General features: G+C 35.7%; 1 protein-coding gene and 2 pseudogenes across 5 annotated transcripts; 2 read left to right on the top strand and 1 right to left on the bottom strand.

Moving 5' to 3' along the window:
- Positions 1 to 3760: 3760 nt before the first annotated feature.
- On the bottom strand, positions 3761 to 242645 carry VPS13A (vacuolar protein sorting 13 homolog A). 3 transcript variants are annotated; one of them, XM_082843241.1, is made up of 72 exons: positions 242356 to 242645; positions 217586 to 217629; positions 215330 to 215372; positions 212060 to 212155; positions 211693 to 211794; positions 207279 to 207388; positions 206524 to 206583; positions 204311 to 204370; positions 204021 to 204101; positions 201226 to 201283; positions 196845 to 196972; positions 196540 to 196646; positions 194928 to 195099; positions 193283 to 193345; positions 192669 to 192798; positions 191734 to 191828; positions 191269 to 191411; positions 177404 to 177593; positions 177203 to 177317; positions 172729 to 172865; positions 170787 to 170919; positions 168211 to 168328; positions 153601 to 153739; positions 152945 to 153026; positions 151563 to 151717; positions 150883 to 151039; positions 138764 to 138843; positions 137702 to 137767; positions 137359 to 137512; positions 136556 to 136672; positions 136374 to 136477; positions 124623 to 124790; positions 122990 to 123294; positions 109225 to 109372; positions 105998 to 106148; positions 98856 to 98983; positions 98387 to 98556; positions 97627 to 97844; positions 96402 to 96634; positions 85721 to 85813; positions 84906 to 85262; positions 83657 to 83758; positions 82186 to 82344; positions 81755 to 82010; positions 80249 to 80409; positions 75284 to 75387; positions 71304 to 71586; positions 68930 to 69325; positions 68562 to 68666; positions 68295 to 68441; positions 63348 to 63476; positions 62610 to 62743; positions 57435 to 57564; positions 50050 to 50282; positions 46458 to 46611; positions 45799 to 45945; positions 45520 to 45601; positions 44863 to 44932; positions 43895 to 44000; positions 41454 to 41567; positions 40424 to 40569; positions 39115 to 39196; positions 38158 to 38271; positions 36950 to 37025; positions 36700 to 36863; positions 36341 to 36386; positions 36108 to 36231; positions 31639 to 31753; positions 13502 to 13587; positions 10205 to 10328; positions 7548 to 7622; positions 3761 to 5650 (listed from the first exon to the last, which is right to left on the bottom strand). In XM_082843241.1, exons 1-72 carry the CDS (start codon positions 242453 to 242455, stop codon positions 5600 to 5602), a joined length of 9525 nt encoding a protein of 3174 aa, XP_082699367.1. In that variant the 5' UTR covers positions 242456 to 242645; the 3' UTR covers positions 3761 to 5599. The 3 variants fall into 3 exon arrangements, with proteins under 3 accessions (XP_082699367.1, XP_082699368.1, XP_082699366.1); XM_082843242.1 differs by lacking the exon at positions 3761 to 5650 and having other exon boundaries at positions 7395 to 7622; positions 85074 to 85262; XM_082843240.1 differs by lacking the exon at positions 3761 to 5650 and having other exon boundaries at positions 7395 to 7622.
- Positions 130218 to 131560, top strand: LOC309964325 (transcriptional enhancer factor TEF-4-like; annotated as a pseudogene). Its single transcript has one exon. The product of its transcript is annotated as a transcriptional enhancer factor TEF-4-like (transcript).
- Positions 143550 to 143743, top strand: LOC309964333 (translation machinery-associated protein 7-like; annotated as a pseudogene). Its single transcript has one exon. The product of its transcript is annotated as a translation machinery-associated protein 7-like (transcript).
- Positions 242646 to 288358: the final 45713 nt, after the last annotated feature.

The following is a 288358-nucleotide window of genomic DNA, read 5'->3' on the forward strand; positions in this document are numbered from 1 at the left end:
ACAAGGAACCCAAAAGTGAAGGAAATATTGCACTGATGCAGAAACAGACATTTAAAGAACTGTCATCATCAACAACCATATTTTTGCTAAAGAATAAGCATTCCAAAGGAGCAGACTATTTGGTCAATAAAAAAATTAGTAAGGAAATATTTTTAAAGTGCACATTCCCTGAAGAGTTCAATTTTATATGTAATACACATATTCACATATGGAGATGATCATTTTAAAAGGTCTACAACAACCTGACCTTGCAACAAGTCCCACACACAATTTCTAATAGTCTGTGAGTGTCGGTATAAAATTACTGACATTGAGAACATTTCAATGTAGTCTACACTGTTACTTGAACATTTTTCAGCTCCCAAAGTGGAAACTTTTGGGTAGCCAATAGAACGCTGGTGGTATGATGGCATTAGAAGAAATGTTGGGGGTTTCCAACACGATCTATTTTAAGTACACTTCTGATTATTAGACTTTTTATTATATTACTCTTACAGGGTTTCTTATTACAAGGACTTCATTAGAAGGAACCCATTATTAAAGGTATCAGAGCAATACTAAATGAATGTGAATGGTATTCAGTGACAGACAGGGATTTTCAGGCTGACAGATATCACAGCAGGTGCTAAACTATAATACAAATAACTTTGGATTTGTATAAAGTAATAAAAACTTTAAAAATATACTCATATCAACCTATAAAATTTGAAGTTTCATCTCTTACATGGCTCATTGGGTAACCAGAAGTATCAGTTTTTTTGGAAATGCCATAATGCTTTTAGAAAAGAACTAATCTGTAATTGTAAAGCAAAACTTTAAAAAAAATGACATTGAACAATTTACCTTACAAAAGAGGAAATAAAGTAAAAAAAGGTTTCAATTAAAGAAACATGAAGAAGGTTTGTAAAAGAGTAGGACCCAGCATGTTCTCAGTCCTTGTGCTGGCCTTTTAGGATAGCCCTGAAACAAGTACTGCTTTACACCAACTGTGGTAGAAAGAAAAGAAGCAGGAGAAAAGGTCTGCACTGATAGCTGTTTTGGGCAATGATCAAAAATATAGATAAGAATCCTAAAATTTTTAACTGATCAGTGTTAGCTTGATTAGGTATAGCATTAGCAGTAAGGTATAATTTCAAAAGTATATTTCAAAGGATTGGGCAGGAGGGTGGATGGTCCTCGTTTAGAGTATGCAAAGGAGCTATCAGTGATACTGGGTAGCACCAAAGAAAACCAGAGTGAATAAATTTTGTATTGAATCTCGCAAAAAGAATCAGGTTATGCGTGTTTTCTACTTGAATCCTACAGAAATTAGGAAATCCAATTATTTTCAGCTAAACAGCACTGGCATTTATTTAGCACCCTCCAGAGAATAAGTATTTTGGCCCTAAAAGATTGTGACCCACGAATAAGCTCCCCATTTGCCTGTGCCACCTGTATGGTTAATCAGACAGAAGGCAGATGGAGCACACTCAATGTACTTAAAAGGAGAACTTCTGTGCCCATCTCAGTAGAATGCTTAGTGCGCAAGAGATTGAAATACATGTAGTTAAAGGATATCCTATGACCTTTTTTGGGTGCTTGCTGTTTGTGGATCTAACGTGTCTATGCTTTTTCTAGACCACTGATATCTAGTGGAACATATTACACAGGTATCTAAGGGTATCTGATACACACCAGGAAAGGGAAACATTTCTGAAACAAGAGCTATCCTGTCTTCTCACTCAAAAGAAAAAGGCAGTGCTCACAACTTGGCACAGCCCAGATTGTTTCAACAGTCACTGGATGGTGAATGCCTCCTACAGCACTGGCTTCCAAGGGTTTTCTCCCTGCCCCCCCAAATTGCAATTCCCAATAAGAGAGTACGTTTTATATTGTGACCCGGTACACACAGTATAGATTATTTAACTGAAACGATATTTCAGGAAACAATATTTAACCTTGTTACACGCAGAACTCTCTTCTTTTCTTTGCTATTCTATTTTTAAAATATGCTCATCTTGAACTGATTTTACGGCTCACTAATGGGTTAAGAACTACAGTTTGAAAAACACTGTCCTTGAGGATTTTAGCTGATCTTGAGAAAAGGTAAAAGCAATGGCCCTGGAACCCCAACAGATTTCTCTGACTTGTGTTGGCTGGGGCATGAAAACACCCATTTCCAAACAGCTACTTCTCCCTTCAGTGTATGCGGTGCACACTTTCAGTTCCTACAGGCAAACTAACCCAGTACCTTGTCCCAACCTTTTTAATACTGGGGCTTTGGCTTGGCCTGAAGTACCAACTAAAACTGGTAACTAATGACTGAATAAGGTTCATAAAATTCGGCACTGAGTAGTGTCTTTATTTTTTACCAGACAGGAATAGGATACTAATTTGTAGGCTATTTCTAAGAGATGAGCTAGGTGCGTATATATTCACTGGGATAGTATTATATTACTGCTACTACCATTGGAAAACATGAGAGAGATAATTTTATGGAAATGACAAATAAGTTTAAGAAGATTTTCCTATTTGGAGGCCACAGGATAATTTGGGGATGGATTAGGATTCTGGAGGAGAGAGGGACAGGGAAGGACTGCCTACAGCTAGTCATGATTATTTAGGAACCAGAAAATAACTCAGCTGTACTAAACTGAGCCTGGGAAAAATTCCAAGGTCTTGCTAACACCAGGGAAGAAGCAGCCAACATACATACTTTAATAGGGAAGCCACTGCAGAAGTGCACATGCTCTTTGGTTCAGAGAGTATTTTGTAAATGTGAAGAAATCACAAGCTTCTTATTGTATCAGAAATCAAAGTTGCCATGTCTAGGGACTTCCCTGGTGGAGCAGTGGTTAAGAATCCGCCTGCCAATGCAGGGGACATGGGTTCGATCCCTGGTCTGGGAAGATCCCACATGCTGCGGAGCAACTAAGCCCATGCACCACAACTACTGAGCCTGCGCTCCAGAGCCCGTGAGCCACAACTACTGAACCTGTGTGCCACAACTACTGAAGCCCATGCGCCTAGAGCCCGTGCTCCGCAACAAGAGAAGCCACCACAATGAGAAGCCTGCACACTGCAACCAAGAGTAGCCCCCGCTCGCTGCAACTAGAAAAAGCCCACACACAGCAATGAAGACCCAACACAGCCAAAAATAAATAAATAAATAAAATTGATTCTTCAAAAAAAAAAGTTGCCATGTCTAGGGATCATAGTTTTCTGGAGGAGAGTTGGCAGGGAATAGACACTCTGCCTTCAGCTTCATACAATAAGCACATATCAGGATACATGAAGGGTACAGGGCTATAGCTAACACATAATATCAATACAAAGAGATAAAGGACAGGATACTCAGGACATCTTCCATCGCAATTACCAAAAAACGAAGACAAGTTTGCAATTCTCAAGCAGACAGCCACTAAACACAGTTAAATATAATTCAGGGTAGATTATTTTTAAATACCATAAGATTATGGACTCTGTTATATTCAAGAAAAAGACTACAGAATCAAACACATAATTGTAAAATGTTATGCTAAAAAGACTGACACATCTAGTGATCTACTTATGTTCTTTGTTTAGATGAAGAAAATCTTCTAAGACAATTGATAAACTACTGCTCTTGAAATCGTGGGTCTTTCCATTCTAGAAACAGGAATTGATGGGAGGTGTTAGTGGGTAGAGAAAGAATAAGGAAAGATATTTCTAGGTTCTCATTGGTAAGGGAACAGGAAGGATAGGCACACTGGCTTTGCATATATAGTAGTTACAAGACCCACTTTGCCTGGTCTCCAGAGGATACCAGAAGAATTTCTATCCTTACTCTTTTAGACTTTTCCCTTTTACTATGGGATACCCAAAAAGTTATGGGTCTGTATTTTTCTGAGTATAAAGTCATGAAACTGGAGTAGGTAATGAGGTACTTGGCTAATGGCACTGACTAGAACTCCAGTAAAACAACATTTCAGATGAGGACAATCTGATAAAAGCTTTCTGACTACCTCTACTCTTAGGTTTAATTCTAACGTATGCAAAATTGGCAGAGCTCAGCAACAGAGAAAAAGTGCATGTTACTTTGAACAAAGGTCATCATGGGAGCATGCACTATAATGAGATTTGAAATTTGTCATCTCGTGACTAAATTTATGTTCAGCAAAGAAAAAAAATTCTGAAGGAAACTATTATTAATAAACGATGAGATTTTTAATCAGAGGAAAATCAATAATATTTAGTAGCAAGATTTCGTCAGGAAGAAATACAATTACAGTCTGGCATGCTGTTTATTTTAGCTTTTACAACAAAGCAAGGAATCTGAGGAGAATTTCACAACCATTGACTTATATAGTCTCCAATTCTAAAAACGGTTTATAGTAATTTGGCGGTACGTTCAACATGCATCAAATACTTTGTATTATTCAATAACTAAGACACTGCACCATTCTCTTCATGGTTCACAATCATATATTCATCCCCTTTCACTTGAAAAAGTCCATTAATATCAAGGTACAAGGATCTTGGACAAAAATCAAGGAAAATACCCCCCCTGACATCTTTACTAATGTGCAGCCCATGATTTTTGTTCTGACGAGTATACACTTAAGAGTAACTCTCACTTGAATAATTGTAGAGAAAGCAAACCAGAAATTCTCAAGCTATTGCCAACAGGACAGGTTACTGGGTTAGACTTTAGGGTACATACACTTACCCGACATGCGTATAGAGAGGGGCTGTCTGTTCTGAAGCATAACTCGTATTAAGATGGTGGGACTTCTGTTTATTTCATACTACCAGTGAATAGGAAGTTGGTATTGTTAAGGCCTCAGGAATTTTCCTTTAAGGTCAGCAATCTATTAAACATGACCTTGGTAAACCAAGTAGATCTCAAGGAGTTGGCTTGAGGAAGTATTTCTAAGGCTTGAAAGTTCTGAGAGGGGCCTTCCCTTTTTGGGTAGCACACTCATTTCTTCAAGCCTTTCTTAGGATGAGGCTTGAAGGGGTATTAGTCAATCTGTATTATATAAAATAAAAAAGATTGTTTTTCATAGTCACATAGTACATAGCTATGTACTTCAAATAGTAATTCAAACCTACCCTCTATTTAAAAAAAATAAGGAAAATCATACCAAAATATTTATCTGTAAAAAGAACTTCATGTTTCTAAAGAAACTACCACCAAGGTTATCTTGATACCACTAAGGCAATGTTTGATTTGATCATTTACCCATCACTCATTCAGGGACCTTGAAGCAAGCATGATAGAACTGTAAGATGTGAACTAGGAACATTACATTTAGCGCCATTAAATTTAGGCTAAATATGGGCAACTTCTCCACCATTACAGAGAATCACCTGGAGCAAATATTTAAGATTCATAAAAGAACTATTTCCTTTATAAAGTAATTAGAATTGTAACCAGATGCATGATTCAAGTTAGTAAACCAAATGGATCCCCAAAGAGTTGAAATAGTTTCATCACATAACTGTTTTACTTGATTCTGATTTTTTTTTTAAAGTACTTGAAATTACTTCTATACTGTACCCCCCAAACAGGTTTTAGAAGGTACAAGGTAGAAATTGTAATGATTTATTGCTGTGTATCTTCAGGCAGCAGTCTCTGTCAGAGGCTCGGGGAAGGTTCTCTTGCTTCTTCTAGCTTTCTGAGGATCCACTGTTGTGGGGAAATGAAGCAACATTTACTTAACTTCAATGAACTTGCAATGACAAAATATAATGAATGAAAATCTAGAAGTTGTCTTTCCAGTTTAGTTAGGAGTATACTGCTATAGCCAATAATTAAATTCTCTACGCAGGAGAGATCATTCACTGACTTAAATGGCCCAGATGACTCAGGGACAATGGTACTGGGTTTGATTTAACAGTAGTAATAATGTTTTTCTAAGGTCTTTGGACTTAGATGTTCATCTTCAGAATAAGCAAAGTAAAATGAAGCATCCTGACAGAGAAGGGTAATTTAACAGCTGGATTGAATAACTCTGGCATAGTGTGAAAATCATCTATGTAGAATTCCTTTCAACCTATGCCAATTCTGTATCACAAACCTTCACGATTCCATATATTGGATTCTACTGATTGAGTAGGAATAAGTACATATAATTCTACAGTGGGTAGCAGCATAGCAACATTCTTGAGCATATTAGGTGCTTTTATGATACATTTTTCTAATTTGAAAGGATCTGAAATCACAAAATTAAACTGCAAATGAAGTGTAAACCTTTTTGTCAATAATGTCTATTATCATTAGGCCTGCATGACAAATAAAAGCCATGGAGGTGATATTCGTGTTATCCCATTATGAAAAGCTTAAGCAAAGATATTTGTGCTTTTTTACTTAAGAAGAACCTAGTGAAAATAGCTCTGAGATAAGCAGAGAAAGAGAAATGGACTCAGTAGCCTTTTCTGGATGTTTCTGGCAGAGCAGGAGGATTAAAAAGAAACCTTCAGGGATAAAATAACACAGTGACAGAGATTAAATGGAAAACTTATTACAGAGAAACTGAAGGTAATGTCCTTCAGCAGCACAAAGAAGATGGCCTGAAAGTCATGCTGTCATCATGCTCTACTGTCTCCCTGTTCCAGGCAACATGTGTATTGAGGGTGTAGTAACTTTATCCCTCTTTCTTTGTAACTTGGCCTCCTTTCAGTTTTCTACTGTTAATATGTCAGTGTTACCTTATATCCCAATGTCTAGATAGAAAATTGCACAGCACATGCTAAATGGTCCAAGGTACATGTGTATGGGTGGGAGAGGTTTCTGGTTTGAGCTCCAGATGTGAGAAGTGAACTGGTAAATAATCATAACCAGCCAGGACCAACACAGAGAGGTCGGGAGGCCCAGGGATTCAGTAAAGAACCCATGTGTTCTTATTGTTAAGTTTCACGACAGAGTGAGTATACTTCAGTGTCAGGAACAGTGTCTTAGTTGTGACCAACGAGGTAGATAATCAATTCATAGTCTTCCTTTTCTTGACAGTGCACTTCCTTATAATTGCCATAATCCCTAAAGTATGTATAGTGCTTTTCAGTTCACATAATTCACATTTTGAGGAAGCTGAGGTTAACTGACTTCCCCAAGGTCCTACAGTCAAGAAGGAACAGAACCAGTATTTAAACCCAGATTTTCTAACCACAGGCATGGCTCTTTTTCCCTTGTGCCAGGCTACAGTAATTAAAGGAAAAAAATCCCTATAGCTATACAGTAGAGAAATAAACAATGTGGGGCTATACTTTTCCTGCTGGAGCTGGTAGATTAGCATTAGAGTGCATTAATTTCTTTCATTTATTGGCTTTTTTTGGCAAAGTATTACAGTTAGGATTTAAAATAAGAGAACAATTTGATTTCAAAGACAAGTAGGTGTGTTGAATTCAATCTAATGAAAAAATAATTTGTGGAAAATATTATCTAGTTACATATATTAAAACTGTCAAAATGCAAACATAAAATTAAAAAACAAACACAACTTATCTGCCTTAAAGAATAATGCAACTTACATGGCTTTGAAATGAGAAGCTGCTATCTGTTTAACCAAAAGATTGACTATATTTACCCTTGCATCCTCTGGAGTCTTGAAGTTAATTATTTTGCCAAACTCTTTGGCATGGAATACAGACTTCACCCGCTCCTATAAATAGAATAAGTAGCTTCATTAACATGGGAATCTAGTTGTAGAAATACCATAAAGAAATGCCACCAAAAAGAAGCCAAGAATGAGAAATCAAGAAGAATCAAACACAAATGGAAAAAAAAGACTAAATTCGAAGCCATCCGTTATCACTAAACCTAAGATAAAAAGTTTTAGGTGACATTTCAGTTGCTAAAGCCATCAAGGGTTGATGCAGGGGATGGGAAGGAGATCAATCTAGAAGCAGTACCACTGTTTTCCCTCTCCAAATAATGTCTCAGATAGTTCTTGATATCTGGCTATGGCCTCATGATAAATTCAGCTCAAAAATAATGTACACATGTATGTCTGCATACATATACACGTGTTGTATAGGTATGTATGTGTGTGTATGTATGTGTTTATATATGTAACTTCTGACATTTTAAACCAATAAGAATGCAATAAGAATGTAGCTTCAGAATCAAAGAAATCAGGGTGGGTCTTAGATTCTATACGATTGTCCTCCACTTTTTGGTTTTTTTTTTTTGCGGTACGCGGGCCTCTCACTGTTGTGGCCTCTCCCGTTGCGGAGCACAGGCTCCGGACGCGCAGGCTCAGCAGCCATGGCTCACGGGCCCAGCCGCTCCGCGGCATGTGGGATCTTCCCGGACTAGGGCACGAACCCGTGTCCCCTGCATCAGCAGGCGGACTCTCAACCAGGGAAGCCCTGTCCTCCACTTTTTAAACTCCTTTGATATTCTGTTGTGTTTGTGGGAGGAGAACTACCTAATGGTGGATATTAAGCATTAGAGGGGCAAATAGAATAGGATTATCGAGGAGGAGTGTGGTGATTACTTCTATTAACCATGGGTAAGGACACAGAAGCAGCAATATTTTACTAGTCTAACAATTTCTATAAGTAATTCAACTAACCATGCATATACAGACTCCAGAAGAAATCAGATTATTAAAAAAAAAAAAAGTATGATTGCTGATATAAGGTCGCAAGGGAAAGGTGAAAGGGGAAGAAATCAAGGAGGTAAGAAGTTTATCCTTGGAGATAAAAAAGCCAGGAAATGCAATATGGGCTACAGCAGAGCCTAACAGCTACTACTATCCATCATTTCATATATGGCCACAGGGTTATTCATTTTCTGAGTGAATCAGAGAAATTCTAATGGGTAAGTTGGTCTAAGATCCTCAAAAACTAACATCCAGTCTCCTTAAGAGCTGCCCCATGTCTTTGGAATGAATGGTAAGATTGGATAAATGGTCTTCACTAGTTAAGCACAAGGCCTAGGGACAGTTCTGTTCTATAGGCTAGTCTAGAAGAAATCTGTTGTCTCTGCCTGTCTGCATCCAATGCCCCTTCTTCCAGTAACAATTTCTTGAATCTTCTTTGGGTAATTATTTTTCACCCTCTTTCACTCCCAAAACTGCATATAGAGCTGACCCTTCCTTCTTGGTAGCACCACAATGATCCTGTGACCCTCACCTGGCCAACTGGCCCATTCCAGCCCCTGACTAAAGTGACTGGCTCAGGAACAAGGAAGTGACCAAAGGTGGCCCAGTGAGACCCAGTGAGAAGCTTTCATTCTGCTGAGCTAGTAGGATATGAGCCTGGAACTTCTGCTGGCCACAGTGTCACCAAACGATAGCCTGCTTGAGAATGAAGCCAAACTGAAGAAAGGAGAACCTAGAGATGAGGGCAGCAAAGATGGATAAAATGAAGGAGGAGAGGAAGGGTGTGAGAATAAATACTAAAGACATCATTTGAGCATAATTAAGCTACAATATATAGACTTGGATTTTTCAGTTATATGAGCCAATTAAATCCCTCAAAATCAAACCAAACAAAAATAACAGTAAACAAAACTAACTTGGGCTGAGTCACGTATTTCTGATTAATATAGCCAGTGCCAAAGCGGCCCTTTTCACATAGGTGTCTGGTCAAATACTGTGAGGCCAAATATATTATCTTTTATTTCTCTGTGTCACCTACGGTACCTAGTGCAATCATTACAACTTACAATGGATATAGAGACTCTGATGATTTACCAAATGACTAGCAATTTGCTGTATTTTATATCAACATCCAAATACCAAGTACTGTTCTAGCTGCTAGAAATCAGAGTGAGAAATGGCCTCCGCATTCAAGAAGATTATAACTGAATTAGGAAGATAATATCTATAAAAAGAGAAAGAACTACCAATAATGGGCTGTTAGAGCGAGAACTTTTCAAGTGTCCATCAGCAAGATTTTCAGGGACAAAAATTCTGTAGGCAACTGCTAGGGATTCTGAGGTGTACAAATATCTCACTTTAGTGCCTTGGATAGCAGTGGGAAAGCTGCGGTTCTGTTACTGAGTATAAAATGAGGGCCCAGTAACGTTGTGGTCCATGTAAGAGCACATAAGGTAGCACATTTTTTCTTGGCCTAGCTTTCTTTTCTTTAAGCTTGAGTAAGACAGCAGGTGTAAAGAAAAACCATACAAAGACCAAGCAACATGTAAAAAAGAGGGAGAAACATTACAAAAGTAAAGGCTATTTTAATGTGTTGTTTTCAGTTCCAAGTTTTCAAAAAAATCTATTCAACATACCTTTGCTTCAATGCGCAACCTTCTCTCATGAACAATGAATGGCTCTTTGGTAAACTCATCAAAACTATACTGCCACTCACATGTAAGCTGTCCAAATGTTCCTTTTGTTACAAACAACACACCACTCAGAAAAAGAAAGAAAGAAACCACTTTAAAAACTGAAGCACTTATATTCAATAATATAATAATAATAATAGCAGGATACACATTCTTTGCAAGGGCACATAGAACATTCACCAGAAAAGACTATATTCTGGGTCATAAAAAACATTAATGAATTTAAGAGAACTGAAATCATGCAAAGTATATTCTCAGATCATAATGAAATTAAACTAGAAAACAAGTAATGGAAAGATAACAAGAATACTTCCAAATGCTTACTTAAAAGCATACTTCTAAAAAAAAATCCACGGGTCAAAGAATCTCAAAGGAAATTAGAAAATAGTTTGAACTGAATGAGAATGAAAACATAAAATTTATGTAGCAACGTTTAGTGGGAAATGTATAGCACAACATACTTATCTTAGAAAACATAAAGTACTTATAAAGTAAAATGTATAAGGAATGTTTTTAAGAAATAGGAAAAATGTAGAGAACCAGCTACCAAGCAATATTTTGGAGAACCTTCATGTAATTAATGCTTTAGAACAAAATGCTTTTAAGGCTCCATGTAATATATTTACCAACCTGTATCAGAAAGAGGTTTTTAAAATTAATTCTTGTTTTCCCCCCATTTTGAGGAAGGAAATCAAGAGATGAAAATTCATTCTGTCTATAATAATTCTATTTAATTCTTCCTTCAAAGGTCTTTCTTCCCCAAATCTTCTTTCTGGTTGAAACATCAATTGTAGGTACAACCAGAGGTTTCTTTAAGTGACATATACTTTAAGTTAAGGGACTAAATTAAAGTAACAGCTGGCACCTGGCTAGAATGGAAAAGGAGAAAGCTAATTAAGATTTATTTCTTTCATCTCAATCTTCTGCCTCTGATCCCCTTTCACCAATCTTGGATTATAGGGGCTGCTGGAACAAACCTACTGGTCTTCCAGTACATCTTCAACCATGTGAAAAATCAAAGATAGGCTAATCTTATTTCAGGCGCCTAGTACTCCCTCTCCTGATTAAAAGATTCTTTATCTTCAAGTGCAAAATTTGGAAAGAAAGGACCTCCTAAGTATAAATATCATCTTTCAATCAACTACAACTAGCTTACTACATGTACTCTGTCAAGGTTTATGTGACCTCATTTAAAGAGGTCTACTATGTTGAGAAGAAAGTAATTTCTAAAATGTTGCAATGGACTTCCCTGGTGGCGCAGTGGTTAAGAATCCGCCTGCCAATGCAGGGGATACAGGTTCGATCCCTGGTTCGGGAAGATCCCACATGCCATGGAGCAACTAAGTCCATGCACCACAACTACTGAGCCTGTGCTCTAGAGCCCGCAAGCCACAACTACTGAAGCCCACGTGCCTAGAGCCCATGCTCCACAACAAGAGAAACCATCGCAATGAGAAGCCCGCACACCGCAATGAAGAGTAGCCCCCACCTGCCACAACTAGAGAAAGTCCACGCACAGCAACGAAAAACCATCGCAGCCAAAAGAAAAGAAAATGTTGCAAGATCTGGAAATAATAAACTTTGCAACTGACTCTTGTTTAACTCTGATGAGTCACCCTTCCCTCAGTCAATGGGGAGAAGGGTTAATAAAACATGAGTGAATGCTGCTATGAAGAAAAATGACTGTTGAAGCATTGTCTGTAAGTATAAAAGTTCAGAAACAACTTAGATGTGCATTATAGCACATACTTCTGAATGAATACCAGGCAGTCATTTACAAATTAAGAAAGATCTCCATATGCTAACATGGAATACTCTTTAAGACATAGATCTTGGGACTTCCCTGGTGGTGCAGCGGTTAAGAATCCGCCTGCCAATGCAGGGGACATGGGTTCAAGTCCTAGTCCAGGAAGATCCCACATGCCACGGAGCAACTAAGTCCGTGTGCCACAACTACTGAGCCTGCGCGCTACAACTACTGAAGCCCGCGTGCCTAGAGCTCGTGCTCTGCAACAAAGAGAAGCCAACACAATAAGAAGCCCGCGCACTGCATCGAAGAGTAGCCCCCACTCGCCGCAACTAGAGAAAGCCTGTGTGCAGCAACGAAAACCCAATGCAGCCAAAAATAAATAAATAAATAGATAAATAAATAAATAAAAAGACATAGATCTTAAGTAAAAAATTAAGGTACACAATGGTGTTAAAATAGATTCCTATTTACATTAAAATATGTATGTGTATGCCTTTATAGGCAGATGTATGCTTTGATAGCATGTTTGCTTGCATAGGCATAGAATATTTCAAAGATACAAAAGTAGTTGTCTCTAGGAAGGGGAAAAGAGGGACTGGTATCTGAGATGGAATGAATACTGGCTTTCACATCTATACCTTCTAATACTGTGTGAGTTTTCTATATTTTATGTTACTTTTTAAACAAGAAAATTAAGATAGTGCTATAAATTTGGGGCTCAGAAATTATTAGGATTAAAAACATTAAAAATGATTGCTAAGTTCAATAGTCAACTCGAACCAACAAGATGCTTATATAAGTTTACCTTTTTGGCAGTGAACAAAGCCACACAGCTTAATTAGCCACTCCTTTCTATTCAGCCATAATCTCTCCTCCTCAGCCACAGTTTCACTCTGCATCATCCAGAAATCCACCCTACTACTGCACTTGCTTATTCTTTTCCGTGGTTTCATAATAATACTTCCTGCAAACACTTGCCCCTCCGAGGCTATGCCACTGTGTATTTTTACATGTATCCGTCTACTGTCTACAGGTTTATTTGAAGATTTGGCTGTAGTTGGGAGTATCCCCCAAAAAACTAATGTCTCCAGTGGTATATCTACTTATGTGAGTGAATCTCTATATATTCTAATGATTAGATACCACCAGAAGACTACTGACTTCTGGGGCAACCTGAAATTGCATACTTTTTCAGAGAGGGGGAAGGAATGGTATTGCCTACACTTGAGAGGATAGTTTTACAGGAATTTCTCTATCCATTTAGTTGAAACAAATGCTAAAATATTTAATTTAAAATTATGTTTGTGCATGGCTATGCATTTATCTGTATGCGTACAAAGTTTTAGGCACGAGGCTTGTAGAGCAAGAGAACCATAATTAGTATGAATCAGTGTTAAATATGTGGAACAAGATGTGAATAAAAACTGCTTCACTTCATGAGTGGCTATCAGTTAACCCCTTATCAAATTATATTAGAGAAAGAAAGTTACCTTTTGGTTATCATTAACATGTCTGTTTTATTGATCATGACATGGGTAAAATATTTGTATTTTGCAAATCTTCCATTTTCCATGACCTAAAAAAAAAAAGGTGAGAGTGAGAAAATTGATAATATCCTATTCTAATACAAGTAATGCCTTACTGATCCTCTAAAAACCTTTCTCAAGGGGGCAAATCATTAGCACACTTACACAGTAAACATATTGTCAGAAAGTTGAATATTCACAAAATCACTTCTGCTTCCTTTTTAAAAGCACCTATTTGTACTGCTTTATTCAAGATTACTCAATTGCAGCTATACCAGTGTTTAATGCTAGATTTTTAGAAGATACTGTTATTTTACAAAGTTTAAGTGGAACCTACTGAAGTTACTATTAAACCATCACATTCATTTTGTCTTGGAAAACAGATTAGTATTTGATCATACCTGTACAAAAACACATGTAAACACTAACACATATTTAAACATATGCATCACATAAATTACTATTAGCTCCCACCTTGCCTCTTCCCTGGAATTTCCATTATCTGCCTTACAAACATGCTTTTCTTTGCTAATTTCACAATTCATTCAAAATTAAGGAGCAGACCGTTTCTGGACAAACAGGAAACCCCAGGACCAGCATATGCAATAGCCTTTATTTATCTTTAAGACTGCTGAAACACTATCCATGACATGATCAACAATTCTTTGTCTCAAAAAATATAAAGTTAACTACATAAGCAAAATAGGCTTTTTAAAATCTGTTCTCAATACCATTTGCTCTGAGGATGGAGTTACTCTGGCTATTTAAAATATATAGCAGGCTAGACTATTATTTTTTAAAGGCAAGCAATGTAACTGCGACTAAGATACATCAAAAATTTAGCCAAAAATGTTAGATCTCTTGAAGAAATTCCAAAAGAGAATACAAAGATTCTGGAAAATTGTGTTCCATGAGGCTATATCAAAAAACTAAAATTATGTAATTTAGAAGAAAACTAACAAGTGACTTCATAATAAGGTTGCTTTAGAAGGCTGATACAATAGACTTTTTATGGGAGACAGAAGTTAAAAAAAAAACCCAGCAGGATAAAACATACAAATTAACTGCATGGAAGAATTTTCTAACTTCAAAGATCCTAATATTGAGGAAAGAGTATCTTTACTATTTACTGTAGTGGGTGGGGCAATTAAACCCCAATTCCTGGAATTATAAATGAAAAAGGGACATAACCAGAGATTCAGAAGAAATTAATAAAAATTATTAACATATAAATTATGCAAATAAATTTGTAAAAGTAGGTAAAATGGGTCATGTTTTAAGAAATGATAAATTATTAACAGAAAGAAGCATCAAATATTGGAGAGGAAGAGTAGAAATTACTTTGACAGTATCTGGAAAACTCAAGTACACAAAATCCAGTAACTTTATTATATAAACAAAAATCAGTTTGAAAAATGGAAGGAAAACAATCCTGCTTACAAGGGTAATAAATATTTACACGTAAGTTTAACAAATAACATGCAGAATTTGTATGTTAAAAGTTGTAACAGTCTACTGAGGGGAATAACGGAAAATTTGAAAATGGAAATCCATGTCTTATTATTATTTTTTTTTTGCGGTATGCGGGCCTCTCACTGTTGTGGCCTCTCCCGTTGCAGAGCACAGGCTCCGGACGCGCAGGCTCAGCGGCCATGGCTCACGGGCCCAGCTGCTCTGCGGCATGTGGGATCTTCCCAGACCGGGGCACGAACCCGTGTCCCCTGCATTGGCAGGCGGACTCTCAACCACTGTGCCACCAGGGAAGCCCCATGTCTTATTCTTGAATATAAAAATTCATTATAATAAAGATGTTATTCCCCCACCCCATTTTTATACATACACACTCAATGTGATCCCAAAATGATGTTTGTTCATTTGTTTTGGGGAGGGGGAAAAGTGATCTGACAATATTATAATGAAATTTATCTAGAAAAAAAAGTGATATTATCCAGTAAATTATGAAAAGAGAATGAGAACTACCCTAGCAGATATTAATACAATTTATAAAGTTGCAGGCGTGAAACAGTTTGATGCTAGTGGAAATTGTATACAGACATATCAATAGAAAGAATACAGATTCCAGAAACTGACCAAAATGCAATAGAATTTTATAAAATCCTATATATCCAAACATAGGAATTTAAGAAATCAAGACAGCATTTCAAATTATTGGTCAAAAACATGCATTTTCAAGTAAATGGTGCTTCAAGCAACTTGCTGGCTAAAGCTAGATTCCTACTTCTCTCTTTTATTTTTTTCCTACTTCTCTCTTTACACCAAATTAATTCCACATGGATCACTGATTTAACTACACAAAATGAAACTACAGAAGTACTAGAATAAAATAACATTTTAATAATCAAAGTGAAGGGTTAAAAATAAAACACAGGGCTTCCCTGGTGGCGCAGGGAACTAATGAATAGCATTAGTTAAACACTAATGAATAGCAAAACAGTAAGCAAATAAACAGAAATAAAACAAAAATCAAAGAATAAATTGGGAAAATATCTGTCAATACAGTGATATATAACTAATTTCATAACACACAGAATTCTAGTAATATGAATAAACCAATAGAAGAAAAATGAGTAAAATCTATAGGAAAATGTGTACAGGATATGAACAGGTAGTCTAGCAAAACACAAAATCTGACAATTAACATATGAGAAAATGTTCAATCTAACTCAAAATCAAGAAAATTCAAGTTAAATAAATGTATCCTTTGAGCCAGCAATTCCACTGCTATGATTTATCTTATGCAAAGGTGTGAGAACACATACTTATAGGAATCTTCATGGTTATATTGTGTTAATGCAAAAAACCTAAATGTTCAGAAACAGGAGACTGTTTAATTATAGTATAGGCATACAATGGGACATTATGCATGAAAAAGAAACAATCCTGCTTACAAGGGTAATAAAAGGTAGATCTGGGACTTCCCTGGTGGCTCAGTGGTTAAGAATCCACTTGCTAATGCAAGGGACATGGGTTCTATCCCTACTCTGGGAAGATCCCACATGCTGCAGAGCAACTAAGCCCCTGTGCCACAACTACTGAGCCTGCGCTCTAGGGCCCCCGAGCCACAGCTACTGAAGCCTGTGTGCCTACAGCCTGTGCTCCGCAACAAGAGAAGCCACAGCAACGAGAAGCCCGCGCACCGCAACGAAGAGTAGCCCCCGCTCGCCGCAACTAGAGAAAGCCCGCGTGCAGCAACGAAGACCCAACGTAGCCAAAAATAAATAAATAAATTTATTTTAAAAAAAAGGTAGATCTGTGTGTACTGATACAGAAAGATGGGCAAGATATAACTGAAAATAAATTACTAAGAATGAATTACTTCTACTACCCAAAGCAATCTACAGATTCAATGCAATCTCTATGAAACTACCACTGGCATTTTTCAGAGAACTAGAACAAAAAATTTCACAATTTGTATGGAAACACAAAAGACCCCGAATAGCCAAAACAATCTTGAGAACGAAAAATGGAGCTGGAGGAATCAGGCTTCCTGACTTCAGACTATACTACAAAGCTACAGTAATCAAGACAGTATGGTACTGGCACAAAAACAGAAATATAGATCAATGGAACAGGATAGAAAGCCCAGAGATAAACCCACGCACATATGGTCACCTTATCTTTGACAAAGGAGGCAGAAATGTACAGTGGAGAAAGGACAGCCTCTTCAATAAGTGGTGCTGGGAAAACTGGACAGCTACATGTAAAAGTATGAGATTAGATCACTCCCTAACACCATACACAAAAATAAGCTCAAAATGGATTAAAGACCTAAATGTAAGGCCAGAAACTATCAAACTCTTAGAGGAAAACATAGGCAGAACACTCTATGACATAAATCACAGCAAGGTCCTTTTTGACCCACCTCCTAGGGAAATGGAAATAAAAACAAAAGTAAACAAATGGGACCTAATGAAACTTAAAAGCTTTTGCGCAGCAAAGGAAACCATAAAGAAGACAAAGAGACAACCCTCAGAATGGGAGAAAATATTTGCAAATGAAGCAACGGACAAAGGATTAATCTCCAAAATTTATAAGCAGCTCATGCAGCTTAATAACAAAAAAACAAACAACCCAATCCAAAAATGGGCAGAAGACCTAAATAGACATTTCTCCAAAGAAGATATACAGAGTGCCAACAAACACATGAAAGAATGCTCAACATCACTAATCATTAGAGAAATGCAAATCAGAACTACAATGAGATATCATCTCACACCAGTCAGGATGGCCATCATCAAAAAATCTAGAAACAATAAATGCTGGAGAGGGTGTGGAGAAAAGGGAACCCTCTTACACTGTTGGTGGGAATGTAAATTGATACAGCCACTGTGGAGAACAGTATGGAGGTTCCTTAAAAAGCTACAAATAGAACTACCATATGACCCAGCAATCCCACTACTGGGCATATACCCTGAGAAAACCATAATTCAAAAAGAGTCATGTACCAAAATGTTCATTGCAGCTCTATTTACAATAGCCCAGAGATGGAAACAACCTAAGTGTCCATCATCGGATGAATGGATAAAGAAGATGTGGCACATATATACAATGGAATATTACTCAGCCATAAAAAGAGACGAAATTGAGCTATTTGTAATGAGGTGGATGGACCTAGAGTCTGTCATACAGAGTGAAGTAAGTCAGAAAGAGAGAGACAAATACCGTATGCTAACACATATATATGGAATTTAAGAAAAAAAAATGTCGTGAAAAACCTAGGGGTGAAACAGGAATAAAGACACAGACTTACTAGAGAATGGACTTGAGGCTATGGGGAGGGGGAAGGGTAAACGGTGACAAAGCGATAAAGAGGCATGGACATATACACACTACCAAACGTAAGGTAGATAGCTAGTGGGAAGCAGCCGCATAGCACAGGGAGATCAGCTCGGTGCTTTGTGACCGCCTGGAGGGGTGGGATAGGGAGGGTGGGAGGGAGGGAGACGCAAGCGGGAAGAGATATGGGAATATATGTATATGTATAACTGATTCATTTTGTTGTGAAGCTGAAACTAGCATACCATTGTAAAGCAATTATACTCCAATAAAGATGTTAAAAAAAAATGAATTACTTACTTAATGAATAAATTACTAAGAATTTCTGGAAGGGTTGGTGGTAACACACCAAATCTGTTCACAGCATTTAACTCTGGGCTTGGGAAGGATAACGGTGGAGGTGGGGTTAGAAGTGAAGCTTTTATTTTTAACTTTACATCCTTTTGTTTCAGTTTTTTGGTACTGGAAAAGAAATTAGTTTGAAAGTATTTTCTTTTGTTCTATATGGCCAAGTTTTAAAATATAGAATACAAATGTTGATTTCCTCAAGAACATCACTACTACTAGAAGACAAGAGTCTATAAACCCCATTAATCGATTACAATCTTCAAATAACTTGAAAGCTAATGGTTCAATTCTAAGTAACTAACTTCTATTTCAATATTATGTTAAGTCTGGGTATTGCAGTTGAGTCTGCCTTTCATCACTTTCCACTTTTCAGACCCAATCTAATCCGTACATTTAAGAAATTAAACCACTTTTAATAGTCACAATAGCATCTGATATAAATAAAAGCTAAAAAAAAGTAACTCATGCAGTGCTTTCTGGAGTTCATCAAAAACCTTAAATGCAACACTTGAAACATGAATGGTCAATCTTTAAATAAACACATCAAAGATAACTCAATATACAGCAAAATTTTGCTAGTCAGTCTCCATTAAAACATGCGACTATGGAATAAGAACAGCATTAATGAGAAGAAGCTACAACTTCGAACTAAATCTCATAGAAGGATGGGAGAGAATGTGATAGCTTATCAGCCATCATCTTCCATCATGCTGTAAAGAATCTACAAATGTCATGCCTTTGGTCACAATTTCCTGCCAAATTATTTGACTCTGTAAATTCACTACATATGAAGCTTTATACTTTTCAAAACATCATTTGTATTATTTTGAAAACCTGGAATTTTAGACCTCAAGGAATATTATTGTTCATCCAAACTAATCTCTTCCTTTTACACATGAAGAAATCGAGGATCATTTAAGACATTTAAGTGTCTTTCCCATCTAATCTTCACAACAACCTTGTGTTATTAAGATTACATTTAAGTGACTTGCTTGGGGTCATATTGTCAGTTGCAAAACTGGGCTCAAAAAAGTGGTTTCTTCACTTCTAATTCCAGTGCTTTTCACTACACCATGAGAGTATCAGTCACACGTTTCCATGGTACCTCAAAAATGTCTTCAATATCCCTGGATGCTGGATGTTGCTGAGGAAGGCTGCTAAAGCTGCTCAGGCTGGCTTAACTTTTTTAGGTTAACAGTGTTCAAATAGTGTAATATTAACACCTTATCTTCCTTCACCCCAATCAGATACTAGGTATGAATGTTTCTACTAAAATAATTTGGGCTACCCTTTAAAATAAATGAAGAATTAGCAAAACCAGGGCTAGGAATCACATGTAGGCTTTGCATCAAGACCAAAGTTAGGCAGAAAAATCAATGAATTTGCCTGAAGTATCAAGTACAATAGCCAGTACTATAGACATGTTAGCCTCACTTACATGCTATAGTGTTAAAGGAAAAGCATTTTTTGCCTTATTCATTAAAAAAATATATGAATTATCCATCATCATTTAAGAACTTTAAGATATAAACAGAAGCACAAAGGAAACTACATTCATTATATATAATTGTCAGAACCTACAGGTAACAAAATGTATGGTTATTGATAAGGGTCCCTTTTGCATTAGAAAAGTTGAGTATGTAAGCCTTAGTTTACTAGATATAAATAAATCCAAACCAAATTGATTATACGTTAGAAACACACAAAAAGTAGGAACTGGAAAGACAGTTGTGTCAGCGTTATTCTCTAATAATATCCGTATTTCCTGCCAGATAAGTCCCAGTACTTTAGAAAAAGAACATACCTAACAACTATAGTAATACAGAAAACACTGCTAACACTTTCCAACCATCTAAATGCTATGAATTAGCACAGTTCTATAACAAACACAATTCTGAAAAAACAAAGCAAAATATGAAAAGATAGATATGAACAAATCACTAACATGGAAGACTTTAAATCCCAAACAATATAAGGTGCTAATATTCATTGCAAATAAATTTAAGAAAATTGGGTAAAGATAAGAATACAGTTAAGCAAAAAACAAAAACAAAATCTGATCAATATCTGTTTCTTTTGGAAGATGAGTTTCATAGAGGTGTATATATATATATATATATATATATATATATATATATTTTTAAGATAGCAGCATGAGTGATAAAAGGAAAATGAAATTCATCTAGATGAAAAAGATAAAGAACAAAATGCTATCGAGTGAGAAAATCTACTGGATAATGAATAAATGGTTCTATAGATTGGCTAATTTGAATAGTTTGGAGACAATGGGGAAAGATGAAAAGTTTATCAACAGATTATACTAAAAAATTAAGTGTACTTTTAAAAATGACAAAATTCAGGGAGGTAAACAAAACAAATTAAAATGGTAAATGCTGCCATTTCTCAATTATTTAAGAAGTAAATAAATAAATGACTTGTAATCTTCTCTTTAGAGAAAAATGTAGTCAGTAAGTATAACTTCCTTAGAGTAATATGATTAAGGCTTAGGGATAAAAAAGGTTTTATCAATTTACTTTAAATATAACAGATCTGAGAGCTATAGCCAGGAAAAACAAGGTATTCAACTAAGCTTCATGGGCAAATATAGAAATTCATTACCTGAAAGCTCAATGATTTCATATATATAGCAGAATAAATATAAACACAAATGAAGAATTGGTATTTAGCTTATTATGTGAGGCAAATTGGTTTTTTAAAAAAATTGAATCTCATTGACTGTGTCATCAAATCTGAAGAGGAATAAGGCTTTGTTTAATTCCCCCCATACCTTTGTCTCCTCCCATGCAAATAAGGTATTTTGACAGTCAGCCAAAGTATAAACTATGCTGACAGCTTACACAGGACAACTGAGCATAACACTGTGACATAAAATCAAATAAAAGAAACTATTATCTTAAGAGATGTGAATTGTCACCAACTGGTTCAACTAAAACAGTCTGGAGAAAGGACAGAATTATGCTCATGACATAATTATGTGCACTGACAACAGCAGACCATTAATTAACGTACATAATACATTCTACAAGAAGAGCCAGAGAAACTGGTCAGAAACACTGTAAGTGGATAGTTACAAAAGTCTCTCTAATGCATTTCCAGCAGAACCTCTATTGAACATTTACTGACCCATGATACTATATAAACTTGAAAAGAATAACATTTCTTTCAAAATACTGAAATAATTCAGAGCAGTCCAAATCACTGAGGTTTTATTGTTTCTATCGCTTAGCAATTAATGTGTGGAAACCGTCACAACATTCTAACTATTCTATTAACCTTAAAAGAAAAAAAAAAAACGGCAAAATTTAATGATGGCTTTTATTTTGGCAAAGAGGAGACAAATGAGGAATATAGAATAATGATGACCAGAACCAGCATACACTGGTTATTATTCATCTGGAATAATGAAAATATATTAAGTTCCTATTAGACACTGTACTAATAATCACATATATTACCTTGCTTTTTAATCCTAGCAACACCATCAAGGTACTATTATCTTGGTATTATATACCAAAGTACTGTTAGTACTACAATTATCTTCATTTTATAGTCTGGAATATGAGATCAGACTAGAATAAAAGACTATAAAGCTAGTAAAAGGAAAAGGCTAGTACTGAATTCAGGTTTACATGGTTCCAGAATCCAGGCCCTGAGCCATACGGTATTACTGCACCCCAGGTATCTTTACTGTCAAAATGAGTTAGCATAAAAGAAATACATATATTCCACTAGATGAAGTGGGATCCCATTTTAACAGCTCATTGGAATATGGATTCAGATAGTTCACAAGCTGTGTCACATCTCCTGTAATACTTCCATTTCATATAATACCCAGGGATAATTATCTCTTTGGAAGGTAGTAAGACTAATAAACAACTAACTCAGACTCAAAGTGCACAAAATGTCTAAATGTACATTTCTCCATACTGCTTCCTATAAGATTCTTTAGCGGTAAATTTTCACTGATATACAGTTCATCAGAATCATCACCAGATAGGATATCAGTTTCATTTGAATTTACAACTAAAGACTCTTAACTGGCAAAAAACTATACATGGTGTTTCCTTTTATAGATGACATTAAATTTTGTTTTTAGATGAATGAAAGCAGCCTCCAATCTATGAAGATGAACTGTTTCATTTGGCAAGACAACAGCTTTTCTCTCATAGGATATTTGGCTAATAAAGAAGACTTTTCATAATTTATAATAAAGTCTTCTAACAATATTATTGTTAGAGCACACACTAAAATAAAATATGAATCAACTTTACTAAGCTCAAGTTATGTTGAGAACCTATGTGCTGTTGAAAGTAACCAAAGGACATTGTAAGGTAGGGCTCTCATGTATCAGTAGAGAAGTCATGGGTTGAATCCCAGGTTACAATTTAGCACCTTTAGCTAAATAAAGCCTAAAGACCTTTTAAACTAAAACTTACTGCAGAATTTTAGCTCTATTTGCACATCCTCGGTAAGCAGAAAGACTCAAGTTGAACCTGTCTGAGCTTAACATTTTTATTTCTTTTAAATGTGCTACATTTTCTACTTTAATATTTATCCTTCCATAATATATTTATAAATTTATGGGATGAAATGATGACAAACTTTTGAAAAAGATTTAATAATCAAATTAGTCTCATTTCAGTTACTGGATTAAAAAATAATTTAAAAATTCATTGTACACTTTTTTGACAAAGAGAAAACTGGAACCTCCCCTAAGTGGGACCATCACCTCCAGAAAAAGACACAATTTCAAAGTCTTATTCACACAGTTATTTTTATGTAATTCTGGAAGGTTCTAAGTGGGGTGAGTTAGTCCACTGGTCCAAAATAAAGTTAGTGGGACTTACTACTAAATGTTCAAAAGTATATGCTTTCAAAAATGATGTGCCAAAAACTCTCCAAGAGAGTTCTATTAAGCTAATAAATGAGGTATGAGAATTGTATCCAAGTTGGACAGGTAATCTTTTCATGACATCTGCTTTATCTGAGATGCTAACTCTAATTTGCTTTGATAACAGAATTTGGCTCTCTTCAGTTTTCTCATCCCATTCAGAAGTATGCTTCTGGAGAGGAAGAGTTAAAAATGAAGAGTGAAATCCAATAGGCCTTTATCTCATAGTTCTTGTCCACTTACTCAAAATTTCAGATGAAGCCAGGAAGAATGTTCAGCACTACTCTGGTGATCTGACTGCCTATGATAAGCCCGTTTTTTCCCAGATCAGTTGTAATTCTCTTCCAGAAGTAAAGGGAAAGACCACATCAGCTGAAGGTAGTTATCTTCCAATTGCTATTAAGGCAGTGTTTGAAGCTAATTATAAACATTTGTAATTTCTGAAAGAAAAGAAATATACAACAAACGAAAACAGCCTCCCTTCTACAACTTATATAATGGCATCTATGATATCTTTGTAAGACATGTAAGAGATTCAAAGAAAACACAGATAAAATTTTTAAATGTCTGAAATGGCTGAAAAATACTACCCCCATGGGACAACCCAGCTGTCAATATCCGTACACAATGAAAAACACAAAGATTATACATACATGTACATACACAAATTAATTTTGAGAAGATTTATTTAAGGGGTAAATTAAAAAAAAAAAAAGGCAGAGTCAGAAGGTAAAAATATGTTCAATCAAAAAGAAAAAGCTTCTACATCAACTATAAAAACATAGAGGGCTTCCCTGGTGGCGCAGTGGTTCAGAATCTGCCTGCCAATGCAGGGGACACGGGTTCAAGCCCTGGTCTGGGAAGATCCCACATGCCGTGGAGCAACTGGGCCCATGAGCCACAATTACTGAGCCTGCGCATCTGGAGCCTGTGCTCCTCAACAACAGAGGCCGCGATAGTGAGAGGCCTGCGCACTGCGATGAAGAGTGGCCCCCGCTTGCCACAACTAGAGAAAGCCCATGCACAGAAACAAAGACCCAACACAGCCATAAATAAATAAATAAATACATTTAAAAAAGAACAAAACAAAACATAGAAAGGTCCTGCTGGTGATAATGTCTTACAGAAGTAAAGACCAGGTTTCCCACACTGGGGACCGAATGGGTCACATTTTTACTCTTTAGAAGTTAATAGTAATTCTATTTATAAAAATTTACAATAATAAAAAATATATAACAAATTTATATATTTGAATCATAATTACATGAATAAAAATTAAAAAATGAAATACACCATAATAAATGGTGGGGAGACAGGGTAAGTTTTTTCCTTTCTATTCCTATTTTTCTTTACTGAGCATATATTACTTTAACAATGTAGAAAATAATCTACTTTAATTTTTGAAAAATTTCACATCTTTTGTAAAATACTAAAACTGCAGATTGAGAATCAATGTTAGTCCAGTGATTCGCAAGAGAGCTTTACCTTTTTCCATGGAGTGCGAGTCTCTAAATTTTTTAGTTCAAAGAAACTCCAAGTTTTACTGAATACATTCAAAAAATCTTTGTAGACATAATATAGTTAACAAGCTATTCATAGATAATAATTTACAGTATAAAAACATAGCATTCCCGATTAAGAATTATATATACTATCCTGATTATCTGTTTATAAAAACACAATGACTATATTTTGAATGCTCAAATAATTAAGGATCTCTAAGAAATAGCATAATGCAAATTTAGTAGATATCTTTGTTACCATTTCGCTGCATAGGATATGTATATGCAATAAAGATGGTTACATTAAAAACCAATTTTACAAAATTATTAAATGTTTATTTTAAAGCTGATATTTGGAGGTACACTATTCCTATATACATATTGGTTGATATGAAATAATTGTTAAATAAATTTATCACACTGATTGAGAGACAATTACAGACATGAAAATAGGTCTACCACATTAAAACAAACCAAGCCATAAACTCCTACATATGACCATCATAAATTATTCTAATTAGCTCCCTAACATGGTCTGCGTTATTTGAAATCATGTGTTTCATTCTTCTTTGATTCAGGCCTTTCTGTAAGGTTTTGTATATAGTATGGCTTGTACTCACTGCACTTCATAAACTTGAATATTCATCTACTGAAATTAAAGATTACATTAACAATCTGAACATTTTTAATTGATCTCCATTTATTTCAAAGGTGTAGGGATAGGATAATAAATATAACTGACATTCTCTTTACATAACCATCATAATTATTATTTGACTTAAATGAATAATTTGTGTATCTTATTTAGACCCTATAGGACCTATAATATTTTGGACTACTACAATAAATTACAAATATGCAAGGAAACCTATAAAAGAAAAAACTGTGGCTTGAAGATACAGTAGAAAAGTACTCAGTAACAGTTGGATTGTTGTTTCTGGTCCTCCTCCCATCACTATAGGAAAAGTATAATGCAAAATTTCACCATGGGACTTAAATCAGACAAACTACTATAGCAGCTGTCACAGCAGTCATCATTCTATAGTGTATATGACCCTGGGACGTAAAATACAGCAGCACATACTTCATGTTGAACTTTGATGTCCTACTCACAGATCTAACTCCATCTGTTAATTTTCATAACATGACCTTAAAGTAAACACTCAACACTACATCAATGATATGTGTTTTGAATAATTTCAAAAGGTAAAATTTATAAAATTCTGATTATTTTAAAAACAGAAGCAAACTGAAATTTATTCCAACTTCCTTTTCAATAAGGAATATTGAAAGTCAGTAATATTACTCTGGATTTACTTTGTTATATCTATACCAATGTGAGCATCAATTAATTTCATTTATAGGCTCTTAAAAACAGATTATTTATCCATGATGATAGGTGTTCACAATTTTAGGATTTTTATAAACTCTTCTTCTTGCCAGTTTTCACTATGTTATTCAAGTGTCAAGTAGACACAAAGGAAAACAGAGAATGAGTGATTATTCCCTTAGAAAAGAAGAGAGAAGAACTCTCCATCCTTTTATCCCTTTTTCTATACATAGGCAATGACCACATAGAAATTTGGAATATAAATAAAGTTAAAGGATATGGAAAGGTGTGGTATTACATAGTCAATCTTTCAAACTCAGCTTTCTCACTAGACTTTATTAGATGGATACTCCCATTTTTAAAGTTCTAATTAATTACAGGGCCACTAATAAAGAACGGTTCATCTCATTTAAAGTCCCAAAATTGAACTAATTTTCTATATATTTGATGAGGAATAAGAAGATATTTTTGTCCAAGTCCTATTTCTCCATCAAGAAAACATAGAGCAATCCTCAGGCTTAAATTTTTCTCAAATAAAATTAACATAATAAATACATTTTTTAAACTGAAAAAATAATTAATACCTGTCAGCAGAGAAGCTTGAAAAGATTATTTCACTGGGGCAGGAAAACAGAAACAGAAAGAACAAGGCCAATTATACTGTTAAAAGAATGTATGCCACTTTTAAGGGCTAAAAACTTAAGGATGAATCCCTAAGGTCACATGAACAAAGTTTACTAGTTACTAGAATATTATTTTAAATCTTTTTTACTGTTTAAGAGATTTTAAATAAATGTAATTCTACCTCCAATTTTCTTTTCATTAAAATGGTAAGGCACTGCTAAAATATCCAGAACTTTTCCCAGATAAATTCATAAGGACCTTTGTGAAATCTGTACCATAGAATTAAGTGTCACAGACCAACCACAGGAAACTCAGTAAATTTCTTGCAAACAAGCAGTTAGCATTTTCTCCTTTAGAAAGGCCGCATGCTTAGCATAGTTGGAATCAAGAAGTCAATGAAATTACCAAACCCTTCCTTCCTCAGGCATACACAATACATAACAATAGACTATGTTCTTTTCAGCTTCCAGTAGAAGCAGCAGACTTTGCTTGATTTTGACCAAGGGTGAGAGAGCAGTAGATGCAAGACAAAGACAAATCGTCTCTGATACATACCAGCAGTGACTATTTTAATGGTCACTGTTTTAATTTATTTACTTACTCCAAAAAGATAAGAATACTATATTTTGATGAAAACAGTAATTAAATTCTTTGACATTCACATATTTCTTAGTCCTAGCATACACAACCTGGATTTCTACTTAATTTGAATCAATGCTACTAGGCAGGTAGAAATTTCAAGAGCAAAATTTTTTAGCTTCTTTTTTTGTAAGCTCAATACTAAAAATCTGAAATAGTCATTTTCTAAGAAATAATGATTTATAGAGATAAAATCTTGATAAACCTAAGAATTAGAAGAGACTCAAGTCATTGGCTGAATAAATTAAACCAAAAGCTGAACAATTAAGGCAATTATCTACTACAGTCTAATATAAGCTCATTATAAGCAAAATGCTTAACATAAATTAAGGTAAATGTTCCTTTGCTGATCCAAATGCAGAGCAGTCATAAGGGTTTAAACATCGTACTATTAACAGTCATTAACTTTTTCGAGTTTTTTTTTTTTAAGTACATCTGATATACTAGAAAAATAGAACAAAAAGTTTCATCTAAGTTTGAAATTTAAAAAAAAGCCTTCAGTATGCAAAACATAAAACAGATTTACTTATACATCTTTCAGAAACATAGATAACATTTTCCCAATATTATCTAGAAGAAATACATATAATTATGCTTACTATAACAATTCTTCTGTCCTGAATTCATAACATTTTATAATAAGGATATAGCACATGGATATGTAAGCTAATAAGTAAATATAATGATTGTAAAACCAACTTTGTTCACTGTTTCAGAAAATGTATACATAATAAAATGAAATAGAAGAACCAAAGAACATTTTTCTTCATTCTCAGACTATAAATTATTTCACTATCTAACCTTTATGACAAATCATGAATGTTTCTTATAATAGTAGTTCAACCTATATGATTTTGGAATAGAACAACAAATTCGTATTGCTTCAAGTTATATAAGTTTGTTATTATTAGAAGAAATTTGACAAAGATGCTTTTAAAATACTAAATAAATATAAAATATTGACTGGCTATTACTATTCTTTTTCTTTCTTTCTTTTTTTTTTAACTCAATTACATTATATTACAGCCCAGAAAATTTACAGAGAACATTAAAAACAGCATTTTGCTAACAAATAAACAGATAATTTAAAATGAAACTAGTGAACATTAAAAACAAAAATTGTCTAACTTTAAATCTTAAAGACAAACTGTTATTACAAAGCTATAAAACACATAAAGCAAATGCTATAATATATGGTATGCCCTACTTTGGCTATAAAATACATTTTTCCGTGCTTAAATAATGCATAAATATTTGTTTTTGAAAATACATAGAAAAACATTTTAAAAGGAAAACGTACTTTTAACTCCATATGGGCATTATGGTAGTAGTCATACAAAACATGTTAATGAAACATTCCAAATAAAATGACAAAGAACATATGAATTTGAACATTTCAGATCTGACTAATCATCGTCATCATCATTATCATCATCACTACTTCTACTGTGAGTCATAATCCACTCCCTGTAGACCTGAATTTTCTGTAAGCATGGTAAAGAAAAAAAGAAGCACAAATGTTAGTTAAGTATGGCAAATTGCTTGGAAAACATGTAAAATTATGAAATGTTCAAGAAGTCAATAATTTTGAAGAAGACTTCAGCTCTAAGTGTGGCAGTAATTATGGATATAATTTCTTAACCTAATAAGACTTAACTAAACTCCACTGGTTGGTACACTTAATGTATAGAATAGCTTGATGATACCAGTAAATTATTTTGTGACTATGTTAGAATTATTCTATTTCTCTAGTAGGTAGCTTTAATGGACTACTAGGAAGCACTATAATTATGTGCCACTTTCTAGATAGAAAGGTACACAATAAGAGAGTGTATCTCATATTTAATTATCATATATAGGCATATATAATTTAGTGAACACAGAGCACCCTTTTTAGAAAATTAGAAAACAAAAGGACGAACATTTGAAAGTATTAAATATTTTCTAAGGGCATTATTATTAAATCAGATTAAATCTAGGCAGATGAGATTTGAAATACTGTTTATATGTCATCTACTTCTTTGCCACAGCACTGGTATTTGTATATTTCAAAGTGTTTGCTAATAGTAAAGTTTTGATTCAAAAAAAGCACCATTACCACTAAAGCAACAACCCAATTCTTACACCTGTAAGAGAGTAATGCCAAACACAAACATCCTAAGGCATCTGGTGAATTCCTATAGGTATTCCGACTAATACTGTGTTTAATACTCCTGCTGAAAAATAAGCAATGGCTGACAAGGATTGTGAGATTTTAGTCATTTAAACAGCTCTTTCAGCAATTAATTCTACAACTGGCCTAATGAAAATAATAGGCATGTTTAAAAATACAGTCAATAGTCATGATCTTAAATCCCAAACTTCAGAGCTTTAGAAAACAATCAATGGAAAAAAGTGTAGAACAAATTTACTTGTTACTGAAATCAAGTTATCAGCTGTGAAAAACTTGGTATGTCATGGCTTTCCTATCATCTGTTCTCTAATAATGAGGATATATGTCTAAACTCTCCTCACTACTCATCCTTACTTCCTACTAAGTTTATAAAATAGTTTCTCAAGAAATAGTTTTGTGAAAGGTGATTTGATAACTATTCAGTTTAGTAAAATGAATTAGTAATATGTTAACTGTGTTCTAATAGGGGAAGGCACGTGCTGAGTAGATATGTATGTTTCAATTGTATAACTATAGGTGACTTCTGCAATATTTTCAAAGAATGATATACTGTCATTGTAGAGTTTGTCAACCTGCCATTTAAAACACAATCTCTCAGCAGATTGCCAGTTCTATCCCAATATGCAATTATTCTGATGCTTTAAAAACATTTTAAACACAATGTAAAACCACTTAACTAAATATCACACATTAACACAATACTTGTAGTTTATGGAAGTACATTTAATGCAGAATTATATACTGTGAACGTAAAGATATCAAGCACTAGCAATACTTTCAAGTCTGTACTATGAGTATTTTCAAATATGTACAATTTATTATCACTATGAGTATTTTCAAGCCTCCTTGTTTTCAATTAAATGATTTAATTTAGTATTTCACAACTAAACAACAGAAACGACTTTAAATTGGTATATCGTATTGTGTATGTTATCTGCAGCATAATCCAGATTTTAAAAGTCTAACTTTCAAAGTAGAAGTTATATAAACAGATAAAATATTCTATCTTCAAACTGACTATTGTTCTAAAAGCTAATTTTCCTTACTAAAAGATGTTGGTTTTCATGTAAATTGCTTATCAATTCCACAGGGTTTTAAATAGACCACACAAGCATAAAGCGGGAAGAGGGTCATGGCCATTTGAGCATCTTCGAAAGAAAAGCAGGAGAACCCAAGAATTCACAATAGCAGTGGTCATGATTTTTTTTTCCTTATGCATGCCTAACTGGACATGAGGATTATATCTGGAATAAAAGGTGTTAGTGGTTTGAAGGAAGCACCCTAAATAGAAATGGTCTAACCGGGTAAATAAGTACCATCAACTGTGAGGGCAAATAAGGCACAATGGCTTTCGACTAATCTAGTAAATCCAGTACAGAACTAAGAGTACCCTATAAAAAGGTCAGATTTGCTAAAAATCCTATACAAAAAGTTACCAATATAAAAGCTTTTCTTTGCATTCGAAATACTGAAACAGCTGTACGTAGTTTGTAAATTTTAAGACTAAAATTTACTGTTGGCTTTCACTTGCAAAGTCATGCATTAACTGTTTTCATATCAAACTTTTTGATGCCTGTAAAAAAGAAAAAAAAATTCTTACAGTAAATAAATGTACATTTAAAACCTAAGTAAATGTAAGAAACTTTAAATGGAATTAAGCAAAACATATAAAAGCCCAAATAATCTAATACATATTTAAAGCATTATATAGCTACTTTAAATAAAAAGCTGACTTGACTATATTAATCTTAATTCATAAGATATTTCTTCACCCACCTGTAACATTTGATTTCCAGTACCATCCCTCAACCTGTAAGGTCTGATAACTCCATCTTCATTAAAGAACCTAGGGGGTCGCAGACTCTCCACTTCATTAGAAGTCTCTGTAGCTCTAGAGGGAAAACATATAACTTGATTTTTTAAATTACTCAAAAACTCCTAAGTATATTTTAAAATGATACTAAAAAAACGATCTTCTTTTGGATAAAATGAGACTATTACATCACTTCTCTTTTTTAAATTTTGTCTTTTGACACAAATAATAAGTTTTCTAGACAAATGTAGAACTGTAAAGAAGTGTGATTATAGATTCTCTTGGATTTTCTTTGTAGACGATAATCAGAGAATCAGCATATGAGTACTGCTTTTTCTTTTCTGGTTTAAGACTTTTAATTTCTTTTGCTTTTCCTATTTCCTATTATATTGCATTATTAGCTCCTCCAGCACAATGCGAAATACATGAGGGGATTGCAAGCATCCTTCTCTCATTCTCAACTTTAAAGGTAAAGCTTCTAAGAGTTATTCATGAAGTACAGATATCAGCAACTTTTTTTTTTTTTAAAGGCACTGCTTGTTAAGCCAAGGAAATTCATTTCTACTCTTAGTTTGCTAACTTTTTTTTTGTCATTGTTATTGAAAATCTTGAATGAACAATGAATTTTAAATACGGAATTTTCCCCTGGTCATTGCTGTGATCCTGTGGTTTATCTCCTTCAAACTATTAATGCTTTAAGTCACATTACATGGTTTTCTAATGTTCACATACCCTCACATTCCTTCTAAGGCTTGATATGTACTGTCTGAAACACATATACACATTGCTGAATTTGGTTAATATTTTATTTAACATTTTTTGACTGTATGGACCTACACGAGAAAGACTCATTTATTGTTCATTCATTCATTCAACAAACATTCACATATTCAACAAATATTAAGAGCTTACCATGTAATGTATCCATATGTATAGACACATACATATGGATCAATTTCCAATTAAAAGCAGAAATTGGCAGAATGTATAAAAAAATGTGATCCAACTATATGCTGTCCAAAAGAGGCTCATTTTAGAGTCAAAGACACAGATAAGTTGAAAGTAAAAGGATGGAAAAAGATATACCATGTAAATAATAACCAAGAGAGCTGGAATGGCTATACTAAAATCAGAAAAAAATTACTTAAAAAAAAAATTCCTATTAGACACAAAGAAGGACATTTAATTTTTTTAATGAATTTTTATTGGAGTATAGTTGATTTACAATGTTGTTTTAGTTTCAGGTGTACAGCAAAGTCAATCAGTTATACATATACATATATCCATTCTTTTTTAGATTCCTTTCCCATACAGGCCATTAGAGTATTGAGTAGAGTTCCCTGTGCTATACGTTAGGTCCTTATTATTATCTATTTTATATATAATAGTGTATATACATTAATCCAAATCTCCCAATTTATCCCTCCCCCACCTTGCCCCTTGGCAACTGTAAGTTTGATTTCTACATCTATAACTCTATTTCTGTTTTGTAGCTAAGTTCATTTGTACCATTTTTTTAGATTCCATATATAAGCACTATCATATTTGTCTTTCTCTGTCTGACTTACTTCACTCAGTATGACAGTCTCTAGGTCCATCCATGTTGCTGTAAACGGCATTATTTCTTCTATGGCTAAGTGATATTCCTTTGTATATATGTACCACATCTTCTACATGCATTCATCTGTCGATGGACATTTAGATTGCTTCCATGTCCTGGCTATTGTAAATAGTGATGCAATGAACACTGGGGTGCATATATCTTTTCAAATTATGGTTTTCTACAGATAAATGCCCAGGAGTGGGATTGCTGGATCATATGGCAGCTCTATTCTTAGTTTTTTTAAGGAACCTCCATACTGTTCTCCATAGTGGTTATACTAATTTACATTCCCACCAACAGTGTTAGAGGGTTCCCTTTTCTCCACACCCTCTCTGGCATTTACTGTTTGTAGACTTTTTTTTTTTGTGGTATGCGGGCCTCTCACTGTCGTGGCCTCTCCCGTTGCAGAGCACAGGCTCTGGACGCGCAGGCTCAGCGGCCATGGCTCACGGGCCCAGCCACTCCATGGCATGTGGGATCTTCCCGGACTGGGGCACGAACCCGTGTCCCCTGCCTCAGCAAGCGGACTCTCAACCAATGCGCCACCAGGGAAGCCCTGTTTGTACACTTTTTGATGATGGCCATTCTGACCGGTGTGAGGTGATATGATACCTCATTGTAGTTTCGATTTGCATTTCTCTAATAATTAGTGATGCTGAGAATCTTTTCATGTGTTTTTTAGCCATCTGTATGTCTTCATTGGAGAAATGTCTATTTAGGTCTTCTGCCCATTTTTTGATTGTGTTGTTTGTTTTTTTGATACTGAGCTGCATGACCTGTTTGTATATTTTGGAAGTTAATCCCTTGTCGATTGGTTCATTTGCAAATATTTTCTCCCATTCTGAGGGTTGTCTTTTTGTTTATCATTTCTTTTGCTGTGCAAAAGTTTTTAAGCTTAATTATTTTTGTTTTTATTTTAATTTTCATTACTCTAGGAGGTGGATCGAAAAAGATCTTGCTGAGATTTACGTCAAAGAGTGTTCTGCCTATGTTTTCCTTTGCTGAGATTTATGTCAAAGAGTGTTCTGCCTATGTTTTCCTCTAAGAGTTTTATAGTATCTGGCCTTACATTTAGGTCTTTAATCCATTTTGAGTTTACTTTTGTGTATGGTGTTAGGGAGTGTTCTAATTTCATTCGTTTACCTGTAGCTGTCCAGTTTTCCCAGCACCACTGACTGAAGAGACTGTCTTTTCTCCATTGTATATTCTTGCCTCCTTTGTCATAGATTGGGTGACCATAGGTGCATGGGTTTATCTCTGGACTTTCTATACTGTTCCATCGATCTATATTTCTGTTTTTGAGCCAGTACCATACTGTTTTGATTACCGTAGCTGTGTAGTATAGACTGAACTCAGGGAGCCGGATTGCTCCAGCTCATTTTTTCTTGCTCAGGATTGCTTTGGCTACTTGTGATCTTTTGTGTTCCCATACAAATTGTAAAATATTTTGTTCTAATTCTGGGGAAAATGCCATTAGTAATTTGATAGGGATTGCACTGAATCTGTAGATTACCTTGGGTAGTACAGTCATTTTGACAATATTGATTCTTCCAGTCCAAGAACATGGTATATCTTTCCATCTGTGTCATCTTTGATTTCTTTCATCGGTGTCATGTAGCTTTCAGAGTACAGGTCGTTTGCCTCCTTAGGTAGGTTTATTCCTAGGTATTTTATTCTTTTTGATGTGTTGGCAAATGGGATAGTTTCCTTGATTTATCTTTCTGATCTTTCATTGTTAGTGTATAGGAATGCAAGAGATTTCTGTGTATTAACTTTGTATCCTGCAACTTTAACCAATTCACTGATGAGCTCTAGTAGTTTTCTGATAGCAGCTTTCGGATTTTCTATGTATAGTATCATGTCATCTGCAAACAGTGACTGTTTTACTTCTTCTTTTCCAGTGTGATTTTTTATTTCCTTTTCTTGTCTGATTGTCATGGTAAATTCCCTATGACTTATTGACTTTTGAGCTTCTCTGATGATTATGACTCAATAATTATATTTGTGAAACTAAAGTTACAGGTAGAAAAAACTGTACCCTTTTTTCCAACCTTAACTCTAAACTAAAACTGGAAACACCCCATTATGGGCATAGTATGAAATACTGACTTAAAAGGAGCAACTAATTTAATGACAATACTTATTGCAATAGAGCAGAAAGCCAGAGAAAGTACAAAGGAAAAAAGTCAGGGAGATATCCACCCACCAATTTTCTAAGTTAGGTTTCTAAGTTAAATTCATTAGTATGAATTTAATCAATTGTTTTATGTGTTACAAACTTCTAGAATAGAGGTAACAATAACACAACTACTAAATTTTAGTCTTATGCTAAATTTAATTTGGAGGAAAAGAGAACATGTTTAAAATTATTTGCACAAGTGAAGAGAAATAGAGGGAAAGGATATAATAGTTTCATAACAAAATAAGACCATAAAGGAAGGGGTGAACACAAGCTGAGTTTGAACCTGGAATGTAAAATGCCATTCTTTATTTCTCAAAAAAGGAGACAGAATATTATATTTGCTAATTTTGTAACTGATGTATAGCATTACATTCTTGTAATGTATTGCAATCAAGGAAAGTGAAAAGCTTAACTTGCCAAACCTTCCCTGCCAAGGCTGCTGGGAATGAATGACAAATGAAGTAGAACTCTATGAAGCTGAAATGATTCAATACCAACAATTTAAGAAGTATCAAAAGCAATTAGGAAGCTCATATGCAACTTGCCATTATTGCAGGTTCATAATTAAGTGCCTCAAGCCAAAGAGATTTATCTCATTTCTCTTGGTTTAAGCATTTTACTCATATTTTACATCAAAGAGAATTTACCTTTTTATTCCCTGAAATGTACTGCTAGCCATGTCTATGATGCCACCAGTTGGTCTTGTCACTGCTCCAACTAAACCTTTCCCAAAACCTTTAAAGAAACCAGCCGCTCCTTCTTTTTGAGCTCCTGGATAGAAAAAAGACAGAGTTTTAGACAATTGGATTAGGAACGAAAATGGAATCAGTTTATGAAAGCCTTGGTAATATATATCACCCAAAGGAATCACTATACTTGCCTTTGATCGGTTTTGTAACAATTCCTGTTATGCCACTTACAAAACCCTAGAGGAAAAGCACAATTGAAAATTTACAATACTTTGACATGATACCTTGAAGAACCAAGTCTGGCTTACAAAAGAAATGCAAAGATCTGCTTTCTAGATACCATAAGAATTAACATATTTCCTAAGTATTGTATTTAAACAGAATATTTCTGGAGGCTACTGACATATTTTTTATTATGTCACAACCCATTGCTCCACCAACATCCAAATAATATTTGAGTGAATGAAAGTTTTATGTCTATTTCCTTACTCACAGATCATGGCTTTAAAAGATATTCCTAAAATGTTCACAACCATGGGAAATTTCTTACAGAAACTAATCCTTTTCCTCCACGAGTGATGCCTTCTCTAAGACCAGCTGGTTGCTTGTTCATGGCTTCTCTTCTCTTCTGTTGGTAGTCTTCATCCATAGTCATAGCTGCTACCCCTTTAGCCATAGCACTGGTGATTTTGGAGGCAGCACCAGCTAATCCACCTAGCAAAATTGTAATACTTTTAGTAAAACAAAACATATCATTATTTTCTAGCATAATCATTCTTGGTAGGCATTCTGTTTCTTACCAACAGCTCCACCAACTAGTGCTTTCAGTCCCAGTGCCATTCCTTCCACAAACTCTTCAGGACCCTGGATGGCTCCCTAAAGGGTCAAAAAAGAATAACAATAAATAAAGTTACGCTTACGTTTAAAGGTAAATTTGTTTTTGGTATATACAAGAAAAGTAGTAGTGACAAAAAGAATAAAGATGTCCCAGAGAAAGTGATATCAGAAGAAAACTTCACATTAACATAATTCTCAGATATTTCATGGCATTCAAAGTATAAAAGATAAAATGTTAGAAGTTGATCCAAACTTAGAAAGGAATATGACTATTCACCAAAGTGTACAAAAGATGCTTACTCGGAGTATATGTTATATTATGAGAAGGTAACCACAAACTACTCTATATAATATTTTTAAAAAGAAATAAAAACACTTTAATTCTTAATATTTCTAATATTTTAGATTATAGTGTACAAAATAAATACTAGTTTTACTTTATTTTTCATTATCTTCTATGTTTAAAAGTGAAAGTAGGAGAGTTTTGAATGTTTTGACAGAAATTTTTAAGGGACAGAGAACAATCATAATTTTTGCCATTGATTATTAAGATTGTTTCACACAGTGTCAGTTTGCATGGTTATTTTTACTGTCCCACACCACTGTGCAAAGCAAGACTGTGTGTCCATGGGAATCTTCCTTCTACTATAGTACAAATTTTATCCATCTTTAATATTCCAACAGAACACTTAAAATTTGGTATTTCTTAGTAAAGTCTTAAGTTTAAATTCTGAAGGAAAAGGTAAATATTTCTCAAAAGACTTCTCAAAAACCTCTTACCATTGTTTGCTTCAAAATAATGTCCTTTTGTTGTGTTTCCAAAAATCCATTCACAACTACAACTCAAGTTAACTGGGGTGATTATTATTATCATTTTTAATTGAAGTACAGTTGATTTACAATGTTGTTTTAGTTACTGGTGTATAGTAAAGTGATTCAGTTATACATATATATACACAAGTGTGTGTATATATATGTATATATATACTTTTCATATTCTTTTCCATTATGGTTTATTACAGGATATTGAATATAGTTCCCTGTGCTATACAGTAGGGACCTTGTTGTTTATCTATTTTACATATGGTAATTTGTGTCTGCTAATGGGATGCACTATTTATTCAAAAATATTAGTGTGATATATTGCACAACACAAGATTAACTATTTTACCTGGTAAGGCTCATAAAAAAATGCTTCTACACCTTCAGAAAATTCTCTAATCAAGCCAAAGGGATTTCCCAAAACATCAAGTCCAAGAATGAGTACATACATCTGCTTAATGGCCTAAAAATGAAATAGAAACATTAGTCAAATCAGATTATCAGATTTAATATTTTTTTTCCTTATATTCAGTAAACACATCCAGTTTTTTTTCAGGCTAACACCCTCACCACCAATTTCAGCCTAAACCATATCACCGTATTCATCAGTAGTCTTAGTTTTAAAAAGCAATTTGGTGTTAGAGTATGAGAAATAATATGCCCTATTTACATAAAGTTTTAGAATATTCAAAATACTTTTACAACTATGTGTGACAGTTATTATTACTGCCACCATTTTATAGACTAGAGAAACATACAGGTCAAATGATGCCTGGAGCCATGGTGGGTAAACAGCAAAACTGGGATCCAAACCCAGACCTCTTAAGTCATGCTCAGTGATCTGTCCACCATACAACAGCTATCTCAATGCTCTATAAATTATACCACAAAATACAGGAGTCTTCAGAGGTGGATAAAAATCCACTAAAATAATATATCTAATTGACTAAACAACTTAATTACACTAAAAATGCCCTGTGTTCATCAGTTACTTACTGATAAATAGTTTCCCTTGACCTATTTTTTTAAGTAAGTGAGCTGAATTACTTAGCTAATTATTATTTAAAGATTTACATCTAGTCCACACTGATCCAGGAAAGATTTCTGTCAAAGGCTAAAAGTAGAAAGGCAAAAAACTGAAATGGTGGTTGGGCTCAACTTCTTTCTACAATCCTGAGGGAAAAAACCATGTTTTAAAATTTTGAAACGGCTATTCCCTTCCTGGCCGAATCATTATACCTCTATAGACACATATGGCTTCACCATTTTATCACTTTGTCCCTCTGTAAAATAATCTCAGACAAACCTGTTTTGAATAGTGTCTTATTACTTCAGACTGTAGTTCAGATGTTGTATGGAACTGATAGTTGAGTTCAAAAAATGCAAGCCTGAAAAAAAAAACCACAACAAAATGTATAAATATATAGAGAAAAGGAGATTATGTTTTTAATATTAATGAATGGTTTTATTTTCTTTAGAATTTTTCTCCAAAAAAATTCCTTTTAGTACATTTTCCCATACCAGTCAGGAAATCCACTCCTATATACATCTCTGCATATTCTGGTCAAAGAACCCTCTTAAGAATCTGATAAAAGCTATGGATCTTATCTTCAGAAAAGCCATCAATATACACATATTTTCACAGAATTCAGGCATTTTAGAGACCCTTGGGTCCCACTCCTGGACATGAACTATATTTCTCAATTCTGTCCTATCATGGCCCACACAGAAAATGCCTGACGCACTGAGATAAATGGAAGAGGCTGCTCAAGAATGGCCAGGGTTCAGCTGCTGCAGGTCCTGCCTGATCAGCTGACAGCTGAAGAATCACCATCAGTTTATTTATAACCTATTCACAGCATATACCTGGAACCACTAACTGGGAAGTTGTATGCTAAGGATAGGACAGCAGCAAGATTAGAAATCTCAAAAAAAAAAAAAAATTAGAAATCTCATCCTATTTCTGATGTCTTCAAACTTGTGTTTTTAAATTTGACTGTTTCCTAACTTTTATCTAGATTTACAGTTATGTCTTATTAGACTCACTGATTCTTACTACTGTTCTTAATAATAGCTCTAGGTGCTATCTGCAAAGGTCATGCTCATCTAAAGTCTCCACTCAGACTCTCTGTCTCTTTGGTCAGATACTCTAATAGCTTACATTATGACTCACATTAAATTCTTGACTGTAACATTTAAACTGATCCCTTCACTTCTGCTATCATGGCATTCATTTTCTTCTAGTCACATATGCTTTGAAGAGACTTGATCCCATAGGCCTTAAAGCAACATCTTTTAAGCACCACACATCACATCTTTGGGTATACACAGCTTCTTAGGAATCCTTCCCTAGGCCAAAAAGGCCTTATATAACACACAAGCTTGCATGACCTCTGTCCCTCTTTCTTAAGGAAATTATTTAATAATTATTCTGTTATTTAATAGTTAAGGGTTACCAGGCAATATGTTTCTTAAATTATATTCCATTTAACAGCAAAAAACCATATTCAACCTATGATCTGCAATGTACTTTACATACTTTTTCACTTATAAAATTTTAATGTAAATATAAAATGGACTTTTCATCAATTTATACATTTGAATATTAAACATACTTAAAAACTACATCTTGTACATCTGTAAGAGTGGCACCAATACTCTTCAGCAAAAGATTTAAAGAATGAACTGCTACCAGTCCTTCAGGTTGTTCTGAATCTTTAGCTTCTTCACCACCTGAACTCAGTGAAACACTTAAATGCAACTAAAGAGATAAAGAAAGAAATATTTAAAGCACTTCCTTCATAATGACAGTTTTAACTCTTAAAATTCAATATCATCTTAAATTCACTATACCATAAATAAGATTTCAAAGTTACCTAGATTATATCAAAATTAATAACTGGAATGTTGAAAGAATTTAAAATGTAAACAGCCCTTTAAAAAATTTAAATTCAACCATGTAATGTATGATATTTAGTTCAATCCAATTCTTTTGGTAAACCTAGGAAAATATTAATCTTCATATATTTTTTAATAACATTAACAATCTAGAAGTTGAAATTGTTGAAAATTAACTCAAATATCTCCAAAAGTGAACGTTTCAACTATTAGAATTAAGTTAGTGTGGTAAAGCTAGTTAAAAAGCACTTTTGTATTATATGTATTATATATAGTATAAGTAGTTATACAGTAATTTTCTTCAAGTATTATGTAAGTTAACTCATAGAAATTTTATGTTAAGAACTTACTTTTAGTTCCATTCAATCTTCAATTTTAAAATCAAGGTTACTTTATAAATTAATTTCAAACTTATACTAATATCATACACAAAAGTTTGAAAATTGTCACTCAACACCTTAATAGATAGCAAGTTAACATAATGTTAGGTCAAGATGTAAACATATAAACATACTGTAGGTGGTTCCACTATTATTTCCACATGATAAAAAATTATTCTAAGAATAAATATTAAAAATTTAAAAGTATCATTCCTTTGTTATTTACTTATATTTGTAATTGTGAAGTTATAGAACTTATATACTATTAAGAATATAATTTAAATGTTGTATTCCCCCAAACAGATCAAATCAATCTGCTATTACCAAGATTATCAAGGACAATAAAAATGACTTATTTTTCCCCTACCTTGATAGGAGATATATGAAAGTATTCATAGAGACTGACTTGTGATGAATCTCCTAATGAAACTATTTTATATTCTTCTTGGAAAGCTTCTGTATCTTTATGAAAAAGCTCAACCTATAAAGGAACATAAAATATTAAAAACATAAGGGATATTTCTGTATAAGTATTAAGCTAATAGCTCACACGCTGCAGAATACTTCCCCATAATATCCAGATTCAACATTGCTCATGATTGGGAACCTACTGCCTTAGAAGGGAAACTAACATCTCTACTGTTAGGAAAGTTCGGTCACTCACAAACTGATAAGCATATCTTCTATGTTTCCATCCAATACATTAAAAGACACTAAGGTTTCTTCACGTGACCATAGATTTTATTCCAAAAGGCCACTAATCCAATCCATCAACACTTTCTTAGGAATAATACAATCATAATGTACTTGCAGCTTTTTGATAAATGCATTATTGACATCTACAGAGGTCACTAATATAAATCAAAAAAGGGAAGGCACTGAAAGTAATTTTTCATGAAGTGATTAGTGCTTTCATTCTTGATAATCAACACTGTTTCTTCTGCAAATGCTCACAAATCTAGTACTTCTGTGTGCTGAGAAACGGCCCAACATTCACATTTTAACTGTTTAACAAAAACTTCAAAATGATAACCTTATTAAAAGTATATTTAGAAATTCACTTCTGGGATAATGATGTAAGGAGATCTTTAGCTCTCCAGTGAAACTGGTAAAATTTATTTAAAAAGACGAACTTTTAAAGCCTCTATACCTAAGGGTATAACCAAATAAAACATCTATTCAAGAAAATCTATAAAAATTTGGTAGGAAAAGTGACTCTGTGGTATTTGAAAAAGGACCATTCTCTCAGTTCCCCCTCCCAACTCAGTAAGCCGGAACTCCAATCTAGACTGGTGCACCCAAGAACTCAGAGCTCCTTCTCTGCCCCACCTCCAACTGGAAGACTTTCATCTTGGGAGGAACAGAGGTCAGCACTTCTCATCCTGCCCCCAGCTACTAGCTGCTGAGCCTAAACTACAGGGGAAGAAGGAGCTTCCCTCTTCTGCCCAGCCTCCACTCAGAGAACAAAGGCTCTACTTGGGTGTGACACCACTGAGAATACTGAGGTCTGATCACCCTTGGCCCACCTCTAGAGCTCCAAAGCTCTGGTCCCAAGATATTGCCTGGGGGTGGGGGTGTATGTGTGTGTGGGAGTAGACTTTAAAACAGACAGCTCCTCATCTCTTCCCAAAGAAACTGACTTCATTTACAACAAAATGTAAAGTTCAGGCCTAAGAGTGCTCTAGGAAACAGTGAATGTTGTGGTGAAAGGCAACTGGGAGGAAAATCCTTGATTCAGTGAAGATACAGGCTAAACTGTAGGCCTGTTAAGTTTTTGTGAAAGAAAGAACTGGGGAAAGAGACAGAGGTTGGAACAAATAGCAAACACTTATCTTCAGATCACTTCCTTCAAAGGAGGCCAAATTTGACTGGATTAGTCTGTAGAGCAATTTATGCCCTAAGGCATTACTGAAAAAAAACTAGAGCAATCATCCAGCAATTAGCAGTTGTGATCATGGAAAGAAATGCAAAGAGCCCTGTAAAAACCACTTTTATTCCAGGGTAACTGTGGGTGTCCCAAATCTTCACCTCCCTGAGGAGTGACATCAAAGGCTTAACAATGCAGGGAAAGGTAAGGGTGGGGGTGGGGTAGACTTCAATAAAATAATCCAGCCAGTCACTGAACTAATAAATAAACCAGTAACAATAATAAGCCTTGGAGAAAGGGGGACAAGTACCCAGCACTGTTTCAGTATACAGCTGACCCTCTGTATCCACAAGGTTCCACATCCGTGGATTCAACCAACTGTAGAATGAAAATATAAAAGAAAAAAAAAAAAATCCAGAAAGTTCCAAAAACCAAAACTTCCATTTGGCACACCCTGGCAACTACTGACATAGCATTTACATTGTACTAGGTATTATAAGTAATCTAAAGATGGTTTAAAGTACATGGAAGATGTGTGTAGGTATATGCAAGGACATCTTACCTTTTATTTGCCTTATCCCTTTTCTCATCAAATATCCTGGCATATCCAAATTTCTAAATTATTAATCAATACAAAAGTAACCCAGAAAAATAAAATAGGAAAAAAGTGATGTAAACATGACTGATTATCCTCTTCCCCTTACTACTGGCCTAAAACCTTTCCTCCTATTTTCTAAGTCATCATAAAAAGGTTATTTGTCTTGCTTCCAACTTCTATAATCTGAAAATGTGATATCTGCCAATGTAGAACCACGGCAGCATAATAAAAAAATTTTAATTTTTAAAACCATTTTAATACATTTAAGAATGTATAATGTTATAATTTTTTTAAGTCCTCCTCTTTCCCTAATTCTTCCCATCATATTATTAATAAGTCTTACCTCCGTTTTTTCAGTTACTTCAGCTGCTGTCATAAGTTCTGATATAGCATAGACAAACCCAAGATCTAACCTGAGATCCATTTCTTGGATCAACACTTTGAAATACCTATAATACAAGGTGAAAAGCATTTAAAAATCACTGATTAACTGCATTAACAAAATTATATAGGAAAACATATTAGATAAATATTAAAACATTGAAACTTAGGACTTTTTAGGTGAATGAATTAAAAAATGTCATGGCAACACTGTTCATAATGGCAACAAACTCATAATATGAAAATGCCTACAAAGAGGAAATCGGTAAGTAAACTGTGGTATATAGTCACACAAGAGAATACTACATGCTAGTGATAATAAATAAACTCTAGCTACATACAACAAAATAAATTGTAGTAAAAATCTGAATGAAAAAAGCAAGTCCCAGGAATATATTTACAGTTAAAAAATTTTTCTTTAGTTAGGAAAAATTTTGGCAAAGTAAGAAGCATAATGTTTAGGTACACATAAACAATAAAACAGTATTTTAAAAAGGGAATAAAAATAGTATTTATCTTGGTGATAGGGTGGAGGAAACAAGAAATATGGTAGTGATACATAGATGGATGTTTCTGTCAGTGTTCTATTTTTTGAACTGGGTGGTGACTGAATTGAAAATATTATTTTCTTGTTTCTAAAACAGTATGCAGTAATTATAGACAACTTAATAGAGAAAACAAATAAAAAAGAAAATAACAAAATACACACAATTCAGAAATGACTATTGTTAATACCTAGGTATAATTCATTTGGAGCTTTCTGACTCTCCCAGATTATGAAATAATTGATTTTTCCTATGACCTTTATAATTTAATATTTTACACTTAAATCTTTGACTCATCTGAAATTTATTTATTTAAGAGTACAATTAACTCATATTTAAATTAAAACATTAAATGCACACACAATAAATGTACTAAGACGCTTACTTAATACGTGATATCTGCGAATGTCCTGCAGATCTCATGACAATACTGACATCTGTAAAGGGCTTTGGTGCTGTAAAGATTAATAAATATGATTAATGATGCTTTAAACAAAAGATAAGCATTTTCTTGCAATTTAATACACATCACAGTGGACAACTAAATTATTTACTAAATCGTGAGTATCAATTAAAATTACTGATATCTGTAAGATCTATCACAACCTTAATTTCAGACTCCAGGATTGTTTTTTTAATTATCTGTATTCACTCTAAGGTTAACTGATCCTTTAAATTAGTGATTTTAAACCAGAAGTATGTATTAGAATCATTAGGAAGTCTTTGTGAAAACAGATTCAGGGTCTTATCTTTTTATTCAAAGGTTCTAGTGGCTTCTAAATTAGGGGTTTACAAATTAGTAATCTTTTTTTAAAATTAATATCTCTAAACATTATATATATATTTCTAAATAATCTTTTCTTCAGTATTCACTCAGTTTTATTGAAGTTAGTTGAGTACTTCCTGGGTTTTTTTCAAGCTAATTTTCCAATGATCCTATAGACACTAAACTTGAGAATGGTTTCACTTCATATTTTTAAAGTAAAAGAAACCAAATAGCTAATAGAACCATTTTTATGGCAATGTAAAAATACAAACAAACCTGAATCCATGGTGACCGACTTAGGAGGTTTAATGGGGTAAAACACAAATGGAAATATAGCACCATGTATCTGGTTTTGGATCTAAGAAAACAAACAACAGGTCAGTATATTAATATGTTAATTATAGAAACTGACTGGAATAACAAAATTTAAGAAGTACAAGGAATCAAAAACTCTAGTCCAACAATGAAACTTAAGTACTAGACAAAACAGACTATGCGAATACATTTATTGCCATATTCCTTTAGAATATAATTTGACTATCTTTTCAAACTCACCTGTATTCTGTAAATTTGAATTCTAAATGATGATTGATGTGCAGATGTGCTATATTCTACTTTTAATGCTGGAAGGTAATTTCTTCTTATAGCTATTACATGTGGCTGCAGAATTTTCATGTTAGTACCACTGGGTGTGAAGCGAACCTGAAAAATATGCCCATACACACACACAAACACATGGAATTTCTCTTTATTTATTAATTGATTAAAATTAGAAATCTGTATCAAAAAACTTTAAAGATAATATTAAATAGTAGGCTAAATATTTGATGAGATTTTGACTGAGATCTTTATACTCCATATCCATACAATTCACAGAAATACTCATATAATCCTTTTAACTTGGTTTTATCACTTTTTATATAACTTTACTAAAATTTATCAAAAAAATAAAGCGATAAAAGAAGAAACAGTTTTAAAAATAAAACAAAGCAACTTATTGCCTTCTTGTTAACCAAGGAGTAGATCATTAGCGGCTTAAGAAAGTCTGAATCTTGATACAGAGAACTATCCCTTTAAAATATTCTATATAAAGTATGTATAATAGGATTCATTGTATTGTAAGCAAACTAGTCTCTCCTTAAAAACTAACTTGTGATTCACCTAATTACAACAGATAAAAATTAAAACTTCATATCAGTACTTAAAAATATTACCGGAATGTTAGTGTCCAACTCAATAACCTTATCTTCTGATGGTGAAGATTCAGTATATTCCTTAAATTCTTTCTCTAACTTCTCAGTGTGCTTTACACTCATTGGCTTCCATCTTGCCTTCTTCTTGGGTTTTGTCTCCCAAACCACATCAGAACTTATATATGAAAGCAAAAATCATGGTACTAATTTATAAACATTTTCATTTTATCTGGTTTATTACATGAATTACCATTACTGAAAAACCTTCAGTAAACTTTTGCAATATCTCTAGTTGTAAGCAAGCACATTACAAGTTTAAAAACATGAATTCATTCAACCAGTACTTATTAAACTCCTATTTAGGCACTATTCTAGGTGGCAGGGAGATTATCAGTGAACATTTCTGCCATTTTGGATCTTTCTTTTACCTGAGGAGTGATAGACAAGAAATAGTAAATTAGCATCTTTTAATATATTAGGAGGTGAAAATGCTTTTGAAAGAAGAAAAAGTAGACGGGGTAAATTGGATGTGGAGTACTGGGATATGCAAAGTGGCAGCATCAGAAAAGAGTGGCCACCAGAGGTGTCATTAAGAAGGCGAGATTTCAACAGTCTTAAAGAAGATGAGGGAGTTATCCAGCACAGAAGAGAAGAACAACATTTCAGGTAGAGAGACAAGCTAGAGCAAAGACTCCAAGCAGAGCATGCCTGTAGTCGTCCAGGTAGAAGAGCAAGGAGGCTGGCATGCCTGGAACACATTAAGAGTAGAAGATGAAGGAAGACAGATAATGAGAGGCAAAATAACGTAAAGCCTTGAGGATACTGTAAAGACTCCGAGTTTTATTCTGAGATGAGGACCCACTGAAAGATTATGAGAAGATAACCAGCCACATAGTCTGACCTAAGGTTTAAGAATGTACTATGTGTCGGAGTGGGAAGAAAGGAAAAAAAGGGATGAAGACTAGAACAGGAAAACTTGTTAGGAATGTAATGTAGTAAGCCAGGAGAAAAACGGTGATGGCTCTGCCTGCGGTGGCCTAAGAGTGAGGCAGTACAAAGTGGTCAGATTCTACGTGTGTTTTGAAGCTAGATCCAAAACACTGCTTTTAGATGGATTACATGTGGGGTGTAAGATAAAGAGAGGAATCAAAGATGATTCCAAAGTTCTTGGCCTGAGCAGCTGGAAGAATGTAGTTGTCATTAACTCCAGTGGGAAAGCAGGTTTTGGTAGAAGGAGATCAGGAGTTTGGTTTTACATACTACAAAGCTTAAGAAGTCTCTTAGATACCTGAGTAAAGATTTTATGTAAGTCGTTGGATAGATAAGTCTGGAGTTCAGGACAAAAATCTGGCTGAAGATATATTTTTAGAAGTTTTTGGCATATATACGGTATTTGAAATCAAAACTGAGACACAGAAGAGGACTAAGGTCTGAGAGCCTCAAGGTACCCAATATTAAGCAGTTGAGAAAAAGACAAGCAAGCAACAAGTGAGAATAAGAAATGTTGGAACAGAAAGAAAAACCAAGGTGGTGAGATATCCTGGGTGTAACATTAAGGACACTGTATCAAGAAGGGATCTGTGTTAAATGTTATAAACATAATCAATACAAAGACCTGTAATTGTACACTGGACCTGGCAATACTTAGGTCTCTGGTGATCTTACCAAGACCAGTTTCATGGTATACTGAAAGCAAAAACCTGTTTGGAATAGTTAAAAGAAAAATGGGTAAAAAAAGAATTGGAGATAGTGAATATATCTTCTGTAATAGATTAACACTTCTAAGGGGTTTGGCTATAAAGTAAAGCAAAGAAATGTGCAGTAGGTAGCAGGAAAAGTGGGTTCAAGAGAATTTTTTTTAGTTGAAAGAAATTACATTGGTTGGAACAATTCAATAGAGAGCCAAAAATTATTGAGGTAGGAGAAAAAAAGAAGAGAATTGCTGGATCAATGTCTCAAGAGGCAAGAGTGAATGAAATATAGTGCAAAAGTAGAAACATATGTTTAAATAGGAGCACATACAATGTGTCTATGATAACTAGGAAATGTGTCACTGCAATATGTAGGTAAAAAATATTGGTGCATAGGAAGCTGAGATATTGGAAGTGGGTCTTTGGACGTTCCCTTTTGATTGTGTCAGTTTACTCGGTGAAGTAAGATGCAAGGCAGTGAGCTGAGAGAGAATGGGGGTTTAAAAAGAGATAAAGTGTGAAACAGTAATCTAGGAGATACAGTGAATGGAACAAATCTAATTTACTAAAAAATTGCTTTAAGACTTAATTGCAGAATTTAAAAATCTTTCCACATTCTAAAATTACTTCACTTGTTTTGCTTACTGAAGTATGTAAGTTATTTAATTTTATTTATTCTATTTGTTTATTCATTCTAAAATTTATGTTCACTTAATAAACAGAAAGGTAGAAACCATGTATTAATCCCCTTTGCATTCACATCATTTAGCATAGGAGATAGCACATATCAGGTTTCACAGCTTAAAATCTGTTATCTATTTGACATTTTAATTTAAGTAATAAACATACTTTTTTGAGAACAAAAAAAATTTCTAAGAAAATAGTTTTAATATGCCTTTTTATTCATTTGGCCGTGCCAAGTGGCATGCAGGATCTTAGTTCCCTCACCAGGGATTGAACCCGTGCCCCCTGCAGAGGAAGTACAGAGTCCTAACCACTGGACTGCCAGAGAATTCCCTTTAATATGACTTTTTAAATGGCATGGATAGCATTCAAGGAGAAGTCAGGGGCATTTCCAGATGAATTTACATAGAAAAACAAAGTCAAATCTGTATCATATACCTTTAATTTATATATTTATTTGAGAGTTTAACTCAAGTAAAGGATTAAAACTACATTATCCTTGTTATACAGACTGCAATATAGAAACACTCTCAAATTTGGCAGTAATATACATAAATTAATTTTAAGTGTTTATAAACAGGAATATTAAGTGCAAAAGGGAAAGAAAGAGTTTTACTGGTGATGACTTATGCGGGAAACGGTAAATACAGTATTATCTTATTAGATCTTAAAGTGCCAAGGTCAAAGTAGAAAGTGACTAGAAAGTGAAATGTACAGTGTGGGGAATATAGTCAATAATAATATAATATCTTTGTATGGTGACACATGGTAACTAGACTTATTGTGATCACTGTAATGAACAGAAATACTGAATCACTATGTTATGTACCAGGAACTAACACAGTGTTGCAGATCAAATGTACTTCAAAAACAAACTCATAGAAAAAGATTAGATTTGTGGTGTACCCTGCACTGTGGTAGGCGGTAATGAACAGTTAAACATTTCCTTATGACATATTAAAGAAAGAAAATATACCTTTGATAAGTTGAATAAATCTAATTTTTAGAGAGCTGGGAAAATCAACAACATGATGAGATAAATTTGATTTTTGGTATGTCTTTATCTCAAAAGGCAAAAAAAAGCATCAAAGCACTTTTAAATTAGCATTACCTCAGATTAGTATCAATGAATAGTCAAAACAGAAAATTTAAACTAACTCATTTTAGATTTTACAATCACCACTCTTAATGATTAAGAACTGATCACTTAAATGTATCCAAATTTTAACGCATCTAACCTTGTAATGCCAATATAGGCTACTTCTTGCTTTGTATAATTGTTGACAAGAGAAATTCCAACATCTTGTAATGCCAACACAATTTCTTGCTCTGCTAACTCTGCTTTCTCACTTTCATATGTCACTTTAAATACCCTTGGATCTTCAGTGAATAAAATAATGCGTTGTAAGCCTTCAAAGAATGAAACTAAATAAATGGTCTTTTCCCCCAGATCTATAGGTGTCATCATATCCTGAAACAAAATCATCAAAAAAATAAAAAATTAGAGTTTGGTCACATCCAACACAAAATCTAGATTCCACATTTGAAAAATGAGAATAGTAATGGCACCTCGTTCCCAGGGTTGAACAAAATAAATTAGTAATTGTATAACATTTGGAAATTTACATAATTAAAATCAGTTGATGACAGCTTCTGCCATAATCATTATGAAGTCAGGAAGACAGGTCAACTGTTCTTTTAATACCATAGTAAAATCTAATTAAATAGTCTTCCTTTCTAGGCTAATCAATAACACAAAATTTTATTTTCTCTGATTTATTATAAGACTAATCAATGTGTTATGCATTAAAAGTTGTTCAGTCAGAAATTCATATTTCCTTGTAGAGCTGAACTAAATAAGATAAAGAATATCTGACACCTCAGTTGCATGCTCTACAAAGCACAAATACTTACTACAGGGTTAATTCTGCAGGAAGCCTTTATATATAATTATTGTGCTGATATCAGGGTCTTCAGTTTCAATAATTAACTTCTAATAATTAACTGTCAGCAATGAATTTCTAGTTAAGTGAACACTCTGATTAACAGGAAATTATAATATATAGTACACATTCATGTTATAATCCACTAAAATTAAAAATGAGTTGTTACCACAGTCATGTTACTTATAACACTTTCTAAAATAAAATACATAGTACTAAAACTACATTAAGATATAAATAAACTAATTTCCAAATAATTCTGAAGTTTTTCTAATATTTACACTGGATTACAGATTTACCTTTATAAACTTGATCTATCATTTTGATATAAATATTATGCTATAAATATGCAAAAGTACTAACCAACAGGTCAAATATTTGATTTTTTTATATTAAAATGAAGTCTTTTTTCCTGAATAAATCTAATAATCATGAATTTAAAAAATAAAGTTAGGCCAATTATGGGCAGCCCTCTCAAATACATTCAAAGAACACTGGACTCCACAAGAGCAACATTGAAGAGACAAAGGAAAAATACCATCAATATGCTAAGAGAAAACAATTCAGAACCCAGAATTCCTTACTCAGCAAAAATATCCTTCAGTCAAGAAAAGTATAGGAAACAAAGATGCCTAAAGACAAATGAAAACTACTAAATATCATCATCAACAGAGTCACTCAAGGAAATTCTATAGGAGGAATTAAACACTGGCAAAAGGAAAGTGATCCAAGATGAGTGTCTGAAGCAAGAAAGGAATGTTATGTAAATAAAATAGTACTTATGTGGGAGAAAACATTTTACAAAATTCAATATCCAGGCATAATAAAAATTTTTGGCAAACAAAGACTAGATGAGAAGTTCTTTAACCTCTTATCAAACCCCCCAAACAAACACACACACCATACTTTGGCAAAGATCCCACTTAAAGGTAAATATTGAAGTTATATAACTTGAGACCAGAAATAAGGCAAAGACATGTGTTAATATCAGTTTTATTAAACAGTATATAGAGATGCTAGCCAGTCCAGTAAGGCAAAAAGAAATTAAAGATGAAAGGATTAAAAAGGAGAAAACAAAACTCTCATTATTTCTAAGTGTCATGATTGTCCATATGGAAAAATAAAAAACAAATAATCAATATTAATAAGAGAATTCAGTGAATTTTCTGGATAAAAAAAATCAACACACAAAATGCCATTACACTGCCCTATGCTAACAAGCTTAATTTTAAAAAGATACCAGGGGTTTCTGCTCTGGCAACTGATGACTAGGTGGTCCTGGACCAACACTCTTCCTAACAGCAAAAGCTGGACAAAATCTAAAAAGGAAAAATATGTGTTTGAAAAGACAGAAAAGTTACCAAGGTAGTGAGAATGGGGCCAAGATCTGAGAGAGAAAGAAAGCCAATAAAAGTGAACTTTCTATTCAGAGTTCACAAGTGCCAGTTCTAAAAGTAGAAGCAAACACTGAGAGCTTAAGAAAAACATTAAAATTGGGAGTCTCATGTTTGGAAGGACCAAAACTGGAGTGCAGGGCATACCAAAAAGAATGGTCAACAGCTTAGGCTTTTAGTTGAGTCCCCAAAGGGCGATACTTTAGGTGCCAGGGTAAACTGGAAATACACAAGTCCTCACAAGGACTGAAGACCAGGTTCAAATAATTTCAATCCCCATTAAGGTACTCTCCCCCTAGACTAGCTACCTTATTACAAAGGTAAAATCACATGTTCTTAAGAGAAAGGGAACATCATATGGAGCCTCGAATTGCCTTTAAATTTTTTCATATACTTTGTCCAGCACACAGGCAAAAATAAACATGCATAAAGTATGGATTTGAGTGAAAAACAAGAAAAAAAAGAAAACATTAAAATATCCATATGAAATCTAGATATTGAAATTGTCAGATAGGCTTCAAAGTAGTTATGATCAAAACATTCAAGAAATTATGTAACAAGACAGAGAATTTTGGAACATAAACTTCTACAATAGAAGTCTTAGAACTCATCATTTCAATAACTAAAATTAAGAACTCCATGGATGATTTTAAGAGCAGATTAGATATAGCGAGAGAAGTATAGTGAAAAATAGGTCAGAAGAAAATATCCATACTGAAGGAAGGAGAGAAAAAGATGAAACAACACATAAAAGTCATGAGACATGATGAAAAGTCTCACATTTATGTAATGGTGAATTCCAAAGATAAAGAGAAAAAAAAGAGGTGCCAACCCTGAAATTTGATATCCAGCAGAAATACTCCACTAAAAACAGGGCAAAATAAAGACATGTCCAGAATGAAACTGACAGAAAACTAATCAGCTGTAGACGCTGATAAATGGAATACTGGCTGCCATATCAGTAAACAAGGATGTTACAGTCATCAGCTATTGCAGCTACAGCCTATGGTGAGCTGGTGAGCCCTGAGGAAACTCACGAAGAATACCTGCCATCTAGCAGCCATCAGACTGCAGCCACTCCCCACGGTGAGCCCTGAGGAAACTCAGGATGTGAAAACACAGGATACTGGCCCGAGATAGCTGAGGTGCATATTAAAGGAATGATTTCAGTGAGCCCAGACTCTTGCATCTTCCTATACACAGAAAAGTGCTAAGTTCCTTAACTTGGGATATCTGGTTTTCTTTAATTAACAATAATCTTTTGATGTTCCTGACTACCTGCCCTTTGTTGTAAAACTTCTATATAACCTGGCTTCCTCCATTGCCTCCTCGGAGCTGTTCTCTCAGGGTTACTCGAGATGCTGCCTCCCGGGCTTGAAGTCCTAAAAGTTCCCGCCCAATAAAACATAACTCTCAACTTTTAGGTTGTGAATAATTTTTTAGTCAACAACTCACACTAAAAAAATAGTAAAGAGAAGAAAAATGAACCCAAACAGAAGTATGGAGATGCAGGCAGAAATGAAAAGTGGCAAAAGGAGAAATATGTGGGTTAATTTAAATGGAATACTAATTGTAGAAAGCAGTAATAATACTTCTTATGGGAGTTAACCTATTTAGAAATAAATCACACAACAATATTACATAAGACGGAAGGAGTAAATGGAGTTAAAGAGTTCTAAAGTCCTTACATTACTGGGAAAGTGGTACAAGTACTAATTTACAGCAGGTTTTAATAAGTCAAGAATGAATGCTGTAATACAGTAGGAAGCTAAAGCTTTAGGCTTCTGTTAATGTGATGATCTTTTTGTGTCCCTTGCAGAAAACCTGCAAGCTATGCTCATGGGTTGTTATAAGAGATATCTGCTACTGTGGGGTAGGGCTTCTAGGTCAAGAGGGCTCATAACACAACGAGTGAGCTTTGTTTTCCCTCACATCAAAGCTGTTGTTTGAAGTGACCAAAGAGAATACCTCCTAAACTTGTCTGATGCTTCCTGCTGGTATGCTGTGTTTCCTGGCCTGTATCCACCCAAGCAGGCAGTTGTAAACTGTGGCCTGATAGTTTTGTAAGTCTGAATGTTTAAGCCTAAAAAGATACTGTGGTGGGCACTGCAATATTACATACTGATAAAAGAATCAATTTAACAAAAAGACATAACAATTCTAAATTTGTATCTACCTAATCACATAGTTTCAAAATATAAGAGCCCAAATTAACAAAACCAAAAAAGGAATGTGTAAATCCATGATTTTAACCACCACTCTCCAAGTAACAGAACAAGCAAACAAAAAGTTTAATGAGATAGATTTAAACAATTCAACAAAACTTGAATAAATCAACATATATATGTAACAGGGACAGCCGATTTTGACTCCATGTTGGATCTCTTTCTTTGACTTTAACCTTTGCTTTTTGCTGCTTTTGTTATTATAATCATACATAATGGCATGCCTCAGGGAACCCTGCCTCTCTGCCTGAACCTTAAACTAAAGTACCTCTGTTCAGCTCACAGGGAGACAATCTGACCCTGCCCACCTGTGAATGGCTGCAGAAAAGAAGAAACTAACACATTCCCTCCCCAATAAAGGCCACTGTGAGGAGATGTTTTGCAAGATAAATGGGCTTTTTACTTTAGTTCCTAACCTCCTCCCCCTCTCTGTTCTATAAAAGAAACTGGCATCCAGACCCCAACAAGATGGTTTTTTGGGCCACTAGTCCGCCATCTTCTCAGTCTGCTGGCTTTCTGAATAAAGTCGTTATTCCTTGCCTAAACACCTCCCAGGGCTTCCCTGGTGGTGCAGTGGTTGAGAATCTGCCTGCCAATGCAGGGGACACGGGTTCAAGCCCTGGTCTGGGAAGATCCCACATGCCACGGAGCAACTAAGCCCGTGCGCCACAGCTACTGAGCCTGAGCGTCTGGAGCCTGTGCTCCGCAACAAGAGAGGCCGCGACAGTGAGAGGCCCGCGCACCGCAATGACGAGTGGCCCCCGCTCACTGCAACTAGAGAAAGCCCATGCACAGAAACGAAGAGCCAACACAGCCATAAATAAATAAATAAATAAATAAATCTATAAACACCTCCCAATTTACTGGCCTGTCGTGTGGTGAGCAGAGCGAGCTTGGACCTGGTAACACATAGAATACCGTAACCAACAACTACAGAATACATATTTTTTTCAAATACACATAAAATATTTACAAAAATTTACCACATGCTGGCCTACAAAGTCAATTTCAATAAATTCCAAAAAATTGAATCAGAGTATGTTCTCTAGTCACAGTGGGATTAAGTTAGAAATAAGCAAACAAAACTAGAAAATACTTCTGAAAAGTGATAACCTAAGTAACCATGAAGCCAAAATATAAAAATAAGTCACAATGAAATTTAGAAAATATTTTTAACTAAAAAATAAGTAACATAAAACACAGGAAAATTTGTGAGATAAAATTAATACTGTTTTTGCTAGGAAGTTCGTGACTTTAAGTGACTTGAAATAAGAAGTGAAGAAAGTCTAAAAAGCAATGATCTAGGTATCTGCTATGAACTCATTTGCCCCTCCCCCAATTCACATGCTAACGTCTCAACTTCCAATGTGACTGTGTTAGGACATAGGGCCTTTATGGAGGTTATTAAGGTTAAATGACATCCTGGGAGAGGGGGAAGGTGTAAATAGGGTTCTGATCCAACAGTATTAGTTTCCTTATAAGAGATACCAGAGGGCTCGCTCACTCTCTCTTTGCCATGTGAGGACACAGCAAGAAGGCAGTCATCTGCAACCAAGAAGAGGCCTCACCAGATTCACCAGAACCTGACCCTGCTGGCACTCTGATCTCAAGCTTCTAGCCTCCAGAACCATTAGAAGTAAATTTCCATTGTTTAAGCCATCCAGTCTAAGGTATTTTGTTATGGCACCCTGAGCAGACTAATACAATATCTATTTCAAGAGTTTAGAAGAAACTTATCAAATTAAAACAGAAGAAAGGTGAAAGAATATAGACTAGAGCAGAAACAGGTGAAAATGATAACAAATGTATAAAAGAGATCATCAAAAGAGCAAATTGATGGTTTTCTGACAGACAAAACTAAACTGAAACTAATTAAACTAATAAAATCTCAGCAAAACTTATCAGGAAAAAAGGAATGAAGGGACAAATAGTCTATGCTAGGAATGAAAAAGAGAATCATCCCCATAAATATTAAAAGATAAAAAGGTGGATATTATGAAAACATTTATATCAATATATTAGAAAACAGAGATGAAATAAAAGCATTCTTAGAAAACCTCTTACCAAAATGACACAGTAGAAATAGAAAGCTGAATTGCCCTATATTTAATAATAAAATAGCATTCATAATTTAAAACCTTCCTACAAAGACTACTGCAGGTTAAGATGGCTTGGTTTCACTGGTGAACTCTAGCAAATATTCCAAACATTCTAGAAATCATACCAATCTTACATAAGCTCTTCCAGAAAATAGGAAAATCGTAGATATTTCCCAGCATGTATTAGAATGACCTTAACATCAAAATCTGGTTAGGACATTACAAGGCAGGAAAGTTACAGGCCAACTTCTCTCATGAATACAAGCAAAAGTCTTAAAGCATTAGCAAGTCAATTCCAAAAATACAAGGTTGGTCTAATATTAAAAAACCAACCAAATAAGACAAAGCCCAGATAACATATAATCATCTCAAAAGATTACAAAAAGTCATAAAAATTAATAAAAGTTCAATACTCATTTGATAAGAGAAATAATAACTAGTGGCAAGAAAAAAGACACTGGAATAGGGAACAAATTAAGATAAATTTTGCAAGACCAATAAAACTTTAATAAAACAATTTCTGAAAGTCAATTAATATGTTACTGCAGAATGTTTATACCTAACTTTATTATTATAAAAAACAACAGTTTGCCATCCAGAGATAAATTCTTTCATTAATAGATCCCTAAATATCCTTCACAGAAGTTAAATTGACTTGGGATGACTTTCAATGCAAAGAATGTATTTATATTGGTTTATAAATTGAATGCTGAAAATACCTAAGTTTACCCTTTATAACATAATAGAATCAAATAAAAAGGCAGACAAAATAAGACTGTTTCCAGTTTTAAACATTTCTGGTTAAGTTAAAGTTTGAATACTGTTTTAAAAATCTTTCGCAGTTTTTAAGAAGTGGAAACACAAAAGAGGCCTCAAAACTAGTAAGGCTGAAAGAGAGTAACTTAAAAAATAAATAAATAAAAGACTTCTGAGAACACCATAATAATCAATCCAGTACATACATCCTTTTGTGTTACTTCACCATGGCTTTCTCCACATCTCCACTTCAGCTTTCTAGAGCCCACTGGATCAGCCCACGTATAAAGAATTGCTTTTCCAGGAGGGAGGGAATCTTCTATTTCACAGAGGGAACTGACATAAATAGTAAAAAATATGCATTAAAGTAAGTGCAAGTATACGATTATTTAAAGAATCCAAAATAATACTTCATTAATTCTGAGTCCATTAATTGAGATTTGTGATAGTTCTGATTAAGAGTAGACTGAAAATTTTCCTCAGGCTTCCCTGGTGGCGCAGTGGTTCAGAGTCTGCCTGCCGATGCAGGGGACATGGGTTTGTGCCCCGGTCTGGGAGGATCCCACATGCCGTGGAGCGGCTGGGCCCGTGAGCCATGGCCGCTGGGCCTGCGCGTCTGGAGCCTGTGCTCCGCGGTGGGAGAGGCCACAACAGTGAGAGGCCCGCGTACCGCAAAAAAAAAAAAAAGAAAAAAAAAAGAGTAGACTGAAAATTTTCCTTATACAATAAAAAAGTGGTTTTCTGAGAAAATAATGAGAATATTTCAAGGGAAATATTTGTCCTATTTAGGAAATAAATATCTCCAGGTTGCTGAAACTACTTTGTCAACTTTTGTTTTAATACAAATTAATTATAAAAGAAAATTATTCCACTTACTTTATCTTATCTATACCAAATCTAAGAGAATTTAATTGGTAACCCTTTCCAAAGTATTGTTTTTACTGTGGCAAAGACAATACAGCTCAATTATTTCTAAAAACCATAAGACATGGGATACAAATCTAAGAAACTCAGTCAACTCATGAAACGATTCCCCAAAAGAAAATGGAGAAGCTACAAACCAAAGAAATAATAAAATATAACTTTTCTGAGCTGAAGAAGCTGACTCTGCAGATTAGACTTCATTGGGTATCAGACTAAATTAATGGAAACAGAATATCATCCTAGATAGAGCTTTGTAAAATGTTCAAATTTTAAGAAAATAGAGGAAAACCTGCCTATAAACATCTAGGACAATCACAGTTACCCATGAAGAAATAAAAGTAAGACTGTTCTTACACTTTTCTGTAATACTGAATGCCAGAAAACAATGGAGCAATGGCTACACAATTTTGAGGCAAGAAGTTATGACTTAAAATTTTCTGTCAAATTGTTAATTTGCAAGAGAAAGACATTTTCAAATAAGCAATAGCATAACCTATTATCCACAAACCCTTACTTTTTCCAACCAAGCCAGAGATGACTAAAAATAAAATTTTAAGAAATAGGATGTAGAAATATTAAACAACTAAACCAGTCAAATAAATTAACTTGTTGTTAATATGCTACGAATCAATGCAAATACCTTCAAGAACATATTTTTGAAAAACTAACCATTTTATATTCATCTGGGTCAAAAATCCCAAATTATATTGATAAGAAACTGAGAATTTGAAAAGAGAAATTAAAGAAACTGTAAACTACTCCAAATTTTTCATGGATGAATTAGCAGATAACTGTTTCACTCTCAAAATTTAAAATGCATCAAAATCGGGACTTCCCTGGTGGTCCAGTGGTTAAGAATCTGCCTTCCACTGCAGGGGACATGGGTTCGATCCCTGGTCGGGCAACTAGGATCCCACATGCTGCGGGGCATCTAAGCCCACACGCCGCAACTACTGAGCCCACGCACTCTAGAGCCTGTGCATCACAACTAGAGAGCCTGTGTGCTGCAACTATTGAGACTGTGTACTCTGGAGCCGGTGTGACACTACTACAGAAAAGCCCACACGCTGCGACGAAGAGCCTGCACGCTGCAACTAAGACCTGATGCAGTAAAATAAAATAAAATAAAATAAAATAAAATAAAATAAAGTAAAATATGCATCAAAATCTCCAAGAACACAAAATAATTATCTACAAGAGAAACAAAATGTATATTTTCCAAATCATCCTTAGAAGAAAATAATCCATATTACCAAAAAGTATGGCAAGGAATTATAAATTAGTTGTTATAAGAATTACAAATGGGTTCAACTTTTTTTTGGGGGGGTTCAACATTTTTATTAAAAGACAAACAGGTTCTAACATTATAAAACTGGAAATAAATTCTCAACAACAGAAGAACATTTGATTATAGTGCATCTAAATGATGGAATATCATGCATTCATTGAAAATTGTGTTTTTGAAGCAAATTTACATGCTCACAATAGCTGTTAAAAACAAGAGATTCAGAAATATAAACAGATAGAGAGCAATAGTAAAAAGAATAACTGAATCAAAATGCTGACAGTGCTGGGATTCCAGGGATTATGTTTTTCTTTTCAGTTTTCCTACAGAATTTTAAAAAATAATGGACAGTTGTTATTTTTATATGTAGGAAACAATTAAAAACCATATTAACAACAAAAAAGCCAAGGGTAGGGAAGGCAGAGGAAACAAAAGCCCTATATTCCTTATTTTTCTATGAAAAAATATCAAATGTAACCGTGTTGATCAGATAAATTTGGTTTAAAAATATTTAGAAATGCTTTAATTCATATAAATTTTAATCTATTTAATTCACTGCAGAATATTCCTCATGAAACAATTCATCTCAAATTTATCTCAGGAGGGCTTCCCTGGTGGCGCAGTGGTTGAGAGTCCGCCTGCCGACACGGGGGACACGGGTTCGTGCCCCGGTCCGGGAAGATCCCACATGCCGCGGAGTGGCTGGGCCCGTGAGCCATGGCCGCTGAGCCTGTGCGTCCGTAGCCTGTGCTCCGCAACGGGAGAGGCCACAACAGTGAGAGGCCCGCGTACCACAAAAAAAAAAAAAAAAATTTATCTCAGGAAATTCAAAGAAAATAAAAAGTAACCAGAGTCCTCAGAATGTTAACTATATATGTGTACAAGTCTTAACCTCACAAGAAAATAACAACACAATGTGACAAACGCTTTAATCTATATATTAATTTTATAAATTTCCATTAAAACTGTAATTTTTAAGTTTCAGAATTTCTACACAGGATCACATTCTAGTTTCTCCCTTATCCCTTACTTTTACAACTGTAACAATGCAGTAGATAAAATTTCTAGACACTTTATATCTGAACTGTACTATAAAGAACAGTACAAAGTCAAGGCCAAAGAAAAGACTGAGAAGTCTCTAGTTCAGCCTCAGCCAGGCTCAACCAGATGTCAGAGAATTAAGCTACAATGCCCTACATCATCCACAGTATGTAAAGAATTAACTTAGCTCCTGTGTATCTTAGAATGTTACCAGTTATGTACTATCCTTCAGAGAATCGAGAAAATAGTCACCCAAATCATTTTTTGGAGGTCTTAATTCTGTGACAGTTTCTTTGGGAAAGGCTAGTTGAGGTACGTGAATTGAAGGACAAATAAGAAAAAACCATTTGTTTGCCTTTGTCAGTTTTAATCAACCAACTTATTATTTTTATAATATGGATAATCATAGAAAACAGGCTCTACTCTCTCTCAACATCTTCCTCAAATGAGAGAACTGAGAGGCAAGGAGGAGTTCTAGATATGTGCTAGCGCAAACTTTGGGTTCTCACTCAATCAATGCCTATTTTAGTCAATGATTCTAAGTGTACAGTTAGCAGTGGAAAAAAAGCATAAATGCACTGATAAATATGAGCCCACTGGTAAGTGACATGAAAACAAACTAAGAAAAGTAGACAAAATAAATTCAAGACAACCTGGGATACATAAGTAGAGGAACAGAAGGTTATATAAATTGTAGTGGTACTAAGAGGATAAGGTATCACAGTATATTGAAACAAATGATATAATGAGTAGTCTTGAAATATCAAGACATAAATATAGTCTTTAGAAAAGCTTAAAAATGTAGCGCTCCTTTCCTACATGCCTCAGCAAGAAAAAGGTATCTACTGTTTGAAAAAAATCTGAAGAATCAATATTTACATTATGCTCATTAAAAACAAATTTCAAAAATAGACAAAATTCTTATGATAAACCCTGATAATTTCCTCACCAGATTCCACAATGACCAAGATTTTGTCATACTTGCTTCAGTTCTTTTCGTTTTTGTTTTTGAAGCATTTAAAAGTAAATTATATCACTAATCATCAGGGAAATCAAAACCACAATAAGACATCACCTCACACCTGTTAGAATGCTTATTATCAAAAAGACAAGAAAAGAAATAAGTGTTGGCAAGGATGCTGAGAAAAAGGGAACCCTTGTATATTGTTGGTGGGAATGTAAATTGGTGCAGCCACTATGGAAAATAGTATGGAGGTTTCTCAAAAAACTAAAAACAGAACATGTGATCCAGCAGCTGGATTATCTGTTCAAAGGAAATGAAAACACTAATTCAAAAATTATATGCATGTTCACTGCAGCATTATTTATAATCACCAAGACATGGAAACAACCTAACTGTCCATTGATGAATGAATGAATATAGAAAATGTGGTATATATAAAATGAAATATTATTCAGCCATAAAGAAATCTTGCCATTTGAGACAACATGGATGGACCTTAATGGCATTATGCTAAGTGAAACAAGTTAGAGAAAGACAGATACTGTATCATCTCACTTATATGTGGAATCTAAAAAAAAACAAAAAAAGAAAAAAAACAACCAAAAAAACCAAACACACAGATACAGAGAACAGATTGGCAGTTGCTAGAGGCAGGGTTGGGGTGGATGAAATGAGTGAAGGTGGTCAAAAGGCACAAACTTCCAGTTATAAAATGTATAAATCATGGGGATGCGAGGTACAGCATGGTGACTATAGTTAATAATACTCTACTGTATGTGTGAACGTTGCTAAGAAAGTAAATCTTAAAAGTTCTCATCACAAGAAAAAAAATCTTAACTGTGTTTGGTGATGGATATTAACTAGACTTAGAGTGGTGATGATTTTACAATATATATAAATATTGAATCATTATGTTGGACACCTGAAACTCATATGTTATATGTCAATTATGTTGGAATTTTTAAAAAAGTAAATTATAGATCTCAAGTCAGTTTCAACCCTACATACTTCAGTATACTTTTTTTTTTTTTAATGAGGACATTGTTTTACATGGCCATAATGCCATTAACGGTGTTTATACTCTTAGGAAATTATCATAAAGTCAATGTCTCATCAGCTAGACTCTGCTAAAATCAGGGGATACTGTATTTGTAATAATCTTCTTACCTTTGCTTATACTGAACAATGTCATTCTTGGTGTGATTTATTAACAGGAATGGAGCTGCTCCATCACGATAATCTGAAAATGCAATAACTGTAGAATGCTCAGCCAAATTAACTTCTGCTATGATACCTCCAAGCTAGAAAAAGGGAAAGAAAATATTCTCTAATGTGATCATTTCCCAAAAAATATTAACCAATAACATTTAATAATAAAAACTATTCATAACTTAATATATTTTTTGATGATTTGGAAAGTAATTCAGGATTTTATACTGCATTTCTGGAAAACCATGACTCTCAATTATCATATACAGATGGGTCAAATTCAAGATGTGGTATATTGTAGTATTCCAGGCACTTTAACTCAGCAGTCCCCAACGGCGGCGGGGAGGGGGGAATGTTCAGACAGTAATATGAGCGATGGTTCGGTCAGTAATATGAGCCATGGGGAGCGGCACATGAAGCTTTGCTCGCTCGCCTGCCACTCACCTCCTGCTGTGCGGCCCGGTTCCTAACAGGCCAAGGGCCAGTACCAGTCCATGGCCCCTGAGTTGGGGACCCCTGCTCTAACTTTCCATATAACATTTAAATTGTTTTATGTCTCCTGCTTCCTTTTAGAACTTTTTCCCTTTGCAAAGAGAAATGTTTGTTGGTGAAACAAACAAAAAAAATCATTTAATAAAAAAAAATTAGTAAGTATATATTAGCTTCTCTAACTACACACACAAAAGAATCACTTACCTCATTATCCAGATGCAATAAAATACAACTTTCTTGCTTGTTAAAATGTATCTTTTTGGGAGAGCCTTCACTTCTTTCAACTTGAATAAGAAGTTTATTAGAAGCATCCTCAGGCCAAAAGGGGATACACTAAAACATATATTACATACATTTATTTAAGTAAAACTGACTTCACCATAAAGACCTTTATCATTTTAATAAACCCATCAGAGTAGACTTAAAATAGTCTTAAACGTCTTTCAACACTGCTCTGGTTACTGGACTGCTTAGCTATAAACTGCTGACTTCAAGATGGGGTGCCACTTGGGGGCACTTTGAACACAAGCAGTAATGGGTAGTAAGTTGAAGAGCTATTGATAGAGTGCTGTGAAGAGGCGTTAGTGTGGTCCAGATCTCGAGATGGATTGAAAAAAAGTAAGTAAACTGAGCCAAGTGATCAGTTTAAAACAGGGGAATGTTCAGTTACTAAAAGTTATAATTGGGTTGTGGGCATCACTTAGTAATTAAGCAGTAGTCAAAGTACATACAAATGTCAAGTCAGGACATATATTAAATCCAGAGTCCTGGAAGTCAAATAAGGATTAAAAAAGCAAAAACAAAAGCAAAAACCAAGAGAAGTATCTAAAGTCTAAAGTTCAGAGTAGAAAACAGGCTCAAAATCTTAAGAAACCACCTGGACATCAGTGATCTGGAAACCAGACTAACGGAATAGGAGACAGTCAATGCACCCAGAAAGAAGACCAGACAACAGGAGCTGGAAACAAAGAAAAGAGCTAAAAGAACAGGAATGGAGAGCCAGCCTTGTCTGTAAACTATTATGTAAATCAGGTCTTAGTGTGATCCGACTCTGACCAGGCTGGTAACTTCACATAATTCAATGAGACTGCTCATGTGCTCATCATGATCATCACCATATGACCTGAGGGCAATGTAGAAGCTAGATGTTAGAGTCAAGTGCCTTAGCTTGATAAAGTCAGTTTTATTCAACCATAAAAAGTAATTAATGGAACTAGACATGGGACATGGGTTAAGGCTATAACAGGCCGAGAAAATTCCCACTTGAGGCTTCTTGCAACCCAGTGGAAACTTATCTGGGAGTCAAAACAGTAGCAATACTAATCCAAGCATATTTCCCAGGAGGAACTGAGAAGACTAAAAACGATGTGCTCTCTGAAAACCCTCAAGCCTTGCTTATTTGTAAGCCTTCCTTACAAATCAACACTGCTAATAATCATAAATATGCATTTTAAGTTAAGGTTGACTACTGTAAGCCAAAATTAAAATGTGAAGATTTTAAATTAGCAAAAGAAATTTATCTTAAGAAAAGCTGAGGGACTTCCCTGGTGGTCCAGTGGGTAAGACTCTGGGCTCCCAATGCAGGGGGCCTGGGTTTGATCCCTAGTTGGGGAACTAGACCCCACATGCATGCCTCAACTAAGAAGTCTGCATGCCACAACTATAAGACCACATGCTGCAACTAAGACACGGCACAGCCAAAATAAATAAATAAATGTTAAAAAACAAAACAAAACAAAACAAAACAGAAAAGAGAAAAGCTGAAGTTGGCAACAAAAAGTAAAATAAAAAATAAGTTGTTGTGCATTTGTAATTATAATTACTGTAAATATAAACTAACTGTTGGAAGACAGAAGCTTAAATAAATGTTAAAAAAAGAGAAAAGCTGAAATTGATAACAAAAAGTAAAATAAAAAATAAGTCCTAATGCATTTGTAATTGCAATTACTGTAAATATAAACTAACTGTTGGAAGACAGAAGCTACAGATTAGGTTTTTAAAAGAGAAGACCCAATAATCTTATCTGCAATTGACATATAAGGCAAGACATAGAACTACTGTAAATAAAAGTATGGAAAAAGATATACCTAGAAAATATATAGAGTAAAACAAAGCTGCAGTTATAATTTGGCATCTAGATACATAGAGAGCTCTACATCCAACAAACCAAGAATCCACAGACTTAATGAGCACATATGAAACATGTGCCAAAGAAAATCTATACTCATTCAACAAATATTTATTGAGAGTATACTGTGTTTAATCACTGTTCACTCCAATAGCTCCAATCACTCCAATAGCTCTGTGTTTAATCACTGTGTTTAATCACTGTGTTTAATCACTGTTCACTCCAATAGCTCCAATCACTCCAATAGCTCTCTCCATTTCACTCAGAGCAAAAGTTAAAATCCTTGTAATTCACAAAGTTTTGTGTCACAAAGTTCTGCATGATTACTCTTTATCACTATTATGTCTTGTTCTCTTCTAAATACTTTTCCCTCTCCAAAAATATCGGCCCCTTTTGCTATCCCTCAACCATGCCAAATATTCTCCCATTTTAGGGCACCTACCCTGGCTGATCCTTTGTCTTTAATGCTCTTTCCCCAGATATCCACACTGCTGAGGGGTCCAGCTCCTGGCTAAAAACCTATATGCAATTTTTCAGGTCAGACCACTGGTGATTACAAAGGCTTTACCTTTATCTGGCAGGTCTCACAGGGCAAAGCTGCCCTCCCCATACCAGACTAGGTGCACAGCCAGCGCACTGCATTCTCAAGAACTCAGCCCCCACTTCTAGCCATGCCCTTACAAATATCTGCATTCCTACTACAGGCATCTTTGTCCAGAGGCCTCTTTACCAGGGCCTTTGGCAGAGGCCTTCCTCAAGAATCTCTGCAACACCTCTTTATCAAGGAGAGAGGCGGAACTTCAAGATGCTTTTTCTCTACTCTGACTTGGTGCTCAGTACTTTTCCATTCCTAGCCCTTCCCCTTTGTTTTCTGCCACCCCCAGATCCATAAAACAGTAAGAGCTATTTGTTCAGGGCTCCCCTGACAATGACACTACCCTCACTGATCCACCTCACCCCTAACTAACGTTGTTCCATAGGAAAAATGGTACAAGGGGAGGTGGTGCTCTCTTCAGTTTAGCCTCTTACTTATACTATTGCAGTAAGTAATTAAAGTCCTGAGTGTTACTTTCATTTTAGCTTGTTGTCTTTATCAGCTATTCCTGTACCTGGCATCTCAGCTCCAACTCAGCTGAACTCTTGACAAGTGTACCTCTCACATTTTCTCCAAGTTTGTTCAAATGTGACCTCAGTAAGTCCTATCCTTGACCACCTTATGTAAAATTATAGCCCACTTCTTGCTCATTAGAACTCTTAACACCTCTTAGCCTGTCTTATTTCCTTTTTCCCTATTAGACCTGTCACCTTTAAACATACTATGTATCTTACTAGTTGACTATAGTATTATCCATTTAATGATTTCCCTACACTCCCACTGAAATGTAAACTACACAAGGACAGGTACTTGTGGTTTTGTTAAAAGATGTATCACAAGGCACATAAGGAGTACACACAATAAATATTGTTGAAAGAACGAACAAACAGGCAAACATGAAAAAAGGTACACCTTCTAGAAATGAGAAATGTAATTATTCAAATAAAAAACTCAGTTGGGGCTTCCCTGGTGGCGCAGTGGTTGAGAGTCTGCCTGCCAATGCAGGGAACACGGGTTCATGCCCCAGTCCAGGAAGATCCCACATGCTGCGGAGCGGCTGCGCCCGTGAGCCATGGCTGCTGCGCCTGCGCGTCCGTAGCCTGTGCTCTGCAACAGGAGAGGCCACAACAGTGAAAGGCCCGCATACCGCAAAAAAAAAAAAACTCAGTTGAAGGCTCAAATAGCATATATATATATATATATATATATATATATATATATATATATACACACATACACATACACTGTATAATATATATAGTAAAAGTGAAAATCTATGAAAATATATATGTAGAATTTATCCAGAATGAAGCAAAGAGTTATACAGATAGAAAATATAAAAAAGATAATAGGATATATGGAAGAAAGAATATAAAGTTCTAGAACAAATCTGATTAAAGACCCAGAAAGAGGAAATGGACGAAGAGGAGAGGTAGTATTTAAAGAGACAATAGCTGCAAATTTTACAGAAGGTATGAAATATATTAATCTACAGGTCTAGGAATAAAGTATCTCAAGCAGGATATATCAAAGGAACCCACATGCAGACAAACAGTAGTATGACTGCAGAACATCAAAGACAGAGAGAAAACTGTGAAGGCAGCTAGAGAAAAAGGAAAGATAACCTCCAGAGAAATGACAGAATCACAGCAGAATTTTCAACAAAAATGGAAGCCAGAATATAATAAATGCTACAACATGTAGAAAAAAATAGAATTGATTATCAAGAAAAAGTATCATAAAAGAAAGGTGATGATTAAAACTTTTATGGATAAACACAAACTGATGGTATTTACCTCCAAATCAGCTCTAAAGGAAATGCCAAAGGATGGTACATCAAGAAGAATGATTCCAGAAAGATGGTTTCAAAGCAAAAAGGCATAATGAATAAAAATAGCAAACACTTCTCTAATAATCCTAACATACTTAAAATAAAATTTCTTCAGAAGTATTCTATTAACCTCAGGCAGTCTTTCAGAAAGCTCTTACCCAGAAACCTAATAACTACAGATAGAGTAGAATCAAAATTTCATTCCTAAGACACTACTGTCTTCCTAAAATAACTAGCTTAACCTACCCTATACAGGCATCTCTAACAGCTTCCTAAAGAGAATAAATAATTTCCTTCTCTTTGCTGCATTTATACTTTACCCAGTCTTCTACTGCCATATTTAACGACATTTGGTTAGTAATTATTAAATGTCTATTATCAAGCAACACATTCCTAGATGACAATGTTCAGATTTTAATAATTAAATTATTTACTTGGTTTATTCTGGTACAAATAAATACTCAAATGTTCATGGAACTGAAACAAAATTGGGAGGTGGGGGTGGAGAGTTAGAACATTACATAGTGATTTCATGTATCAAACTTCAAAGAAAAATGAAAATCTAAAGAGGTACCTTTTTGAAATTCATCTACCCACCTGCTCCAAATCAAGAGAGAGCCATTTATCACTTCCCTCTTCAGCCACTGATATACGATATTTACTTTTGTTTTTAAGCAAAAAAAAGGGTGTAAAGGTGACAATTCTGGTAATGTTAAAACTGCTAAGATCTATAGTGACACCAACCTACAGGAAAAAAAAATAGCAACATTTCAAAAGCTATTCCATTATCATAACATCCTGATAAAAATTAAGTACTCAGTAGAGCTTAAAAAAAATTTCCTGATGAGCATAAGATGAACTCACTTGATATTCCATTTTCAGGCCCTTACATTTAACAGCTCCGTGACTACCAACAGTATCAATTGAAAACTGATCTGACAATTCACTATCAGTTACCATAAGCTGAACCTAGAAAAAAATATTTCAAATATATTAGTATTTAGGTACCTTTAAAAATTCCTACCTAAGTTGATATATTTTTTGCTATTTAGCCTAAACTAATATTATACTGTTAACGCACTAAACCCTTCCCAAGACTAAATTTTAATCTTTTTAACCTCAAATATTTCACAAATGTTATTTCTACCTATTTCATAATATTTTATTCTTCTAAACAAACAAAAAGGAGTGATAAGTAGATAAAGAATGAAAGTCAAAAAAACTTCACATACCTTATTGTTATTAAAAAAGTGCTTTGGCTGAAAAGAAAAGAGAACTGGCTTTTTATAATTAGGTGGATGCTTTCGATGAATTCCATCTGCTTTATACTGTAACATTCGACCAGTTTTATTGACCATCCAGTAAGGACTATGAAATGCCATAACTGTCTGGCCAGTATTATAAGTCACATGGATAGCAATATCTAAATCAGTCTTTTCTATTTCTGTAACACAAGTAAAACTGATGAAACTAATATCTTGTTGATTAGGTTTTATATGATATTCACTTTTCCAATCATGATTAAGATAGTCAAGTAATTTTAAATGCAGCCTGGCTTTATCCAACTGTACAGTACAAATCTGGGCTGAATGGCCTTCATGTAGAGTAAAAACTCTATGTTCAGTGCCCTATAATAAAAAAGAAATACAGTAAATTTTTAATGTTTCAGAATAATACACCAAAATATTCTATTTAATGATTCCAAATGCTATACAAATGATTCTGAAATACCTCTGTCAGAAAAAGAAGACTTATGTTCATGTTCTAACTCTGTCAACTGTATAAATTTCTATAAATTGAGATTTGAGTTACTGTATTTGTAAAATGGTCTAAATGATCTACTTCAAAGGACTATTGTGAAAATAAAATAAAATAATATAGTGTGAAATTCTGCTGGCACTAATGAAGATTATAAAACACTATAATTAGTAAAACAAAAATCTTATCCACTAGTGATTTTAGTTGTAAAAACTACAAAATAATGAAAAATGTATGTAATCCAAAATAAGCAATCCCTACTAACTCTCATTTTTGATTTTTAACAAATTCTCATAACCCATTTCCAATCACTGTTTATACTGAATCTTACGTAGCTTTCAAAACTGTTCATTTCTCTCCACTCACACTTGCATTACCTTAGTTCATGTCACTGTAACCTCTCCCTTTAAGAGTCTCCTAACTGCTCTTATCTCCTCTAAGCCCTTTTCCACACCGCAGCTAAACTGTCTTTCTAAAAAGTGATCATATCCTTTGGAAACTAGCAAACAGAATGTGATCCCTAAAAGCATCAAGTTAAAAGTTCTATTAAAATGCAACATAGACAGACATTCCATCTGGGTATTTCACCTGTTTTTCCAGCAACTCTAATCTGGTTCCCTCCTGTTATAACATGGGAATCTCTTCACCTTAAGATTTTAAATTACTTAAAGCAAAAACAAGGTAAGCTATCAATACTTGACATGTTCCACAAAATAGAAGAGTAGTGCTGGTGGTGCTAGAGAGGTAAATAAATGGGAACCATATGCCTGTCAGGCACTGTGCTAAGTCCTTTACAAACATTATTTAATTTGATTTCACCATATCCCAATCATGAAAGTTTTATTACTATCCCCCTTTTATAGGCTTGGACAAATGATTTAGAAATTAGCTTACCTAAAGACATAGCACTAGTAAGCGATAGAGGTAGGATTCAATCTCAAATCTATCTGACAGCAAAGTGTAAATTCTTAACCACTATGTTATCTGTCAACCATATGGAAAACAGATATTCTTAAACCATAGATATGTTCACTCCCCCACTCCGAAAAAAATTTAACAGAAAAGTGTAAACAGAGTAAATCCTAATAATTAATAATTAAAAGACTGCAATAAAACAAATAATATACTACAATGAAGAACTACTTTCTTATATTTGACAAGCAATGGCAAATGGAATATTTACTTAAAATCCTAAGATGGAGAGATTCCTGTTACAGCAACAGGAAGGAATCAGATGTAATATCTTAAAACAAAGAGTATTTAAAAGAAAAAGCATCTTTATAGGGCATAAAATCCTTTTAGAAAACTAGCACAAGAATAATACAATGTAGCAAGTTTTAAGTCTAGTACTATCATTTTAATACTAATTCTCATACATGTTTGAAAAGTTAGTATCCATCTTTTAAATATACATGAAATATACATGCATGGAAAAGACTGAAAAATATATATTTTAGAAATGAAATGATAACTTCATCAGAAGTGCTACCTTCAAATAATGTGATTATAGACAATCTTAATAATCTTTATTTTCTAAAATTTTCTACAGGAATATCTATTACTTTCATAAATGATTTTTAAAATGGCATATCATATTTGTGTGTATGAATTATATTCAACTTAGTAACCAGATTCCTAAGGTAAATCAGTGGAAAAAAATTTTTTTTAATCTTCTTTCATATAACATGACTGAAACATTTCTTTTCCATTTGAAGAATATCTGTACTGTCTATTCACCAGTACTGTAATTTTTATTAGAATTTTAAAAAATTGTTTTATTGTTCATAACTTTAAATAACTAAAGCTACAAAATCAAAGACAGGAGGGCATTAAAAAATTCCAGAATACCTCTATATAATAAGCAATTTTGTAAGGAAGAAGATTTCGGAGTAGAATAGGTGGCCACAAATGCATTATATATGGTAAGTCCCAACCATCTTCTGAATACACTGACACAGATGTCAAATTATCTTTTTCTGGGACAATATTAATGATAAATGGCTTCTTGGAAGGGTTTATAGCTCTACATTGCTTCTTGAGAAAAGTGCCATCATTTTTTATAATTTCTTCAAAATCAATTCCTTCACACATTTGATAGTCCTCATCTTCTGGCTTCAGGGAAAGGAGTGATCTACATAAAAGATTAAAAAATACATTTTAAAATGCTTTAAAAGAAAATACATGTTTAATTGTTTGATTACAGCTTTAGAACAATGAAATTATCTCCCTCCATACTATTGTAATAAATTTTTATATTTTCACATTCTTCTTAGAGATAGGTAAGATAGACATACAGATACCAATTTCCATCTTAACTTTCTGGAAACCAATCAAGTTATTTGGCTTCCAAGAGAAGAATATTTTTCTTACAAACTTGCTGTCTTAGAAGTATGTTTACAAGATAATAACTGGTTTCTCACAGAAAATACGTAATCATACCCGTCATATATGCAAAACACACACATACAGCTGTGACTTAAACACTTAACTTAAAGAAGTTGGCTTTCCTGGAATATGTGGTCCCAAGTACATACCATGATTGAGTTTGTGAAGCAAAAATATATTTCTACTGAAAAATTAATCACCGGGTATTCAAGGTTAATCAAATGAAAGCTTTCAATAGATACTTAGCTTTACAGAAATGTTGAGCATAGTTGCAGAAGTGGTTGTAAGACAGTAATAAAATTATTAGGTGTCACATATGATTAATCCTTATATTTAAAAATCACATTCTTTGTTTACATTGCAAATGTACTTTGGGTTTAATAATTTTTTTAAACCTAAGGTGTGTCCAAGTATAAACACTTAAGTATTTTTATACTTGTAAAACTAATTACCTATAATTGTGACACTATCCCTTACTGTGTGACAAGTGTCAGTACTATCTCTAGCTGTGATTGTTTTCTTAAGCTCTAGTCCCCAAAATTTTAAATATCTACTACATATTTCTGTAATGATGTCGGATGGTGCCTTAAATTGCTAAATTGAACTCTGAACCCTCCACACCCACTTCTCTGTGTGTCCTTTTTTCAGGAACTTCCAGCTATTGGCACTCTGGACTATAAAATAATATTAACTCTTCCTTATTCCCCCCTTACATACATAGATATAGTTACCTGTAAAATCAGTTATCAGATTTAGCCTATTTTACTTCTACATTCTCTCTGAAATTTCATTTTTTTTCCATCAAGACATTTATTGGACTATTATTTACCAATGAGAAGGTAAAACTGAAAATGAACAAATGAGTAAGTCATTCTTTACTCTTAAGGAGATACCAATCACATGGGAAATGTACTACTGCACTGTGATAGGTACCCCCCCTCAAAAAAAACCCAGATGTATACTGAAGACTAAGGGCATGAAGAGTGTGGTTAACTCTTTCTAGACTGGCTGCAGAGTGTTTTCCAGAGGTCACAATTTTCCCCAAAAGCTTTGTTTCTGAAGGGTAGAGCTGAACTAGAGACATATGCAAGGTTAAAGGAAAGTTTAAGAAATGAGTGAAGAGAAAACATGAGAGACAGATGATCAATGGCAAGAGGTTTTGAGTGAGAAGAGCTGATGCATTAAATGGTCTTAAAACAGAAGAACACCAAATGTTCTGAGAGAGGAAGAAAGAAATAGATATTAAAGATGAAGATAAAATTTATATAAATGGGGCAAGACAATGAGCGAGCAACTATCCCAATGTGGACTTAACCTTTCAAATTTCATATTCCAACATGCACACTACATTCCAGGCAAACCCCTAGTCTTTTATAGACCTGTACAAATCCTGTGCATTCATGCCTCCTTATCTTTGTTATGCAATTCCTTCCATTTAAGATTGCCCTTCCCCACTAATCTCCACATTATTATATTTTAACTACAATTCATGTACGTCTCTCAGGAGTTAATCATTAATCCCTTCTTTCCTTTTCATAGTTTTCTGCAACTAAAACTTTTTCTGTGATTCTCAACAACCCATTGTTTTCTACTTTCTGTACCTATATATCAATCTCTCAAGCAGAATAGCCATGCCAATTCCTCTTGGCATCCTACAGTAGTGCCTTCCACACAACAAAACACTTGGTAAATACTTCTTAAATGAATTAAACTTAAGAATAAGTATACCTAAATTCTACAGAATGATATCCATTTGTTAATTTAAGACCTCACATCTTAAATATGAGTATCTATATCTAAGCATTAGATTAGAAGAATATCTAATGTGAAATCCAAGCTAGTCAGTCATTAATAATTCTAATTAAGATAGATTAACTTTCATGTAACAAATATTTAGCCTTGAACAAAAAAGTGTAAAGATACTCTAATGGCCTAACTTTTCTCTTCTATGGACAGAAACACAAAATATATAGTAATATTTACTAAAAATAAAGCAGAGTGTCATTAACTTTTATTATCCAAGGACAAAATGGATTTCCTCACAGAAACTTTTGAACATATCTTACATGCTACTTTTTAATCTACTCTTATAACCCACCCCAAATCCTCTCTAGAACAAGGTCAGATACTATAAACAACTATTTTGTGGTTGTTCTCTAGACAACATAACTCTTTCCCTCAGCAAGTCTGAACTAAGCAATAAAACTCATTAGAGTTAGAAGGTCTAGGCAATAAAACACTCATTAAGGTGAGCAGGTCTACTCTCTGAAAATATGTGCCTAAAACTGCTAGGCTGTCTTCTAAGCATTAGGGACCCAATCTTGAACTCCTACGTATGGGGCAGAATAAATAGAGGTAAGGAATATTTTAGCACTGCTTGTAATTTTGCCTCCATCCTTTTGTAGCACAGGTCTAAAGGTCCATGTCTAGAGTGTGTTGTGAAATGGTACTTAACAAACTATGATGCTTATTCTGAGGAAGTTTTTATTCTCCAAGAGAGCTTAATCTCCCTAAAAGAGATTATCTTCAATTCCAGATTAAATATCCTAAATAATAATAATACTTGTTTGTAATATTAAGCCTATGATTAAGAAACTAGCCCATCATTAGTACTGTTACAATTTTAATAGTCCTTTCTTAATACATAAAAGATTTTATATGTACTATACAGCTGACCCTTGAACAACACGGGTTTGAACTACACGGGTCCATTCATAAGCAGACATTTTTCAGCAAATAAAGTACTTGATGACTAGCAGTTGGTTGAATCCATGGATGTGGAAATAGAGGTGTGGAGGACTGACTATGGCACTTGAGCACCCAAGGATTCTGGTATCTGCAGTGGGTCCTGGAAACAATCCTCTATGGATACTGAGGGACAACTGAATGTATATTTTTGACTACATGGGCGTCAGCACCTCTAACCCACATGTTGTTGAAGGATCAACTGTCTACCTCTATTTATATTACAATTCTATCAATGAACAATTAATAGATAAATATGTAGATTAAAAGATAAAATATTTTACATTTTCTAAAGAAATTTCTTAAAAATTCTATCATAAAACCCTAGAAAAGTAAAAATCACTTCATAATAGTGTAAATAAATCTAGAAGCCACCACTCATGCTCAGTAAGAAATTTTTAAAAAATCATAAATATATACGACTATGGCCATGATAGTTATATTGCAAGCATGTAATTTATATTTACTAGTGAAAGCATAGATAATTTATAGGATATACATTATATACATTAAGTTAAATAATATTTCTTTAAAAAAATCTTCTAAGAGTGCCGAAACTTAAATAAGTTAGATGAGATATTAACAAGATAAATTTGATCATGGTTTGATAACTTAAAGATAGATATAACTACTAAATCAGAAACTAAAAAGTGTATAAGAGACCTTAGGGCAAACAAAAGGATAAAGAAAAAAATCACCGGTAAGATGCTAATGGTATGTTAAATTCACTTCCAGGTGAAGCCGTTCCCAATAAGGTGTCCCCTCCATAAACATAAAGTGGTATTGAAAAATGATTTCTAATCTGGGAAAGAAAAGTAACATTTAGTATCATTAATCTAAGAATCTAAAGACATTTAAAAAATATTCCATCTAAATATCCCAGCAAAGGAATTATCAGGCAATATTTATCTTGCTCATATAAATTAGAAAAAAAAATCCAAACATGCAATTATCCTTGCTAAAAATTACAAGGAAAGTTTCTAGTTTTAGAGAAAAAGAATCTCAAAAACAAAACTTTAAAAATCTTAGAAGAAAATAACATCTTCTTGAACTTGATATAAGGAATAACTTTTCGTTTAGACAAAAATAGTAGAAAAAATTAATAGGAAAAATATTATATCCAAGTTTTAGATGTCTATATGATAAAAGTGAAAACCAAGCCACTGGCTGGCAAATGTCTACCTTTTTACATCACTGTTGTATGCTACTCATTGAATCAAAGAGTGTGTAGGGAATAGCTCACCCACTGAGTAGCATACAACAGTGATGTAAAAGATTAACATTATTTTGATTAACACACATTATCAGATAAACCTCCGTTTATATTTAGCTTTGGGATAGACAAAAACAAACTCGTTAGTAACACCATTTTCTTGTATTCTTTCTATATCTTACTAAAATCTTTATATTTTAAAAATCATACCAAAATATAAAACATACTGAGTGCAAACTAAAAACTGATAAATATATAAACTTAACTACACTATATTTTATTTCTAGATAAACTGCTCTACCAATTTAAAAGAAGAGACATATATTTTCATTTCTATGAAAGTACCTATAAGAAATTTAACATTAATGTTTTACTATTTAATAAAATTCAAAAATAATCTACGATAATGACGCAGCCCAATTGTCATCTTTTATTTTATTTTATTTTATTTTTAGCGGTATGCAGGCCTCTCACTGTTGTGGCCTCTCCCGTTGCGGAGCACAGGCTCCGGACGCGGAGGCTCAGCGGCCATGGCTCATGAGCAGCCGCTCCGCGGCATGTGGGATCTTCCCGGACCGGGGCACGAACCCATGTCCCCTGCATCAGCAGGCGGACTCTCAACCTGTGCCACCAGGGAAGCCCTGTCATCTTTTAATACAGTTCATCATAAATCAAAAATGAAAGAGAAGGAACCTCTGTTTTCAGCCCTGATGGAAAAATAGAGACCAGATATAACTTCCCAATATAAACAACCAAAACACCAGGGAAAAAAAATACACATGAAGTAATGGACAAAAAGGTGGCACAGGAAGGAAGGAAAGGAAGGAAAGGAAAGGAGGGAGGGAGGGAGGGAAAGAAAGAAGGAAAGAAAGGGGGAGAGGAAGGGAAGAGAAGGGAAGGGAGGGAGGGCTAGAGAGAGAGAAAGAGGGAGAGAAAAGAAAGAAAGGGGGGGAGAGAGGGAGGGGGAGAGAGAAGGGGAGGGGAGAGAGAGAGAGAGAGGAAGGAAGGAAGGGAGGAAGGGAGGGAGGGAGGGAGTAAGAAAGAAAACTCCACCAAGATAAGCCCTAAGATTGTCACCTCATCTTACTACCTGGAGAGTTTCTGGATTACTGTGTGGAGAAGGAGAAGTCAAACAGAGCCCAGTCTGAGTTGAAGAGATAGATATTAGAATGTGGGAAAGCCAATGAGGCTTACTCTAACAGCACATTACATGAGAGAGAAGACAGCTGCATGGAGAGGTGAGAGTTACAGAGAGGTAACTCCTGAGACTTTAAGAGTGCCCCCTGTTCCAAAGACTTCAGTACAGTACTGTCTGGCACATGCACATCAGTACACTGTCTAAGGCTCAGTAAAGATCCATCTGAAAGCTGCAGGCAGAACAATCTCTGGTGCTGACACACAGTTCCTTTTCTAACCAACCAAAGTGGTAAAATCTTGTTTAGTACAAAGGGTATTGGTTACAGTGCTTTACTAGTGGGGCAAAATTAACCTTAGGCTACGGGCTGCTCGAGTCTCACCTAAGAAGTTTTAAAACAAGCAATGAAAGGATCACTTTCCAACTAACATAACTGCGTTGGAGAATTAAGTTCAAGAATACATAAAGGGGTACAAATACATCTAAAGCACCTGACGAGGTAAAATTCACAATTTTAAGCAACTGGTAAAAAAATTACTGGACACACAAAAAGAATTTTAAAATGACCCATTAAAAAAATGAATAAAATGAAACAAATCAGAAATGAAACACATGACAGAATTAGTAGACAAGGATATTAAAACATTTATATAACTATACTTGATATGTTCAAAAGTTAGGGGAAAGCTGAGGATATATAAAAAGACATGGAAAATGTAAATAAAAATGCAAGTTGAACTTCTAGACATAAAAATACATTGGATGAGATTAAGAACAGATTAGACATTGAAAAGTGAACTTAAAGACATAATAATAGAAACTATTGAAACAGAAACATGGGGGTCAGGGGAAACTGAAAGAAAAAGTGAACAGAGCATCAGACAGCATAAGTTTAAACACTCTAATATATACCTACCTGAAGAAGAGAAGAGAGGGGGAAGACAGAAAAAAATATTTGAAGAAACAATGGCAACATTGTTTTCTAAAGTTGATGAAAACTATAAATCCACAGATTCAAGAAGCTTAAAAGACTCAAGTACAAGAAACATGTAGGATTCATCTCAACCAAATTTCTTAAAACCAGTAATAAAGGGAAGAAACTTAAAAGTATATAAAAATAAAATCACACATTTCATAGAACAAAGGTTAAGAATAACAGCAGACTGTGGTCAGAAACAATGTAATAGAGTTGATAGTGAAATGACATCCTAAAAGTATGGAAAAAATAACTGTCAATCTAAATTTCTACACCCTGTGAAAAGAAAAGTGAAGTAAAAGCAAAAATAGTTCACTGACAAATTTCATTAAAGACAAAATTACTAGAAAAGCTCACTCAAGAAGTGACAGATAATATGAATAGCCCTTAAAGTGAAACTGTCGTTTAAAAACTTAAGAAAAACATTACAAGAAAACTCTATACCAACACCCCTCATGAACATAAATGCAAAAACTATAAACGTGAATTTAGCAAATCAATCCAACAATATATTAAAAGGTTAATACTTCAAAACCAAATGAGGTTTATCCTGGGAATGCAAGGTTCATTTAACATTTAAAAGTCAATCATTATTTAATATAATAATTAAAAATCAATGTAATTCATCATATTAACAATTTTTTTAAAAGATCCTCTCGATAAACAGAGAAAATCATTTGACAAAATGCAACATTCATTTCTGATTTAAAAACTCTCAGTAAACTACGAACAGAGGGATCATGAACAACAACAACAAAAAAAACAACTCAAAATATACTAAATGGTCAAAGACTGAATACTTTTCCCCTAACATTGAGAACAAGATAAAAACATCCACTTTCATAATTTCTATTCAAATTGTACTGGAGATTCTATCCAGTGCAATAAACAAGAGAAAAGAAAATAGGGCTTCCCTGGTGGTGCAGTGGTTGAGAGTCCGCCTGCCGATGCAGGGGACATGGGTTCGTGCCCCGGTCTGAGAAGATCCCACATGCCGCGGAGCGGCTGGGCCTGTGAGCCATGGCTGCTGAGCCTGCGCGTCTGGAGCCTGTGCTCCGCAACGGGAGAGGCCACAGCAGTGAGAGGCCCGCGTACCGCAAAAAAAAATAAACAATAAACATCAGATTGGAAAGGAAGAAGTAAAAATATTTTTATCTGCAGACATCATAACTATCTCTATCTATAAAAAAGCTACTAGAATAAATGTATCTAGTAAGGTTGCATAATACAAGTTAATACAAAAACCAAATGTATTTCTACTAGCAAGAAAAAATCAAAAATTAATATTAAAAATGCCAACTTAATCAAAATTTCTAAATAAAAATTGAAAACTTGAAGTCTAAAATTTAAATGGAAATGGAAAGGACTTAGGCTAGCCAAAACAACTTTAAAAAAGAACAAAGTGGTACAACTTGTACTACCTGATTTCAAGACTGAGGATAAAGTAGTAATCAAGACAGTGTGGTACTGACATAAATAGATCAATGAAACAGATTAGAGACCTCAGACATAAACACACACAGATATGGAGATATGGTCAATTTATTTTTGACAAAAGTGTCAAGGCAATTTAATGGAAAAAGGATAATCCTGGTCAGAACAAATGAATAGACAAGCGGAAGAAAATGAGCCTCAACCCTCACTTTATAGCATATACAAAAATTCATTAAAAATGGTATGTGGTATATACACAGAACAGATTACTACTCAACAACATGTAACTGCATGCAACAACATTAATACACAAAAGTTGACACATACAAAATTATCCTGAGTGAAAGAAGCCAGACTCCATTCTGTACTTCATTCATTTACATAAAATTCTATATTGTGTAACTAACGCACCACAAGAACATATAAGTGGATGCATGGGAATGGGGAGACAGGGGATGAGGAAACTTTTTGGGGTGATAAGTATGTTTATTACTTTGATTGCGATGAAGGTTCATATGTGTATTTTTTGTCAAAATTCATCAACTTTAAATATATGCAGTTTATTGTACATCAATTTTACCTCAATAAAGGTGTACAAATTTCTCTCACTGTATTCTCTAATTGAAACGAAAGAATAAATACATACTACAAAGAGCTAAAACAAAATATTGACTTTTTTGGGTTTTGTTTTTTACAAAATAATATTCCAAAAACATTTACAAAATATTCCTACAACTGCTTGTATTACAGTAGTATAATTACTGATAATGATTATTCTTTTTGCTATTAGCTATATTTCTATTACAGTTTGTATTCTTTTGGTAGTAATTTGCTTTAGTTTTTTTTTTTAATTAGCATACAAATATACACAATATGACCTCACAAAAAAATGAATCATTCCGTACCTGCACTGGGGAGCGAATTGTTACCTTCTTACTTCCTTCCACTGCATCAATTTGACAAACAATAGATCTTTCAACTCCAGACTCTCTGTGTCTTACAGTGTACAGTCGTTGTCCCACTTTTGTTAAAGGGATTTTATCAGCAGTAGAGTGGTTAGCTGGTGCTAAATTAAATATACATGTTTGAAAGTTTTTATTATAATTTATCATATGTTAATTTTAAGTAGACATTTTAAACCAGAAACATCAGATGATTTCTTAAACTTATGAATAATTATCACTGAAAGCTACACAAAGGGATATTTTAAGAATCCACAATACATACCTACATCATTCATTTAAAACCTTCAAAGCATTTTACCAAAAAAAGTTTTTAATTGAAAAAGAAATCTCATTCAGTAGTTTAACCTAAGACAACAACATAACCTTTTAAAAATAACTAACTGATGAGAGAAATTACTAGAAAATACAAGAACACTGTTCTCTGGTTTGCTGTCATAATAACCAGAGCCTAATACATTCAGGCAGTCATTGGCAACTACCAAGTAGCTGCAATTTTTCAGTTTTTAAGTTTTTCCACCAACCTGTGACACTTTGTGATATCTAAGGTTTGATTAAAATTTTACAGTTTTATCTAATATATATATATACATATATTGTATTGGGGTGAATTATCTATTTATATAACCTTCTTCCCTACTATCCCATAAAAATGTCAGTTTAAAAACAAACAGAGGTAAAATTGATGAGAATAATTCATGGACAATGCTGGGACAACACCTGAAACCTAGCCACTGTTATGAATCATTTCCTGACTAGGAAAAAGTATTAGCTATCAGTTTTAGTACCCCTCCTCCATGTCTAATTAACCTTTCTAATATCCTCCCTTCCATAACTACTTAAATGTCAGAGTGTCAGAAAGTGGTGTCAGTGAGGCTTTGGGACTATTTAATATTTAACTTCACAATGACTATATACTATGATAATTTAAAAATGTATTTACTTTCACCTCTCATGAAAATGAAAAACTTCTGGGAAACATAAAGGACAAAGGAAAAAAACCTCTACCTCAATAGGCAGAACACAAAAACCATTTACAAACCCCAAAACCATTACCCTGTGCCATTTCATGAATTCAAACCTTATTCTGAATTCGTTCAGTTGCAAAACTGGTGCAATTCTACTGAGTTATACTAAAAGTGATTAAAACAACCACCTATAGCTAAGTCTGTAAATGCTGACTGAGGATGAGATTTAATAATTTTCCTCTCCAAAACATAAAGTAGTAAATTACCATACTCTAAATAAAGCAGTGGCCAAAGAAAGTCAGAATTTGAAATACAAAGATAAAGTGACAACAGCAAGCAAAGCCCTGCAAAGGAAATAATGAAATTTGCAAAATATTAGAAAGGAGATAAAAAACCTGTGAGATACCACAAATGAGTAAAATGGGATATAAAATGTAACTTAAAAGAAATTAAAGCCCCAGGAAGGTAATTTATCACTTACTAAGAAGAATGAAGAAGAATTTGCTGCTTAGGCTGGTCATTGCATTGAAATGATCATTGTCTTTAGTTCGGATATAATCCATACTTAAACTCTCCTCATTTTCCAATACATATGATTTTGCCATAGGTACGCTGAGCACACTAAAAGAATCACTTGGTGAAACAGAGATACTAAGTCCAAGAGAATTTAAAATCATAAATGGTGCTAGATCCCTTATGAAGGCAGCTGAAGATCCAGTGGCAGCTTCTGTAAATGCCTAGTAAGAAAGGGTTATCATAAATAAAAGAAAATGTAGAAAACTAAACGACAAGCAGAACACTAATGGACATATGACAAATAACTAAGTTAACAAAAACTTCTTGTTCAATAAAAGAAAAGGGTTAACTCAGACTAGTACACCAATGTTTAAAGTTTCAAGTTACTTTTCTTACCTTGACTAAATTATTTAACATTACAAGGCCACACTTGGATAATGTAATGTTTAGTTGGTCTTTTGAATGGAAAGTGATGACAGTTTTATATTCTGGTACCTTGTAATTTTCTTCTTCAGTACTTGACTCAACAATGGCCTTTTTGGCTTTCTTTTTCATCTAAAATAAAATATAAATTGTAGAAATATGAGAAAAATTTGTTCCTAGGAGCACAACATAACTCATTTTGCAAAGGAAAAGCAAACATTAGACAAATTCCAATGACAGCATCAGAGAGAGCAATACATTTTATCAGTTCCACTGCCTTACTTGGAATTACTTGGACATCAGCCAACTAAGGTCGCATTGGATAGAAGCAGTATTGGAAGAAAAATTCTCCGCCTCCTCAGTTATACTAAAATGGCAAGCACAATTTAGAAGGGAAAATAACCCCTAAAATTACTAAATGCATGGAGCATCTGAATGAAAATTAGAAGCCCATACATCATAGCATGTGGAAATTCAGGGCAAGAAAAGTCGTTTAATCTACTGGTGCTATAAATGCTATAAATAAAGAACAGAAACCTAGGGACTTAAAAAGTCCAACAATAGTTGCAGAACAGTGCCACTAGGACCTAGGGCTCATGTGAATCAATACCACCTACCTCTTTTTAGAACTCACAGGTCTACTGCCTATGTGTATCCTGACCTAACAACCGCCAAATAAGTTCCTTTATCCAAATCTTTTATCTGAAATATGTGGAAAATCAAAAGTCCTGGTTTAATACAAAAAGCTGGATATGCCAAGCTAGTCACCTTTACTGTTCCTTTAACTGGCTTTAAACCACTGAACATTTGTCTGCAGGTTGATTGAATCATTATTAGGGAGGAGATATGCTAGGAATGCTGCAGTCTCTTGCTTCAGAAGCACAATTTCATCCATCTAAAGGTCCTGATTCGTATGATTACATAAATTCACACTATATTTCAAACAAATAATATTATATTTTCTTCTATATATACACCCTTCAGAGATCAAAGAAAACTTGGGATAGACAACAACCTTCAAGAAAATGCTGGCGATATTTTAACATGACAGTTATGTGTGGGGACTCTGAAGCCAGTATTTAATTCCACCTCTTCCAATTTAAAGGTATTATTGCTTTATGGAAGTCCTTTAACTTCCACAGTTTCAGTCCCATCACATGTTAAAATGAAGTTTAAAACTGTATATTCTTCAGAGGTTTGTTGTAAGGGTTAAAGCAAAAGTAGATTATTTAGAACAATGTCTAGTGCATAATAAATGCTACATAATTATTTGTATTAGAAGCCCATGAGGCAGTGGCCTTGGGTTTGAAAATTACATTCAGAGGTCAAACAAGGAAGCATGTGGAAAGGCTCATAATGAGATACCTGAACTCTGTTGCGATTAAAGTATGTGTAATGTGGACATCCTCAATATTTGAAAAAAATTTTCAGACTTCAAAAATACCTTGATTCCAAGATTCCATGGTCTAAAATCCTCAGTCTGATCAATTTCTAAGGGTTCAAGCAAAGGTTCCCACACACCAAACATTTCATTGTAATAATGTACCTAGAGAGAGAATTTTTAATTTTTTAAATAAGGCACTCTGATATGTTCTAAAATGATCTTCCATGCTGTTTCCCACCAGCATTCCTTTTGGCTGTGCTATTTCTTCCATGTGAAAACCATCTGCATGCCATTCATTAGTTTCCTCATGCTCTCCTCACTTGGCTAACTTCGTGGTCTAGTCTTCACAATTTAATCCAGAAAAAAACTCTCTTTTAGGTATCTTTCCTTGACTTTCAGGCTGGGCTTAACATCGAAAGCTGTGTTCATCTATCAAACACTACTGACATTTTTTAAACATATCTGTCTACCTCCACTGACTTTTCGAAAGCCGTTGAGGCAAGTAACATATGATTCAATGAGTATGCACTTATTTGAATTCTCTGAACTTCTTGGACATCCTAGATCAAATCCTCTGCAAAATACAGATAATTCTAGCTAAAATTTGGAAAGTTGAAATCTAGTCTGTAAGTTCCACCTCTATTAGCATATAACTCTGTATCAACACAAATGTTATAGGAGCTTATAAATTTTCATATTTACTGACTTAGGTAGAGTATCAGATTAGTTTCTACTTGACATCAACTCAATTAATAATTTAAAGCAAAATATCTCTGGGATGATTCTATGTAGATAAATTCTGAAGCAAAATATATGTTCGTTCAAAGCAAATATCTTCCATATAACTAAAGGACTCTCACAAAAATCTGAAAGACCTTGGTGGAGTCTCACTACATTATAAAGATTCTGCGTTATATAAAAGTATAAGGCATATTTTTCTCATTCTTTATATTACTATTTTAGAAGAGATTAAGAAATAGTCTATTATCATTTTAAAGGAAAAAGGATATTCAATTTAATTCTTAAAATTAAGAATTTTTCATCTACTCAAATCTATTAATATCATCAACTTTAAGATGAATGAAACCAGTTGAAATATAAACTTAATATGGACATGTACTCTAAAAGTAACATACACATAAAAACAACTATATCAAGGGCATAAATTTGTACCCTTTCTTCCAAAAGTTTTGTGAACCAACATCATACTTAGGATAAATTTAATTTAAATGTTTAAGTAAAAGTCCCCAAATAGTCCATGTATAGCATTATTTGTTATAAAATCTGGAAAAATACTACATATGCTTACTTCTAGCTCAAGCTGACAGTGGAGATTTATTAGGGAACTCCAGTTTTTGCCTTCCCCTGAGAAACGTGACTTTGCCAAAAGCATAGGTACTGTTCGATGACCAATTCCAGCACCAAGAACTAGAAAAATAGAATCAATGTTCATTCTTATTATCTCTCCTTTGGGTACCAATTCAGTTGGGGAAGCTATTTTTTCAACTTCATTTGGTTCTTCAAGAAACCACATTTTTAAATTCTTTGTATCCTTCTTTTCCCATAAATGTGCTGTAGAAGAAGCAGTTTCTTGTGGGATGGTTTCCTTAGCTGTATAAAGTGCTGAAGTTATGGTAATCACAGTGTTTATGATAACTGGTGAAACCTAAGGGGAAAAATTTAATTAAAAAATCTACATAAACCACTTTCAAAAAATACACACTTCAAAAAACATTAAATATATTTGTAAAGGATCAAGAGGAATTAATATTGAACTAACCTTACTACCAAGAAATAGTAGATACAATTTGCTGCCCACAAAAAAGTTTTTTGATTATCATAACTAATTTCAATAGTTAAAATATTTATATGTCGATATTAAACGGATCAACTATACATACTATAAGGATGTTAACTACAGAAGCAGTCAACTGCCAGTAACAAAATATATGAAAACATTCATTATAAAATATGTATTAAATATCATTTTAAAATTACGTGTCATAAAAGATTTTCAAAAATAGCTTTTTTTTGGCTTATTTAACAAAAGAGTTGCTATAATAATTGCTTATTTCTAAGTTTTATTAATTTTTTCAAAAGGGCACTGACTACATTGTAACTTACCTTCAGTGTCAGGGATTTTACTGATAATTCGATCACTTGTGGATCTGTACGTATCTGAGTAGCTTGATAGAACAAGTCACAAGGCTGCAAAACCTGTGAGAGAAAAACCAATACTATTAAATTAACATGTTCTTAAAATATTTTTATTTAAAGACTTGCCCAGTAATAGATAAGTATGTTAAATAAACAAGTTAGTAAAAATAACTATTTAAAAACAAGTGAATCGGGCTTCCCTGATCGCGCAGTGCTTGAGAGTCCGCCTGCTGATGCAGTGGACGCGGGTTCGTGCCCCGGTCCGGGAAGATCCCACATGCCGCGGAGCGGCTGGGCCCGTGAGCCATGGCCGCTGAGCCTGCGCGTCCGGAGCCTGTGCTCCGCAACGGGAGAGGCCACAGCAGTGAGAGGCCCGCGTACCACAAAAAAACAAAAAAAAACAAAAACAAAAAAACACAAGTGAATCAATAAAACATTTCTTAATTATCCTCTTATTCATTATTTATAAAAAACAGAAAGTACTAACATTAGCAACACTATTGATATAATAAGTAAAAGAATTTCTTAAATATGCTTAAATACATGAAAATTCCTCAAAACTTGTATTCTGTATTTTATTTTACAGAAGTCCCTTGGAATCCCTGGGGAATTGGTTCCAGAACATACACACCTGTCCCCTACCCCCTACCCCTCACCCATGGCAGATACTAAAATCCAAGGATGTTCAAGTCCTATATATAAAATGGCATAGTGTTCAAAGACAAATGCTATATGATTTCACTTACATGTGTAATATAAAAAATAAAAAACAAACAATATAAATGAACAAACCAAACAAAAGAAACATGTAGATACAGAGAACAGAGGGCAAGGGGTGGGGGACAAAACGGGTAGGGGTCAACTGTATGGTGACCGATGAAAACTAAATATTTGGTGGTGAGCATACTGCTGTGTATGCAGAAGTAGAAAAATAATATTGCATACATGAAACTTATATAATGTTATAAGCCAACATTATCTCAAGAAAAAAAAGGCATAGTACAGTCAGCCCTCTGTATCCACAGGTTCTGTATTTGTGGATTCAACTGTGGATTAAATTACTAAAATAAAACTTTATCATGGTATTTTTTTCCATTATAAAATGAAGTAAAATGAATTAATCTATATAGGACAAGCTACAAAAAATGAGAAGAAAAAATTATAAATACATTAGACTTACTAAATAATTCTTAATATAATTATAAATTAACTGAGTTTTCCCTAACTATGGTAAGCATAAATCTGTCCTGTAGCCCCTAGTGACTCACGTTCCTCCCAAATGCAAAATATATTCACCACCTCCTAAGGTTCCCTTTTTAATATTTATTTACTTATTTAGCTGTGCTGGATCTTAGTTGCGGCACATGGGATATTGGCTGCGGCATGCGGGATCTTTTGTTGCGGCATGCGGGATCTAGTCCCCTGACCAGGGATCCAATCCGGGTCCCCTGCATTGGGAGTGTGGAGTCTTAACCACTGGACCACCAGGGAAGTCCCCCTCCTAAGGTTCCTAATAGTCGCCTCCCATCATAGCCCAAAGTCCAAAATCTCATCATCTAAATCTGTATCTCACCACATAATCAGTTCATCTACATCTCTCATTAAATAAAAATTCTAAAATCTCATCCCTCTCATCAGCTCAAAGTCTAAAATCTAAATCAAGTCCAGATGTTGATGAAGTTCCTGGGTGTAATGTATTAAGTACAACTGCTGGGGCACAATTTCTCTTAAAACTGAAACTAAGATGAGTTGCTTGCTCCCACCACTCTCAACATAGAATGGTGGGACAGATATAGGATAAGAATTACAGATATTCCAATTCAAATACAAGGCAGAGGAGGTTCCTTAAAAAACTACAAATAGAACTACCATATGACCCAGCAATCCCACTACTGGGCATATACCCTGAGAAAACCATAATTCAAAAAGAGTCATGTACCAAAATGTTCATTGCAGCTCTATTTACAACAGCCAGGAGATGGAAGCAACCTAAGTGTCCATCATCGGATGAATGGATAAAGAAGGTGTGGCACATATATACAATGGAATATTACTCAGCCATAAAAAGAAACGAAATTGAGCTACTTGTAATGAGGTGGATAGACCTAGAGTCTGTCATACAGAGTGAAGTAAGTCAGAAAGAGAAAGACAAATACTGTATGCTAACACATATATATGGAATTTAAGAAAAAAAAATGTCATGAAGAACCTTGGGGTAAGACAGGAATAAAGACACAGACCTACTAGAGAATGGACTTGAGGACACGGCGAGGGGAAAGGGTAAGCTGTGACAAAGCGAGAGAGAGGCATGGACATATATACACTACCAAACATAAGGTAGATAGCTAGTGGGAAGCAGCCGCATAGCACAAGGAGATCAGCTCAGCGCTTTGTGACCACCTAGAGGGTGGGATAGGGAGGGTGGGAGGGAGGGAGACGCAAGAGGGAAGAGATATGGGAACATAGACATGTATAACTGATTCACTTTGTTATAAAGCAGAAACTAACACACCATTGTAAAGCAATTATACTCCAATAAAGAGGTAACAAAACAAAACAAAAACAAATACAAGGCAGAAGGAAGCCACTAGTCCAAACAAGCTGTGAAATCCAGCCAGATAAATAAGTTTCTTGATTAGATTTCAAAGTCTAGGAACAATTCTCTGTGGCTCTCAACTCCACCCTGAGTCATCCTTCCTTTTTTTTTTTTTTTTTTTATAAAAGGTTGCACAGGGCTTCCTTGGTGGCGCAGTGTTGAGAGTCCGCCTGCCGATGCCGGGGACATGGGTTCGTGCCCCGGTCTGGGAGGATCCCACATGCTGTGGAGTGGCTGGGCCCGTGAGCTATGGCTGCTAAGCCTGCGCGTCCGGAGGCTGTGCTCCGCAACGGGAGAGGCCACAACAGTGAGAGGTCCGCGTATCAGGAAAAAAAAAAAAGTTCGTGAATCTTTAATAAACATGTGCATGTGTCTTTCTGAAATATGGTTTTCTCTGGGTATATGCCCAGTAGTGGGATTGCTGGGTCATATGGTAATTCTGTTTTTAGTTTTTTAAGGAACCTCCATACTGTTCTCCATAGTGGCTGTATCAATTTGCATTCCCACCAACAGTGCAAGAGGGTTCCCTTTTCTCCACACCCTCTCCAGCATTTGTTTGTAGACTTTTTGATGATGTCCATTCTAACCAGTGTGTGGTGGTGCCTTACTGTAGTTTTGATTTGCATTTCTCTAATAATTAGTGATACTGAGCATCTTTTCATGTGCATGCACCCCAAGGTTCACTGCAGCACTATTTACGATAGCCAGGTCATAGAAGCAACCTAAATGCCCATCGAAAGACGAATGGATAAAGAAGATATGGTACACACATACAATGGAATTTCACTCAGCCATAAAAAGGAATGAAATTGGGTCATTTGTAGAGACGTGGATGGACCAAGAGACTGTCATACAGAGTGAAGTAAGTCAGAAGGAGAAAAACAAATATCGTATATTAATGCATATATGTGGAACCTAGAAAAATGGTACAGATGAACTGGTTTGCAGGGCAGAAATAGAGACACAGATGTAGAGAACAAATGTATGGACACCAAGGTGGGGAAGCGGTGAGGGGTGGTGGTGGTGGTGTGATTAATTGGGAGATTGGGATTGACATGTATACATTAATGTGTATAAAACAGATAACTAATAAGAACCTGCTGCTGTATAGAAAAAAATTAAGTAAAATTCAAAAAAAAAGAAACTATTTTCTAATATAAATGACTATGATATCAATTAAAGTTCAACTAATTGCAACTTATCAAAATGTATGTGGCTAAAACAGCTAGCTGGCCATAAATATCTTTCTCAAAATTCCCAATAATCATAGATGTTTCCTTATATGGTTGTTCAGCTAAGGATCTCCTTTTTTAGACTTCTATTTCCATCTGTGAAGGAAGAAACTTGTGACCAAGCAATAATCCACCTACAAGTTGAAAAGTCATGTTAAAAAAAAAAGTCTGCGTGATATAAAAGAATGAAATTGGAACATTCTCTAACGCCATATACAAAAATAAACTCAAAATGGACTAAAGACCTAAATGTTAAGATGATACTATAAAACTCCTAGAAGAAAACATAGGCAGAGACCTTTGGCATAAACTGCAACAATATTTTTTAGGATCCCTCTCATGAAGCAAAGGAAATAAAAGCAAAAATAAACAAATGGGACCTAATTAAACTTAAAAGCTTTTGCACAGCAAAGGAAACCATTGACAAAATGAAAAGAAAACCTACCAAATGGGAGAAAATATTTGCAAGTGATATGACCAATAAAGGGTTAATATCCAAAATACAGAAACAGCTCATACAACTCAACATCAAAAAACCAAACAATCAGATTAAAAAATGGGCAGAAGAACTGAATAGACATTTTTCTAAAGAGGACATGCAGATGGCCAACAGGCACACGAAAAATTGCTCAACATAGCTAATCATCAGAGAAATGCAAATCAAAACCACGGTGAGGCATTACCTTACACCTGTCAGAATGGCTATCATCAAAAAGAACACAAAATACAAATGTTGGCGAGCATGTGGAGAAAAGGGAACCCTTATACACTGTTGGTGGGAATGTAAATTAGTGCAACCACTATGGAAGACAGTATTGAAGTTTCTTAAAAAACTGAAAACAGAACTACCATATGACCTAGCAATTCCACTCCTGGGTAATAGCCAAAAAACCCAAAAACCCAAATTCAAAAAGATACATGGACCTCAATGTTCAAAGCAGCATTATTTACAACTGCCAAGACATGGAAGTAACCTTAGAGGCCATCAACAGAAGAATGGATCAAGAAGATGTGGGGTGTGTATACACACACACACACACACACACACACACACACACACAGGAATACTACTCTGTCATGAAAAAGAATAAAAATTTGCCATCTGCAGAAACATGGATGGATTTGGAGGGCATTATGCTAAGTGAAATAAGTCACACAGAGAAAGACAAAGATTGTACGGTATCACATGTAGAATCTAAAAAATAAAACAAACTGGTGAATATAACAAGAAAGAAGCAGACTCATATTCTAGTGGTTACCAGTGGGGAGAGGGAAGCAGAAAGAAGGGCAATATAGGGGTAGGGGAATAAGAGGTACAAACTATGAGTTATAAAATAAGCTACAAGGATATACTGTACAACAGAGGGAATATAGCCAATATTTATAATAACTATAAATGGAGCATAACCTTTAAATATTGTGAATCACTATATTATACACCTGTAAGTTATGTAATATTGTACAGTAACTATGCTTCAATTAAAAAAAAAAGTCTGCTTGAAACTATAAGCATGCTACCTAGGCAACCTTGCAAAGTCCCCAAGGAAAAAAACAGGAGCAGAGAAGTTATCTCAAAACTTCATGGTAGTTTAGCTTCTAGTTATTTGTGAAGTGCTTTAGACACAGACACAGACACAGACACAGACACAGACACAGACACAGACACACACACACACACTAAACAGAAGGCTATTGCTAGGTAGAGTGAAATGGTCAGCAATTTTAGAATGATATGGAGAATGGGGCTGAAAAGACAAAAAACAATTTCAGAATCTGCCAAAAATGGGCTTTAATATGGGCCCTAGTAAGTACTCCTGGCTGTCAGATGGGACGCAGAGAGAAATACTATATACTAGTGGATATGAACCAGGAGTAAACAAGGCTTTACAACAACTGCAACCCAGCCTCCAATAAGTTTAATTCCTACTAGATAAAGGTAAATTGTTCCCAGCCTAGATGTCTAACAAAGAGCAAGTGAAAACCTCCTTACAGGAAGAAAATAATCAGTGAAACCTCTATAACATTTCATTATACTGTCTGGCATTCAATAATAAAGTATCTGATATAAGAAGAAACAAAAACTAAAGAGAAAACAGAAATAAACAGAGATGACTCAATTATTGGCATTATCAAGAACAAACTTTAAAGTAATTTTGATTAATATGTAAAAAAATGAATGACAGAGGGGTCTATAAAAAGAAATTATATAACTTAAAAATGCAATACTAGAAATTAAGAACTTGATAATAATGTTTAATAGCACACTAGACAAAACAGAAGACAGAATTAGGGAGAAAATTAGGAAAAAACATCCAGTGTGAAGATTGGAACAATATGAATGGAGAATAAAGAAATGCGCTTAAGTGACATGGAATATGACTAAAATGTCTAACAAGAAACTGAGAGTCAAAGAAGGGAAGGAGAGAGAATATGTGACATAGAAACAATATCTAATGAGATAATGACAAAGAATTTTCTAAACCTATGAAATACACAAAGCTACAGATTCAAGAAGTACCACAGGCTCCAAAAGAATAAATATAAAGCACATCTAGACATACCATGAAAGTTTTAAATGTACATAGCTACCAATTTAAAACTTTATATCCAGCAAAATTATCCTTCAAGAGAGAAAGCAAAATAAAGACATTTCCACACAAAAACTGACAGTATCTGCCACCAAGAGACGACATTAAAATAAATACTAAAAGGGGCTTTTCAAAAAAATAAAAAATAAATAAAATAAAATAAAAGGAGCTTTTCAGGAAGAAAGAAAATGATTCCAGATGTAAAAATGGAGATGTAGGAAGAAGTAAAAAATAACAGAAACAGATTATATGTGGTTAAATATAAATGAATACTGACTGCAACAAAAACAAAAATACCCTGTAGATTCTAAATATATATTGAATTAAAATCTATGACTACTATTACAAAATGGTAGAAGAGGATTTAAAGCATTCTAAAAGCTTTAAAAGTGGTAAAAACATTTATATTAGACTTTACTAAGTCTAGAATGCATGTTATAATATCCAGAAAAATTTTAAAGTCCTATTAATCCCCCAAAAAGAACAATACAGAGAAGAAAACAGAACATAAAACATATGGAACAAATAGTATGAATAGTAGGTCACAGATTTAAAACCAATTACAGTACAGGAGTTACAGAGAGTAAATGCACTAAATATCTTAATTAAAAGACTCCACTATGAAAAACAAATAAATATGCTGCTTACAAAAATACCATAGCTTAAACATAAGGAAACTGAAAGGTTAAAAGTAAAAGGATAGGAAAAGATATACCATGCAAATGCCACAAAGAAGCTGGAATAGGTATACTAATCGTAGGTAAGTAGAATTTAGAAATCATTTCCAGAGATAAAGAAGACAGTTTAATAAAATGGTCAAATCTACCAGCAAGATTTAATACAGAATGTGTACACATTTAAATGATCTAGCTTCAAAATATATAAAGCAAATATTGAAAAAACTAAACATAAAATAGCTAAATTCACAATGAAAATAGATTTTAATAGATCTCGTTCAATAAACTGATAAAATGGACAGGGGAAAAAAAAGGTTCTAAGAGTATAGCAGATCTGAACAATATTATGGACAAAATCTATCTAAATAGAATGCTATTCCTCGAACAACAAAACACACTTTTTCCCCAGTGGACATTCAATATTCATAAAAACAAAACCAACCATATCCTGGGCCATAAGATAAGTCTCAACAAACTTCAAAGAATTAAAATCAGAACATGTTAATAGACAACAGTGATATCAATGTAGAAATCAACAATAAAAAGACAACCAGAAAACACCTAAATATTTGGAAATTAAGCAAAACCCTTCTAATCCATGCATAAAAAATAAAAATGAGAAAGTATTTTTAACAGAATAAAAATACAACATATCAACACTAGTAGCTGTGCTTAGAGGAAAAATTACTCTTAAAAGGCATATGCTGGGAAGAAAAAAGACAGAATACCAATTATCTAAGCATCCATTAAGAAGTTAGAAAAATTACAGCAATTTAACCCAAATATAAAAAAAACAACACAACAACAATAATAAAACAGAAAACAAATGTATAATGAAGGGACTCAAGCAGGTGACATTTTGGTCTTTAGAAAGACTGCCTTTGTTGGGCTCCCTTAAAACTGTGTGCTGACGTATTACTAAATTCTGGCCAAAAGGATGTGAGCAGAAGTGGTATGTGCAACTTCTGGGCAGTGCTCTTAGAATGGGCATCCCTTTTTGCCTTCATGTTCTCTCCTTACCACCACCACTCACCCCCAGCAACCTGCAACGTAGGTACATTGTGAACTATCTTTGAACAAGCAGATTAGTTACAGCCTACGAATAGTGGAACAAGATGGAAAGAGCCTGGTTCCCCTACATTACACCAGAGCCATTAAACTGAGTCATTATTCCATGTTTCTAGAAAGAATACTTAGTTCTACCATGCATTAGCTACCTTTTGGAGGGGGGACCTCTTGTTACAGCAGCCTAATTAATATTCTAATACTAAATTTCATACCTAAAAATTGGCACTACTGCAACAAAGTGAAAAGTATCTGTGACTGATTTAGCAACTGGATAGACAAGGGATATATCAAAATACAAAGCTGACAATTCTAACAATGCTACAGCAAAGTATATGGTAAAACTGCTACTGGTGGTACGTAGGAAGACAGACCATGTTCTTACCAACAACAAAAAAGCCTAAAATTTTAGCTAGACAGGTCTGGCTAGAATCTTGATGTGTATTAGCTCCTTCTTTTTATTGTTTGCAAAGGCCTATAAGAGAAGGGAAAACACTGAGGAGAGCCAAGCTCTAAAGAGGAAACTCAGCAAGAAATAAGACTGTGGCTGCTATTTTTTCTCTGGCAATTTTTGTTAAGATCAGACATGGGAGCCAAAAAAAAAAAAAAAAGATAACAGATGTGGCTATCCCCCTCCCCCAAACCTACTGTTAAAGTAGCCTTTACTAAGTCAGGATGAAGGGAGGATAGGCAGATGACAGATTCGTAAATAAAACAAGAAAACCACCCTGTGAATAAATAGTAGCTTTGGATATTAAGGTTACTTACAAATGGAACCACCGAGATGGCAAACTAAACGTTTAACCAACTAAGGACTGCCAAAGAGACCAGTATCTGGCATACAAAAGCTTGTTATTATTAAAACTGCTAAAACAATCTCCAAGCAATAAACTCAGTAGGAAGTAGGCTGTGAAAACAGTGCAGTTCCCGAAAAAAGAAAACAGCCACTTCAGATGTGTCTACAGTGGATAATGATTAAAAAAAAAAAAAAAAATCTCTCAGAGGGGAAAGCCAAAGCCACATGAGAAAATGAGGACAATGTTCTTTCAAGAGAAAAAAAATCAAAGACTCCAACTCGGGCTATCCAAAGAATTTACTCCACTGCTGGAGCTTAAAGTTTTCACAATTCCACTCAGCAGGATATGATAATTGTTATGAATCAATGACTGTCAAGTGTTTCCCATTCTTTCTTTTTCTGAATGGGTTTTTAAATTGCAATTATCCTGTCCTTACAGCACTGTTATACTAGTGGTTGTGTAGATAGTGGTGAAGTGTGTGCCTGTTGAAAAGTGGTAACTTATTTGTCTAGTACTTAATATATTATATTGCCAGATCAAAAGAAGTCACAGGGAGACTCAACAGAGAAAACTGTCACCTAAAGATCTTGAACTCTGAGCTGAGATTTTATCCCTTGAGGAAGAAGTGAATATGTTCTATGGGTGAGAAAAGACAAGTATGGATTATCTGTATGAACAAAGGAAGAAACCTTTGAGTGGACTGTAAGAAGACCCTCTAGTTGCCACCTGTTATCTGTTCTCCTTTTCTTCCACAGTAACAAATTGCATCTGAGCATAACATAGCTCAGAAAAGAGACCACATTCTCCAACCTTTTTTGAAGGTAAGGGTGGTCATACAGCTACATTCAAGCCAAAAGACTGAATAGAAAAAATACATGTAAAACATCTACGTATAACCTAAAAGAGAATCAGTATGCCCTCCATTTTTTATTTCTTCTCTTTGCTTAGAAGTGAGCCATCAGCCTTGCAAACTAGGGAAACAGTCTATCCTATATCCTAACCAATACATAGGTATTTACTTTTAACAAAATTACATCTTGTATTTCTATGTTGTTAATACTTAGAATATTTATACTTCTATTACTCCTGTAGGAGCCTAAATATTTTTATAAGTGTTTTATACGAGTACTAGGAGTCAGATAGTTAACTTGAAAAGACGTCTTTGAAGAAATGAATTTTAATCAGTTATGAAGAGGAGGAAGGCCAAGAGGATATTACAGAATAAAATACAAATGTGAAGTATGTCAAAACAAATGGCTGATGGTACAAATAAGCCATACGGAGAAAAGGAAAAAACGTGTCTGAGCAAAAATGTCTAGATGGGAGAAAAAAATTAAAAATAATAAAACTGAAACAGCACCAGAAACAATTGGTAGAAAGTCTTAAAGGCCAAAAAGCAGTGTGGAATTGATATGGTTAGAAAGTCAGAGTAAAGTCTTCACTGAGAAGTATCTAGATGAAAGCAACTTCTTAGTGAGACTATCTCCACAAACACATAAAACAATAAGGAACAACTGGAAAAATGAAAAAGAGTTTCAAAGCTGGTGTAATAATAATCTACATTAGGCTCTACAAGCAGAAAGAAAGGTATTTTACAGAGTAAGGTTGGAAAGTATGTAGGCACTTTCTTAAATGACATACACTAAATACAAAATAGTTTACAATTAAGATGATAAGTAAATAGGAAACTCACAGTAGTGATTTTTCCTTTTCTCTTGACTGGAAGAAATGGGCATGCTGTCACTTGGAGATCTTTAATGGCAGCGGTCATTGTATTATTTTCAAAGTCACCTTGCCAACAAATCTCACATTGTGTTGTAAGGACTAAGGCAGGGACATCATTTCTTGTCATATCAGCCACAAACACAATTTCAGGATTTTTAATAATAATATTAATTTCCCACTTCTCTGATTGCTGTACAAGTGCTAAAATAGAAATAAAAACAATGTTTTAAAATAGTTATAAATCTTTCTTATATACATTACTTATGAAAAATTATTATTTATAGGAAAATGTTACTTTCATTCTAAGTAAAAAGTAAAATAAAAGAATCTTAGGTCCCAAAGGAATTTACTGCAACTCTCTTGGTATAAGATTTAAAGAAGGTATAGCCATAAGAATATTTCAAAATGTAGGGAAAAATCTCCACTATTTAATGGCAGAGCTGGAAATAAATCTAGTTTCTAACTGTCAGCTTGACACTCTTTCTACTATACCACAATGAATGAAATGTGTAAAAGATAATAGAAAATTATAAATATTGAATATAACAAGAATAAAAGAGGACTTTAAGTTAAAATACTATCTTTAATTATGAAAAGGAGTGGCTGTTTCATTATTCTCTTTCCGTTTTCTTCCAACGAATTCTTTCAAATTACTGTCTTCAGGGCGAGAGAGAGTCATGGACATATACACACTATCAAACGTAGTAAGGTAGATAGCTAGTGGGAAGCAGCCACATGGCACAGGGATATTGGCTCGGTGCTTTGTGACAGCCTGGAGGAGTGGGATAGGGAGGGTGGGTGGGAGGGAGACGCAAGAGGGAAGACATATGGGAACATATGTGTATGTATAACTGATTCACTTTGTTATAAAGCAGAAAGTAACACGCCATTGTAAAGCAATTATACCCCAATAAAGATGTTAAAAAAATAAATTACTGTCTTCAAAGAAGTACAGTTACTTATTTTAATAAAGGTCTCATAATTTTTGAACCCAATATATATTTACACCTTGAAAAATATGCAAACTGTACATCTTATCAGAAAACACATTTAAGTTTTCCTTTTACCTCTGAAAAATAAAGATTTTTAAATTATTAATCCACTTAACCTCATCATCTAGAAGGCTAATCAAGGTAAGTGCTATTCTAGCACTTCAATAATACAGATATTAAATGTTTTAGCCAATAACTAACCTTCTTCTTTAGCAGGCCATGTTTGAACACTGGTTTCTACAGCAGTGCCTGTAGTGTAGGCCTCAAGAAACACATTTGCAACTGTCAGCAGAAATTCCACACTTGCACAAATATACATTTCTTGAAGGACTAAATCAGCCACCCAACCGTCTCTGACTCTCCTATACCTTATATCCATCATGTCCTTTTTGTCAAACCCAGCTGTTAGTCCTATCATTCTGAAAAACACAATAATAACAATTCCTATGAGTATCTTACAAATAATCAAACACACCAATAAAACTCAAAGACCTCTTATCCCTTTCACTGACAGCAAACCAGCATTCTGAAGTCATTTCTCTTAGTAAGATCACAAAGGACTCCAAATAATAAACTTACAGACTTCGGGAGCTCAACTGTTTCATAAATTAGGAAGTATATCCTTAAGAAATTATCAGAATTTTGAATCTCAGCATATTTTTTCTCAATTTTTCATATATTTCCCATTACAATTTGCACAGATTAATACTTTAGATAATACAGATTAATTTAAAAACTGATTTAATTACACTGATTAGTTCTATATAACCCATCAATCAACCATTCAGCAAGAACAGCACATAACCAGGGCATTTCAAATGTTGGCTTAAAACTATGGACTCAACTGCATTGAAGCTCTGAAGATTTTAGTAAATATCCAGAAAATGAACATGCAACTTTGGGAGTAAGTTCTGTAAAATATACCAACCATTTCTCAAGTAAAAACTTAGAACACTATTACCTAGGAGTTGCTTTCTTGACATGAGGCCTTTTGTCATCTAAAATACAGTTTTTTAATGAGAAGGAAGAAAATGTTGAGTCATCTGTATACATTTTTAAAGTACTTATAATATTCTCCAACTTAAATTCAGCAAGTTTCAGAGAAGGATCACGAATATCTGTAAATGAAGTCTGTGGAAGAGGAAATCAATACAAATTTTACACAAAAACACAAATTTAAAACATATTTTAAGACATGAAATACCACATTCTCTATCTCCAAAGAGCTCATAATGAAAGGCATGAAAAATAATAACTTTAAAATTTTATTTTTCATATCACTGGCTATAGGAAAGACAACTCATTTTAAAAGGCAAATAGTTAAAATTATTTTATTATTAAAGTGAAAAGATCAACAATTTTTCTCAGAGGAACAGATATTCCAAAATATAAGAAACAAGAGAAAATATATTTTTTCTTCTTCACCTTACCTGTTTAGGACCTGGACTATACAGTACCATGGTGAGATAATCAGTTCTGAAACTCATATTTAGTGTTGTCTTAACTTGGGAAGCATGTGAATGTACTTCTACCACAGCAGCTGTCACTACAGTTGTTCCTTGGAAAAATTACAGTTATTGGAGAAAAGAAGAAAGTCAGGAATGGTAGAACTCATTAAAACAGACCTGAACTAGATTTAAGATAATTGTTAAATAAATGGGTATAGTATAATGTTTTTCCAAAAAATTTAAAAGATTTAAAAATTCTGATGTTGAACTCACTAACTACTGGCTTAGGATTCTTTACATAATAACCTGAGAGTATTAATTAAACTCTTGGTTTACTTTTAATAAACTCTTGGTTTAATTTTCATAAAACAAGAATAAAAGAACTAACCACTGGGTTTGTTTTGGAGATTAAGCAAAACAGCATGTGTAAAATGCATACTAGAGTACCTGGTATATGTGTTTGGTATTTAAATTTTACTTCAAAATCTAAAACCAAACAAGATACTTTAGATGACATTTAAAAAATTGTTCCACTAAACAAAAGGATCCAAAATTCAATCTTTTCTACGTTTTATATTTTGGGACAAGGTATTATATATACATGGTACATATTAAATGGACATATAATAAAAACATAGCAATTCCTAATTCTCATTCTACCTGACTCCAGAGACAAGGACCACCATTCCAGGTAACTTATTTTTTAATTTCGGTAAAATTTACATCCGTGAAATGTAAAGATCTTATCTGAAACATTTAATGAGATTTGATAAATATATACATCCATGTCACCAACACTCCAATTAAGATACTGAACATTCACATCACTCCAAAAAGTTCCCTTACAACCCTTTCCCAGCCTATCCCAACCTCCCTACCATTCTAATTTCAATCACCTTAGATTAGTTTTGTGGGTTCTTAAATTCTGTATAAATGCAGTAAGATATATCATACTCTTTCATGTTTAGTTTCTTTCAGTTAAAGAAATCTGAGACTGACCCATGTTACTGTATGTGTCAGTAGCTCCTTCTTTATGTACTCCGAAAATACACTGCATGAAAATAAAGTTTATCCATCCTAGTGCTGATGAACATATGGGTTATTTCCAGATTTAAGCTATTATGAATAAATCTGTTGTAAATATTCCTAAATAAGTCATTTTGTGTATATATGCACTTACTTTGGGGTGCAGTGGGAGTAAATACTTAGGCTTATAATTGTTTGTTATAGGGTAGGTATACATTAACTGCCTAACTTTGTCAAAAGTAGTTATACTATTTCACTTTCCTAAGAGCCACATGTGAGAGTTTCAGCAGTTTCACATTCTCGTCAACATTTGGTGTTGTCAGTCTTTTAAACTTTAGTCTGGTAAACGGAAGTCTTCCTGATAAATAACTATGTTAGCACCTTATCATGTGCTTACTGTCCATTTAACCTATTATCCTTTCTAAAGTATCCAAATCTTTTGGGCATTTGTTTTTTAAAAAGTTACTAATTTCAAGGAGTTCTGTATTCTAGATATAAGAAGGTCAGATAAAGGTCAGATAAAGGCATCTTGAATATTTCGTCTAGTCTGAAGCCCAATCTTTCACAATCTTGATACTATCATTTTTCCCCCTTTTTTAAAAATTAATTAATTTTTTTTTAGCCGCGTTGGGTCTTCCTTGCTGCGGTGGGCTTTCTCTAGCTGTGGTGAGCGGGAGCTCCTCTTCGCTGCGGTGCACGGGCTTCTCATTGTGGTGGCTTCTCTTGTTGCGGATCGCAGGCTCTAGGGGCATGGCCTTCATTAGTTGAGGCGCGTGGGCTCAGTAGTTGTGGCTCGCGGGCTCTAGAGTGCAGGCTCAGTAGTTGTGGTGCATGGGCTTGGTTGCTCCGCAGCATGTGGGATCTTCCGGACCAGGGCTTGAACCCATGTCACTGGCACTGGCAGGCGGATTCGTAACCACTGTGCCACCAGGGAAGTCCCTGACACTATCTTTTGATGAGCAGAAGTTTAACATTTTGACGAGATCTACTTTACAAAGTTTTTCTTTTATGGTTAGTGCTTTTTTATCTATCCAAGAAATGTTTGGCTATCCCATGAAGATATTCTTTCATGTTCCTTCTTCTAGAAGTTTAAAAGTTTTAGCTTTCAAATATATGCCTTTCATCCATCTCAAATTGATTTGTGTATGGTGTGAAGGGACAAGTTCAATTTTTCCTACATTTACCTAGTTATGACAGCACCATTTGTTTAAAAGTTTATCTTTTCCCTATTGACCAGTCTTTGTTGAGTATCAGTTTACTTGCATGTCTTCTGGACATTCTGTTCTGTTTTACAAATCTATTTGTCTATGTTATGCCAATAACATACTAACTTAATTATTGAAGATTTATTGTAAATTGTGAAATTAGATAGTGTAAATCTTTGCTCTTCTTTCATACACACATACACACACACACACACACACACGGCTATTCTTGATCCTTAGCTATATAAGCTTTTAAAGTAATTTTTAAATTTCTATTAAAGTTTGACTGTGATTATGTTGAATATATAAATCAATATGGTGAGAACTGACATTTAAACAATACGGATATTTTAACAATACTGAGATTTTTCAATGCACAAACATGGCATACATTTTCATATATATAGGTCATTTAGTTTTTCTCATGAGTATTTGGTATCTTTCAGTATAGCAGTCTTGCATAATTTTGTTAAATTTCTTCCTAAGTATGTTTTCTGATGGTATTGCAAATAGTTTTTAAAGTCCTATTTCTCAATTGTTACATATTAACCCTGTATCTTGTTAAAAATGCTAAATTGATTTAATTCTGGGAATTTGTTGAAGACTTCTTAGGGTTTTCTGTGTAATCAATCATGTTGAGAAAAAAGGCATTTTTAATTCTTTCTACTCTGTAGACCTTTTCTTGGGGACTTCCCTGGTGGTCCAGTGGTTAAGACTCTGCGCTTCCACTGCAAGGGGCGTGGGTTTGATCCCTGGTTGGGGAACTAAGATCCCACATGCCACGTGGTGTGGCTGAGAAGATATTTAAAAAAAAAAAAAAAAAAAATCCTTCCTTTGGCTGTATTGCTCTGTCAATGACTACCAGCTGAACAGGAATGGTGAATGTGGACATTCTTGCCTTGTTCCTATTTTAGGTGGAAAACTTTCTACTTCATTATTAAGTATGCCTTTTTAGACATTTCTAGTTTTTACCACAAATAGGTGCTGAATTTTAAAAAATGTTTTTCCTGCATCTATTGAGGTGATATAACTTTTTCTCCTTTCTCTATTAATTTGGTGAGTTAGCTTAATTGATTTTTGAGTGTTAAACCAACTTTTCATTTTGGGATAATTCTCAGTTGGCCAAGATGAAATATCCTATATCCTTATTGCTGGATTCAGTATACTAATATGTTGTTAAGAATTTTTATGCCTGTGTTCATGAGGGATACTGGTGTGCAATATTCTTTTCTTGAAGTGGCTTTTTCTGTTTTGTTTTTGATTTTAGTTTTTGGTACCAGGGTAATGCTTGCTTTATAAAATGTCTAAGGAAGTGTTCCCTTCTCCTCTATTTTCCAAAGAGTTTAACACTGGTATTATTTCTTATTTAAATATTTAATAGAATTCACCATTGAAATTCAATTCTTTTAATAGATACAGAGCTACTCAGATTTTCTATTTCATCCTATGTCAGTTTTGGTAATTCTTTTTTTCCAAAAAATTTTTACACTTCATATTAGCTCTAGAATTTATTATCACAAAATTATTCATAATATTCCCTTATTGTCCTGGTAGTGAACTACTACAATCTAATTAATTCTGATATTGATAATTTATTTTCTATCAGTCTTGCTAAGGATTTATCAATTTCATTAGTCTTTCCAATGAAAACAATTTTGGACTTTGGTAATTTTCTCTCCTGCTTATCTGTTTCTCTTTCACTGATTTCTACTGTTGTCTATATTACTCTCTTCCTTTTATTTATTTTGGGTTTGATCTGCTCTTCTAGTTTCTTGAGGTAGAAGATTTTATCTTTGATTTTTAACTCCAGTACAGTCCTTTATAGCTACAAATTTTTCAGCACTGCTTTAGTTGCATCCCACAAATTTTGACATTTTATGTTCATTATTTTTCAGTTTAAATAATTTTGATCTCCCTTGTTTTTCTTTTTTAACCCATCAGTTATTCAGAAATTGTTTAATGTCCAGGTATTTCAAGCTTTTCTGACATCCAATTGCTATTGATTTCTAACTTAATTTCATGTGGTCAGAAAACTTTAGCTCCTCCCTCCCCACAATGGTCTATCTTTGTGAATATTCCAGGAGTCCTTTAAAAAAAGAATATTCTGCAATTGTTGAGTGAAGTATTATATTAATGTCAATTAGGTCAAGTTTTTTTTAACAGTATTCAAATATTCTATATTCTTTCTGATTTTTTAGTCTATATTCTATCAACTAAGAGTGGTGTGCTAACTATCCAACTATGATTTTGTATATGTGTATATCCTCCTTTAGTTCTGTCACTTTTTGCTGCATATATTTTGAAGCTCTGTTATTAGCACATACACATTTAGATTTCTTTGTGAATTGATCCCTTTAACTTCATTAAAAAAAACAAAAAAACAAAATTGTACGTGTCTTTTTGAATTATGGCTTTCTCTGGGTATATGCCCAGTAGTGGGATTGCTGGGTCATATGGTAATTCTAGTTTTTTGAGGAACCTCCATACTGTTCTCCATAGTGGCTGTATCAATTTACATTCCCACCAACAGTGCAGGTAGGTTCCCTTTTCTCCACACCCTCTCCAGCATTTATTGTTTGTAGATTATTTTGATGATGCCCATTCTAACTGGTGTGAGGTAATACCTCACTGCAGTTTTGATTTGCATTTCTCTAATAATTAGTGAAGTTGAGCATCTCTTCATGTACATGCACCCCAAGGTTCACTGTAGCACTACTTACAATAGCCAGGTCATGGAAGTAACCTAAATGTCCATCGACAGATGAATGGATAAAGAAGATGTGGTACATATATACAATGGAATACTACTCAGCCATAAAAAGGAACGGAACTGGGTCATTTATAGAGACGTGGATGGACCTATAGACTGTCATACAGAGTGAAGTAAGTCAGAAAGAGGAAAACAAATATCGCATATTAACACATATATCTGGAAACTAGGAAAATGGTACAGATTAACCGGTTTGCAAGGCAGAAATAGAGACCCAGATGTAGAGAACAAACGTATGAACACCAAGGGGGGAAGGGGAGGGTGGGATGAATTGGGAGACTGGGATTGACATATATACACTAATATGTATAAAATAGATAACTAATGAGAACCTGATAGACCTTCTTGACTCAGAGTTGCTACACACTTTCAATTTGTAAAAAATACAGTATCTGAAAAGCACAATAAAAAATGAAGCACAATGAAACGAGGTATACCTGTAATTTCTTTAGGAATGGGTATAAAGAAACTAAACTTTGAGTCACTGGAAATCTGAAAATTATTGTTTTCACATTTAGATGATGGTTTGGCCATATATAGAATCCTAACTTCAAAATAACTTTCCTTAGAAATTTGGCTATATTACTCCATTGTATTTCATCCTCCATCCATCCCATCCCATCCAGTTTCATTCATGATAAATCTGATTCCAGTCACTTTTTCCCCAAGCCCTAAAAGGCAGCCTGGTTTTTCTTCAACTAAAAATATTACTTTTGTTGTTCTGACATTTCATGAACATGTGTTTGCATGGGGAGTCTTCAATCAGCTTGAAACTTGGTAGATTCTTTACATCCAAGATTTTGTTCCAATATTTACTTAGTTCTGGAGAGTTTTCTTCTATTATTTCTTTGAAAGATTCTTCTCTTCCATTCCCTCAGTTCTTTCTCCTAAAATACTTATTATTCTGGAAATTGGACCTTTTGAACTAAAGCTCTACCACTCGTAAGTTCTATATCACTTTCCATCTCTGTGCTTATTTTTTCTCTGTGTCATAGGAGATTACATTAACCATACAGTCCAACTCAGTACTTACATGCTAACCCCATGCTTTGTGCATTTGTTTCAAAATTTTGGCAATCATATTTTTGGTTTCCAAGAACTCTTTCTTATCTTGGAAAGGCAGAAGGTAGTGAAGGTAGGATCTGGTTCTTATATTCTCAAAATCCTCTGATTATGAATTAGAGTTTGTTTTCTGTTTGTTCACGTTCTCGTTTGTTTCCTTAATTATTTCTGTTTCATTCAGGAAACACTATCTCTTTATCTTGGTTGCTTTCAGGCTTAGGTTCTTGTGATTTTCTTTATATCTGACCATTAATATTTAACAATAATGGACCAGGCTGGTTATTCTAGCTAGTAAGAATGAGGATTCCGGTAATGTTACAAATGTAGGTTGTTTCTTTGCTGGGATTCTCCCTGACTGGAAAAGCTGTGCAATATATTAGTGCTTTGCAAGAGTGAGTCTTGTGAACTAGCAGATTTCACTTTGAGGTAGGCAGATTTGGGGTTCCTCAAAATGCCAGAATGAAGAGAACTTTATTCTAGTGAAGCAAAATCATCTCAGCAGTTCTAATTAACCCAATTCTCTACATGTGCTGGTGCTGAACTTAGCACCTAGTTAGGATTCTACATAATAAATTAAATCCAACATTGGATGCAGACTTCTTCTGAGTTACAATTCTCTCTGCTCTATTCCATCCACCTTCTAATTACTTGTTGAAATCCATCATTTACTAATGATCATCCTCTCTTGACATCTCTAATATTTTGATACTCCTAATATTAATATAAAATATTCCATCTGGAACATATGCTGCACTAGGAATAAGGGAGAAGGAGGGGATGAAGAGAAAAATTGAAAATAAGGACTTACAGGGAAGTTGGGATAACAAGAATAAATACATACTAAGGAATTTTGTCACAACAAGACTTGAAATTTTGATTCAAAGAAAAAAATCAACAGAATGACTGATAACAGACAAATCAGAAATACCTGAATGAGATTAGCTAAAGAGAAAAGATTTATAAATCTTATTTTACCCAAACCTAGAACTAGGAAGAATGAAAGGAAGGATAGAAGGAAAGAAGAAAAGAGGAGGGGGACTAATTTAAGGTTAAGCACATACCTCCTGAATGGTGTGAAGCATTAGTAGCACCACTAGTAACACTAGACTGATCTTTTATTACTCCACATGAGGCACTATCACTTTCTTCATACCATATGTTGCCGTATAATGTTTTAAAAATAGTTGTTATATCTTCTTGACTAAGAATGAACTGTTAAAAAATAAGATTTGCTTATTTTAACATTACTATTTCATGCAGTCAAAAATTTTCATACAAGAAAAACAATTTTCATTTCAATCCTCTAAAAAGCCAACTTTTAACATATTAGATAATTCTACTAACTGAATATTCCATTTTTGAAATGACCATGTGATCTTCAGTACCTTGTGAAATACAGGACTAAATTAAATGTCAGCATCAATGAAGCTATGAATGATGAACGTTTTTTGTTATGAATGTAGCAATTAACCTACTAATTTTAAACCGTTAAAATGAACTTTCATTTTCAAGTATTCATGTAGCGCCTTTGTATTTTTTTGGTTAGTAAGCATCTCAATTTACAAATATAGAATAATCAAAAATAATAAATTTATACAATTGAAAATATTTTACAATATATTTTACATGAATTATTTTAGTTGACCCTCACAAAAGTCGTAGGTTAAAGAGTATAATCCTGATTTTATATGAAGGTGAGGCTTGAATGATTAAGTATCATGCTTAAGTCCACTTGAAGAATGCAACACACTAACTCAAAACTCCATGTGTTGCAAATTTAGCCTAAAACCACTAGCATAAGACCTGTCTTGAAAGCTGTGACTGTTAATTTTATGTCAACCTGACTAGGTCGTAGTATGTAGAGATTTAGTCTAGATGTTATTATTCTAGATGTTATGTGTATATATATATGTATATATTATATAATATATATATAAAGAAACACACACACACACACATATATATACATATATGTATATGTATATATATATATGGTCCTGCAGACCACCTACAAATGCCCAGCTGCCTTCTGGGGCAGATCCACTAGAATGAAATTGAGTCTTCCCCTATCAAGAGACACCCGAGGAGTTAGCAGCTGTTGCAGCCCACCTTAGGGGACCACATATTTGACTCCCCCTGGATCTCAACTTCAGAGTCAGGGAGAGGTTAAAACTGAGTCTTCAAGAAGTCAGTCTAACGCATCCAGACCAAGAGTATACACACACATACACACACATACACATACACACACACACACACACACACACACACACCACATATCCTATTGGTTCTATTTCTCTGAAGAACTCTAATACAACAGCAATTCAGTTAAAAAAAAAAAAAAAGACCTGTGAGTTTTAAATTGGTATGTCTAATAACCTCAAAGGGATAACTTTAATTCCACAAAATTTAACAGTTTTATTTGCATCGGGCTTCCTTTGACTACATTTCAAAAGTGATAAACTAATCTAGTGTTTTAAGATTAACTCCATGTGTATCTTATTCCTGCTACTTATGTTTTGTTTTTAAATTTTCATTTATTCATGACACTTATTTTGTGATTATTATGTAGCAGGTATTGCAAAAATAGTATATTCATATAAATTAATAAAATGAAATTAAATATTACAACTTCTAAACCATAGTCTTTCAATTAGTGCATGTTTACTGAATACTCCCCAAATAACTGATATTAATCATTACTCTTCACTCTTGCCAACAGCTCAGTACAGGAAGCTGGAAGAACTGTAAGGATTCAAGGAATACTGGTCTGTGGCTCCTACATTTCAGGACTGGCTGTGTATGCTACCACCGAACATCTGACAAGTCAAAAATCACAAACTGCAGCACTTAGCCTGGATGCATTAGAGTAACCGATTCTAGCCTCTTTGTGATGCAGAGGATGATGTCCAAGAGGGTTCCAATGTGTGAACCTGGGGGTGAGCCACAACAGCTGCTAACTATTCAGACAGATCACTGCAGGGGAAGACCCAATTTGATCTGTCCTGGAAGGCAGCTGGGCATTTGCAGAAGGTCTGCAACATCATCTGGACATTCTGCATGGATTTTCTCTGGAGAAGAGTGAAGGGAAATGGTGTCCCAGCCGCCCCACACAAATCTGCCTAATGACTGGGCCCAGTGGGGAGAAGATTTGCCCAGTATGCTAGGTAGAACTTGCTACTTATGTTTTATAAGTTTCTAACTGTTGTCTTACCAATACAAAGAGACTTCAATTATTTATCTTAAGAAGATACGGCCCATTTATAATTTAAGGAGTCCATATGATCTTATACACAGAGTTTAAAGATCTTGAGTTGAGATCATCATGTTTCATTTGTTTTACATCTTTATTGGAATATAATTGCTTTACAATGGTGTGTTAGAGATCATCATGTTTTAAGTTTTAAATACATTTTTAAGTTACAAATCTGAAATTTTTTAAATGATGATTTTCTCTTTTTGAATATAATTTTTATGGGGAGAAACAGAAAGGGAAACAGGGGGATGAAGGGAGGGAAAAGAATCTGTTAAGTAGGTTTCTTAAAGAAATCTTCCAGAAAGAGTGTGTGTTGCCGTCACTTTAGCAAAACATGTGATACAGTTTTGACTTCCATCCAGTCGAGAGGTAAAAATACGAACTTGTGGATAGTTACACTGGAGATCTGTGACACGATATCAACCAATAGGGAAGTAAAGTTACGTCTAAATTACTAACCATTTGCCATTTTCATCTTCAACCACTCCATTCTTCTAGGACCTTTGCTACGTTACTTCATATATTCCCATAGCTTCAAATACCATCTATAATCTGATGATTTCCAAATCATTATTTCCAGCCTTAGACCTCTCCACTAACATCTTTATTAAAATATCTAACTGACTACTTACAGCACCATGTCTAATATTTGTTTCCTTCATGATATTTACCATAATTTAGAACTATTTTAATTGTGTGCCTGTGTACTTTTTTACGGTCTATCTCACCTCTGGACCACCACCAATACCAACCCCTGCGTTACACTGGTAAATTCCATGAAACCAGAGATAATGTCACAACTTCTTTGCCACAGGATCTCCAATATCTGGCACAGGGTCTAACACTCAGTAGGCACTCAAATATTTGTTGAATAAATGAATGACAAACATTCAATGCATTCTAGATTGTATGCTATTATTTCATTTGTGACCAAGGTAATTAATATATAACTTATACACACAAAATGACTTATGTCCCCAAGCAATATTTTTTAACAAACAAAACAGGAATCAATAAGCATTCAAAAGTTACCTCCATGGGCTTTAGTTGAGCATTTACATCAAAACAAGGAACTTCCTGGTACCACTCCCAGGATAAATTTCGCTCAACAACCACCTCAAGATTTAGTGGCAATAGTAGATCCAGTACTTCCTGGTATGCATCATTAATAAATTGAGACCTATAAGTAAAAATAAAATTGTTTTGAATAGTTTCATACAAAATCAGATAGTTAAAAAATTAATCATTTTATATACAAATAATAGAAATCAATAATTTTGTGTGTGTGAAGAGAAAAATAAAATCGAACAGGCTTTCCATGTAAAATGAGAGATGAAAGTCACACACTTTCAAAGTCACCCACTAGAAATCTACAAGAAACCTGGGTGACTTTCTCTGAGGTGAAGTGTTCCATGTTGAAGAAAAATGAATTTTTTCAATAGGATTTTGCAATATGTTAAAAAGCGCCAAAAATATACAAGTTGAACCGGTTTGCAGTGCAGAAATTGAGACACAGAGGTAGAGAACAAATGTATGGACACCAAGGGGGGAAAGTGGCGGGGAGGGGTGGTGGGATGGTGTGATGAATTGGGAGATTGGGATTGACATATATACACTAATATGTATAAAATGGATAACTAATAAGAACCTGCTGTAAAAAAAAATAAAATAAAAAAAATAAAATAAAATAAAAAAATATATACAAGTTGGACAATAAACTCTTAAAATGAGAATTATCTCTACATCATCTATAAACATACATTACACGAGACATTATGAAAACATTTAGGGGCTTCCCTGGTGGCGCAGTGGTTAAGAATCTGCCTGCCAATGCAGGAGACATGGGTTCGAGCCCTGATCCGGGAAGATCCCACATGCCACGGAGCAACTAAGCCTGTGCTCTATAACTACTGAGCCTGCACACTAGACCCTGCGAGCCACAACTACTGAGCCTGCGTGCCACAACTACTGAAGCCCGTGTGCCACAACTACTGAAGCCCGTGTGCCTAGAGCCCATGCTCTGCAACAAGAGAAGCCACCACAACGAGAAGCCCGCACACCGCAACGAACAGCAGCCCCTGCAACTAACGGAAAGCATGTGTACAGCAACGAAGACCCAATGCAGTCAAAACTATATAAATTAATTAATTTAAAAAAAACAATGAAAACATTTAAATTCACTGATTTACACATGTTAGCAGATTACCACATATCCCCTTACTTCATAAGAAACCAGTTTGCACCATATGAAATTCCTATTTCTATGGATCAAATATACTTGAATATGGACAATTTCATATTAATTGAACCATATTGGCCTTTCCAAGTACTTATAAGGGTAGGACTGATGCTCAGGAATGATGAAAAGAGTAGTAGGTTACCAAACCCCTTTCAAGTGACATGTGACCAAAGAAGCCTCCCATTATACCTTCAAATGACAATCTCAAGGTGGTACTCCTCAATAATACATTTATGTTTTAATTGGCAGCAATCCCAAATTCTTCAACTAGGGAATGAAGCTATGACTGTAGAATTTACATATCACTTATTCAATTGGAGAGAAATATGGGAGTCACCAGGGATCTCCTAGAATTCCTAGCATCATATCATTGAATGTATTAACTATAGGGTAACATTATACTTAGAATGTATGCATCCTTGCAATCTCCCTTAATGGTACTAAGTTAGGGAATCTAAAAGCTCTAAGCAGATACTACATGTACAATTTTAACAAGTGAATATGAAAATATATAGCTATGCCATAAGTCATTAAGTCAACCTTATATTGTTAAAAAGTTATGCTGTTTCCAATTCATCACTGTAATATATAATACTTGGTTCATTATCTTTGTACATGTCTTTGAGTAAATTTCTTCCTCTGGACTAATTTCAAGAAATATTAACTGCTGTGTCAAAAGATTACTTCCTCTGGAAAAACCTTTCCTTACCAGTACTAGTCTTCCAGGGAATTAAAATTTTTTCCATTAGGAGAATTTTGTAAAGACTGAAAGAAATGGAAATCCAAAGGTGCAATGTCTGGTGAATACGGCGGATGAATCAGAACTTCCCAGGCAAGCTGTTAACAGTTTTTGCCTGGTCATCAAAGAAACATGCGGTCTTGTGTTATTCTGATGGAAGATTATGCATTTTCTGTTGACTAATTCTGGACGTTTTCCTTCGGGTGCTGCTTTCAGTTGGTCTAATTGGGAGCAGTGCTTGTTGGAATTAATTGTTTGGTTTTCGGGAAGGAGCTCATAATAGAGGACTCCCTTCCAATCCCACCATGTACACGACATCACCTTCTCTGGGTGAAGACGGGCCTTTGGTGTGGTTGGTGGTGGTTCATTTCTCTTGCCCCATGATCTCTTCCGTTCCACACTGTTGTATAGTATCCACTTTTCATCGCCTGTCACAATTTGTTTTTAAAACAGAACGTTTTCATTACGCTTCAGTAGAGAATCACATGTGGAAATATGGTCAAGAAGGTTTTTTTGCTTAACTTATGTGGAACCCAAACATCAAAGTGATTCACATAACCAAGCTGGTGCAAATGATTTTCAACGCTTGATATGGATTTTTTGAGTATGCTGGCTGTCTCCTGCATGGTATAACGTTGACTGTTCTCAATTATTGTTTCCATTTGATCGCTATGAACTTCAGCTGGTCTACGCAACCATGGAGCATCCCCCAGTGAAAAGTCTCCAGCACGAAACTTCACAAACCACCTTTGATCCGTTCGATCAGTCACAGCACCTTCTCCATACACTGCACAAATCTTTTTTTGTGTTTCAGCTGCATTTTTACCTTTCTTGAAATAATAAAGCATAATATGCCAAAAATGTTGCTTTCTTTCTTCCATCTTCAATATTAAAATGGCTACACAAAAATTCAACAACTTTGATAAGTCTTTTTTTAAATGCACACTGATATGAGAGCTGTCACATATAATCTAACGAAACTGTTTCGAATGAAGTTAAAGACAACTAAGTGCTACTAGAGCCATCTTACGGAAAAAACTGGACGAACCTTTTGGCCCATCCAGTACATTTAATAGGTCATTGTCTTGTCTGTAGTTTCAATTAGAATGAAAGATTCATGAGGGTAAGGACTATATTTATGTTATTCTTTGATGTATTGCCAGTACTTGGCTCAGATGATTACAATATGACATGTACTCCTCAATTATTTGCCAAACTAAATACAAGAAATTGGATCAATATATAAATAACAACATATGAGAGTATCCATCTCCCTGCACCCAGAGTGAGAATTACTGATTATTAAGATTTTCCAAATTTAATATGCAAACATTTCACTGTATTAATTTTCATTCCCTTGAATATTAATGAGGTTGAACATTTCTATTAGCTATACACCAGCTATCACCATTCCTATAAAGAATCATCTAGTCATGTTCTTCACCAATTTTTCAAATTATCTTTTACTTACTGTCTTAAGATATTTAAGGATTTTTATCCTTTATTACAGATGTTGCTAATTACCCCATATGCTATGTTTCCCAGAATTTTGTTTTGGTAATTAATATTCAGAAACTTATACTTTTATACAGTCAAAGCCAATTGATATTTTTCCCTTATCACTTTTCTTCTTTCTTCAGTGCTTAAATTAGCAAGTTCTTCTCTACCATATGACTGGTACTTATGTGTTATTTGTCCATAGTTTTGGTTTTTTTTTTTGCGGTACGCGGGCCTCTCACTGTTGCGGCCTCTCCTGTTGCGGAGCACAGGCTCCGGACGTGCAGGCTCAGTGGCCATGGCTCACAGGTCCAGCCGCTCCAAGGCACGTGGCATCCTCCCGGACCAGGGCACGAACCCGCATCCCCTGCAGCGGCAGGTGGACTCTCAACCACTGCGCCACCAGGGAAGCCCCTGTCCATAGTTTTTTAAAGAGCATTACTGAGATAATTCATATAATATACAATTCACTCACCTTTAGTTTTTTTATACTTATAACTGGCATTATGCTCTGGGGCCATTTTAAACAGCAAAATCACCAAGGAAAAGCCCCTAAATGCAAAAAACATGGCACACAAAAAGGACACTGTTTACAGCATGAGAGTTCAAATAAGAAGGCAGGGCGTCACCTTGTTTAACACCTCAGCTGGGAACAAAGGCCTTGGGAGACCCAAATTTCTTGCAGCTCTGCGTATGTCCACAAATGACTGTAAAAGTGCCATGAATATTGATTTTGTGGTTACAAATAAGTTTTAGCAAGCAGAAATATTCACAAATATGGAATCCGTGAATAACGGGGATTGACTGTAATATATATGAATAATGATGATGCACACATACATACACACACAGTCAGCTGCTGAGTTTTCTACTCTTTCACTAACTTAATTATTTTAATTTTGTAATATATTTTAGTAGTATTTAATGTAATTTAATATATTTTAGTAGTACCTCTAATGTTATGATTCTCCCATGCCCAATCTCAATTAAAAAAAAAAACTCTTTTCTACATCTTGCCCCCAATTTATATTTCCAGAAAAACTTTACAATAATTTTGAAAGGCTTTAAAAAGAACAGCTGTTGTGATTTTTTTATTAACAGTGCATTAAATGTATAAATTAATTTATAAGAAACTGACACCTTTATAATATTAGATGTAGGAAAATATTCTCTGAAAAATTATTCAAGATTTCTTTCTGGCCCTTGGTTAAGTTTTACAACTTTCCTTATAGAAGTATTATAAACATCTTTTTAAAATTTTATAATGCAGTTAACATCTTTGCGATAAAATTATTTCAGGGAAAATTGGTTTACTCTATAAATGAGTAATTATGTTTCTAGGAATTCATCTGAAGGAAATGAATTATCCTAAAGAAATGAGTAGAAAATCATATAAGTATTGAGAAACAAAGATATCAATCATCATTATACTGCTATTTAAAACAACAATAAGAAACTTAAATTTTTAACAGGCAGATGGATTTTTTTAAAAACTATGTATTAAAATATTTAGAAAAAATTATGCACTCAAAATAATATGGAAAAATGTTTATAGCACATTTTTAAGAGAAAATTACAATCTGTAATATACAACAGAATTCTTATTTCACTTAAATGTAAGTGCAGATATAATAAAATAGAAAACAATTCTAAATTATTAACAGTAGTTATCTTTGGGTGGTCATATCACCAGCAATCTTTTACATTCATCCCCAATACCATTTTATGTATTTCTTCAATAAAAAAATTCTTTTTTGGACAGAAAAGAATATATATTGTTATTTAATGCTCGAGAAACATTTAGAGAACGCTTTTTAAAAACAATCTATTTGTAATAGAGACTCACACCTAATTCATATCTATATCATTTTTTTTGTTTTTTTAATTTTTTAAAATTGAAGTATAGTTGAATTACAATGTTCTGTTAATTACTGCTTTACAGCAAAGTGATTCAGTTATACATATGCATACATTCTTTTTTTATACATATTCTTTTACATTATGGCTTATCACAGGATATTGAATATAGTTTTCTCTGCATTACAGTAGGACCTTGTTTATCCATTCTACTGATACATATAAAAGCTTACACCTGGGGCTTCCCTGGTGGCGCAGTGGTTGAGAGTCCGCCTGCCAATGCAGGGGACACGGGTTCGTGCCCCGGTCTGGGAGGATCCCACATGCCGCGGAATGGCTGGGCCCGTGAGCCATGGCCGCTGAGCCTGCGCATCCAGAGCTTGCGCTCCGCAATGCGAGAGGCCGCGGCAGTGAGAGGCCCGCGCACCGCAAAAAAAATAAAAAATAAAAAAAAAAAGTATACATCTGCTAACCCCAACCTCCCACTCCATCCCTCCCCACTCCACTTGGCAACCACAAGTCTTCCCCGTATGTCTGTGATTCTGTTTCTGTTTCATAGATAGGTTCACTTGTATCATATTTTAGATTCCACATGTAAGTGACATCATTTGGTATTTGTCTTTCTCTTTCTGACTTACTTCCCTTAGTATGATAATCTCGAGTTGCATCCATGTTGCTGCAAATGGCATTCTTTCATTCTTTTTTATGGCTGAGTAGTATTCCGTTGTATATATATGTATCATAGCTTCTTTACCCATTCATCTGTCAATGGACACTTAGGCTGTTTCCATGTCTTGGCTATTGTGAAAAGTGCTGCTATGAACATAGGGATGTATGTATCTTTCTGAATTATAGTTTTGTCCAGATATATGCCCAGGCGTGGGACTGCTGGATCATCTGGTAGTTCTGTTTTTCATTTTCTGAGGAACCTCCACACTGTTTTCCACAGTGGTTGCACCAACTTACATTCCCACTGACAGTGTAGGAGGGTTCCCTTTTCTCCACACTCTCTACAACATTTGTTATTTGTAGACTTTTTAATGATGGCCATTCTGATTGCTGTGAGGTGGTACCTCACTGTAGTTTTGATTTGCATTTCTCTAATAATTAGTGATGTTGGGGCTTCCCTGGTGGCGCAGTGGTTAAGAATCTGCCTGCCAATGCAGGGACACGGGTTCGAGCCCTGGTCCGGGAAGATCCCACATGCTGCGAAGCAACTAAGCCCGTGCACCACAACTACTGAGCCTGCACTCTACAGCCCACGAGCCACAACTACCGAGCCCACGTGCCACAACTGCTGAAGCCCGCACACCTAGAGCCTGTGCTCCGCAACAAGAGAAGCCACCGCAATGCAACGAAGCGTAGCCCCCTGCTCGCCACAACTAGAGAAAGCTCACATGCAGCAAGAAAGACCCAACACAGCCAAAAGTAAATAAATAAAATAAATTTATTTTAAAAAAGAAGAAGAATTAGCCATGTTGAGCTTCTTTTCATGTGCCTGTTGGCCATCTGTATTTCTTCTTTGGAGAAATGTCTATTTAGGTCTTCTGCCCATTTTTGGATTGGGATTTTTTTTGTTGTTGAGTTGTATGAGCTATTTGTATATTTTGGAAAATAAGCCCTTGTCAGTCGCATCATTTGCAAATATCTTCTCCCATTCTGTAGGTTGTCTTTTCATTTTGATTATGGTTTCCTTTGCTGTGAAAAAGCTTGTAAGTTTGCTTAAGTTCCATTTGTTTTTGTTTTTATTTCTATTGCCTTGGCAGACGGACCTAAGAAAACATTGGTATGATTTATGTCAGAGGATGTTTTGCCTATGTTCTCTTCTAGGAGTTTCATGGTGTCATGTCTTATGCTTAAGTCTTTAAGCCATTTTGAGTTTATTTTTGTGTATGGTGAGGTGTGTTCTAACTTCACTGATTTACATGCAGCTGTCCAGCTTTCCCAGCACTACTTGCCAAAGAGACTGTCTTTTTCCCATTGTATATTCTTGCCTCCTTTGTCAAAGATTAATTGACCGTAGGTGTGTGGGTTTATTTCTGGGCTCTCTATTCTGTTCCATTGATCCATATGTCTGTTTTTGTGCCAGTACCATGCTGTTTTGATTACTGTAGCTTTGTAGTATTGTCTGAAGTCTGGGTGGGTTATGCCTCCTGTTGTGTTCTTTTTCTTCAGGAAGGCTTTGGCCATTCTGGGTCTTTTATGGTTCCATATGAATTTTAGAATTGTGTGTTCTAATTCTGTGAAAAATTTCATGGGCAGTTTGATAAGGATCACATTAAATCTGTAGTTTCCTTTGGATAGTATGGTCATTTTAATAATCCAAGAGCATGGGGTATCTTTCCATTTCTTCAAATCATCTTCAATTACCTTTATTAATGTTTTATAGTTCTCAGCATATAAGTCTTTCATCTCCTTGGTCAGGTTTATTCTTAAGTATTTATTTTTGGGGCTGCAATTTTAAAAGGGATTTTTTTTTTACATTCCCTTTCTGATATTTCATTGTTGTTTTAAAGAAATGCAACTGACTTCTATATGTTAATCTTGTATCCTGCTACCTTGCTGAATTCGTTTATCAGTTCTAGTAGTTTCTGTGTGGAAGCCTTTAGGTGTTTCTATATATAGTGTCATATCATCTGCATATAATAACAATTTTACCTCTTCCCTTCCAATTTGGATACCTTTTATTTCTTTTTCTTGTCTGATTGCTGTGGCTAGGACTTCCAATACTATGTTGAATAGAAGATGTGTCTAGATCATTTCTTGAAGTCAAACAAGACGTGATTAAATATAGATGCATAAATGTTCTGTTTTTAGTAAATTCAGACTTTTACACAGTTTAAACTCCAAGTTAATGAGCCTCCTAAAGGTTTAAATTATTACTGTATGTCTATAGCCTATTATTAAAATAGAACTCTTTCATTTCAATATTTCCCTGTAATTTCTGAAATCCCTGGACTTGGCTAAACAAATCATTCTACATTTTCCTATGTCTTCATTAAATGTATCATTAATTTCTTATCTTAACTGAAACCCGGCTTTCCATGAAGCTCTATTAAAGTCTGATTTCTCTCCAACACTCTATCTACCTCAGAGTTGAGGGATACAAACCATTTTTCTTAATTTGGAACAATGCTCATCCACTCTCTCTTCTACTCCTTTAAGAGTAACACCATCCAGGTTAACCACCTTCTATTCTTGCTGCAATCTATCAATAACTAGTCAGTGTTCATTTTTGAAGACTTTGAGACTACTGAATCTCCAGTTTATAAACCACTCTCTATATTCCATTAGTCTATCAGTATTTTCTTGTCTTCAATTTCTTCCCTCTCCATTATCTGTCAACATGACTTTCAATATTTAAAATCTTGTCTCACTATCTTCAGTCACATCTGCTTGTTAAAAACTGTCTTGCCTGAATCCAACAGACTGTTGGATTCCAAATACCAAATATCAAGTACTACATGAAAAAAAATCATATACTGTTAATTCATGGTTATCAACAACATGATCCTCAACGCTACTTCAATACATTCTCCTGGTACCCTTTCCATCATTTTGCTTGCTCCATCTTAACCTCTTTTGAGGGATTTTCATCTGCCATTCCTTAAATATGGACATTCCTCAGCATTCTGCCCCACATGTCCCACTCTACAAATTCTGTGTGACCTTACTCACTTTGATGGCTTCTATAACTAGTTAAATATTATTAAACACTCCCAAATCTAGAAATCCAAACACTTTCCAATATCCAGATACTATATCTAGGTGCTTTCCAGATCTGGTTCTAGATATCTTCATATAAAAGTCATGTAACCATTTTCAAGTTACTTTGCCCATTAGAGAACTTGTTAACATCTCCACTCTACTTTTTTTTCTGCATTGCTCTGTCATATCTCGCTGAACTGCATTATTACCAAATGCTGAATTTTACAAACCTGCAAGCTGGAGTCTATTTTAACTACTCTCTTTTAACCCTGACACCCCTTTAATAATCAGTTACCTTTAATTCTACTTCTCAAATTTGTCACACCTGGTTATTCCTCTACTACCTCAATTCCTTATCCTAGACTGAGTCACATCTAATTCTTACGTGAATTACTCCAGCAGTTAGCAAACCATTCTTTCAACTTCCAGTTTTGTCTCCTTTTGACCTATTTTCTACAACCCTTCCAAAATCTAAATGTGATCCTATTTTTATGCATCAGCTCATAAAATTCATTAAATAGTACCTATCTCAACAATCTAATGAGGGAGGTACTATTTATTCATCCCTTGTAAAGACTGCTCACTACGATACTTCACGTTCCTAGCACAGTGCCTGGGATATATTACATGCTTAATAAATACTCAAATATTCAATTGATGGAAATTTCTCCTTCCATCTAAGATGAAATATCATGAACTAGATTTACTCTCCTGCCTGAAACAATTCCTCCCTTCCCCCCACAAAGACACACATGCAAGATATATTAAAAAATGTTTTTCAAGATACAGGACATTAGGCAATGGACACTGATTACTGCGACAAGAAAAAACAAGATGAGCCCTAATGCTCCAACTTCAATTGTTTTGAGATAATTTAAAGGTCATGGAAAAGTGGGGGGATGGATAAGCCAAGAAATAACCAGTAAAGTCCATGAGTTATGAAGACAGATCTGAGAGTCCAGGGAAACCAAGGCAGCTAGAGTTCATATGGTAAAATTCCAGAGAGGACAGAGCTACAGAGAAGAACTCCAAAATTGTAGTACCAAATGCCTATACTAGAAAAGAAATGTTCAAATCAATCATCTGAGCCACCACCTAAAGAAACTTAGAAAAAGAGCAAAATTAAACCCAAAGTAAGGAGAAGGAATAATGAATATCAAAGCAGATATCAATGAAAGAGAAAACAGAAAAAGAAGAGAAAAAACCAAAAGCTGGTGCTTTAAGAGCAATAAAACTGAACTGTCAAGAATGGATAACCAGGGAATGGCCAAGATAGAGGAATAGGAAGACTCTAAGATCACCTCCTCTCAGGAGCACACCAAAATTACAAATATTTACAGAGTAACTATCAGTGAGGATGACCTAAGACCAGCAGAGAAGAAGCTATTTAAAAACTAAAGATATGAAGAAGGAACCACAACAACACAGGTAGGAGGAGTGTAGACACGGTATAGTAAAGAACCATACTCCCAGGCCACAGATGGGAGGATAATTATAATTGCAGAAGTTCTCCCCAAGGAACGAGGGGTACAACCCTCCTCATCAGGCTGCCCAGCCTAGAGTTCCCAGAATGACTGGCTTTGAAGACCAGTGGGGCATACTTTTGAGAGAGTCAAAGGGCAGTAGGAAACAGACTCTACTCTTAGAGGGTGCACACAAAATCTCACATGTCCTGAGACCAAGGGAAGAAGCAGTAATTTAAAAGGAGCCTGGGTCAGACCCACTTGCTGATATTAGAGAGCCTCCCAGAGAAGCAGGAAGCTTCTGGTACTCACGCTGGGGACACAGATGCTGGCAGAAGCCACTTCTGGATGCTCATTCAACCACAAGGACAATGCTGCAGGCAAGCAACATTTTGGAATCCTCCCTCTAGCTCATTAACACTGGGACCCGTCCCAGCCCACCAGTCAATAGGCACCAGTCCTGGGACATCCCACACCAAGTAGCTAGCTGAACATTGACACAGCTCCACCCACCAGCAGACCAACTCCCATAGGACCCCCTGAGCTCCTGGCCGCCCCAGGACCCAGCCCTGCCACCTGTAGGCTGACACCAGCTCTGGGACCACCAAGCTCTACAGCAAGAGACCACAGGACCCAGCTCTGACCATCAGCAGGCCGGCACGCCCCCCCCCCCCGAGGACATGACCTTATTCCCGCAGTGGGCAGACACCAGCCATGGGACCACTGGGCCCCAGCCCTGCCCACCAGTGGCCCAACACCAGCTCTGGGACACCTTGAGACTCTCAACCACCCCAATATCTGGCCCTGCCCACCAGGGATGACACTAACTCTGGGACACCCTGAATACCGCAGACAGCTTTGTCAGGAACTGGCCCCGCCCAGGAATCCCATTCCTGAGTATTTATCCAAAGAAAATGAAAACACTAATTTGAAAAGATACACATACCCGTAAGTTCATTGCAGCATTATTTACAGTAGCCAAGATATGGAAACAATCTGAGTGTTCATCAGTGGCTGAATGGATAAATAAGATGTGGTGCGTGTATATATGTATGTATGTGTGTGTATACACACACACACACACACACACACACACAATGAAATATTACTCAGCCACAAAAAAAGAATGAAATCTTGCCATTTGTGACAATATGGATGGGCCTAGAGGATATTATGTTAAGTGAAATAAATCAGACAGAGAAAGATAAATACTGTATGATTTCACTTATATATGGAATTTAAATAACAAAACAAATAAGAAACGTTGACAAAAGAGAAACCAGTCATAGATACAGAGAACAAACAGGTGCTTGCCATAGGGGAGAGGGGTGGGGGGAGTAGAGAAATAAGTGTGAGAGATTAAGAGGTACAAACTTTCAGTTACAAAATAAATGAGTCGTGGCTATGAAATGTACAGTGTGGAGAATACAGTCAGTAACTATGTAATATCTTTGTATGGTAGAGACTTACCATGGTGATCATTTTGAAATGTACAGAAATACTGAATCACTATGTTATGATACAGGAACTAACATAGTTCTGTAGGTCAATTACGCTTCAAAACAAACCAACTCATAGAAAAAGCAATAAGATGTGTGGTTACCAGAGGCAAGGGGTAGGAGGAGGGCGAACTGGATGAAGTTAGTCAAAAGGTATAAACTACCAGTTATAAGATACATAAGTACTAGGGATATAATGTGCAACATGATAAATATAATTAATACTCTTGTATGTTACATATGGAAATTGTTAACTGAGTAAATCCTAAGAGTTCTCCTCATAAAAAAATTTTTTTTCTATTCTTTTAATTCTGTATCTATAGAAGATGATGGATGTTTACTAAACTTATGCGGTAATCATTTCATGATGTAGGTAAGTCAAATCATTATGTTTACAGCTTAAACTTATACAGTGCTGTATGTCAATTATATCTCAATAAAACTGGAAGGGAAAAAAATAATGGATACCCAGTTATCCCATAGGAAAAAAAAAAGATCAATAAAACCGATTAACCTCTAGCCAGGCTGATTAAGGTATAAATTATAAATATCAAGAATGGGGGAGGTAACATCAATATAGATACTAATGAGTAAGAAGAGAGTATTTTGAACTTTATGTCATAAAACTCTACAATGTAGGTGAAACAGACACATTTCTTGAAAAAAATTAACAATCACTCAAAAATAATTAATTTGAATAGTCCCAAGTTTACTAAAGAAATGGAAATCGTAGTTAAAAATCTCCCACAAGCAAATACCAGCCCCAGTGGCTTCACTGGTGAATTCTACAAAATATTTAAGGAAGAATTAACACAGTTGTACTCAAACTATCATAAGTGTATACATATCAAACTTATCAAACTGTATACTTTAAAAGTATGCAATTTATTATATGCTAATTATATCTCAATAAAGCTGTTTTAAAAATATTCAGTTGATGGAAAGAATGGCAGGAGGGAGACAGACCTGCCAGAAGCCAGAGAAGCAGCAAAAATAAAAAGGAAAAAAATAAATAGAATGAGATCAAAGAAAAAAATTACAGAAAGAAAGAAAAGAGCAAGTTTAAGTAGTGATGAATCCAAGTTGTAAGAGGAAAAGGGCATTAAATCTAGAATAGATGATTAGAAACAGCACAGTAAAAGTTCTGGAAACTATCTGGATATTCACTTATTCCCCTAATTCCTAATCCTATGCAGAGTGAATATATAAGATTGTACTCTACTGTGTGTGCGTGTGTGTGTGTGTGTGTGTGTGTGTGTGTGTGTGTGTGTGTGTTGTGTGTGTCTTTAATTAGCATATCAGATCCACAGCACAAAACTGATAGAGTACTTTGGGTACTGCTGTATTTGCTGAGTGAATAAATATATTAGAAATTCTCCCATTTCTTCCATAACCTTATAATTTATAAAGAACTGCAAGTAAGTACAAATATTCTTCCTCAGATAACAAATTTTACAGCATTCCTAATTACCTAATGAGGAATTTTCCAATACTTCCTAGGTTTTTAAAAACTAGAAGATTATAATTGATCTTACCAAAAAATACTTGGGGAAGAGGAAATCACAAAATTAAGTACAGTTATAATAAAATTAAGTTCCACTCTAAACAGAAAACTCAAGATACCAAAGCCTTTAATGTAAAAAGTTAGAAAAGGATTGCATTCTACAATGCAATAAATAAATATATAAATAATAAATATAATTTATTTATATAAATATAAATATATTTTAATTTATATTAAAATATATATTTATAAATATATAAATATAAATAAATATATTTGTGAGATGCTTACCTGTATAGTCGCATTTCACTCAGCTTTATCGTTATCAAATCAATAATGGGTGGGGGGTTGATCTGACTCTCTGTTATCACATGGAACGTATTTTTCATTGTAATTAGTCCAAAATCAGCAACAAAAACATTTTCAGAAACTGGAGACTGTGGGATAACCACAACTGGGGCTTTGATGTCAACATCCAATGCCATTCTAGAACTCCTTTGTGCCAGTTCTTTTACACCAGTAGCAGCCATTTCTGCTGCCTGAACAGTTGCCTCTGCGAAGGCTTGTTTAGCTGCTTGAAAATTATCTATAAAAGCCTATAAAGAAAACAGAATTATATTCTTAAGGCTACCATTAATGAATAAAACTATTAAATGTATATTGATATTTCTGATTTTACCTCCATAAGAAAAATTTTCTCTTGGAACAACTAAGCATTATTTATTCAAAGTCTGACTTGTCTATATTAAACCGTAATTTTCTGCAATAAAGGTTGAGAAACACAAAGATACAAAAACACAGTAAAACAGTAAAAATCTAGTCCCTGGACCAAAGCAACATGTGGATGCTCCAATGTTTCACTGGCATCTATTTCCCTTTTTATCTCACTTTCCTTAATGGCTCAACAATCACACTGTACTTCCCTACACAACCACAATGGACAGAGAGCTTATTTACGTTTGTAAGATAAAACAGTAATAAAAATATGTCTGTCAAGAACTCTAAAGTTTTCTGATTCCTGAAATGTGGGAAAAATACTAAATGATATAAAATACACCCAGAATTATACTTAATTTTCATGTTTAATTAATTTCATGTTTTAATTATTTTCAATAATTTTTGAGTATAAAGCTATCACAAAAGGGCTCAGTGATATAATGCTTCTGAGTTATAAAAAGAAATTAGAAAAAATTAAACAAGAATACTTTTTCATTTTTACTTTTTTTGTACAAGAAAGTTTTTATGGCTATAGGAAAAACTGCATGATAACCTCAGTTTAAAAGATCACAAAAACAGCAACACTATTTATTTAGAATCAACTGATTATTTAGTTTATATACCACAACTTAGTTAAAAGAATGAATAGTGAAGTCATAGAGACAGGTATGACACAGGAAAAAACATCAGCTGACAGCAAGGGAAAAAAAAACAAAACTATGAAAGGCAGAAACAGAACTTAAATACCTCAGGGAAGTGTCATATAGGGATTAAATCTAAATCCCTCAAAGCCCCAAATATTCACAGAACTAGAATGCAATAGAAAACATAATTTTCTTAATGACCAAACCAAACTTCAATTATATATTTAGCACTTTTAGTTAGAGCTGGAAGTCAGGTAAAACACTCAAACTAATAATGTATAAAGAATTCAATTAATATAGATAACATATATGATATATAATATACACATATTTAATATGTTTATAAAATACATATTTCAATTAGCTAGAACATTCCCATGTGAAAATGATGTTATATAAACAGTATACTATACATTTCAGTCATGATATATGGTACCCAGAATATCTTGAAAAATCAGGACACAAAAAAATCAAGTAAGGAATGCTTCATCTATGCTTGATGCACAGCAAACACTTTCCAACTAGTAGGAAAGAATAAATAAAAAACCGATTAACATACTTACCAATACAGAATACAGAAATTTTGTGACAAGAACTACTTCAATGCAACCAACGGTTAAATTAACTTGACTGTCAAACACATTCATGTCTGTGTACGCAGAACCAGCAGTTGCACCCATATAAGAAACGATTCTGAAGCTGAAAACTTCTTTTCCAGTAATATAAACAGCCTTAATGAGAGAAAATTTAATTGTCAAAATCCACTTTCGAAATGATATGTCTTCAGTACAAAAATAAAGCAAACGCAAGGTATACACACATATCTGGAAAATCTTGTAAGTAGTCAAGCCAAGTACAAATAAGACAACAATTCTAACTTCTTTTTTTTTTTTTTGCGGTACGCGGGCCTCTCACTGTTGTGGCCTCTCCCGTTGCGGAGCACAGGCTCCGGACGCGCAGGCTCAGCGGCCATGGCTCAAGGGCCCAGCCGCTCCGCGGCATGTGGGATCTTCCCGGACCGGGGCATGAACCCACGTCCCCTGCATCGGCAGGCAGACTCTCAACCACTGCGCCACCAGGGAAGCCCCTAACTTCTTTATTAGAATCTACACTGCAAGTTTTTTCAAATCAGTAGTGGCAACTCCCTTTATGGGCCATGAAATCAATTTACTAGGTCTGGCAGAAGATTTTTTTAAATGGAAAAACAGAAAAAAAATCAGAATACACATTTTCATTTAGTGTGTATACATGTGTACTGAGAACTGCCACATAAAGGTATTTTTCAGTCACTGTCAAAACTTAATATAATCTATTTTCTTCATTTGAGATATGTGAATAATTATCCAGATCCTTCCAAGTAGTTTTCTCCTATCACTATACTTCTGTTCCTTACTAGTTTGTCAAGAGTCATCTCAATTGCCAAACAAGAATTACCTACAGCAGTATAATGTCTCAAACTCTGCAATACCAGTTAAAAATGGTGGAGATATTAGCAGATGTGAAATGTCAAAAATATTCTGAAAGATAAACAGAGCACTCACTAACTTAGTTTATAGCTTTCTTGACCCTCTAAATGCTAGAAGTAAGGCAGAGGGCTGAAGAATCATCAAGAAGTAAATGAATTCCAACCATGGAACAAAAAAACCCCGGGAATCAAGGATAGTTGTCTGAAGGTTGAGATGTAAGATGAGACTAAGCAGAAGTCTGTAGGAATTCTGCTTCTGCCTAGGATGTAGAATGCTGGAGAGACAGTTACTCCAAACCTTAAGAACAAGAAAAACAAAAACAGATAAACTACAAAATCATAACTTTTCTTAAAACCATTAGAAATCTGAGGTCACAAGCCAACTAAGCAGCCTAAAATCTAAAGAAAAAAGATACCTTCAAGAGAGAACCTTAAGCACCAGCTCACCTGTGGTAAGGGGCAGAAGAAAAGAGCTGTCAGATACCATACAAGCTAAGTAAGAAGTCAGATAAAATGGTAAAGGTTGACTATGAACTTATAATGTGACATACAGAATCCCTGGGAGTCACAGACACAAGAGGAGCTCACACTTAGTTGCAAGCACTTCATTGTGTGCTTTCTGCTGGGAGCTCCTGAGAGACTGGGGCCAGAGTGGAATACCAGAGGAAGCTTTCCTTGGTACAACCCTCAAAGAGAGGAGAAGCCTCCACTCTAGAAAAGGCCCAAAGTTCCATCAGGATTATTCTCTTAGAACAGAAGCCTTAAGAAACTAGCAGACAGGCAGTAACCTTGTTGCCCTCAGAGCACAGGTGAAGATACCATACCCTAGAGGAAAAGATAAAATTCCCTCTACACCCGGGGGAAGAAACCGTTCTGGGACCCATTATAGAGCACCTTCTACTGGAGCAGGAAGGCATACTCTCCCATACAGGAGCTACCAAAGATCTGAGTCAAATGCCATGGGAGGGATGGACAGGATCACCAAGAATGCCCCATTTCTGAGACCTGGAGAAACAGATCTGGCTAGACTGAACCTGAACTAGGACAAATGACAAGGCTACCTAAAACATCTTCCCACTCTACCGCCACCCCCAAATACCATCAAGATGGCAAGCTCTACGAAAAAGCAGCAGTAGACTCTAAACATCAAGGAAAGAGCCAAGAGTATGGAAAGAGAACTTTCTGAGGTACAAGAGTAGAGGAAAAGTCAACAGCATAGTATGAAGCAGCACTCCAACAAAAATTCCCCCACATAGCTGAAGGAATGTGAGGCAGTGGTATATTGAAGGGAATCATATTAAACAAGAAAACTCAAACCCAGTTCAGCTCTCCATTAACTGGATTCAATCCCCCATGTTAATAGACTAGCAGAAAAAGGAGGCACACTCACTTTCAGACATAAATACTATTCACTTCTGTCTCTATTATCCTATATATGATGTCTGACAGTCAATCATTAGTTATGAAACAACCCAAAAAGCAAGAAGAAAATAAATGACAAAGCAATCAACAGAATCAGACTTGCTTATAACATAGATGTTGGAACTTTCAGCCGGTGGATTTTGAATTATTATGATTACTAAGGTAAGTGCTTCTAGTGGAAAACATGGAAAATATGAATGAACAGACCGAAGAATATGAGCAGAGAAATGGAAAATGGAAAAAAGACTCAAAGGGAAATATTAAAGATTAAAAAAACATGGTAATAGATGAAGAATACTTTCAATGGGTTTATTAGCATATTCAACGGAGCCAAGGACAAAATCAGTGAACTTAAAAATAGGTCAAAAGAAATTACACAAGTGAAACATAATGAGGAAAGAATGGGAAGAGTGGAACAGAGGATCCAAAGGTTATGGGACAATATCTAACAGGAATCTAATAAGAATATTTGGAACCCAAGAGGGAGAAGAATAGGGAGGAGGCGGAGGAGGAAGAGGAGGTGAGGAAGCGAGAGAGGTGGAAGCAGGACTATTTGAAAAGGTATAAAAAATATTGAGACAGATCCAGAAAACTCTGAACAGGACAAATATGAAAATATACTTTCATATACCTAGCATACCATACACAAATTCTCAAGGCAGTCAGATAAAGATGAGAAATTATGTACACCTAGCAAAAATATCACTCAGAAAATGAAGGTGAAATAAAAGCCTTTTTTTTTTCCAGTTCTGATGCCTCCTTCCTGCCAAAAGATGAAATAAATCGTAACCTGCAGACTTGCATCATAAGAAATGATTAAGTTCTTCGAGTAGAAATACAAATAACAGAATTTTGAAGGTACATGAAGAAATGAGTTCCGGAAATAGTTAGAATAAAGGTAAATACATCTCTTATAAAAAATTAATTGCTCTAAAGAAAACTGACTAAACCCCGATTGGTAGGTATACATTGTGGACTTTCAGCATACACAAAAGTAAAATATATTACAATAATACTGTGATAGGCAAGAAGTAGGAATTGACAGTATAGCACTGTTAAGATATCACTGTTAAGATACTACATAAAGCAGTAAAATATCAATGGAAGGTAGACTGTAATATCCCCGATACTATTAATCGATAAAAAACAATATCTTCCATAAGTCACATGAGTGACTTGTGACTATCCCCCTTGAGCCCAACAGAAGAGAAGAAATTTTCATAAGACAGTGTTTAGTGCACAGAGGTTGTGGCCTAGGAGACAACAGGTATAGATAAGGGGTAAATAAAACACCATACTGAAAAAATGGGTATTTTAAGTAAAAATCTGTAAATTGAAATGTAAGGTCCCCACATTCTTCAACCAACTGGCTCCCTGAATCTAGACTGTCAGGCCTATACTTATAGTACTTTTCTAAAAGGAAAATGACTGGCCTGAGAGAGGGGAAAAAAACCACAAACTTTAGATACTCAAGTTTTGAGGCCATCAAATCACTACATTACTGACTGACCATCTACCATGATGTCCACCTGTCCCAACTCCTGCCCACAAAAAGCTTCCAATCAGCTCTGAATATCTAGGCAAAATTACAAAGTCCTTCTAGGAGAAAGAAAGTGAAACTGTCATCAGAATTATAAGCAGCAATGTGATTGAACACTAGGCCAGAAGACACAGAATAACATGTTTAAGATCATCTAGAAAAAAAAAATGCAAGCTAAAGAATCAAAATCCAGCCAAAGTACTCTGTAAATATAAATGTAATGCAACATACAGACACTCATGGAGTACTATTCTTATGACTATGAGCCCTGCCTACAGAATCTACCAGGGAATAAACTTTTAAGTAGCCAAAATTTTGAAGATGTCAGCATAAAGACTGGTGAAAACTCCCATTTAATAAAGAAGAAATGTTTGAATCAGAATATTATCATTTTGCAATCCTTAATGAAATAATGGTTTTTAACATTAAAAAACGACAGCTAGACACTGTGCACCCTTTGAAAATACACAACACCAACTATGAAGTATTCTTGCCCTCCCCAGCCCCTGTAAAAAAAAAACCAAAAATAACCCTGAATCTCACTGAATGAGGTTTAACTATCAATTTACAGGAAATACAGAGAATAGAGGAACATGTTAAATATCACGAGAACACAATCAGCACAAGTTGATGGAAAATTCTACAAAACAAATAGGATAGCAACAAATGGCAAGGGAGAGAAAGAGATAGAAAATTATAGATTAAAACAGACTTGAGAGGCATATTAATCAAAACGTACTGTATGGACCTCCTCTGGATCTGATCTAAACAAACTAAAGGAAAAAAATTATGAGACACTCAAGGAAATATGAGAACTCACTGGATGGTTGATAACATTAAGAAATAACTGTGCCACCGGTCAGAATGGCCATCATCAAAAAATCTACAAACAAGAAATGCTGGAGAGGGTGTGGAGAAAAGGGAACCCTCCTACACTGTTGGTGGGAATGTAAATTGATACAGCCACTATGGAGAACAGTATGGAGATTCCTTAAAAAACTTAAAATAGAACTACCATACCACCCAGCAATCCCACTACTAGACATATACCCTGAGAAAATCATAATTCAAAAAGAGTCATGTACCACAATGTTCACTGCAGCACTATTTAAAACAGCCAGGACAGGGTAGCAACCTAAGTGTCCATCGACAGACGAATGGATAAAGAAGATGTGGCACATATATACAATGGAATATTACTCAGCCATAAAAAGAAACGAAATTGAGTTATTTGTAGTGAGGTGGATGGACCTAGAGTCTGTCATACAGAGTAAAGTAAGTCAGAAAAAGAAAAACAAATACCATATGCTAACACATATATATGGAATCTAAAAAAAAATGGTTCTGAAGAACATAGGGGCAGGACAGGAATAAAGACTCAGATGTAGAGAACGGACTTGAGGACACGGGGAGGGGAAGGGTAAGCTGGGACGAAGTGAGAGAGTGGCATGGACATATATACACTACCAAATGTCAAATAGATAGCTATTGGGAAGCAGATGCATAGCACAGGGAGATCAGCTCGGTGCTCTGTGACCACCTAGAGGGGTGGGATAAGGAGGGTGGGAGGGAGACGCAAAAGGGAGGAGATATGGGGATTTATGTATATGTATAGCTGATTCACTTTGTTATAAAGCAGAAACTAACACACCATTGTAAAGCAATTATACTCCAATAAAGATGTTTATAAAAAAGAAATAATTGTGCCCAGCCCCAGGCCGGGAGGCCCACATGGGGGAACTGCAGGCTGGGGCCCCTCTGGACGATGGCAGCGGCTGGACAGGAAGTGAGGAAGGAAGCGAGGAGGGCACTGGCGGCAGTGAGGGGGTGGGGGGAGACAGGGGCCCAGGCACAGAGGGTGTATGGAGTCCAGACATCAAACAGAGCTTCCAGGAGGCCCTGGCCATCTACCTACCCTGTGGCTGGTGGAAAATCATCCTGTCTGATGAAGGCAAGATATATGGTCAGAATGAACTGATTGCCCGCTACATCAAGGTGAGAACGAGGAAGACTCAAACTTGCAAACAGATCTCTAGTCATATCCAGGTTTTGGCCTGAAGGAAATCGAGGGAAATGCAGTCCAAGCTCAAGGACCAGGTTTTCAAGGACAAAGCTTTCCAGACAATGGCCACCATGTCCTCGGCCCAGCTCATCTCAGCACCTTCCCTGAAAGCCAAACTTGGTCCCGCCGGTCCTCAGGCCCCAGAGCTTTTCCAGTTTTGGTTGGGGGGTTCTGGGCTCCCCTGGAATGTTCTAGATGTGAAGCCATTCTCGCAGACACTGTTCTCCTTGTCACTGACTCCTCCTGACCTCCCAGTGTACGAGCCCCCCCAAGCCCTCTCACCTCCTGCTTTGCCTCCACCTGCCCCATCAGCCCCAGCCTGGCAGGCTCGGGCTCTGGGCACTGCTCGGTTGCAGCTGGTGGAGTTCTCGGCTTTTTGGAACCTCTGGATGCAGCTGACTCTTACCAGAGGCACCTGGTTGTACACAGCAGCCAGCACTACCCCAGCCCCAAAGCGCCCCCTTCGGGAGTGTGAACGTCCGGCAGATCTATGACAAATTCCCTAAGAAAAAGGGCGGTCTGCGGGAGCTGTATGACTGTGGGCCCCCCACGCCTTCTTCCTGGTCAAGTGTTGGGAGGACCTGACCTGGGGGCCGAGTGGTGAGGAGGTGGGGGCCAGCAGCAGCAGTGGTGGCTTCTATCTAGTGAGCAGCCAGTACAAGAGCCTGGAGCACATGACCCTCACCTGTTCCTCCTGTTCCAAAGAAGAAGGTCTGCTTCTTTGGCAAGCAGGTGGTGGAGAAGGTGGGGACGGAGCATGCCCAGCTGGAGGACGGGAGGTTCATGTACTGTCTGCTGCGCTCACCCACGTGCAAGTACCTGGTGAATTTCCTGCACAAGCTTTGGCAGCTACCCGAGCGCTATATGATGAACAGTGTCCTGGAGAACTTCACCATCCTCCAGTGGTGACAAAGACACCCAGGAACTGCTGCTCTGCACCACCCACGTCTTCGAGGTCTCCACCAGTGAGCGGGGCGTCCAGCACCACATTTACCGCCTGGTCAGGGACTGAAGGGGGACCCCAGAAGTGGCCCACCCCCGGAATACCCTCCTCCCAGGAAGGATCTCCAGCTTTCCTCACGTTTCTTCCTTGGGGAGGGGGCTGCTCCCTGTTAGGACCTTAAAAGGTGGGTGGTGAGTTGAATGGGTTGGGACTGAGAAGAAAGTATGGATCCTGATATTGGGACCTCACAGGGGTGTCTGAAAGGACAGATCACTCCAGAGCATTTGACACTGGGGGCAGGAGTGAGACAACCCCTGGAACAGCACTGGTTTCTGTCTCTGACAGGCACCCTTCCCCTTCTCTGTTTTGGATGTTTTGGAAGGCCCCAGTTACACACTGGCTTGTCGCTCTCTGTTTTTCAGGGCCCTCTTCTTCCCAATCTGCCTCTCCTTACCAGCCCCATCCTGGGACCCTGATACCAAATTTTGAAGGTTAACCCTTTCTGTGCAGGAGTAAAGCCAGCTGGGCCCTGGAATTTTTTTTTTTTAACATTACAAGAGATATTCATAAGCGGGTGTTAGGGCCATGACATTTTCTCAGCTGGACAAGCCGGTGGGGTGAGGCTTTTAAATCTGATGTCGCCTTCTGAACAAGCTGTGGCGCTGGGCTGTGTTGCCTCCTTCTCCTCTCCTCCCCGCAAAGTGTGTTCTGACAGAGGATAAAGCTATTTTACCAAAAAAGAAAGAAAGAAAGAAAGAAAGAAAGAATTGCTTGCTTTTTAAAGGCGAAATACCAATGGGTTTTTTTTCCTTTGGTAGACCGTGAAAGATTCTAAAATTTATATTTATATATGTAAACGCAAAAGTCCAGGAACAGCCAAGACATTATTGAAGAAAACAAACAAGATGGAAGATGAATTATAAAACTTAAGAATTAAGCTCAATAATTCAGTTTGGAATTGAAAGGCAGTATAAAATAGTTGTTAAGAGCATAAACTACAGAGCCTGAATGCCTGTTACATCCAGGATGTTAGATGAAGCTCTACTAGATATGTGACCTCAAGAAAAACCTTTATGTGCTTCAGTTTCTTTATCCATAATATTGGAAAATGAAATTCTGATCTAAATGACATTTGTGAAGATTAAATAACTTAATATTTATGAAGCATTTAGAACACTATCTAGCACCAAGTAAGGACTATATGTATGTTTGGTACTGATTCAAGGATAAGTAAACCAATGGAACACAAAAGAGAGCCCAGAAATAAATCTATCCATATATCTACTTAATATTTAATAGATATAGTACTGTATACAAGTAAGAAAAGGATAGCTATTTAAATAAATGATACTAGGAAAAAAACAACCCCGTGTGAAAAAAAAAATGAAATTGGACCCCAGCCTCAATTATATAGAAAAATCAATTCCAAGTAGGATGAAAGACCTAACAGTGAAAGGCAAAATTATATAACTTTTAGAAGGTCACATAGGGGAATAACTTTATGAATTCAGGGGATGGAATGATTTAGAAGACAAAATTCTCAAACCAAAAAAGAATGATAAATTCAACTTCATTAAAATTAATAACTTTTGTTCATCAAAAGACATCATAACCAAACTGGGAGTAACTATTTGAAACACAAACTAAGCAAGGAATAATGTATAAAATATTAAATGATTTCCTACAAATCAATAAAGAAAAAAATAAACATTCCTTCCTCTAAAATTGATAAATTAAACCAGGTGTCAGCAAACTACAAACAGCAGGATTAGGTAAAAATGGTTTACATACTTTTAAGTAGTTAAAAAATATCTAAATAATATTTTGTGACATATGCAAATTATATGAAATTTACATTTTATTATCCATAAAATAAAATATTACTGGAACACAGCCAAATCACTCATTTACACAAATGACTGCTTTCACACTACAAGAGCAGGGCTGAATAGTTGCAACAAAAACTTCATGGCCCACAAAGCCTAAAACACAATCTGGCTATTCACAGAAAAAGTTTACTGGCACCTGAGTTAAACTAATAGGCATCTCATAGAAGAGCAAGTATAAATAGTCTATAAGTATATGAAAAGATGTGCAATTTCATTAGTGTGGTAAGAAAAATACAAACTGAAAACACCATATCATACACTCCAGATCTTCAAAAAATGTAATATCTGACAATTCCAAGCACTGGCATTGAAATGAAATACCAGATCTCTCTTCCACTGCTCCTGGGAGTACATATGCCACTAGAAATAGATTCTCTGAAAAATGAGAATATGCATGAGATATGTCCAAGAACATATCAGGAGACATGTATTGATACAAGACTAGTTACAGAAGCAATACTCATAAAAACAAAAGAGTAGAAACCAAATATCCATCAACAGAACAATGAATAAATAACCAGTGGTAATAAAAATGAACGAACTATACCTACAAACGTCAACATGGATACACCTCAAAAATATAATGAATGATAAGATGCAAGGCTAAAGAAATACATATAAAATATGATCTCCTTTAAAAAGGGGAGTGCAAGATGAAACAACGTGTTACGTAAGGATTCATACATAGTTGGTAACATTTATTAAAAATACAAAAAGCCGGACATAGTTAACTCTCCAAGGAGACAGTACAATAAAGTCAAATTAGGGCATACTGGTGACTTCTGGGGTATGTTCTATTACCTGGCTTGAGGGTTGGGTATAAAGGTATTTGTTTTACTGTTCTTCTTTACGTTATATTACTTGCTTTTGTGTATATGCTATATTTCAAAATAAAACATATTTCCAAATACCACAAAACTGGGCAATATATTGTTTAAGGATGCAAAAATATAAGGTTAAAAACTACAATGAAGAGTAAGGAGGAAAAAAAGCAAGGATATACAGTTTATATAATAGCTTGTTATCATCTCAATTTTTAATAAAAATATGTAAGAACAATAGAAACAAAACCATATGTGCAAAAATTCCAAAAAAGATCCACATTATCAAATCTCACTCAAGAAGAACAAGAAAATCTGATTAGACTTACATCAAGTAAAGAAATGGAACAGTAATTAAAAATTCTTCCCCACAGAAAACCTCAAAGCCACACAGCTTCACTGCTGAGTTCCATCAAACACTTAAGGAAGACGTAATATATACCAATTCTACATAAATCTTTCAGAAAACAGATGAGAAAACACTTCCAAATTCATTTTATGAAGCCAATATTAGCCTGATACTAAAGACAGGAAAGTATAAAACAGTTAGAAATACTGGTGTACCTACCACCAAGAATTAACAAGCTTAACAACTGGATAAATTTTTAAACACTCATAATTTACAGTGATATTTTATTTCATGAGAATGTCAGGTCAGCTAGAATCTTTTTCAGGTTATGGCACACGTAAATAACAGTATCTGTACAATGATACTAGTATAAATGAATGCTGCTCCAGGACAGAGTCAAATAATCTGAGAACTCTAGTCCTTTCTCCAGCTGCGCAGAAAGCTGAAGGGCTCAATATATTATACTTAAAACCCACTCAGGGCACCATAGTGTGTCATGGAACAGTAATTACAAAGCTCTGATCCAGGGCAAAAAGATTATGTCTCTTTGGTTCCTTGACACGTGGAGAGTTATGAAGGTAGTTTGTTTAAAAATCATATACATTGGAATCAAAGTCAAGAAATATGGAAAGGAAAATGGGGTGGGACAAGAAGACACAAGTGAGAAACTTCATTTTGTAGCTTTTCTTAAGTTGGATTTTTAACCTTAAAGATGCGTTAAAAATAAAATTACAGAGAAACAAAGTAAATGTCTTAGGTTATAATATCAGTTCCATTACTAACTACTTGTATGACTTGTAGTAGATTCATTTATTTATATTAGCTTTACTTTCTAAATAGGACAAATAAAATGGACAATCTACTTCCTAAACGCTCTAATACTATAATTTTTCAAATAAAAGCAATGGAAGCAAATCAAACCATGGCTTCTGAAAAATTTCTTGTTCTTTATTCCTATAAGCCATGTACCTTTGATGTTTTGGGGACTCTTGTTATCTCATGCTAACAAAACACAATAAGAAAATATAAGGCATAAGAATTTTTATTTAACATAAAAATCAGGTCATCACTGTATCTCATCAGTATTATTTGCTAATAAGCCTATACATCTATTTCCTTTCTTCCTGTCACATTCCGAACTTTGACCTCCTGACTCAACAAGTACCTCAGCCTTTTCTAATGCTACTATTTGATGTTCTCTTCACTCCTTTAAATATACCACCTTATCCAGATGCTCCACTGTTTAAAAATTACCTGTCCAACTCCACAACTGTATCTAGTCCAAGAACCTTACTCTCTGGTACCCAGTAACAACAAAAGGACCTATCCTTCAACCACTAGCCACCTAGTTCCAAGGACTCTCTTAACATTATAATGCTACGTTAGTAAGTATCCATGAAAATAAACTTTAAAAAAAAAATCTCGTTTATTCAATCTGACTTCATATCCTCTGCTCTGAAATCTGAAATGCATTACAAGGTTCATAATACTTCAAAATAGCAAAAAGAAAATAATGCATTTGCTACTCCCCTCCCCCCTTCCCCACAAAAGCACTCCACAACTAAGTTCCAGCAGTATCACTTGTACTAATTTCATTTATGAGATACTTAATCGTCATTTTACAAATAAACAGATTCTGAGATTAGGCCACCCAACTACTGAAGAGCAGGGCTAAAATAAGAACCTAATTATGCCTAACTTCAAAGCCCATGGACCTACTAAGACACACTGCTAAAATCCGATGACTGTTTAATTTATACCTATGAACAATCTTAAAGGACAATTATATTTAATAATGTTAATGAATAGAAACAAATTCATACCTTTTTGTATACAGCTGCTATATCGGAATCCAGAACAATTATATTCCTTAGCTTTGCATTTATTTCAGTCACTGATGGCCTCATAATCATCTCAGAATCAAGCCCTAAGGGAAAAAAAAATTATTAAATTCTTTTTCCTTCATTTAATAGTTCTGAATTTACTTTTCCTCAAATCTTATTACCTTCAATCTTAATTTCTGAAATGTTATGTTTCTGATCTTGAATAAAGATCTGTAAACATGATAATTCTGCTAAAATCTGTAAGGTAATAATATCTTCATTCTTGGATAGTTTTAAAGCTGCAAAAAGAAAGTCATATTGTAAAACATAAGACAAAACTTTTAGTAGTTACCTTACTACACTTATAAAGTAACTGAAATATCACAACAATGATAATGCTAGAGGAAAACGTGATTTGCAAATTGAAAGCAAGCAATATATTACCTACTAAATTAGGAATGCTAAAGAAAATCAAATCCAATGAAAACAAAGCCAAACAAATGCAAAGAGACAAAACAAAAATAGTTCCTAGATGAGAATAACATTTGAAACTAAGAAGTTGTAGTTGTAAAATCATAAATCTTTTGCGATTTAATGAGTACAGGGTGATACATGTTATTATCAAACTTGAAACTTTTGACTGCTTAAAAAAGCACTCCGATTAAAAAATATACTCTCATATTATTCAAATTTTGTTAGTTCTATTTTTCTGATTTAAATAATATTAAATGCATGAAATTTAATTACATTAAATACTTCTGTATAATCTTCAACTAAAATGAATAATAAGATAAATAAAAGCCACTTTTCTTCAGCAATAATCACTTTACTATTATTTTCTAAAATTAACCTGGTATATAATGAATCTTTCTAAATATTAATCTAGCAATAGAATTCTAAAGCCAATATTATAATAATAACGCAAGAGCCAAAATTTATTGATCTACTTAGTAAAAATTTGATGTTGAATTTTAAAGAAACATACGTATTTTTTTAATAAACTCTCCTTTGTCTTCAGTCTCTGCAATATGCACTGGGGCTGGTTTTTCATCCGAATATGGAAGGATATTATTAAAGTAATTTATTGTATTCAGAAGTGCTTCAGTATGTAAATGAATATCCAAAGAGGAAAAATTCACCTAAAGAACAAAGCTGATTTTAGTAATACAAATATTTGTCTGTATTCTTTGTGGTATAAAGGATACAATTTATAATATTCAATTTTTATCCTCAAGGATCTTACAGTTCTAGCTATAAAATAATTTTCATAATATATTTGCATAGAAATACAATATCTAATTAAAAAATAAATTATTATTCACCTATACCTTAATCAGTTGCACAACATTGTTATACCTGTCCTTCAACATTGTTATGGGTAAATTCTTTTCAGCCTACACAAAGTGAAAAAAACAAATCTGTTAGATTATCATAGGAAGACATATGTATGTATATAATTACATAATGGTCCTAACACACATTTATATAATTTTGCCAGCTATTTATATATATATATATAATTACTTAAACAAACAACTGCTTCACCAGAACAAATTTGCTAAGTATTCAATAAATGTTACGTACTATCTTGCTTATTATCAAGAGTGGATATTTAGGTATTATCACATGTAGAGGACAATCATTTAGTCAGCGACAACTCTGTAAGATACTTCCCAAATCTTCCTATATGTTAAAACAAAATTTTGACGCAACAGTCTGCCAGGTATCAAATACTCTGTGTTATCTTTAGATTTCGAACATTTCTACAATATAAAAGCTGTTTATTTCATAAACAACAAAACACTAAAATATCTATATCAATAATAGTAAAAAATGGTCTTAAAAGTGATATAATTCTCATTTACCATTAAGTACTGTAATTATTAAAATAACATGGCACTTACATAAAAACAGGTCAATGAAAACAAGGGCTAAATCATATGTAGACCACAGTACACATAAAAACTTAATAAATGACGAAATGGTTATCATAAATCCATAGGAAAGGAATAGAGTGACTGACAGCAGGAAAATTAGGTAACTTCAGACAATGGTGGGAAATCAAGTGAAAGCCTCATCTTATATCCTATACCACAATAAATTCCATCAAGACTGAAAAGTTTGTTGACATCCTGATGGAGGGGGAAATAGCCAAACTGCAGGTCATTTCTACTTAGAATGTGGGCTGCTTATTATCTTGCTATGTGAAGTGTTTATAAATCACAAGTATCTAACAGAGGATGACAAAACAAAAAAATCTTAAACTTTTAGGAGTTATAGCGATCACATCAGAATGAAGATTAAACTAAATATTGCTAAACTTATAAAACTTGATTTTAATATTTCAGCAGCATGCTTACCATAACAAGAATATAAATCAAACTACTTACCTTCACATATTCCAGTGTTAACAGATCTTCCATTGTGTTATCCAGTGTTGTAATCAAATAAACTGGTTTCTTGTTTTCATCTAAAAATAATTTCTAGAATTATTCTTTCATAGAAAAACTAATGGAAAATAAATGCAGGCAATATTAATAATTTTAGAATTGGAAAAGAAGAATTTCCTGTATCATATCAATTCTGGGCCTTGATTTCTGTATTACTCAACTCAGGTCCTTCATCCTTTATTTTAAACTCTAAAAATGTAATTTCATCTCACAATTCCCTTCTCTTACGCCACAATGCTGAAGATTCTTACCCTTCTAAACCTAGATAGGAACATGAAGAGATTCTAGTCCTGAGTCATAGAAATAGCTAGAAGGAAAACTGTCAGTATCTCTAAAATCCTAATTGTAGAGAAAAAGCATCAGGTATCTGATGAGAAACTAAATTGTTGTCTGTATTAGTTTAGATTAAAATAAACTATTACCATATTATCAGTCTTTACTAGTTGTATTGTTGCTGTTGCTCAAAATCTAAGAAGATAAGTGAGGAAACTGTTGTAGAATAGTATTTTGTGTAAAGTCTTTATAACTATCATCAGCAAATTACTTACGACTGTTCAAAATCAATAACTAGATACTGGAAGAAAGGACTACAAACCAATCATACTACTCTTCAGGAAAAAAATGCAACATATTTCCACAGAATCCTCCAGATTTAAAAGCTTATTAGCAATTAAGCTAGTCTTCTACTGTAGATGCTAATCACATTTCAATCCTTAAGAAGGTCTCCACTTTTTTCACACATTTATTCATTCACTGAATAACTATTTACTGATCATTTACTTTGTGTAAGAAACTGTGCTATTCACTTCTTCCTACTCTTTCTAAGAAAACAGAAGCAAATATATTACAAAATAGGTGCACTAATAATTATATATCTTGTATTATGTGTGTAAGCGTTTTCTTATCATTTGCTTTTGGGAAAACAAAAAATTATAAAAAAACATAAATATTAACAACTGCTATAATACTTCTGGATTACTGGTGAACACTATCAAGTTGGTTTACTTTTCTTTCCAACTGCCAGAGCAAACTTTGATGTAAAAAGCATAATAAAGCAGAACTCTGTATCTTCCATGTATGATAATTTTTTCAGGAAGAGATAATCATAACACAATTCACCACATGCAAGTTCTCAGAGGCTACAGAACAAGTGTAGAGTATGGAACTAAAATGTATAAATCATATCCAATGATTAAGTTTTCATGCCACAATACTTAATCTGCTTCCCAAAATACAAAGATCACATTTAATTCAGGGCTCACAAAAAAGGAGAAGTTTTCATTATACCAGTTAACTGACATCTTTTGTCTGGGAATGAGTTCCCAGAGAAGATGGCCTTCTCAAATCCTTGAGATGTACATAAGCATATTCCTTACCTTTCTTATTCCCACAGATAGTTCATTTTTACTTTAGTTCTCTAACTCCCTTATTTTCTGTATCTCAATTCACTGGGTAAAGAAATTCCTAAATGAGTTCAAAAGATTTCACAAGATAGCTTCCATTTAAAACTTAAATAACTTATAAACATTAAAAAAATAAAAAGTCAACCATCAAAAGAACATGGAAGGGGCTTCCCTGGTGGCGCAGTGGTTGAGGGTCCGCCTGCCGATGCAGGGGACGCGGGTTCGGGACCCGGTCCGGGAGGATCCCATGTGCCGCGGAGCGGCTGGGCCCGTGGGCCATGGCCGCTGGGCCTGCGCGTCCGGAGCCTGTGCTCCGCAACGGGAGAGGCCACAACAGTGAGAGGCCCGCGTACCGCAAAAAAGGAAAAAAAAAAAAAAAAAAAGAACATGGAAGAATTTCCTGGTGGTCCAGTAGTTAGGATGCGGCACTTCACTGCCAGGGTCCAGGTTCTATCCCTGGTCAGGGAACTAAGATCCTGTGAGCTGTGAGCTGTGCAATGCAGTCAAAAAATAATTTTTTAAAAATTAAAAAAAAAAGAACATTGATTCCAGGACAGCTAAGAGTAAGGTACTTTTATACACATGCAAATAGAACACATTCATGTGGTCTCAAAAACAAAAGTAAAGCCCTACTAACTTTTAGTTAGAAAAAAATTATTTTAGCCAACTGTATCAATGATCACTTTGAATATCAATGGTCTAAATGTACCAAATAAAAGACAACAATTGCCAAAATGGATCAAAAAAACAAGACCCAAGTATACACTGTCTACAAGAAACCCACTTTAAATATAAAAGTACGTATAGATTGAAAGTAAACAGATGTTGAAAAATACATTATGTTAACACTAATAAGAAGAAAGCAGAGATAGCTATATAAATTTTCAGACAGAGCAGACTTCAAAGCATGCAAAAGTTATCAGGGATAAAGAAAGGCATTATACAATGATAAAGGGGTCAATTCTCCATTAGAACACAACAATCCTTAAGGTGTACTTATCTAACAATAGAAAGCAAAAGTGATAATACTGCAAAGGGAAATAAATGAACCCACTACCATATTAGAACACTTCACACCCCTCTATCAAAAATGGACAGATCTAGCAGACAAAAAATCAGTAAGGACATAGTTGAACTCAGTAATACCATCAAATAACTGGATGTAATGGATATCTACAGACTACTTCATCCAGCAAGAGCAGAATATTCATTCTTCTTAAGCTCACATGGAATACTCACCAAGATCAACCACATTCTCAGCCACAGAACACACCTTAGCAAATTTAAAAAAAAGAAATCATACAACATCTGCCTTCAGACCACAACAGAATTAAAATAGAAATCAATAACAGAACAGTTGGAAAATTCCAAAATATTTGGAGAATAAACAACACACTTCTAAGTAACACCTAAGTCAAAAAAGAAATCTTAAAGAAAGAATTAAAAAACACTTGGAACTGAATAAAAATGACAACACACCTAATCAAAATCTGTGGGCTATAGTGAAAGCTGCACTTAGAGGGAAACATAGCATTGAATGCATATATTAGAAAAGAAGATTTAAAATCAATTGTCTATGCTTCCACATCTTAGGAAAGTAGAAAAAGAAGAAGAGAACAAATCCAAAGCAAGCAAAAGTAAAGAAATAATTAAAATTAGATCAGAAATCAATGAAACCAAAAGCAAGAAATCATTAGAGAAAATCAAAGAAACCAAAAGTGGTTCTCTGAAAAAAACCAACAAAGTTATACATCTCACCAGGCTAACTTAGGAAAAACAAAGAGAACACAAATTACTAGTATCAGAAATGAAACAGAGGACATCACTATAGGTATCATGCACATTAAAAGAGTAAAGAAATACTATGAACAACTCTGCCCGCCAATTTGATAACCTAATAAAATGGAACAATTCCTTGAAAGACATACCCTGTCAAACTCACACAGGAATAAACAAACTGAATATCTATTAAAGAAATTAAGTCAATAATTAATACCCTTCCAAAACAGAAAGCCCCAGGCCCAGATGGGTTCACTAGTGAATGTTAACAAACATTTAAGGAAGGTACTATACCAATTCTGTACAATCTCTTTCAGACTATAGAAACAGAAAATACTTCCTAACTCATTCTATGAAGCCTGAATTACCCTAATACCAAAACTACACACACAAACACACAGACCAAAAAAAAAAAAAAAAAAAAAACACGGGGGAAAGGAGGAAGAAGGGAAGAAGAGAACTACAGGACAGGAATTTTCATAGGAATTTTCATTAACACAGATGCAAAAATCTTCAACAAAATAATAGCAAATTAAATCCAACAGTGGAAAAAATTATGCACCACGACCAAGTACGATCTATCCCAAGATAACAGGCTGGTTCAACATTCAAAAATCAACTGACATAATCTATCACATCCATAGGCTAAAGAAGAAAAACCACATGATCATATAAATTGATGCAGAAAAGGCATCTGACAATATCCAACAACCACTCATGATAAAAGCTCCCAGTGAACTAGGAATAAAAGAGAACTTCCTCAACTTGATAAAGAGTATCTTCAAACAACCTACAGCTAACATCATAATGGTGAGAAACTCAAAGCTTTCACACTAAGGAACAAGTAAGGATGTCCTTCCCCTCTTACCACCCATTTTCACATTGTAATGTAGGTCTTACCAAACACAATAAGAGAAGAAAAGAAATAAAAGGTATACAGACTAGGATGCAGACTGGGATGGAAGACATAAAACTGTTCACAGATTACATGATCATATATGCACAAAATCTAAAAGAATCAACAATAAAAAAACTCAAACTAGTATGTCATTATAGTAAGGTTGCAGGATACAAGTCAACGGCTTTCCTATATACCAATAAAGGACAAAGTGGAATTTGAAATTAAAAACACAGTTTTCATTTACATTAGCACCCCAATAATGTAATTCTTAGGGAAAAAAATTTAATAAAATATGCACAAGACCTCTATGAGGAAAACTACAAAACTCTAATTAGTGTTTAGAGTTCAAGAATCCAAATATATGGAGAAATGATCCATGTTCAAGGATAGGAAGACTCAACAGTTCCAAGATGTCAGTTATTCCCAACCCGATCTATAGATTCAATGCAATACCAATCAAAATTCCAGGAACCAATTCATGTATACTGACAAATTGATTCTAAATTCCATAAGGAGAGGCAAAAGACCCAGAATACCTAAGACAATACAGACGGTCCCCAACTTAAGACGGTTTGTATCATGATGGTAAAAAAACTTATATCCACATCTGGTGGCAGGGTCTGGGGAAGGGGCGGCAGGCGCCATGTCGGGCCGTGAAGGTGGCGAGAAGAAGCCCCTGAAGCAGCCCAAGAAGCAAGCCAAGGAGATGGACAAGGAAGATAGGCATTCAAGCAGAAACAGAAGGAGGAGCAAAAGAAACTCGAGGAGCTAAAAGCGAAGGCCTCGGGGAAAAGCCCCCTGGCCACAGGTGGAATTTAGAAATCTGGCAAAAAGTAAGCTGTTCCTTGTGCCTGAGGCAATGATGATCCTTAGTTCCATTCCTGTTTAAACATCTGGATTAAACATCTGGATTCCCTGCCATAACATCTGTTGCCACCTATAGCTGGAATGAAGTGTTGTCTTGGAACCTATTGTACATTTAAGAATAAACTTTTGTGAAAAAAACCAAAAAACAAAACAAAAAAAAAAACTGATAAACTTACAACTACTGTACCCTTACAACCATACTGATTTTCACTTTCAGTACAGTATTCAATAAATTATATGAGATATTCATCACTTCATGATAAAATAGGCTTTGTGTTAGATGATATTGCTCAACTGTAGGCTAAATAAGTGTTCTGAGGATGTTTAAAGTATGCTGGGCTAAGCTACGATGTTCAGTAAATCAGGGGAATTAAATGCATTTCAGCTTAGAATATTTTCAACTTACAATGGTTTGTTGTGACATAATACCATCGAAAGTTGAGGAGGATCTATATTAAAGTAGAAGAACAAAGTTGAAGGACTGACACTACCTGATTTTAGAACTTGCTATAAAGTTACAGTAATCAAGGCACTGTGGTACTGGCAAAAGAACAGACAAAACAGATCAATAGAACACAACGGAGAGTCCAGAAATAGACTTCCCTAAATATACTCAATTGATCTTGGACTAAACAGCAAAAGCAATACAATGGAGAAAGACAGTCTTTTTGACAAATGTTGATGGACTAAATGGATATCCACACACAAAAAACCACCCTTCACAAAAATCAGCTCAAAATGGATGATGCATCTATATATATAATACAAAACTATAAAATTTCAAGAATATGGGAGAATATCTAGACATTCTTGGATTAGCAATGACTTTTTTTTTTTTTTTTGCGGTACGCGGGCTTCCCACTTTTGTGGCCTCTCCCGTTGCGGAGCACAGGCTCCAGACGCGCAGGCTCAGCAGCCATGGCTCATGGGCCCAGCTGCTCCGCGGCATGTGGGATCTTCCCGGACCGGGGCACAAACCCGTGTCCCCTGCATCAGCAGGCAGACTCTCAACCACTGCGCCACCAGAGAAGCCCGGTAATGACTTTTTAGGATCCAACACCAAAGGCATGATCAAGGAAAGGAAGAATCAATAAACTGGACTTCATTAGAATAAAAATTCTTCTCTGCAAAAGACTATAAGAGAATGAAAAGACAAGCCACAGACTGGAAGAAAATATTTGCAAAAGACACATATGATAAAGGACTGTTATCCAAAATATACAAAGAATTCTTTAAATTCAACAAGGAAACAAACAATACAATTTAAAAAATAGGCCAAAGAATTTAACAGAGACCTCACCAGAGAAGATATACAGATGGCAAATAAACATATGAAAAGATGTTCTACATGTTATCATCAAGGAAATGAAATTAAAACAACAGTAAGATACACTACACACCTTATTAGGATGCTCAAAATTCAGGCCATTGACACCAAACACTAGTGAGGATATGGAGCAACAGGAACTCTCTTCATTACTGATGAGGATGCTACAAGGTACAGCCACTTTGGAGAATGTTCGAGAGCTTCTTATAAAACTAAACATACACTTATATTAGACTCAACAGTTGTGCTCCTTGGTATTTATCCAAAGAAACTGAAAACTTATGTCCACACAAAAACCGGCATATGGATGTTTACTGCACCTTTACTCAGAACTGGCAAAACTTGGAAGCAACCAACACATCCTCTGGTACTTGAATGGGTAAACTGTGGTACATCACACAGTGTATTAAGTGCTAAGAAGAAATGAATTATCAAGTCATGAAAAGACATAGAGATAACTTAAATACATATTAGTAACTGAAAGAAGCCAGTCTGGAAAAGCTAGATAGTATATAATTCCAACTATATGACTTTCTGGAGAAGGCAAAACTATGGACAAAGTAAAAAGATGAGTGGTTGCCAGGGATTGAGGGATGACAGGAAAGGATGAATAGATGGATCACAGAGGGCTTTTAGGGCAGTGAAACTACTGTGTACGATACTGTAATATTGGATACATGTCATTATACATTTGTTCAAATCCCTTAGAATGCACAACACCAAGCTGAACCAAGTAAACTATAGAATTTGGGTGTAGTGTGTCAATGTAGGTTCATCAACTGCAACAAATGTATCACTGTGGTGGAGAATATTTATAATGTGAGAGGCTATGCCTGTGTAGGTGCAGGGGATATATGTTAAATCTCTATCATCTGCTCAACTGTGCAGTGAATGAAAAACTGCTCTAAAAATAAAGTCTATTAAAATAGTTTTAATGTCATCTCTACACATAATAATGTTCTTATGCTAAAAAGGAATATAATGAAATTAAACTAGTGAATAGTTTGTCTTTTCCTTTAATTGAGGTATAAATGACATAAAACATTATATTAGTTCTGGGTGTACAACGTGACTCCATATTAATATACATTGTGAAATGATCACCACAATAAGTTTAGTTAACATCTGTCCTCACACTTACTTAGAAATTCTTCTTGTGATGAGTACTTTAAAGATTTGCTCTTTCAGCAACTTTCAAATATGCAAAACAGTATTATTAACTACAGTCACCATGCTGTACTTTACATCTCTATGACTTACTTTATAACTGGAAGTTTGTGTCTCTGGACCCCCTTCACCCATTTTCTGCACCACCACCCCCCCCCCCCCCCACCTATGGCAACGACCAATCTGTTCTCTGTACTACCTTGGTTGGTTTTTTTTTTTTAGATTCCACATATAAGCAAGATCATACCATATTTATCTTTCTCTGACTTATTTCACTTAGCATAATGCCTTCAAGGTCCATTCATGTTGTCACAAATGGCAAGATTTCATTCCTTTTAATGGCTGAGTAGCATTCGATAGTATCTACTGGGCTGGCCAAAAACTTCGTTTGGGTTTTTCCATAAGCTCTTATGGAAAAACCCGAATGAATTTTTTTGGCCAACCCAACAGACAGCACATCTTTATCCATTCACCCATTAATGGACACTTAGGTTGCTTCCATATCTTGGCTATTGTCAGTAATGCTGCAATGAACATGAGGGTGCACATATCTTATCAAGTGAGTGTTTTTGCTTTCTTCAAATAAATACTCAGAAGTGGAATTGCCAGATCAGATGGTAATTCTATTTTTAACTTTTTAAGGAACTTTAATACTAGTTTCCATAGTGTCTGCACCAATTTACATTCTCATCAACAAAGCACAAGGGTTCCCTTTTCCCACATCCTCACCAACATTTTCTATTGCTTGTTTTTTTGATAATAGCCATTCTAACAGGTATGAGGTTATATCTCATGGTTTTGATTTGCATTACCCTGATGATTAGTGAGTTGAGCATCTTTTCGTGAACCTGTTGGCTAGTTGTATGTCTTGTTTGGAAAAAATGCCTATTCAGATCCTCTGTCCATTTTTGTTTGTTTGTTTTTTTCCCTATTGAGTTGTATGAGTTTTTTATATTATTTTAGATATTAACACCTTATATCAGATATACGAATTGCAATTACATAACACTATTTCATAGACTGGCTTTTCATTTAGTTGACGGTTTCCTGTGCTGCGCAGAAGCTTTTTAGTTTGATGTAGTCACATTTGTTTATTTTTGTTTTTGTTCCCTTTTGGGAATCAGAACCAAAATAATCATCACAAAGACCAATGTCAAGAAGCTTACTGCTTATGTATTCTTCTAGGAGTTTTATGGTTTTAGGTCTTACATTCACATCTTTAATTCATTATGAGTTAATTTTTATTTATGGTGTAAGACAGTAGTCCATTTTCATTGTTTTGCATGTGGCTGTCCAGTTTTACCAGCATCATTTATTGAAAAGTTACCCTTTCCTAAACATATATTCTTGGCTCTTTTGCCATAAATTAATTGATCACAGATATGTGGGCTTATTTCTGGGCTCTCTATCCTGTTCCACTAATTGATGTGTCTGTTTTTATGCCAGTACCATACTGTTTTGATTACTATTGCTTTGTAATATAGTTAGAAATCAGGGCTCATGATGTGTCCAGCTTTGTTCTTCTTTCTCAAGATTGTTTTGGCTATTCGGGTCTCCCACGGTTCCACACAAATGTCAGAGTTTCTTGTTCTAGTTCTGTGAAAAATGTCATTGGTATTTTCATAGAGACTGCATGGAATTTGTAAACTGCCTTAGGTAGGATATACATTTTAACAGCATTAATTATTCCAACCCATGAGGCACAGAATATCTTTCTGTTTATTTGTGTTTTTTTCAATTTCTTTCATCAATGTCTTATAGCTTTCAGTGGATAGGTCTTTTACCTCCTCAGTTAAATTTATTCCTAGGTACTTTGTCCTTTTTGAGTCAATTGTAAATGGTGTTGTATTCTTAATTTCTCTTTCCTGATAGTTTGTTATTAGTGTATAAAAATGCAACAGATTTTAGTATGTTGACTTTGTATCCTGCAACTTTAATGAATTTGTTGATTAGTTCCAACAGTTTTTTTGGTGGAGTCTTTAGAGTTTTTGTACATATAATATCGTGTCTTCTGCAATAGTGACAGTTTTACTATTGGGTCAATTAATAAATCAAAAGAGAAATTAAAAAATACCTTGAGACAAATGGAAATAGAAATACAACATACCAGGGGGCTTCCCTGGTGGCTCAGTGGTTGGGAATTCGCCTGCCAATGCAGGGGACGTGGGTTCGTGCCCTGGTCCAGGGGGGATCCCACCTGCCGCAGAGCAGCTAGGCCCGTGTGCCACAGCTACTGAGCCTGTGCTCTAGAGCCCGTGAGCCACGACTACCGGGCCCACGAGCCACAACTGCTGAAGCCCACATGCCTAGAGCCCACGGTGGGAGAGGCCACGGCAGTGAGAAGCCTGCACAACACAAGGAAGGGTAGCCCCCACTCGCCGCAGCTGGACAAAGCCCACACACAGCAACGAACACCCAACGCAGCCAAAAAAAAAAAAAAGAAATACAACATACCAAAATTTACGGGATGCAGCAAAAGCAGTTCTAAAAGAGAAAAGCATGGATGTCTACTTTAAGAAACAAGAAAAACCTCAAATAAACAAAATTACTGTTTACACATCAAGAAATTAGGCAAAAAAAAAGAACAAAACCCAAAGTTAGAAGTAAAAAATAACAAAGAAGAGAGGAGAAATAAATGAAATAGAAACCAAAAGACAGCAGCAAAGATCAATTAAAGAGCTGATTCTTTGAAAAGATAAAATTGACAAACCTTTAGCTAGATTCACCATGAAAAAGAGAGAGGGCTCAAATAAATATTATCAGTTATGAAAAAGGAGATGTGACACATGATACCGCAGAAATTTAAAGGATCATAAGAGACTAGCATGGATATTTTTATATGTTAACGAATTGGACAACCTAGAAGAAATGGATAAATTTCTAGAAACATACAACCTTCCAAGACAGAATCATGAACAAATAAGAAGTCTGAATAGAGCAATAAGTCCTAAGGAGATCGAATCAAAACCTCCCAACAAAAAAAAGTCCAGGAATAGATGGCTTCACTGGTGAATTCTATCAAACATTTAAAAATAATTAATACCAATCCTTCTGAAACTCTTCCCAAAAAAATAGAAGAGGAGGAAACATCTGCAAACTTATTTTACAAGGCCAGCATTACCCTGATACCAAAACCAGACAAGGAGGCCACAAGAAAAGAATATTCATCAGGCCAATATTCCTGATGAATACAGATGCAAAAATCCTCAACAAAATATTACCAAACCAAATTCGATACTATATTAAAAGGCTCAAACACCAAGATCTAGTGGAATTTGTTCCAAGGATGTTGCAGTTCAACATCCACAAATCAATCAACATGATACACCATGTTAACAAAATGAAGGATAAAAATCATATGATCATCTCAATAGATGCAGAAAAAGCATTTGACAAAATTCAACATCCATTTAATATAAAAGCTTTCTACAAAGTGGGAATAGAGGAAATGTATCATCATAATAATAGGCCATCTATGACAAGCCCACAGCTAATATACTACTCAACAGTGAAAAGCTGAATGCTTTTCCTCTAAGATCAAGAAGAGAAGGATGCTGACTTTGCCACTTTTGTTCAACATAGTATTGGAAGTCCTAGCCAAAGCAATTAGGCAAGAAAAAGAAATAAAAAGCACCCCAATTGGAAGTGAATAGTTTTTCTTAATATTCTGATGGAATTCATGAACCATTCAGAATTATGTTTCAAGGAAAAACCTCAAAATGTAAAGGAGGGAAAAAAAAACAAAAAACTCTTCTAAAAGCCTGCCAAAGCAAACAGAAACATTTTCTAAGATATCATATAATTTATATGTTAGGATTTGGGATATAAGTTGTTTGTGGTAGGCAGAATATTTACACACCCCTCCCACAAGGATGTCCATGCTCTAATCCCCCTAAACCTGAGAATATGTTATTTCATATGGTAAATGTAACATTACAGAGATGATTAAGGTTAAGATTAAGGGGAAATTATCCTCAATTGTCCAAATGCACCAAATCTAATTACCTTAGTTTTTTAGAGTGGAAGAAAAAGGTAGAAGAAAAGGTTAGAGAGATTACAGCATGAGAAGGATCTAACACCCCATAATGGTTCTGGGATATAAAAAAAAATTAGTGCAAGGACCTAGAGAGGCCTGTAGGAGCTAAGGCCAATCCTCACCTTATAGGCAGCAAGAAAACAGACTTAAACCATATAAAACTAAATTCTGCCAACACCTGAGTGAGCAAGAAAATAGATATTCCCCTACAGCCTCCAAAAAAGAAGTCCTGTTGACAGCTTGATTTTTTCACACTGAGACTTGTGTCAGACATCTGATATACAGAACTTTAATAAATCTGTGGTAAATTGTTACAGTATCAATAGGAAACTTATTCAGTATTTTAGTATTCAGTTAAGTAGACTTAAAATTAAACCATTTTCCTTAATGAGAAAAATTGTCTTCATTTTCTCTCTAGTCTACACCTTAAGATTCCAAAGTATAATATGAAAGTTGAAGACTAACACATTTCTTTGATAATATTTTATCATATGTACTAAGCACCTAGAGAATTTATCTCCAGAAGGTAATCAAACAGTAAAATTAATTAATTTAGTTTTTTAAAACAGAGATTCTTACCAAAATATTCTGGGCATTTTAAGCAGACCTCTTTCAAAAAGGCATTTGCTTTCAAATCAAATGTTCGAAGCTCAATGACTGTGCCCAATCCCAAGACATTAATTTCTACCACAGGTAGTTCACAATCTCCAACAAGGTGACAGAATTGAATCAAAACCTGGAAAAGAAAGAAAAAAGAAACTACGACTACCTAAAACAAAAAAATTGTTTATATTGATGGTGGCTATATATGGATATGTGAGGTATATGTGTAGTATAAATGACACATACTTAAATTTAGGAGAGATTTTATACACACACATATACAATACACACATTGTACAAATTATTTTCAATAAATATATACTGAATAACAACAATACCTCTAAACTCTTAATTCTTTTTTTTAAGTGAAAGCAGATTTATTTAGAGAGATACACATTCCACAGGCAGAATGTGGTCCCTCTCAAAAGGTGAGGGTGGCCAAACCTTTAATTATTGATTAAGGAAATTAATCTTAAGATTAATTAATTAAGAAAGGGGAGGGAGAACCACAAGGTAACATCTGGATTGAGTTTAAATAGGATGAAAACAACACTGTCTATTAGTAATGAGACTATATAAATGAGCTGTGAATAGTAGAAATGACTGACAATTTAAATAAGCCATATTAATTTTACCATAGTACATACAATGCATACCTCTGGCACTTCAAATCTTATTTTATATTCAGTCATATTTTTTGAACAATCTGGCTTTTGAAGCTTTTCTTGTTGAGGACTTTTAATTCTAGATGGAGGTTGAAGAGGCTCTTCCAAGGGACTACATGGGGCATCAAAAAACTCCTCATCTGAATCTAAATACCATAGAACATTTAAGTCAATAATCAAAATGACTGATTTAATAATAACATTCTAATAATTTTTCTGAAATAAATATGAACACTAAAACACTATTTCAAAAAATTGAATGTAAGGTCAAAAATAAATAGAAAAGAATGTAAAGATTACATGTGAAAAAATAACATTCTTAACAACAAAATGTATGGAAAATTACAAAATACAATCTTTAGCTTAATGAACATCATCTTTAAAATCAAGATACTAAAAACTGCTAAAGAAAATTTCATAGCAAATGCCAATGCCAATTATTACATACATGATGAATACTGAAAGGAACACACTAATATGCTCACTCTACCTGGAAACAGGTAAACAGGACTTAGTTACAAACACTGCAATATTAAAAGTAGAAGGCAGGCCCTAAAATTTGAATGGAGAAACTAAGATCAAGCACTACTTCACATATGTATGACTATATAGGAATATATATATGATAGTAAATTTCTACAACATGCTATTTAAATGGACCCAAAATCTAGTAAAACCATTAAAAGAAGGTTTAAAGGAAACTAAAATCATCTAAGTATATCCCTAAGAACATAAAATTGAATTTTAGGGTAGATGATCTCACAAACAACATTTCCTCCCCCTCCCCACCCACCCTGGTCACTACACAGAAAGGAAAACATTCTCTAGAAAACTGAGGATCAACATGGCAATTTCTGTTGTTTAACATTTACAATTTTTAAAGTTTTAAAAATAGAAAAATACATTTATTTTTCTTTCTAATGCAGCCAAAAAAGCATGTATTTCATAACAAAGTATTTACCAGTATTCATACGTTAATGAAGGTATTAAGGCTTGATTTTTTTTTTCCTTTAATAACAAAAAAGGAAGTGTAAAAAAAAAATTACTATAATGAAGATCTCCAAAAGCTAAGTAACACATTATAAATTAGACACAAAGTTTCATGGGGTCTCTTAGATCACAAAGGATAAAGATGATTAATTTGCTAGTGGTCCCTGTGATTATGGGGTTCAACTTTTATATACCAAAAAAAATCCCACTGCAAAAGCAACTTTAAGGAACATCCAAATTACACTGTTTTAAAGGAATTTTAGTGAAATTTTGTGGATAATATGCAAATATCTGCTATTGCCTGAAAGTTTTTATGTGGTCTCAAAATTTTTTTCATAATATATTTATAACAAGGAAAATTTCCTAAAGTAGTTTCATTTTACCATCTTCAACACATGGAATTTCCAAAGAAGAAAACTTTTTCTGTGAAATCTGTGATGTTCCCAAAGAAGTGGATCTTTGAATCTGGAAGGAAAGTTAATTCACTGTCAGTTAGCACACAGACTTTTATTATACGTTCTAAGACAATTCTGACAACACACACACACACACACACACACACACACACACCTCAATCTGAATTAACTGGAAAAAAATCCAGCCTGAATTAGAAAGTTAATTTGTAAAATGTAGATTTAAAGAAGTGCTTTTACAATTTCAAGGCTAAATACAAATTGCAGAACTGTTATAATCAGTTAATCAGAACTGTTATAATCATACGTATACACACAGAGACATGCATGTTTCTATGTGTGTATTAGTATGTGCTATAAACATTTTCAAAAAACTAGAGAAGCAGTAGTTAACCATTGAGGAGAGGGACTGGAAAAGTGAAGAAAGGTAGACTTATTATTTCATTCTTTTGTTTACTATTTGCACCTTTTACTATTTCATCATTCTGTCTTTCAGTATGTAATTTAAAAAGTCTATTCACAATGAATTGAATTGTTTTACCCAAAATTTCTGTGGCTGTTACAAATACTGTTTGTGGAATTTTCTTTTTTAACTCGTGCTTTCATTAATTTTGAAAATACATTACCTGAAATGGTTTGACAGGGACATTTACTTCAGTTGCAGGTGGGGGTTTTGGGATGCTTTCAATCAATTCCAATATCCCTTGCAGTTTTTTATCTGAGATTCGTAAAGAAATCAGTGGTAAGTTTCCAAAAATCTTGAATCTGTTTCAAAAAGACAGAAATCATTATAAAAAGATGACTGTTCATCTTAAATTATCTAAGAATAATAAAATGTGATTTTAAGTACTAAATATTATCTACACAGTCCATGGGACAAATTATCTCACAATCTACAGTCAAATTCCCATCATTTTACCTTATTAACCAATCTCATCAGCTGAACTAACATCATTATTTTTCAAAGGCTTATTTTCTATTATTATTGTGTTTACTATCCCTCTGCTATTTTGCCAGTGCCAATTGACAATCACTATTTATGAAGTGTTTACCACAGACAGGCATTAAGGAAAACACTTGATATGCATTATCATAAATAATTCTCACAACCTAATAGGAGGGAGACAACCTATTTCTGCTCGCTGTTTCTTATAAGAAAGAAATGTGTACATATGTACATGGTTCCTATCAGGAAACTAAGGTTGGCAGGTACAAATAACTTGTCCAAGAGATTATATATTTAAAACCAGGTTTAGAAATCAGATCTGAATGAAAAATCAAAATCATATAAGTAGATGCATGTAACAAAATCCAATACCCATTCACCATAAGAACTCACAGTAAACTAGAACAAAGAAGAACTACCTCAACTTGATGACGAATATCTTTGAAAAACTTACAACTAACATCATACTTAACAGTGAGAAACTCAATGTTTTCCCACTAAGATTAGGTGCAAAACAAAGATAAGCCTCTCACCACTCCATTTCAACATCACACTGGAAGTCCTTAAATGCAGTAAGCCAAGAAAAGAAAACAAAAAGCATACAGATTGATAAAGAAGACATAAAACTGTCTTTGTTCACAGATGACACGATCATCTATGTAAATTATCTAGAAAAACATTCCTGAAACTAATAAGCCAATACAGCAAAGTTGTAGGATATGAGGTTAATATGTAATAGTGAATTTCTTTCTTATATACCAACAATGGACAAGTATAATCTAAAATTAAAAATACAATACCATTTACATTAGCACCCCAAGAAAGTAATACTTAGGTATAAATCTAACAAAATAAATACAAGATCTGTATGAGGAAAACTGTAAAACTCTGATAATATATTAAGAACTAAATAAATGAAGAAATATTCCACATTTAAGGGTAGGAAGATTCAATCTGTCAAGATGTCAGCTCATCCCAAACTGATCTATATAGATTCCATGCAATCACAATCAAAATCCCATCAAGTAATTTAATGGATATTGACAAACTGATTCTAAAGTTTAAATGGAGGGGCAGAAGACCCAGAATAGCCAACGTAATACTGAAGAAGAGCAAGGTTGGAGGGTTGATATTCCCTGACTCAAGACTTACTGTAAAGCTACAGTAAGCAAGACGCTGTGCTATTGGCAAAAGAATAGACAAACAGATCAATGGAAGAGAACAATGGAACAGAACAGAGAGTGCAGATACAGACCTCCATAAATACAGTCTACTGAATCGCTGACAAAGGAGCAAAGGCAAAATAATGGAGCAAAGACATTCTCTTCAACAAATGGTGCTGGAATAAATGAATATCCACATGCAAAAATTAATTCAGACAGGCCTTACACCCTTCACAAAAGCTAATACAAAGTGGATCACAGACCTAAATTTAAAATGCAATACTATAAAACTGCAAAAAGATAAATCAAAGAAAACTTAGATGACCTTTTTAGATACTTTTTAGATGATCACTTTTTAGATACAACACAAAGGCACAATTTATGAAAAAAATAATTCATAAACTGGATTTGGTTAAAATTATAAACTTCTGGGACTTCCCTGGCAGTCCAGTGGTTAAGACACCACACTTCCACTGCAGAGGGCACAGGTTTGATCCCTGTTCGGGGAACTAAGACCCCACATGCCGGGGCCAAAAAAATTAAAAACTTCTGCTCTACAAAAGACAATGCCAAGAGATTTAGAAGACAAGCCACAGAGTGGGAGAAAATATTTGCAAAAGATAGAACTCATAAAGGACTATTATCCAAAAAGTTCAAAAAAAATTTTTTAAGTTTATTTTCTTATATAGCAGGTTCTTATTAGTTACCCATTTTATACACATCAGTGTATACATGTCAATCCCAATCTCCCAATTCATCCCATCCCCACCGCCCGCCACTTTCCCCCTTTGGTGTCCATACGTTTGTTCTCTACATCTGGGTCTTTACTTCTGCCCTGCGAAACGGCTCACCTGTACCATTTTTCTAGGTTCCACATATATACGTTAATATACGATATTTGTTTTTCTCTTTCTGACTTACTTCACTCTGTATGACAGTCTCTAGATCCATCCACGTCTCTACAAATGACCCAATTTCGTTCCTTTTAATGGCTGAGTAATATTCCACCGTATATATGTACCACATCTTCTTTATCAAGTCGTCTGTCGATGGGCATTTAGGTTGCTTCCATGACCTGGCTATTGTAAATAGTGCTGCAATGAACATTGGGGTGCATGTATCTTTCTGAATTATGGTTTTCTCTGGGTATATGCCCAGTAGTGGGATTGCTGGGTCATATGATAATTCGATTTTTAGTTTTATAAGGAACCTCCATACTGTCCTCCATAGTGGCTGTATCAATTTACATTCCCACCAATAGTGCAAGAGGGTTCCCTTTTCTCCACACCCTGTCCAGCATTTGTTGTTTGTAGATTTTCTGATGATGGCCATCCTAACTGGTGTGAGGTGATACCTCATTGTAGTTTTGATTTTCATTTCTCTAATGATTAGTGATGTTGAGCAACTTTTCATGTGCTTCTTGGCCATCTGTATGTCTTCTTTGGAGAAAAGTCTATTTAGGTCTTCTGCCCATTTTTGGATTGGGTTGTTTCTTTTTTAATATTGAGCTGCATGAGCTGTTTATATATTTTGGAGATTAATCCTTTGTCTGATGACTCATTTGCAAATACTTTCTCCCATTCTGAGGGTTGTCTTTTCATCTTCTTTCAGGTTTCCTTTGCTGTGCAAAAGCTTTTAAGTTTCATTAGGTCCCACTTGTTTATTTTTGTTTTTATTTCCATTACTCTAGGAGGTGGATCAAAAAAGATCTTGCTGTGATTTATGTCAAAGAGTGTTCTTCCTAATTTTTCCTCTAAGAGTTTTACAGTGCCCAGTCTTACATTTAGCTCTCTAATCCATTTTGAGTTTATTTTTGTGTATGGTGTTAGGGAGTGTTCTAATTTCATTCTTTTACATGTAGCTGTCCAGTTTTCCCAGCACCACTTATTGAAGAGACTATCTTTTCTCCACTGTATACCCTTGCCTCCCTTGTCATAGATTAGGTGGCCATAGGCGCGTAGGTTTATCTCTGGGCTTTCTATCCTGTTACATTGATCTATATTTCTGTTTTAGTGCCAGTACCATAGTGTCTTGATCACCGTGGCTTTGTAGTATAGTCTGAAGTCAGGGAGTCTGATTCCTCCAGCTCCGTTTTTTTCCCTCAAGACTGCTTTGGCTATTCGGGGTCTTTTGTGTCTCCATTACAAATTTTAATATTTTTTGTTCTAGTTCTGTAAAAAATGCCATTGGTAATTTGATAGGGATTGCATTGAATCTGGAGATTGCTTTGGGTAGTATGGTCATTTTCACAATATTGAGTCTTCCAATCCAAGAACACTGTATATCTCTCCAACTGTTTGAATCATCTTTAATTTCTTTCATCAGTGTCTTATAGTTTTCTGCATACAGGTCCTTTTTCTCCCTAGGTAGGTTTATTCCTAGGTATTTTATTCTTTTTGTTGCAATGGTAAATGGGAGTGTTTCATTAATTTCTCTTTCAGATTTTTCATCATGAGTGTATAGGAATGCAAGAGATTTCTGTGCATTAATTTTGTATACTGCAACTTTACCAAATTAATTGATTAGCTCTAGTAGTTTTCTGGTGGCATCTTTAGGATTCTCTATGTATAGTATCATGTCATCTGCAAACAGTGATAGTTTTACTTCCTCTTTTCTAATTTGTATTCCTTTTATTTCTTTTTCTTCTCTGATTGTCATGGCTAGGACTTCCAAAACTATGTTGAATAATAGTGACGAGAGTGGACATCCTTGTCTTGCTCCTGATCTCAGAGTAAATGCTTTCAGTTTTTCACCATTGAGAATGAGGTTTGCCGTGGGTTTCTCATGTATGGCCTTTATTATGTTGAGGTAGGTTCCTTCTATGCCTACTTTCTGTAGAGTTTTTATCATAACTGGGTGTTGAATTTTGTCAAAAGCTTTCTCTTCATCTACTGAGATGATCATATGGTTTTTATTCTTCCGTTTGTTAATATGGTGTATCACATTGATTAATTTGCGTATGATGAAGAATCCTTGCATCTCTGGGATAAATCCTACTTGATGATGGTGTATGATCCTTTTAATGTGTTGTTGGATTCTGTTTGCTAGTATTTTGTTGAGGATTTTTGCATCTATATTCATCAGTGATATTGGTCTGTAATTCTCTTTTTTTCTAGGATCTTGTCTGCTTTTTGGTATCAGGGTGATGGTGGCCTCATAGAATAGAATGAGTTTGGGAGTGTTCCTTCCTCTGCAATTTTTTGGAAGCCTTTGAGAAGGATGGGTGTTGGCTCTTCTCTAAATGGTTGATAGAATTCACCCGTGAAGCCATCTGGTCCTGGGCTTTTGTTTGTTGGAAGATTTTTAATCACAGTTTCAATTGCATTACTTGTGATTGGTCTGTTCATATTTTCTGTTTCTTCCTGGTTCAGTCTTGGAAGGTTATACCTTTCTAAGAATTTGTTCATTTCTTCCAGGTTGTCCATTTTATTGGCATTGAGTTGCTTTTAGTAATCTCTTAGGAAGGTTTGGATTTCTGCGGTGTCTGTTGTAACTTCTCCTTTTTCATTTCTAATTTTATTGATTTGAGTCCTCTCCTTCTTTGTCTTGATGAGTCTGGCTAATTGTTTATCAATTTTGTTTTATCTTCTCAAAGAACCAGCTTTTAGTTTTATTGATCTTTGCTAATCGTTTTGTTTCTATTTCATTTACTTCTGCTCTGATCTTTATGATTTCTCTACTTCTGTTAACTTTGGGTTTTGATTGTTCTTCTTTCTCTGGTTCCTTTAGGTGTAAGGTTTGATTGTTTGAGATTTTGCTTGTTTCTTGAGGTAGGCTTGTATTGCTATAAACTTCCCTGTTAGAACTCCTTTTGCTGCATCCCATAGGTTTTGGATCGTCGTGTTTTCATTGTAATTTGTCTCTAGGTATTTCTTGACTTCCTCTTTGGTTTCTTCAGTGATCTCTTGGTTATTTAGTAACATATTCTTTAGCCTCCATGTGTTTCTGTTTTTTACATTTCTTTCCCTGTAATTATTTCTAATCTCATAGTGTTGTGGTCAGAAAAGATAATTGATTTGATTTCAATTTTCTTAAATTTACTGAGGCTGATTTGTGACCCAAGATATGATCTAACCTGGAGAATGTTCCGTGCACACTTGAGAAGAAAGTGTAATCTGCTGGTTTTGGATGGAATGTCCTATAAATATCAATTAAATCCATCTGGTCTACTGTGTCATTTAAAGCTTGTGTTTCCTTATTAATTTTCTGTTTGGATGATCTGTCCATTGGTGTAACTGAGGTGTTAAAGTCCCCCACTATAATTGTGCTACTGTCTATTTCCTCTTTTATAGTTATTAGCAGTTGCCTCATATATTGAGATGCTCCTGTGTTGTGTGTATATATATTTATAATTATTATATCTTCTTCTTGGATTGATCCCTTCATCATTATGTAGTGTCCTTCCTTGTCTCTTGTAACATTCTTTATTTTAAAGTCTATCTTATCCGATAAGAGTATTGCTACTCCAGCTTTCTTTTGATTTCCATTTGCATGGAATATCTTTTTCCATCCCCTTTCAGTCTTTATGTGTCCCTAGGTCTGAAGTGGGTCTCTTGTACACAGCATATATATGGGTCTTGTTTTTGTATCCCTTCAGCAAACCTGTGTCTTTTGTTTGAAGCATTAAATCCATTCATGTTTAAGGTAATTATCGTTATGTATGTTCCTATTACCATTTTCTTAATTGTTATGGGTTTGTTATTGTAAGTCCTTTTCTTCTCTTGTGTTACCCACTTAGAGAAGTTCCTTTAGCATTTGTTGTAGAGCTGGTTCGGTGGTGCTGAATTCTCTTAGCTTTTGTTTGTCTGTAAAGCTTTTGATTTCTCCGTAGAATCTGAATGAGATCCTTGCCGGGTAGAGTAATCTTGGTTGTAGGTCTTCCCTTTCATCACTTTAAATATGTCATGCCACTCCCTTCTGGCTTGTAGAGTTTCTGCTGAGAAATCAGCTGTTAACCTTATTGGAGTTCCCTTGTATGTTATTTTTCATTTTTCCCTTGCTGCTTTCAATAATTTTTCTTTGTCTTTAATTTTTGTCAATTTGATTACTATGTGTCTCGGCATTTTTCTCCTTGGGTTTATCCTGCCTGGGACTCTCTGCGCTTCCTGGACTTGGGTGGCTATTTCCTTTCCCATGTTAGGGAAGTTTTTGACTATAATCTCTTCTCATATTTTCTCAGGTCCTTTCTTTCTTCTCCTTCTGGGACCCCTATAATGCGAATTGTTGCATTTAATGTTGTCCCAGAGGTCTCTTAGGCCATAGGCTGTCTTCATTTCTTTTCATTCTTTTTTCTTTATTCTATTCCACGGCAGTGAATTCCACCATTTTGTCTTCCAGGTCACTTATCCGTTCTTCTGCCTCAGTTATTCTGCTATTGATTCCTTCTAGTGTATTTTTCATTTCAGTTATTGTATTGTTCGTCTCTGTTTGTTTGTTCTTTAATTCTTCTAAGTGTTCTTTAATTCTTTTAGGTCTTTGTTAAACATTTCTTGCATCTTCTCGACCTTTGCCTCTGTTCTTTTTCCGAGGTCTTGGATCATTTTCACTATCATTATTCTGAATTCTTTTTCTGGAAGGTTGCCTATTTCCATTTCATTTAGTTATTTTTCTGGGTTTTATCTCGTTCCTTCATCTGGTACATAGCCCTCTGACTTTTCATTTTGTCTATCCTTCTGTGAATGTGGTTTTTGTTCCACAGGCTGCAGGATTGTAGTTCTTCTTGCTTCTGCTGTCTGCCCTCTGGTGGATGAGGCTATCTAAGAGGCTTGTGCAAGTTTCCTGATGGTAGATACTGGTGGTGGGTAGAGCTCTCAAAGAATACTTAAAGCTGAATAATAAGAAGACAATCTAGTTGAAAAATGGACCAAAAATCTTAACAGACACCTCATCAAATAAGATACATAGATAGCAAATAAGCAAAGATGTTCCACATTATGTATAATCAGAGAAATACAAATCAAAATAAGAATAATGAGATAGTACTACACACCTACTATAATAACCAAAATCAGGAATACTGACACCACCAAATAATGGCAAGGATGTGGAGCAGCAGGAACTCACAATTACTGCTGACTGAAATGCAAAAGGGTATAGCCCCTTTGGAAGACAGTCTGGAAGTTTCTTAGAAAACTAAAGATACTCTTACCATATGACCCAGCAATTGTGCTCCTTGATATTTACCCAAAGGAATTTAAAGTTATGTCCCCACAAAAACCTGCACATGCATGTTTATAACAGCTTTACTCATAATTTTATATGAATCAAGTTTATCCACAAAAATTTTATATTCCAATTTTATCACCAAAACTTGGAAGCAACCAAGATGTCCTGCAGTAGGTAATGGATAAACTGTGATACATCAGATAATGGAATATTATTCAGCACTAAAAAAAAATGAGTTCTCAAGTCATGAAATGACAGGGAGGAACCTTAAATGCATATTACTAAGTGAAAGATGTCAATGTGAAAAGGCTTTCTCTTCTCTAATTCCAACTATATGACATTCTGAAAAAGGGAAAACTATGGACACAATAAAAAGATCAGTGCTTGCTAGGGCTTGAGTGTGACAGGGGAGGGATGAATAGAAGATTTCTAGGGCAGTAAGAATACTCTATATGATACCACAATTATGGCTACATATTATGCATTTGTCCAAACCCATTCAAGGTACAACACCAAGAGTGAACCATAAGGTAAACTATAGACTTTGGGTAACTATGATGTGTAAATGTCGGTTTATCAATTCTAACAAATGTACCACTAGGTGGGGGATGTTGTTAAGGGGAAGGCTATGCATGGGTGGATGCAGGGGGTGTATGGGCAATCTCTGTAGCTTCCTATCAACTTTTTTGTGACACTAAAACTGCTGCAATATGAAGAAAGTCTTTAAAAAGTAATAATGATTTTAAAAGAGACTGACATCAAAGAGAGAATAAGTTTTCGTTCACCATTTTTATCCCTGCATTTTAACTTACTTTTTCAATCACACACAATGACTGCTAAAAATATACCTGAATTACTTGAGAAAATTATAAGCTTTCTTTTACCTCCAGTAACCTAAGTATTTGTAACTAATCCCATACATCCTAATTTAACAGTTACATATTATAGATCTGTCTCATTAATGTACCTAAACTTTTCAATTTCTTTAAATATGCCAGCTTAACAACCTGAGGATGACAGGTGCCAAAATAATACCTACCAAATAACAGAGGATTTCCTTTTATCTGCCTTAAACTTTTTAAGCTCAAACTTCAAAGGAAGTTGCCTGATACTTGTAGAGTTCCAGGACTTTATATAATGTCATATCCACTTTATATTGCTCACAACTTACAAAACTGAAATCAAATGCTTCTCAGATTTCATCTTTCTAAATCATTATAGCTTCTGCTTGTGATTGTTTTCGGCACAATTTTCTGGTCCTAACTTATAGCCATTTTAGTATCATAAGAATACTAGTACAGAAGGCTTTCCTGGTGTCTTCTGCCTTTATTCGTTGCGTCTGGGTGTAACGCACTGAACCAGAGTTTGGCAAAATATGGCCATGGATTAATCCAGCCTGCTGCTTATTTCTGTAAATAAAGTATTAACTGGAATACAGCTATGCCCAGTTACTATGTACTGTTTATAGCTGCTTTCATGCTAATATAGCAGAGTTGAGTAGTTGTGACAGACAATGCAACTTCAAGCCTAAAACATTTAATATCTGGCCCTTTAAAGAAAAAGTTTGCTGACTGTTACACTGGATTAATCTCTCATACTCTTGCATTCCATTATCTGTCTATATATAGACATTTTAACCAACTGTTTTAATTCCTGCTAGGCTATGCATATTCCCTACATTACTGGAGGTAAATTCTCCCTAATCATAGACTAGAGCAATCTAAAGCAAGGGAAGTTAGCCATTTCTTCTCTCAGAGTAATATCACTTTTTTCTGGTACCCTGTAACACCCTAGATTCTAGCGTATTTAAGTATAAAATGCTGAAAAAAAATCTATTCTTAAACATGTTTGCAACAGGAAATTACATACATCTTTGTCCTTTCTCACATACTGACAAACTTTAAAAGAAATATCAGACAATAGTAAATAGGCAGGAGGACATTTGGGAAGGAAGCCAAAGAACCTAAGCGTGTCTAAAATTAACCTATACCTAATGCTTGATTGTAAACAACAGCAAAATGTATAGAATGGTTTTCTTTCCTCTTCTCTTTCTCAAACCAAATTCCTGGCATTCCTCTGCTTTAAGACACTCAGAGTCCCAGTTTGATATTCTTGAATAAGGAAGTCTAAGAGAATGAGAGTAAACTGCACAATGTTTTCTAGAGAATTGAGTCCTATAATTTGAAAGGCAAAAAAAAAAAAAGAAGGCATGTAGGTTTCTCTTAGGTCTCTTCCTTTCACATGGTGACAACAGTAAGTAGTATGAACCGGGTCTGCAACATAGCATATGGGAAAAAGACCAGGCTATCACTACTTCCTACTATCCCTTCCATCCATACTTGAGCCACAAAACCTTGAGCACTGCTATGAGAGTATTCTCTTCTTGCCTCTCTAGTAACAATTTCACTTAGATTGTTTGGTAGTTGTTAGATGTGTCTTTCTTTAAATTTTAAAATAGATCTGTGGCTGAGGTTTCAATGCTTGCAAGGGAGAGAAAAATTACTGGTGGAAAGAAAAGGTGAAAGGGCTAGCTACGGTCTTAAACTAGGACTAAATCAACTAACTAGTCCAGTCTAATTTAACAGACTTCTATATTTAGGATACTGGGCTCAAAGTATCAGTCAGCTAACAATAAAATATAAAGATCTCGGTAAAAGCAAACACACGATAAATATAAAATCAAGTATTGTGATTTTTTTTGTGATTTTTTATTTTAACTTCACCTTTTATTTTCTACAGGATTTAGAAAATATAAATCTGTGCTAATGGGTACAATATATAATAAAGATATAACTTGTGACATCAATGACATAAAATGGAGGGGGTGGAGCAGTAAATAGTAGAGTTTTTGTATGCAATTAAAGTTAAGTTGGTGTCAATTTTTTAAAAATTGTCAACTTTACAATGTTATAGGTAATCTCCATGATAACTAAAAAGAAAATATCTATAGAACGTGCATATGTGGAAAAGAGAAGGGCAACAAAACATGTCAGAACAAAAAATCAACTAAACACAAACGAAGGCCATACAGAGGAAAAAAGGGACAAAAAGCTATAAGACATACAGAAAGTAAATAACAAAATGACAAAATTAATTTGTTCCCCATCAGTATTTATTTTAAACATAATGGTTTAAACTTCACAAAGATATAAACTGACAGAATGAATTTAAAAAAAAAAACGATCAAACTATATGTCTGCAAGAGACTGACTTTAGATCTAAGGACACAAATAGTTTGAAAGTGAAAGATATTCTATGCAAATAATATCCAAAAGAAAGCAGGAATGGCTATAGTATCAGTCAAACCAGACAGTAGGTCAAAACCTGTTACAAGAGACAAAAGACATTATTTAATAAAAAGTCACTCCATCAAGAAGATATAACAATTAGAAACATATATGCACCAAACATCAGAGCTCAAAAATATATGAAATATTGACAGAGTTGAGGGAAGAAATAGCTCTACAATAACATGAGACTTCAATACCCCACTTTCAATAACTGATAGAACAACCAGAAAAAAGATCAATACGGAAATAGAGGACTAGAACAACACTGTCAACAAACATAAACAAAACACTCCTCCATCAACAGCAGAATACACATTTTTTCATACATGCACATAGAATATTCTCCAGGATAGACCGAATTTTAGGTCATAAAGCAAGAGTCAAAAATTTTTTAAAGATTGAATAAAAAGCATCCTTTCTAATCACAATGGAATGAAACTGGAAATCAACAGCAGAATGAAAAATGTAAAATTACAAATATGTAGAAATTAACACATTTACTGTTAATGAGTCAAAGAAGAAATCGCCACGGAAATAAAAAAATATCTTGAGACAAGTGAAAATGAAAACACAACATACCAAAATTTATAGCATACAGCAAAAACCGTGCTGAAGGAAATTTATAGCTATAAACACTTACATTGAAAAAGAAAGATCTCAAATCAGCAACCTAACTTCATGCCTTAAAGAACTAAAAAGGAGCAAACTAAACCAAAAGTTAGCGGAAGTAAGGAAATACAGATTAGAGCAGAGAGAGAGAAAATAGAGAATTGAAAAATAATTGAAAAAAAATCAACAAAAGAGTTTGTTCTTCAAAAAGATGAACAAAACTAAAGAACATTTAGGTAGATGGAGATAAAGACAGAAAAGACTCAACTAAAATCAGAAATGATAGTGTGGATATCACTATCAATCCTACAGAAAAAGGAAGGATTTTATGCCAACAAATTGGATAACCTAAATAAAGTGGACAAATTCCTAGAAACACACATCTATCAACACTGAATTTTGAAGGAACAGAAAATCTAGATAGACCTATAACTAATATGGAGAGTGAATCAGTAATCAAAAATCTCACAACATTTCATGAGTGAGTTCTACCAAACATTTAAAGAATTAACACAAATTTTTCTCAAACTCTTCCTGGAAACTAAAAAGAAAGGAATACTTCCTAACTCATTTTAAGGACAGCATTACTCTGATACCAAAACCAGACAAAGATAATACAAGAAAAGAAAACTACAGACCAATATCCCTTACAAACACTGATGCAAAAATCTCCAAAAAAACACGAGCAAACAAAATTCAACAGCATATTAAAAAGATTATACACCATCACCCATCACCCAGGATTTAACCCTGGAACGGAAGAATGGTTCAACATATGAAAACAAATCAGTGTAATACACCACATTAACAAAATGAAGGGACAAAATAACACATGATCATCTCAACTGATGAAGAAAAAGCATTTGGAAAATGCAACACGTTTCCATAATAAAAACACTCAAAAACTAGAAATAGAAGGAAACTACCTCAAAATAATAAAGGTCATATATGAAGAAACCACACATAGCACACTCCATGCAAAAGACTAGAAGCTTTTACTCTATGATCAAAATAAAGGATGCCCACTTAAATTACTTGTATTCAACATAATATTGGAAATTCTAGCCAGAGTAATCAGGCAACAAAGAGAAAAAAAAAGGTATCCAAATTGGAAAGGATGAAGTAAAACTGCCTCTGTTCTAACATGAAGTGGTCGTATATGTAGAAAACTGTAACAATTCCACACACACAAAAAATGTTAGAACTAATAAACAAATTCATCCAAGTTTCAGGATACAAAATCAACTTGGAAAAATCAATTGAGTTTCTATTAACCAACAAATAAATTAAGAAAACAATTCCATTTATAATAGTATCAAAAAGAATAAACTTAACCAAGGAAGAAAAAGACATACACTGAAAACTACAAAATAATGCTGAAAGAAATTTTAAAAGACACAGGTAAATGGAAAGACATCTTGTATTCATGTATTGGGAGACCTGATGTTAAGATGTCACTACTGAAAACATTTGCAGATTCAATGCAATCCATATCAAAATCTCAATGATACCTGTTGTTAAAAATAGAAATATCCATCTTAAAGTTCAAAAGGAATCTCAAAGGACCCCAAATCACCCAATCAATATAGAAAAAGATTAATGTTGGATGACTCATGCTTCCTGATTTCAAGTTACTACAAAGCTATAGGAATCAAAACAGTGTAGTATTGGCATGAAGACAGACACAGAGACCAAGGGAACAGAACAGAAAGCCCAGAAATAAACCATCACATATATGGTCAAATGATTTTCAACAAGGGTGTCAAGACTATTCAATAGGGAAAGGCCAGTCTTTTTAACAAATGGTGCTGAAAAAAAACTACACATCCACATGCAAAAGAATAAAGCTGGATCCTTACCTTACAACACATCCAAAAATTAACTCAAAAAGGTTTCCTAAGCATTAAAAGTATAAAACTCGTTGGAAAAAATTATACAGGAAAAACACTGGATTTGGTGATAATTTCTTAGATATGACAACAAAAGCACAGGCAACAAAGATAAATTAAACTTAATCACAATTCATAGCTTTTGTGCATCAAAGGACGCTATCAAGAGTGATAAATAAGACAATCCACAAGAAGAAAGAAAATATTTGCAAATCATTTTATCTGGTAAGAAGTTAATATCCAGGAAAATATTTTTAAAAAACCAAACCTCCAACTTAACAACACAAACAACCTAATTAAAAGGTGGGCAAAGGACCTGAACAGACATTTCTCTAAAGAAATATATAAATTGCCAATAAGAACATGAAAATATGCTCAACATCACTAATCATTAGAAAATGCAATTCAAAACTATAATTAAATACTACTTCACGCCTGTTAGGATGGCTATTATTTTTTTGAAAGGGAGAAAATAACAAGTGTTGGTGAAGAGGTAAGAGAATTTGGAACCCCTGTGAATTGCTGATGGGAATATAAAATGGTGCAACTGCTATGGAAAACAGCAGGACAGTTCCTCAAAAAATTAAAAATAGAATAATCCAGCAATTCCACTTCTGGATATATACCCCCCAAAATTTAAAGCAGGGACTCCAATAGATATCTGTATACTGATGTTCACAGCAGCATTATTACAACAATCAAATGTCCATTAACCCATGAATGGATAATATATGATATATACATGCAATGGAATTAGGCCTTAAAAAAAATGAAATTCTGACATACACTACAACATGGGTCAACATGAAGACCTTATGCTATGTGAAATAAACCAGGCAGAAAAGGAGAAATATTGTACGATTCCACTTACATGAGGTACCTAGAGTAGTCAAATTCATAGAGACATAACACAGAATGATGACTGCCATGGACTTGGGGGAGGACAGAGTGTGGTATTATTGTTTAACAATGGGTAGAATTCCAGTCTGTGAAGCTGATATGGTGGAGTGGTTGGACAAAAATGTGAATGTACTTAATGCCACTGAATGATACACTTAAAAATGGTAAATTTTGTTATATATATTTTACTACAAAAAAATCAATGAAACATGGCATTTCTTAGCTATATAACTACTAAGAAAATCTACAATCACATGAAACAGGTAATACATACTTGGGCATCCTTATATCCATGAAAACCATGGCCTTAGAGAGTTCCACATTGAAGTGCATAGGTACCAAGATATGTTGTGTGGATACATTGAGTTTTCGTGCTTCTTTCCAATTATCACCTAATTACAGAAAACAGTACGTGTTTAACACAGGTGTAATTTGACAAACATACTAAACCTAACATTACCATTAATACTTCATAGTCATACAGTGCATGGTATGAGGAAATCTTCCTACATCTAGATAATCTTAATGCCATATTCCCAGGTACACATACTCAGCAGGTAAATTCTTTTCCCTTTCAAAGACTCTATGTTTTAATAGGAAAAATGCTTATTAAAATGTTAACAACAACATAGTTTTAATCAAATCTACTGTGCATCCTTGGCAATCACTATGCCAACCATACATTACTCAAAAAACATGGCTCTGATGCAATAATGAAAAAGGTAGGGAAAAGTGCAGTTCTTCAGTATTAACTAATAAAAGTTAAATTTAAGATTTATAACTGACACTGTTCTAGGCAATGTTTAAATTTTCATTTAATTCTCACAATGATGTATAACATCCCATTTTAGAAAAATGAGACTGAGAGGAATTTACAGCTTGCTTATGGTCAAAAAGCTAGTGAGTGATAAGGCTGAAATTGTCACCCAGGTCTGCCAACATGCAACCCTCTGGCAACATTCACTGCAGTGTCACAAGCCTAAATGTTCAGTAAAGGAATGGCTAAATAACTGACAGCATAGCCTTAGAACTTTAGATAGCCAGTTAAAATCATGAATTTAAGTGCCCAAAATATTACTGGTAAATGAAAGGGAGGTCAGCATATAAAACTATGTAAATCATGTTAAAAACGCATTCACAAACACTCCCAAACACCACACAAAATACATCCCATACATTCACAGGCACATACATTGAAAAAAACACCAAAAGGATATCCACTGAAATATCAACAACGCTCATGTGTGAGCAGTAGGATAAAGAATGATGTTGTTTTTCTGTATTGTCCAGATTTTCTAAAAGACATGTCTATATTACAAAGAAATAACTTTTAAAATTTATAACAAGATTAATGGGATCCATAAAATACAAAGCAGTTTCATGTACATTATTCCATTTGAACCTAATAATATCATAAGTCAGTTAAATCTTCAGTCAAGGAAAACCAAGCAAATGAAAGCTTAGACTCCTGAAGACAGGTAGTAAAATGGACTTTATTACAATTTTTAAAATTCCAACAGTACCGAGATAAATCAAATATTTCCTTCACTTCTCAATTTACAGATAAAAAATAAGATATTTAGAAGCATGTGTTTCAGTATTTATCAGGAAAGTCAATGACAATTACATAAAGTAACCCCAATGTCAAAAAAAACCCTGCCCCCCAAAATATTTAATTATTTAAGAATAGTTAATGCTTATCAAAAACAACTCCAAGGAATTCCAATAATTTTCAGATAATAATAATGAAATACTGAAAACAATTTTTTACAAAGCATCTCAATATCTTAACTATTAAGTATGGCTCATGGACTTTGAAAACCAGTTACCAAAATGTATCAAACACACCAAAATATAGTAACGTATTCCTTGAAAATAAATTTATGGATTTTTCTATAAACAATTTGCATTTGCCATCCACTATACTACTGGGCTCCTTTTACACCAACTGAAATATGATAAAAATAAAAACCAAGTTCATTACTCTTAAAAGCAAGTACAGTTAAAGAAAAAAATCAAATGTTCCAGTCCTATATACACTAACAGTTTTAATAATCGTAACTTTAGCATCTCATTGCTCCTCCTTCTATTAGTTAGCTCAGATAATTAAAATTTCACCATATACTCATCTCAATGTTCACTAACACCCTGGAGATTCAGAAGCAATATGACAGTGGAAAGAGGGCTCAACTAGTCTGGGCTCTCTATCTATTTTAATGGATCCTGACAAGTGAATTTCTGGCTTTGGTCACTTCAACTAAAAAACTAGATCCAGATCAGAGACGCCTATTTGTACACCAAAGTGAATAGGGTAAAGGTATTCCTACGATAGTGACCTTCTGCAGTCTTTGTGTAACTGTTTACAGCCTGGGCTATCAGAGCCCCTAAGCTGGCTGCCTCTGGCCTTGAGCAGCCTCTTCTGGTTATCCCATTGTGTAATACAAATATCACTTTAAATATGTGCCAGTACTTTCCAACCTTTACTGGTATAGATCAGGATTTCTCAATCTCAGCATTACTGATATTTGGGCCAAGTCTGTTGTGGGGTGGCTTTCGCCCATATTGTTTGAGGTTTAGTAGCATCCCTGACCTCCACTCACTAGATGCTAGTAGTGCCCCAACTCCCCACTCGTGACAACAAAAAATGTCTCTAGACATTGACAATGTCTCTTGAGGGATAAAATCACACCTACTTGAGATATTGCTCCTAGGAAATATCTACTATCACTTCTAATTCAAAAATATAAAAGTTCTAACATATTTAGGATGAAAGTCTTCAGAGAAACTGTCTAAAAACCTAATTAATCACTTCAGCAAAATGAATCAACAAATAATGCACTGTATACTTACCAACTCTGCTATAAAGCAGCTGTATGCTTGTAAGCTGAATATCAAAGGAATCATAAGCTCTATGCATTATCTCTTCAAGTTTCGCCCCACCTTGTTTTAAATCTGGTAATTCTGAACGAATTTTACTTGTCACCTTGAAGATAATTTTAATAGTTTAAATTACTTCAAAATGAAAATATAAAGTTTTTTATCTTTCAGACTATAATATAAAAATTTAACAGGAGGAGATAAACTCACAAGCTGACATACATTATAAGACTATTAGAAATGTCTTTATCCATGACATATATAATAAGAAGGCCAGGTATAAAGTAAAGTTTTACATATTAAGTTATATTTTCCAATCATTTATATTAAAAAAGGGGAACAAAGCCAGCCCTGGTAAATAATAGATCTAAAAATTTTTTTAATCTGCTAAGAAGTCTTTTTATTAAAAACAAAATTAAGAGAAAAATATAACTTACAAAATGTTTTCATGGCACGATGACAGATATTTAGATAACTTTATAAGAAGAAGTGAGAGTCCACAATTAAATATTAGTGTACCTGAATTTTACTTCCAGCTCTGCCATTTATGCAAACCCAAGCAAGTTATAGTTGTACTTCCCCTTTGCTTGGTATACTATGCATACTACTGTTTTCACTCAGGTATCCTGGAGATCACTTCACAGTAGTATATAAAGATCTTATTAATTCATATTTATATATATATATATATATATATGTATACACACACACATACATGTATGTGTATATATATTTTTTATTTTAACATTTTTCCCTTTATTTTACATAGTTCATGTGAAGTAGACAGTCAAAATTGATTATCTGTTTGAAAGGTAATAAATTTTAGGCAAAAGGTTAAGCAAATTGCCTCAGGTCATAAAACTAGAGATACCCTTCTGACCACTATACCTTTCCACTGGCTGTTTCCACTATACCGTACTGCCCATAAACCAATTCCATAACTAAGTTCAAATATGAATAATTATCTGTATAAAATTTTATTATAAATGTAAATCCAGCAGTGTCTACATAATTACTAACTGAAGAGTAAAAACAAAAATATATATATATATATATAATAAAGGAGAATGTCAATATTAAGGAAAGGCACAAATTTGTTAGGTAGCCAGAAAAAGCATTCCAATATTATCCATCCCTTCTGGGTCTTTAAATTGTTAAAGTTATTCCTCTACATTTCATGATCTGGAGTACTGCTGTCCAACAGAACTTTCTATGATGATGGAATTGTTCTCCATCTGTTCTAATACAGTAGCCACTAGCCATCTGTGACTATTAAACACTTGAATGTGGCTAATGTAACTAAGGAACTGAATTTTTAAAAATTTTAATCAACTTAAACAAATACATGTGGCCAGTGGGTACCACACTGAACAGCATAGATCTAGAAACACCGAAAAAAAAGTATTCTCTACTCAAAACTGAGGGGAAAAATCATACATAATTGAATAAGAAGCAAAATGCAAGAAGACCATCTCTCAATTTTAGGATTCTTTAATAGAAATATTAAAATGCCAATATCTAAAGTATATACACAAAAAATTTCAGAAGGATGAATATATATTTGATTACTTCCAGAACTCCCTTCCACTCCACACACTTTAATTGACCAAGTAATAAATTTAAATTGAAAAGGAAATAAACTCCTCAAGCATTACTCTCAAATTTTATAAATATAATTCTTAGGTTCACCCCTGACCTTCAGCATTCAATTGGTCATTTTCCTATTAGAAATGTAGGGAAACTATCTAATTATATGAAACTTCACTTTACTTGCCAGAAGGGAAGATTCCTCAAATCCTAGTTTCTGCTATTAAGCTAAAAATTAATATACCAAATCAAACCTCTAAAAACCAAAATACATCTTAAACAAAGAAACACCGTGTCATATTATAAAATAATTATTAGTAGTATATACCTTTAGATGACCAAGATCCAAAAGAAGCAGATTTGACGTAGGGTTAAAAATTCCATCTTGTGGGATAATAATATATGAAGCCTTCAAATTAATTTTGAGATCAAGAACTTTCTGTGTTTCAATAATATACAGCAGACCTGCATAAAAGTTAAATCTTTAAAATGAATTGTTTTCACAAATTACTCAAGAAATAGAGAATCATTAAACACATGAATTGGTAGCACAACCTTAAAATAATGTGAAATTAGTATTAATTTTAAAATAAACTTGAGCAGAATATTTTCAATATAAAGTAAGATATTTGTTAGTCAATGTGTATACTCATTAAATATAACTGAGTACAAAACTGGAATCCTTCTTCAAAAAGAAGTTTTTGACCCATAAACCCAATTTGGGAAAACTGGGGAGATACACATCTAAAAAAATTAAGTTACATGAAATATTAGAATCTATATAATTCTTCCCAATTCGTGAACTTAATACAGCTACTTCTACCATACTGAACAATGATACTTGATCTTTATATTACTCTGAGACAATGAAAATCCTGGATTATTAAATCATCTTCAATAAAACTGTATGTAAACCAGAAAAAGCAACCAGAACTTTCTATGAAAATGGATGAATCTACCAAAGTGAATTTCAACTAAGATAAAGTCTTGAACTTATACTAAAACATTTAACTAGATTTCTAAATCTTGGTAACATGAATAAATAGGTAGGCAAACCTACTCTTCCACTAAAAGCAACAAAAATGGTTGGATATAAAGCAAAACAAACAAACAGCAACAACGAAACCTACTAAAAACACTAAGAGGAGGCAAGAAAGTAAGGATCTATGAAGCCAAAAATCAGATTGAAAGAGAAAACCTAACAGATTTAAATGGGAGCCATAAAAATTTTATCCTGAGACCATTTTCTGCACTTGGTAAACTCTGGAACTCCTTTCCATAGCCTCACAGAGTATAAAGAACAGATGACAGGGCTCCCCTGGTGGCGCAGTGGTTGAGAATCTGCCTGCCAATGCAGGGGACACGGGTTCGAGCTCTGGTCTGGGAAGATCCCACATGCCACGGAGCAATTAGGCCCGTGAGCCACAACTACTGAGCCTGTGTGTCTGGAGCTTGTGCTCTGCAACAAGAGAGGCCGTGACAGTGAGAGGCCTGCACACCACGATGACGAGTGGCCCCTGCTCGCTGCAACTAGAGAAAGCCCACACACAGAAACGAAGACCCAACACAGCCAAAAATAAATATAAATATAAATAAATAAATAAAAAAGAAAAAGAACAGATGACAAAAATGAGGAGTCTAAAAAAAAAAAAAAAAAAATGAGGAGTCTAGGGCTTCCCTGGTGGCGCAGAGGTTGAGAGTCCGCCTGCCGATGCAGGGGACACGGGTTCGTGCCCCGGTCCGGGAAGATCCCACATGCCGTGGAGCGGCTGGGCCCGTGAGCCGTGGCCGCTGAGCCTGCGCGTCCGGAGCCTGTGCTCCGCAACGGGAGAGGCCACAGCAGTGAGAGGCCCGCGTACCGCAAAAAAAAAAAAAAAAAAAAAAAAGAGTCTAGCAGGAGTTCTTTTCATAAATCTGGGATCTAAAAGGTACATACTCAAAGTAAGAGTAATCCAGAAGTTAAACCTCCCTGTCCCTAAAACCTACCCATAGAATGCAAAGAATGTCTCTGAGAAAAACTGGGAAAAATGGGTAGTCTCTCTGTGAATCATAATCACAATACAGTCCTCAAGTGGATATGTAGCACAACTTTTGTCATTCCAAAACATTTCAAGTAATGACTTTAGATAGTGGTCCCACCAACATGCTCGAGATACCTGGCAGGAAAAAATGAAATTCTTCCCTGAATGAAAGTCCATTTATCCTAGACTTCAGGGAATTCTCCCAAATAATTTTCCAATAAAAATGAGCAGCTCACAATCAAAACTCAACAAAAAGACAAAGGTTAACATGAATATAAGAAACAGCAGAAATAAGAGAGGAGAAATAAAAACACAAAAGTCTTAACATAATGGAACTGAAGAGATAATTATCTGGTGAGACAATATAAAATAACTATACAGTTGACCCTTGAACAACACAGGTGAGTCCACTTACACAAGAATATTTTTCAAAAGTAAATATTTACATTACTACATGGTGTCTGGTTGGTTGAATCCGGGGATATGGAAGAACTACAGATACAGACGGCCCACTGCAGATTATACACAGATTAACTCTCGCATTATTCAAGGGTCAACTGTGCTTATAATGTTTGAAGAAATAAAAGACAAGTTTGAATATATCCATGGGAAAGAGAACTATAAAGAATAAAAAATCAGATTTTAAATACAACAAAGCAGAATTCCTAAAATGAAAATATAATCATTGAAATTAAACACAATGGGAAGATTATTAAGCACATTAGACAGCTGAAGAGGAATTCAGTAAAAATCAGAAGATAAATTAAAGGAAATTACCCAGCATGCAACAGAGGAAAAACAGATGGAAAGAAAACAAAATATATAAGTTAAGAATGACAGAGTAAAAAAAGCTAAAATATATTTAGCCAGAGTTCCAGAAGAAGAGAATCAAGAGAAAAAAAATCTGAAGAGTTAATGGCTAGAAATTTTCCAGATGGATTTTCTAGAAATAATTAAATCTACCAATCCTCAGATTGGTCCACAGTTGGATACATCATACTGAACCTATAGAATATAAAAGATAAAAACATCTTAAATGTAAAAGAAAAAGGATAATCTACAAAGAAGCAGCAAACACACTAACACCTGAATTTTCAACATCAGTAACAGGAGCCAAAAGACAGTAGAATGGTCACTTCAGTGTGCTAAGAACAATATAATCATCAACTCTGAATTACATATCCAGTAAAAAAATATCCTTCAAAACTGAGGACAATTACTTTCAGACCAAAACCAAACGATACAACAAACAAAAAAGTTTGCCATCAGCAGACTCTCAATAAAGAAAACAATGTATAAATGAACTACCGAAAGAAAGGAAATAATTCCAGATAAAGGGTGTTAAGTTCAAATAGGAATGAAGAGCAAAGAAAGTAGTTGATATATAGGTAATTATAAACCAATGCATTGACGCTACAAACAAAAATTGTTCTATGAAGTTAAAACAAGAAAAAAATAACAATAGCATGTAAGTAATGAGGATGGTGAAAGGAGTTCAAGTGTTCTAAAGTGTTCCTTGCAATGACTGGGAGAAGGTAAAATGTTTCATTACATTTTATCTCAACAAAAATTTGTGTTTTAATTACTACAGTAAAAAGAGAAAGAGAATATTTAAGTTTCAAATGGTACAAGGGTGGGAGTGGAGGAAGTAATGCTAGAATTTATCCAAAGGCAGGAAAGAAAGGTCAAGAAATATGACTGTCAGTATCACAGCTTGAAAAACATCCCACTATATGTTGTTGACATGACACATCTAAAAATAAAGATAGAGGGAAAAAGTAAGTAAAAGAATAAAAAAAATACAGCAGGCAAATTATAACAAAAAGAAACCTAGAATATCCATACTAATATCAGAACAAAAAAGAAAAAATATTAAAAAATTAAAGCATTACTAAAAATATTGACAACTTCATCCAGATAAAAGATTTGGTTCATTGGGGAAAAAATATCTCTGCATGTAACTAATATAGCACCAAACTTTATAAGGAAGAAAATTAAAGATCTACATGAAATAGACAAATCCAAATGGAAAGTTTGGTGTTCTTCATATATTTCTCTAAATAACTGTTAGAATATGGTGAAACAAGAAGGAAAAAAATCCAGTAAGGATACAAAAGATTTGAAGTACATGATAAACAAATGTGACTTAAAGGATATGTATAGATATTAAAAAGATATGCTTTTCAAACATATATGGAATATTTTTTAAATTACCATATATTGAGCCAGAAAGCAAGTCTCAACAAACTACAAAGCATTAAAAACCACAGAGATCATCTCTATAGTCCACTATATTTTGAAAATGGAATCTCTAATTTAAAATCTCCCCCAAAGAAATCTCCAAACCCAAATTATGCCAAACACTGAAAGAAGAAATGAGACCCAACAAACCAATTGGCTGAACAAACCAATCTTACACAAATTCTCCAAAGAATAAAGGATGGAACTTTTATTTTCTGAGGCCAATATACTAAAATCTGGAAGTCATTACAAGAAAGGAAAATGACAGGCCAGTTTCTGTCATAAACAGAATTTCAAAACTCCTAAAAAAATTTTGCAATTAACTTAAATGTGGTACATAGGTTAGACCTTTCTAAGTGTAAGAAATGATTATCATTATATCTAAATTTAAATATAAAGGTACCAAATTAGCTTCAACTAAAACTGTATCTAGTCTAGAAATATAAACTCAAAAAATACTTTACCAAAATCAGCATAACATGACTGAAAGTTTAGTATAGGATAAGTACTTAATTCACCAACATTAATACTGGCATTTACCTGCTGCTGTCTTATCACGAAATTCTTCAAGTTTTGTCAAAGTCACTGAAGTCAGCTGTGCTAGATTTACATCTTTTGGAGGTCTGAAGAATTCCACTATACTATTTACTGTTCTCTGTTAAAATAAGCATCATTAACATGAGGCACAAACTCAAGGCAAATTGAAATATATTAAAACTTAGGAATTACAAAAATGCTTACTGCATCATATAGCATTTCTAAAGGTTCAGCTTCTATGATACACCTTTGAGCAACGGTTTCATCTAATGGATTTATCTCAAATATAATTCGCAAGAGTGATGCAGCATCATCCAATGAAGACAGGAGGCGGGGTTTTGTTGAATTATCTGGTAAGCCAGTAATATGAAATGAACCTATTTTGGTTTCGAATCTGCATGAAAAAAGATAGGACAGAAATTAGCAATCAGTACAATTTTAAAGTATTTTTCAAATTAAAAATAATAAAATAAAAATAAAAACAATTGCACTTTAGGGCTTCCCTGGTAGCGCAGTGGTTAAGAATCCACCTGCCAATGCAGCGGACACGGGTTTGAGCCCTGGTCCAGGAAGATCCCACATGCCACAGAGCTACTGAGCCCACGAGCCACAACTACTGAGCCTGCGAGCCACAACTACTGAAGCCCGTGTGCCTAGAGCCCCTGCTCCGCAACACAAGAAGCCACTGCCAACGAGAAGCCCACACACTGCAACAAAGAGCAGCCCCCACTTCCTGCAACTAAAGGAAGCCCGCACATAGCAACAAAGACCCAACATAGCCAAAAATTAAAATAAATTTATTAAAAAAAAAAATTTCACTTTGCATTTCTTGCTACTCCATTCCATGCACACCGAAGAAAATACACAACTATTAGATCTAAACTGACATAGATTAATTCACAAAGAACTCTATTCACATGTTGATTTCCAGATTAAGAAGCTTTTGAAGGGTCAGGGGTTTCTGGTTCCCTATGAAAGGAGTCTGAAGTCACCACTCCATATTAACAACAAGTAAAAGGCTGAACAAACCAAAAAATCAACAACTCTTCTTCGATATGTAAGAGAGGGGAGTACATGGGGCAAACTGCTGCCCCTAAGACTGAAGACACAGACAGGGAGTGGAGTCATGGCTTACCAGAGCAGAGATCTGCAAAAATGAAACCACCACGGACACTAGAGCCAAGGTTGGAAAACCTAAACTGTAACTGAATTGCTGGAGACTTAGTGTGGACAACTCTGAGAGTTAAAAACTCCAGAGGGAACTATTACCTGACACCGGGCAGAATGGCCATCATCAAAAAATCGACAAACAATAAATGTTGGAGAGGGTGTGGAGGAAAGGGAACCTTCCTACACTGCTGGTGGGAATGTAAATTGGTACAGCCACTATGGAGAACTGTATGCAGGTTCCTTAAAAAACTAAAAATAGAGCTACCAGATGACCCAGCAATCCCACTCCTAGGCATATATCCAAAGAAAACCATAATTGGAAAGGATGCATGCACCCTGATGTTCACTGCAGCACTAGTTACAATAGCCAGGACACAGAAGCAACCTAAATGTCCATTGACAGAGGAATGGATAAAGAAGACATGATACATATATACAATGGAATATTACTCAGCCATAAAAAGGAATGAAACAGTGCCATTTGTGGAGACATGAATGGACCTAGAGATTGTCATACAGAGCGAAGTAAGTCAGAAAGAGAAAAACAAATACAAATAATATCACTTATACGTGGAATCTAGAAAAATGGTACAGGTGAACTTATTGGCAAAGCAGAAAGTCACAGATGTAGAGACCTTATGGTTACTAAGGAGGGGGGAGAAGGGGGACGAATTGGGAGATTGAGATTGACATATATACACTACTATGTATAAAATAGATAACTAATGAGAACCTACTGTTTAGCATAGGGAACCCTACTCAATGATCTGTGGTGACCTAAATGTGAAGGAAATTTTAAAAAGAGTGGATATATGTATATATATATAACTGATTCACTTTACTGTACATCAGAAAGTAACACAATATTGTAAAGCAACTATACTCCAATGAAAATTAATTAAAATAAAAAACTCTAAGGGGACCCAGCCACAGGGGAGTCCCCCAAATAATTTGAGATACACCTCCAAGAATTCGACCAGGTTCCCACAGTAAATATTGGAGAAATATCCCCTCCTCAGGCAAGTGGAGAGGACGATGAACCATTTAAAAATATGCCAGAGCACTCTACTGTTCTTAGCAAGGCCTGCCCTCTGGAGAAACGAGTTAACTAGAGCCTTACCTAATGGGGTATTATCAGAGCCAAAATGACCAAGGGAAGGGAAATATCCAACTCCAGTCAAGTCTATCACTCCATATGGGGGGAGGGAAATACCCAACTCCAGCCCATACTACCCATTCTATCCCCCTAAGGGGGTAAGGAAAAAAAACTGAGAAACTCTTGTTAAGTTCACAGTACAGAAGCACAGGCTCATTCAAAGACTGAGAGCTCATCACAGAACTACAGAACTCTTCCCTTTCTCCCACATCTTATTACCAAATTATTAAGGACCTATTTACAGCAATTCCTTTTACCCAGTATATAATGTCTGGCTATCAGGAAAAAATAACAAGGCATACAAAAAGGCAAAAAACACAATTTGAAGTGACAGAGCAAGCATCAGAACCAAACATGGCAGGGATGCTGGAATTACATGACTAGAAATTTAAAGCAACTACAATTAATATGTCCAACGGTTAATATGTCTAACAGATAAAGTAGACAATCTGCAAGAACAGATGAACAATGTAAACAGAGGGATGGAAATCCTAAGAAAACCAAAAATGAATGCTAAAGATAAAAATCACTGTAACAAGAATGACTTTGATGGGTTTATTAGGAGACTGCACAGTTGCACAGCTAAGGAAATCCCTAAGCTGGAGAACAGATCAGAAAAATCATAAAAATACAGAAAGCATTTCTAAAAAATCAGAAGAGAATATCCATGCATAACTACAAAAGTTGTACTGTACAAGTAATGGGAATACCAGAAGGAGAAGAGAGAAAGGAACACAAGAAATATTTCAATCAATAATGATTGAGAATTTCTCCAAATTAATATCAGATACTAAATAGTAGATTTAGGAAGCTCAGAGAACATCAAGCAGAATAAATGCTAAAAAAAACCCCACAAAACATACAAAACAAAAAGCAAAAAAAACCCACTGCACCTAGGCATATTTTCAAACTACAGAGAATGAAATATAAAGAAAAAAAATCCTAAAAAGATCTAGAGGGGAAAAAAATCCTTACTTATAGAGAAGCAAAGATAAGAATTACTTCCACATTCTCAGAAACCATACTAGCAAGAACAGGGTATAACAAATATTTTAAAGTGTAAGAGCAAAAAACTCTAAACTAGAATTCTGTACTCCATGAACTTTCCCTCCAAAAGTAAAGAAGAAATAAAGACTTCCTCAGACAAACAAAAATGGAGAAAAATTGTTGTCATTAGACCTGCCTTTCAAGAAATATTAAAAGTAGTTACATAGAGAGAAGAAAATAAATGTAAGTTGGAAACTCAGATTACATAAAGAAAGAGCACTGAAGTAGGAAAGTGAGGGTAAAATGCAAACATTTAATTGTCCTAACAGATTATTAGTATGTTCATTGTTAATAATCTAAGAGTGTATTGAATAACAGGAATGACACAAGGGATTAGAGGAAGGAATTAAGATATTTTGTTATTACTGGGTACTCACATTACCTGTGAGATAGTATAGTATTATTTCAAAGCAGACTTAGATCAGTTGTTTAAAAAAAAAAAAAAAGAAACGAAATTGAGTTATTTGTAGTGAGATGGATGGACCTAGCATCTGTCATACAGAGTGAAGTAAGTCAGAAAGAGAAAAACAAATACCGTATGTTAACACATATATACGGAGTCTAAAAAACAACAAAAAAAAGACAGGTCATGAAGAACCTAGGGACAAGACAGGAATAAAGACACAGACCTACTAGAGAATGGACTTGAGGATACAGGGAGGGGGAAGGGTAAGCTGGGATAAAGTGAGAGAGTGGCATGGACATATATACGCTACCAAATGTAAAATAGATAGCTAGTGGGAAGCAGTCACACAGCACAGGGAGATCAGCTCGGTGCTTTGTGACCACCTAAAGGGGTGAGATAGGGAGGATGGGAGGGAGGGAGGCAGACACAAGAGGGAAGAGATATGGGGACATATGTTTAACTGATTCATTTTGTTATAAAGCAGAAACTAACAGACCATTGTAAAGCAATTATACTCCAATAAAGACTTTTTTTTTGTAAAAGAAAGGGGCTTCCCTGGTGGCGCAGTGGTTGAGAGTCCGCCTGCCGATGCAGGGGACACAGGTTCGTGCCCCAGTCCAGGAAGATCCCACATGCCGCGGAGCAGCTGGGCCCGTGAGCCATGGCCACTGAGCCTGCACGTCTGGAGCCTGTACTCCACAACGGGAGAGGCCACAGCAGTGAGAGGCCCGTGTACCACAAAAAAAAAAGAAAGAAAAAAAAGAAAAAAGGCATTCCACAATAAAGATGTTAAAAAAAATTAAATAAATAAAAAGGCAAAAAAAAAAAGCTATACATACTACTATATATAAAATAGATATCTAATGAAGATCTACTGAATAACACAGGGAACTCTATTCAATACTCTGTAATGACCTATATGGGAAAAGAATCTAGAAAAGAGTGTATATGTATAAGTTTTCTACTTTGCTGTACAGCAGAAACTAACACATTTTAAATCAACTATACTCCAATAAAAATTAAACATTTTTTAAAAATTAAAATAAAATAAAACAAAAAACAAAAAAGTATATTAAATGCTCTAGGGCAACCACTAAAAAAAGTTTAAAAAATTTTAACTGATGTGCCAAGAAAAGAGAGAAAATGGAATCATACAAAATGTTCAATTAAACTGCAAAAAGAAGAAAAGACATGGTAGACAAAAACAGGAACAAAGAACAAGGGCAATAAATAGAAAACAGTAACAATTATGGTAGGTATTAATTTTAAGAGAATAAGAAAATAAGCCACAGAATAGGAGAAAATATTTGCGAACAACACATCTGATAAGGACCTGTTATCTAAAATATATAAAGAACACTTTAAACTCAACAAGAAGAAAACAAACAACACAATTAAAAAATGGGCTAAAGATCTTAACAGACACCTCACCAAGTAAGACGGACAAATAAGCATATGAAAAGATGCTCTATGTCATATGTCATCATGGAAATGAAAATTAAAACAACAGTGACATACAACTACATACATATTAGAATGGCCAAAATCTGGAATAATGACAACACCAAGTAATGACAAGGATGTAGATGGAGCAATAGGAACTCTCATACATTGCTGGTGGGAATTCAAAATGGTACAGTCACTTTAGAAGAAAGTTTGGTGGTTTCTTACAAAATTAAGCATATTTTTACCATGTGATCCAACAATCGGCTCCTTGATATTTACCCAAAGGAGCTGAAAACTTATGTCCATATAAAACCTGCACAGCTGTTTACAGCAGCTATATTCATAACTGCCAAAACGTAGAAGCAATCAAGATGTCCTTCAGTAGGTGAATGGATAAACTGTGGTACATCCAGACAATGTAATGTTATTAAGTGCTAAAAACCATGAGTTATCAATTCATGAAAAGACATATAGGAAGCTTAAATGTATATCACTAAGTGAAAGAAGCCAGGCTACACACTGTATGATTTCAACTACAGGGCATTCTAAAAAAGGCAAAACTATGAACACAGTAAAACAATCAGTGGTTGGGGGAGTGAGTAAGGAATGAATAGCAGAACGGAGGATTTTTAGAGCAGTGAAAATACTGTGATACTGTAACAATGGACACTTGTCATTCTATGTTGTCCATACCACAGAATGTACAACAAGAGTGCACCATGATGTAAACTATGGACTTTGGGTGATTATGCCAGTGTAGGTTCATTTTTAGTAAAAATGTACTATTCTGGTGAGTGGTGTTGATAATTGCAGGGGGGCTCTGTATGTGCAGGGTAGAAGGTATATGAGAAATGTCTATACCCCCCTCTAAACTTTGTTGTAAACCTCAAACTGCTCTAAAATAATAAAGCCTTTAAAAAAAAGTTAATGGATAAGTATTGTCTTTGGAAGTGACAGAAAAAGGTGCTCAAATAATCGAGTTTCTCCACTGAAATGACGATTAAACTAACAAAAACTCCCAGAATCAACTTTCTTGCAAGTCTGGAATTTAATAAAAAACTTAAAGCAACCAGGGAAAAATGAAAGAGGTAAAGACAGCTGAATTTCAGAAAGATAGCACTCTGGCATTTCTGTTTATCTGCCTATCATCCCCATTCCTTAGCAAAGCAGTGGGCAATATTCCTGGTTTGGCTTCCTGGAGCCAGGGGACTAACACAAGCTGCTATGCTGTGAATGTCTGTGTCCCTCAAATTTCATTTGTTGAAATTCTAATGCCTAATGTGATGGTTATTTGGAGGTAGGACTTTTGGGAGGTGATTAGGTCATTAGGGCAGAGCCCTCATGAATGGGATTAGTGGTCTTTAAAAAGAGGCGCTAAAGGCTCCAGGATAGGTTGCAAGCTGCCGCTGCTGCCCTCCTGGGCTCCAGGAGCAATCTTGAGCTGCTGCTGCCACCCTTGCAGGCTCTAGGAGCAGTTGCGAGCCGCCTCCGCCGCCATCATGGGCTCTGTAGGCGTGCACGAGCTGCCATTGCCACCAAGTGCCCTGGGAGTGGGTGCCAGTAGCTGCATCTACACACCCCCTACTAATGGGGGTAACGGCCAGCACATGCTGAGGAAAGAAGGCCACAGGCATTCATACTAAAAACAGCCCTCACACCAAATATATTAAACCCACACAGGCTACCCAGGGATGCTCACACATATAAAAAGCCCAAGACCACAGTAGACAATTGTTTCTCTAAAACTCACAGAGTAAGAGAAATATAAGTAAAATGAAGAAGCAGAGGAAACACTCCCAGTTAAAAGATCATGAGAATTCCCCTGAAAGAACAAACAATGAAACAGGTATCTTCTGTCTAACAGACACTGAGTTCAAAAAGGAAATAATGAAAATACTGAAGGAATTAAGAAAAGCTATTGACAGAAATGCAGAGTACTATAAAAAGGAACTAGAAAATATAAGGAGGAGCCAAGAAAACTCATTTGCTGAGACAAAAAGTGAGCTAAAGGCAATGAATAGGAGAATGAATAATGCAGAAGAATGAATAAGTGATCCGGAAGATAGAATAATGGAAATCACCCAATCAGAACAGCAGACAGAAAGCCAAATGAAAAAAAAAAATGAAAGCAATATGAGACCTATGCGATAATATACAATCTACACATAATAGGGATTACAGAAGGAGAAGAGACAAGGGGATTGAAAAAGTATTTGAAGAAATTATGGCCGAAAACTTCCCTCAACTAAAAAAGGCAACAGGAAAGCACAGAGAGTCCCAAACAGACCTATACCAAGACATATTATAATCAAAATGTCAAAAGTTAAAAATAAAGAGAGGATTCTAAAGGCAGCAAGAGAAAAACTAAGAGTTAATTACAAGGGAATTCCCATAAGGCTATGGGCTGATTTCTCTACAGAAATGTTTTTGGCCAGAAGGGAATGGCAAGATACATTCAAAACCCTAAAAGGGAAAAATATGCAACCTAGAATACTCTACCCAGCAGGATTATCATTTAGAATAGAAGGAGAGATAAAGAATTTCTCAGACAAACAAAAACTAAAAGAATACAGCAATACTAAACCTATCTTAAAAGAAACACTGACAAGTCTTTTCTAAACAGAAAAGAAGCAAGAGTCTATAGGAAAGAGAAAATCACAACTGGCAAGTAAATCACTTAAATAAGCCAGTACATTTTTTTATTTAAAAAAATCAAAACAATCTTGTGAAAACAATGATAACCACAATGAACAGCAAAAGGATAAACATGAAGAAGTAAAAGAGGACTTCAAAATCATAAAATGTGGGGGAGAAGAGTAAGAAAAGGTAGATTCTTTGTTTTTGTTTTTTTTCCAATGTGTTTGACCCTATATGACTATCAGTCTAAAGCAAGTATATAGCAAGGGGTAAAAATACTTAAAAAACAGGGTAACCACAAAGGAAAAACCTGCAATACATTCACTAAAACCTAAAAGAAGAAAACAAAGGCATAAAATAAAAGGAAATCATCAAACCACAAAAAAGAAAAGCAGGGGAATTCCCCGGAGGTCCAGTGGTTAGGACTCTGCACTCTCACTGAAAAGGGCCCGAGTTCGATCCGTGGTCAGAGAAATAAGATCCCACAACCCGTGTGGCATGGCCAAGAAAAAGAAAAAGAAAGGAACAAAGAAGAAACACAGAATCAACTGGAAAACAAGGTTTAAAACAGCAATAAATACATATCTATCAATAATTACCTTAAATGGCAATGGCCTAAATGCTCTAATCAAAAGACAAAAAGTGGCAGACTGAATCAAAAAAAACAAGAGCCTACAATATGCTGCCTACAAGAGACCCACCTTAGAGCAAAGGACACACATAGATTGAAAGTGAGGGGATGGAAAACATATTTCATGCAAACAGAAACGACAAAAAAGTGAGGGTCGCAATACTCGAATCAGACAAAATAGACTTTAAAACAAATGCCGTAAAGAAAGAAAGATAAAGAAGGACACTATATAATGATAAAAGGATGAACATGAGAGAATTTTACACTCATCAATATATATGCACCTAAAACAGGAGCACCCAAATACATAAAACAAATACTAACAGACATAAAGGGAGAAACTGATGGGAATTCAATAGTAGTAGGAGACTAACACCTCATTCACATCAATGGACAGATCTTTGAGACAGAAAATAAGGCAACAGAGATCCTAAATGATAAAATACAACAGTTAGACTTAATTGATATTTTTAGGACATTACATCCAAAAAAACCAGAATACACATTCAAGTGCACACGGAACATTCTCAAGGATTGACCACATACTAGGGCACAAAACAAGACTCAACAAATTCAAGAGTATAGAAATTATCTCAACAACTATTATGACCACAACAGCATGAAACTAGAAATCAACCACAGAAAAAGAAATGAGAAAAAAAAACAATTACATGGAGACTAAACAACATGCTACTAAAAAATCCAATGGATCAACAATGAAATCAAAGAAGAAATTAAAATACACCTTGAGACAAAGGACAATGAAAACACAACCAACAAAATCTATGGGATGCAGCAAAAGCAGTTCTTAGAGGGAAGTTCAGAGTAATACAGGCCTTCTTTAAGAAAGAAGAAAAATCTCAAATAACCTAACCCACCACCTAAAAGAATCAGAAAAAGAAGAACAAACTATACCTAAAGTTAGCAGAAGCAAGGAGACAATTAAAGACCAGAGGGGAAACAAATAAAATAGAGATTAAAAAAACAATAGAAAAAAATCAGTAAAACCAAGACCTGGGTCTTTGAAAGGGTAAACAAAATTGACACACCTCTGAGCAGGCTCACGAAGAACAAAAGAGACAAGACCCAAATAAACAAAATAAGAAATGAAAGAGAATAAATCACAACTGATACTGCAGAATTACAAAAAACCATAAAAGAATACTATGAATGATTATATGTCAACCAATTTGACAACCTAGAGGAAATGGACAACTTTCTAGAAACATACAGCCCACCCAAACGGAATCAAGAAAAAATAGATAACTTGAACAGACTGATCACTAGAAGTGAAACAGAATCTGTAATGAAACAAACTCCCTACAAACAGAAGTCCAGGGCCAAATGGCTTCACAGGTGAATTACACCAAACATACAAAGAAGAACTTATACCAATCCTTCTCAAACTCTTCCAAAAGACTGAAGAGGAAATAACACTCCAAAAGACATTCTGTGAAGCCAACATCACCGTGATACCAAAACTAGACAAAGACACTACCAAAAAGAAAATTATAGGCCAATATCTTTGTTGAATATAGATGCAAAAATTCTCACCAAAATATTAGCAAACTGAATTCAACAATACATAAAAAAGATCATACACCACGACCAAGTGGGATTCATCCTAAGTTCACAAGGATGGTTCAACAAATACAAATCAATCAATTTGATACACCACATCAACAAAAGAAAAAACAAAAACGACAGGATCATCTCAATACATGCAAAAAAGCATTCAATAAAATTCAACATCCATTCATGATAAAAACTCTTACCAAAGTGGGTATAGAGAGAACATATCTCAACATAATAAGAGCTATTTATGACAAACCCACAGCCAATATAATACTCAGAAGAATTCCTGCTAAAATGTAGAACAAGACAAGGATGCCCACTCTTATCACTTCTCTTCAACATAGTACTGGAAGTCCTAGCCACAGCAATCAGACAGGAAAAAGAAATAAAAGGTATTCAAATTGGTAGGGAAGAGGTAAAGTTGTCATTATATGCAGGTGACATGATACCATATACAGAAAACCCTAAAGACTCCACAAAAAAAACCTACTAGAACTGATAAACAAATTCAGCAAGGTAGCAGGATACAAGATTAGCATACAGAAATTGGTTGCATTTCTTTACACTAACAATGAAATATCAGAAGGGGAATGTAAACAAACAATTCCTTACAAAATAGCATCAAAAAATAAAATACGTAGGAATAAACTTCACAAAGGAGGTTAATGACTCATATGCTGAAAAGTACAAAACATTAATAAAGTAAACTGAAGATGATTCAAAGAAATGGAAAGATATCCCATGCTTTTGGATTGGAAGAATTAATATTGTTAAAATGGCCATACTACCCAAAGAAATCTACAGATTTAATGAGATCCTTATCAAATTACCCATGACATTTTTCACAGAACTAGAACAAATAATACTAAATTTTATATGGAACCATAAAAGACCCAGAATTGCCAAAGAAATCCTGAAGAAAAAGAACACAGCAGGAGGCATAACCCTCCCAGAATTCAGACAGTACTACAAAGCTACAGTAAACAAAACAGTGTGATACTGACACAAGGACATATGGATCAACAGAACAGACAGCCCAGAAATAAACTCACACAACTATGGTTAATTAATCTTCGACAAAGGAGGGAAGAATATACAATGGAGAAAAGACAGTATCCTTAGCAAATGGTGTTGGGAAAATTTGGACAGCCGCATGTAAATCGATGAATTTGGAACATACTCTCACACCATACACAAAAATAAACTCAGAATGGCTTAAAGACTTAAATATAAGACATGACACCATAAAACTCCTAGAAGAGAATATAGGAAAACATTCTCTGACATAAATCATACCAATATTTTCTTAGGTCAGTCTACCAAGGCAATAGAAATAAAAGCAAAAATAAACAAATGGGACCTAATCAAACTTACAACCTTTTGTACAGCAAAGGAAACCATAAACAATATGGAAAGACAACCTACGGACTGGGAGAAAATATTTGCAAATGATGCGAATGACAAGGGCTTAATTTCCAAAATATACAAACAGCTCATACAACTCAGTAACAATAGCAACAAAAAAACCAAAACCACTGTAAATCAAAAAATGGGCAGAAGACCTAAGTAGACATTTCTCCAAAGAAGATATACAGATGGCCAACAGGCAGATGAAAAGATGCTCAACATCACTAATCATTAGAGAAATGTAAGTCAAAACTACAAGGTAGCACCTCACACTAGTCAGAATGGCTATCATTAGAAAGTCTACAAATAACAAATTCTGGAAAGGGTGTGGAGAAAAGGGAACCCTCCTATACTGTTGGTGGAAATGTAAATTGGTACAGCCACTATGGAAAACAGTATGGGGGTTCCTCAAAAAACTAAAACTGGAGTTTCTATATGATCCTGCAATCCACTCCTGGGCATATATCTGGAGAAAACTATAATTTGAAAAGATACATGCACCCCAATGTTCAATGCAACACTGTTTACAACAGCCAAGACATGGAAACAACCTAAGCATCCATCAACAGAGGAATGGATAAAGAAGATGTGGTAGGTATATACAATGGAATATTACTCAGCCATAAAAAAGAATGACATAATGCCATTTGCAGCAACATGGATGGACCTAAAGATTATCATACTAAGTGAGGTAAGTCAGAAAGAGAAAGACAATCCCATACAATATCACTTATATGTGGAATCTAAAAGATGACACCAATGAACTTACCTATGAAACAGAAACAGACTCACAGACATAGAGAACAGACCTGTGGTTGCCAAGGCGTAGGGGGGAGTTTAGGATTAGTAGATGCAAACTATTATATACAGAATGCATAAACAACAAGGTCCTACTGTATGGCACAGGGAACTATATTCAGTATCCTGTGATAAACCATAATGGAAAAGAATATGAAAAAGAATACATGTATGTATAAATGAGTCACTTTGCTGTACAGCAGAAATTAACACAACATTGTAAATCAACTGTACTTCAATATAATTTTTTAAAAATTAAATAAAAGAAAAAAATGGGCAAAGGAATTTAATAGACAGTCCTCAAAAAAACTATACAGAAACAGCCAATAAATACATGAAAAGACGCTCAACATCAATAGCCATCAGGGAAGTGCAAATCAAAACCACAGTGAGATACTACTTTACACTCATTTAGGATGGTTATAATCAAAAGGACAGAGAAGTGTTGGCAAGGGTGTAGCTAAATGGAAAACTCACACAATGCTGGTGGGAATGTAAAATGATGCAGCTGCTTTGGAAAACAGTCTGTCAATTCCTCAAAAAGTTAAATATAGAGTTACCATTTGAGGCAACAATTCCACTCCTAGGTATATAAACCCAAGAAAACTTGAAACTTGTCCATACAAAATACTGTCCATTAATTTTCATAGCAGCATTTTTCATAGTAGCAAAAAAGTGGAAACAAACCAAAAATATCCATCATCTGATGAATGGGCAAACAAAATGTGATGTATCCATACAATGAAATATTATTTGGCAATAAAAAAGAATGAAGCACTAATTCATGCTATACCATGGATGAACCTTGAAAATATCATGCCTATTAGTAAAAGAAGCCAGACAGAAAAGGCCACATATTATATGATTCCATTAATATGAAATGCCCCAAAAAAATTCTTAGAAAGTAAATTAGTGGGACTTCCCTGGTGGCGCAGTGGTTAAGAATCCGCCCCCAATGCGGGGGACATGGGTTTGATCCCTGGGAAGATCCCACATACCACGGAGCAGCTAAGCCAGTGTGCCACAACCACTGAGCCTGCACTCTAGAGCCCGCGAGCCACAACTACTGAAGCCCATGCACCTAGAGCCCGTGCTCCACAAGAGAAGCCAACGCAACGAGAAGCCCGCAAACCACAACGAAGAGTAGCCCCCGTGCGCCGCAGCTAGGGAGAGCCCACGCGCGCAGCAACGAAGACCCAACGCAGCCAAAAATAAATAAATAAATAATTTTTTTAAAAAAAAGAAAGAAAGTAAAATAGTTTTTACCAGACACTAGGGAGAGGGAGGAATGGGGAGTGACTGCTAATGGGTATTAGTGTTTCCTTTATGGGGTGTTAAAATATTCTGTAATTAGGTAATGATAACTGTTGCACAAGCTTGTAAATATACCATGTGGATTTGGTATACGATACAGTGTGACAAAAAAGTGAATGGTACACTTTAATGGGTGCATTGTATGGTATGTACATTATACCTCAATAAAGCTATTTTTAAAACAGAAGATAAAATAAAGACACTCCCAGATAAAAACAAAATTGTTAATGCTGTTTCTTTTTCAATACTGTGATTGCTGACATTTTTGTATTATTCTTTAGTGTCTCGGCATGAAGTTTTCTACTGAACATGTGTTATTTTAACAATCCCAAAATATATATATTAATGAAAAAAACTACCTTTCTAAAAATACAAAAGGACAAATTAAACCACAGTACTCTTTACAAAATACTGTATGACTAAATTCCAATCTCACAGTGAAATATTTTCTTACAGATAAGAGAAAATAAATTAATACTTACTTAACTGCTTGTGCTCCTGGTCTTTGCACAATCAAAGTGCTAAATTCTTCCACTACAATATCTAACAGTTCAGATTTTTGTTGCTGTTCTCTTAGAATAATAGACATACTTTTCAAGTGAACAAAAAACTTCATGGCTTCAAACTAGAGTATATTCAGAGGAATAAAATGAAAAAAATTATCTATATGTGTATATATACAACAAATACTCCTATTTATATAGTTTATTCTTTCCAAAAACCAGAAAAATACTTCAAACACAACCCTTCGTATATTAAAGGATCACCACATAACACTAAAAAGTAGGGGACAATTTTTATCCCTACCTTGGAAACTAAAATAAATGCAATATTTATAGACTCAAAGAAAGATGACAGAACAACTCAGTAACGTATATTTCTGAAAGGATTAAAAATAGGCATATCTATCACTAAATGCTCAGGTATAAGGCAAGAAAACATTTTACTGTTTTTGGCAAGGTTGGATCAACTGCTGTTTCACTATAGCCAATTGCTTCATATAGTAAAGTTTTTTCTTCAGGTGTCAACATTTCTTCAAGACCTAAAAATCATAAAAAAGTGTTTTATGTTCTTAACTGGTAACAAGATAAAACCGGCCCAAAATTTAGCTGCTTTTAATAAATTAAATGCAAATTTTACTCTCTTTTTATAATACTTTTAAGAAATTATATTCACTGAATGCTAGATGGCATTGCCAATTTTAGAAGGTTTATTCTCCCAAAATATAAATTGCCAAATACATAAATTTAGCAATATAAATTTCTAAATATTTGTATTAAGCACACAAAATAGATACCTGTATTAGGCACTTAATGGCATTGTGTTAAGCAACATACTTAGTGTACGAAGTAGGTAATATTAATATCATTTCTCCACATTTTATTACAGATGATGAAACTGAGGTTTAGAGAGCTTAAATAATATGCCAGGGCCACACTGCTAATAAACGATAGATCTAGGATGTAAACCTAAGCCCCTAAGCCTCCATGGTCTTAAGCATTTTGTTGGGAAGCAAAAATCTTTCCAACAAATAATTTCGATAAAAATTTACAGTGGTTTATACCCTTTCTGAATTTTTATTTTACCTATGGCTGTGCTATATGCACTTACTAAATCCTCTAGACATAATGCTCTTTTGCAAGCATTAGTAAGATTTTAAAATTTATTTTATTTGATTTTTATTTAACACATATATTTACAATATCTAATAGTAATATTACTGATAATAATAAGAATTATAATAAATAAATAAATAAGACTTAAAATGTCTATCTTAATGAAAGAGAAAATTTCCTACAAAACTTAATTTCACACCTGATGGTTAGCTACACTACCATAGCCTGATGATTAACTGCACTACTATAAAATGAAATGGACATACTTCCAGGTTTAAGATCTGGTTGTTGTTTAGTATATGATTCTGACCAAGTCCACAGCCAGCTAAACCATCCTTTATTATCCTCTGACTCTTGTGCTCCTTCTCTGAAAATCCTGTATCCAGCTTTCTTTACCTAAAATGAATAAATTTACAAATAAATGACAAATTATCCTTTATTAGTAATCTAAAGAAACAGGATGATATTTCTAAAACTTATCTACTTTAGTGAATAAGTGTAAACAATAACATACTGACAATAAAACATAGTAGCCACAACATTGGCCAAACATCAGAATTTAGGATTACCAGGTACTTAGCACCACTGTCTTATAAGCAATGGTAATGGGGGGAAAAAAATTGGCTTTCACCTTCATATGAACTCTCAGTATTTGATAAGCCCAATTAGTTAGAAAGAATTTTTTTCCCATAGAACCTGTCTGGTTTAAATACATGTAGCAAAACAGTGCATCAAATTTTCTTATAATAGAAATAATCAAATTTGAACCCTTTTTAGGTAACAGTATATTACAGCACAATACCAGTAACATCACAACATCTATCAAATCTGTATAAATTCTAGATTTATTTTTACTAATTGAAAGACAATCTGGAATTACCTCAACTTCTGCCTGTTGTCTTGCTATAGTTATATTAAATACATCCAAAGTCTTTTCCAACTCCTAAAAATATAAATAAAGTGTGTTTACATAAATAACTTTATATAAATAATTTTCATATATTCTCTGTCAAATTGCTATACTAAAGAAGAGATAGGAAGCAGAAAACAGGTCACCCATCAACATAATATTCCTGTTAAATTCTGAAAAGCAATGCTTGTATATACGTCAGCTTGGAAATTAGTAATGATGGAACAACTTTTTCAACAAAGAAATCATACATGTCATGCATGTAAGAGAATACTACAAGATACACAGGCACGTACTAGAAGATAACATACATGCACTGTTTTAAATGACTTTTATTTGGGCTTTAACTACAGTTAAGGGTAAACACATTAGTGTCACTTTCAACTAAAAATACAATTATACGTCCTTCATATTACATGCACATTTCGTATGTCATCATTAAGATATATCAAGTAGATCTAGATACACTTAAAACTTGTTTTTAAATTTTATACTTTTCCAAGTATTTCAGTATAGCTACTGAAATAAACTGAGATAAGCTCAATCTTTCATCATATCTATACATTATTTCCATGATTACTTTTGAGAGCTTCATGCTCAAACCACTTTTAGTCCCAAAGAGAAACAGTGATGACCAACCATTACCTGGAAAACTTTACTCAGGGTTCCACAGTCCAGCAGACTTAGAGGGTTAAGGTTAAGATCCAAAACTAGGTAAGGAAATCTGTAACCACCAAAGCAGAAACCCAAGCATTCATAATAGCCTAGGTCTTCAGAAAGTCTTCTATTTCAAAAATAAAAATAAAACTCAATCTTAGGGAGTTTTTTGGAAATTGGCCTGGATTCATAATGATTCCATTACTTTTGAGAGACTAACTCTTCTTAGACTCCCTAAGCTGTACTTCATCCATCGGTAAAACAGTCCCATCTAGAATATACCATAATGCTAAAAGATTAAGACTAATATTTAGAGAACTCAGGAGCCAGCTAATTAATCGTAAAGTTGCTGGTGAAGACCAGAAATGCCACAAGGATTAAGAGGAAAAAAAACACTGTTTGAGCAAAAAATTCAGAAAAGTTCATACAAGAGATGGGATGTAAGCAAAACTTGAGGAATGAGTGAAACTGAGATAGAGATGAAGAAAGGCAGATGGAATGCATGAGCAGACTTGGCTATAAGTATAAGCATATACATATAGAAGATAGTAAATTTATTTGATTAATGCACAGTTAGATGGTAACATAGGGAAAAATGGAGTGGTGACATAACATAAGGCTTTGAAACCAACACAGAGAAGACTGGAATCAATGGAGCAAATACTTTCTAGGCTTTTGAGGTTTGTAAATGTCATAATAATGTGAGGCTTCCAGTTACTATTTGCATAAACCCAAATCTCTCCAGATTGAGGAGAATCTCAAATTCCAAATGCACACAGGAAAACATCACCAGGGTTTGTAACATCCAATAGAAGTTAAGGAGTATGAAAAAGTCTAGTAAGTAAAAGAGACAGAGAATGATCAGTACAAATTAGAACAGATAAGTAGGGAGTGTTAGTCACTAAAGACTGAGGCGTTAAGTAGTACAAAATATTTAACAAATTTTTTAAATGCTAACCTCCAAAGAGTTGAGAAGTTCACCAGACGGCTTCTTACTTGTTAGTTTTTTTTTATACAGTTCTTTATATTGCTTCATTTTTTGCCTATGTTCTCTTATATGCTTCCATGACCACATCCGTAAGTGGGGCCGAACATTTACTTCAAGAATACCACGTATAGCATAAACCCACCTAGTTAAAAAATAAAAACAAAAACCCTACGCTTAAAAGCACTCTCAAACCAACAGTATAAAATATAACTGATACTGCTTCTACTCTAACAGCATACATAATACAGAGACTATGAAAATGGTATATTATCTGGGCACTTGCTTCTTCCCAGCCCTATTACTAATTAACAATACACTATTTAGTCTTATCTCTTTCCTAAATGAAAATAATCAAAATCACTGAATTTTGTTACAATAAATATAGTTCTACAGAAAAACTATTAAAGTATTAATTGGCAACTAGCACTTCAGCCACTTGAATAGTAATTAAAATAGTCAACTGAAAGAGTAATTGCAACTTCTAGAATCTAGGAAAGAGCTTAATAACTGGAAAAATAAGACTTTTGAATTTTAAAAAGGGGTTGCACTTTATAGACTACCATAACCCTTTCAGGTTTATAATAGGTTTAATATGTCTGATACCAAAGTTTGAAAACTAAAAAAAGACATGGTTAGAAAACAAACTGGGATATGTTTCTTAATAATTCCAAAAATACAGTAAATGAATGCAATGCTAGTATTTCCAGTTGTAAATTCATTATAAAGAATCCTTTAACTTAATTTTACTCATGTAATAAGTAAAAGCCGCTTCAAGTGTTTCAAGACAAATATTACATTATAGTTTCTATCAGCCCTTAAAGAGTATCTTAAAAAGTCAAGAAATTCACTTTTATACCATATTTTTTAAATCTTAAAAAACTTAGATTGAGCAATTCCACTGGGTATCTACCTGAAGAAAATGAAAACACTAATTCAAAAAATATATGCACTCCCATGTTCACTGCAGCATTATTTACAAGAGCCAAGATATGGAAACAACCAAGTGCCCACTGATGGATGAATGGATCAAGAAAATGTGTGTATATATATATACACACAATGAAATGTTATTCAACCATAAAAGGAATAAAATCTTGCCATTTGTGACAACACGAATGGCTACTGAGGGCATTATGCTAACTGAAATAAGTCAGACAGACAAAGAGAAAGACAAATACTGTATGATCTCACTTATATATTGAATTTAAAAAAATGAGCTCATAGATCCCGAGAATACACTGGTGGTAGCCAGAGGCAGTGGGTCAGGGATGCTCAAAATGGGTGAAGGGGATCCAGAAAACTTCCAGTTATAAAATAAATAAGTCATGGGGATATAATGTACAGCATGGCAACTACAGTTAATAATACTGTATGGCATATTTGAAAGTTGCTAAGAGAATAGATCTTATAAGTTCTTATAACAAAAAAATAGTTTTGTTAACTATGCATGATATTGGATGTTAACTAGACTTATTGTGGTGACCATTTTGCAATATATACCAATATCGAATCATTATGTCATACGCCTGAAACTAATATATGTCGATTATACTTCAATTTGAAAAAATTTAAGGCATATTACCATTCTTTGGCATGGTAGTGGAGAGGTACATCAGGTTTGAATTTCCTATATGGTAGATTTTGCGTCATCATATCAACCGATTCAAGAAGTTCCATAAGACTGAAATACTGAAGAATGAAAAAAATTGAAGTTCTTAAATGTTTCAGATTTTTTGTTTAGTTGTCAAAGATAAAAGTTAAATTATTGACTTTTTTAAGGAAATGTTATCATATATCATTATGAGTTTTTGAAAAACATTTAAAATCTTAGCTCTCCTTTTATCAAACTATAACTCACAATTTAAAATTTCATTTAAAAAAAATCACCTGTGGTTTATTAAGTTCAATTGTTATGTCATGTAACTCAATATCCAGGCTTATTTTGGGGACAGAAAAGTCAAAATCCAATCCGCGATTCATCTGAAGTTTGGCATTAGCAGATATGGGGCGAAATACTGGAAAATAACACAGATTTTTAAAAATTAAATTGAGTTTTTTTCAAGAGTCTCAAAGTGCTAAAGGAATCAAGTTGAAAATGCTGATTTTCATTTCTTATATACCCTTTCTACAGCTCCCAGATTTCCATACTGCTATGATTTGATCATATGAACTGTCACTTAGTGTTGAAGAGTCTTTTATATTTTTCCTATCTATAATTCATATTGTCTTTTATGAGTACAATAAAAGCTAAGTGAACTTCTCAAAACAACAAAATAATCCTTACAAGCAGGAACACTCTCTAAAAGGCAAAACAGTCCAGTAAGACAATTTTAATAAAAGTATAGTTTTAAGGAATGAATATAATTAGAAATGCTAAGGGGAAAAATATTTTATTTAGCCACTGACTTTCATTATATAATTATAATTCCTGAATTTCGGGTCAGTGTCTCTGTATCCATCTGTCCCCCCTTTTAACTTGAAAAGAGAGAGGAGATAAGATGAGAGTTTATCCAAGATAAACTTCTTGGCTCAACTCATAATCTAAGATTTCTCTCAACCCTTTGTATTTAGTGCCAAAAAGAATAAGAATAATGCAGAGGGAGACCAGTAATAGCAGAATCTAGAAAGATATCAACCACTAAATTATAAGCTAATTTGTATACAAAGATAATATATTCCTCTTCTTTTAATCATCCCTCAGGCATAGCACTAAATTCAAAAATACTTTTTTTTTTTTTTGCGATACGCGGGCCTCTCACTGTTGTGGCCTCTCCTGTTGCGGAGCACAGGCTCCGGACGCGCAGGCTCAGCGGCCATGGCTCACGGGCCCAGCCGCTCCGCGGAGTGTGGGATCTTCCCAGACCGGGGCATGAACCCGTGTCCTGTGCATCGGCAGGTGGACTCTCAACCACTGTGCCACCAGGGAAGCCCCCCAAAATACTTTTAATTTAAATAGAACAAGAAGGTATTCATCAATAGGGGACCAGTTAAATTCATTACTCTATACAACAGAATACTATACAGTTAAAAATGAGAAAAATTTATATGTACATAAATGGAAGGATATTGAAAGAGAAAGTTTAGAAAGTATATGTATAAAGCAATAATACCAGTATTTGAAAAGTAAAATTATTCCTCTCCTCCAGCTTTAACTCTTATTAAACAATACTATACCACCCACTATACCCTCCTTGGTTACAATAATTTATCCATCCCTGGGCTTCACCCTCTCCTATCTCTCTCAGATTTTAGCTCCTGGCAACTCTAATTTCTGGATTATTTCAATATACAAATGATCGTTCCAATACCATAGCCTCTCAGTTCCTTGGACTCTTCCCCCCTCACCTCATCCACTAGACCTTATCATACCGATATCCTCAACCTCTCAATAAACTCAGGCTCAAGCATCCAACTCTCCTACCACCACCATCTATCTCTCTAGGAATCCAATACCAAACCTCAAGTCTTAAGGGAACTACCATTCATTGATCCTCTATCTTTGCTCTGTCTTTCACTTCTGCTTCATGTCCTCAGCTCTCTCCCTACCCTGTTGACAGTTATTTCAGTCATTCCCTTACATTCACCCTTTAACTCCTTGGCCCTTCTCACTTTGTTAATACTTACTAGGCAAAATTCGAATTCTGAATAAAGCCACTCTATGTACTCCATACCTCTATTTACTCCACACCTCTATTTACTCCACATCAATACCTACGCAGCTGTATGTGGTTGGGAAAAAACAAAATCACACTGATTGGTCTCACGTTAATGTCATAAATCTCAAGTAGGTACTTAATGTTGTTGACTAATCACACACATTCTTTTAGTCCAGGGATAGGCCAAACCTATACCACAGCCTGTTTTTGTATAGCAAGTGAGGTAGGAATGATTTTTTTTTACAGTATGTAAAAGGCCACTGTTGTGGCCTCTCCCGTTGCGGAGCACAGGCTCCAGACGCGCAGGCTCAGCGGCCATGGCTCACAGGCCCAGCCGCTCCGCAGCATGTGGGATCTTCCCAGACCGGGGCACGAACCCGCGTCCCCTGCATCGGCAGGTGGACTCTCAACCACTGCGCCACCAGGGAAGCCCAGGAAAGATTTTTATACTTTTAAAGGGTTGTTTAAAAGAAACAGAAAAATATGTGACAGAGACTATACATAACCTATAAAATGTAAAATGTTTGTTTACTACATGGCCCTTTGCAAAAAGAAAATTAGCCAAACCCTACTCTGGCCCAGTGGTTCTCAAACTGTAGTATTCATCAAAATCACTAGGATAGCTTGTTAAAAATAGATTGCTAAGCTTCACTCTCAGATGTTCTGATTCAGTATGTCTGGGATGGGCCCTGGAATTTATATTTCTAACATGTTTCCAAGTGATACTGATGTTGCTAGTCTAAACAGCACTTTGATAATACTGCTCTCATCAATTCATTCTCTCATTCCCCTACATGGCTATCTCATAGCCCCTCCTCCATCTGAAAACCTCTAATTCCTCAGATAGTTTAAAAAAAAAAAAAGAGTTCAGAAGAAAAAAACCCCATTAACTCCAATCACCATATTTACTTGTTCACCCAACACTAAGACTTCCTCCCTCCCCCCCCTCCCTCCTCCCTCCCCCTCCCTCCTCCCTCCCCCTCCCTCCTCCCTCCCTCCTCCCTCCTCCCTCCCCCTCCCTCCCTCCCCCCTCCCTTCCTCCCTCCCTCCCTCCCTCCCTGGCTGTGTTGGGTCTTCGTAGCTGCATGCAGGCTTTAGTTGAAGCAAGCCAGCGGCTACTCTGCATTGCAATGCATGGGCTTCTTATTGTGGTAGCTTCTCTTGTTGCAGAGCACGGGCTCTAAGTGCACGGGCTCAGTAGTTGTGGCCTGTGGGCTCCAGAGTGCAGGCTCAGTAGTTGTGGCACATGGGCTTAGTTGCTCTGTGGAATGTGGGATCCTCCCAGACCAGGGCTCAAACCTGTGTCCCCTGCATTGGCAGGTGGATTCCTAACCACTGTGCCACCAGGGAAGTCCCGGACTTCTCTCCTATAATTGAAATCTATCTTATAAACAAACTGACCATGCTCCTACCTGTGGCAAAGCACTCCACTTGTACACTAGATTCTACCCCCTTTCACCCATGTCAATACAGAAATAATCCCTTCTCTCTCTTATTTTTCATGTTCTATGGATCATTCCAATCTTAGCCTATAAACAAGATGCTATCTCTCCCATTAAATAAAAACACAAAAAACAAAACCAAAAAGGAGTCCTTCATTCATCCTTCCCCCTCCAGCAAGTGTACCAGTTACCAACTGATTGCCCATAACCTCCAGATCACCCTTCCCTGCCTGCTCTAAAACCTAGATTTGGGTCCTCTAAATCGTTTTTCTTTACCAGCTAGCATAATGTTAATCTTTATCAGCAGAGGACACGGGAGAGATACTGCAGGAGCAAGGAGTTATGCTTCCTGGTTCTAATGTACTCATTCAGCAGACTCCTGCAGTGCCATGGTTCTGCAACATGCAGCTCCTGAAGAAAATGGCTTCTCCAGTGTCCAGGTCCTCCAGCACAACAGATTTCTTCAGCACCAGACTCCTGCAGTACATGGCCACTTGCACCATCCAACAGCCAGCAAATTCTCTCAGTACGCTGCTAAGGGAGTTTTAGAGTGGAGTGCCTTCTGGAGACAACTCTCCATGCGGCTCTCTAAAGGGTCTGTTTCCCTAAAGTTCCTGAATGAGAATTTACAGGTTTAACTGGCAGGGCACCACAGACTTTCCTGCCTCCTAGTGACCCATGGCCACACCCTTTCCAACAAGTTCTAGATCTCAGTGCTGAGGGAGGTAGACCCTCTTCTTTGGACACTCCACCTAAGTCCCAGGGTAAGGGCTGTTCCTTCTGTCTACTATTCTTATGTTCTTTAGAGTTCTCTTTACTTTTCACTAGCCAATCCCTTGTTACTCTAATCCCCTGTTATATTTAGTAATTCTTTATAAATACTTTCCCTGCTCAAATCAGTATGTGGTTTCTCTTCCTTCATCAGACTCTGACTGAAACAGCCAGAAATAACAGTAGGGTAAAGGAGAAATAAGTCAAATTTGAAGTGACAGATTTGAGAATCGTCAATACACATGACACAGAAAAGTGTTTTGCTTCTGCATATATATTATAAATATATTTAATTTTGTGGGAAAATTAGCATGAAATATCACAGTGACATCAACAATATTCATTTAAAATTTATACTGATTACTTTAATTGTACATTTATTTTATGAAATGTACTTACCAAAATCATAACCTTCTGGAACAATACTTTCATCAACAATACCATTCCTCAGGCTGTCCTATTAAAAGACAAATTGATTTTATTTATATTCGTGTCAGTATACCTTTATTCTACAAAATCCTATTATACGCAAAAGAAAAATGCCTAAAAGCAATTAAAAAAATAACTCAAACTTAGCAGAACTTAGCTAAGAAAATATTAAAATGGTTAGACACTATCTCATTAAACTACTATTATATAAGACTGCTCTAGAAATTTTTAGGATATGTGTGTTTATATATATGTGTACAAGCACATACACAAAATTTGACAGAATTCAACATCTATTTATGAAAAAAACTCTCAACAAAGTGGGTTCAGAGTTAACGTATCTCAACATAATGAAGGCCATAGATGGCAAGCCCACAGCTATCATCATACTCAAGGGTGAAAAGCTGAAAGCTTCTCTTCTAATATCGGGAACAAGACAAAGAGGCCCACTTTCACCACTTTTATTCAACACAACATTAGAAGTCCTAGCCAGAGAAATTAGGTAAGAAAAATAAAGGCATACAAATTGGAAAGGAAGAAGTAAAACTGTCACTATTTGCAGATGACATAATAATATAAATAGAAAACCCTAAAGATTCCACCAAAAACTGTTAAAACTAATACTAAATGAATTAAATAAAGTTGCAGGATATAAAAATCAACATATGGAAAACTGAGGTGTTTCTATATACTAATAACAAACTATCAGAAAGAGAAATTAAGAAAAAAATTCCATTTACAATTGCATCAAAATGTAACAATAAATTTCACCATGGTGAAAGACTTGTACCCTGAAAATGATAAGGCACTGAGGAAAGAAAATGAAAAGGACAATAACTGATGGAAAGACATTCCATGCTCATGGATTTGAATAATTATCATTGTTAAAATGTCCACATTACCCAAAGCAATCTACAGATTCAATGCAATCACCATCAAAATACCAAGTGCATTTTTCACAGAAGTAGAAAAAACAATACTAAAATTTGTATGGAACCACAAAGGAACCCAAATAGCCAAAGCAATCTTGAGAAAGAAGAACAAAGCTGGAGACGTCATCCTCCCTGATTTCTAACTAAATTACAAAGCTTTAGTAATCAAAACAATATGGTACTGGCATAAAAACAGATACAGATCAACAGAATAGAACAGACAACCCAGAAATCCCATGCATATATGGTCAGTTAATTTATAACAAAGGAGCCAAGAATATACAATGGGGAAAGGACAGTCTCTTCAATAAATGGTGTTGGGAAAACTTGACAGCCATATGCGAAAGAATGAAATTGCACTACTACCTTACGTGATAAATGAAAATAACTCAAAATGGATTAAAGACTTGAACATAAGACCTGAAACCATAAAAATCCCTAGAAGAAAACAGGTGGTAATTTCCTTGACATCTGTTTTGGTGATGATTTTTTGGACTGGACAACAAAAACAAAGGCAACAAAAGCAAAAATAAACAAATATGACTACACCAAATTAAAGGCTTCTGCACAGCAAAGGAAACCATCAATTACATGAAAAGGGAACCTTATGAATGAAAGAAAATATATGCAAATCATATACCTGATAAGGGGTTAATATCTGAAATATATAATGAACCCATATAACTCAAAAGCAAAAAAATAAACAATCCAATTAAAAAATGGGCAGAATACCTGAAAAGACATTTTTCAAAGAAGAAATACAGATGGCTAACAGGTACATTAAAAGATGCTCAACAACACTAATCATTAGAGAAATCAAAACCACAAAGAGATACCACCTCATACTTGTTAGAATGGCTATTTTCAAAAAGACAAAAAATAACAAATGTTGGTGAGAATGTGAAGAAAAGAGAACCCTTCTGCTCTGGTGGTGGGATGCAAATTGGTGCAGACACCATGGAAAACAATAGCGGAGCCTCAAAAAATTAAAAATAGAACTACCATATGATCCAACAGTTCCGCTTCTGAGTATTTTCCTGAAGAAAACAAAAGCACTAACTTGAAAACATATCTGTACCATGTTCACTGCAGCATTATTTATAATAGCCAAGATATGGAAACAACCTAAATGTCCTTCAAAAGGTGAATGAAGAAAATGTTTTACACACACACAATGGAATATCACTCAGCCATAAAAAGAATGAAATTGTGTCATTTGTGACAACACAAATGGACCATGAAATACCTCAGAGAAAAACAAATACTGTATTATCTCACTTCATGTGCAATTTAGGAAAAAAAGACAAACTCATAGATACAGAGAACACACTGGTGGTTGCCACAGGTGGGGAGTGGGGATGGGCAAAATTGATGAAGGGAGTCAAAAGGTCCAAACTTCAGTTATAAAATAATTATTATGTCATGTGGATGTAATGTACAACAGACGACTGTAGTTAATAATACTGTATTGCATATTTGAAAGTTGCTAAGAGTAAATCTTAAAAGTTCTCATCACAAGAAAAAAAACTGTGTAACTGTGTATGGTGATGGATGTTAACTAGACTTACTGTGGTGATCATTTCACAATATATACAAATATCAAAACATTATGTTGCGTACATGTAACTAATAAATGCTGCATGTCAATTATACAAAAAAAGGCATGTTTCTGTACAGACACATATATATTCACCTATTTCTGCTAATGGATTTTGCCTAAGGAAAAAAGGACAACTGACTACAGTATGTCAGATAAATGACAATGAATAAAACCGTATGCAAAATATGATACCAACAAAAGTGTATATGCATATATCAAAAAAATTTACTCACCAATGATTCATCATAATTACTAAGATAAAACATCTGAGACTTCACATTCCAATAGGCAAAAAGGTTATCCAATAGGATTAACTGAAAATAAATCAATTTTATTATAAGCCTCATTTTCATTGAAGATTCTTTAACACATGCTTTTTTCAGAATCTCAAATAATTGGTCATATAACAGTTAAGCAAGTAAACACAATTCACAAAAATCCTTATCTATATATTATCATTTGCCTTCCTAATTAAAAGTATCTTTTGTCAAGCCCATGGGTTGAAAAAACATATTTATTTTACCTTACGAAATAGTTTCTCAGTTTCATCATGTAAACATGGAATCCAGTATTGGTCAGTTGTCTGAAAAGGAAAATAAAAAGCAGTAAAAAACTGTCACTTGCATGTGAAATGGCAGAGTGATAAATAGAATCTATCATGCCCTAGACCAAGTTTCCATTAAAATGTCCTTGAAAACAACATTCAGGGGCTTCCCTGGTGGCGCAGTGATTAAGAATCCGCCTGACAATGCAGGGGACACAGGTTCGAGCCCTGGTCCGGGAAGATCCCACATGCCGCAGAGCAACTAAGCCCATGCACCACAACTACTGAGCCTGTGCTCTAGAGCCCACCAGCCGCAACTACTGAGCCCGTGTGTCGCAACTACTAAAGCCTGCGTGCCTAGAGCCCATGCTCCACAACAAGAGAAGCCACTGCAGTGAGAAGCCCACGCACCACAAAGAAGAGTAGCTCCCGCTTGCCGCAGCTAGAGAAAAAAAAAACCCACAGGCAGCAACAAAGACCCAATGCAGCCAAAAATAAAATAAATAAATTTTAAAAAATAATAATAACGTTCAGTCAAAGAATATTAACTGAATATTCTGCATTCAAGGATCTCATTGCTTGGTGGAAAAGCAAACTAGTAAACAAATTACAAACAGGTAAATGCCATTATGGAGGTTAAATACACAGTACTCAGGGAGAACATGGTGGGAGCCTCAATCTCAGGGATGTGATGGCAAAAGTGATATCTAACCTAATAAGTGACTCATTAACAGAAATTATCAATTCTAAATTCAGTAGGGAATATGATTCACGGTAGGAAGATATTTGAATATATGACATGTTCAAAGAAGTGAAACAGCCCAATATGGCCCAAGAACATATTCAAAACAACGGAAAGAGGTAAAATTAGGTATCTTACCTGGGGACAGATTACAAAGGGATTATAAACTATTTTAAGACAAAACTATGGACTTTATTCTAAGAGCAATGAAAAGTCACTGAGGGGAATAAACTGATATCCGAAGCTTATGTTAAAAAGACGGTTTTCATTTTTTTTCTAGAGAACTAAATGGACTAGAACAGTGTTGCTCAAAGTTTTCACACAATTAGGATCACCTGGAAGGCTTTTTAAACTAGATTGCTGGGCCCCAACCTGAGTTTCTAATTTAATATGTCTGGGCTGCGGGACAAGTTTCCAAGGACCTCCAAAACCACTGCTGACACAGTTACCAATCACCTTCACATTGCCAAATCCAATGGCTAATTCTCCACCCTTATTTTTCAGCATTAACAGTAGCATTTGACAGTTTACCTCACCCAACTTTATTGAATAACTTTTCATTTGACTTTTCTTTTTTCTCTTTCTGCTTGAGGTGGATCCAAGTTTTAAAAACAAATCATACACAAAAGCTTAATGAACATAACAAATAAAAGAATATAATGAAATACTATAGAGCAGTTGAATTGGATCAACTGAACTACACGTGGCAATAAATACACGTCACAAACAATGTGTAGAGAAAAAGGGAACTTACAGAAGAATCACATAACATATTTATGTAAACTTTTAAAAATCTACCAAATATTATACAGTTTTAATGGATATATTATATAAAGTTTAAAAACTTAGGATGTTTATCTCTTGGGTGGGAGAGGAGTGGAGTGGAATACAAAAGGAATTTATACTTTATTCATAACAGCTTATTCTTTAAAAGTATTTAAAACTTAATCTAAATGACAAATTCAACAATCATGCCTTCTGGATATGAGCAAATGTTTCATAATTCTCTATGTGCTCCTATACTTTTAAAATTTCTCAATTTGAAAAATCAGACAGGAAGAAAATATGCCACGATTATTAATAATAGTGATGATAAAATGATTTGTTTCTTTAGGCTTTTCATGACTTATCAAAGATTCTGAAATGAACATTACTTTTATTTTGTACTTATGCATTTAAAATTTAGAATAGATTTTTAAAGAAAATAAGTATCAAATATCATAATTGGCAAATAATAATAGGCTCTCACATTTGAAACTAAATTTGATTGTCAACCATTTTTTGAACTGTAAAACTACCTATCCTCAGTTCCAATCCAGTCTATGCATTTCCTGTACCACTTCTATATAGATACCTACTCCTGATGCTGGCATATATTAACAGTAATTACTAATTTAATTAACTATACTACAAAATTAAATATGTTGGAATTTCTTTTTAAACAAAGTACCTGCATGCTGAGATTTTGAAGGGAAATACCAAATGACAGTGGGTTGTCTCGATTTGTGACCTAAAGAGGAAAACAGAGTAAATTTTACTCAGATTTTTAGTAGTTGTATAAAATTCATATTATAGAAGAACTTCACTTTCTGGGAAGTATGCTATTTTGAACATTCAGAAACATTTTCCAACTTTCCGGAATAATTTTTATTCCTATATTTTTCCTAATACTAATTAAAATATTAAGTATCAATGTATTAGTGTAGTACAATAATACATCTGCATAATGTTTTTCAGTCTGCAAAAAAAGAAGTTTATAAAAAAAGTGATTGACCCTCACAAAAGAACTATGAGAAGCCAATGATTATGTGTTTGAGAGAATACATGATCTATTTGACATCAAACAATTAGTTAAGTCTAGCTCTAATGATTCCTAGACCATTGCTCTTTCCAGGAAGAAAACACAGTATAATTTCAAGTATTTTAAAAATATATAACTGCTAAATTCATAACTCCCATTTATCAAAGGTGATTATAATATAAGCAAGGCATTTACCTTCATTATCTGATGTTTGAACATTTTAGGAAAGTGTAATCAAGGCACTAAGGACTGCAAATTACAACTATAATTATAAAAAATAAATAATGTCATCTTCAGCTCTATATCCCTCCACTTCCCAGCATCTCATAAGTTGACCACTACAGAGCAGGTGTCAACAAACAGTAAAATAAATATAAACCATTATCACCTATTAAAATACTTACATCATCTTCATAGCGAATATGGATGTTGGAAATTTTCACTTGAAGATTTTTTATGATCTGAGTAATTAATTTTTCTGTAAAAGTGTCCTGTTTCTCCACCCGATGTTTTTCTACAATTGCAAATATCCATTTTTGATTTGAATGAAAAATACACTCTATGTGTATACACTTATTGAGGTAACATAACTGTTACCTGTTAAAGAAATATATCTGTATTTGTAAACAGAACACCAAAAGCCTGCTTTCCAGAAGTCTTACATACCAAAAGGCTTTCACAGGTGACTAAATGCACACAGTTTTCAAAAGCCACTTTCTTATCCAATCAAACTAAAGCCAAATATGTAGAATTTACTGTCATCAAATTTTATAATTTGTTAGCTATACCTGAGTATATAAGGACATAGAAAACAATAAAGATTATTAGGTAAGAATTATGATAGGCTTATATTAGAAGAGCCAGAAACAGTAGCAAAGAATGAATCTCTGCTAAAATTTATGCTATCATCATAAGTTGTCTGTGGTTAGAAGTAAAAAATAGCTGAATATGCTCCTTCCCCAATGAATACAAAATAGGAAGATATAAGATCCTTTCCCTCTCTCCTTTTAAGCAAGGATGAAGGAAGTTCATCATTTGTTTCATTTTCCAAAATGAGATTAACTATCTCTTCAATACTTTCCAGGGAAATATAAAGAATTGAGGTTCGTAATTTCTTTTTTAATATGACTGTGATGATCACTAATTACTAACGTTTTTGCCCCCACTTGAAAATACCAATGAAGGTGATCTCCTTTCCTATTTCTAGTCCTATTCCACCTGTATCTACATATTGTCTATCTTTTCCTCTAATGACCTACTACTCCCTAATTCAGCTGACCCAGAAGGTCTCAGATAAAAAGTTGATGAAGATATCATATGTACATCAAAGACAAGTGTGAGTGAACAAGAGATAAGTGAATATATTTGAATATATTGAAAAGGACTTTAGAATTAAAAAGTGGAAAGTAGAATATAAACTCTTTGAAGACAGAACATTTTATTTTAAATGCTGAATGAATCCCACCACTACCTAATAAAATCCTCTGCTCTATAAATTTATTCAGTCATTCAATTAAATGCTAAATCTTTCTTTCCCTACCCACTAGTTTCTTTCTGACTTCCTCATCTGGCTCTGATTCCATAATAAATTATTTCACCAACACTTTAAACTCTGTGCTCTCTTTCTTCTCCTTTTCCTCTGTCAGTAAAGCTCCAACCCTGCATAAAACCAGCAGTCTACTTTTTATATAAACGCGTATGCCTTGCCAGGTGAGTACTGGAGGAGAAAAATTACAACAGAACAGACTGCAGCTACTGTAAGTTAGTCATTACCAACTTCAACTCACCAGCAACCTTACTACATTTCTCCAGTCAACTTGTTCACACTCTCCAGAATAACTATTACAAAATTCTTTTTGATACTCTTCAAAGGTCCAACAACCCTTCCACTGCTCTCTTTACTCTTAGCAAATGACCTTACAACTATGTAAAAAACAGAAGCTTATTTTCTGCAATCATCACTCAATCAAAACAGCTTCTTTTTAAGGTGACCAATGACCTCCATGTCATAAATAAAATAATTATTTCTTAATCCTCAATTTACCTGATATCTCAGCAGGATCTGACATATTCTTTGCTTCCTAAGACACTCTTTTCCCATGGAGATATAATCTCCAAATTTCTTTCTCCTTATCTAACCACTCTTTCTTGATCTCTCTTTTTTTTTTTTTTTTTTGGCTGTTTTCCTCTTCTATACAATCCTTAAATGTTGGATTTCCTTATGGCAGGCTCAGTCCTAGAAATATTTCTCTTCTCATTCTGTACTGTTGCTGCAGGGAATCTCATTCACACCTTATAGCCTGAACTATCATCCTACTGCTGACAACTCTCAAAAGTATACTGGATAAAGTCAGAAATGAGATATAATCACAGAGAAGTTGGTACATTCAGTAAACTACAAAGGTCAGTATGATGGCTGGAACAAAGAACAGAGAAGACATGAAAGGGATGGGGCCAGTAATGAGGCTGGAAAGGTAGACAGGATTCAAATCATAAGAGCTTTTATGTATCCTGTTGAAGAGTTCAAACTTCTACCTGATAACAGTAAGGTATAACTGATATAATTTAACCATGGTTATTTATATTTTAGATTTAAGTATAAATAAGAGGGACTTCTGATTAAACATGAGTTGCATCTATTTTTCTATTCCTCAGTAAAAGTAAAGGCAAAAGTAAAGGGGGAAAATGGATAAATCTCCAAGACCAAAAGAAAAAAGAGTGTAGAAGAAAGAATGAATAAGAGAGAACCTCAAAAATTTAGAAACTGGAAAGTAGACAACATGACAGAGGAAGAAATCTGATCCTAAATGCCCATAAATGAAGATGCCAATTGGATTTGGCAGGAGTTCTTGCATATGACACCAAAGGCACAGAAACAAAAGAAAAAGTAGACAAATTGGACTTCATGAAAATTTAAAAATCTTGTACATCATAGGACGCTATCAACAGAGTAAAGAGGCTACCCAGAGAATGGAAGATAACTTGCAAATCATATATCTAATAATGGATTAACATCCAATTATATAAAGAACTCCTACTATTCAACAATAACAAGAAAAAAAACAATTAAATGATGGGCAAAAGACTTGAACAGACATTTCTCCAAAGATAACATACAAATGGTCAATAAGCACATGAAAAGATGCTAAAATACTAATTTTTACAGAAATGCAAATCAAAACTACACGAGATACCACTTCATCCCATTAGGACCCTATTATCAAAAATATAGAAAACAACAGATGTTGGTGAGGATGTGAAGGAAATGGAACCCCGGTGCACTGCTTGTGGAATTGTAAAACGGTACAAGTCCCTGTAGAAAACATTATGGCATTTCCTCAAAAAATTAAAAATAAGAGTAGAATTACTGTATGATCCAACAACTCCACATCTGGGTCTATACCCAAAAGAATTAAAAGCAGTGTCTCAAAGGGATATTTGCACACCCATGTTCAGAGCAGCATTATTCACAATGGCTGAAGCACAGAAGCAACCCGAGTGTCCACTGATGGATGAATGGATAAGCAAAATGTGGTATATACATAAAACGGAATATTATTCTACCTTAAAAAGGGAATTCCAACATATGCTACAACATGGATGAACCTTGAAGACATAATGCTAAGTGAAATGAACCACTTGAAAAAACATGAATACTACATGATTCCACTTACATGAGTACTGAGAATAGTCAAAATCATAGAGACAAAAAGTAGAATTGTGGTTGCCAGCGTCTGGGGATAAGGGGGGAAGAATGGGTGGGTTATTGTTTATTGGGTGTAAAGTTTCAATTTTACAAGATGAAAGAGATATGAAGAGATATGGTGGTGATGGTTGCAATACAATAAATGTACTTAATACCACTGAACTGTACACTTAAAAGCAGTTAAGATGGTAAATTTTGTTATATGTATGCCACAAAAGAAAATTTTTTTTTAAAAAAGGATGGGGGTAGGAATGAATGACAACAGAGAGAAAAACATAATTACAAGAAGTGTTGCCAGGAAATGTGTTAAATCTCCTTTAATGTTCTTTTACCTGTTTGTCAGCAGGTAAACTGTTTATTATTGCATTTTTTAATTTAAAAAAATAAATGCATGGCAAGGATATTTTGATCAGTACACATATATTTCTTTTAAGATGCTTAGCTATCAAATGAAGGACAGAGGAGCATAAGGTAAGCAGATGACAAGGTTAGGAAAATGACTTTATGTTTAAAGATAAGGGAGGCGACATTATATTTATATGCCAAAGAGAAAGATTCACTAGAAGGAGAAGTTAAGAGTCAGAGTATAGAGCGTAGGTGTTGATGGTGACACCATTGCTATCACTAGCATAAATGGAAAGGGATTAGATTTCTGCGGGACATCTCTGTCACTGACAAAAGAAGTGGATAGAAGTAATGGACCATTTTGGTCTAGGCTGAATAGGAATGGATGTGAGCCAGAGGGTAAACAGATTTGGGAAAATATATCAAGAGACTAAGTAACTCCAAAAGGTGAAGAATTGATACAAGTGGAATAAGAAAGAGAAGACAAGAAAGGTAAGAAAATATACTTGAAGAAATTAATTACTATAGTTAAAATCTAACCTTACTCTTATAAGCTAGGGATATTATTTGCACTAAGGTAAATTTCTATAAGGTAAAATTTCTGTAAACATGATTAAACATAGAAACCACATTAAAATTCCTCATGTAATAAGATTCTGTCATATTTGTAAAGTAATCTCAGTGCTTCCAGAAGAAAATAATACTCAAATGTGATAAATATTTAGGTCTTTTCCGCCTTTCTTATTACCATTCTTATTTGTTTTTACCTTGATCAGCTACTTTTCGTTTTGCTTCTTCTATCCTTTTCAGTTCCTGTTGCTTTGCTTCAAAGAGTTGTTTTTCTTCTTTTAAAGGATCATATTTTATTCCTACAGGAAGTGTAAAAAAGGAAGAATCTTAATTACCTTAAATTTACTCATTCCAAAAAATATCCTAGAAAATAATCACTAACTCAGAGTCTGCAAAAATTAGAGTAAAAACCAATTTATGTTGTATTATCAAATACCAAATTTAAATATTAAAAAAATCTCCAAAAATTCACCAGAATTATTTGAACAAACGTAATTATCAAATATAAAGATTTTTCCATGCACAAAAAAGAGTACCTGAAATGATGTTTAAAATTTGACTTACTAGAAGAAGGCACTATGAGTAAATAAATGTCTTCCAATAGAGCTTCAACTGGTTGGGTATAAAGGTTTTTCCATGGAATTAGAAGATTAAGATTACCTATATGAAAAAAAAAAGACAAAAAATATTCTTTCAACCTAGATTTACTATCAGCTTATTTTCTGTCAGGCATTAAAAGAGATAACAAAGTAGCCTTTGACCTTATGAGCTCATTAACTTTGCAGAAAGCTATTTTACAACCATAAGCAAAAAGCCTTTACAGTGACGATTTGAAATTATTTGTACTAGTACTGTTGGAAAATCTACTAAGCCATATTCTAAATATTTACAAATTTCTATTTCTGGTGATATGTACCACAAACATACCAATATTATTCTTCCATTAATCAACAACCCTTGATATTATAATACTGATTTTCCCCAATTCTTACTCAAAATCTCTAAGAAATATTTTTCTCATACTTTAAAAAGGTAGGTTACATTCTTTATATGTGTATTTTTTATATATAGATTTTACATATATATTACATGATATATAGTATATACATAAGTATGATTATCATAAGTGTATGTACTAACAAATTTCTATGGTAATAATCAAGGATCCTAGGCAATATTAGAAAATCGTTCCAACTAACGAAAATATTTTACAACCCAATAGCAAAGTATTTTAAAAAGCATTAGATTTCTTGAACTAAAAAATACTATGTAAAGGGCTGATTATACTATTAATTCTAGTTTTATGTATTTACAAAATTTCTATAATAGTTTTTTTCAATATTTTAAAATTTTTTTACAAAGTATGAATCTCTAGATTTAGAAATAGTTGTCATGACTGGGGAAGGGAAAGACTTCTTAAATACACCAGTGTTGCATTAACTGGTTAGTAATACATACCTAGACATGTCACATTACATAACCCCCAAAATCCATGTTTTAAAAAACCCCAAATTGAGAAAAAGATTTCTTCATACTAAGTCAATTCAGAAAAAAACAAAGTAACTGATTTCTAAAAGAGGAATAACTTTCTAAGTTTTAAAATCAGAGAAGACAGTGACCATTTCAAATTTCCATACTATCCAAAATATAACCAAAATGAAGTGAGCAAATTGGGAAAGATAATTGTGATGAATTTGACAGTTTACTTATAAATGTATCAAGCAGACTGCTTACAGACATATACACACATACATTAATAATCCAAAAAAGTAAGTGAATAAAAGGACATAGAACAGTGCCACAATAGCATTAAGTATGCAAAGAAACACATATAAAACTAACAATATACCATTTTTACCATTAAGTTTTTTTTTTTCTTTTTAAAGCCAAACTGTTTTTTCCTCTCCTTATGAAGTGCAGGCTTCTTATAGAAAATTTAGAAAATTCAGAAAGATATAAACGAAGGTAATTTCAAAAATCTTCCACATGAAAACAATTACTTTGAAAATACATGAGTATTTATATTTGATATGTATGTAATTCTGCATGCTTAATGAGGAAAACTTTGAAAGATCAGTAAGATTAACAACCCCCATTAATGGCAAGGGGGTTGACAATATGTTCTTATAAAACTGGCTGTACTACTGTACCACTCATTTGGAAACGTGTACTTCTTTCCTTCAACAAATTGTGTTCCTACTATATGCCAAGTATTGTGCTAAGTGAGGATACAATAAAATTAAAATAAAATTTTAAAATTAAATCCACTTCTGAAAAAACTTACTGTTTAGAAGAAAAAATAAGTAATAATGATATAAAAGAATGTCAAGTTCTATGATAGAGATATGCAAATGACACCTTAAATGATTCTCAAGATTATCTTATGTATTAGGTATTAGCGCAGTGTACCTTCTACCACCTTATATTAACACTGAAAATTACCTTATCATCATTTTTAAACATGGTCAAAAAAGAAAAGAAAGGAAAGAAGGTAGGTTCTAAATGAAAGTAGGTCGATTTACTGCCCTTATATATTTTTTTTTAATTTTTCTTGAATTGATGTTAAATTTATATACACTGATTTACAATGAATATAGTTATAAAATTCAATGACTTTTAGAATATTTTCAAAAGGTATGTGAAAATGTTTACTGTAATATTTTTGTACCAATAGAAATATAAGATTACATTGTCCAAATATGCATTCAATGGATTATTACACTACCTTAAGAAATAAGGGAGGTCAAATTAACATGGATTATGAGCAATCTTTATTAAATATTAACTTAAAAATAGAATATAAAATCATACATATACCATGATTATAGGAAGTCAAAATGTTCACATGTAAACAATCATTTAAAAATCTGCAAAAGTAAATATAGTAGGTGGAAATAAATATATTAGGTGAGTGACATTTTTCCCGTCTTATCTATACTAAATAGTCTTTAAATTGTGGGGGTGGGAGAAAGGAGGGAAACAGAATTTGAGTCTCAGCAATGTAAATGTAAATGATAAAAACTTTCTTTGGCATACAGTCTAATAACAACTATAAGAGCACAAAATTGTGGAGACATTCATCATGTAATTTATATAAGCTTTCAGAACACCTTGTTCCCCAAGTGACACTAAAACACTGCAATAACAATATATAAATTCTACTACACAAATTATCTGTATAAAAAACTTCCAAGTCACAAATAATAACACTATCATCTTGCACAATACTTAAACCAATAAAGTTTAAACAATAAAGTTAAATAAACCAAAATAATTTAAGAAACCAAACATACATGCCTTTATTAAACATGTTAAAACATCATATTTGAATCAATTATTTCTGTTCAACCAGTACATTTAATATGTAAACTACAAAAACTGGAAAAGTAATACAAAACAAGAAAGATAGCACAGTGTTTCCTAGAAAACTAGAAAACTTCCAGAGCGGAAACTAGGTTTTTGATTGGTTCCTAGCCATACTGCCTGGATGATCCAGACCCTACTCCTTATACCACATATCCATGGCCAATCGGAATACAGCAAGGATAACTAGTCAGAAACCTAAGAAACTGAGACAATCATGCTATTAGATTTAATGCTTTGATCTCAACTCATTTTAACACTTAACAATACGCATAATTTCACCAGTACTAAACAAGGGATTCATGGACAACATTTTTAAGTTACACAACTAAGCTCTACATAGATGAAAACACATAATGCTTTTAATTTATTCTCAGAAACATTATAAATATCACATTATAGAGATATTGGATATATTATTCTGGTTGCATGTCCGACAAGAAGGACATTCAAATACTAAGGATAGCTTACCTATATGGCCAACTTTAATTTTAAACGGTACATCCAGTTGACTCTACAAAAAATACACATATGTAAAATATTAGTACATATACAGTTCAACAAAACAGATGACTATTTGTTTCTTCCCAAAATTACTTAAGGGATTTAAGTTAACTTACACCTTCTCTTTACCCTCAACAGTTATTTAAATTTATAAATACATAATTGCAATATTATCTTCAAATCCATAAAATTCAGAGACTGATCACCTTAAAATAACTACAAAAAAGTTCTACAGCAATACTGACCCCTAAGTTACCCATACCAGAATCACTACAGCTTTTACACTGCTTGAAAAAAGGAAAAAGAAAGTGGTCTGTCAGTTTGTATTTGTAAGGAGATTAAACTCCACTTTGCAAAAAACATCCTCAAATAAATTTCTCCCCATTCAATTGGGAAAGGACAACCTTTTCAATAAATGGTGCTGGGAAAGCTGGATATCCACTTGCAAAAGAATGCAGTTGGACCCTTATCTTATGCCATATACAAAAATTAACTCAGAATGAACCAAATACCTAACATAAGAAATAGAACTATAAAACCTTAGAAGAAAACAAAAGGTAAAATCTTCTGGACACTGGATTGGGCAATGATTTCTTGGATATCACATGAAAGGCACAGGCAACAACAACAATTAAATGATAAAGTCAATTTCATCAAAATTAAATTTTTTTGCATAAAAAAATTGTACATAACACTGTTAACAGAGACATAAGACAACCCACAAAATGGGAGAAAGTATTTGCAAATCATATCTTCTGATAAGGGGAAATAACCAAAATATATAAAGAACCGAAACGAAACCAAAAAAAAAAAAAAAAAACTTGATTAAAAAATCAGCAATGCTTTTCAGTAGACATTTCTCCAAAGAACATATAAAAATGGCCAATAAGCACATGAAAAGATGCTCAGCCTCAACAGTCATTAGAGAAGTGCAAAGGAAAACCAAAACGATATACCACTTCATTCCCACTGGGATGGCTGTTATCAAAAACCAGAAAATAAATGTTGTCAAGGATGTGGAGAAATTAGAACCCTCATGCATTGCTGGTGGGAATTTAGGCATACCTCAATTTATTGTACTTTGCTTTGTTGCGCTTCCCAGATACTGAGGGGGGTTTTTTTGTTTGTTTGTTTTTAACCAATTGAAGGTTTGTGGCAATTCTGTGTTAAGCAAATCTATCAGCGCCACTTTCCCAATAGCGTTATTTATTAATTGAGGTATGTAAACTTGTTTTTGAGAATACAGTATGAGTAAATATAATTTTTATATGCACTGGGAAAAATTCATGTGGCTTGCTTTATTGCAATAGTATTCACTTTATTGCAGTGGACTGGAAATGAACCTGCAAAATCTCCAAGGTACGCCTGTGTAAAATGGTTCAACTGCTATGGAAAGCAGTGTGGCCGCTCCTGAAAAGGCTAAACATAAAATAACCAAATAATCCAGCAATTTCACTCCTAGGTATTTACACACAGAAACTGAAGGTAAGAACTTGAACGGACATGTATGCTAATGTTCACTGTAGCATTATTCACAAGAGACAAAAGGCATAAACAACCCAAGTGTCCATCAACAGATAAATGGACAAAATGTGGCATATACATACATTTTTCAGCCAGATAAAGGAGTGATTTTCTGATAAATGCTACAACATGGATGAACCTTGAAGGAATTATGCTAAGTAAACTAGACACAAAATGACAAACATAGCATTATTCTATTTATATGAGGTACCTGGAATAGGCAAATTAAGACAGACAAAAGTAGAAGTTAGCAAGGTATATGGAGAGAGGGAATGGGGAGTTAGGTATTTCTTACTGGTTACAGGGTTCCCCTTGGAGTATCAAAAATGTTTTAGAAATACATACTGATGACAGTTGTACAACACTATAATTCACGCCACTGTATTCTACAGTAAAAAATGATTAAAATGGTATTAGGGGAAAAAAAAACCTGAAGATGATTGAAGAGGTAAATTAACAATCTAAAATGAAACCATATAGGAAGAGATAAATTTTAGAAGTATTTTTAATGGGGAAAATTACACTGTCAGTTTGTACTTTTATGGAAATTAAAAGTCCATTTTGCAAAATTCACATTTTACAAAAATTACTTTTTAAAATTGTTCTCAAACTTAAATAATTTAAGATGTTAAAGTAACTCAGGAAGAAGTCTATGCAGCTAACTGCACTAATACAACAATTTTTATAGTCAAAACCTACCAGGGCATTTTCTTTAATTTCAAGATTCTTCAGGGCTACAGCTCCTAAAAAGAAAAATTATTAAAAAATAAAATTGAAATTTTCAAATAACTTTTATTTTAACAAGTTAGGTAAACTTCATTCTTAAATGTCATATTAAGGAAAATAATCATAAAAATGTACATAACAGAAACAGAATCCAACTATGATTGTTGGCTCACCTTCATCCTTCAACTTAGTCTAAGCTTGTATGTCTGACCAAAACATCATTTACTATAAGTTCTGACCTCTACGGTTGTAGCTCACTGTTAATGAATACATTTTCATTAAAATTATACAAATAATATGAATTTACCAACACAGTATGATATAAGAAAATATAGGAAAAAATGAACTGTATTTAAATATATTTGTTTAAATACAATTGCAAAGAAATTTTTAATCCATCAATGTGAGGTTAACAAGGATTTCCTAGAGATACTGGAATGTTGTCATATCTTGCTCTGTTTTAATTCTGCTACACAAAATGAATGCCTTCACTTTTAAGCAATAATTTGTATATGAGTAACTGCTGTCTAGACGTTCACATAACGTCTGGGGAAACAAACAAGAAATAAACATCAGTAAACATCTAATAAAGGTAAGCTGTACAATTAGACAAACTTATTGATCCATTGTGGTAGTGACCAATCAGTGAATGATATAGGTACATGGAGTATCACTTATTGTTTTTTCTACTGTAATGTTCAAATGTAGAGCGTGAACTTTTCATTTATGGATAATTCTTTGTACTGGCAGCCTTCAATATACTTTGTGCTCTGAATTTTTTTTCGAGTCAATATACTATATAGACATAAAATGAATCACTGAGTACAACTGAAAAGTGCTATACTGTAAAACATTATTTTACATTAAAATGTATCTTTTATAAATAGCTTTAAATAAGTCTATAATGTTATACAATATCTCCACATACTGGTTAAAAAAATTAAATTTGATAGAAATATTTCTATCAAATCTTCTTAAATAAAAAAGGGCTCACAGTGCAGCAAAATGAAAAATACATGACACTAAAAAAAAAGATTAAGAGATAACGACATTAAAATATCCAACAAAGTTAATATTTCCATATAAAACTAACTTTAGATGCTTGTAGTACCATTTAAAGTACAAGTGATTTTAGGTTTTTGGTTTTTCCAGTTACCATGAGGTTTTTGTATAGCAGTCTATATATACATTGGGTTAGCCAAAATGTTCATTTGGGTTGTTCTACAAGATGTACAGAACAACCCAAATGAACATTAGCCAACCCAATATATATATTTGGCCAATCCAGCATATATATATATATATAGGGGTGTGTGTGTGTATATATTTATTTATATATATATATGCAATTGTTTTAAGTTGCTGATCTCAAATGCATTTTTTAAAACTTGCATTTGTACTCTCCTCCTCTCACAATGACTGTTTCTAATATCACATTTTATATCTAATTGTTTTGTGTATCCCTTAACTGCTTATTATGGGTATAGATGATTTTACTACTTTTGTCTTTTAATCTCCCTACTAGCTTTGTGTGTGGATGATTTCCTACCTTTACTGTATGTTTGCCTTTTACCTGTGAGCCTTTTCATTTAATAATATTCCTGCTTTGAATTGTGGCCTTTTCTTTTTTCACCTATAGAAGTTCCTTTAACATTTGTTGTAAAGCTGGTTTGGTAGTGCTGAACTCTTTTAGCTTTTGCTTGTTTGTAAAGCTTTTCATCTCTCCATCAAATCAGAAGGAGAGCCTTGCTAGGTAGAATATTCTTGATTATAGGTTTTACCCTTTCATCACTTTGGATATACTGTGTCACTCTCTTCTAGCCTGCAGAATTCCTGCTGAAAAATAAGCTGATAACCTTATGGGGATTTCCTTCTTATGTGTTGCTTTTCCCTTGTTGCTTTTAATATTTTCTCTTTGTCTTTAACTTTTGTCAGCTTGACTAATATGTGTCTCAGTGTGTTCCTCCTTGGGTTTATCATGTATGGGACTCTCTGCACTTCCTGGACTTCAGTGAGTGCTTCCTTTTTCACGTTAGGGAAGTTTTTGGCTATTATGCTTTGTATAGATTGCTATACAAAAACATCATGGTAACCACAAACCAAAAATCTACAATAGATATACACACACAAAAAAGGAATCCCAAACACAAAGATATTCATCAAATCACAAGAGAAGAGAACAAGAGGAGAAAGGGGAAGAACCTACGAAAATAAGTTCAAAGCAGTTAACAAACTGACAATAAGAACATACATATCAATAATTACCTTAAATGTAAATGGACTAAGTGCTCCAACCAAAAGACAGAGTGGCTGAATGGATACAGAAACAAGACCCATATATATGCTGTCTACAAGAGACTCACTTCAGATCTAGAGACACACACAGACTGAAAGTGAGAGGATGAAGAAAGGTATTCCATGTAAATGAAAGTCTAAAGAAAGCCCAACTAGTAATACTTGTATCACACAAAATCGACTTTAAAATAAAGATTATAATAAAAAACAAAATAGGACACTATATACTGATCAAAGGATCAAACCAAGAAAAAGATACAATTGTAAATATACGTTAACCCAAGACAAGACCACCTAAATAATATAAGGCAAATATTAAAAGACGTAAAAGGAGGAATCGACAGTAACATGATAATAGTGAGGGATTTTTATTTTTTATTTTTTTTAAGATGTTGGGGGTAGGAGTTTATTAATTTATTTATGCTGTGTTGGGTCTCTGTTTCTGTGTGAGGGCTTTCTCTAGTTGTGGCAAGCGGGGGCCACTCTTCAGCGTGGTGCGCGGGACTCTCACTATCGCGGCCTCTCTTGTTGCGTAGTACAGGCTCCAGACGCGCAGGCTCAGTAGTTGTGGCTCATGGGCCTAGTTGCTCCGCGGCATGTGGGAGCAACCTGTGCTAAGAAAACTGGACAGCTACATGTAAAAGAACAATGTATTCAGGGCTCGAACCTGTGTCTCCTGCATTAGCAGGCAGATTCTCAACCACTGTGCCACCAGGGAAGCCCAGTAAGGGATTTTAACACCCGCACATACATCAATGGACAGATCATCCAGACAGAAATCAAGAAGGTAACACTGGACTGAAATGACAGACTAGACTACCTGAACTTAACTGATACATATAGAGAATTTGGTCCAAAAGCAGCAGAATACACATTCTTTTCAAGTGCACATAGAACATTCTCCAGGATAGATCACATGTTGGGCCACAAAGCAAGTCTCAGTAACTTTAAGAAAGCTGAAATCATATCAAGCATCTTTTCCAACCACAACACTATGGGATGAGAAAACAACTGAAAGAAAAATATTGCAAAAAACACAAATATGTGGACTAATCAGTATGTTACTAAACAACCAATGGATCACTGAAGAAATCAAAGAAGAAATTTAAAAATACCTAGAGACAAATGAAAATGATAAAAAACAACCATCCAAAACCTATGGGACACAGCAAAAGCAGTTCTGAGAGGGAAGTTTATAGTGATGCAAGCTTACCTCGGGGAAACAGGAAAAATCTCAATTAAAAAAACTTAACCTTACACCTAAAGCAACTAGAGAAAGAACAAACAAAACTCAAAGTTAGCAGAAGGAAAGAAATCATAAAGATCAGAGCAAAAATAAATGAAATAGAAACCAAGAAAATAGAAAAGAACAATAAAACTAAAAGCTGATTCTTTGAAAAGTTAAACAAAATTGATAAACCTTTAGCCAGACTCATCAAGAAAAAAAGAGAGGACTCAAATCAATAAAACTAGAAATGAGAAAGGAGAAGTTACAATGGACACCAGAGAAATACAAAGGACCATAAGAGACTACTACAAGCAACTATATGCCAATAAAATGGACAACCTAGAAGAAATAGACAAATTCTTAGAAAGGTACAATCTCCCAAGACTGAACCAGGAAGAAATAGAAAATATGAACAGACCAAGTACAAGTACTGAAATTGAAACTGTGATTAAAAAGCTCCCAAAAACCAAAAGTCCAGGACCTTGCTTTTGCTGCTCAGGACCCTGGAGGCTACAGCCTGAAGAACCCGGCGGCGCTAGGACCTGGATGGCTCCACAGGTGAATTCTACCAAACACTTAGAGTTAACACCTATCCTTCTTAAACTACTCCAAAAAATTGCAGAGGAAGGAACACTTCGAAAATCATTCTATGAGGCCACCATCATCCTGATACCAAAACCAAAGATACCATAAAAGAAAATTACAGGCCAATATCACTGATGACCACAGATGCAGAAATTCTCAATAAAATACCAGCAAACCAAATCCAACAATACATTAAGAGAATCATACACCATGATCAAGTGGGATTTATCCCAGGGAAGCAAGGAGTTTTCAATACCCACAAAACAATCAGTGTGATACAGCACATTAACAAACTGAAGAATAAAAACCATATGATCATCTCAATAGATGAAGAAAAAACTTTTGATAAAATTCAACATCCATTTTGTCTGTAATATATGATTACAAACCCACAGCTACCATCATACTCAATGCTGAAAAGCTGAAAACATTTCCTCTAAGATCAAGAACACGACAAGGACATTCACTCTCGCCATATTTACTCAATGTAGGTTTGGAAGTCCTAGTCACAGCAATCAGAGAAGAAAAAGAAATAAAAGGAATCCAAATTGGAAAGGAAGAAGTAAAATTGTCACTGTTTTCAGATAACATGGTACTATACACAGGAAATCTTTAAGACACCACCAGAAAACTACTATAGTTCATCAACAAATCCAGTAATGTTGTAGGATACAAAATTACATACAGAAAGCTGTTTTAATTTTATACACTAACAACAAAGTATCAAAGAGAAAATAAGGAAACAATCCAATTTACTATCGCATCAAAAAGAATAAAATACCTAGGAATATATCTACCCAAGGAGGTAAAAGACCTGTATTCAGAAGACTATATAAGACACGAATGAAAGAAACAGAAGATGACACAAACAGATGAAAAGATATACCATGTTCTTGGATTGAAAGAATTAATACTGTTAAAATAGCCATACTACCCAAGGCAAAGTACAGATTCTATGCAATTCCTATCAAAATACCAATGGCATTTTCCACAGAACTAGAACAAATAATTTTAAAATTTTCATGGAAACACAAAAGAGCTTGAATAGCCAAAACAATCTTGAGAAAGAAGAACAGAGCTGGAGTAATCACACTCCCTGACTTCAAACTATACTACAAAGCTACAGTAATCAAAACAGTACTGGTACTGGCACAAAAACAGACACATTAATCAATGTAAGAGGAGAGCCCAGAAATAAACCCACACACTTATGGTCAATTAATCTAAGAGAAAGAAGACAAGAATATACAATGAAGAAAACACAGTCTCTTCAACAAGTGGTGCTAAGAAAACTGGACAGCTACACATAAAAGAACAAAATTAGAACATTTTCTAACACCATATACAAAAATAAACTCAAAATGAATTAAAGACCTAAATGTAAGACCAGATACTATCAAACTCCTAGAGGAAAACATAGGCAGAACACTCTTTGACATAAATTGCAGCAATATTTTTTGGATCCATCTTCTAAAGCAAAGGAAACAAAAGCAAAACAAACAAACAAACAAAAAAACCCAATTAAACTTAAAAGCTTTTGCACAGCAAAGGAAACCATCAACAAAACAAAAAGACAACCTACTGAATGGGAGAAAATATTTATAAATGAAATGACTGATAAGGAGTTAACATCCAACATATATTAACAGCTCATACAACTCAACATCAAAAAAAAAAAACCCGGGGAATTCCTTGGTGGTCCAGATGTTGGGACTCCACGCTTCCACTGCATGGGGCCCAGGTTCAATCCCTGGTTGGAGAACTAAGATCCTGCATGCTGCATGGTGTAGCAAAACAAACAAACAAGGAAGCAAAAAAAAAAAAAAAAAATTAAAAATGGGCAAAAGAGGGTTTCCCTGGTGGCGCAGTGGTTGAGAGTCTGCTTGCCAATGCAGGGGACACGAGCTCATGCCCCGGTCCGGGAAGATCCCACATGCCGCGGGGCCGCTAGGCCCATGAGCCATGGCTGCTGAGCCTGCGCATCCAGAGCCTGTGACCCGCAACGGGAGAGGCCACAACAGTGAGAGGCCCGCGTACCACAAAAAAAAAAAAAAAAAAAAAAAAAAATGGGCAAAAGAACTGAATAGACATTTTCCCAAAGAAGACAAGCAGATGGCCAACAGGCATATGAAAACACGCTCAACATCATTAATCATCAGGGAAATGCAAATCAAAACCACAATAAGATATCACCTCACACCTGTCAGAATGGCTATCATCAAAAAGAAGACAAGTAACAAATGTTGGCAAGGATATGGAGGAAAGGGAACCCTTGTACACTGTTGGTGGGAATGTAAATTGGTGCAGTATGAAGGTTTCTCAAAAAATGGAAAACAGAACTACCAGATGACCCAGCAATTCCACTCCTTGGGTATATATCTGAAAAAAACCCAAAACACTAATTAGAAAATATACATGCACCCCAGTGTTCATAGCAGCATCATTTACAATTGCCAAGATACGGAAGCAACTTAAGTGTCCATCAACAGATGAATAGACTAAGAAGATGTGGTATATATATACAATGGAATAATACCTAGCCATAAAAAAGAATAAAATATTGCCATTGCAGCAACATGGATGGACTTGGAAGGCATTATGCTAAGTGACATAAATCAGAGAAAGACAAATACTATATATCACTTATATGTGGAATCAAAAAAAAATACAGCAAGCTAGTGAATAAAACAAATAAGAAGCAGACTCACAGATACAGAGAACAAACTAGTGGTTACCAGTGGAGAGAGGGAAGGAGAAAGAAACAATATAGGGGCTTGGGGGGAAAAAGATTATTATGGTTATTATGGGATTATATGAAATTGTATGTGTGAAACTTTTGAAAACTGTAAAGCACTATTGGATTTAAAGAATCTTTCCTTCAATGAAAAAATCAATTAAAAATAAAAAATAAATAAAATACAAGTGATTATGTGATAATTTCTATCTTATTTCGCTGGGTCTGTTCATAAATTTACAATACTGAACAGTTCTGAAATGCACATTTTAAATAAAGTTTAAGTCATTTTACATCAAAAAAAATCAGCAAGCTTGAGGATATGTAAATATAAACTTCCAAACTGAAATGCAAAGAGAAAAATAAAGTAAAATAAAAATGATGAAACAGAATATCCAAGAACTGTAGGACAATTATAAAAGCTGTAACATATGCCTAATGGAAATACCAGAAGGCAAAAAAGGAGAGAGGAACAAAAATATACACATATATTTGGAGCAATAATGGCTGAGAAACTTCTGAAATTAATGATAAAGACACCAAACCACAGACCCAGGAAGCTCAGAAAATATCAAGCAGGGAAATAAAAAATCTACACCTAGGAATACCATAATCAAATTGCAGAAAATAAAAGGAAAAAATCTTGAATATGATCCAGAAAACCCACTTCTTCATATACATCCAAAGGCAAAGAAAATGGGATATCAAAAAGATTTCTGCGGGACTTCCCTGGTGGTGCAGTTGTTAAGACTCTGCGCTCCCAATGCAGGGGGCCAAGGTTTGATCCCTGGTCAGGTAACTAGATCCCTCATGCATGCGCAACTAAGAGTTCACATGCCACATCTAAGGAGCCAGTGAGACGCAACTAAGGAGCCTGTGAGCCACAACTAAGGAGCCCGCCTGCTGCAACTAAGAGCTGGCACAACCAAATAAATAAAAAGATTAAAGAAAAAAGATTTCTGCACTTGCATGTTTATTGCAGCATTATTCACAATAGCCAAAATATGGAAACAACCTAAGTGTCATCAAGATGAATGGATAAAGATGTGGTTTATATATACAATGGAATATTAAGCCATGAGTAAGAAACAAACTTGAAACAACAAGGATGGACTCCCTCTGAGGGGCTTACGGTTAGTGAGATAAGCCAGACAGAGAAAGATGAACACTGTACGACATCATTTATGTGAAGAATCTAAAAAACCCAAACTTGTAGAAACAGAGTAGAATGGTGGCTACCAGGGACTGGAATGTGGGAGAATTGGGGAGATGTTGTTAAAGGACATAAACTTGCAACTATGATAATTAAGTTATGGAGATCTAATGTAGCACATGGTGACTATAGTCAAAATAGTGTATTATATATTTCAACAACTGCTGAGAAACTAAATCTTAAACATTCTCACCACAAAAAAGAAACGATATTGATGTGAATCGATAGAGGTGTCAGCTAAAGCTATGGTGGTAACCATACTGCAATATATAAATGTATCAAACCAACATGTTGCAAACCTTAACCTTATTCAATGTTGTATGTACATGAGATCAACTACAACAAGTCTTGAAAGAAAGTAGAAAACACAGACACACACCAACGGAGATATAAGGAATAACTGGATTGAAAACTCATTAGAGAAAATCAAAAGCAGACTTGAACAGGCAAAAGAATGAATCAGAAAACTTGAAGACAGGTCATTTGAAAATATACAGTTAGGAGTAAAAAAATGAGGAAAAGTGAACAGAGGCTAAGGGACTTATGGGGACATCATTAAGGGGGTCAATATATTGTTAATCATGGGAGTCCACAAGGAGGACAGATAAAGGGGTAGAGAGCTTATTTGAAAAAATAATAGCCAGAAACCTCCCAAATTTGAAGGAAGACATTGATATATAAATTCAAGAATCTCAAACAAGAAACACAATAATCAAAGAGAGACTATTAAAGGCAACAAGAGAAAAGCAACTTGACATGTACATAGGATCCTCAATAAGATTATCAGTAGATTTCTCAGCAGAAACACTGTAAGCCAGAAAACAGGGGAATAAAATATTTAAAGTGCTGAATTAAAACAAAAACTGTCAATCAAGAACATTATATCCAGAAAAAATGAGGGGAAAATTAAGATATTCTCCAATAAACGAAAGCTGAGGGAGTTCATTACCAGCAGAGCTGCCTTACAAGAAGTTTCAAAGGGAGTCCTTCAAGTTAAAAAGAAAGGATGCTAGGTGCTAACATGAAGCCATATAAAAATATAAAGTTCTCCAATAAACAAAGATACATGGGCAAATATAAAAACCAGTACTATTGTGGTTCAACTTTTTAACTCCATTTTTTATTCTTTTACAGGGTTTAAAAGACAAAAAGATTAAAAAGTTATAAAGCTATGTTACTAGATACATACTATATAAAGATGTCATGTTTTTTTTTTTTACATCAATAACAAAGATGGGGAGGCAAGCTGTAAAGGAGTAAAGTTACTGTATGCAATTGAATTTAAGTATCAGTTTAAAATATACTGTTACAACGTTAAGATATTATATGTAATCCCTGTGAAACCACAAAGGAAATATCTATAGACTATACACAAAAGGAAATAAGGGAATCAAAACACATCACTGGGCTTCCCTGGTGGCGCAGTGGTTGAGAGTCCGCCTGCCGATGCAGGGGACATGGGTTCGTGCCCTGGTCCGGGAAGATCCCACATGCTGTGGAGCAGCTGTGCCCGTGAGCCATGGCCGCTGAGCCTGCGCGTCCGGAGCCTGTGCTCCGCAACGGGAGAGGCCACAACAGTGAGAGGCCCGCGTACCGAAAAAAAAAACAAAACAAAACACATCACTACAAAAAAATTGAACACAAAGAAAGCAGTAAGAAAAAAAGAGAAACAAAAAGTCATAAGACATAAAATAATGAACAAAACAGCAGTAGTAAATCCTTCCCTATCAGTAATTGCTTTAAGTGTAAACAGTTTAAACTTCCCAATCAAAAGACACAGATGGACAAAAGGGATTTAAAAAAACAAAAACAAACAAAAACAGGGTCCCTCTATGTTAGGTCTAATGCCACACATAGCTCACAAGTGAAAGGATTAACAAAGATTTCCCTTGTGAATAATAAGCAAAAGAGAGCAGAAATAGCTATACTGATATTAGACAAAACAGACTTTAAGTCAAAAGCTGTTACAAGAAACAAAAAAGGGCATTATAAGATGATAAAAGGGTCAATTCACTAAGAAGATATAAAAGTTATAAACATATATGCACCAAACATCAGAAATCAAAAACATATGAAGCAAACACTAACATAATTGAAGAGAGAAACAGCTCTATAGTATTAGTAGGCGGCTTCAATACACAACTTTAGTAATGGATGGAACAACCAGACAGAAGGTTAACAAGAAAATAGATGAATTGAACTTAACAAATATATACAGAACACCCTTACCCAACAACAGAATACACAATTTCCTCAAGTGCGCAGGGAACATTTTCCAGTATAAGACTGTTAGGCAACAAAAGAATCTAAATACATTTTAAAAGGTTGAAATTATATAAGCTATGTTTTCTGATGGAATGAGTGGAATGAATCCAGAAATCAACAGCAGAAGGAAAACTAAATAATCCACAAATAGGGGCTTCCCTGGTGGCACAGTGGTTGAGAATCCACCTGCCAATGCAGGGGACACGGGTTCAAGCCCTGGTCTAGGAAGATCCCACATGCCACGGAGCAACTGAGCCCGTGCACCACAACTACTGAGCCTATGTGCCACAACTACGGAAGCCCACGCGCCTACAGCCCGTGCTCCACAACGAGAGAAGCCACTGCAATGAGAAGCCTGCGCACTGCAACAAAGAGTAGCCCCCGCTCTCCACAACTAGAGAAAGCCCGCGCGCAGCAACGAACGCCCAACACAGCCAAAAAAAAAAAAAATCCACAAATATATAAAAATTAACACACTCAAGCAATGAATCAAAGAAGAAATCACAAGAAAAATTTTAAAACAATTTAAGAAAAATTAAAATGGAAACAACATACCAAAATTTATGGGATGCAGCAAGAGCAGTCCTGGGAGACAAATTATAGCAGTAAATGTTTACATTAAAAGGGAAGAAATGGGCTTCCCAGGTGGCGCAGTGGTTGAGAGTCCGCCTGCCGATGCAGGGGACGCAGGTTCATGCCCTGGTCCGGGAGGATCCCACATGCTGCAAAGCAGCTGGGCTCGTGAGCTGTGGCTGCTGAGCCTGCGTGTCCGGAGCCTGTGCTCCGCAACGGGAGAGGCCACAACAGTGAGAGGCCCTCGTACCCGCAAAAAAAAAAAAAAAAAAAAGGAAGAAATAATCCCAAATCAACAACCTAAATTTGCATCTTAAAGAAACAGAAAAAGATTAACTACACCCAAAGCTACCAGAAGGCATGAAATAATAAAGTTTAGAACAGACATAAGCAAAACAAAGAACAGAAAACCAAGAGAAAATTGATGAAACCAAAAGCTTGAAACCACACATAGCTCAAAAGTGAAAGGATTAAAAAAGATTTCCCATGCAAATAATAACCAAGAGAGCAGAAATAGCTATACTGATATTAGACAAAACAGACTTTAAGTCAAAAGCTGTTACAAGAAACAAAAAAGTTCAACAAAATTGATAAATCATTAGCTAGCCTGACCAAGAAAAAGAGAGAAGAGTCAAATACAATTGACCCTTGAACAACACAGGTTTGAATTTTGTGGATCCACTTACATGTGGATTTTTTTCCAATAAGTACGTACTTCAGTACTACATGATCCATAGATAGCTGAATCCAAGAATGTGAACCACAGATATGGAAGGCCAATTGTAAAGTTATATGCAGATTTTCGACTGTGTTGGGGTTCGATGCCCCTAACCCCTGCATTGTTCAAGAGTCAAATGTAACTAAAATGAGAAATGAAGGAGGGGATAGTACTACCAATTTTACAAAAATAAAAAGGATTGTAAGAATACTATGAACAGCTGTATGTCAACAAATTTGATAGCCTAGATAAAATGGATAAATTCCTAAAAACACTCACCCTACCACTAATGAATCATGAAGAAATGCATAATCTGAACAGATCTATAATTAGTAATGAGATTTCATCATTAATCAAAAACCCACAACAACAACAAAAGCCCAGGATCAGATAGTTTCTTCTCCAAACATTTAAAAGAGAACACCAATCCTCCTCAAATTCTTCCCAAAAACTGAAGAAAAGGAAATACTTCCACAAACTTAATAGATGAGGTCAGCATTAATCTGATACCAAAGCCAGACAAAGATACCACAGGAAAACTACAGATCAATATCCCCCATGGATACTGAGGCAAAAATCCTCAACAGAATACTAGCAAACAAAATTCAATGGTACACTAAAAGAATTATACACCATTACTCAGTATAACATTCTAAGAATGGAAAGATGGTACAATATACAAATTCAATCAATGTGATACACCTCATTAACAGAATGAAGGAAAAAACACAGATCACCGCAACTGATAAAGAAAATGCATTCAAAAAAATTTCAACATTCTTTCATGATAAAAACACTCAAAAAGTTAGGAATTAAAGGAAACTGCCTCAATATATTAAAGCCATATATGAAAAGCCCACAATGAACATCATACTCAATGGTGAAAGACAAGTCTTTTCCTCTAACATCAGGAACAAGATAAGGATGCCCACTTTTGCCACTTTTATTCAACATAGAAAGTCATAGCCAGAGCAATTGGGCAAGAAGAATAAATAAAAGGCATCCACATTAGAAAGGAAGAAGTAAAATTCTCTCTGTTCACAGACAGCATGATCTTATATGAAGAAAAACAAATATTCCACAAAAAAACCGTGCTAGAATAAATGGATTCAGCATGTTGCTGGGTACACAATCAAAACACAAAAATCAGTTGTTTCTATACACTTACAATGAACAATTCAAGATGGAAATTAAGAAAAAAGCTCCGTTTACAATAGCGTCAAAAATAATAAAATGCTTAGGAATAAACTTAATGGGGGGGGAGGGAAGGGAGAATGACTTATATCCCAAAACCTATAAAACATTGTTGAAATAAAGTAAAAACACATATAAATGGAAAGACATTCCATGTTCACAGACTGGAAGACAATATTGTTAAGATATCAGTACTACTCAAAGCAACCTACAGATTCAATGTAATCCACATTAAAATCCCAATGTTTTTTACAGAAATAGAAAAATTTATATGGCATCTCAAAGGACCCACGAACAGTCAAAACAACCTTCAAAAGAAACTTGGCAGTCTCACATTTCCTGATTTTGAAATGTACTAACAAAAGCACAGTGATCAAAACAACATGGTGCTTGCTAAAAAGACAACATATGGAATGGGAGAATATATTTGCAAATGACGTGACTGACAAGGGGTTAATATCCAAAATATGCAAACAGCTCATACAACTCAATATCAAAAAAACAAACAATCCAATAAAAAAAAATGGGTGGAAGACTTGAATAGACATTTTCCCAAAGACAACATATAGATGGCTAATAGGCACATGAAAAGATTCTCAATATTGCTAATTATTAGAGAAATGCAAATCAAAACCACAAAGAGATATCACTTCACACCTGTCAGAATGGCTATCATCAAAAGTCTACAAACAACAATGCTGGAGAGGATATGGAGAAAAGGGAACCCTCATACACTGTTGGTGGGAACGTAAATTGGTGCAGCCACAATGGAGAGCAGTATGGAGGTACCTTAAAAAAACTAAAAATAGAACTAGCATATGATCCAGCAATTCCACTCCTGTGTATATAGCCAGAAAAAAAGAAAACACTAATTCAAAAAAGATACATGCACCCCAATGTTCATAGTAGCACTATTTACAATAGCCAAGACATGGAAGCAACCCAAATGCCCATCAATAGGTGACTGGACTAAGATGTGACACACACACATACATACACACACACAATGGAATATTACTCAGCCATAAAAAAGAATGAAATACGGCCAACTGCAGCAACAAGGATGGACCTAGAGAATACTACGCTTAGTGAAAAAAGTCAGAGAAAGACAAACATTATACTATATCACTTATATATGGAATCCAAAAAATAATACAAATGAATGTATATACAAAACAGGTTCACAGACATAGAAAACAAACTTGTGGTTACCAAAGGGGAGAGGGACAGAAGGAGGGACAATTTTGGGGTATGGGATGAAGATATACAAACTGCTATATATAAAATAAATAAGAAACAAGGAGTTACTATATAGCACAGGGAATTATACCCACTAATAACCTATAGCAGAATATAATCTGCAAAAATAATGACTCACTATGCTGTACACCTGAAACTCACACAATATTGTAAATCAACTCTATTTCAATAAAAACGAAACAAAATCCAGCATGGTGCTGGAACACAAAAACTTAGACCAATCGAATAGAGAGCCCAGAAATAAACCCTTACATATATAGTTAAATGATTATTGACAAGGCTACTGAGATCATTCAATTTGGAATTTGTCTTTTCAATACTATATCCAAACATTAACTCAAAATGGATCAAAGACTTAAATGTCAGACCTAAAACTATAAAATTCTCAAAAGAAAGCATAGGTAAAAAGTTGCATGACCTCGATTTGGCAATGATTTCTTGGACATGACACCAAAAACAACAAAAAAAAATAGAAGATTTGGACTTCATCAAAATTAAAAACTTCTGTGCATCATAGGACACTATCAACATTGAAAAGGTAACACATGGAACAGGAAATATATACAAGTCACACATCTAATTCAGAATATATAAAGAGCTCCTACAACTCAACAACAAAAAACCAAACAACCCAATTAAAAATGGCCAAAGATCTTGAACACATATTTTTCTAAAGAAGATATACAAATGGCCCATAAGCACAAGAAAAGATGTTCAAAATCACTACTAATCAATTTGGAAGTGCAAATCAAAATGACAATGAGATGGCTCCTCACATCCATTAGGATGGCTACTACCAACAAAACAAAGTAATGATTTTCTGAGGATGCGGAGAAATTGGAACCCTTGTGCACCACTGGTGGGAATGTAAAACAGTGTGACTGCTATGGAAAGTAGTATCGTGGTCCCTGAAAAAATTAATTACCATATGACCCAGCAATTCCACTTGTGGGTATATACCAAAAATATTTGAAAGCAGGGACTCAAAGAGACATTTGTACACTCATGTTTGTAGCAGCATTATTCCAATAGCTAAAACGTGGAAACAACCACTGTGTCCACTGACAGATGAATGGAGAAACAAAATGTGGTACATACATACAATGGGACATAATTCACGCTTAAAAATGAATGAAATTCTGACATATGCTATAACAGATTAACCTTGAAGACATTATGCTAAGTTAAATATGTCAGACACAAAAGAACAAATATTGCATGATACCACTTACATGGGGTACCTAGAATAGTCAAATTCATAGAGGCACAAAATAGAATGGTGGTTGCCAGAGGCAGAGGGAAGGGAAAATGTGTAGTTACTGCTTAATGGGTACAGTATTACAGTTGTGCAAGACAAAAAGAGTTCCGGAGATGGATGTGGTGATGGTTACACAACAATGAGAATATACCTAATGCCACTGTACACTTAAAAATGGTTATGATAAATTTCATATTGTATGTATTTAACCACAATCTGTAATGGGGATTGGGGTGAAGGAGAAATAAAATCTTTCTCAAACAAAAACTGACAGAATTTGTTGCCAGTGGACTTCCCTTGCAAGAAATGTTAAAAGTTTTCAGAAAGAAAGCAAATGATAGAGGTCAAAAACTCAGACCTACAAAAGCATTAGAGAAGGAATAAATTAAGGTAAAATTAAGCCTTTTATTTTCCTTATTCTTAAAGGTCTAATGGAAAATTGTTCTAAATAATAATAGCAACAGTACATTGAGTACAGTTTATGGATAAGTGAAATGAATAATAACAATGTTATGAAGAAGCAGAAGAAATGGAATGGAATACTGTTACAAGATAACCTCCACTATCCCTGAAGCAGGACAGTATTATTTGAAAGTGGACCTAGATTAGTTCTAAATTTTAAATGTATACTGCAATTTTAAGGCAATGACCAAAAAAAAAAAAGAAAAAATTAAACCATATAAAATGCTCAATTAAAACCAGAGAAAGAAAAAGAGGCAGAGATTTTTAAAAGCAAAGACAGACATGCAACAAAAAGAGTTACAACTATGATAAATATAAATCCATTAACCCGACTATATCAATAATCATTTTAAATTAAATGTGAATGGTCTGAACATACTAATTAAAAGAGACATGATAAGAGTGGATAAAAAAACAAACCCAACTACAAGGTGTCTACAAGAAACCCACTTTATTTTTTAATTATTTTTAAATTATTTTTTATTGTGGTAACATTGGTTTGTAACATTATATAAGTTTCACGTGTACAAATTATTTTTCCACTTTTGTATAAAAGCTTGCTCACCACCAAAAATTTAGTTTCCAGTCATCACCATACATCACCATACACCCTCTACCCATTTTGCCCTCCCCCCAACCCCTATCCCTCTGGTAACCACTATTCTATTCTCTGTATCTACATACTTGTTTTTTGATTGGTTTGGTTTCTTCATTTACTTTGGTTTTGGGTTTTTTTGTTTGTTTTTAATTTTTTGGCCACACCACACAGCATGCAGGATCTTAGTTCCCTGACAAGGGATTGAACCCATGCCCCCTGCAGTGGAAGCATGGAGTCCTAACCACTGGACCGCCAGGGAAGTCCCTGTTTGTTTTTTTCACTCCACATATGAGTGAAATATAGCATTTGTCTGTCTCCATCTGACTTATTTCAGTTAACAAAATAACTCTCAAGGTCCAACCATGTTGTCACAAATGGCAAGACAAGAAACCAATGTTAAATATAAAGACACAGACAAATTAAAAATGAAGGGATATAACAAATTTATAGAACATTTCATCCAACAGCAGCAGATTACATATTCTTCTCAAGCTCACACAGAACATTAACCAAGATAAGTCATATTCTGGGCCATAAAACATACCTCAACAAATTTAAAGGAACAGAAGTCATACCAAGTTTGCTTTCAGAACACAATGGAATTAAACTAGAAATCGTAATGATTTCTGGAAGAAAGCTGGAAAATCCCCAAATATCTGAAGATTAAATAAACACTAGCTTTAAATAACACGTAAGTCAAAGAAGCAGTCTCAAAAGAAATTCGTAAAATATTTTGAGTCAAATGAAAATATGACTTATCAAAATTTGTGACATGCAGCAAATCAGGGCTTAGAGGGAAATTTATACCATCCAATGCATATACTAGAAAAGGAGAAAGATCTAAAACCAATAATCTAAGCTTCCACCTTAGGAAACTAGAAAAAAAGAGCAAAGTAAATCCTAAGTAAGAAGAAAAGAAATCATAAGAATTAGAGAAGTCAATGTAATTCAATACAGAAAATCAATAGAGATTTCAATGAAACCAAAACCTGGTTCTTTGAAAATATCAATAAAACTGGTAACTCTCTAGCCATGTTAACTAAGAAGAAAGAGAAAAGACACAAATTACTAATATCAGAAATGAAAGGAAGGGCCATCACTACTGATCCCACGGACATTAAAAGGTTAGTAAAGAAATATTATAAACACATCCACAAATGTTATAACTTAGATGAAATGTACCAATTCCTTGAAAAATACACTCTACAAAAACACATACAAGAAAAAATCATCTAAATAGGCCTATATCTATAAAAGAAACGGAATCAATAATAATCTTTCAAAACTGAAAGCATAATGCCCAGATGGTTTCACTAATGTTCTACCAAATATTTAAGGAAAAAATGACACTAATTCCTTACAATCTCTTCCAGATAACATATGAACACTTGTAACTCATCTATGAGGTCAGTATTACCCTAATACCAAAACCAGATGAAAATATTACAAGAAAGAAAAACTACTGACCAATATATCTTTCATGAACATAGATGCAAAAATCCTCAATAAAATATCAGAAAATTGAATCCAACAATCTATAAAAATAATAATACTATGGTGAAGTGGGATTAATTCCAGGCATTAAAGCCTTGTTCCACATTCAAAAATCAATGCAATCCTATGGCTCATAGAAAAATCCTATGATCATATCAGTAGACGTAGAAAAATCACTTTACAAAATCCAACACACATTCTTGAACAAAACCTCTCAGCATACCAGAAATAGAGGTATGTACGGTAGAAAAAGTAGTAATAATGGATGTCTCTGGGGGTGTGGGCAAGCAAACTTTTGGGCATGATGGATATGTTCATTAGCTTGATCATGATTATGATTTCCTAGGTGAACACGTGTTAAGATTTATCAAATTGTAGACTTTAAATATGTGCATTTTACTATTTGTCAATTATACCTCAATAAAACTGTTAATATCCAATTAATGGTAGAATCTAGATTGTGGGTATATAGATACAGACTGTAAAATCTTGTAACACTGATGTATGTTTGACTACTTGTCATAATAAAATGTTCCCTTTCAACTCTAAAGTTTTATGAAAGTATCTTAGAATGTAACCAAGCAGGACCCTATGAGGTCTTCCCAGGATAGACAACCACCCATGTCCTCCGCCTGCCTTTTGTCTGTAGAAAAACTTTAGTCAAAGAATAAATTTAATCAGAGAATTGAGAAAATGCAGAAAGGAAAACAGTCAAGCAAGGCAAAATAATAATAGTTAGCCATTAACAAAGTCAAGGACTTTTAGTTCCTCCTCAAGGGCTATAGATAATATTCTGAGCCATGTCCTTTGAGCTGTTTTTTCAGATACTGAAACCCCCACCAGGTGGAAGAAGTTAACTGTATGCTGCCCACAATCACAGAGACCCCAGACTGGTTGGAACCTCTAGGTTGAGGATGCTGACTCTCAATAACCTCACCACCAACCAATCAGAAGAATGTCCACGAGCTGTTCACATACCTCACAAATCCCTCCCTCACCCTGTCTTTATAAACCTTTCCCTGAAAGCCTTTGGAGAGTTCAGGTCTTTTAAGCACTAGCCGCCCTGGACTCCTTGCTTGGCGCCCTGCAATAAATGCTGCACTTTCTTTTACCACAATCCGGTGTCAGTAGAATGGCTTTACTGCATGCCAGCAAGCAGACGGAAATTTGGTTCGGTAACAAGAACATAAAAGAAAAAACAATATTTAATTGGCAATTTCACTAGACAATCATTTGTTTGGTTTCCCAGTATATTCCTATCACAGAAGAATGACTTCTTAAAATCAGGAACTGTGCCCTGGCTGAATCTTCATCTTCCTATAGAGTTACTGTTATACTGGGGGTATGCATTAAGAGGCCACTGAATATAAGACTATATATAAAGAGAAAACTGAGAGATTACCATTTCAAAAATAGAATATGCAAGTTAGTTTAAGAAAAAGAAGAAGAAATCTGAGTTTCTAATGTTACATAAAGATGGCGGGCATAACAAAATTTTTTAATTTGCCCAAGGACTGTAATTCTGGAGCAAACAACAAGAAAGTGAGAAGGAAAACTATAACATTAAGAGGTACGCTCTATGTTACAAATGATAATTCTATCATACAAGCCACACTTACTATTACTTCTGCCCCTGAATTTCTAGTATTTTTGCCCTGAAAGTGCTCTTCAAATGCACCCAGTTGTACATCACAATCCCCTGTGTCATTTGTTTTAAAAAAAACTTTTTTGGTGTCCTACTCTAGATAAATGAATTCTAATGTCTGGGAAGTGGTTCAAAAAAATCTGTATTTCTAACAAGCATGTATGACTGATTCTGATGCAGCCTAGCTCTTGAAGGAAATATTAAATGCTAGATGGTTTAGCAAAGTAGGGAGGCGAACTTCAGATGAAGTCTATGAAGTATAAATACTACCACCTCCCTAAATAGGTGATACACGGGAAGGGTGGGTGGAAGGGTATAAATAACACTGTATAAAAAGTATACTTTACCAACATCAGAATTTGCCAAGAGTTTGAGAAAAAACTCAATTCGTCTTTCTCCTTACACAAAACAGATGCTTCTGGCACTCAGTCTACATACTGTACAGGACCCAGTATAGTAGTACTGTTCTGCTGCACTATAATTAGTTTTTGTAAACTCCATTCATATATAACAATGTTTCTAAGGAAAAATGAATTCTAATTTCCAAAGAGCCATCTCTGAAACAATTTTTCCATTATTAGATATGAAACCATCCATTTAACTCCTATATACTAATTCATACGGTTCATATGCCAATAGTGAAATTGGCTGGATTATTACACAGAAACCTAGCAAAACCATACATTTAAAACTAACAGATCCTTCTGATATTAGACCACAAAATATTAAGCCCATCATCTTAACATTTTTCCTATGTAGCATTTAGCTTCTATTATTGAAATTTTCAAAGAATTTTTTAATCCTCTATGTTTATCAAAAAACTATTGCTTTGGGCTTCCCTAGTGGCGCAGTGGTTTAGAGTCCGCCTGCCGGTGCAGGGGACACGGGTTCGTGCCCTGGTCCAGGAAGATTCCACGTGCCGCGGAGCATCTGGGCCCATGAGCCATGGCCACTGAGCCTGCGCGTCCGGAGCCTGTGCTCCGCAACGGGAGAGGCCAGAACAGTGAGAGGCCCGCGTACCGCAAAAAAAAACAAAACAAACAAACAAACAAAAACTATTGCTTTTTAAATTCTCCAAGAATTTCTTAAAATTCTAGCTATTATTCAAAGCTTCATTTAACAAAATATAACCAACTTTGATACATAAAACACTAACACATTATTTTTAAAATGTGGTAAACACCAAAATTAGAGGGATCACACTACCTGATTTCAAGACACTATAAAGTTACAGTTATCAAGATAAGCATGGTATAGGTGAACAGATGGACACACAGATCGTTGAAACAGATACAGTTCAAAAATAAACCCATAAAATATAAAGTCTACTGATTTTTTTTTACAAACGTTCAAAGATAATTCGATGGAGAAAGGATATTCTTTTAAGCAACTCGTGCTAGAAAAATTGGACATTTGTATCGACATGCAAACAAAGAAACCCCAACCTTCAACCTATACTGCACTTTATACAAAAATGGATCAGAAATTTTACATTTACAAAAATGTAAAATATAAAATTATAAAACTTCTGGAATAAAACATAAGAGAAAATCTTTGTGACTTTGGGTTAAAGATTTCACAGATATAACTGACTCATGAAAAGCATGACATTGGGACTTCTCTGGTGGTGCAGTGGTTAAGAATCTGCCTGCCAGTGCAGAGGACACAGGTTCGAGCCCTGGTCGGGGAAGATTCCACATGCTGTGAAGCAACTAAGCCCATGTGCCACAACTGCTGAGCCTATGCTCTACAGCCTTCGAGCCACAACTACTGAAGCCTACGCGCCCAGAGCCAGTGCTCCACAAGAGAAGCCACTGCGATGAGAAGCCCGTGCACTGCAATGAAGACCCAACACAGCCAAAAATAAAAAAATTAAAATTAAAAAAAAGCATGACATAAAAATTTTTTGATAAACTGGAATTGATCAAAATTTTAAACTTTTATTTTGCAAAAGACAGACTTGGAAAAGACTGGGAGAAAGTATTTTTAAATCACGTATCTTACAAAGGACTTGTATCCATAATATTTAAAGAACTTTCAATACTCAACAATAAGAAAACACTTTGGAAAAGAGTTTGGAAGTTCCTTAAAAAGTCTAAAAAAGTTACCATATGACTCAGAAATTCCACTTCTAGGTACATACCCAAAGCATTTAAAATATATGCTCACGAAAAACTTGTACATGAATGTTCACAGCAGCATTACTCATAAAAGGAAAAATAATAAATGTCCATCAACTGATGAATGGATTAACAAAATGAGTTATATCCATATAATGGAATATTAGTCACAAAAAAGAATGAAATACTGATACACGCTACAATATAAACGAACCTTGAAAATATAAAATTAAGGGAAAGAAGCCAGAAAAAGAGGCCATGTATATTGTGATTCCACTTATTTATTTTATTTTATTTATTTATTTTTGGCTGCGTTGGGTCTTCGTTGCTGTGCGCAGGCTTTCTCTACTTGCGGGAAGCAGGGGCTACTCTTTGTTGCGGTGCATGGACTTGTCATCGCAGTGGCTTCTCTTGTTGCACAGCACGGGCTCTAGGCGCGCGGGCTTCAGTAGTTGTGGCTCGCGGGCTCTAGAGTGCAGGCTCAGTAGTTGTGGCACACGGGCTTAGCTGCTCCGTGGCATGTGGGATCTTCCCGGACCAGGGATCGAACCCATGTCCCCTGCATTGGCAAGCGGATTCTTAACCACTGCACCACCAGGGAAGCCCCTGTGATTCCATTTAAATGAAATGTCCAGAATTGGCAAATCCACAGAAGACAGAAAGTAGATTAGTGGTTGCCAGAGGAAGGGTGGGGATAAATCTGTACTGACTGTTTATAGGTATAAGATTTATTTTTGGAGTGTTGAAAATGTTCCAGAATTAGATAGTGGTGACAGTTGCACTATTTTGTGGCTATACTAAAAAACACTGAATTGTACATTTTAAAAGGGTGAATTTAATGGTATGTGAATTAAATCTCAACAGAAAAATAATCCAATTAAAATGAGTAAGATTTGAACAGACATTTCACCAACAGAAATATACAAACAGCAAGGAATAACATGAAAAGATGCTCAACACCCTCAATCACTAAGGAAATACAAATTAAAACCACAAGGCTTTACCACTATTTACCTATTAGAAAAGCTAAAAAAAAGTGTTTTAAATGACAATACTAAGTGCTAGTGAGAGTGTAGAGCAACTAAACACCCATACAATGTTAGTGAGATAGCAAAATGGTATAGCCACTTGAAAAGCAGTTCCATAGTTTCATCTAAATTAAGTATTCCCTTACCATGGAACCTCGAAATCCCAAAAAGAAATAAAAATTTATGTCCACACAAAAACATATACATGAATGTTTATAGTAGCTCTATTCATAATCACCAACAACTGAAATGTCCCTGAACTGGTGAACAGATAAACATTTACAGGATACAATAAAGTATTACTCAAAAATATAGAAATGAAATACTGATGCATGCAACACATGGATGCCTCTCAAATCCATTTGTATAAGTGAAAGGAGTGAAATTAAGAAATCAGACCCCAAAAGCTACATACCACATAATTCCGTTTATATGGCACTCTAGAAAAGGCAAAACTGTAGGGATGGAAACAGATCAGGGGTTGCCAGGAGAAGGGATGGGGGTTGGGTGGGAGACTACAAAGGGGCAGCAGAGGAAATTTTGAGGTCTTCATGTAATTTTGCTGTATCAAGATTGTGGTGGTGGATACTTGCTTCCTTGCATTTGTCAAGACTGACAGAACTGTACATCACAAGAGTGAATTTAGTGTATGCAAATTTTAAATGAACAAATCCGTTGATAAATCACGCTCCACACAAACCTCCGCCTTGAATGTAGAAGCCATTTCCAGTATAGGTCAAAGCACAACACAATGTTCTCAAGGCTTCCTAATGAGGTAGGTGGAGACCACTTTTATCATTTTTATTTTGCAAATGAGAAGCAACACAGTTTAAACCATCTGCAAATTTCTGGTACTAGTCAGAGTGATGAGCTAGCATTTATGTCCTTAGTTCTTGTAGTCCCACTCTCTATCAAGGTACTAGATGCCAACAGTAGTAACAAGAGGTTTTCTTTATCAAACTAAATTATCTATTTACACTATTTCATAAAGGAGAAATATTAAGATAAATAAGTACTTTAGAAGAAGGCTGCAGGGGCATATTCAAGAACAGTAAAATTTAAAAAAAAAGAAACAATATACTACTCACACACAAAAATTAACTCTAGCTTTGGCCTGGGAGACGCATTTCATAAAGAAAAGGAATCTAATTTCTAATGGGTGTTTAAAATAGATAAAAGTATAATACAAAAACAGTGGAAGCACTGAAAATCAAACTCCAAATAAGGAAGCGCACCAGAATAAACAGACACAAAGTAAAGCGTCGGTCCTTCACCATCTCAGCAACCTAAGGACAGGTTCATCCCCGTCTTTTATAGGTCTGAGACGCTGCACAGCGCACCTAGTTTCTTAAAAAATTCAGTAACTCACTGTGACCCACAAAACCCCAAAGCCTTAACAAGCGTGACACCCTGCTGGGTCAGGTCGTGAATTGAAATCACACAACCAACCGTTCGAGTAATTCTGCCCAGGAGTTTTCACTCTGTGTTATCAGCCGAACCCAGGCGAGCCACCGGGACTCCAGGTGGTGAGGCCGGAAAGGGGAGCCGAGAAACCAGCACAGTTTAGCGGTACCCGGAGACTGGGCGAGGAAGGAAGAGAGCGTCTTCGGTCACAGCGCCTTGCTTTCACGTGCGAGGCGGCGTGCGACACTCCGTGGGCTGCCCGGGGCCTCCGGCACAATCCAAGGGGGGTAAAATGACAGGGACCAGACCAAGTCCAGGTGTGTCTCGTGGTGGCCCCTCGCCCAGCACAGCTGAAACCCGACCGCGAGAGGCAGAAAAGGGCGCCTCTGTGGAACGTGAACTCCAGAACCCTGGAGTCTACTGCGGGTCCCCTCAGCGGAAAAAGGGGGCCCTTTTCATCCCGCACCCGAGACCCCACTCCCCTCCGGCAAAAAAATAACTTGCCGGCGGAGGCCCCGCAACTGCCGCCCGGCTCTATGTAATCTGACCCCAACGAGGGCGGCGGCAGGTGGCAGCGAGGGGCCCGAGGCCCCACGAAGGCTGGGCCGGGCTCCGGCAACGGGATCCCGGGAGGGAGGCGAGATGGAGGGGCCGCGGCGGTCTCGTTACCTGCCCAGATGCCCAGATTGAGCTGGGACTTGTCCAGGTTCACCACATAGTCCCCCAAGAACCGGTTCAACACGTCCACGACCACCGACTCGAACACCATTTTTCTCAGCCGCGGTGAACGCGGCGCTCCTTCTTCGTGCGCCTGCCCTCCCGTGCTCTTCTGACGAGACCACTCGGTTCACCGGCTCCTGGGCGGCTCCGACCGCGGGTCCGGACGCTCAGCTCCGCCGCGAGCCCTACTAGTGGCGGAGGCGGCCGCTCGCGCGACGCATGCGCAGCTCAGGCTCCAGGGTTGGGTCGGAGCGGGAGGCCCCGAAGGGTGGTAGGGCGGCTGCGCGGCCGCCTCTCCTACGTGTTCCCCTGTCGGGCGGAGCGCCGCTGCTCTTTCTCCTCAGCCCCTCCTCCTCCCCCCATCGCCTGGCAACGGGACGAGTACCTGGAGTTCCCAGGCGTTTTACGACCCCGCCCCACCGGCAGTCCGGAGCCGGGAGTGGAGACGAGGACGGGGCGCCAGGGATCGCAGCGGTTACTCCGGGCCAGGAACGCCCCGCCCCTAACCGAGGAGACACGCCCCCACCCGGGCGGGGAGGTCCTAAACCTAAGTAAAGCAGGCTTCGGATTCTAGCCTTTTCTCTGTTAGGCTTGAGGCGTCCCGAGGGGGTCCCAGGGAGCGCCCACTTGTTATTACAGGTTCGCAGGTACAGGCAGAGCCCGGGCGTTGCCGGCTTCCTGGGTCCGACCCCCCCTTAGTGTCTCGGTGCCTGTAACTGCCCCGCCCGGCCCTCCGAGCGCTTGGCGAGGACGCGCCGTTGGTGTCTTAACTTCCCAGGCTGCAAATCCAGAGAGGGAAGTAAAGAGTAAACTCTGGGTTGTAATTCCACGCCCCCTTCCCTGCATCTGAGATCACACTCTTTTTTGGTCAAGTTATGTAGACGGAGCCGTCTTTCATCCTTTAGAGAGTCAACTGGCCCGGAAGCTGCGGAGCGCCTTCTAAAAAATACGTAGATACCCCTGAGCTTACACAGAACGGCTGACAAACAAAAATTAGAGCGCTTTCAGACCCACTCCCTCCCCCGCGTTTGGTCTTATATAGAAATAGGGCCAAAGGCCTGAGGTCACAGAGATGCTGGATGTGAAGTTTGGAGAACTATAATTAATAACCCTCTTAAGGATTTAAGATGTAGGGGTGTAGTTTAAACTTTTTCTTTCTGCATGGCAAATGATGACTTTCTATTAATTCTTGTATCATTTTAGCGCATTTTGTGTATAGTCATCCAGATTTTTTAAGGTTTAAAGGTTTTCCTTTGCAAGTAGAATGCCTGGCAAATACAGTGTAAAATGTTATATTTACATGAGTTTATGAATTATTTTTATATAATCTCATATTTGAAGGGCCTTTATTATGTCACAATTCAATCTCTCGGTCTTTAAGATAATGAAGCTGCAATGCTAGGGATTCGTCCAAGTTGACACAACTAATTTTCTGCAGAAACAGATGGAACCTGTTACTTCTGGCTGACTCCACTCCACCATCCCACCTGCTCCTCTTGCATTTGGCTAATGACATTGGAAATCCAGCTCAGAATACCTGAACAGAGAAATTAATAGAAGCTAAAATGCCTAGAAAAAGGAAAAGGTTTCTATAATCAGGTATTTTGCTACTGTACTATCATTAATAAGAAGCCAGATATACAGTAGCTAGAAAATTCCACTGTTACATCTAGCACCATAAATTTAAAGTACAGGAACTTCTAGAACTCACTCCAAAAATATGCTTTAAGTATCTTGCAAACACTTCACACTAGTTTTCTACAATCCATGAAAATACTGTGGAATTGGGGTGAGGGAGAGTGTGCTGCTGAAATTTTAGAAGTATCAGCTTTTATTTGCTAAAGAGAACAATGAGAAAAATTCTGAGAAACTGTTGGAAATAAAAAAGAAGACATGTTGTAACTGAATTCTTATCTAGTGTTAGGTGGACATTTTTTTTTCTTCCTAATTGTAATTACTCTGTCCACAAGTTAATGTCATTGCCATGCTGCTTGTCCTTATCATTCCCATCACTATTGTGGAACTAAGCTAGATGTTCAAATAACAAAACCATTGAAATACACCAGGTTCCTGAAAGGTTTTTTGGAGGAAAAGGTCTAGAAGATGGCCATTCTACAGGACTTTTCCTGACCTAGCCTCATAAAGCCCTGCACTCCTATCTCAGTTAGCAGTTTAAAAATTATAAACGAAAATTAAAGTCCATAGAAAAAAGGACAAGAAATAAACCAAAATGTTAAAAAATATATATATAAACGATCAAAAGTCATTTGGATATGTGTTCCAATCCTTAAGAAAAAAATAAAAGAGAGAAATTTGTTAGAAGGGAGACACAAGGAAAAGATTAAGAAATTTACAAGAACCTTACCCAGGTAGTGTATGTGAAAATTTAAATCAACACGATCTTTCTAAAAGGCAGTTTGTAAACATGTACAAACTGACATATATATATATGTGCACATACATGTGCATATGACTTAGCTCAGCAATCCCACTTCTTGAGATTTACTCTAAGAAAATACCTATAAATATTCAACAAGCTATCCCACAAGCACATTCATTAAAGCATTGTTTATAATAGCAAAAAATTAGAAACAATCTAAATGTCCATTATAGGGAACATGGTTAAGTAAACACACACACACAATGAGTTACTATGCAAGTTTTAAAAATGAAGATCTACACTAATATGGAAAGAAGTCAGTGATATACACTTATGAGAAACAAGGTGCAGAATAATATATCAATTATGTAAATTGTGGATGTGTTTTAAGTGTGCAGAGAATATATATACAGAAAGAAATCTAGATGTATGCTCACCAAATGTTAACGGTGATTATCTCTACCTAGACAATGAGACTTCGGATAATATGTATTTTCTCTGTTCTCTCAAGCTTAAAAAAATTTCTTTTACAGTGAGCATGTATCTTTTTACCCAAAATAAGAAATCTGTCTAAATAAAGTAAGAAGATAACTACGAACCAAGTATAATAACACTTCTCTTACTCATACTAATTGAAATGCTTTTAGTCTAAAACAAATCAGCTTTGGAGATTTTGAACCAAGGAGATTGAGTTTCATTACATTCAACTATATGCTGTATACTTGGAACATTAAAAAAAAAGGAAGATGTAAACTTAATTTATTCTTCTAAACTGGTGAAGAGGGGTGTACTGGAAATGTCATTATAGTGGATATTCTTTTGTAGTGCTTCGGGAAACTGCATATGCACATGGATGAATTGCTCTTCCTAGAATAACAGCCAACTGAAGTTTGTAAGCAAGGTCCCAATCTTGGTGGAGAATTGATATACAAACATGTGTGAATTCTCAAAAGTCAGCCAAAAGAATTGAACAGACATTTCCTGAAAAGGATATACAGGCGTCAAATAAGCACATGAAAATATGCTCAACATCATTAGCCATTGGGGAAATGGCTAAAACCACAAATGATCTACCACTACATACCTATCAGAATGGCTATAAAAAGAATAAGTGATAACTCAAAATGTTAGTGAGGATGTGGAGAAACTGGATCATTTATGCATCAGTGGTGGGAAAGTGAGATGGCATAGTCACTCTGGAAAACAGTTTAGCAGTTTCTAAAAAATAATAATAAAATAAATATGCACCTACCATCTGAACTAGCAATTATGCTCCTGGACATTTATCCCAGAGAAAGGGAAATATGTGTTCACACAAAAACTCATACATGAATGTTCATAACAGCTTTATTCATGATGGTCAAAAACTGGAAACAACCCAAATGTTTTCCTACAGATGAATGGTTAAACAAACTATGCTGTACACCCATAACATGGAATACTACTCAGCAATGAAAGGAATAAACTATTGATACATGCAACAACTTGGTTGGATCTCAGGAGAATTAAGCTGAGTGAAAACTATGATCCATTTATAAAAAATTCTTGAAATAACAAAGTTATAGAAATAGAGAACAGATTAGAAGTTGCCAAGGGTTAGGTATGGGGTGGAGGGATAGGTGTGGCTACAAATGGATAGAAGGAAAGGACCTTATGTTTTTGGAACACTTCTGCATCTTGATTGTGGTAATGGTTACATATAATTGCATAAAACTGTACACACATACACAAATGAGTGCACATAAAACTGGTGAAATCTGAATAAGCATTGGTACCATGAATGGTACCCATATATTTATTTCCTGGTTTTGGTATTGCAGGATGTTACCTTTGGGGAGCACTGGGTGAACGGGATGTGGGAACTCCTTGACATTTTTTTGCAACTTTCTATGAATGTATCAATATAATTATCTTGAAACAATATTTTAAAAGGCTCTGCTAATTTGGGGTCCAATAAGGGGTACACCTGAGGATCAGATGAGCCTGAGTTAAGAGATTCCGCATGGTTCTTTAATATCCCTACACAGGATACTTGGTAAAATATTTGTTGACTGAAAAAAAAGTGCACAACCTGAAAGTTGAGAATTTGACAGACATTCTGAGGACTTCAAGCCTGGGACACAGCATCTCAGATAACACTAAGAAACTGCTCCAAAGAGGCAAGGGGGAGAGCCATTATATATAGGAGTTTTTGCAACAAAAGACCAAGTAGTCGGAACATCAAAAGATTACTGTTAATAAAAGAAAAGTAGCTATCTCAAGTTAAGGAATTTAGCACTTTTCTATGTATGGGAAGATGCAAGAGTCTGGGCTCACTAAAATCATTCCTTTGATATGCACCTCAGCTATCTGGGGTCAGTATCCTGTGTTTTCTCACCCTGAGGGGATAGCTGCAGCAGCTGACTGCTAGATGGACTTGGCAGGGTACAGCCCCTTTGTCTCCATCCTGAGTTCCCTCAGGGCTCACCACCTGGGTGGCTGTAACGTGATGGCTTGATGGCTGCAACATCCTTTGTTTACTGATACGGCAGGTAATATTTTAGTTCACATATTTGAGAAAGAAAAGTATCTGAATGTGATGCCTTATCAGAAAGCGTTAAAATGTCAATTACTCTGTGGTCCCAGTAAAATACTAGAGAGAGAGAGAGAGAGAGAGAGAGAGAGATGTACAATAAGGGATTTTCAAGCACATTCCTCTGGCTCTAAATATCTCAAATGACCATTTCCCAGATTAAGAGGACTCTCAAATGCTGACGCCCATCAGTGTTTGCTGACCCCAGATTTTCACATGGCTGACTGCTTATCATTCAGGTTTCTGCTCAAATATCTAAGGCCTAATCAGAGGCCTTCCCTGACCTTTCAGTCTCCAGTAGCCAGCTGTCATACTCTGTCATAGCCAACTTGTTATCTTCATGTCATTTATCACCCTCTGAAATTATCTTCTTTACAGGTTTTTAAATTTTTTGTCTCCTCCATCACTGCTACCTCTAGAACAGGGCACTGATGTATCTAGTTCACTGTCATCCTCAGTACATGAGTACTTGTCACATAGTAGGTTTTCAATTTATATTTGTTGAAAGAATGAACAAATGTTGGATAAGAAGCCACCCCCAACTCTCACAAGGCTGAGCATACCACCAGAGATGTAGGTTAATATATCAAGACCAACTGCAGGAGAGGCTATTCAGAGGGTACAAAAAACAGAGACCGTGATTGTGGAGTGAAGTTGCAGGCCCAAGAGAAGAGGCATCTGAACCTCGGCTGGGCGCCCACTGAAGTACTATGAAAGGCAGGTACAGAGAGACAAAAAGGATGCATTTGGAAGGCCAGACTCTAGACCCAGAATTAGGTTCCTGATGGCTGGGCCAAGATGAATCCAGAGAGGAGAATCTAATTTCAAAAGAGCACCCAGGGGCTTCCCTGGTGGCGCAGAGGTTGAGAGTCCGCCTGCCGATGCAGGGGACACGGGTTCGTGCCCCGGTCCAGGAGGATCCCACATGCCGCGGAGCGGCTGGGCCCGTGAGCCATGGCCGCTGAGCCTGTGCGTCCGGAGCCTGTGCTCCGCAATGGGAGAGGCCGCAGCAGTGAGAGGCCCATGTACCGCAAAATAAATAAATAAATAAGTGCCTGAAACAGAATTGAACAACCAAAGCGAGAGGTGATCCAATAAAGACTATAGCAGCGTCATTAAAAAAAAAAAAAAAAAAAGCACCCAGAAGGATCCTTCAAAAACATGAGATCGTTTCACTTCTGTGCTCCAAAGAGGCTAATATGCGGCCCATATCACCGTGGTAATGGCCACACCCCTTCTGATGGCAGATAAGGCCGACACAATCGGCCTTCCCCTCCACCCTACCCTTATGTAGAAGCTCTTTCCTCACATATTTTCGTGACTCAGTCCCTCCATCTTTGTTTACTCTGTGTCATTTGCTCGACCCTTCCTTGAACAGCCTGGTTAACCTTGATACCTGCCCTTCCCACCCCTCAGCTGTCCTATCACCTTCCCTGCTTTACCTTTCCTCAGAGCACTTACCACCTGACATGCTATGTTTTTTACTTATTTTTTGTCCACCTATCTTTCCTCATTATAATGTAATAATATAATATAATGTAATGTAAGCTACTAGAGGAGAAAATATTATTGTTTTGTTCATTGTTCTATCCTCTGTGCCTAGAACAAGGTAGACACTCACATATTTGTGGAAGGAAGAAAAGGCATACCTGCCCGGTATTGAATTATTGCCAATCAGCTCCAAACCTACACTTCAACGTGCAGCTCTGTGATGCTGGGGCACATTGCAAACCACATTGGGCATTGGCAGCTGGTTCCTATTTAGGTTTTGCCAAAAGGGGGCCCTAGAGGGGCTGGAAGGGGAAGCAGAGGCTTGCTCCTTTATGTCTGCTCCGCATGAAGCTGCCTGGCTACTTCCTTCTGTTGTCACCCCAGCAACCTTTCTTCAGCCAACAGCAGCACCTGAATCTGCCTTGCATTTTCCGCAACTTGCAGAATCAGTATCATCTCACCATCTCAGAGACATCAGAACCAACCTCATTGTTCTGTTAGACCTGCGCGGTCTCCTAGGAGTTTCGACTCGCCCAGGAAACAACAAGAGTCGGAAGTCGATGCAAAACGCAAGAGGTTTATTGAAGGCCGGTGCACCGGGGTTCCTTGGTCCTCACGCAGGAGGTCGAAGAAGGAACCCTTTTGGGCGCGAATATGTCAGTTTTATAGGTTCCCACTTCCCCGTATGTAAATTATAGATTTGGTTGTGTTCTCCTGCTGATTGGTCCCGGCTTAGGCTCGGACCAGAGAGGGAACTTGTCCCCAGCTGCCTGATTGGTCTTTGACAGACACCTTTTTTACATTTTGTTATCTCCCTCCTTCTCCCCAGCTGCCTGATTGGTCTTTGACAGACACCTTTTTTACATTTTGTTATCTCCCTCCTTCTCGGAAGGGGGCCGGACATCCTGGAAATTCACCCATTGTCTAAGAAGCCCCTATTGTCTGGAGAGTTCTTAATCATTAGCTGGAACAATGTCCCTCGAGTCCCACATTTCCCCCCTTTTTCTTGTGACTATTGATTCCAATCATGGAATCTCAACCTTCTGTTCGTAAACTTTGGTACTGTTGTCTTAACATTAGAACTTGTACAGTACTGATACGTTCTCTAATAAATGCTATCAAGCGATTTAGAACACATGGTCCAAAAGTTAAAATCATCAATAAAACAATAAGAGGTCCCAACAGAGTAGAGATTAAGGTGGTAAACCAGGGGGACTTATCAAACCATGATTGAAACCATCCTTTTTCGTTTTCTCTCTCCCTTTGCCTTTTATCTAAGCGTTCCCTTAGTTTATCCATGGTTTTGGTAATGGTTCCTGAATGATCAATATAAAAGCAACATTCTTCTTTTAGAGCGGCGCATAATCCCCCTTCTTTAAGAAACAGCAAATCTAGGCCTCTTCTATTCTGCAACACCATTTCTGAAAGTGAGGTGAGTGATTCCTTTAGTTGAGTTATGGAACTTTCTAATGCTCGAAGATCGATGTCTACAGCCTGTCTTAAACTTGCATAATACTGGGGTTGTTGTATGAGGGCTGTGGTTCCTGTTCCTATCCCGGCAGATATTCCTAGTCCTAGAAGGACAGCCAATGTGAGGGTTACAGGTTCTCTCTTCCTTCTTGTTTTTCCCTCGTATTCATCTAAGAAGGACGAATCTGAATGATAGATAAGTCTAGGAACTAATTGCACTAGCACACAAAAATCAGCTGAATTGTTGAGAACCTCTAGAGAGACACAAGGGGTTAGCCCCGTGTTACATGCCCACCATCCATCTTGGGGAGGTACAAGATATCCCGAGCCTGAAGGGAGGCTGAAATCATGACAAAGGTGTCGATGGGACTGGGGAGGTGTTCCTATACAAGTACCATTTCCAGAAACCGAAGACAGAGTTAATTTACTGTTCCCTTTCTGTTTCCATCGACAATGGTCCGGGGAGCTGACATTAGTATAATTAGAACTATATCCTATAGCATCATAATAAGGGGGAGGGGCAGCATAACAGAGCCAACATGATTTTGTAGCCTCCGGGTTTGTAGCATTAAGGACTGTAAAGGCTGCCTGCACCAAAGAAAGCATCCTATCCTGAGGAGTCCCAGGCTTAACTGTGGGTTCTTTGGATCCAGAGGTTTCATTAGTCTCATTCTTTGTTGACGTAGTTGAAGGGGCCGGGGGAAGCAAAGGGGGGCCAAGTACGGGATTTGGGCCTATTGATATAGGAGCAGGAGTCTCAATCTTTAGCTTAAGGGTCATTAATATTCCCAAATCATATCCATTCTTGTAAAATCTAATGCCCCATGAGTGGCCATTTACCCATTTTTTATCTCTTTTTCCAGGATTACTAAAGGAAATTTTGAGGGGGTGGCACCATCCTGAACATTCGGGGGCGACGGGTCGGGGACCCCTATAAGAAGTATGAGTGTAGTTGGCTGTTACTGTAATAAAATCCCAAGTTGAGGTGGGTCTCCAATAAGTATCTCCTGTGGTTTCACATCCCCAGTTTTGGCAATATAAATTTTCAGTTCCCCCACATTTATAATTCAGGGATCGGGGGCGATGGAACCCGGGGCATACATAGAAGGAGAGGGTTCTGAGCCAACTTCTTCGGACCTGGTTTTTACAACCCTCCCCAGAGTAATCAGCTTTAGTTAGAAGTTGGGACGGAGCATTATGCTGATCATAACTCTCTAGATCCCAATAGGGAGCTCCTATGGCCAGTTTACAGACATCAGGAAAAAGGTCTGGCCACCAGGTCCAGGGAGGGGCAGTATGGCTAATGGACCAGGTTATATCTCCAGTTTGAGAAATTACCTGCCAAGTTAGACGTTGGGGCAGGTGAGGGCTAAAATCACTTACAGTCAGTAAAGGCAGTAAAACCAAAATTATAAGTCTTAGGTTCGTAGAAGCTTGAGTTTGAGCGGGTTGTTGGTTCTTTGGGCCTGCCATCCTGATGATGCCGCCGCTGGTGCAGCTTTCACGTGTGAAGCATGGATCCAGGCAGCGATGCCGTCCACTTTTATGGCCGTTGGGGTGGTTAGGAGGACGGTGTATGGTCCTTTCCATCGAGGTTCCAACGTCTGGGTTCGATGCCGACGGACGTATACGGAGTCTCCGACTTGGAAAGGATGAGTTTCTCCCGGTGTTCCCGGTTGGTAGGCCTCGGCGAGTTGGGACCATATCTCCTTTTGGACCAGTTGGAGTCCCAATAGCCTAGCATACAAGTCAGTGTTATTTTGACAGTCTGGTTTTATTTCTTCTCCTAAGGTGAGAAGGGGAGGTGGGGCCCCGTATAGCACCTCAAAAGGAGTAAGATGGTACCGGGAAGGTGTATTCCTAACCCGGAACAGGGCTAAAGGAAGGAGCACCGTCCAATCTGTACCGCCAGTCTCCAAGGACAATTTGGTTAGGGTCTCTTTTAGAGTTCTATTCATTCTTTCTACCTGACCTGAACTCTGGGGTCTATATGCACAATGTAATTTCCAATCAGTCCCCAAATATCTGGCCACATCCTGACTTACCTGGGCGACGAAGGCTGGACCATTATCAGACTCTATTACCTTTGGTGCTCCAAATCGAGGAAAAATTTCTTCTAAAATCTTCTTGGCTACTACAGCAGCTGTTTCTTTCTTTGTTGGGAAAGCCTCTATCCATCCTGAAAAAGTGTCTACAAAAACTAAAAGGTATTTATTACCGTACCTTCCAGGACGCACTTCGGTAAAGTCCACCTCCCAGTAAGTTCCTGGGCGGTCCCCCCTGAGTCTCTTTCCAGTTTCAAGTTTCCCTTTGTGAGCATTTACCTGTTGACATGGGACGCATTCCTGCACAATTTGTTCAGCTAATTTTGTCATTCCAGGGGTTTCGTACCCGGCTTTTTGTAACAAGGCTACCATCTTTTTAGTCCCCAAATGTGTCCATCTGTGCATCTGTTGTAACATGGATTCTGCTTGCTGAGGGGACAAAGTTCCTTTTGTTGTGGCCGGGATGATTTCTTCGTTGCGGCCTGGTTTTTCAGGAACTTTATCTGACAGTCCTAGAATGACTTCTCCCGATGCTATTTCTCGGGCCACTTGGTCAGCCATATTATTTCCCCTAATTATTGGGGTATTTCCTTTTCGATGTCCAGGGCAGTGGATGATACTGACTTTAGTAGGAAGCATGAGTGCAGTCAACAAAGCCATGATTTCGTCTTTGTTTTTAATTTCTTTGCCACCTGAAGTTAGTAGCCCTCTCTGTTGGTAAATGGCACCGTGGATATGAGCGGTAGCAAATGCATATCTACTGTCTGTGTAGATGTTTACTTTTTTATTCTCTGCCATCTCTAATGCCCTCGTCAGGGCAATTAATTCAGCTCGTTGGGCTGAGGTCCCTTGTGGTAGCGCCGCTGCCCATATGACTTGTTTTCCGTCTACCACGGCTGCCCCAGTTCGACGCTTACCTTCCTCCAGGAAACTGCTCCCATCCGTGAACCAGGTGAAATCAGCATCAGGGAGGGGCAGGTCCATCAGATCTGGCCTACTGCCGTGTGCTGCGGCCAGTACTTCCTGACAATCATGTATGATGGTGGAGCCTTCCAAGTCAGGATCAGGTAGCAAGGTGGCTGGATTGAGTCCTGTGGCTGGAGCAAACTTGATGCGATCTGAGTTTAGCAACAGGGTTTGGTAATGGGTCATCCTGGCATTAGTTAGCCACCTATCCGGTGGTTGACGGACTACATTTTCCAGGGCATGAGGAGCTGTTATCGTTAGATTTTGTCCTAAAGTTAGTTTGTCAGCATCTTTGACTAGAACGGCCACTGCAGCGATTATCTTTAAACAGGTGGGCCATCCTGATGCCACAGGGTCCAATTTTTTTGACAAATAAGCAACTGGGCGATTCCAGGGACCCAATTTCTGAGTCAATACTCCTTTTGCAATGCCCTTATTTTCGGCCACATATAAATGAAAAGGTTTGGTTACATCTGGCAGTCCTAGGGCTGGAGCTGAAAGTAAAGCTCGTTTGATTTGGTCAAAAGCCCGTTGTTCCTTATCGCCCCAAACGAAAGGAGTGCTGTTTTTGGTTAGGGGGTACAATGGGGCTGCCAGCTCAGCAAACCCTGGAATCCATAGTCTACAGAATCCGGCCGTCCCCAAAAATTCTCTAACCTGCCTGGCGTTTTTGGGAGCCGGAATTTGGGCCACCGTATCCTTTCTGCTCTCCGTGAGCCATCTTTGCCCCCCTTTTAATAGATACCCCAGGTAACTGACCTGTTGTTGGCATATTTGTGCTTTCTTGGCTGAGGCTCTATATCCCAGGGTTCCAAGTTCCGTTAACAGTTTTTCAGTACCCTTGATACAATCTTCTTGGGTCTCAGCAGCTAATAAAATATCATCAACGTATTGGAGTAATGTTACCTGGGGATTTGATTCTCTATATAATGCCAAATCCTGATGGAGGGCTTCATCAAAGATGGTCGGGGAGTTCTTAAATCCCTGAGGTAGCCGTGTCCATGTCAGCTGACCAGACATTCCCGATGTTGGATCTTTCCATTCGAAGGCAAAGTAGGGTTGGCTCAGGGGAGAGAGTCTTAAACAGAAAAAAGCATCTTTAAGGTCCAAAACAGTATACCACGTATGTTGAGGTGGAAGAGTGCTCAGGAGGTTGTAAGGGTTTGGAACTGTGGGGTGGAGGTCTGCCACCCGTTTGTTTACCTCTCGTAGATCCTGCACCGGCCGATAATCATTTGTTCCTGGTTTCTTTACCGGCAGGAGAGGGGTGTTCCATGCTGATTGACATCTTATTAAGATGCCCAAGTCTAGTAGCCTCTGTATATGGGGACGGATACCATCTTTGGCTTCTCTACTCATGGGGTATTGACGGACCGTTATTGGGGTGGCAGTTGCCTTGAGTTCCACTAGCACCGGGGGCCGATTTTTGGCCATCCCCATTCCGGCAGTTTCTGCCCAGGCTTGAGGGAACCGAGTTACCCAATCTGTAACATTAACTCGTGAAGATGAAGGCTGCTCGTATAATTTATATTCATCTTCTAATTTCATAGTCAATATTTGAAGTAACCTTCCTTTATTATCAGTTATGGTGGGACCTTCTGGCTGAAAGTGGATTTGAGCCCCTACTTTGGAGAGTAAATCTCTTCCCAGCAAAGGATAGGGGCATTCCGGAATAATCAAAAATGAATGGGTTACTCGTCCAATCCCAAGATCTACTGTCCTTCGTGTGGTCCATGAATATTGTTTATTCCCAGTGGTTCCTTGTACCCATGACCTTTTAGCTGAGATAGGACCTTTTGAGTGGAGGAGGACGGAGTGCTGGGCTCCGGTATCTACCAAAAATTGAACAGGTTCCCCCTCCACTTTAAGAGTTACCCGGGGCTCGGGGAGAGGGTTCGAGCCCTGACTTTCCTAGTCTTCTTCTTCCAATGTTAAGATTTTGTTTCTGGTTGGCCTTCCTCCATTCTTTTTCTTAGGGCATTCTCTCGCCCAATGTCCTTTTTCTTTACAGTAGGCACATTGGTCCTTGTCTAATGGTCGCCTTCTGTCTGCCGTTCGCCCTTCCTGCCCATTTCTATCCCCTATATTTCTTCCTCCAACCACAGTGGCCAGTATCTTACTTAAATTCCTCTCTTGTCTCTTATCTCGTCTTCTTTCACGGGCTGCCTGCTCTTTCTGCTTTCTTTCTTCCTTCTCTTCCTCTGTTTCTCTTTTGTTATATACTTTATCTGCCTCTTTTACTAACTCCTGAAGCGAAAATCCCTGCAAGCCATCTAGCCTCTGTAATTTCTTCCTAATATCAGGGGCCGCTTGATCAATGAAAGCCATTGCTACAGTAGCCCTATGTTCCTCCGAAGTTGGATCATAAGGGGTAAAGCGTCTAAAGGCTTCCATTAAACGTTCCAGGAACACAGTTGGCGATTCCTGGGGCCCCTGAGTTACTTCCCTTACCTTAGCCAAATTAGTGGGCCGTCTGGCCGCTCCATGGAGACCCGCCACCAGAGCCTGGCGATACATTTTCAGGCGCTCCCTACCTTCCGGGGCATTGAAATCCCAGTTTGGCCTGACGAGTGGGAAACCAACATCAATCTCGTTAGGCAGCTGGGTAGGTTGCCCATTGGCGCCTAATACATTTTTTCTGGCTTCTAAAAGAACCCGTTGCCTCTCCTCAGTCGTTAGGAGAGTCTGAAGCAGCTGCTGACAATCATCCCATGTGGGCTGGTGGGAGAAAACAAGAGATTCTATTAAAGCGGTAAGGGCCTGTGGATTTTCGGAAAAAGTTGGGTTATGCATTTTCCAATTATAAAGATCTGCAGAGGAAAAGGGCCAATATTGGAGAGGTCTATTCCCTTGGCCGTCGGGGGGGCCATACTCTCTAAGAGGTAGGGCAGTGGAGTCCGGGGAGATAGCCCTCCGGCTCCTAGTGCCCGCTGAGGGACCCCTTTCTTCTTCCATCATGGATGGTTCCCTTGGTGCCGAGGGCAGTGGAGCTGGGGGTCCTCTAGGTGGTGGGGGATTTGGGGCCGGAGGATAAGGGGGTGGGGAATCCAAAAGAAGCAAATCGGACTGCGGATCAGGATAAAGCGCCTTCGGTGGATCCGGGGCGTCAGGTAGCTTTTCCGTGTTGGGGTTTTTCTTTAAGGCTAATATCTCCGACGCTGCTGATGTGTGCGCGGACGTACCTGTTGAGGAAACAAAGGGCCGGACCCACGGAGGTGGGGAGAGAATTAAATCTACCCAGACCAAGACATATGGTACTTGGTCTGGATGTCCGTGGGGATCTATATTAAATATCTTAGACTTCAGCAGCTTAATCTTGTCTAATAAAAAGGATCCTTCGGGGGGCCATCCTATCTGAAATGTTGGCCATTCAGAGGCACACAAAGTCTGCCACTTTCCTTTCTTCACCTCTACCGAAAAATTATGGGCTCTGGCCCGAACTTCGGTCCAATGGCTTAGGGTAAGGGAAAGAGGAGTCGTCACAGTTTGTCCCATTGTCGTCCGTCAGAGAAGAAGAATAGACCACAATACAGAAACAGTTAAAACTCCATGAAACACATATACGCATGGGCCACCGCGAGCTCGCTTCAAAACCGAAACTTCTTCAGATGGCAGTTATTACCAAGGGAACTGCCGAAACCGAGTGAAGGGGAGACAGAGTTTGCCTCTCCTTCCAGATGAGCCACCAGGGCGTCCCCTAGGGCTCATGGACGCCGGCTATTAGCACGTCTGCCTAGCCAGAGGTCCGATACAGATTCCATAATAAGCCAATTCTTACGGCTTTCCTCCGATAATGGCCCACAAAGAACAAGGGACAAACAGACAATCAAGCTCGAGCTTACCTGGTACCTCCAACTCCCGATGTTCTTGTGGTCCGGGGCGAGTGGAATCCCGGACGAGCCCCCAAATGTTAGACCTGCGCGGTCTCCTAGGAGTTTCGACTCGCCCAGGAAACAACAAGAGTCGGAAGTCGATGCAAAACGCAAGAGGTTTATTGAAGGCCGGTGCACCGGGGTTCCTTGGTCCTCACGCAGGAGGTCGAAGAAGGAACCCTTTTGGGCGCGAATATGTCAGTTTTATAGGTTCCCACTTCCCCGTATGTAAATTATAGATTTGGTTGTGTTCTCCTGCTGATTGGTCCCGGCTTAGGCTCGGACCAGAGAGGGAACTTGTCCCCAGCTGCCTGATTGGTCTTTGACAGACACCTTTTTTACATTTTGTTATCTCCCTCCTTCTCCCCAGCTGCCTGATTGGTCTTTGACAGACACCTTTTTTTACATTTTGTTATCTCCCTCCTTCTCGGAAGGGGGCCGGACATCCTGGAAATTCACCCATTGTCTAAGAAGCCCCTATTGTCTGGAGAGTTCTTAATCATTAGCTGGAACAATGTCCCTCGAGTCCCACAGTTCCTCCTCCTAAGTATGCTTCTCTCAACTTGGAGACACAGCTTCCTCAGAGGTCCGTGTTTCATCTCGAGGACTCCTCTTCTAAGTTTCCAAGTCTGTCCCTTTACTCACTCAATCCTTGGGGTTATATCCACTTCCTGGAATAACTACCTCCGAAATACCTTAGAGCTCTCTTTTCTCTCTTTCATTATCTAACAATCTTATACCTAATTAACAGTTCTGTATATATCTTTCTCTGCGGAGAGCTGAGTCAGGACCTGCAGTTGAGTCTGTGCCCAGGGAGATGTTCGGCTGAGAGGAAAGCAGTATCATCAAAGGGAGTAAATGCAAACTGTGGGTGAGGAAAGAAGCCAGACTCAGGGCCAGAGATCAGATTAAGTGTCAGGACTGGCAGCACCTGTCAGTCTATAAATATGTAATGAGTCCAAGGATCAAGGTTAGTCAAGAACAGGTCAGGGGGCTTCCTTGGTGGCGCAGTGGTTGAGAGTCCGCCTGCCGATGCAGGGGACGCGGGTTCATGCCCCGGTCCGGGAGGATCCCACGTGCCGCGGAGCGGCTGGGCCCGTGAGCCATGGCCGCTGAGCCTGCGCGTCCGGAGCCTGTGCTCCGCAACGGGAGAGGCCACAACAGTGAGAGGCCTGCGTACCGCAAAAAAAAAAAAAAAAAAGAACAGGTCAGGCAGCGAAGTGCGAGGTGGGTCAAGATGAAGGCTGCAGAAGACAGGCTTCCCAAAAGAAGTGCTGGGGTCTGCTCTTAATGGTCCTGTGCACAGGAGCCGCATAATAGCACATGATACCACTCCCCTCCTTCGTTCAGTGCAGCCTCTCCATTCCTGAGCCTTAGACAGGATTGGAAAGACCTCCCAGATATGAATTCTTCGCCTCTCTGGACTATTGAATATTGACCACTGTCTCGATTTCCTGTTTCTATTCTCTATCCTACCTTTGTGAACCATTGGCTGCATTGGAGGCTGTGTGACCCTGTGTGTGTTGCCGCTTCTGTGAAGCCCTTTCCCAGAGCCTAAGCCACCCCAGTGTGCAGTTCTAAGGCCACTCGCTGTCACTCTGTCTTGCCTACTCTACCCAGACTATCTGTTAACGCAAATAACCTGAAACATACAGATAGGAGGCACTGACCAGGATGGAGTGGGGTGAGACAGTCCAGAGTTAGAGAGCACCAGGATGTCATTGTTGAGATTAAGGCAGGTGGCAACTATGGAGCTCAACTAGGTCATGGCAGTTGAAACAAATAGAAAGGCATGGAGCCTTGGAAACTAAATATGGTGAGTAAGATAAATAAAATAATTCCAAGATTTTGTCATTCATAATAGCGGAAATATAAAAATGAGGCATTGCTTTTATAGGAGATGATAAGGAGTTCAGTTTTTGCTTGATTCCATGAGATTTGAAATCTAGGGGGAAATATCCAGGACACAGTGTAATTTGTCTGGAAATAGAAATTAAGGAATGAAACCCCAGTGAGAGTCCAGGACGAAAGATGAACACTTAAGAGCTTCCTACACAGAAGCAATTATCTACATTCAATGTGTAGATGACACAGGAGTAAAGGAATGTAAAGAAAGAAAGGCAGGCCCAGAATAGAACAGTGAGGAAACGTTCTCATTTAGGGAAGAGCCAAATGGACATGAGGTAGGAAGCCAAGGACAGGAACCAGTGTGCTTGGAGTGGGATGACAAAGAAATCCAAGAAGGATTTATAGCAAGAAGAGGTGGGCAACAATATCAAAATTGTAGAGATGTTAAAAAAGATAAAAACTGAGAAAACTCAATGAAATTTAGCTATTGGTGAGTACTTGCAAGGTCTTTTGATTCACCTACTAAGAGATATCTAACTGAAGTCATTTTTTTAAACATCTTTATTGGAGTAAAATTGCGTTACAATGCTGTGTTAGTTTCTGCTGTATAACAAAGTGAATCAGCTATACGTATACATATATCCCCATATCCCCTCCCTCTTGCGACTCCCTCCCACCCTCCCTATCCCACTCCTCTAGGTGGTCACAAAGCACCGAGCTGATCTCCCTGTGCTATGCAGCTGCTATCTATTTGACATTTGGTAGTGTATATATGTCCATGCCACTCTCTCACTTTGTCCCAGCTTACCCTTCCCCCTCCCCGTGTCTTCAAGTCTGTTCTCTACATCTGCATCTTTATTCCTGTCCTGCCCCTAGGTTCATCAGAACCTTTTTTTTTTTTAACATTCCATATATATGTGTTAGCATACGATATTTGTTTTTCTCTTTCTGACTTACTTCACTCTGTATGACAGACTCTAGGTCCATCCACCTCACTACAAATAACTCAATTTTGTTTCTTTTTATGGCTGACTAATATTCCATTGTATATATGTGCCACATCTTCTTTATCCATTCATCTGTCGATGGACACTTAGGTTGCTTCCATGTCCTGGCTATTGTAAATACTGCTGCAATGAACATTTTGGTACATGACTCTTTTTGAATTATGGTTTTCTCAGGGTATATGCCCAGTAGTGAGATTGCTAGATCACATGGTAGTTCTATTTTTAGTTTTTTAAGGAACCTCCATACTGTTCTCCATAGTGGCTGTATCAATTTACATTCCCACCAACAGTGCAGTGGGTTCCCTTTTCTCCACACCCTCTCCAGCATTTATTGTTTGTAGACTTGTTTTGTTTTGTTTTGTTTTGTTTTGTTTTACCTCATTGTTTTATGGCCTTATGGTAGACTTTTGGATGATGGCCATTCTGATCAGTGTGAGGTGATACCTCATTGTAGTTTTGATTTGCATTTCTCTAATGATTAGTGATGTGGAGCAGCCTTTCATGTGTTTGTTGGCAATCTGTATATCTTCTCTGGAGAAACGTCTATTTAAGTCCTGCCCATTTTTGGATTGGGTTGTTTGTTTTTTTGACATTGAAGTCACTTTAATAGAATGGATTTTAATAACAAAAGCGTTACTACCACACTCGAAACTTACGTTATCAGTAATATGCTTTTATTTAGAAAATTAAGTTCATGTCAACACTTAACAACTACTTAAACACACACAGCTTCAATATTAAAATAACGATTCATTGTTAATGCGGGTTCATCAATTCAACAAGTGTCCACATTATTTTTGTACTTTTGCAGTATATGAATGCTTCCTGTTCTAATATATGCTTTTATCATCACGGTGTAACATAATTCCTGGTAAGAATCTTAACTGATCCATAAATAAACCAAACAGTCTCCTCCACATATTCTATTTTTTGCTGTTTTAATCACAGTTTGTCTCTGCATTCTTTATTTAAAACTACTTACCTGGAAATATGCTAACCTATAAATGGATATTTAACAAACTATATGTAAACCTGTTTTCTAAGTTTATGTACTTCTATCAATGTTGATAAGATATGCTGTTAACTAACAGCATAGGCATGTATGTGGGGCTATGAGCAAACAAATCTCTTGCCTCTCAGTCTGCATACACATGAACACACATGAATGTGATATAGAAGTTGTAGTATGCTCCAATATTTTAATAAGTAACCTTGTCTGTGTCATGTAGAGATAGCATATGTGCTTCCTATATATACAATTCAGTTTTGTGTTATATTATATCATATTACATATATAATTCACTCATAGTGTCACAGATTTAGGATAGATTTTAATTTTTAACAGGCTATTGGCAAATTTGAGCCTCATGTATATCAGTAGTGTGTTTTTTATTAAACTTATTAAATTTTATAAATTCAGCACTTATTAAGTAAAACCTGATAGTGTCTAAAATTTCCCAATGTTCACATTGTATGAAGTCTTATTTTCTAAAGAGCACAACATAATATTCCCAGAATCTCTTCCTTGAAAGTAATCATGGTATTTTTCCACTGCTAACAAAAGTAGTCTTCATCAATTAGTTATCACAATTATACTGTTCTTAGATTATATCCTGTGCTTTTTATATCCAAGGGAATTCTGAGTCAGATGCACTAATTTGGTTTTGTTACCATTAAATTAGCTGAGTCAGGCATCAGCTACAAATTCAAACTTCGTCAGTTTTCCTTTAAGGAAGTTAAAAGAGCACCATCTAGTGGAATTTTTGACATAAAATCCTTCCAAATTAATCTTCAAATTGAAGTAATCAATATTTTAAACAAATTTTCTTTTTATTTATTTATTTTTAATTTTTTAAATTTTTTAACATCTTTACTGGAGTATAATTGCTTTACAATGTTGTGCTAGTTTCTGCTGTATAACAAAGTGAATCAGCTATACGTATACATATATCCCCATATCCCCTCCCTCTTGCGTCTCCCTCTCACCCTCCCTATCCCACCGCTCTAGGTGGTCACAAAGCACCGAGCTGATCTCCCTGTGCTTATGCGGCTGCTTCCCACTGGCTATCTATTTTACATTTGGTGGTATATATATGTCCATGCCACTCTCTCACTTCATCCCAGCTTACCCTTCCCCCTCCCCATGTCCTCAAGTCTGCATCTTTGTTCCTGTCCTACCCCTAGGTTCTTTAGAACCATTTTTTTTTTTTAGATCCCATATATATGTGTTAGCATATGGTATTTGTTTTTCTCTTCTGACTTACTTCACTCTGTATGATAGACTCTAGGTCCATCCACCTCACTACAAATAATTCAATTTCGTTTCTTCTTATGGCTGAGTAATATTCCATTGTATACATGTGCCACATCTTCTTTATCCATTCATCTGTCAACGGACACTTAGGCTGCTTCCAAGTTCTGGCTATTGTAAATAGTGCTGCAATGAACATTGTGGTACGTGACTTTTTTTTTTTTTTTTTTTTTAATGGCTGCGTTGGGTCTTTGTTTCTGTGCGAGGGCTTTCTCTAGTTGTGGCAAGCGGGGGCCACTCTTCATCGCAGTGCGTGGACCTCTCACTATCACCGCCTCTCTTGTTGCGGAGCACAGGCTCCAGACGTGCAGGCTCAGTAATTGTGGCTCACGGGCCCAGTTGCTCCGCGGCATGTGGGATCTTCCCAGACCAGAGCTCGAACCTGTTTCCCCTGAATTGTCAGGCAGATTCTCAACCACTGCGCCACCAGGGAAGCCCCATGACTCTGTTTGAATTATGATTTTCTCAGAGTATATGCTCAGCAGTGGGATTCCTGGGTCATATGGTAGTTCTATTTTTAGTTTTTTAAGGAACCTCCATACTGTTCTCCATAGTGGCTGTATCAATTTACATTCCCACCAACAGTGCAAGAGAGTTCCCTTCTCTCCACACACTCTCCAGCATTTATTGTTTGTAGATATTTTGATGATGGCCATTCTGACTGGTGTGAGATGATATCTCATTGTAGTTTTGATTTGCATTTCTCTAATAATCAGTGATGCTGAGCATCCTTTCATGTGTTTGTTGGCACTCTGTATGTCTTCTTTGGAGAAATGTCCATTTAGGTCTTCTGCCCATTTTTCGATCAGGTTGTTTGGTTTTTGATATCAAGCTGCACATATATTTTGGAGACTAATCCTTTGTCTGTTGTTTTGTTTGCAAATATTTTCTCCTATTCTGAGGGTTGTCTTTTCATCTTGTTTATGGTTTCCTTTGGTCTGCAAAAGCTTTTAAGTTTCATTTGGTCCCATTTGTCTATTTTTGTTTTTATTTCCATTTCTCTAGGAGGTGGGTGACAGTGATTATAAATTAACTTTTATGTATTTTCTAAAATAAGTCCTAAAATATTTTCAAGTAAACTTCGGATCAGAAAATTAAAATCTATAATATGTATGATATTGGGTGGGCCAAAACGTTCGTTTTGTTGTTTCCATAAGATGGCTCTAGTAGCACTTAGTTGTCTTTAACTTCATTTGAAACAATTTTGTTAGATTGTATGTTACAGTTGTCATATCAGCGTGCATTTATAAAAAGACATCAAAATTGGTGAATTTTTATGTAGCCATTTTACTATTGAAGATGGAAGGAAAACAACATTTTCGGCATATTATGCTTTATTGTTTCAAGAAAGGTAAAAATGCAACTGAAACGCAAAAAGAAAGATTTGTGCAGTGTATGGAGAAGGTGCTATGACTGATCAAATGTGTCAAAAGTGGTTTGCAAAGTTTCACGCTGGAGATTTCTCACTGATGAATGTTCCATGGTCAGGTAGACCAGTTGAAGTTGATAGTGATCAAATCAAAACAATATTTGAAAAAAAATCAATGTTATACCACGCGAACGATAGCGGACATACTCAAAATACCCAAATCAAGTGCTGAAAATCATTTGCACCAGCTTGGTTATGTGATTCGCTCTGATGTTTGGCTTCCACATAAGTTAAGAGAAAAAAACCTTCTTGACCATTTCTCTAGTGAAATGTAATGAAAACGTTCCATTTTTAAAACAAATTATGACAGGCTTTGAAAAGTGGATACTGTACAATAATGTGGAACAGAAGAGATTGTGGGGCAAGAGAAATGAACCACCAACAACCACACCGAAGGCTGGTCTTCATCCAAAGTAAGTGATGTTGTGTATATGGTGGGATTGGAAGGGAGTCCTCTATTATGAACTCCTTCCCCAAAACAAAACAATTAATTTCAACAAGTACTGCTCCTAATTAGACCAAAAGAAACTGGCACTCGATGAAAAGAGTCCAGAATTAGTCAACAGAAAACGCATAATCTTGCTTCAGTATAACGCAAGACCACACGTTTCTCTGATGACCAGGCAAAAACTGTTACAGCTTGGCTGGGAAGTTCTGATTCATCTGCTATATTCACCAGACATTGCACCTTTGGATTTACGTTTATTTTCGTCTTTACACAATTCTCTTAATGGAAAAAATTTCAATTCCATAGAATACTGTAAAAGGCACCTGGAACAGTACTTGCTCAAAACGATTAAAAGTTTGGGGAAGATGGAATTATGAAGTTGCCTGAAAAATGGCAGAAGGTAGTGGAACAAAAGGGTGACTATGTTGTTCAATAAAGTTCTTGGTGAAAATGAAAAATGTGTCTTCTAGTTTTACTTAAAAAACTGAAGGCACTTTTTGGCTCACCAAATATTTTTAATCACCATATTGGTTTTTCTCCCATTTGAAAGTTTTGTGGGTTATTTTTCTTTCTTTTTTTTTTTTTTTTTTAGATTCCATATATATGTGTTAGCATGTGGTATTTGTTTTTCTTTCTGACTTACTTTACTCTGTATGACAGTCTCTAGGTCCATCAACCTCACTACAAATAACTCAGTTTTGTTCCTTTTTATGGCTGAGTAATATTCCATTGTATATGTGTGCCACATCTTCTTTATCCCTTCATCTGTTGATGGACACTTCGGTTGCTTCCATGTCCTGGCTATTGTAAACAGAGCTGTAATGAACATTTTGGTACATGACTCTTTTTGAATTATGGTTTTCTCAGGGTGTATGCCCAGTAGTGGGATTGCTGGGTCATATGGTAGTTCTAATTGTAGTTTTCTAAGGAACCTTCATACTGTTCTCCATAGTGGCTGTATCAATTTACATTCCCACCAACAGTGCAAGAGGGTTCCCTTTTCTCCACACCCTTTCTATCATATATTGTTTGTAGATTTTTTGTTGATGGCCATTCTGACCAGTGTGAGGTGATACCTCATTGTAGCTTTAATTTGCATTTCTCTAATGATTAGTGATGTTGAGCATTCTTTCATGTGTTTGTTGGCAGTCTGTATATCTTCTTTGGAGAAATGTCTATTTAGGTCTTCTGCCCATTTTTGGATTGGGTTGTTTGGGTTTTTTTTGATATTGAGCTGCATGAGCTGCTTGTATATTTTGGAGATTAATCCTTTGTCAGTTGCTTTGTTTGCAAATATTTTCTTCCATTCTGAGGATTGTCTTTTCATCTTGTTTATGGTTTCCTTTGCTGTGCAAAAGCTTTTAAGTTTCATTAGGTCCCATTTGTTTATTTTTGTTTTAATTTCCATTTCTCTAGGAGATGGGTCAAAAAGGATCTTGCTGTGATGTGTGTCATAGAGTGTTCTGCCTATGTTTTCCTCTAAGAGTTTGATGGTGCCTGGCCTTACATTTAGGTCTTTAATCCATTTTGAGGGTTTTTTTGTTTTGTTTTGTTTTTGTTTTTGTGATACGTGGGCCTCTCACTGCTGTGGCCTCTCCTGTTGCAGAGCACAGGCTCCGGATGTGCAGGCTCAGCGGCCATGGCTCACAGTCCCAGCTGCTCCACAGCATGTGGGATCTTCCCAGACTGGGGCACGAACCCGTGTCCTCTGCATTGGCAGGCGGACTCTCAACCACTGTGCCACAAGGGAAGCCCTTGAATTTATTTTTGTGTGTTAGAGAGTGTTCTAATTTCATTCTTTTACATGTAGCTGTCCAGTTTTCCCAGTACCACTTATTGAAGAGGCTGTCTTTTCTCCACTGTATATTCTTGCCTCCTTTATCAAAGATAAGGTGACCATATGTGTGTGCGTTTATCTCTGGGCTTTCTACCCTGTTCCATTGATTTATATTTCTGTTTCTGTGCCAGTACCATACTGTCTTGATTACTGTAGCTTTGTAGTATAGTCTGAAGTCAGGGAGCCTGATTCCTCCAGCTCCGTTTTTCTTTCTCAAGATTGCTTTGGCTATTCAGTGTCCTTTGTGTTTCCATATAAATTTGTGAAATTTTTTGTTCTAGTTCTGTGAAAAATGCCATTGGTAGTTTGATAGGGATTGCATTGAATTGCAATCAAAGCTCCCGGGGTTCGGCTTTGGATTTGGACTCTCCCATGAGTGTACTTTGCCTGAGGCCGTCTGTTCTTCGCTCAGATAGGACGGGGTTAAAGAAGCAGCTGATTCGGGGGCTCTGGCTCGCTCAGGCCGGGGTGCCAGGGTGGAGGGAGGGGTACGGATGTGGGGCAAGCCTGTGGTGGCAGAGGCCAGCGTGATGTTGCACCAGCCTGAGGCATGCCATGCATTCTCCTGGGGAAGTTGTCCCTGGCTCATGGGACCCTGGCAGTGGCGGGCTACACAGGCTCCCAGGAGGGGAGGTGTGGACAGTGACCTGTGTTTGCACACAGGCTTCTTGGTGGTGGCAGCAGCAGTCTTAGCATCTCATGCCCATCTCTGGGGTCCACGCTGATGGCCGTGGCTCGCTCCCGCCTCTGGAGCTCCTTTAAACGGCACTCTGAATTCCATCTCCTCACGCACCAGGAAACAAAGAGGTCCCATTTCAATGTTAATTATGACATACTAAAAACTTTCTTACTTTTCATGCAGATTCATATCTTTTAAAAAAGAAATGTAATTGATTTCAATTTTAAGTTATTGAATACAAATTTGACGCTTTTTTTCCCCCAACATTTTTTGTTAATGGAGCAGTTCCTAAACCAGGAAGCTTTAATTCTACTCACTATTTCAAGCATTTGAGCTGGTCTTGAGGAGGTTCAAAAATTTTAGCTATAGGATTCCAATTTTATCTTTCAGTGGCTATGCCCAATACAAACTATTTGACTTTTTCCCTAGCTACATAAAATCCATTAATACATTTGCTATGAAAAGACAAACATGGTAGATGGCCAACAGATACAAGAAAAATGCTCAACATCATTAATCATCAGGAAAATGCAAATCAAAACCACAATGAGATATCACCTCACACTGTCAGAATGGCTACCACCAAAAAGACAACAAATAACAAGTGTTGGCAAGGAGTGGAGAAAAGGGAGCACTGTTGGCAGGAACGTAAATTGGTGCAGATATTATGGAAAACAGTGTGGGTATTTCTCAAAAAATTAAAAATAGAACTATCATATGATCCAGCAATTCCACTTCTGGGTATTTTTCCAAAGAAAACAAAAATGCTAATTCGAAAAGGTATATGCATCTCTATTCATTGCAGAATTATTCACAAATAGCCAAGACATGGAAGCAACTCAAGTGCCCATTGATAGATAAATGGATAAAGAAGACGTGGTGTGTGTATATATATGTGTGTGTGCGTGTGTGTGTGTATATATATATGTATATACATACATATATATACAAAGGAATACTACTCAGCCATAAGAAAGAATGAAATCTTGCCATTTGCAACAACATGGATGGACATGGAGGGTATTATGCTTAGTGAAATAAATGAGTCAGAGACAAATACTGTATGATTTCAGTTATATGTGGAACCCCCAAAATAAAACAAATGAACAAATATAATAAAACAGCAACAAAGTCATAAATACAGAGGACAAACTGATGGTTGCCAGAGGGGAGGGTGGGTGGTAGGGGAAGAGTGAAATAAGTGAGGGAAATTAAGAGGTAAGAACTTCCAGCTATGAAATAAATGAGTCACAGAGATGAAATGTACAGTGTGGGGAATACAGTCAATAACCACATAATATCTTTATATGGTGACAGAGGGTAACCAGATTTATCATTGTGATCATTTCGAAATGTATAGAAATATCAAATCAATATTTGTGTACCAGGAACTAACATAGTGCTGTAGATCAATTATACTTCAACAAACAAACAAACTTACAGAAAAAGAATCAGATTTCTGGTTACTGGAATCAGGGATATGGGTGCAGAAGGAGGGGGAATTGAATGAAGGTGGTCAGAAGGAACAAACTTCCAGTTATAAGATAAATAAGTACTGGGGCTGTAATGCACAACATAATAGATATAATGAACTCTGCTGTACATTATATATGAAAGTTGTTGAGAGGGTAAATCCTAAGAGTTCTCATCACAAGGAAAAAATTGTTTCTCTTTTTCTTTTAATTTTTTTGCAGTACGTGGGCCTCTCACTGCTGTGGCCTCTCCTGCCACGGAGCACAGGATCCGGAGGCACAGGCCCAGCAGCCACGGCCCACAGACCCAGCCGCTCCATGGCATGCGGGATCCTCCCAGACCGGGGCACAAACCCACGTCCTCTGCATCGGCAGGCAGACTCTCAACCACTGCGCCACCAGGGAAGCCCATTTTTTTCTTTTATTTTGTAGCTATATGAGATGATGGACGTTCACTAAATTTTTGTGGTCATCATTTCGCGATGTATGTAAGTCAAATCATCACGCTGTACGCCTTAATCTTATACAGTGCTGTATGTCGATTATATCTCAATAAAACTGGAAAAGGAAAAAAAGCAAGTTGAGGGAAAGACAAAAATGATAAATAAAGGATATTGCAGGGGAAAAAAAAAAAGACAAAAGTGGTGACTGCCTCAGTCTGAAATACTGATTTCATCATCAGACTACAGGTCCTGTAAACAACATGAGCAGCAAATGAAGTTCATGGATCTTTTCAACCCTGAAAACGCATTAAATAAATGTATAAAAGTGATCATGCCACCATATGGGCTGATGGGAATACAAGTTCATAGTTTCCAGCTGAGTTTTCTTTTCACTTTTGTTTGCTTATTCCTTTATTTCATTATTTTTAAATTTTGTTCCTTTTAGCCTCTGTTCCTCAAATTCCCTAAATGGGCCCTCTGCACGTTAAGGTCTCTCCTCAAATATCTCCTAATCAAAGCGGTTTTCCTTGACCATCCTATCAAAAGTAGCACCCTCCATCACCCCTATCCCCACCTTAACATTATTTCCATACACTACTTTTTCTTATGTAGTTATCACTACTTCTCATAATATATGTTCATTTTCTGTCTCCCTCTGGAGTAATTTCAACATCGGCTCCATTATTTTACCCACCTATGCAGCTTGTCATTTAACTTTGTTGGGCTTTCCCACTGTGGATGGGATATTCAGCCCCACCTTTGACTCCACGTTCAATTGTGTAACTTGCTTATGCCTGTGAGATATTAGCAGGTGTGATACAGGCAGAGCCGGAAACGCACTTGCACAGTTGGGCTTGCTCTCTCCCTCACAGCCATTGCAATGAGAACACACCTGGGCTAGGCTACCAGAGGGTAAGCAATGAATGGAGGTGCGCCGAGTCATTGGGCTTGCCCCAGTCATCCCAACTGGCCTAGTTAAGCTGCCTCTCCGCCTTATGTTTTGAAAACTGTAATAATAATGGTTATTTTTTAAGCCATTGCATTTGGGGGTTGTTTTGTTACATAGCAAACAGTTTTAAAACACTTGGTTAAATAGGATCATAGGTCGCTGTGAAACATTATTCATTTAACCAAAACGAAAATAAAAGATTTTTAAGGCAAATACAGATCATTTAGAAGGCAAAGAAACTCACAATCTGTTATCAAAAGTAGCTCAACATTCCAAGAAAACTTTGTGGTCTTAATAGAGAGAAAACCAAACTCCAATCCTGCACCAGCTCACCCTCAATAACAAAATTCACTTACCCGGTTAAATTCAATCCAATCCCAGCCTGATCATGCACAAAGCTCTTTTCTCAGGGCTCTCTTTCTACAAAGCTTCCACAACTTTCTGTATCTATATTAGTTTATCTCTCATTTTCCTTTCCCATTTAGGAATAACCAGCTTTAGGACAAAACCACTTTCTTTTCCCTAAGCAAAATGCATTTCCATTCCTCATACCTTCTTTTACTGAAAACACACATCCCACTTTCCTCGCATACTGAAATGCTTCCCTAATTATCCCAGTAGCTTTAATAACATATATTACAATTTTAACCCTTAAAAACCTTAATCTCCAAGAAGCAAGTGAAAATCAAAAATCAAGTAATTATGAACTGTTTGTCATATCAATATTTCCTGACAGGCAAACTTAGGAATATTACATAACCTCTAGAAACATAAATCTTCTCCTTGTATAATTTCTTTCTTCAATATGGTGTAAGACATATGTCTAATAAACCCAAACATCTTTAGTTTCCCTCTCATGAGAAGACAAAACTAGGCAAACTTAGACCCATTTAGCAATTAATGTTCCAGTACTTTATCTTACTTGAAATGATTTAGATATTCAGTGAATTCTCATCATTTAACTAAATTTAGCAAAACTCTAAATTAGTTTTAAGTTACTAAAATATCTGGAGAAACTATCTTAGATAAACATACCCCAAACATAATTATTCCTAATGAGTTCATCTGAAAACTTCTACCTCATTTACCTCTATTTTATAACTTATGAAAATATCATCATACCAAGTTAATTTTTCTTGTTGACAAACCCTGCAACATAAATAATATGAACTTATTGACCTTCAGTAAACCTAGGTACAATAAAAGTAAGACATATCTGTATCGATTAAACCAACAAGCTTAAGCTAGCTTTAATACCAAATATTAATTTAATACTGAGTATTTCCTAGACCACATGAACCTGAAATTCATTCTGGCCAGTTTAATTTTATATATTTAGAAATATTTAATTTGCAAGCATTTACTTTAAAGTCAATTAAATAGAGCTCTTTTATAATTTAATTTTGATAATACAATTCTGAGGTAAAGACATACCATATGTGTAATGTACACACAGACATAAAAACAGACATAACTAGAGATCTCATAGCTTCACTTTAAAACTTGGTTATAAAGCAGGTATTATAATATAATATTACTAGTATATAAATAACAGTTGGAATAAGTTAAATTTATTTACTCAGATGACTAAGGCTTTACTATTTGTGGAAAAGACTTAAGATTTGTATTCGTCCTTGATAAATCCTTAAGGGGGCTATGAATTAGATTTTGGGTAAGAGAGCCTTTACAGTCTTTTGAGTTTAAAAAGGCCTTTTGCCCCCTCTTTTCCCACTTTGGTTTCAGGTTTTACCTGATTGAGCTAATTAGGCTCAGTCTCAGGTCATTGTGGACTGTATTTACATTTCTGATTTGTAGAGATTTGCAAGACAAAGACAGTTGCTTTTAATTCCCCAAATAACTGGTCTGCCACCTAAATGATATTAAAAGATTGATTTTTCCAGCTACCTTTTCTTTAATTTTCCTTTTTTATATCAGTGAGAATGATTTCCAACTAAACTGAAAATCAAGAATTCTATGTTCTAGAACTTTAGAGTTCAATTTATCATGCCTTCAAAAGTCTGCACAAGGCATTCAACAAAGACCCTCTTTCTGAGTGCACAAGTTAAACCCAGAACAAAAATCTCCATTATTGTTTTTATTAGCCCCTGAATATTAGCTCCCAGTTTTTATTTCATATTGTGTGGGCTCAGCTAACCCTACTGGTTTTCTTTAGTATAATTAATATTGCCTGGGGGGCAGATTTCTAGGCCCTGTCTTATAATACCAGGTAGAGGAAGCATTTCCCAGTGAGACATAATGTCTATCCCACAATATAATCAGGCAAAAGAGATATAACCGTCTTATATAAGCCCATTTAAATATACCAGTTTTTATAAACTTTCATCTCAGTTCTACCAACATTTATACAATTAAGTTTAGTTTCTTTTAGGACCCCATTAACAAGCCTTGGTCTTAAAAGGAGTCCCAGGGCTTCCCTGGTGGCACAGTGGTTGAGAGTCCGCCTGCCGATGCAGGGGACACGGGCTCGTGCCCCGGTCCGGGAGGATCCCACATGCCGCGGAGCGGCTGGGCCCGTGAGCCATGGCCGCTGAGCCTGCGCGTCCGGAGCCTGTGCTCCGCAACGGGAGAGGCCACAACAGTGAGAGGTCCGCGTACCGCAAAAAAAGGAGTCCCAGAAGTTCTCCTTTTATACCCTCATGATTTTGCCTATTTTTGTATATAGGGTTTGGGGACCCCAGTGAGGGGTTGAGCCAAAGGACTCAGGCCCCTTTGTCAATCTTTTAACTTGACTAATTGGCCCAGCTGTTGCCCTAAGCAATTGCTGCTCAGGTATCTCAGCGTAATTTTCTTCCAGCTTTATAAATAAACAAACAAACACCCACACATATATTTAAACTTTCTATATATTTAAACTTTATTTGCTTATTTTTTTGGTCGTGCCACACAACTTACGGAATCTTAGTTCCCTGACCAGGGATTGAGCCTGGGCCCTCCACAGTGAGAACATGGAATTCTAAGCACTGAACCGCCAGAGAATTCCTAAACTTTATATACATATATAAGTTTATATATTTAAACTTTATCTATCTATCTATATCTATATATATCTAAACTGGGGTAAATAGAATGGATTTGTTTGGGGCCCTTTAATGTTGGGGACCAATAGGGGGGTCACTTTGGCCCATCCAACCTTACGTAGTGTTGTATCAAACCTTTGTTTTAATCACATTAACATCCATTTTTATTTATCCCATTTCTTAATGACCATCTAAAGATTTCTTATCCTTTTGGGATGAGTCCCTTTAAAATTTCCACCTTGTTGGGAAGAAGCCGCTAGACTTTCCCCTCAGTTTTTTCTTATTTCCTTGTTAAGCAACCTACTAAACATTAATTAACCTAATGTTTTTATTAGGTGAACCTGAGACCACAAATCAGGCTTCCTAAACTGGTTAATTTTGTTTGTTTTAAACAAAGTGGTTTCTTAGGTTAGCTGTTTTATATATATATAATTTATCCACCTTCTAATTTGTTTTTTTATAGGTTCCAATAAAACAGCTGTTTATAACGAGAGCTCTCTAAAAGTTTACCAATTTAGAAGTTTCTCCTCTTCAAAGAATCCATCATCTGGCCATTGATGAGTATTATCTTAATAGCTCCTCAAACCAATAAACTCAAGAGACAGCTCCACAAGAGAGTGCAGAGCATGAGCCCGCACAAGATTTAGAAAGTTTACTCTCAAAAATGTCCAGGAAAGTAAAGGCCTTCGTTGTACAGGTGGACACGACGAAAGTTAATGTGACAAAGGTCTTTGAGAGTCGGCACAGCCAGACAAAAAGACTGCTCAGAATCCCAGTCTATTTGACTGGCTGTCAAATATATGCTGTATGTGTACCTTCTGGATGGCAGAGACCAAGCTCTCAAAACCCAGAAAAGACAGCCTAAGATCAGGTTGAACATTTACATCTCAAAGACACAGGGAGAGAAATGCAAGTTCTCCCTAGAAGGGTTTTTGTTCTTTTAAGGTCAGAATTCTGAAGAGATGTCTTACCAAGCCGGCTTTTTCTAGCTGTGCAAACACACACACACACACACACAAATTAATTTTGGAATGTCAAAAAATCCCCATTTGGCCATTTTTAGGGCAAGATTTCCTTTAGTTCCCAATTGAGTAATTATTTGTAAGAATGAATTCTCTACACATATAATAAAATCTTCCCAGTGTCTTTCAACTAAGGATACCCCACTCCTGGAAACTAAGTTTCAAGCAAAACCTACTCCTCCAGAGAGGACCTTAACACCACCAAATAAAACTTAGGATCATCAGCCAGTAACAGGAGATCCAAGACCCAGAAGAGGCTCACCCAAAGTCATCTAACTCTCCAAGTAGGCAAACGAGCACAAGAGGCCTCTCTGCTGGTGCCAAGGCTCCAGATCCTCGCAGGGTTCAGGTGAAGGAGAGAAATTTGCTCTGGGTCCCTTCGTTGGTCACCAAAAGTGTCGAATGATGAAAACGCACAACCTAAAAATTGAGAGTTATGTTTTACTTGGGGCCCTTACCAAGGAATATAGCCCAGGAGACAGCCTGAGATTGCTCTGAGAAACTGTTCCAAAGAGGTAAGGGAGGAGCCGGGATATATAGGAGTTTTTGCTTGAAAAAAAAAAAAATCAAAAGTTTACTGCTAATCACAACAAACAGCCGTCTCAAGTTAATGACTGTAGTGCTTTTCCATGTGTAGGAAAATGCAAGAATCTGGGCTCATTGAAATTATTCCTTTGATGTGCATCTTAACTATCTAGGGTCAGTATCTTGTTTTTCTCCATCCTGAATCCCCCTTAGGGTGCACCGTCCTGGCTGCTGCACTGGCTGATGCCTTGATGGCAGGCGACATTCTTTGTCCACATTGCTCACTTAACTTTCATACATTTCTATATGTGTACCTAAAAAGAACTAATAAAGATAAAACATTCTGTCAGAATTATGACTATTTTTTGTTTGTTTTGTTTTGTTTTGTTTTGTTTGTGGTACGTGGGCCTCTCACTGTTGTGGCCTCTCCCATTGCGGAGCACAGGCTCCGGACGCACAGGCTCAGCGTCCATGGCTCACGGGCCCAGCCACTCCACGGCATGTGGGATCTTCCCGGACCAGGTCATGAACCCGTGTCCCCTGCATCGGCAGGTGGATTCTCAACCACTGCGCCACCAGGGAAGCCCAGAATTATGATTATTTTAATACATCTTAACCAATATGGATATTTTCTTCCTCAAGAATTTCATTCAACACCATGTCAATCTGAGAAAGCATTTGCACCTGGTTGGTATAAAGCAACTCAGTTTATTTTTCAGTCTTACTGGAGCCCAAATTTTGTAAAGGGTTAAATTATATATATACAGTCTCTCTATATATTTTAATATATGAAGTTTTGAAATTTCCCTTTTCAATACTATTTAAGAAACTGGGTACTCAGTCACTATGAACTCAGACATAGTTTCCTCTTCAATCTTTAAATTTCTATTTTCCTAAATGACCTACTTTAAAGGTGTGTTTTCAGCATTACAGAAAACACTAGATTAATTTATGCAAGCAATTAAAAGGCATTGTGTGGGATCAGGGGAAAGCACGGATATATTCAATTGCCTTCATTTTAAATCAATGAACTAATATGGATCTGTATACAACACCCATTTGGTGGGCAAGCTCACCTTGCCTATAAAACAAGCTACTTCTGTTAGCTCTGATCTCAAAACTAATGAAAGTCAATAGTGATTTTTATCTTGATACCAGAATCATTAGGGCAGCAGGATGGCAGAGCAGCTGAGAGCGTTGCAAGGAAAGCCAGAGGGGTGCCATGCCAGTCATCACTGATGGGAGGTAAGGATTTGGAAGGTCTTAACGGAAACTGCAGGGAGGCAACACGAAGGCACCTGCCTTGAGGAAAGACCTGCTCCTTTGTCCCTGGTTGCTTCATATTACTGGTATCCATTTGCCCTGAACACCTGCCCCTCCAAATACAGTACTAGAATCATCTTTGTTTATTCACTCCTATAGCCATTACTCTCTTCACCTCAAAGGACAGAGCACATTGAATTTATTACTCAGCTTGGTTGTACACAGCCACTAATCCTAGTCATGGTGTAAACCTGCATTTGATCCAAGAGCACACAACGAAGGGCCAGGAATATTCTGAGTTCTGACTCATTGAAAAATGAAAATGATTATAATAGGAATAATATGTAAAACTTAAAATACATGAATTACCCCCTGATATGCATATAACTAGGAGATGTGTTAGCGCACTGTCCGCCTTCCCTTCAGGACCAAGACTCACCCCCTCAGCTTCTGATAACTGCAGATGGCTCACAGCTGAGTCCTTCTCTGAGCATTGCCCTGAGCAGGAGAGAGCTCGCACCTGAAAGTTTATGCTTCCTGTCCAGGAGCTGCCCACATCCAGTGATTTGTTAATGCAGGGGTACAATGACTCAGCCCCCTTGTCTTGACATAGGAAAACTTCTGAAAGGCCATCTCAGCTCCAGAAATTCGCATAAAATCGGCTGAGCTCTCTCTTGCAGCTGCTCTGCAGCTCAGCTTCTCCCACGGCCCAATCCTGTTTACCTTCACTCCCTCATGGGGATTGTTCCCAAGAGGCTTCCTGTAAAACTCCCGTATGTAAATATCCACCTCAAACTCTGTTTTCCAAAGAGAATTTTATTGAGCTAATTTTCATACTCCCAGTTTTATTAAAATTATGGTATGTCAGGTTTAGTTGCTTTTAACAGAAAATCCAAAGAAGTGGCTTAAATAAGGTAAAGTTTGATTTTTCTCTAGTAAAAGAAGTCTACAGGAGAGAGTCCAGAGCTGGGATGGTAGTGCCATGGTTATCAGAGATTTTAGTTTGTTCTTTTTTCTTCACCATATTGAACCTTTGGCCTCTATCCTCATGTCAGCTCAGAATCCAAAATAGCTGCTGAGGGTCCTGCCATCATGTCTGCATGCAGGAAAAGGAAAGAGAGGATTTAAAAAAAGTTATCTCTTTATGGCTGTCAGCCATTTTTAAAGAATATTCCCAGAAGTCCATTCCATGAACTTCCGCATATATCTCATTGGTGATTACTCTCTGCAAGGGAGGAGGGGAAATATAATTTTTAGTTGGGTCCATGCCATCCCTGATAACAGAGACATCAGTTACTAACAAAAAAGGGGAGAATTACTAATGAAAAAAGAGGAAAATGCACGAGTAGAGAATGCAACTAGCAGGCTCTGCCTCACACGGGTTAAAAGTCTCTACTTTAAAAAAATAGAGAGAGATCAAGAATGATAAGTAGCATCTTACCCTTGGGCTCCATGCAGGGAGATAACAGGAAGTGATGGAAACTGTTGAGCAGGAGACACATCTCATCTAATGGGCACAGCAGAGCCTGCCTGGCCATGTGAGAATGGAGTCCAGTTTCGTCTGATGTTTGAATTTTTCAAAAGAAGCTAGCAATCCAGATTTTTATGTGAATTTTCCTTATTTTAAAATCAACACCCCCCAGCGCGCCTAGAGCCCGTGCTCCACGACAAGAGAAGCCACCGCGATGAGAAGCCTGTGTACTGCAACGAAGAGTAGCCCCTGCTCGCCACAACTAGAGAAAGCCCGCCTGCAGCAGTGAAGGCCCAACGCAGCCAAAAATAAATAAATTTATTTTAAAAAATAAAATAAAATCAACACCCACATTTTAATAGAATTCTAGGTCTAAATTTTGTAATCTGTATCTTACCTTCATTTTGCAATCTCTGATTAAGAAAAGCCAATTTTCCTTGGGGCAACATTTTAGGAAATGTCAATGCCACACAATAAGAAATGGACTCTATAGCTAATCATGTTGTACACCTGCAACTAATATAATGTTACATGTCAATTATACCTCAATTAGAAAAAAAAAAGAAATGAACTCTATTCATTGGCAATCAAAGGTGTGGGGGGAGGAACTTGAAATGAAGCTGCAGGTGACCAGATACTTGGACCAGGATGGACACTTATGCTTAATCTGTGAGCACGTAGCTCATCTCCCCTCTGCCATTCAGAAGGGGCTCGCTGTGAAGCCGGGGTGCACAGTATTTTTACACGCACAATTTTGGATAATTAACTACTGCCAGCCCTGTAGAAGTGCGGTGGCAGAAATCTGATCCAATTCCCACATTTGTCTGTTCCTTGCAGCTTTCTCTTTTGACCAACAGATGGCAGCAAATATTGACAGGTTGGGTACTAATTTACACTTTAATAGTTGATGTTATTTTCGATGCATATTCTTTGACTTGTGTCAATAAAAACAACGAATGTCATTTACATTTGCCTCACTCTGCTTCTCACACTGAGAAGCAAGAAGGTTAATCCATTTTACACCGGATTTATCCTTTTGAAAGGATCGTCATGAAAGTCGACATGAAATAGTGGAGCAAAGGTCTTAATTTATTCCTTGGTAACACAAGGATATAAAGTTTAATATATACTACCAAACAAGGATTACTTATTTAGTCTTGACTCTGAGAGCTGCTCTTATTAAAAGACTATAAATTTTTTTCTTATGTGTCTAAGTAGAATACAACCACTTCAGGACATGAATATTTCCTCTTATCATTTTATGAATAATGCCCACACTTGTCCCCAAACACCCCTTTTAAAATGTACAGCATCCTTTTAGTCACCTGGAGATGCAAATAATGAGATATACATCAGGAAAAGTTATTAAGAAAATCTCCTACACGGCATTAAATTAAACTTGTTACATTATCTTTTGGAGAATAGCAATTTTTGAGAGTTTTTGTTATATCAGCAGTGATTATGGAATAAATAAATGTCTTTGAGGAGAAACGAAAACCATACTCAGTGTTTCCCTGGTGGCGCAGTGGTTAAGAACCCGCCTGCCGATTCAGCGGACACGGGTTTGAGCCCTGGTCCGGTAAGATCCCCCGTGCCGCAGAGCAACTAAGCCCGTGCACCACAACTCCTGAAGCCCGCGTGCCTAAAGCCTGTCCTCCACAACAAGAGAAGCCACCACAAAGAGAAGCCACCGCAATGAGAAGCCCACGCACTGCAGTGAAGAGTAGCGCCCATTCACCGCAACTAGAGAAAGCCTGTGCACAGCAACGAAGACCCAATGCAGCCAAAAATAAATAAATTTTTTAAAAAAAGAAAACAAAACCGTACTCAATACAGTAATGCAGGCATTAGAGGGGATTAGGTCTTATTCCCTTACTTCATGCTTCAAAATTTTATACAATGTAAACTAAAATCTCAATAACCTATGAAGAAAGAAATACGAAAAAGGAGCAATCAGGCTACACAACAAGAAAGAAGGAGATCTGATGTGAGAAGTAGGAATTACCAGTGCCTGCAGATGTCAACAGCATTTACATCTAAGTTGTTTGGGTTTATTAAGAGATGCAATGAAACCTAAAAATGATGGTTAAAGGTAAATGCATGGAAAAGCAACAGACTGAGAAAGATGCTGTGATAGTTCTAAAATAATCAAAATTTTTGTGAAGTTAAAAAAAAACAGACAAATTTGTTATGGATTGCATCTTAGAATTACAGACTCACAGAAGTTGAATGAGTGTGGAAATTTTCCTAGTGTAGCTTTCAGCCTGCCAGAAATCTATGGATTTCTCTCTCTGTATCTTTGGGCATGTTTATCTGGCCTTTGCTTGAGTGCTTCCACTGATCCAGAGCTTTTGACATTTTAATGTAAAGATTTGTTATAAATTTCCTTTTTACAGAGATCTGAAACCAGTCTTCCTAACGTCTGCTCATTGGTTCTCCTCTGGAGGAATAGTTCTAAATATTTTTATTTTGGGTCATAAACAGCTTTGTGAGATTTATGAAGGTTATGGCTGCTCATCCTAGAAAAAGTGCATATCCTAAACTCATTCACAGAGCTCAGATTAAAGCATCCCTACTACAGGGAGGATCAAGCCTTTTCTACATGACAGTTCTTCAGAATCTTAAAACAGCATCGTGTTCTTCTTAAAATGACCTCACTAGTTTTTTCTATTCCTGCTTTCCTTACTTTTTTCCTCTCTCTGTCCCTTCATTCATCTTCTAAGCATCTATTCTGTGCCAGTCACAGTGTTAGACACTGGGGATGAAAAGATGACTAAGACACTATTCTCTCTTTGGGGAGTTCACAGCTTAACTGGGAGGATAGATCTGTAAACAGATGAGTTAGGTCAGGGAAGTGACATTTGAATTGAGCATGGCTTTAGGGTTGGATTTCGTCTAAATTGAAATCCCAGCTTTGCCACCCGTAAGTTGTGCCCCCTTGGGAAAGATACTAAGTCTCTTGGGACCTCACTTGGCTCATATATAAAATAGGCACTCGATGTATTACCGTTATTATTGTCACTTGTCAAATAACGGATCTGGATTTAATTATGTAGACTTCTGCAATAGGAGTAACAGAATGATTTTATTTTATCATTTTTACTACTTTTATTTTAGGGCAAACCACTCTACGAGGGAATACGATGAATAAACTGGACCAGGGAGAGACAGAAGAAACAGAGACTAGATAGGAGACTTGCAATTGGAGAGGTGAGAATGGTGAGGACTTGAGCTAAAACAGGGGTAGTAGGGATGAAGAGTCGTCAAGCGATATTTTTCTTTCCCAACCAGGGACTGAACCTGGGCCACAGCAGTGAAAGCCGGGAATCTACACCACTAGGCCACCAGGGAACTCCCCTGATATTTTTGAGGTATAAACTATATATAGGACTTGGTAGTCAGTTGACAGGGAGAAGGCAAAGTGAAATATGACTCACAAATTTCTTTCTACCTTGGGAGACTGGTTGGGTGGTGATTTAATTAAATTAGGTGATAGTTATAGCAGAAGAAGCAGTGAGAGATGATACTGAGTTGGTATGTTAAGTGTAAGGTGTCTTTTAGTTCCTTTGGGCATTGGAAATATGGGTCTGAAATTTGGGATGGAAGCTTCCACTGGAAGTAATAGATTTGGAATTTTGGTCCTTGGTAGCCAGTCATGAAAATGGGTGAGTTCACCTGGAGGAGGCACAGAGTGTGTGAAGAAAACGGAAGGCAACCAAGGAGAGAACTCAGGGGACCACTAGCATTTAAAGGGAATAGTGTGATGAATTGAGAGATTGGGATTGACATGTATACACTGTTGTGTATAAAATGGATGACTAATAAGAAAATAAATAAATAAAAAATAAACATAAAAAAAGGAAATGAGGAGGAAGAGTTAATAAAGGCAGCTGACGTAGGAAGTTAGAGAAATAGAACTCAGGAGGATTAAAAAAAAAAAAGCTATCACTCTTTTAAGAAAAATCGGAATGCCCAGTAAACCCCAGGCATTCTGCTAATTGTTAATCTTATTTTTCCCCCTTATGGCTAGCCCATTGCCCAATGCCATCCTTTTCTACGGATCTATGGCCACTCCTACAATAAGCTAAGGCCTCTCCCATGCCTGGATGTGTTTCTGTGCTCTTTGTTACTCTCCATTGGGCTAGATGTCTATCTTTGCACTAATGCCATGCCATTTTAGTTACTCAGTTATAACACCTTTCAAACATTATCTCCCCCTACTCCAAAGTAAATGTGAGTTATTGTCATATTTCAAATGGACAAAGGTGTTGGCACACTTTCAGTCCTATAGATACGTGCTGCATATGTGTACTGATTTAGAAACCCTTTCTCTGTGAAGCCACCTCCAAAATGAAATTAGAGACAGTTAACATACCATATGGCCCGCTTTCTCTCTTTCCTCTTTTGATCTACATAAATCACATTCTCTTAGATTAGACAGCGATTCACAAACCTGGCTGGGTATCAGAATCACCTGGGGAGTTTTAAAAAATGTGAATTCCAGAGCCCCATCCCAGATGTACGGAACTGGGTAGCATGGGGCGTTTGGGGCCAAGGAATAGGTATGTGCAATAAAATATTCCTTAGGTTATTGTGATGTGTGCATTTCATGGACTGCCATTTGGGAATCCTTGATTAGGGTTAGAAACTTATGAGAACATTGATTAAAGACATTGTCAGTGATTTTAGAGTGCTATTTTGCAATTATCTTTCAGAAAGCAAGCAATTTTTTAATCTTACTGTTTTTCTTTTTGTTACAAACAATAAATGTTAGTATAAAAATTACAAACATTGTACAAATAAAAAGGAGTGTAATGTAACCTCATAATTTCCTCCTGATGTGAACAATTTGGTGAATACTTTGTATGTTTTCCAGTGCATTTACTAGGTTATTTTTTTCTGGAAAAAATTAGATCATATTATTTTGGGAATCCAGACTAAGAGCCTGCATTTGGGAGCCAGGCTTATCTGGGTTCAGATCCCACGTCTGGTCCTTACTGGCATCCTTGGTCAAATCATTTAAACCCTCTGAGTCTCAGGTCTTCCTATCCATTAAATGCAAATAGAAATACTACCTACATCATAAAGTAGAGGGCTTAACACAAAATGCAAAATGAATTCTCAATGAATATTAACTTTATTACACTTATTTTTATTATTGTTATAATTGCTACCAATAAAGCTGCTCAAACTATAGGCATTTTCATGTAATATGTATTGAACATTCTAATAATACAAGCTTTTCTTAATTATTTTATACTTATATATAGTTTTTCACTATATGGATGTACAATAACTTATGTAACCAATACCCTACTCACACATATTTAGTTTTTTCCCCCCAATTTTTCATGATCATAAACAATCCTGCAGGGGATATCCTTGTACATATATCTTTTCATATTTGTATAAGTGTCTTTCTAATACAGGGAGTTTTTGAGTCAATGAGTATGAATATTTTAATAAATTTTTACCCATTAGCTCCACAGTTTGTTTATTTATAAATAAATAAAACAATAAATCAACAAATAGTGTAAGACTGTTTCTCTACATACTTGCCCAAACTGGATATGAATATTTTCCCCAAGTTTTGCTGATGAGCTAGGCAAAATTATATATTATATAATAACCTATTTATATTAAATATTAATCTATAGATAGGTTAATATTCATCTATATTAAAATAATCTATTTATGTCTCAGTTTTTTTATTTAGCTTTGTATTTTCCTGTATGCCCCTGGTTTATCTTTTTTTTTTTTTTTTTTGGTGGTATGCGGGCCTCTCACTGTTGTGGCCTCTCCCGTTGCGGAGCACAGGCTCCGGACACGCAGGCTCATCGGCCATGGCTCACGGGCCCAGCCGGGCCCAGCCGCTCCGCGGCATGTGGGATCTTCCTGGACCGGGGCACGAACCTGCGTCCCCTGCATCGGCAGGCGGACTCCCAACCACTGCGCCACCAGGGAAGCCCCTATCTTCTTTTTTAAGAGTTTTTTTCCTTTTTTACCTTATTCCTTTCATATCTTTTTCTTCCATTCACCTTCTAATTTTCTTTCTCCTTGATTTGGCATCTGACTAATATTTTACAAGTCAATGTCATTTTCCATCTTCCCTTAATATTAGCTTGTCTCTCAGTCCCTTTAAGTTTCTCTTTATTCGCCTTCTTTAAACAGAAAACTCCAAATGATTTCATCCCATGACTTATTCAAATCAGTGTTTTCTCTTTCCCTGACGCCTCGTATTCTGTAGAAGAGGGGAGGGTGCCCAGTATTGTAGCTTCCCACTACCTGTATGAAGTGGAAAAGAGCTGGCTTGTTTTATATTTCCTTCCTTCCCAAATCAAGTTATCTTCTGCAGCATGTAATTGATTTCTTGGCTTTACAGCTATTACCCTATTGCTGATAGAAAAATGTCATAGCTTGTGCGAGTGCCAGTAGCAGCCAATTATATCCTAAATGATCTGCGTTGGCATGAACAGGGTTGGCAGAATGCGTTCTGCTTTGGTGAGATGAAAATTTGCTTCAATAAATTGTGCTCGCATGGGATTTGACCGCAAACGAAATCACATCGCTGTAGAAACTGAAGCAGGGGTGGCAGCAAAGTATTAAACAACCATGATAGCATGAATAGCCAAATGGTATTTTTAGATATGTTACTATTATAGCATATTATAATAACAATGTCATAAACAGGACCCCATTCTTTTTATTCCAAATTCACTATATTCTAATTTTACTAAAGTTGATATCTTTTCCTTATCTTCTACAAAAATAATATATAGATAAATCCCCTAAACAAGCACATAACATATTTAAATTTTATGTTAGATAAATTAATATCATTTGATATTTATTGTGAAAGTAATTTGTACCTTCAAGGTACGTTTTCACATTTTCCAAGTTGAATTAAGTTAGTTCACACCTTAGGATTACAATGTTTTCAAGAGCCTAAATCATTAAAATAATAACTAACTGAAAAAATATTTTTAGTGGCTTGCATTGTATAAGTTCAAATATATGAGGTGTGCCAAAAACATTATTACCATTACATCTAATCTTAAAGTGATAATGTCATAGTTAAAATCAAAACTATTTACATTAACATAGTATGCAGCCATTGAAATATGATTAGAAAAACTATGTAGAGATAAGGAAATATTTATTACCATGTAAAGTGAATAAGGCATAATATTAAAATATGATCACAGGCCTAACTGTAAAGTCCAATGAAAATAGTTACCTTCTATTTTGGAAATTAAGTTTTCTTTATCCTGCTATTATATTGCCTTCTCAATAAAAAATTCCTGTGCAATAAATCTGAACAGTGGCTAAGGCTCAATGTTTATTCAGTAATTCAACAGTTCTATCTTTCATTAAACAAAAATCAGTAACAGTCACCTGATTAATATTTATATTATGCAATTAATCTTCAGAATGTATTTATTCCCTGTCTTCTTATTAATCTTAGAAACTTGGTCCTGAATAGGTTTGGCTAGAAACAAGGGTCATATTTAAAATATTAAAAATTCAGTGAGTCAGAAGAGACAATGAACAAGCAGAACAGACACAGCCATACTCGAGTGTAGGGGCTGAATATCCACGTTGGATGGAAGTGAAAATGTGCGTCTAGAAACAGACTGGAGGGAGCCCTGATTTTTTGGACATCAGCATAGTTTGATGAATAACACATTTGGTTTGCGAAGAGAAGGCATAGGTTCTGGTTCCAGCTTTGCCACGTAACTCCACTGAGTCTTATTTTCTAGATCGATAAAAATAAACTATTGAAAGAATGAAACAATACTTTTGGGAAAACACTGGAAATTTTAGAGTACGACAGAATCCAAAAGATCTTAACAGTCATTAATGAAACGTTAACATATTTTACTGATTTCCTTGTAAGCTGTAGACACAATAAGCATTCTTGTTTTTCTCACTTCTATCACTTAATAAGTCTAGTAACTGAACTCTGACTTTTTAAATAATGCAGATTTCAGATGATATATGCTGATTCAATCAGAAATCTGTCCCTGCGAACTGTGAATGATTGAAACTGCCAAATGTATACGAAGTTGTCTTCTTTAATTACAAAAGCCATAATTTTCTTTTTTGGCTGTGCAGCGCAGCTTGTGGGATCTTAGTTCCCCGACCAGGGATCGAACTTAGCCCGGCAGTGAAAGCGCCGAGTCCTAACCTCTGGACCGCCAAGGAATTCCCTATAGAAGCCATATCTGTGTTCAGTGAAATAAGAAGCATGTGCCACATGTGGTCACAAAGCTCAGAGTTAAGACACATATTTCCTGTGTTAGACTCTTCCAGGGCTGATTATAATTTGCTGAACATTTACAAATAGTGCTGACATTTTATTAATCCTATGGAGTTTTGCTATTTCATTGGCATGTCAACTATAGATTCTCTGGGTCTTTATACACAGATAAAGCAGTTTTATACCTCTAAAACTTCTAAAACCTTCAAACTTCTGATTTACTTTGCAAATGCTTGAAAAGCACCACAGAGTTATGTTGTTTAAGTAGATGGTGGGAAGCGCAGGCAAAGTCTTCAAAAAAATTTTTGCAATCTATTAAAGTTTGCATACTACAAAAACTCTGAACTTAATTTTAGAAAACTTACTTAAGCAAATGCTCAAAAACTCCTACAATTGTTACCTCACTTTATGGACCACCTATCAGGGTCAACATTTAAAAAGTACTTGACAGTCATCTCTTGATAACAATATGCCTATATATTATATATATAATTATATGTACTGTATATCTAGATACCTGGATATATTTCTAGGAATAGTACTAGGGACAGAAGTAGTACTTGTAGTAGTAAAGACAATTTTGAATACCTTATAGAGACTGAGGACTAAGACAGTGTTATTTGTCCCAAATGGTTAAATCAAATCTTGCCCTATGCATTTTATCACCAAAAAGCAATATTGTCCTAAAAACCCCACAACTTGAGTATTTATGTGAATTACAATCTCGTTTTTTACTTAGGGCAAATATATGTATTATATCCTCAAGGGCCTCTTCTCATAAAAATTACTTCATTTTTCTAACATTGAAACAATATGGCATTACAGATAGACTCCTGTCATATCATTTATCTTAATACAAATACACCTACAGCTCATATTTTCATGTGTTCTTTACAAAGTACCAACTTATTTTGTACCCATGCACACACATCAGAATAATACAGTTACAGTAACACAGTATAATCTTAATGATCTTTTCAATGAAATGACTGAAATGCTTACAGGGACTAAGGGATTCTCTACCCTCCCCATCCTCCCTCTTCAGGAGTTTGTTTCTGGCAAAGAATGTGTCACACTGCCACATCAAAAATACTTATATAGGGCTTCCCTGGTGGCGCAGTGGTTGAGAGTCCGCCTGCCGATGCAGGGGACGCGGGTTCGTGTCCCGGTCCGGGAAGATCCCACATGCCGCGGAGCGGCTGGGCCCGTGAGCCATGGCCGCTGAGCCTGCGCGTCCGGAGGCTGTGCTCGGCAACGGGAGAGGCCACAACAGTGAGAGGTCTGCATGCCGCAAAAAACAAACAAACAAAAAAACAAACAAAAAAACTTATATACACATAAAATTACACACACAACAAATATCAAATCTGCATCTTCCTCTCTGTTCTTTTGGATATTTTCATATAACATCATTTCTTGGCTCTCTGCCGTCTTTCACAATTCCCAAATCAGGAACAACGTTTCTTCCTACTATTTTCCTATACACACTCCTAGTTGTAGTTTAACTAATTTTCATTACGTTCAAAACAAACAAAAAACAAGGAAACAATGGTTCCATCTTATTTATTTTTGCTCTGCTAACTTATCAGCTACAAGTTACATGATGCTGGGCAAGCAAGCCTCTCTGGGCATCAGCTTCTCTTCTATAAAACTGCTTAAAGACCTCATCTGGTTGCGAAATGCTGTATTTTACCCCACAGAGCCCCTTACTCTTGAGACCCTGTTCCAGAGAATTATATTAAAATGGAGTTACTGCACCCACAGATTTTCATTGCCTCCATTTGAACTTTTTATCTTAAACTGACCAGCATTCCATTTTCCAAACTCTTGTGCTAATCCCTTTGCCTTCTGACTCTTGGGTTTGTTTTGTTTCTGGCTTTGCCTCCCCATCTCTTCAACCAGAAATGTTTGTCTGTTCTTCTAGCACTAAATCTGATTTCCCTCCAAGTGATCCATCACCCCCTATTTCTTTGCTTTGGCCTCTGTGCGTAAAAACTTTGTCTTGGCCACATGTTTGGTCTTAGATCTTCACCTTTGGCAGAACCACTTGGGGCTGATGCCTTTGCCAGGTTTACCCTGGCAGGAGTGGGAACTTGCCATTATGATTCTATGCTTCTCTTGCCTACAAATTTTTCTGCTTCTTATACAAATGCTGTCCATCCTTCAAGGTTCAGCTCAAGTTCTAAAAATTCTATGACTATTTCCTACCTTTACTGTATCAGCTACCATTGATCTTTTTCATTTTGGACTCTTACAATACCCACCTGCATCACATCAGGCACTAGATTACAGGATAGATTTTTTTTTAGTAAATTTAGAGGTCATTTAGTCAAATTACACTGTGCAAGATTCCACTTTTTCTCATTCCTCACCAAGCCTTAATTGGGATAATTCTTCTACTTGGGAAAACAGTCATTCTGTTTGAACAAAGCAAATATTTCAGATATCATTTTCTTCTCTAGACATATTGGCTCTGCGATATTTCCAATGAATGTGTATCAACTCGTTTTTAGAAAAAGTAAAATGAATTCCCAGGAAAGATAAAAATTCTGCTGTTCAGAACACACCAGCTTGTCAGCTTTAGGTAGAGGGCATGGCATAGAGGATTCAGAGTAAGGGAGGAAGTTTAATGGATGGTTGGCAGGAATCTTTCGTCTAAGGTCTCCCAGTGGAGAAGACGAGAGGTGAAAACTCCTAATAGTTTACTCTACAGAGAGTGAAACTTCTACATGGACAGATCTCTTTTTTTTCCCTATTAAATACTTGATGATGATGATGACAATGATATATAAATGTGTTAATGATGGCTCATGTATCTTGGCCCCTATATTGTTTACTTCTTTGCAGCAGGCTAGGACTATTAGTTCAAACTCCACTGATGCCAAACTCAAATTTTTACTAATTGCTTTAAATAAAGCCCCATTAGACAGATTTTTTAGCCATTTAGAGCCAATTGCTCTGCATACCCCACAAAACGGCACCTAACATCTGCTAGCCATAAATAAGACACACCTTGTAGCTATAAGAGACCCCAAAGCACTGCTGCCCTTTGGAGCTCTCTGACCCAAAGATTCCCCACTTTGCTGCTTGGCAGTGTTGCATAAACATGTGACTTCCCTCTCCAATTCCCTTCTCCTCTGAGAATTCTCTGGCT

The sequence above is a fragment of the Leucopleurus acutus genome (genome assembly GCF_964270905.1).
Source record: "Leucopleurus acutus genome assembly, chromosome: 7".
In the NCBI taxonomy this organism is placed as follows: domain Eukaryota; kingdom Metazoa; phylum Chordata; class Mammalia; order Artiodactyla; family Delphinidae; genus Leucopleurus; species Leucopleurus acutus.

What these genes read in the sequence shown, in the direction of transcription:
- VPS13A (XM_082843240.1), bottom strand. Translation starts at nt 242,455, where the DNA reads ATGGTGTTCGAGTCGGTGGTCGTGGACGTGTTGAACCGGTTCTTGGGG. An exon ending in CCAGGAGCACAAGCAGTTAA is followed by an intron (nt 177,594 to 191,268) that starts GTAAGTATTAAT and finishes TTTTTCATGCAG; the next exon opens with ATTCGAAACCAAAATAGGTT. An exon ending in GAGGAAAAGGATTAGTTTCT is followed by an intron (nt 36,387 to 36,699) that starts GTAAGAAATTTC and finishes CTTTTCCTCTAG; the next exon opens with GGTTTTGTAAGTGGCATAAC.